The sequence below is a fragment of the Chroicocephalus ridibundus genome, chromosome 4, assembly GCF_963924245.1.
Source record: "Chroicocephalus ridibundus chromosome 4, bChrRid1.1, whole genome shotgun sequence".
In the NCBI taxonomy this organism is placed as follows: Eukaryota; Metazoa; Chordata; class Aves; order Charadriiformes; family Laridae; genus Chroicocephalus; species Chroicocephalus ridibundus.
Window position 1 is genome coordinate 81,077,502 of NC_086287.1, and position 287,729 is coordinate 81,365,230.

The 287,729-nt window shown below is 40.4% G+C and overlaps 9 protein-coding genes across 15 annotated transcripts; 5 read left to right on the plus strand and 4 right to left on the minus strand.

The window, feature by feature from the left end:
• Window positions 1–14,404: 14,404 nt before the first annotated feature.
• Window positions 14,405–27,197, plus strand: DNAJA2 (DnaJ heat shock protein family (Hsp40) member A2). The gene is made up of 9 exons (XM_063334444.1): window positions 14,405–14,603; window positions 17,439–17,498; window positions 18,471–18,694; window positions 21,340–21,420; window positions 21,739–21,872; window positions 23,581–23,777; window positions 25,470–25,614; window positions 25,788–25,915; window positions 26,426–27,197. The coding sequence occupies exons 1-9, from the start codon at window positions 14,526–14,528 to the stop codon at window positions 26,612–26,614; spliced, it is 1,236 nt and encodes a 411-aa protein (XP_063190514.1). The 5' UTR covers window positions 14,405–14,525; the 3' UTR covers window positions 26,615–27,197.
• Window positions 27,198–30,029: 2,832 nt separating this feature from the next.
• On the minus strand, window positions 30,030–38,555 carry LOC134515454 (borealin-2-like). Of its 3 annotated transcripts, none has more exons than XM_063334453.1 (10): window positions 38,289–38,555; window positions 37,908–38,036; window positions 36,858–36,904; window positions 36,458–36,518; window positions 35,717–35,784; window positions 34,867–34,934; window positions 33,464–33,562; window positions 32,139–32,271; window positions 31,792–31,878; window positions 30,030–30,247 (listed from the first exon to the last, which is right to left on the minus strand). In XM_063334453.1, the coding sequence occupies exons 1-10, from the start codon at window positions 38,416–38,418 to the stop codon at window positions 30,212–30,214; spliced, it is 858 nt and encodes a 285-aa protein (XP_063190523.1). In that variant the 5' UTR covers window positions 38,419–38,555; the 3' UTR covers window positions 30,030–30,211. The 3 variants fall into 3 exon arrangements, with proteins under 3 accessions (XP_063190523.1, XP_063190522.1, XP_063190520.1); XM_063334452.1 differs by lacking the exon at window positions 30,030–30,247 and adding an exon at window positions 30,258–31,013 and having other exon boundaries at window positions 36,858–36,898; XM_063334450.1 differs by lacking the exon at window positions 30,030–30,247 and adding an exon at window positions 30,258–31,013.
• A 542-nt stretch (window positions 38,556–39,097) lies between these two features.
• GPT2 (glutamic--pyruvic transaminase 2) lies at window positions 39,098–67,750 on the minus strand. The gene is made up of 11 exons (XM_063334449.1): window positions 66,990–67,750; window positions 56,407–56,496; window positions 54,820–54,928; window positions 51,018–51,151; window positions 48,774–49,017; window positions 47,926–48,005; window positions 47,236–47,372; window positions 46,357–46,531; window positions 45,381–45,536; window positions 44,216–44,328; window positions 39,098–42,960 (listed from the first exon to the last, which is right to left on the minus strand). The coding sequence occupies exons 1-11, from the start codon at window positions 67,329–67,331 to the stop codon at window positions 42,870–42,872; spliced, it is 1,671 nt and encodes a 556-aa protein (XP_063190519.1). The 5' UTR covers window positions 67,332–67,750; the 3' UTR covers window positions 39,098–42,869.
• C4H16orf87 (chromosome 4 C16orf87 homolog) lies at window positions 54,796–95,100 on the plus strand. Of its 2 annotated transcripts, XM_063334455.1 has the most exons (5): window positions 54,796–54,907; window positions 76,274–76,393; window positions 81,810–81,906; window positions 83,250–83,432; window positions 89,402–95,100. In XM_063334455.1, the coding sequence occupies exons 2-5, from the start codon at window positions 76,340–76,342 to the stop codon at window positions 89,518–89,520; spliced, it is 453 nt and encodes a 150-aa protein (XP_063190525.1). In that variant the 5' UTR covers window positions 54,796–54,907; window positions 76,274–76,339; the 3' UTR covers window positions 89,521–95,100. The 2 variants fall into 2 exon arrangements, with proteins under 2 accessions (XP_063190525.1, XP_063190526.1); XM_063334456.1 differs by lacking the exons at window positions 54,796–54,907; window positions 76,274–76,393 and adding an exon at window positions 77,125–77,584.
• A 6,520-nt stretch (window positions 95,101–101,620) lies between these two features.
• MYLK3 (myosin light chain kinase 3) lies at window positions 101,621–138,032 on the plus strand. Of its 4 annotated transcripts, none has more exons than XM_063334448.1 (13): window positions 101,621–101,736; window positions 119,761–119,851; window positions 121,145–121,583; window positions 124,485–125,056; window positions 126,873–126,978; window positions 128,129–128,222; window positions 128,543–128,652; window positions 129,213–129,354; window positions 130,425–130,495; window positions 132,003–132,131; window positions 133,185–133,337; window positions 135,150–135,282; window positions 136,321–138,030. In XM_063334448.1, exons 1-13 carry the CDS (start codon window positions 101,728–101,730, stop codon window positions 136,390–136,392), a joined length of 2,121 nt encoding a protein of 706 aa, XP_063190518.1. In that variant the 5' UTR covers window positions 101,621–101,727; the 3' UTR covers window positions 136,393–138,030. The 4 variants fall into 4 exon arrangements, with proteins under 4 accessions (XP_063190518.1, XP_063190516.1, XP_063190515.1 ...); XM_063334446.1 differs by lacking the exon at window positions 101,621–101,736 and adding an exon at window positions 102,998–103,146 and having other exon boundaries at window positions 136,321–138,031; XM_063334445.1 differs by lacking the exon at window positions 101,621–101,736 and adding an exon at window positions 115,551–116,249 and having other exon boundaries at window positions 136,321–138,032.
• An 872-nt stretch (window positions 138,033–138,904) lies between these two features.
• On the minus strand, window positions 138,905–145,019 carry ORC6 (origin recognition complex subunit 6). The gene is made up of 7 exons (XM_063334454.1): window positions 144,910–145,019; window positions 144,439–144,568; window positions 143,375–143,538; window positions 142,460–142,549; window positions 141,243–141,355; window positions 139,891–139,965; window positions 138,905–139,488 (listed from the first exon to the last, which is right to left on the minus strand). Exons 1-7 carry the CDS (start codon window positions 144,972–144,974, stop codon window positions 139,319–139,321), a joined length of 807 nt encoding a protein of 268 aa, XP_063190524.1. The 5' UTR covers window positions 144,975–145,019; the 3' UTR covers window positions 138,905–139,318.
• A 131-nt stretch (window positions 145,020–145,150) lies between these two features.
• VPS35 (VPS35 retromer complex component) lies at window positions 145,151–170,242 on the plus strand. The gene is made up of 17 exons (XM_063334457.1): window positions 145,151–145,234; window positions 151,862–151,960; window positions 152,690–152,786; window positions 153,119–153,242; window positions 154,627–154,809; window positions 155,131–155,344; window positions 156,107–156,190; window positions 156,626–156,735; window positions 159,768–159,864; window positions 159,967–160,115; window positions 160,641–160,848; window positions 161,359–161,514; window positions 164,211–164,333; window positions 165,286–165,465; window positions 166,957–167,196; window positions 167,902–168,045; window positions 169,349–170,242. The coding sequence occupies exons 1-17, from the start codon at window positions 145,232–145,234 to the stop codon at window positions 169,526–169,528; spliced, it is 2,391 nt and encodes a 796-aa protein (XP_063190527.1). The 5' UTR covers window positions 145,151–145,231; the 3' UTR covers window positions 169,529–170,242.
• A 2,086-nt stretch (window positions 170,243–172,328) lies between these two features.
• Window positions 172,329–176,528, minus strand: LOC134515458 (histamine H3 receptor-like). Its single transcript, XM_063334458.1, has 3 exons — window positions 176,218–176,528; window positions 175,972–176,138; window positions 172,329–173,617 (listed from the first exon to the last, which is right to left on the minus strand). The coding sequence occupies exons 1-3, from the start codon at window positions 176,471–176,473 to the stop codon at window positions 172,733–172,735; spliced, it is 1,308 nt and encodes a 435-aa protein (XP_063190528.1). The 5' UTR covers window positions 176,474–176,528; the 3' UTR covers window positions 172,329–172,732.
• Window positions 176,529–217,436: 40,908 nt separating this feature from the next.
• Window positions 217,437–236,574, plus strand: SHCBP1 (SHC binding and spindle associated 1). The gene is made up of 13 exons (XM_063332366.1): window positions 217,437–217,567; window positions 219,820–219,990; window positions 220,585–220,700; window positions 221,651–221,859; window positions 222,935–223,027; window positions 225,645–225,878; window positions 225,980–226,148; window positions 227,421–227,541; window positions 230,499–230,630; window positions 231,567–231,685; window positions 232,443–232,529; window positions 232,880–233,021; window positions 235,997–236,574. The coding sequence occupies exons 1-13, from the start codon at window positions 217,447–217,449 to the stop codon at window positions 236,314–236,316; spliced, it is 2,034 nt and encodes a 677-aa protein (XP_063188436.1). The 5' UTR covers window positions 217,437–217,446; the 3' UTR covers window positions 236,317–236,574.
• Window positions 236,575–287,729: the final 51,155 nt, after the last annotated feature.

The window sequence follows — 287,729 nt, forward strand, 5'->3', positions numbered from 1 at the left end:
ATCAATCAGCTAATGAGCTACTTTAAATTACATGAAACTCATTACTGACTTGACACTAGTTGGGGTTTGTATTATACATATAAAAGATAATATAAAATTAAAGTTTGGGTATACGTGAAGGAGAAGAAATTTAGATTGTTGTATTTGTGCAGTTTTCCAACATAACTGTGATATTTACCAAGCAAGTTTCTCGCACCACACTTGAAGTAGCATCTGATCTGTATAATATCACTCCTTCTCATTAAACACATTGAGTTTTTAAAAATGTGATGCTTAAAAGACTATCAGGATAGATTTATGTTTTAGCATTGAAATAAAAGCTTAAGGTTCTGCACAGAATTTAGAGTTCACTAACAAACTAGACAAGCAATACATTCAAAAGTGTTTTCAGCAGACGGAGAGACGCGAGACCAATCTGGCACTATATTTAAATCTCTCTTGAAAATGCAGGTCCTTTTTGCCACAATGAACTTCTATAGATAATAACTTAATATAATCTAAAGCTAATTTCTGGGACTTATGCAGATCACAAATGGTTTGTTTGCTGGTTTTAACAGGCAACACCAGTAGCTCTATAGATTTTGATTTTTTTTACTTAAAATTTTGAGGACATTTGAATTCATGTGTGTACTGTTGCTCTTATTTTAGAGGGTTGGTTTGTTTTTAAACTCATTTCAGTGCATTTTAAAGCAAGCTGATGTGCATTAATGTGTACTTTTATTTAAAGTTAAATTATATGATGCAAAATACTTGGCACATTTTGAATTCTTCTGTCCTCATTTTATTTTGATGGATATCTAGTTTGACTGACAATTTGTGCAAGGTATCTAAAAAATTCTTGCATTGACTTTTGACTGCTAACATAAGTATGCACCAAATCGACTCAAGGTTTTTCACCAGTTCAGGCAAAATTCAGTGCTGCAAGCATAGCAATAAGGGACAAAGTGGGGATGGAGGAATTAGTGGCCAGGGCTGTCTCTTGCACTGCCATACACCCGTCCTGCTGTTCACCACCATTTCCCAGGGATACAAAACCATCACTCCACCCACCCCTTGATTCCTGCAGCTACATAACCCCATAAAAGAAGGCAGCACTCTTCTTGGCTTTTGATCCAAGTTAAAAACCCTTGATTTTGCAGTTACGGATACCCTACTTGCCCAAAAATTTTAGTATAAATTCTTTTTGGGTTTACAATCCCATTCATACCCACCACAACCCCGAGACTGAGAATAACTGGCAAAAGAGTTCTAGACGATATTTTCATTATAGGGTCAGTTCATTCAGAACCTCTTGGAAGCAACAGGTCAGTTCTGGTCCATGTGTGTTTTCTGAAGAGTGAAACTCTAAACTTTGAATCGTTTTTCACATTTACGTAGTTACTTCTATTTTATACCTTGTTTCTCAGGACTACCACAGCACATTTTCTTTCCAAAGAATTAATAAATCCTTTTGTAACAGATGACTCCCTCCTCTGTTAGTCTCCTCTAGTCATATCACCCTTCTTTTAATACAGCTTTTGCCAGCAGTAGGAGGAAACTATTATTTGATTTAGCTCATCTTGATGCTGTGCTGTAGCTAGGCTCTTTGCCCTCTCTGTCAGCTCAGAACTGGCAACGAACTCTCCTTCTCCTACACGTTACAGCAGTGCAAGCATATACCCCTTTGTCATACATCATTAGCTGAGATGCTTCCTGTCAGGAGCACTGAGCTGTTATTGCCCAGAGGTTCCTACACTTGACAGGAAAAGGCAATGCTGAAGGTAGAATGTTTGTGAGCTGGAGTAATGCTGGAGGGCAACTGGGCTCATTACTCACTTCTCCATCTGGAAACAGCATATTTATTGTTATGAGACGTTACCTCCACCAGGGTATCTTATTTCTGAGATTATCAATACACTCAGTATAAGCCAGCCGCTCACTTAATTGTCAGCGTGCCAAATCCATGTACTGTAATTTTATTGACTGAGAAAATCAGCTTTTTTGATTAATTGTGATTGTTTCTGGTTTTAGCTAATAGAACTGAATGAATTAAAAGCCTGAAACTTTCAGGTATTTCCCCCCCCATCCTCGCCCTGTATAAAAAGCCAAACTGTTTTAAAGCTTAATAAGGTAACAAACACTTAGCAACATACATACTGTCTTCCCATATGCAAATCAAAAAAAGCTCTTCTTCACTGTTCAGTGAATGTAGTTAGGAAGCGAGTCTGCAAACATACTACACTAGTTCTATGCTTTTCCTGTACAGAATCTAAATCATCTGACAAAGTCAAGTTGCCTGGAATATCAAAATAAAAAGCAGATCTGCCCACAAATCTTAGCTGCATTTTTATATAGGTTATGAAAGATGAAAGAGTAAAGCTGACTCTCTTAAAAGGATTTTAAAAGTCTGTCCACAATACCAGAACTCCCTTGACATTATACCTACTGAGGTGATGCTAACATGCTTGCCTACAAATAAAAATTTTCACAGCATATCACATATCATAACACCAGAATCAAAAGGTCACGTTTCTTAGTGAACTATATGAACATAACACACTCATTGTGCCACCTTAAGCATCTGTCAATATTAACAGCCAGAAATAAGCCATATGGTTTCTAAAAGGTATTTTAAAATATTATTGAAATTGTTACTTTGTTTGGTTTTGTTTGTTTGTTTTTTAAATACACACACACAATAACAGGATTTAAAAATCTGCATCATCCTCTTTTGTCCTCAGACTTTTTACTCTATAATTTCTGGTTTTCCCCATCCCATGGTTTGACAGGAGAGCACTTTATCTGTTAAAGGACAGACTACATTCCTACAATTAACAATACTACAGAAAAAGCTTCTGTCTATTCTGTTATTTAAATAATTAAGTTTTTCCTTTCAGCTAGTAATCAGAAGCCCCAGGATTATTGCCAAATGTGTCTTTCTTGGATACCAGGCGAAGTCTTCCTCTGTCTTCCATTTAATTCCTTAGTTACATTTTATGAGTTAAATTGAAGGCTCTACAATATATTTATTCCTAGTTTATAGAACTGCAAAATGGAGTAGGTTGCCTTCATCAACTCTTACCAATGATATCAGCAGGAAAACAGAAAATTTTATTTTGGGTATTCAAGTTAAAAATGAGTTTCTGAATAACTATTACATATAAAAACTATCTAAGTAACATAAAAGAGGGCTAGGAGATCCAGGCCTCTTCATAAAGTTATTTCTTGTTCCCTAGGAAATAATTTCTACACTTCTTTAAGAAGTGAGTTTTTACTCCTGTTTCCTCTGTGATGGATCAGGAAGTGAAAAAAAAAAATCCCTCAGCAGACAAAGCTGTCTTCTGTATTAAAAGACAACATAGCGTGTTACAAGTCCTAGCTATGTTCATGAGATACTCAGGAGGGATGGTTACACTTGGCATTAAAAGAAACAGAGAAGTGGTTTTGGCTGCCACTCTCCATGCCACAGCAATTAGGTAAACTTTCCTTTTACTGCAAGACGTATAGCAAATAGAAGTCAGCCTCCAATTTCAATTTGCCTGCCAAATACAATTATTTTTTTCCCCTTCTTTTTAGATGTTACCTATAGGTTTCAAATTGTATTATTTTCCTTTTTTTTTTTTTTTGAAAGCATTACCTTATTCTTCTCACTTATTTCTTTTAACAGTTTCAAAGTGGAAACATTGGGTCATATTCAAACAGGTTCCTCACATAGGCCAATAAATAACCAACTGTCAGAGTTGTCTGACCAGGCCATACGGAGCAGATTTTGCTCAAACTGACACTTTATTGAATTCACAGAAGTCCCGCTAAACTCACTATAATTACCAAAATTATTCGCAATTTAATTTACTGTCAGTTTAGTAACTTGTGTTCCTAAGCATTTATTTTCAAGTTACTATGGAAACAATTCAACATCCTGATATTTGTCATAACTGACAGACAATTTCAGATGAGTAGTTTTCATGAAAACTGTTTAGTTTGACAAAGTGATTTTCGGGGGTTTTTTTGTTTGTGTTTTTTTGGGGTTGTTTTAAGAGAACTTTGAAGCAGGGTCGCGTCCTGGGCGCGTAGGGGTGGGAGTGCAGCGATCTCCCACGCAAGAGCTCCCTCTGGCGGCGCCCAGGCGCGGCGGCCCGGGGACAGCGGAACCGAGACCGCGGCGAGCTCACGGCACACACCGGCTGGTCCCCACTCCGTTACCTGCTGTCATTCTCCCTCCGGACAGTTACAAGAATACAGACGCAGAGGGGTAAACAACTCCTTGAATGAAAGGAGACGAGAATTGAGAGAGACAAAACAGTAACCAGAAGACAAGGAAGTTCATAACTTTAAGGCAACCGAATTCAAGCTTGAGAAGATAAGCAGCATCCCAAGCTGTCGCAACACATACAGTATTAAAAAAAACCAAACAAAAAACAAACCAACAAAAAAAAATTACTTGGATTCGGAGAAGTGCCACACTTTAAATACCAGGCTTTTCTCCCCTTTGTTTCAAGATTTGCTGATAAAAATTAGACATGAACGAGAATGTTCTTTGAGCTGCATACTTCAGCTTTATTCAGAAATGAAGTATGCCAATTTCATCTTGCTTTAAGGGAATTAGTTTCTTCACTGATAGAAATAATAGGTTTCAAAGTTCAGAAGTTTATCTGAAGATATGCAAGATGAACCACAATAATTGTTCTTTTACTAGGATGACTGCTTCTCCAATAACCAAGGCAGAACAGGAAGACTTCTACAAGACAGCATGGCCACCCTACGCTATTTTCAGCGGTACATTACCTGATCTTCTGACACAGTACTAGAAATATGCACATTCCTCAACACAAAGACAGTTGCCTCTGCTTAACCTCCACACAGCAAATTTCTGAGATCCAGAAAAAAGTTTTCCTGCTTCAATAAGCAGCACGAGACAAGAGTTAAAGTCCTTATCAGACTCATACCTTTCATAAAGGGAGCCACTGGCATGTAATGTAACACAAAGCATATTACCTGATGACGGCAGTCTTTTTGGTCCATAATCTAAAGCTAAGAACTGTTCTTAGCTTTAATCAGAGATGGTTAGAAAGCATTCCGGGAAGGGCTCTGGCCTTGAGAACAGTCTACCTTTCTCAAGCTTCAGACCTCTAGTAGACAAGGGGTATTTTGTGAATAACCCCATCTCCAGGGGTCATCTCAGCAGTGCTCAGACACAAATAAGCTGGCTGCAGGTACTTGCCTAGTGACAGCTATGCTAGAGGAAACTGAGTCAGGATCTTGGTGGAAACTTGCTAGAGGTTGTGATAGGTATCTACTTGCAGAGATAAACAGAGTGGCCCTAAGCATTTCTACGCTTTCTCTTCCCATTTTCTTCACAGGGATCAGATGCAAAATTCCCTTATTCCTTACAGAGATGAGGTAAGGAAGAAAAAAAATATGAAGAAATCTCCAATACCTTGCCGATATGCTGAGTTGCATGTCCAATATAATGCAGAATATTTAAGTGACATTTAAAAGCTGGGAAAGTTGCACAAACAAAAAAGCCAGACTCCCCTGTCAGTCTCCTTCTGCCTGGACTCCTCCCCATTCCTGTTTCATTTGCAATTGACATTTCATCTGGAGACACTGCAGTTATCTCATGAAAGGGATCGCTACAGTGCTCTATTAAAGCACTAACCAAAACGCATAATTGGGGCGAGTTCTTTAGAGCAGCAGCTTAATACCACAAATAGATGAGAAGGAGAGAAGCTAGCCTTTACTTCAGGGAAACTTTGATTAGATGATCTTGAATCTCCCAATCTTCCACATGAACCGTGTGACCAAATTGTGAGAGCCATCTTTGAGGACCATGAGTCTGAAAGTCTCAAGTATTACCATTTTTCATAAACCATTTCATTTTTCATTCAGGCCTTTCCTCCGAACTTCGATTACAAAAAAGGTCATTAAGTAACACAGGAAGAGACTATTTCCTCACCTTTTCCCCTTTCCAACCTCTCAGAAAAAGTCAGAACAAGTCACTATTCAAGTGGAGTTTGATGACAAGTTAACACAGTTATTTTTCACACTCTCACAAAGTACTAGATACATGAATATGCAATTACTGCTTTTAATACTAGACAGGATCTGCAAGATAATTTTAATGTTTCTCTCCACTAAGTCACATATTGTTCCCAAAGGTTTGTTGGTAGCTGAAAGGCAGACATCTCATACTTTCAGATACTCTGTCCACATTATTAATTCAGTGACAGATAAAAAGCTGTTCCCATTTTAACTTGTTATTCAAACATGTTTTAAATGGCAAAGTTTAGACAGATGTTTGGTAGAGCTCCAGACTCCCACTTCTGTTGAAATCAACAGTAAAACTGAGATCAACTGGAATAAGACTGAAGCTAATGTTATAAAGTAACCTTTAGAACCAAAACAAATAATGTCATTGATACTGGTGGATGGTCAAAGAAACTCATTAAAAAAAAAAATCATCTATATACAAGGACAGACTTGCCCTTTTGTGCACAGCTGTGAAATAGCATTCAAATTGGCCAAGAAATACTACCCCAGCTTGTAAAATTGTTTCATTTTGGAAAGCTCCAAATGTGACAATCCTCTGCATTTATCAAAACACAAAGATCTATCTAGTACATAAAAATTTTATCAGATGATCTCTCTCCAAAATAACACGTAACTCTAGACATCAAAATTTTGGCTATATAAAGGAAGAAAGGAAATGCAGATACTTTCATAACTTAAGGTGAAGCATTACTCCCCGTCATTTGTTTTGCAGTCTCTGCACTCATGGGAATAACTGTAGTGAAATATTTCACGTAAACTATTTTATCTGAGACAAAATATAACTGGAGAAAGCATGTACAATGGAAAATATTTATAAAAAGCCGATATCCAACAGTTTCTAATAAATTCCTTATGCATTTCCTGAACACTGACTATAAAAGTGTTGATCTAGCAGTAATGTGACTTTTGACTATAATAAAATTAATTACAAATATAAGCTGAAAGCATAGAGGAAATGGTCAGTCACAAGCCATTGTCAAGCTGGAATTCAGTAACAGCTTTCAGAAATGTGTTTACCTTGCTCAAGGACAAGATTCTGTCAAAAGCTGGACTGACTTCTTTTAAGACGACACTGACTGATGAATTATTGGTAGACTAATGAATAGCTGGGGTTTCTTCTATAGAATAAATAAGCTATTGAGTGAATAGCTGATTGCTTCTACAGAATACTCTCATTATATTTTATACATGTCCTAGCCTCAAAATATTATAAAAAGCTAGTTATCTACACCTTTGCTGCCTCCTTTCTTCTAAAAGTGTATACAGTCTTGTAGATGGACACATTCAGAGGCAGTTTATTACTTTAAGAAGCCTTTTTTTCCTAAAGCATTCTTAAAACTGTGTATCTTCAACTCCCAATTTCTATTTTCCTTTGCTTCCCCCACTCATGTAAGCGCTTCCTTCTCTAGCATACCTACACACATACACATGCACTCACTTCACTCTCTTTCCTTCAAAACCCCTGTAATAGCATAAGGTAGATCTGACAATATAAAGAAGGCTTCTGCACACTATCCCAAATTCTGTGGCTCAGAAGCCAGTCATTATTTGTCTGTATTTTCACTGCATCTGGAAAGAATTAAATCCCATATGACTGCTTACGGATTATCTAAGGATGATTCTCAGAAATAAGTCTTCTTTTCTAAGCAAACATTAAACAACTGCTGTTTGTCCCCAGTTACTGTCTGTAATGCTTTCTTTCATCCTTGCTCAAACCTTTGTACAGTCTGTTCAGCACTACCTAGCTACAACTCTTCACAGTTCTTACCTTCTCACCCTACATTTCCAGGGCCCAGTGTATTTTGTAACAGTTCATAGATACTTCAGGAAAAATGTAAATAGATACCAAGGTATAACAACAATATCTTTACATTTATGTGCCAAGAAAATGTCCTTGTTACTCTCCTCTGAAATTAAGCTGTTTGTTGAGGATAGGCCTTCAATTAAAGAAAAGACACAACATGAAGTAGTAAAAGAGTATATTTTTTTCTTCACAGTGAATGTTCGCACGTATTACAGAAAACAAGATCTAATAAGGACAGTTTGTTAAAAGGATATAGTTCAAGAATATGTAAACTTTAGTTGCATCCAAATTTTAAACATGAAGATACACCACCTGCATAAATCTGTCTTTGTATACAGAGACTTTGGTTTTACATGTGTTTTACAGAGTGTAGCCTTTATCTTAAGAATGCCTTCAGTTCCCACTCCACACAGTTAAGGGCAAAAGTCTACACAACCAGCAGGACTTCTGAGTAATGCACATAAAGAGTTCTTAGAGTACAAGTGAACTTAAATTGTTAATAAAATTGAAAGATCAGATACTTACAGTGCAGGCACTGATTTTGTATCAAATACTACTGGACTTCCTGCACACTGGAAAAAAGAAAATTCTTATATAAAAATAGTGAAGACAAAGGTAACTCAGTTATATTACAAAACATGATAACTAAAAAGAATAACAGTTGTCAAAGCCACTTCACACCATGTCAAGGGTCTTACTCACACCTCAGCTGTTACATGCAGTATACATCCCAATAAACTGAAACACTTTTTCTAAAGACAAACTTCATTAAAAACATTTTGTCTAGTATGATTCCCAGTAACACTGAGATCTTTACTTTAGAAAAAAAGGAAGCTGGAGCTCATTCAGGAATTTAAATAGAGAGACCACAAAAGGGAGGGTTGATTTTTTTCAACGTTGATTTTGATTATTTTTCCTTTTCCTCCAAAATTGTATTGGAGCAAAGATGTTTTGTTCTAGATTTGGTTTTGTTTGGTTGGGGTTTTTTTTAATACAAATGATGGTTTTGAAATTTAGAAATTCTTTGTCAAAAATTAGGTGTATATTTGAGTTGTGAATAAGTTTTTGTACTGCTCGCTCCACTCCTTGTGCTCTTTGCCAATTAACAATGTGGTGTTTGTCTCTCACTGGATAATGTAAACTTGAAAAAGGTTCCCACAAACAATAAAACTTCCCACAAACATTCTTAAGTCTTAAATTAATCTCTTCAAAAGATATTAAAAAAAAATTCTAAGCAAAGCTTTGATTCCCTATCCAAACTAACTTTCATAACACCTTTGCTTACTATCGACATTCATATAACATACTTGTATCAGGCTCCTGTTGCCATAAGCTCTGCAGTCCATAAAAATCCCCCCAAAGAGAAGTTTTAGCACATGAGGAACAACAGACAAGAAAAGCCAAGCAAATACACAGGATAATGAAACGGTCAAATAATAACAAAAAATATATTTAGAATAATGAGCTGGAATCTTAGTGTGTTAAATGCTTATCCAGTGTTAAGACACAGGCACAGCTGCAAATACACAGTTTATTCTAAGACATTGCTTACTATAATGCTTACAAATTACATGGGTCCCAAGTAGCTGCAAAACAAATGGAGAAGGAAACTTCTTGCAATGTCAATTTTTCAATACATATATGCACACACATTTTTTTAGCTTTTTGTATACACACACTTCTTTTTTTTCTTCACTCATCCAGCTCTTCCTATAGGATAAAGTAACAATCCTTTTGAGTTTTCTCCTAAACTTTGAAGAGAAAAAAAAAAAAAAAAAAGGCTTTCCATCTTGCTAAAGACCATTACAAATTCAGCCTTATAATCTTAGTACTTTGTAGCTAGCTCAGAAGCTGTATGCCAAACTAGCACTGAAACTTTCAGTTTATCTTGCTCTGGCTCACAGAGGAAGGTACCTGACCAAGAGTTTATTGGGAAAAGATAAATTTGATTTAATTTTCCTTGTATATTTTTCTGATCTCCTCCCAATCTCCAAAAGAGTCTATACATAACACTGAACACCACTTGTTCATCACACAGCAATCATTTTCAGTGAGGAGGAAATTAAAGAACCCCTTTTCCCCTCACCTGTGTTGCTAACATGGGATCTGTTGGGAGCTCTGTGATCTCTGACAACAGCCTGTATGCAGGCAAAAAGGATAATTTCCGAGTAACAAAAAAACCAAAACAACACATGCAAAAAACCCCAAAACCTAAATCCAAATTCAAAATGCTCCACTTCTAAGAAAAAAAGATTTGTCACGTACCCTTCAGATGGAAAAATCTAGTAGAGCCCAACCGCCTGGCTAACTCGGCATTTAAAAATGTGTAACTCCTAAATTACTGTTCTTGCTATTGAGAGGGAAAATCCCTTAAACCATCTCCCTCCCCAGCTCCCTTAACAGATTCCTCCAGTACAGTCTTCTGAGCTTGTTATGACAGTCCCTGACAATGTTCCCCTCTTTGCTGATGTCTACTTTCATTTTGTAATGAAAAAATGCATAGCACTTAAATGTTTATGTATAAAAAAGGGAAAAAAAACTAGTTAAAAATGAGTATTTAATATTTTGATTTTCTATCAGTTAGTCAGCTACACTCGATTAGGCTTGCAGGCAAATGACAGGCCACTGACTGCTTTTTGGCACAAGATTCAGTTAACCGAACAAGATGTGGAAAACTACCAGACATCACATGAAAAAAATATCACTAGGAACTACAAATAACATTATGAGACAGTGACAAAAATTACAGAGTGCTGTGAGGGTGTCTGGATCCCACAGGTGCTTAAGAATGAGTTACAGAAATTGCCAGACATCAGAGACTATTGGAAGGGATGACTAGGGACTTTTTAGGCAGTAAAGTCATGCAAGGCCAACAGCACCTAGGTAACCATGTCGGTAACACCATATAAGGCTGAGATTATCTAAGTGACAGTATCTAAGTAACCCAATCTGAGTACGGATGTAGCAAAACTGGGACCAATGGGGAATAAGTAATTAGGGGTGGGTTGTTTATTTGGGAGGAGACTGGGATGGAAAAAACAGACATCTAAGGACAGCAAGAACGAGGGCCAGGAAAGGGCAAAAGGAATAAGGTATGCAACTCTCATTACTCACACTGCACAGAGGTACCTGTCAGGCAGCCCTGGGTTTCATCACCACAACCGGGGCAGGACAATACACCAAACCTGTTCTTCTGACCATATCACAAAACTCAAGCCTGCTTCCCTGGTAAGGGGAATTGGGGTAGGGACAGACAGGGTCCTCTTCCTGCCCAGCAAGGGATCAGCCAGCTGGCACGAAAGTCCTGGTTGTTTTGTCTTCTACACCTGCCAGCACAGGCAGCTGCCCACTCCCTAACAGGGTCTTCAGTTAGGGAGTCTTCAAATTCTCTACAAGGTTCAGGTTCTTTCTTTGTTCTTTACTGGCTTGCTTGCTTGCTTTCCGTAGTTGAAAAGTTCTAGAAATCAGACAGTGTGCAAAATACATCAACTGCCTTATCTGACAAAAGTTGATACCAAAAAGGTTCAAAGCGATCACCATATAGGCTCAGTGATTATTTTTTTTTAACAGTGTAACTGCACTCTTCTTCAGGTGTATTTAAACAGAACACTGTTTTTAATTTAAAGTTGATTGTATAGTATTAGATTAAAGCAGGATTCAGCAATGCCTGCTCATATTTTTATGTTAAGACACATAACTTGATAAATAAACTTGAAGGAAGGGTGTTTGTTTTTCTTTTGCAGTAAGATGAAACTGACCTCTTTCCGATTCTCCAGTGATAAACGTAATCAATACTTATTTGATTTCTAAGGAAGCATTGTAAAATGTTTCATCTTAAAACAAAATTACATTTGTTTCGTATAAAGAATAAAAAAAAAAGTCTGAAACAAGAACTGAATTTGAATGATCTCCTTTTAGTCCCTGTGTTAGGCCAAAACACTACCTCAGAGAGCTGAGAATTGTGCAGTCTATTTAAAAAAAAACACAAATAAACCTTCATATAACAACTGCTTTTCATCACATTGTGTGATAATAACAACATTAGAAGCTAAATGAAAAAGCTCTTATATGGAGGAGGAGGAAAATAAAAGACATAGAAAAAGACATACAAAATAAATACAGACAATGTGCAAGTATTAACAAAAAAAAAAGTGGGAGAGGACACAACATTTCAGCTGTATGCCTAACATTTCTGCAGTACAACTCCCAAATTGATGGTAAAATCAATACGCAGGAAGAGGAAACTCTACCTTGCTATTCACCTGCATTTTAATTTAATAAAAAGGTAATCATCCAAGCTTGTGAATCTTTAGCTCCACTTGGAAATAAAATTTAAAGTTTCATCCCAGAGGAGTTTTCTTATTATTTATTGCATGGTTTGGTTGTACAAGACAAAACAGGCCTGTTGTAATAACAGGGATGTTTTGGCAAGGGAGAAGAAAGTATACAAACACTGTTTCCAAACTGCCTTCTTAGCTTGGGCTCAAGCTGGTACACCATGTTCACCTACTATTCCTACTATCCGTCAGTCTGCTGGCTCACATTCTGGCTTGAGTTGCAAACAAGCCACTCAACTCACAGGACAGGTAAGTCTGGGCTGAATGATAGTTTTGGTGAACTTCATCCCTCCAGGTATAGATATGAATGGCACCCCACTGGTTTGAGTTAGCTCACCTTCTCAGATCTTTAGATTTATTTATTTTTAATATAAAGACACATATAAATTATATCCTATGGTATTTTAAATACTGCTTATATCAGTCATGCTGATTTTGCTTAACTCCTAAAATTATAAGTCTGACTTGCAGGGCAAAGAAGTGCTCCTCCACATACTCCCAGCTTTTTCTCCTTCCTGACTGCCCACTAAAAAGAAAAACCTGTGTGGGGAAAAAAAAAATAATCTCTAGAAACATATCAATCTGTAAGTAAACACAGTCCAAAATAGTCAAGCTGGGTATGCATGCCAGACAGTTCTGAATTCAGCCTTTACAAAATGAAAGATGACACCAAGTAGTGCAAAACACAAGTAAACCAAATTGTGAAGCTTTATTGGCTTTAGCCACATATGTTAAACCATACAATTACCAAAGACTGTATACACAGCCTCTAAAAATACCAGAGAAACATCCCTCTCCTTATAAGATTGGTGTTTTTTTTTTTTTCCTCTTTCTGCACATCTCTGAACCAGACTAATAATTACAGTCCACGGGACTGTCTTTCCAATAGCTGTTCTCTGCCCCACCACTGTTCTTCTCCCTCCAAACCTAGTCTCCATTTTCCTTTGAAGCTCTTGACTGCTGCCACACCTGCAATTCCAGAGGCAGATATTACCATCATCTCCTGAATCAGATTATGCCAGACTGAGTAAACACAACAATGGAATTTAAGGCCCAATAAACACCAGACTAAGACGGAGCAGAGAAGCCACCAGCAGACCGCGTTTCCCCAACACAGCCATTGCAGTCACAAGTTGCATCAAAGAAATAAAGATGAAGAGTCCTCCTACAGACAGCAAGAGAAGAAGCCTTACAGCACTCAGGCAAGGTGCCTATTCAAATTTCTACATCACAAATCCAAGAATCACTTCAAAGGGCCTTTTCTGCTTTCTCTCACATACCAGGTCACTAATCAGTTCCTAGCAGACTCTCCTCAGGGCTCAGCCTTGCTCACTTCTTCCTCAGGGAACACCCTCACTAAGGCATACCCTGGACTTACCCACAGAGAAGCCAGGAAGCTATTTTTTGTTTTTCTGCCCTTACAAAGATCCCATCCCCTCCTCCTCAGCCATACACCTGCCACAGCTTTTAGAGCCTTTCATCAGCCCCTGGCTAACGAGGGGCTAATGACCAAGACACCACACCTGAGGAAAGGCTCACTAGCTGCTCTCCTGCCCAAGCTTTGAGAGAAAACCCTCTAATTAAACCCAACTGGGCTTTTTATTTTCCCACCTGTCTAGCTAGGGCCTCAGGGCCTCTATGCCGCTCAAGTACGCTTTGCTCCTATGAGTCACTTTAGGCCTAGCATAGCAACTAGTCCTTTTTTTAAGATCCAAGAAACGAAGCAAAATACGAAAACAGAACAGATGGGTACCAAGGCTATTCATAACTACTGTAGCTTTAGCACTACATTCCTGAAGAAAAATACATTGGTTCCTGAGGTTAGGGCAGCAGGTTGGTGCACGGGTGCCCCTTGCCCCATAAACTTCAGTTACATACTTCAGAGATCAGGAGAAATGGTGCCAGCCGGAGGGCTCCCGGGAAGTGCACACACAAGGCCCAGGCCCCGAAATGACATGGGGGAAAGCTGAAGATACGGCTGTCATGTGCAGTGCCCCTCAGCCGCAACGCTGGTTCATACATCGCCCCTACTCGGGACAGACAGTCCCTGCCTCAGCCCCGCCGCCATCGCCATCCCCTTCCCTCAGCCCCTTCCCGCCTCCGCGCGCGGCGGTTACGGCGCGAGCGCCCCCTGCCGCGCCGCGCGGGAACTGGGTCAGGCGCCCGAAGTGGGCCGAGGGGGCGGGGCCGCGCCCGCCGAAGGGCGAAGGGGGCGGGCCAGCTCCTCCCGCGTCGCGGCGTGGTGACGCGGGGGCGTCTTGCGTGTGACGTTGCGGCGGCTTTCGTCCTGCTCCCGGTCTCGCCCTCGCCGCCCCTCGGCCTGTTCCGGCCTGTGCCCGCCACCCGCTGCCGCCATGGCGAATGTGGCCGACACGAAGCTCTACGACATCCTGGGGGTGCCGCCCGGGGCCTCCGACAACGAGCTCAAGAAGGTGCGGGGCAGGGGCGGCGGCCGGCGCCCGGGGAGACTGGGCAGCAGCGCGGTGGGGTGGGGAGGCGGGCGCCAGCCTCGGCCTTGCGGAGCGGCTGAGGCGGGGGGCGGTCGGTTTCAGGGCCGGCAGGGGGAGCGGAGCCGAGGGTAAGGCCGCGGGGAGCGTGGTCTGAAGGCGGCGGCCCGCGCGACTGAGGCCTGCGGGGGGGGGAGGGCGCGGCGCCGGCCGCCCGGTGCCGCCTCAGCCCGCCGGGGTAGGCCGCGCCGCGGGGCCGCTGGGGCCTGGCTTGCGGGCAGGCGCCGAGGGAGCGGGGTAGGCCGTGGGTAGCGCCCAGGGGGGCGGCGGGTGGAGGGAACAGCAGCGGGGCCCGGCCGTGCTCCCCGTGTGCCCGGCCCGGCGGCGCAGGGACTCTGCTCGTCTCGCCCCCGCAGCGTCGCGTCCCTCCCGCGCGGCAGAGCCGTATGCGCCGCCGATGAAAGGCTTTTTGGGTGAAAAAAATCCTCGTGACGGACCAGTAGATTCTAACTGGTGCCATTGTCCGCCCCACGTGTAGGCCTTAGTAAGGGTTCGTTTTCCTCACATATTTGACCCCTCCCAGGCCGAAAGCGACAAGGTAAGGTAAACAAAGAAACGAGGTGAAAACTTGGAGCCCGGTCATCGGTGTAACAGTTCGCTACAGCCATTTCATCCTGTAGCCTGTAAACCACTTTTTTTGTAAAAGGACTTGATGACCACTTACACGTGAGGGAGGATAATTAACTAGACAGTTTACTAGCAGTGACCTGCTTCCGCTGATGGGTGGTGCTGGTATTAACAACTATGCGTTACCCATCATGCATGTGGTAGCCTAATTTGTGCAGGGATAGGCAATTGCAGTGTTGAAATAGTGTTAGAGGTGGAAGGCATGCGGTGAGAAGATAGTGCTGTATACTGAACGCAATCAAGTAGCATTTTTTTTTCCTTACTGAATTCTTTTCAAGGTATCTATGTCCTGCGAGAATGAAAGACAGACAGCAGTTTCCACTCAGATAACATGGGCTGCTCAATATTAGTTGCTATGGATTAGACTTGTCATGGAATGTGAAGTTTCCAACTGCCTGCAACAGCAAGAAATTCATCTATATCTTATTGTCACTGAGAGGTCACGTGGATGCTTTATTCATCTGATATTTTAACCTTTGTAGTAGTTTAGGAAAATGAAAACAAATAGGTAGTAGCTTAGTCAAAAGGTGCTGAGAGAAGAGGCTTTAACACTGATTACTTAAATTAACTTTTATTGAAATTATAATATGGTACCAGCGTAGACCTTGATTCTGATTAAATAAAGAATGGCAGCTTCCTTTTGGATCATAGGTAATATTAAGAATTGCTCTAAACTGGAATGCTCTTATCAGCAAAGACATGAGGGCTCTCTTTTTAAAGATCACCAGGCAAGCTCATTTTTTTCTGATTAGATAATGCTATGTAGGTTTTCAGTTTAGTGTTCTGTCTGCTTTTTTTCTTGGCTAGACTCCTTAAAATATGTGGAGAAAATCCTTTATTATTACAGAATATGTAGGTTTGTGGAAGATTATGGTTTGTTACTGATGGGTAATTCATCCTGTAAGACCAAGGTTTTTTCTTCTTCCTGTGGTTTAGAATATTTGGCGTGTAATATCAGTGTTCCATTTTTGTTTCATTAGTTCTTTATCAAACTTTATTTCTTGATTGCATGCAGAAATACGGAGTATTTAAAGATAATCAGTAAAGAGAAATACCTCTGCAGATACAAAAAAAGAAATCTTACTTGTCCTAGTACAAAATATAAAGTTGTGGTGTCTGTAAAGCTTTGTGTGTGAAGCTATAAAGTTCTCTTAACATTGTAGTTCTAAAGAGTTAGTTTAGGTCCTCAGTTCTACAGAAACGGAGCTTTTGAAAAATCTACTCTAAGAACCAGTATTTCAGTTGTTTGCAGTTGCATTACTGTAGCTTTTTTTAGATGTATAATTAAAAAAATAAAAAGACTGCATACCATGTAATTTATTAATATCTGTCCCCTAATTGTTACTGGGAAGTGGTTGAGGTGGAGTGGACAAAGAGTTGAGGTCTTTACTGTCAAAAACTCAAATTGTGGGGAAAAGGCTCTGCCTGTCCTATTACTTGCTTATAGTCTAAAGTGTAAGCAAAACAGGTCAAGTACTGCTGTAGAAAAAGTGATGATCCTGGAAGTCAAAGTACTGGTCAAAAAAAAGCATTCTGAAAAAAATCTTCTGGAGATATGGCTGTACTTATTCCTCATTCTGGTTTAGAACAATGAAGTTAAATAAAAGTAATAATCTGTAAATTTCTGCACATGTAACTCATTTACTTAAAGTGAGATGAAATCTTCCATTATTGATAGGTAAGGAAGAATAAAAGGGTTATTGTGAGGATGACCAATAGAGTGAATGAGAAGCCGAGGCAGCCATTTTGTTGTTAATATGTTGCTGTGATTGAGGTGAAAGACAAATGGGTTGAAACTTAAACGCTCATATTGTAGGTTTTGAGTGAGTTCTGTAGAGTAAGTAATTTTAATGAAAGTCCAATGTGATTCTTCCTGTAAGTTAATGAAGATAAGCAGGAAAACTAGTTCTAGCTATTGTGTGCTATAGTTGTGTTTAAATCCAAGTGTAGTTAATTTATGCATATAGCAATGTCAGAATTTTTCATCATTTCAATGTATGAGTAATTTCAAAACACTCATTTTCTCACTTTGCTTTTTTAGGATTTCCTTTCTTCCTGAAGATACCACTTGAGTTTCTCAGAAGAGAACTGATTAATCAAACTTTAAACTAATTTTGTACCTCTTTCAACTAGGCATACAGAAAACTGGCCAAGGAGTACCATCCTGATAAGAATCCAAATGCAGGGGACAAAGTAAGACCTTTTTTTTTTTTTAATTCCTGAAGTTTGATATTACAGTAGAATCTGAGGGACTAAATACATGTGGTGGAGGCTTGCTGTTACAAGTTGTTCAAAAATAATAACTGTGAGAGGGAACCCTGTCTTGTCTACTTCTTCCCAATCTCAAAATCTATGAGTGTACCTTGTGAATAAATGCAGCAGTTGGCTGAGTTAAATTGGTTGAGAAAGTAACGCTGAGGGAAAAACTGCCTCTCTTCATCTGCCGAAATGATGTCAACTGGCATGTCACCTACATAGGTATTTGAAAAAGGTGGAGTCAGTTTTCCAAATTTTTCCAATGTGGAAAAATATACGTGTGGAGGTTCTTGAAACTGCTGCAGCATAAAACAAATTGCATATGTGGGAAGGTTGAAGTAGATTTATTATGTTAATAGCAATTAAAAAAATGTCAATTAAGTTGACTCAGCTGATTCCGTTTAACTGAACTGAAGTTCTAATGGTTGCTTGGAGGTGAGCAGAGATGACTATGAAAATATATTCACTTGTTTTGAGGACAAACACATTAATATGCATTTTAATAAGTTGCTCAATTGTTAGTGTATTTTAAGTGCCTAAAGATATCTTGAAGTCTTTGCCATTAGCATGTAGCTGGATTTTTTTTTTTTTTTGCCTGTTGGCTACTGCAGTATTGCATACTTGGGGGTTTTCTTCTTTGGTAGGATTTTTTTTGTTTCTTTGTAAGAAAACTGTCTTTTGCTAGGCACAGTAAAGAACAAAGTCAGTGAAGCTTTTCAATAAAATGTCATATTTTATGATAAGACGTAACACAGCTATGCCCAAATCTGACTGTTAAGTCTTGCATATTAGAACAAGCTGTTGTGTAGCTCCTTACTTGGTTGTTCATGCTGGCCAAGAAACAGTAGTAAAATGCTCCCTTGAATTTCTGAATTGTCATGCACTGTTTTGACTCTGTTCCTCTTCTAGTTCAAAGAAATAAGCTTTGCCTATGAAGTATTGTCAAATCCAGAGAAACGTGAGTTATATGATAGATATGGAGAACAGGGTCTTCGAGAAGGTAGCGGTGGAAGCAGTGGAATGGACGATATTTTCTCCCATATCTTTGGTGGTGGATTGTTCAATTTCATGGGTGGTCAGAGTAGAAGTCGTAATGGTAGAAGAAGAGGAGAAGATATGATGCATCCACTCAAGTGAGTATCTTGATACTGTAACTTGTACTTTCAAGCTTTCCTTATCAGTACTTGACTCTGCTAGTTTATATTCTTGATATGCTTCTCAGCTGAGACATTCTGCAGTCTGCATCTACTTTTCAGAGCTATGTGTAGCCCAGAAGGCAGTTATCTTGAGTTACTCTTCATGATTGGTTAATCTTATAAACTACCTAATACTTTGCTTTGCCTGTTTATTAGCCTGTATGTACTTTGTTAGCATTATTTTCCTTGGTTTTGCTCCATAATGACCTGTTTGGAAGTTCTAATCTGAAAAAGCATTCAACAGCTCATTAGCTGGATTCTTGGGGAAGCAGAGGTACTAAGGCTCTGGAAAGACTTAAGTTGACTTGCCTTCATAGCATAATACCAGCTGGAACTAAAGTTGAACTGCATAATTAATGGAAAAGTGTGTGTGGCAGGTTTGTTTCTTGTTTGTTTGGGTTTTTTAAGCCATGCTTGAATATCACATCTAATTGTGTTTTTTAGATCTCTGCTTGCAGCATGACTGGCTTTTTGGCTGCTGAGCAGGTCCTTTCTAAGTTCTTAAGCTGCATCTTTCCTGTGGCTGGCTAAACCATGCTTAGTAAAGTCTACATGCTTTCTTAGTTTGGTAGCCAGTACTGCATGCTGTATTATTAATTAGCTTTGGTTTTATTGTTATTTGTAAACACTGATGCCAGGCAACGTTTTCTCAATACCCTGAGTTGAAATTTCAAGCCACTAACAAACCCTTTTAGGAGAAATACTAAATGTGTTCATAAACCTTTATCAATATATGAAGGTTATTGGAGTTTGACTGTATATTCAAGAGCTTCTAAAAAAAAAAAAAGATTGGAACATGAACATGTCTAAAGAATTAAGTCGCCTTGGGGACACGCTAACCCCTCCCCTCTAAACTGTTATTGGGAGTTGTCAACATGGATTCACCAAGGGGAAATCATGCTTGACCGATCTAATAGCCTTCCATGATGGCACGACTGGCTGGTTAGATGCAGGGAGAGCAGTGGATGTTGTTTATGTCGACTTTAGCAAGGCTTTTGACGCTGTCTCCCACAACATCCTCATAGGGAAGCTTAGGAAGTGTGGGTTACATGAGTGGACAGTGGGGTGGATTGAGAACAGGCTGAATGGCAGGGCTGAGAGAGTTATGATCAGTGGCGCGGAGTCTAGTTGGAGGCCTGTATCTAGTGGTGTTCCCCAGGGGTACTAGGTCCAGTCTTATTCAAAATGTTTGTCAGTGACCTGGGTGAGAGGGTGTAGTGTACCCTCAGCAAAGCAAAGAGTGTACCTCCCAAAACTGTGAGGAGTGGCTGATACACCAGAAGGCTGTGCTGCTATTCAGTGAGACCTGGACAGGCTAGAGAGTTGGGCAGAGAGGAACCTAATGAAGTTCAACAAAGGCAAGTGTAGGGTCCTGCACCTGGGGAGGAATAACCCCATGTACCAGTACAGGTTAGGGGTTCACCTGCTGGAAAGCAGCTCTGTGGAGAAGGACCTGGGAGTCCTGGTGGACAGGAAGTTGACCATGAACCAGCAATGTGCCCTTGCGGCCAAGAAGACCAATGGTATCCTGGGGCACATCAAAAAGAGTGTGTCCAGCAGGTCAAGGGAGGTCATCCTCCCCCTCTACTTTGCCCTGGTGAGACCACACCTGGAGTACTGTGTCCAGTTCTGGGCTCCCCAGTTCAAGAAAGTCAAGGAATTACTGGAGAGAGTCCAGTGGAGGGCTGTGAAGATGATCAGCAGACTGGAGCATCTCTTATGATGAAAGGCTGAGAGACCAAGGTCTCTTAGCTTGGAGAAGAGAAGACTGAGTGGGGATCTCATCAGTGCTTATAAATATCTAAAGGGCAGGTGTCAAAAGGATGGAGCTAGACTCTTTTCAGTGGTGCCCAGCGACAGGACAAGGGGCAACAGGGACAAACTGGAATACAGGAGATTCCATCTCAACATAAAGGAAAAACTGCTTTGCTTTGAGTGTGCCAGAGCGCTGGAACAGGCTGCCCAGAGAGGTTGTGGAGTCTCCTTCTCTGGAGATACTCAAAACCTGCCTGGAGGTGATCCTGTCCAACCTGCTTTAGGTGAACCTGCTTTGGCGGGGGCAGGTCGGAGTAGAAGATCTCCAGAGGTCCCTTACAACCCCTCCCATTTTGTGATTCTGTGATCTCTTGTGGAAAGCCCAATAGAGTTATAAGTATTCTGTATGTAATCTTGTGTATGCATGCTATAAATATTGTCAGGATTGTCTAGAGAGGTTTGTCTCTCACATGCCTGGTAGAACCAAAAAAAATTAATTATCTATGACTATGTAATAAACCCTAAAATGCCAGAACAGCTTGTTCCTTGTTGAGAAACACAAGCAATCCTAGCTGGTTTCTTTTGATTAAATTACAGCTTTTCTCTGAAACTATGTTCAGGATTACATGTTTATATTCTTATGTGTGGAAGAGTTTTTAATGACTCCTTGTGAAAGCTAAAATGGTGCTTTAAAATCTTAGTTTAATGGAGATTTAGTCTTTTTTCGAAGATCTGTTTTTCTTTAATTTATCCTAGGCAAGTATTTTAATTACATGGGGAAAGTAAGTTGTTAAATGATAACCCAGGAGAAATGCTTTATTTTGTAGAGTCTCTTTAGAAGATCTGTATAATGGAAAGACAACTAAACTACAACTTAGCAAGAATGTCCTTTGTAGTGCATGTAATGGGTAAGTTGCTTATATTTTTGAGTTCTCTACTTGCTTTGTTGGCGTATAGTGTAATGAAGCACCTCCTATGTCAGATCTGTATCAGTATTTGACTTTCTGGAGCCTGCTTTCAGACTAGAAAATTGTTGAACTTGAATGATACTGTTGATGGAACTGGAACTATTCAAAGGCTTTGTTTGGGGGGAAGCGGGGAGGAAAGAACCTAATTATAATTGGCAGTGTAATTAGGCATGTTAACCTACTGATGTAGGTTTTTTTTTTTTTGTCATATGTTTCTGAAAAACTTGCCATTCATGCAACCGGTGCTTTCTATTCTAGGCAGGGAGGGAAGGCTGGAGCCGTTCAGAAATGTAATGCTTGCCGGGGTAGAGGTGTACGTATCATGATCAGACAGCTGGCTCCTGGCATGGTTCAGCAGATGCAGTCCGTATGCTCTGACTGCAACGGAGAAGGTAGGCCAAGCTATTCTGTGTTACTAAACGCATTTAGTTGGATTCCACCTCCTGGTTAAATCTCAGGAGGAACTTATCCAGGGCAGTTTTGCTCCCATCCAGTCGGTTGGGTCTCAATCTGATGTCAACGTGAAGAAGTCACTTTACTCAGAACAGCAGCAAGATTTACAGGGTTTAATGTGCTGAAAAGCAGCCTGGAAGCTTGAACAGTAGGGATTGATTATTTTTTTTAAAACACTTAGATGTGAATATTACTTATTGGTATTACTCTTGTGTTAAAGTAAAAAACAATATTTTGTTGTTTCAGGAGCTTTTTGTCTCTTTTGCAGTCTCCTAATGTCCAAGGATAGGTTTATGTTAAAAATGGAAACCTAAAGTTGGGTTTTAACTTCTGCAAATCAAGAAGATGCTTTTTGCTGAATTGTGTGTGTTTGGGGGGAACAAGTTCAGCACGTGGTCTGCACTTCATGCAGTTCCTTTTTAGATCTGCCATTTGCAGAGTACTAATGTTATCTTGTGGATGATTTGTTCTTCACAATACTCAGAAATTACAAAGAGTTGTATTTTGTGACTAGTCAAAACATTTCATAAATGATGTTGTCTGTGAACATCTTGTTTTCACAGTTCACATACCTAACCTACATATTTAGCAGTTTCAACTGCATCATTATGTTACGCTTTGTTTCACAAAAAGGTGGTTTAAGCTGGCAAGTTTAATGTGTTAAGCCAAGTGCATCTGCTTGTGGCACTTAAAGCGGTATTGGAAATAAATATTGAAATTGTACAGTGGATGTGGCCTAATAGTTTGGTGCCTCTATACAAAGACAATAGCTTACTTGAAAAATAAAGATGATGTAGAACAGAGAATTAAAGCTGTTTTGGCTAGTCGTCCTTCAGTTTGCTGGGAGAAGTAATTGCCTTGCTAGAGGCAACAGACAATGTGAAAAACTATTCATTTTCAGTGTGTAAAGTGAAATCCCTTATGCGTCAGAAAATGTTAGATCCTTTCTGTGGGAAAACCTATATATTACTCTTGCATGAAATTCTGATTTCACCAGCTATCTTCCCCTCATTTGTATGCAAGACTCTGTAGTTCTACTGGCTGCATTTACATAGTACTTGGTTGTGGTGGTATACTGCAAAATGTGGCTGTCAGTGACCAGAACTCAGTAATCCTTTTTTCACTCCTGTTAACAGAAGTGGAACTAAGCTTCCTAAATTCATTGAAATAGTTTGAAATTTGTATTCTGACTTTTAAGGGAGGGGAGACACTTCAGTTTGGTTTTAGCTTCATCCTTTCTCTTATAGCTGTCATCCTCCAGTGTAACAAGGAATTGAGAAGTAGGCTTTCTTTTTTTAAGAGTAGTAAGTTGAGTGGTAAGGATACTGGAGTCAAATTAAGATTTAAGGAACACTAGAAGCTACGGATAAAGTCTTGTTTTGCTTTCTGTAAAGCACCCTCGCCTTTCAAAATCCTTGATAAGACAGCTTGGAAAGTTACGTGTATCTTTTTTTTTTTTTTTTTCCTCTCCTCCTCTTTCAGCTATGGTAAATGGAGCTTGGCTTTCTTCTTGTGAGGAATTTATAAAGCAACATCTAAATCAGTAGTTGTGTTGCATGTATTCTTCAGCCTACTTTAAAATAGTTTCCCTTCAGAATCAGGTGGAATTAGAGGAAATCTGTGAACTCAAAATTTGTCTTTCTTTAGGTGAAGTAATTAATGAAAAAGACCGCTGTAAAAAATGTGAAGGGAAGAAGGTGATCAAGGAGGTAAAAATACTTGAAGTCCATGTAGACAAAGGCATGAAACATGGGCAAAGAATTACATTCAGTGGAGAAGCAGATCAGGCTCCAGGTGTGGAACCAGGTGATATTGTCCTCTTACTCCAAGAAAAGGAGAATGAGGTAATGCTTTTGAGTTTGTATTTTAAATGCCTTTTACCTTAGTCTTTAATATTTAAGTGATAGAGATGGCCGTTCATTTTAAAGTAATTCACATAGTTGCAGCTCTGGGAGAGATGGTGAATAGCTTTTAATAGATTTATAGCGAGTAACATGTCTTTCGTGGTAAGCCAGAAAAAACTTTGCAAGTCTGTAGCCAGAGGACATGTGGATTCTGGTGCTTCCTAGTGCTAATAAAAGGTAGCTTTCTTAGGTAAGCTCGGGCTGACTTTGGTACGCAGTGAAGAGCCATTCAGGATGTTAACTTCAATCTGCTTTGCTTGTGACACTAATAAAATGCTAGGTGCTGCTTTTTTTCAATGTCTTGTGACATGGCACGGAACTCCTATTAAAGTCCCCAGATGGTGCTTTCTATCTATGCTACTGTGGTTGTGGAAATGTAACACAGAATGCTGATGTTACCGATTCATTTAACAGAACAAAAAAGCCTATGATTATTTTATACTAGTTTGCTAGGGCTTATGCTTACTGTGTTCTGGAGTTGCACTTTTGAATTAAATATTGCAATCTGTTTCTTTCTGTGTTAAAATTCCTGTAGGGCAGAGTTGAGGTGATTGCTTTTTTTTTTTTAATGCTTTTGTTTAGAAAGGCCGGGTATTACTATGATGAAATAAGAAATAGTTTGTGTGTTATACTCTGGAAAAAATGTTGAATGGAGTAGTGGTGGTGGGAAGTTCTGTTGTGACACAAAGAATAGCATTGGGTACAAATTTAAATTTCAGTCACATATTTAGAATATAATGTTGGTTATCTGAAAATTGGGTACATTAGGTAAGCTTTTCAAAGCTCTGTCAAGGACTGCTAATTTGTCAATCAGTTTTGCATAGCTCTTTGCACATTCTTCTTTAGTCTGTGATACTGGTTGAAATGTCGCATCACAGTTGATTTTTTTTTTTTGACTACAATAAGGGAGAAACAGTCTGAGCTTACAGAACAGATGTGCATGATGGAATCAAATTACAGATGTTGGATGCCACTTCTCTCTTAGTCTTCTAGTGAACTACATTTAGTTTTATCGTATTAATAATTCTGAAAAATACTGTACCTTGTGTCCTAGTAAGCAAAACTAGACTGACTTTTGGTGAAGCTTTTAGTGTTCTTAAAAATTCCGTTGAGGTGGGAGTCATGGTTCTGCCAGTGGATAAAGCTTACATGTAATCTGATTTAAGAATCCTGAGTGATATGGCTTAAAGATCAATTATGACAGCTGTGGACTAATTGCTCAAAGCCCTGCTGTAAATAAAGTTAGCCAAAGCAGATATGTGATGACTAGTTAAATGTTGAGAAATAAAGATGGGGTTTTTGTACTCCAGTGCAGGGGAAGTAGTGTCAAACTGTCCTAAGTTTTGTGTATTGGTTGCACGTGTAGAAGATCTTGGGGGTAAGAGCGTTCTGGTTTAATTTGAACTGTACATCATAGTATATAGTATGGCCTGCCTTATCTTAGATGACACTTCCATCAGGCACAAACTTTCCAAGCATGTTAAGCTATTTGAATTAATAGAATCAAGTTAACTTTGTACAAAGGCTGTTGCTCTGACATTGAATTTTAAGAATAGATAATGAATTCTAAATAATGAGTCTTGTGGAGATGTGATTGTAGGCCTAGAAAAGGCATCTCCTGTTTTTGTTTAGGTGTTCCAGCGGGATGGGAATGACTTGCATATGACGCACAAGATTGGACTTGTTGAAGCACTGTGTGGATTTCAGTTCACATTTAAGCACCTTGATGGACGTCAAATTGTGGTTAAATATCCTCCTGGAAAAGTAATTGAACCAGGTAAGCTTGAACTGGTAAGGACTTCTTTGACTGTGCTTTTGTGATTCTTGAACACTTAGTCCCATTATTGTTGTCCTGTTACCTGAACCTGGGCTAGAGAAATGAAGAGAATTGTACAGAGAAAGATTTGTTCTGAAGTAGCACTCTCCAGCTCACCTCTCTTTGAATTACAGGTTGTGTTCGCGTAGTCAGAGGTGAAGGAATGCCACAGTACCGCAATCCTTTTGAGAAGGGGGATCTTTACATTAAGTTTGATGTTCAGTTTCCTGAAAATAACTGGATTAGCCCAGAAAAGCTTTCAGTAAGTAGTTTTTCCAAGCATAAATGTGGTGGTCTTATTTGACAGTGTATGCAAAGCGTGTGTGTTGACCTCACGTGCTTGCTTTCAGTGCTTAAATGTAGATGCAAGTACAGTTGTTCTTTTAATGTTGTTTATGAGCAACATGTAACTTGAAAATACCCACTGGAATATGAATTTATGGAAACTGTATTTAAGAGCTGTGCAGATGTTGGGCAGATGAGGAAGAAGAATCTTCCTGCTGCTGTGTGATAAGTTTTCAGAGTGCAACTGTATTTACTGATTGCACCTTTGGTTGATGATATGTAGAGCTGTTGGTTCTCTTTAAGTGGTGTCTTCCCGTTGATACAAATACTTTGGATACTTTTAAATGAGTATGCACTTCAGAGTTTACATCAGCTTAAGACTTCTAAACCAAACCTGCTCTGAGGGAGCCTTAAAGTTGTAGGAGACTGCTTGCTTTATTTAGCAGTTGTAGATGCAGTACTGAATACACTTCTCTCTTTGGGGCAGGAACTTGAAGATCTTCTGCCAGCTAGACCAGAATTTCCCAATGTAATTGGTGATGCAGAAGAGGTAGATCTTCAGGAATTTGATACCACTCGTGGTTCAGGTGGTGGCCAGAGACGTGAAGCTTATAATGATAGTTCTGATGAAGAAAGCAGCCATCATGGACCTGGGGTACAGTGTGCCCATCAGTAAACCTTTGTCTAAAAAGTTGCACAAGGATTTTCTTTCAAATTTTGCCTGACTTGTTTTCAACAATCCAGCTGGATTGTATACATAATCCAGACGAACCAATGGACATCTATTGCTGTATGTGTAACTTTTAAATTGGTCTATAGTATCTACAGAGTGTAATTTAAACTAACCACAAGCTTACATCTTCATTTTGACTGTGTAGCAGAATAAAGCACTTGAAAGGAAGACGAGACTCTTTTTCACATGGGTTTTAAGTTTGTCCTCGTATCTGTGCTTGATTTTTACCAGTTTTGTGTAGATTTTAAGTTTCATATTTTAAATTCAAATTCTACATTGTAAAGTTTGTGTACAATTTGTCCTGAGGCTTGGTATTTGGCTGCACCTGCATAAGCTGCTACAAGTAGAATAAAGAATTTCATAGCCTGTATCTATCATCTAGATGCATGGTAAATGGGCTTTGCACATAATGGGTTTAGAGCTGACTGGGAACAATGGAAGACTAAATTAGAAGTGGTTGTAAGTTTTTTCTACCATCTTGTGAACGGTTTCTGAAATTAAATAAAAGCAGTTGGTGTATAATATATTTCTTTTGCCTTGTAACTCTTACTTTTCCAGTGGCTTTAACTATTCTGTGTAGGAAAGAGACTATGTAGATGGTAGACACTTTATAAACACAGGGAGGCTGAAGCTGCTTTCAGACTAGGTTGCAGTTAATAACTTTGGTGTGCCACGTATTAAAGTTTTTTTCTTAAAATGAGATATGACTAAATGGGCACGGGGAAGGCTGCAGCCATGTCCCTTTTGTAGGAAGAAAACACAAGGATATTTGAGTTCAATCAGAAAATAACAAAACCTTTTAAATAAAGATGATTAAATCCCAAAATAATGGTGCCTTTCTCTTAGGCTTGGAGTCCAATCCAAAGCCTGATTCAGCCTGACTTCCTAGCAAAATGCTTCCTTTTTTTTTTTTTAAGTTCTTCATAAAAATGAATACTATGCCTGGCACCTTGTGGTTGCATTAACACAGTTTGTAAAGAAATTAAGATTGGTATTGTACTAGACAAACATTTTTGACCTGGAAACATACTAAATGTAGATGGTTTTACTACTTTTCCAGTAGTTTGCACTTTCTGTTTTAGCTATTAAGACATTAAATTTTCCAGCTTCAGTTCTGTTCCTTTTTATATGCTTGTAATTGGTGAAAATACAGCAACAAAGCAGAAGTGTGACCTTAAATAATTATCAGGTGCAGTTAGTTATCTAAGCATTTTTTGTTACAATGTTAAGGAAGTGTGCATGAGGCTTGGTTGGTATGCTGCTTCTCTATAGCGAGGTTTCTCTCCCTGCTGAAGCCAGGAAGTTGAAAGATGCCTCTACTTTTCTTTACAAATCTGAAGTGTGACTTGTTTAATTATTGCTGAGGTAGTTGTTGATACTTTACCAGTGAGGTTGGATGGACAAACTCCAAGGGTTTCCATGTGCTTGGGTAGGCATTGGCATTTGAGTATTGCTGAACATCCTTGTTATAGACTCTCAAACTGAAGTAAGAATAAATACTGTTTGACCTGTATTTCAGTATTGACTTCTTATACTGTGGCATTCTCATCTAGTGAATCTTTATTTTCATTTATTAAAAGTTCAAGTTGGTTTTCATGAAGCTGTGGTTACATACTGATCCTTTCTCTGACTAATTTTCAAAGAAGTCAGTTGTCCCACCCTGAAATGCTTAAATAATTAAAATGCCTGTCTTTTGCTTTTAAGTAGTAGCTTTAGGACTTAAATCCTTGGAAAACAGATGATGTACTCTAAACTTTTTTATCTTCTTACTTTAAAATTGCTTTTTTCATGGGGGTGGGGTGGTAAAAGTTACCATGAATCCGTTCTTCTATCCCCCCTCAAAAAAGCAATGCTAGCATGCTGAAGTGGAGGGGAAGTTGATCAGTGGCTGTAGTGCAAGTTAGTCTAGTTCTGTTTCAGTCCTGAGATTGTGTTCATTTAGGTTCCTGACAGTAGCATCTTTCAGTGAGTGGTGACTTCGTCAGAGTTGCCCTTGTTATATGTATCTCCTGCTTTACGAAGTTGTAGCATAGAAAACCTTTGCATAAATTCACAGTCTACACTGCCTTGGTTTCAATATTTAAGTTGCAAGTAATACACTACTACAGTTACTAGTGCTTTAGTAGTTTACTGATGGAGTTCAACATTTAACATAATATTAATGCTTTAACAGGGCTAATGTGACTTTCCTATGAATAATCAAATAAACATTACAGTGTTCTCAGTAATAAAGAGCTGCAAGTTAAGTACTGATGTTAGAGGTGGCATTACAAACAACAGAATATTCTGTATGTTGGGGGAGGAAGAAAATATGACCACATACCAGAACTGTATTAGAACCATTTTTTTAGTTGACACTTTTCCTATATCTTTAATATTGGCCTCAAAGCTGAAAGGAAAAAAAACCCTCAGGAAGTCTTGTCTAGCTTATTTTGTGACACATCTATTTCTGCACATAGAGGGACTAAAATTAACCTAAAGTTGACTCCCAGGGAAAGTCTTATCTGTCCCTTTGAGTGTGTTTAATTTACCACAGTGTTCACAGTGAATATTTAGTCACAAGGTACTGAGAGTGGTGTGGTTCTTGCTCACAGAGAAGACGAGCCTATGTTCTTCTCAAAAGAAGTTAATCACTGGAAGAAAGATTACCGCTGCTTGAAAAAAAATGAATCTGTTAATATGCAGCTATTTCTCAGCCCTCTAACTGGGAAGTAAGAGGAAAACTGTAGTGTAGTTATTAACCCATAACCTTCTGCACTAGCCTTAGGCTCATGCAAGGATGAAGTTAAAACAATCACTGTAAAAGAGGTGTGGGGCATTTAATCGTATGCCTCTCTTGGCACACTTAAAGAGAACATTGTAGCTATAAAGGGACTTCTGGAGGCTTGCTAGCTTGGTGACAATTCATAAGAATGACTTCAGTTGACTGAAGAGTCCTTGTGCTTCATTACAGTGTATATCCTGTGAATTTGCATCAGGGCCCAGAAACACTTTCCCAGCTCTTAGGAGCAGCCTTTTAGTCACAGAAAAAAGCTAATCTCTAAATTGCAACTCAGAAAATACTTTAACAAGAGTAGACTGGATTAAACAGTAGCAACTATTTTTGTAATATGGCTACCACCATACCCAAACCCCAAGTGAGATGCACAAGAAAGGTGTGTTGGCCTGTCTTGCAAAGCATGCCTAACACTATACCTTTTCCAAAAAACTGCAGGTTTCAATACTGCATTTCAATTTTGCTTACCTTAGTAAGCAGTTAAATCATTTATGTTGAAATGTCACTTTTTCTGCAATAATCAAAAGCTTATACCACGTTGATGTGATACTCTTAGCAATTTAATGGAGGTTAAACTACTGAGTTACAGAACTAACTATTCATGAACATTCTGTAAATTTCATGTATAATCTGAATGAGACAATTATTCCTGTATTTTTTGGTTACCAAATCAGAGTGTAGTTTTAATCCACTTTTGATAGTGTTTTAACTTCATGTTGTTTATCAGTTTTGTCTGCCATGCCTTGGAAGGCTTTCTTTTTTCCTTATTTGAAACTTGACTGCTGCATTGGCATCTTCACCTGGAAAGATGTTAAAAGCCTTTCATACAAGAGTACATAAGTACTAGAAAAATAGGGTTGACACCACAAGTTACAGTAAGTCTGTGTTACTACACGTTACCTTGCACATAACTGTCATGTCACAGCACAAGACATGAAGTTTTATTCCAGTGTCAGATTCATATATGCCACTACAGAACTACAGCTACATGCCTTAAAATGCTATTTGAGAAATTAAAAATTTGCACTTCAGCTTAATTTTAAGAGTTAGATGCAAGGAGACTGACACTGGGAAGACAACACATAAGTGGAAAACTAACACTACATTCTGCTTGTGGCATGCATGGAAGGATGCCATTAAAAAGCTCTACACTTATAAATATTACATACAAGAAAACCCCACTGCACACACCTTAAAGAGTCCTATTTACAATATCAGAGTTAAAAGCTTACTTCCTACATACAGTCTCGTACTGTTCATTTTACTGCATACTGAGGTGAGGTGTTAACTAAGCCCTTTTTATAAAAAGAGTTGGAAAAGTAGAATTATGTCCTTCTGTTTTTGTATCCTTCACAGGGATAACAAGAATTTAATAATACACATGACAGTGTAAGCTTTTATATAAAAAAACATTTACTAGACAGTATACAGCTTTATTAAGACATTATAGGCATTCTGTAAAGACTTCAGAGGCAGCAAGAGCTGTCATGAAAATTCTTTAGTCAGAAGACAGTTCCATTAACTCAGTTTAGCTGATGCCTTTCCACATAGTACAGTCAGCTCGCTCTAAGGAGGGGGGAAAAATTCATGTTAGTTCAAGCTATCCAACAGAACTTGGAAGAAGAAAGAGTCACAGTTGCTAAAGCAACCTGTGAGCAAGCACTCCCCTATTCCCTACCAACAGAGGCAGGTCCATGTTACCACATACAAAACAGTTTTCAGACCTTTAGTTTAACTCATATAGCTGCGTTCGAGTCTAAATACCTGCAAGACTGTAAACTCACTAATGTTTCTATTTCTAGTGCTGCACATCACTTCATCCAAAAGCCCAGGCACTCTCAGAGAAGTCAGCCACTATGTGCTACAAAGTTTTGTTCAACTTCATTCTACTTAAAAACAATTTACTTCCCTGAACCAAAGGTAAGGCAGTTACTATTCAACTGCAGCAGAGAATAACAGGAGTATAGTTCCTACTCGGCAAGGGAGAGAGAATAATAGGGAGATTATAACAAGAATTGAAACTTAGCTGTAAGCTTTCTAAGCCTCTGTGAATGAGGCAGAGAATGGCAGTTTGCTCACATGGCAGGAGATACACCAGAGCAATCTAGAAGGAAGAGTTTATGCTTCTGTTGTCCCACTGCCAAACTGCACATGCTTATTTAAGAGCAGTTACTTTTACACATTATCTGTGTGCAGCAGTTCTCCCCCCCACCACCCTATTCCTACAGCCAATTTAGGCTTAACCTCAGAAGAGTTAAAGCACTTAGAATTTGCATTCACAACAGTCTCTCACATGAAAACCTGAGATAAGGTGTCTGAAGTAAGCCTACTAGTTTAAGCTTACCACCAAGTTATGAATATGCTGTACTGTATCTTGATTTAGTAGTTGCACATCAATGTTATGGAGGTCTCCACCAGCCGTACAAAGTGTCTAAATATGAAAAGAAACCATTTTAAGATAAAAAAAATCCCACTATTCTGAAAGTTCTCACTTGCATGGCCAGGTTTTTTTTTTGTTTATTTTGTGGGGTTTTTTTCCACTGCAAAACTTTAGTAACCATTTTTCCTTTTGTTTATCAGCGACTCATTTAGGAATAGCAAGAGCTATCACTATCACACTAGTCACAGTTTGTCACCTACTCTAAGATTAATTTTTTTTTTAAAAAAAAAAAACAAGCAAAAGTTTGATACCTGTCCATCAGCCAGGGGAATGTTTACAAACGGAACAGTTTTATGCTGGGGTACTGATTTACTTCGTAGTAACATGCCTTGAACTCTTCCACGGGTAGGTAGAGTTCTTGAGACAGGCTGCTGTAGTCCAGCACTAGAACAGAATAAAAGTGTTGCTCCGAGGTTAACTTCCTATGCTCTGCAGGAAGTTTTCAGGCATGAAGCAAATGCAAGTAGTAGAAAACATACCTAATAGAAAGGCAGTCATATTTAAGTTTTTCCAGTTCTGCCAGAAGACTACGGGAAATACAACCAGCAGCAGCATTTACTAGCACCACTAGGTGACATTTTATGACCCTGAAACACTGCATTAGCCTTCTAAGCCTGTGTTGCAGGCCAGTGAGCAAGGTGACATTTGGACCACTCGGTAACAAGAACGTCCTCTCTCCAATATCAACAGTGAATGCTTATAGTTTTGGAAAGATGAAACTTCATGCCTCAGCACTTAAGATGTGTGCTGTGTCTGTCTGCTAGAGGGAGATACCAAGAAACACCAAAGCTGCTGGCTTTCAGAGGCACAGGGCACGTCTTAGAAAATTCCTAAGCTTCTTTCATGGTACAGTTGTTCTTATTCCACTCCACAAATGTAAGATTTGGGTATCTTCTGCAGGGAAACAAGCCTCTAAAACTTATAGCAGGCCAAGGTAAAAATTAAGCCACTTGCTAGTTTCACGACCCAATTAAGTTTTTGGGTTTTTCCACCCCCTCACTTCAGCTGATGATTTCTGCCAAAACCAAACTCTGTAACATATGGCAAAAGATATTAACCAAAAACCTTAACTGTTGAATATGTAAAAAAAATTGTCAATTTATTTGGCTGGGCTTCTTTGGGCGTTTGGTTTTGGGTTGGATTTTTTTTTTTTTTTTTTTAAAAACCCACAAGAACAGCAGTATTGGTGACATTTTAAATCGAGCTTGGGCTCTGAAAGTTAGTTTAAGCTCTAAGCTATACCTTTAAACTACAGTGGGTGGGAGTAGAATTTATACTCTAAATCTGTTGTTTGGTTGGGGGTTTTTTTGGTTTGTTTTTTTTGGGTTTTTTTTAACTGGCTAAGTTATGACATCAAATCCTGGACCTCAATGACAACCTAAGTTAACACTCACAATCAAAGCAGGAGGTGCAACTGGTTCACATCACCACTACCAAATTTAGTGGCAGATCGTGAATATCTATTAAATCTAGATTAATGATGATAAATTAGTATCTATATTGTGATGAATGTAGATATATAGTATCTCGGTATTTAACAAAATTATTTATTAAGAACAAGCCAAAAACCCCTTACCTTTTAGATAGCTTTGGCATGGCTTTGAGGTTTGTGGCACTGCAATCAGAAGCAAGAGACTTAACGGCCTCAGTCACACATACAGAAGAGTGAGCAGACCTAACAAAAAAAAAATACAATAAGTGTAGTTGTTGGGAATTTTTTTTTTATTTTTTTTATTTCCTCCTCATCTACAGTAGAGTTTTAGCTAGGATGAAGATAGACAGCTGGTGAATTACAGAATGTTGTCCATGACAGATGTAGTACATACACATGTGAAGAAGCCATGCTGAGGTAGACATGATATGATGGGACCTAACACCATAGGGGAATGAAAGGATGATACATGTTAGTAGATAAGAGGGCTGCAATACCTAAGTTGGGCATAATTAAGGGCACATGCACAGCTTTTGATTTGAGTGTGCAAGAATTTATTGGGAAGTTTCTTTTTCAGCAGGAATTAATTTTTCTAGATGACTTCTCAGGATATTTGTCCTGGGTGGTTGACCTGAATCCAGAGAACAACTTTTTCCAGTTTTGGATTTTAACTCAGTTCACAGAAGTATTGATGACAGAAGTTTACCTCACTCTTTCCTCTTGTCTCCCCTTTCACACACGCATTTTGGGAATACTATAAGGGCATGTGTTTTTATCCCAGTGTTCCTGTACTTGAATAAAAGCAACCTTCAAAGACTGAAAAGTTAAACTTCCCCAGGTAAAGCAGCCTTCTATAGTTTGATTTTGTTGAGACAAAAATTCTATAATCCCAATTTAAGATGGCTAAGACTTTTTAAAGTTTCTTTTAGGCACATTAGACACTGATACATCATTTAAATTGCATTCCTCTGAAGACAATTTCAATATATCAAAATAAGTGCCAGTGGGTACAAGTAGGCACACTGGAGCTGTAGGTATAGCAGGAGCTTCTCAAAAAAGCGTTCCTGCAGATATCCACCAACTTTTTAATTCATTATATCTTATAGTGAGACTTGAATTTGGTCCACCATGACTGTAAGTAGTTCTAAGGTGTTTTTACAAGTGTGCATTTTCCTGCTAAAGACACCTCCATTTCAGCTATGTATGAAGGCAAAATTATTGCCGAGCAATTCATTAGTCCTAACAGAGCAAGAAAGATGTTTTCCCTTACATACTCTTCTCCATGAAGTGTTGTTTGGAAACCTATACTGATTACATAGATCCAGAACTGTGCACCATTCAGTGAGAGAGATACAACAACATCCCTTCATCAGCCAGGGCTGCTTTTTTGTTCAAAGTTCACATCACTACAGTGCATCTGGTTGATGTTAGGAATACATTTGATAAAGATTTCTTCCATATTGTCCTCCAAACTTTATCTGAAAATAGTTTTATTCAGCATTCACAAGTTCAGGTGAGTTAAATAAGCTATCAAAGGTCAGTCTTACCTAGAAAGAGGCTTCAGTTTGCTATTTAAACCAGAGGCCAATGAAACCAATGACTTTGTTTTGGAAACCTGAAAGTATATATGTAAAACTGCAGTTAAAAGAAGTGGCATTTTAAGGCAAAATGATAGATATCACCAGGGAACAATACTGTAAGAATACCCTGTTGATAAAGAACAGTTAAGCCCCATAGAGCTGCCTTTTATATAGTTCTACATATACATAAAATGGCAAATATGCATTCCAAAACAAGAGTTACATAATGCAAAAAACATATTTTTTTCATACTGAAATTCTGTACAAACAACCACCTTTCTAATATACATCCTTCCAACTTGTAAGCCCTCTTATAATTAATGCCCATAACTCTGCATATAATCTTTTCGTCTTTATTGTCATCTTGCTACATACTTCAGTGTCTGGCTGAGGCACTGCATTGCACAGACTGGAGGTGGTAAAATTAATACACCTGTGCTATTTTGTTTAGAGATCAAGGTGGACAAGGATGCACAATTCAAATACAGAAAAGAATGTATTAAAACATAAAGTTGATTTATTTTTTTTTTTAAGTTTCAACAGAAAAATGGTCCCTCAAACCATCAAGACTTATTAGCAAGTCAAGAGAGAATGAGTATTTGCAAGTCTGTGTGAATGAGTTATCAGAAGTGCAGACACCATATTTCATTATGAAATTAACTTACTATACAGTTTAGCCTTGCTTGACTTGAATTTAAGACAGCTGATTTTTCAAACAAACCACAGGCCATTGGCCTGCCCGGCCATGGATCTAGCAGGGTTCTGAGCAGGTCAGAACTGATTAAACCCTTATCTTGTTTGTTCAGAATAGACTTACTTTTTTAGATATTTTCGTTGCAGGAATATGCTTGGCATCTTCATATTCAACAATTGTTGTTACCTTAACTAGAAATATATTAGAAAGACAAGAAAAATAAAAATATCATTAAAAGCACAAAACACCACTTCAGACTGGTTTGTTTGAAGCCTATTTACCCACTGACAGCGATGTATCAGTTCTGCTATCTGATGGTCATTTGCCTGGAACAGAGTTCAAAGGAAACTATGTGTGTTCGTCACAGATGCTGTGACACACAGGACAGTTAAAAGACACTAGATAACCCTTCAACTCCCAGACAAAACAGAATTACATTTCAGTGGTAGTGTCCTTCTTATTGCATATTTTGGTGTATGAAGAAATGGTATTTTCCTTACAAACCTCAATGGGCAGGAGGTCAAAAGGGGAACCAATGAGAAAACAGGGGTGACTTCCCTAGCGTTTCTGCTATACCATAAAGCACTGAGAAGTTGCTTAAATCTGTCCCTTGTCACTATTTTCAGTGATAAATCCAAATGGCAGGAACTCTTATCTCATGTTTTAAAGTACTTGAGCAGTAGCATAGTTCATGATCCTCCATGCTGAACGCTGACGGGACCTGTATGTTACACTTCTAGTTACACTTTTCCCTCTTGTATCCTTCATGAAGGCTTAACATTCACTTTACAAATGCTCAGTTCAACCAATTAAAAAAAAAAAGAAAGTTTAAGAACCAAGCTATATATTAATGGATTGACTTGCCTTTTTTGCTGTTGGTCCTCACCAGTTTTGGATTTGGTACGTCTTCTAGAGAGCAGTCAGTCTAAGAAAAAAATGTTTATTCAACAAGGAAAAGTCAACAGATTTTGCCCAGTAAATGTATATCATCCTACAAAAGGCAGTGAACTAAAGCAAGTGAGAGAAGTGGGATTGGCTAAACACCAGTTTATTTTTTTTCAGAAACATCTGGATTTCTGCCTGCAGATGACCCTAAAGCTTTAGGTAATGTTCATAACTGCACCATGGCTGGCTGTCTGGCCTTTTCATATCGTCTTCTATTTAAACAGACAGCCAAACAAAACCATTGGTCTGAAGCGTTTACAGCAGGGAGAGAAGAATTCTATTCTGTAAACTATGATAAAATTTGAAGACACACACTTACCACCGCAGCAGCAAGAGCCACTTCCTCTCCTCCTCGCAAATCTGTAACTCAAGAAGGTATGGCTTGTTTATAGGCTATTTCTTGCATAATTATTATCTGCAGGTCCTTATCTTAAGGGCTATGAACCTGAATATATAATTCATGATTACAGCTGCTTAAATAGTTAGGCTTAGCTAGCATATATGTTGCATTTAAACAAGATTAAAGTCTTGTAGGATAGTCACTCCTACAAAACAACAGGGAAAATCTCAGGCCATTTCAGCATGTTTATCTTTGAAAGGGTACTAAGCATAGTCACACAGTGTATAACCTGAATTCAGAGAAGGAAAAACCCCATACATTGCACTCCTGAAAGCTAATGCTTTTAGGCAGAAGTTTTCAAGAAAGACTTTGAAATACATACTCAGCAAAGGCTTTACTGTAATCTCAAGTTCTTCAAGAGTTTTAAGTTTGATCTTTGTGCAGCCTCCGCAGTTTCCAGCTGCAAGGTAGATTCTAAAAACATCAGTTCTCACCAGAATATATATCTGATGCTGCCTGTACACCACATCTTAGATTGCTGCAAAAATGTGAGATTAAAAATTGAACTTGTTTGCTTATCACCGGTAAATGAATAGCTGAGAAAGGCTCGGTAGTAAAAGACTTCAAATTAACAGAAAGACAAAATAATCTCTGTGGCTAGGATGAACAGATTCACATGGAATGAAGTATTTAAGTTTTCACACACAGAAAATACCAGACTTGTGATTATTCCTTGTCTCTTCAGGCTTTAAATAAGATGACTTAGAGCACACCTAGAAGGAGGCTCCAGACGCTATACGGTGTTACCTACTAATTCTGTACCCTGTGTTACACAGCTCAGCCTACTTGAACAGGGTGCTTGCTGAGCATCTGCGCTCCGATACCACTGCTGCCTAGCTTAAAACATTCAGCAAAGTAAACTTTTTCACAAAAGTCACCAAGTTTCCAAATTTTCTCACAGTGGTCAGGGGTACATCATGCTGTAATGATGTCCACATCCCTGGCAAATACAAGGCCCTGCACACTTACTAAGCAAGTCTTTTCTTTTCATTTTCCTGATGGCAACCGGCATCTTCAGCAGCTCCACCGTAAGCGCCTTCTCGGCTGTTTGCAAAAGCGAATCAAGCTCTTTCTTCATTTCCTGGATGTTTTCCTTGGCTTTAAAACAAAAAACAGGCTTTTGCCACAGCTGTTAGTCCTTCCCAGGTCGCCACCAGCCGCGCTAAGGGCAAACGCGGCTCAGGCTGGCAGCCACAGGGGCCGCGCCTGGGACCAGCGGCGGGAGGGGAACGGCGGCCACCGCTCGCCATCGCGGGGCTCCCGCCGGGGCCCCCCCGTCTCAGAGCCTCTCCTCCCCGGGAGCTGCTGGCCTCCCCCCCTACCCCCTTGGGTCGCCGCCCCTGGGCCTACCCTGCTGGTCGAAGTCGCTGAGGAAGAGCGCGATGCGCTGATCCTTCTTCTCCTGAGAGAGGGCCCCGCGGTCGGGCTCCACGCCCGAGTCGGTGCTGCGCCGCTTGCCCGCGGGCTTCCTCAGCGACATGGCTGCTAGCCCACAGGACACAAGCCCGCTCCTCGCCCGGGAAGCTTTTGTAAGAGCGGGGGCTTCTCTCTCCCTCCCTCCTCCTCCGCCGCCGGGCCCGGGCGGACACACCCTGCGGGGCGGCGGGAGCGGGCGGTGCCGCCACCTGTGAGGGGACGGGGCGTCCCGGGAGGGCGCGGTCTGTGGGCGGGGCGGGGGGAGGGTCCCCCGGGGGCTCCCGGCCGCTCCTGTGAGGAGAAAGGGCGGGAAGGAGGTGCGGGGCAGCGGAGAGGTGGGAATCGGGGGTCCCCGGGGATGGGGACATAGCTGGGGCCCCGCGTCCTGACAGGAGCTGGGCGGGTTGCCGTGTACCCACACGCGCTGTGTCCTGGCGGCGCGACATTAATTGTGCTTTTTTGTTAATTGCTTTGAAGCGGCCGGTGGTGACCCGGGGGCAGGAGGAGCGGCGGAGGGGCCGGCGGCCGCTGCCATGGCGGGTGAGTGGTGAGCGGCGGCGGAGGGTAGCCCAGGCAGGCCCAGGGCCCGGGAAACCTTTTTGCTGTATAGGAGGGATCCTGAGACTTGTTTTTTTTAGCTGTTTTGCTGCTGTTGAGCGCGCAGAACATGCAGTGCTTCAAAGCTAGCGAAGTGATAACCTGCTCTGCCTGGTGCAGACGGTTACAGGTTGCGCAAATTCTCGTCAGGTGAAGAGAGTATTTATTAAGCATGTAAGAATGTGGAACATTAGAAAGGCGTGACTACATGAAGTATTGAATGTATAAAAACATTCAAAGCCATATACTTAAAAGTAGAATGCCTAGCAGAAACATTATCTTACACACATCCAAATAAAAAAATCGCACCAGAGGTGTGAATATCTCAGGTTTTGTACAAAGGACCAAACCTGTATTCTTTACTGACCTTTTCCTGTGTAAAAAGGAATTTAGATAATGCTTTAAAACACTAGAGGTTTTCACACAGTGTATGTAGTTGATGTTGCAAGCTCTCTGAAGTTAGTAGCTTTTTCCGTGTGACGTGCGTCTGGCGCAGTATCCTTATCTACTGATCCAGATGGGACAGCCCACGTCACTCAGAAAAAAAAGCTGTAAAAAATCTGACTGACAATTCATAATATAACCATTTTATATCATGTTTGTGAAACAAACAACCCACTCCCCCAAAAAAACAGGTAAATGTTGCTACTCCAGGAAACATTCAAATACCTGATACAAAGAAGAGAATAGCCTGCTTTTGCTTTTTTTTTTTAGTGGTGCTGGCATACGCATGTATGTTTTGGGAAGCAGGACTATCTTCCCTTTTCCTAAACTTCATTTTCTTTTCAATTACCAAACAAAACCCACTAAAGTCATTCTGCAAAAAGACAAGATTGTGTTGCTCTGTAAGTTTAATCTTATACAAGCCATTTAAGAAGTCTTTTAAAAAGGAAAACAACTGACAAACGCCTCACCAAAGCTTTCAGGCCACAGTTGATCAGCCTTAACTGACTGATTGATCTTCTCTATGAAGACAGAAGTCTGGTTTGTTTAACTTCTGGTTACAACTCCTTACATAAAAAGATATAATTAATTATGAGCATGAAACATGCCTAAGACTGTCTCTATGTACAGTTCTGTCTTGGTAGGGAACAGATTTGTGGTAACAAGTTTGACGAATTTCAAGTCCATAAATTGGAGTGATGCAGAAATTAACGAGCTGGTACACGGATTAAAGTAAATGCTACTTTGAACACGAAGTTAAATGCCTCATAGTGCAATCCAGCAAGTGTTACTTCAGTGACATAGGAAATGTAGAACTATTACCTTTTTTTTTAACATGTGCTTTATTATTTGGAAGTCTCATACATCTGAAGTACCATTATAAGGAGCACCTGTAGGAAAATCAAACCTAGAAGCATGCATTTGAAAGTAAGGATTGTCTGTTATTAATGAAATATTTCAAAGACATTGAAAATAAGTCTCTTTTCTTAGCTTTATAGGATTGTTCCACAAAAATGCACATTAACTGTATCACAGTACATACAAATATTGTGGATGAACAATAGAAATCACCACCCTTCCATATGAGATGCATCAAGAACAAATTGTTATCCCTTATAATGTCAGAAACATAAAAGGCACCATAATAGAATGTTTAGAAAAAACTCAGTTTATGCCAGTATATTTTGATTTAAAATTGTAAGAATTGCTGTCCCGACTTAAAACAAAAAGTCTTTCACACCTGTAAATTATCATTAGAAACTTGTAAACCTTTACATTTTTTTCCAGAAGTATCAGGTGCAAATGCAAGGCAAATATAAAATCTATTGACTTATTAGATTACAAATACTACCCCATGAAAAAGCTGTAGTTACAAAAATATAAAAAAATATTCTAACTCCCATTGTTAGATCTTAGTTTCAATCTACTCTGCATTACAAGTCCAAAGCCAGATCTGATTTGGACACATTCCTGGAATAGGAAAGTGCGTTTGTCTTATTTTTACATTGATATTCTGACCTCTTACTGCAGTTTTGCTTTCTGGAATTGTTTTATTAGTGCATATTAAGGATGCCAAGTGGAGAGTGCTAACAGATAAAAAGTTGTATTTATCAATGGATAGTAGCAACATAAGCGTTCTCAGTCTGCTGTCCTCCAAGAAGTACATTTTTCCAAGGACAAAAGTATAATCTTTTTTTTCCCCAAGCCTCCATAGTAACTTTGTGTAGCAGCGTGCCATTTTCATTTATGAATCTGTGACCACTGGCAGGTGATTGAGAAGTACTAAATTCTTCTCTCAGACTTCAGTAAGGAACTGTGAGAAGTACACCAACTGCTAATGCTCTGTCATAGACTAGTAGCTGCTGTTGCAAGGACAACAACTGGCAACATCTCTCATCTTCTGCACGTAATAGATTGGCACATGCTGTACCCATATGGTGATTCTCTAGCCCTTGGCTTTAGTAACCTAGATCAGCATAGGATGTTGAACCAGCTATGAAGGCAGCCTAACAAAGTGCTAGTAGACACTAAAATGACTTTACTTCTAAATAATAACTTAAAATTAATGACTAGATTAAGTGATACATTCTTAATGAATAAACTTTGTAAATGCTGAGCCTAAGCCTGACAAATGCTGATGCTTTCATGGCTGAATACTGGAAGTGATGTTCCTCAGTCCTTTATCAGTGCTAGCAGGTGTCGTCCAGCTTCCAGCTCTAGAGAAATCAAAGCCTTCTTTCATCATGCAGGGAAACCAGCATAGGTTAGCAGAGCAATACAGCTGTACTCCTAGGTAGCGACCTGGTTTAGATGGGTTTTAATAAGCACTCAGGATCATTCAGCCCACAGTACAACTGTGGAAGATTTAAGAGTGAGCTGTACTATCGTTATCTTTATGCTTGGTGCAAGATATTTTCATTTAAATACCTTTCCCTTCATTAGAAACCACCCCCAGCATTTCTCCTGGTAACAACATTTGTTAGTCCTTGGCAGTTCAACCTGGATTTTGGCCAGCTAATGGGTCTCTCAGCCATGTGGTTCCAAACAAATGTTCTCCATAGATAACACGATTCTGAAATAGTGTTGTATTTCACCCTACTTGAAAGGATTGACAGTACTCACGTCTGCTTTGAAACAGTAACTTACTATGTTCCATGTATATAAAAGATGTGAGTTAACAGGAGACTCATGGAGTTGTTATGAGAGGAAGTGTTCAGTGCTGTTATCTTAGGCTGGGATAACGTGTTCAATAGCATATGAATAAGAAGTTAATATTCCTCATTATGTTTCAGTTTCATAAAAACAGGGTTCAAGCAGACACCATGTTTGCTCCTCTGATCAAAACTGTATTTTCCACTCAGATTATGCTGTGATGGCAGGATTTCTTTTTAACAGAAATTCAAAGGTATCTGCACACATCTGCCAAATTTGTTTTGTTTTTAAACAAGCATGCTGTACCTACATGCTTAAACAGATTTGGAGAACACTTCATACTTAACAACAACAAAACTGAAACCAAACAATACCTATAATGTAGGCTTTTGATTTTTTTTTTAGTAGAATTTTAAGATGGGAAACATGTCCCTAGCTAAACAATTGCTCTTGGCATTTCTGTTTTGTAAAAAACCCCACACAACAGTAGTAATTTTAATGCGCAACTCCATTCCCCAACCTATGGAGAGAAAAGTTCACGAATGTAATTTCCAATCAAGGCACAAAATCATTTACTGACTTTCTTGTCACTGCTTTCTTCACATTCTCCCCTTCCCCTTAAAAAAAAAGTTGGTGTAACAACTTCTTCTATACCAGACATTAAATTTAATAGTCCAATAAGTTGTAGCAGTATCTGAGATTGGTTCTATCTATTTAGAATTTAGTTAAATTAGATGAACAGCACGTTCTCAGCACATCTTTGTTCATTTTCTGCATTCACCTTGAAGGGGAGGGGATGAGGGGAGAGAAGCCCCAGTAGTTTCATGCATATTTTTCAAGAAACTTTATGTGGAAGTCTTTCACTTTCTCCAGTAGGATCTTCAGCTTCTCTACTGGAGGAAGAATGGTCATTCTGAAAAATAACAGTTAAAGGAAGAAGAAAAACAACCCACGTTATCTTCAAAACAAACTAAAATTTGATCTTTGCACAGATGTGATTAATCTCAGGGCACAGCTAGTAATGTGTTAAGTTTAACATCTGTTTTGATATGATTCTCTTATTTTCTGCATTTATGCTTTAATTGAACTATACTATTAAACTAGAGCAATTTCTTTCAACTGGTTAATATATAGGAATTCGAGAATTGTTATTTCCTGTTGAGTGGTAAAGAAGTTTATCAGTAAGAAATAACAGCACCTCAGTTTCCATTTTGGGGGCAGTTATGCCAAATTATACTCATTTTTTTGAGCTTTAGGGTTGGGCAGTTATGAGTAAACGTACATTTCTTTTTGAATTGAAAACTTAATTCAGAAGCATTAAATCAATGCAACATCCCACACTGCAGTTTTTAGTCCCTTTTTTTCCTTCTTCTGCACAATCCGAAAATCATGTTGAGTGATTGCAGATGATGCAAGACTGTATGCAGTATGTACAGAACAAAATGTTTTTCCCACACTGGTACAGGAATGGACTCACACTAGCTTTTTTCCTGGAGCTGCATGCACCCAGATATCTAACCCAGCTATCCGTGTTGCAGAACTATCATGGCTAAAGGTACTCTCTGTTACATTGCTTCAGACCAAACAAGACTAAATTTCGTGATAAATTCCAGCTATCAGTGGCTCGGCTGGAGTAAAGTGCTGTTTATTGGAAGCAAAAGCAATAGAGTTTATGTTCATAGTTTTGGTATTAGAAGATTTAATTCAACGTTGTGTTTTGGTAAAGTAAAGAGTTATTCAGTGTGTCTAAGGAGCAGATTTATAGGGAAGATGCTGCATCTTTCATGCAGTTTTTCCGTATGGAAACACTTTTATCCGCCCTCCCCTCAGAAGAAAGCAGGGCAATTTTTATAATGCCGTAGCCAACTTTAAGATTAGAGTATAAGCTATTATTATTGTTTGTATTCGTGGAGAAGGCACTTCAAATGTCAGTGTATAAAAATAGAATAAAACTGTGTCAGCGTGCTGTGAAAACACTGTAAAAACCTGAATAGCTCATCTAGCAGACCAGGTCGGTGACCAAGCTGTCAGTCCACAGAAAATGTCCAGTATAAAATGAGACAACATAAACTTAAATAAAACTCAGTATATTTAATCAGAAGAGAAAGTACTGGGATGGTACTTAGCTTACTACAGTTCATTTGATTTCAAACAAACAGAAACTGTACCTGAAATGGTAGCTTCCTTCTCTTTGTCCGAATCCGCTTCCAGGTACGACACATATTCCGGTCTCTTCCAGAAGTTTCATACAATAGAACATATCAGGTGCCATTTTGTGAGCCTAAGGGAATGGATGCCTTGGAATTATTGAACTCAAAATATTCCAAATATATAGAATTTCATGATTGCTTTTCTTACTGAAACCTTATCTTACATTATTTGTTTCTTTATCTACTAAAGAAGCTGAAAAACAGTTGCTAATGGGACAGTTTACACTGTGAATTAAAATAACTACTTCATAGAGGAACAAGGCTGAAGAACCTCTGCAAAACACTCGCTTCAAAAGAGAGGTTTTAGATATTTTTGTTTTTCTCCTTGACTTGCTTGTAACTTTTTGTAAAGTCTCAAAATTGTACTTACAAAAATCTAAGCCACTGACGTTTGACAAGATTAAATTAATGAGAGCTGTGTGTTCCAGTTCCGTTGGCAGTTACTATTTTTTTCCCCTGAATTATCTGCTGACTAGAAAGTCCCCTGATTAATAAGTATGAAGTTCTTAAATACATGCAGGTTATGTGCCTAATCAAATCATCAGCTGAAAAACAGCCCTATTTTTGTCCTCAGCTATGCTGATAAAGTTCCCTTTAAAAAATGTATATTACATATTAGGTAGCGGAGCCCTAGTTAGGAACAAAAAGACTTGTCATTTAGTAGTACAGCTTACTGACCCAAATGCAAAAAGGTATTTACAAAAGTAAAATTTGTAAGAAAACCTCCCTCCCTCTTTCCCACACTTCCTGAATGGCTCTTCTTTTGCAGGGTCAGTCGCACGCTGCCATTCACAACCCCCCGGGCACGTGCTGGCCTACCGAACCCAGCCACAGGCAGCAATTTGGAATTTGCACAGGCCCTGTGACTTCATCTATTTAACACTGGTGTCCTTGGGTAACATTCTCAACCTGGAAGCCTTACCACTGTGATGAAATGCTCTGTTCTGTTTTCCTCTCTTAAAATAAAGGTCATGTTATATTTAAGATCATACGTAGTCAATGAAGTACTGCTTTTGTAACTATATGAGCTTACTCTATCTCTTGAATAAAAATTCATCATTAGAAGTGGCAGGCACAAGTGTGTGAAGGTTAAAATGGATCGGGGTAAAAATGACTGACTGACCTTGGCTTCCTCAATGGCTTTGGAAGGAATAAAGATCCGTGGGAAAGCATACATAGCTCCTTGAAGTGGATTGCAGTGAATTCCTGGTACCTTGTTAAACATGTCTTCTGTTAGTTTGGCTTTTTTGGCGAGATTGTTCAAAACAGATTCCTTCTCCTGTTTAAAAGGAAGGTGTTCGGTTTGACATATTTGAAGTGGCAATAAAAACACCAGAGAAAACTATGATGCTCTAGAAGCCTTCTCCGAATTAAGTGTTTTTAGGGCTTTGTTGAGCTATTAGAGAAAATGGTGTTCCTAATTCCAGTCATACTCTTAAAGACAGCAGTGCAAAAAGGCATTAGCAGGATACAACTACAAAGTGTTGTAGATAGACAATAACCTGCAGAAGTCTCTATCTGCATGCCCTCTTCTTACATTATTCCTTCTGAGCATCCACTCTTGGCTATTTTTAGAGACCATGTTAGCTGAACCTTTGATCTGACTCAATACTGTAATTTCTTACGCCAGATTCAGTTTCATTTTTACAAGTGAGAAACTATATGTATACTTTAGTACAGAATACCATGTTGTTCAGTATGTAGAGGCACCAGATACCTAAGAATAAGGCTGATTTTATAACTGTATTTGAACTTACAACACTGTTTAGATTTTAGTAAAAGCAAATCTTATTTAGAAATTCTTTTCTCATGCTAAACACAGGAGAAAAGTCAAATTTATCAACAAGAAAGTTCAGTTGATAATGCCTTCTTAGCTTTTTTTGGCTCCTAAACAAAGGAACCATAAAAGGAATAAAAAGTATTTTAAAGGTAGTCATATGGAGTTAATTTAAAATACCCTGCATAGTTCTGTAAATCGGTGTTATTACAGGCTTGCCAGAGAAGAAAGAAAGAAGTCTGCACTCAGCGCATATTTTGAGTTCACAATACTTAGGATAGGTTTAGGAAATGCGCAAAAGAACAAGAATGTCATTGCTGACCTTTATGAACTGTGAATAAGATTCTTCTCCAGGTATTGGAGGATTCACTACAATATCCATTGCTGCTTGTCCTGAGACTGGAGGACAAAGGCGAACAGAAAGCAGCTTAACAAGCTGTCCTTTAATTTCTGGGTGCAAGTTAATGACCTCCATGTAACCTCCTCTGTAGCCACATCTGTGATTAAAGTGAACAGAACAGATCGGTTAACCTCGAGTGTATAAATACTGGAAAAGCAATGAAAATAACTGCAGAAGTGGAAAGACAATTAGTGAGGATCTTACAATATGTAACATACAGGTTGTTGAAACAGCTGCTATACTCATAATGTTTTAAGATGGAACTAAATGATATGTCATTAAGCCCTAGTATCTCATACCAAGAAAATCATGTACATGCAGCTTCCCTATTAGGCAAGTTAACGACTAACTTGGATTGTTTGTTCTTCAGAACAAGAGCATATGGCTGTAGCAGCAGTCATTTAGTCAGAAAAGTCTTTTTCTTCCATCTCTTCCTCCCCAAAACAACCAAAACCAAACATTTGTAATATCAAATGTCCCAGTGATTCCAGAACTGTTCCCTTGAACGTTGGAGACTGTATTGTCCTTTATCACAGGTCTGGCTTAGGACTGTAGGATTTCACCTTTGTGGAACTGAGGTATTAGGTGTCTGAAATAAATACAGTTATTATTTTGTACTTTGAATACCACTGAGCTAATCCATTACTTTGTGCCTTAAATGCTTGTTTTCCTTTTCTTAATAGTCTTTAGTTAAAATTAATAGAGGACAGTGGATTACCTTCAGGTCACTAACATGAAACGGCTGCCCAACCAGATTAATGAGGAAGATGAAATAAAAAAAACAAACTAAAGCAGACTTACTCGCCCATGTATCCCTTAGAGGTGGAGTGAAAAGAGGCCAGCTCAACATTGTTATAGTACTCGGGTCCCATCTCATACAGAATCTTTTTGAAAGAATGAAACTGGCATCCTTCAGAGTACACATTGTCCTGGTAAACCTGAACAGTCAGAAGACATTAATGTGCTCTGTTCCCCCAACTAAGGATAAAAGATGGCCTTTTAGAGAGCCAGTACTAACACTCGAAACTTAAAGCCATTAGAAGACACAAGGTTCTTTGTTAAGTAATATTTACTGTACTGATACATTTTATCTCGTGAGGCCATAGTTAATAGTTTAGCCTTTGGAAGAACAGTGAGCTGCTTTGTATAATTTAACCTTTACTTGTATGTTTAAATTGATCTTCCTTCTGTTTCTTTCAGTTGAAGTGGCCCGAGTATCACACAGATTTTTAGGTCAGTTCCAGCAAAGTTCCTCCTTGTGTCTCCTTGCTTGAGTCCCCTATACTTTCTCTCTAGTTAAAATCCAGATCAAGCTTCCTCTCATATTATTCCTCTGATATTAAGAATCTTATATGTTTGTTCATGTCTTAATATGATAACAGAGAATCTGTTCCCTGTACTTAAAAAATACCAATACCACACATGGAATAAAATTACACCTCATGTGCATACTCTTAGCTGTGCTTTTGAGAGAATAGAGTATTCCATTACCTCATCAGCCATAAGAAAAAGTTTCTCTTCCCAAGCGAAGTGTATCACATCTTCAATGCACTTTCTGTTTTGCACCTGTCCTGTAGTTTGATTTTTAAAGCAAGAAGAAAGTTAGTGGAGCATATATATACAAATCTTTTCATCCAGGCCTAGTTAGACTACCAGCTTTTCAGTAAGATATCCCTCTTTCTCAGAAAAGTGCTATTGAATTTTCTAATTCAGTTCAGTAAGTGTGAAATTAAGGAACATTTTTGGAGGAATTATGGTTCAAGGTAACTTAGTCCATCTCAAGCAAAGGAAGTGTTAGATACAGTAATCAATCCATAACTTATTAAGAGTAGTACTCTGTGCATAACTAATCATTTGAAGTACTCACATGCACGATGGTTAAGTGGGAGCTAGTTTCTCACTAATCAACCTCAACTACTCAAAAACCTAAATTCTTCAGAGGGAGGCAGTGGTTGCTGCTGAGTTCAGAGTGTATCTGTAGTCATTGCCTCTCAGAGGCAAGATGCTACAGGCCACGTCGGAGACAAAATCTTTGATAAAGGCCAAAAGTGACTGAAAGTCATTCCACAAATCTGCAGAAGTTCAGTGGAAGCAGTGGCTCCAAATGGGATCCAGTGAAGTGAACCTTCTCCCTCCTCTCTTCCCAAATCCCTGGAGGTCCATGATACTGAAAATAAGTTTCTAAAAGCATGACATACTGTCCTACTTACAGCACTGATCTCTAGAATTCAGCTTTACATATTTGATATGTATTTAGGATTTGCCTGCAATGTCGAATGAAAGGGGGAAAAAATGAAATTGATCTTAAAACCCATCCATGAAACAAAATTGCCACAGACCTGTGGGATTTCCAGGGTTGATGATGCAGAGGACTTTTGGATTGCAATATGCCTTAGCTTCATTCAAGGAACGGCGAAGTTCATTCACATCTAGAGCCCAGCAATTTTCTTCATCCAAATAGTAGTTCACCTGGATAGCATCTAGTTCAGATATGGCTGCTGAATATAAGGGATATTGTGGTATAGGGATCATCACTCCTGTTCGGGATCTTCCACCTCCTGAGACCAGGATCTTCAAAATTGTCTGGGGAAAAAGTAGAAAATAAGAAAAAAAAGTCACACGTAATTAATATTATATTCTACAGTAAGTTACTGGTCTTCCTTCTTAAAAAATCTGGAGTTAAGGTAGATTTCTATTCTACAAGCATACAGTCACTTTCTTATACCAACGAGGACTTATTTATTTCAAGTTAGGTTACTGGCTGAGTAAGGATGGTCTAACTCAGCTTAATGGAATTCCTCTGCGTGTCACGGCTTCTAAAGATCATGTCTGATAAACTGCAAAATTTAGGAAAAACATTCCGAGCACAAGGCTAGAGGGAAAGTTGGAAACAGGAGTATCAAGATCATGGTTTTCCTACCGTGCCCAGTTGTAAGCAAAGAAGTGTCAGCTAGTTGTTGCTTGTTACCTTCCACTCATCTTATCTCACTCAACACAGGAGGCCAATAAACAAAACCAGAAATTAGAACTGGGGCCTGTGGAGGTTCTCCTTTGGAACAGAGACTGGTTTAGATTAGGAGCTATTGTGTCCAGGTGAGAACAAAGCTGGAGACTTGCATTATGGTTTCATTTTCAAGTAATAGAAGAGACCAAAAGTCTGCATGTCTTCGGATGGAAATCTAATGTATGACGTGCAGTTTATGCCCAGAAGACACAGACAGAAACATAATGCTTGTGCTACGGTCAGTCCAGAGGATTTACCTGTGCCCAACAGCTGTGTGTCTGTGTGTGTCAATGTGTAGGCTTTTTACATGTGAACTAAATAAAAGAGTGCGTTTGGTGTGGGAATTGGAGAGATTTCTTGCCTTTATAACCAAGGGAGAATTCTAAAGTACAGTTACGATCAAAGTGAGCATCCTTATCAGCATGTAAGTGATAGTGTAAAACCAAAAATATTTCTTCAGGTATTACAATGGTATCCTTTAAGTTTCTTGTTGGTTCTAGAACAAAATCTGCCTTTCTCATCACATACTAATTCAGCTGTCAAGCTCATGATTTATAATCGACATAATCTTGTACCCACCACTAGTTTAAAAATACCAAGCATCCAAAATGTATAATCAGGACCAAATGCTGATTTAAAAACTCTTTAACACTCTCCCCCAACTTGTGAAAGAATAGTTGTTTTATCCTTGGAAGCGCCAAATAATGAGACTCATTGTACTGCTGACTTTTCATCATTGGTGAAATCAAATAAGCATGGTACAGATTTGATATGCTACGCTGCCATTCCTGACAAGCTGCCAGTGTAACACTTGGCATCCTAAACTCTGGAAAGCCAATTCACTGAAGACATCTGGAGAACTGTTCATGTCAGAACGTTGTCATTCTGAACTCTGCCACTAGATGTCATTTAAAAAAAAACCTTTTACGAACGAGCTATAAAAGGCTGCCTTAATAAAAGCAAAGAACTGCTAGTTGTTTAATATCAGTAAATGTGTCTGTTTAAAGGAAAAATCTAATAGATCGTTATTCCTGTCTTAACTAAGGACTATCTTTGAACCTCGGTTGAAGCCAAAACTTGAAGTTTTTCCCAAACAAGCTGGTTACTGAAATAGATCTTTGGGATTTTCACTGGCATTAAGCTACACTAGCAGAGAGTTTACTAGGAAGAAGAGCTGCTGAGACTTCTCACCTCCGAGGTCATTCCCTCTTCTCTCTGCCATTGATTCACACCCTCTGATCTTCAGTGCTTATGTATCTGAACCACTGAGGACACCATAGTCTGAATGGTCTGAATCTCCTAAATTTATATTTAGGCACCCATGTAGTTTATACTACCTTTACAAAAGGTACAAGTTAACCTATATTAAGAGACTTCATCTTCATGTGCCTGTTTCTTGGATGGCATCTTACATCCACTCAGTTGGGTTTATTGGATATCCACTTAATGTCACTTCAGTACCAGATCAAACTCACAGGAGTTTGTGAGTCCAGATGTTCAACAAAGATCTGTATTTCCAAAGGTAACTGATAAATTGTAGTTTATATCAAGAAGGGACAGGTTTAATTTTAACACTTACAGCAATACCATCACTTGCCCCAGTGGTAAGATATATGTTATCTGGATCTGCAGGAACCCCTCCATCTCTTCTTTCAATATATGAAGCAACATCTTCACGGATGCAATTTATACCTTGACTGGCACTGTAAGATCCTGTGAAAAACAGAGAATGAGATGAGAATTGGGTACGATGAACATCAGATTTTCTGTTTGCTAGCAGAACTCCTGAGTATTGTACGAAGAAGCTTGTATATATGAGGGCTTTGGATCCCCAGGATTGGGTTGTTTTTTTTCAAGGAGTAGGAAACGGAGTTGGTTTTTTCATAAAGCAAAAAAAAAGTCATTTGGAATTAGACAAATACAGTAAGTATCACTAAAATACAAAAATAATATACTGGATTGGTGAAAAGTAGGATTTAAAGCCTACTTTGCAAACTGAGACAGCAGTCCCATTTTGACTATCTCCCAGTTGCTTTCTTTATGTTGAAAAACCTCTTTACAATATCAGCCAACACCCATTTAAGTAACGGGAACAAAGAACAGAGGTAGCATGTGCAATAGAAAGGAAAATAACTTCTTTAAATCCGTGACAGAAAATAAGATTTCTATCTGCAATATGAAAATAATGTAATACCATTTTCTCCCACAGTCTGAAACCCAAAAAGTGCTAAACTGCTTCTCTCTCCCTCCACAACATCTCCCACAACCATTTTCAGTTATTGTAGCAGAAACATCTAGGATCCCCCCAATCTATAAGCCTCGTGCAGTTTACAAAGCACAATTAATAAATAAAATAAGATGTTAGATGCCTATGTGTATTATTGCTGAGCATGTGCAACAAATAAAGAGTGAAAATAAGCTTAAGCCAAGGTGAGGAATGGATTCAAGCTACGAAGCCTAAGACTGATGGACAGTGAAGTGACAAGCATATATCTAATTTAGAACATTGTCATGAAGCTGCACAATCTTCTTTGCTTGTTGGGTGGAGCGGAATAATTGTGCCTGACTTAACTTTTATCACTCAGTTATATACTAGTATTCTCCCTGATAATACTTCTGTGAAAGAATAATTTATAAAGACAAAGAACCTTGGCAAGTACTGTACAATTGCATGGAACAAAATGGTAATTCAGGGCACAAAGTTCCCTGATGTCCTAAATGTTTACTTTTACAGGACTAAAAGTTATATTGGGTCTATACATGGGTCTTTGACCACAGGGAGGAGGACAGTGGGACCACAGCAGGAGAAAAAACCTAAGCTGTCATTCTGTCTTGTGCTCCATTGAGGGCTGAGTCCCATGACTCAGTGAGGATATACAGAAGACATGAATTCAATTTTCATGTCTTCTACACTTAATTGTACTCAATTGATAGCTTTGACTAGAACTCACCTGTTTGCACTGTGGGATGCAAATAAACAAACCCAACCCAAAAAGCTGCATGTGCATATATTAGATATTTTTATATATAGGAGAGGGGTAAATTTCTCAGCTGCCTGGGAAGATATGACAGTTATCCCACAGGCAAAGGAAGTGATGTCAAAGGAATCCCAGAGTATTTGAACACAACAGAAGTTGAGGATATATCTGAGCCTTCATGCATGGTCTGGGAGTAGCAAGACTCAATACTATAAGTAAGGTTTTCCAAATGAACATTCATTGGAAGTGAGGTTATACTAGTTCATATCCAGAGGTCAAGACATTCATATTAACTTTGCAATTAATACATTTAAATAGGCTGGTATAGATGAGAGTACAATGCTTCAGATAGCTTGACCATATGTAGTGAAGCCACTTCTGTGCTGGATTGACAATTTTTTTGAAAATAAGGTTTTATTATAACACAACACAGCACTTGAAGCTACCTTGAGGGATCAGGTTTTGACCTTTGCTTTTTCCCAAGAAAGCCAGTTTCTCCTTCTCGGCCATGAAGAGAACGGCAGTAAGTTGTCAGACTACCAACAAAGTGATGGGAGTAACTTCCACCCAGCTGCACATCCACTTGCCTCACACTGCCTGTTTGTGGACTGCCAGAGAAAGGCTGATGAGCAACTGAGGCCAAGAGAAGGGGCTGATAGATGATAATGGAGACAGGGAGGGTGGAGAGACAGTGTAAACCAATACAGCAGATCGCTAAGGTCTACAGGGGTTTTAGTTTTCAGGAATTTAGAGGGACAGTTGTTCTTGGTACGTATCATATCGGGAAAAAATCATTTAGACTCCAGTCACTTACAGAACTTCAGTTTATCCACTGAAATGAAAAGGGTGTCTTCAGATTGATCATCTTATTTGAATATTGCAACTGTTCCAGGCCTATTTCCTCAGCATCTACTGAGCTAACGAAAATTACTTGAAATATGTGATCTTCTGACGAAAAGAGGATTTCGTACAGAGTCAACATACTTCTGAAATATCACGCAAGGCTGAATTCCTTTAATTTCATTCCAGCATGAGGCCAAGACTCAGCATTATGAGAACTCTTACCATGTCCCTGAATTTGAAAATCACTGCAAAGAAAGATTGAGGCAAAATTCAAGTGTGTCCCCAGTAACTCTTACATGAAAACTAGTACTATGTGGATTAACTGTTCCAAAGTAAGCCAGGAATGGGATTCATGTAGTGTTCTACATACAGAAACAAAACCAATGCAAAAAAGGTGAAGATAAAATACATTCTGTATTAGGCTGTGTTGTTAGGATTATTCCAAGGCTGAAATACTGCTAACGTAACCACTGTTTAGGTTTTGTTTATTTTATGAAGTTTCACGGCACCTACTCTCAATATATGCCAGTGGAAATAGGTACTGCAATCAAAAAGATTAAGAAATATGCCAATTACTCTAATAGATACTCCGCAATGTCACTGTTAGCCTGCCTGAAAGAAGGTAATTAAGTGTGCCAGGTTCTTTGCCCTACCCAGCAGCTGTAATACTATCTGCAGAGTGGAAATTCTAGTGGCATTTCCCAGGTACTAGTAGGCAGTACAGTTGCTAGATGATAATGAATTTGTCTCTTCCATTTTCTCTCTACTGAATATGCAAAGTTTGTACTTATTTATGTGTATATTATACGTATACTCTTGCAGGAACAGTGGTTGAAGAACAGAGTTCTTTAATTCTTTCAAGGGTTATTTTACCTTGTAGAAATAAGGCTTTGATATCTTCAGTTAAAACTATCTCGGCTAAGTAAAACCTACGACCTTTCAGCTGTGTAGCTTTCCCTTTGCAGAGCGTTTATCGCCTTGGTACCTGAGTTTCTGATACACTAGTTCATATCCTCACAAACATACTTAAACTGATGGTTCAAGATTAAGATACAGGACTGTGAACTGGATCAGCTGAGATGGACATACATTGTTTATTGATACCATCGTTATAGGGACAGTAGACTCCTTGGCAGAGAAACATCTAGAGATGATAAAATTGTAAACAGCCCAGTTTGTAAACAGTCAGAGCCCAGGATTAACAGATGTCATAAGAACAGTAACAAAGCTTCACTAGTAATCTCTGCCTCCTACTTTTCTTACAAAAAAAGTTCAGCATTCTGTTTGGGGTTATGCCTCAATGTTATTGCGGTGAAGGCTCCATAACTGTATAATCCTCATCTTCCTCTTCTGTGACAAGTCTCATCAAAAATTTGCAGTATTAGTCACTGCTGCTCAGTAGGCCACACCATGAACTCTCCCCCTGTCATTTTGCCCTAGGCCATCTCCCATTTGACTTGTAATCATATAAAACACGATTAAGAAATTTCAGCACTGCAGATACTGAAACTACCTTTGTTGATTCTAATACCAACAGGAGCAACTGAATCAGACGCTTACCTAAGCTGTTCCCTCCACAACCCTGCAAGATCCGCCTGGCTCGCTTTTTGGCATCTTCTGGAAAACTTGGGCTGTCCAGCAGGTTTGGGTATGTACACAGTGCCACTACCTAGAGTGCCAAGAAAATGTAAATTGACCACTTCTCAATGGTTATTTTAAGTTGGAAATATCACTGTTAACTTTGCTTGGAAATGAAGATCACAAATACTAGCTAATTTAAAACAAAGGTTATTGATGAAGGGTTTGCAGTTGTTTTTCTAAGGGTAACGCTTACAGAAGTGAGGAAATCTTACCAGGTTCCAAGTTCTGCTGATAAAAACAGTTATAGAATTATTAACTATTTGTGTTACAGACAGAAGATTGGAGTCCAAGTGAGCTATGCATAGTGCAAACACAGTAAAACACAGTTAATTATTCATATGTTATCTCTAAACAGCTCTATCCTCCACTCTGTGTATTACTAGCCCACTTTATTGACAAGAAATCGAGAGCTTAAATACGGAACAGAATTGAGAAATATGATCAAATTTTGAGGTCCCAGATACATGTTCTAATAATCCTTCCCAAAAATAACTTATAGTTATTACTAATGTGAATTTGTGGGAATTATTTGATTAAAAAAGAAGTGGTGATATGGAACATAGTAAAAGTAGAAACATGACCTAGCAGAATTAAGTTTATGAAGGAATGTAAGACACACACAATCTAGAGGTCTTGCTTGAGATCAGCTTAATTTTTTCCAGTCTCTCTCTCATTTTTATGCATACATGGTGTAATATGGATAGGCTGTTGTTGTCTTGTGGGACAATGACTAAAGAATTAATCCACGTGTGCACACAGTCATGGGGAGAAAGGATTTCCCATTTACCCAGTATTTTCTTTAATAACATTGGATCTGAATGATTTGTAAGAATCTCTGGTCTTCCTAGTTTGCTGACAGTTTGCTGTATAGCTCAATTTGATAATCTCATCACGTGGACGCCCAGTTTGATACGGCTTCAGTTTGTCCTGGAACTCTCTGAATTTACATTATTGTAGACTGATGATTTTACATGTGTGTACGGGATGCTCAGTAAATAGCGTAGTAGTAGTTTTAAACCTTGCTTGTATTTCAGGAATAATATACAAATGTGGATTCTGTTGTAGTCTTTCCTAAAAGTTAACCTACCGATTAGCTTGCCCAGAGGTATAATGTGCAAAGTCAGCAATGGTACAACTAGCTGTACCCCACTGCATACAAATCTTAAAATATACTGTCAGATGAAGAGAGGCATTTGCTTTTTATTTTGAGGACAACCACTTTCTTTTTTGAAGTGCATTATTGATAATGAATGTGCTGACTAATAACATAGGAGAAGTGGCGGGAGATGGGGAATGATCTGAAAGTAAGAAAAATTACTGTTGAAAGAGGACACTCAGCAAGCAAGGTATAGGACTTTGTCTCAGAAATCAAAATTTGTAATTCTTTACAACAGAACTATTTTAAATCCAAGTGCATCTAGGGAATAATTTATACTAATACACACATCAGACAGATTTTAAGGGATTCTTGGTAATCTAATAAAAAATCAAGAATAACATTCTTACCTGACGGAGGAAGGTGATTGGCCTCTGTCCCATTGCATGTGCATCTCCAATGTTGGCTTTAATTACTTCAGTGAAAGGTTTTTTGATTCCCTAAAAACAGATAGTTTATAATGTATTGTTAGGGCTGAAGTAGATGATAAGGAATTCCTCTTTTTTGGTATCTGTCATATGGCTAACTAAATAGTGCTTGATCTCAGAGCAGACACAGTGTTTAATGTAAATATTAATGCATTTCTTGTACAATACTGCCAGTAAATCTTAAATGCTTTATAGAAATTATGCTGACTGTGACACATTTTTAAATGATAGGCTGGTGATTTTTTTGTGATAGCTACAAGTAAGAAACTACACACTGAAGTAGAAGGGATGAAAAAGAGGCATTTTGAATTGTCAATATTAGAGCAACTTGTTTGATACACCTAAGGGAGGGATGGAATAGTCAAGAAGCTAAAAAGATTTGAGGACAATTTGAGAAATCCACCAACAAAAGAAACCTTAAGACCTATAGTACTTTTTAGAATAAAAAGAGTAAAGCTACTGCTTGCTTATTTATTTTCTATTTAGATTGAATATTACTTGTGTGGTGACCCCACTTTTCCATATACAGATGTTTTACAAAGTATATCATAGTGAGGCTCTATGTGATAAACAGCAGAAGTGCTAAATAATCACCATGAATATTTAAAAGCTTCCTAATCTCTGAAATCTGAACAGACAGCCATTTTTCCTGTAAGGAACTGAATACATCATGAGAACAGGGGGAAAACAGTTGATGAATGTTGATTAGCAATCACAGTGCTTTAAAAAGCAAAATAAAATATGGGAAAAAAGGCAAGGAACTGACTGGTAGGAAAAAAACACCATGGATTTAAATAAAAAAGATTAACTGAAAGTAAAGATCAGCATTACACGAAGAATAAACAAGGTAGCCAAGAACAAATTTATATCTTTTCTAATGTATATTTAAGTATGAGAGATAGTAGGAAGGCCTTCTAATGGTGACGGAATTTTCATGTGGACTAATGAATTGCAAAATTAGACCGATTAGTTTTCTGTGCAAAATTACATACAACAACCTCCTCTGGCTGTGGACTGAACTCACAAAGCCTTTTCCTGGCCCATGTATTTACAGCAAGCTGTTGGCTTTGGATATAGAATATATGGCTGGAAATCCGTAACTAATTTTTGCCTTTCTGACATGGATTATGTGTGGACTTCAATAACAGACCAGAACCCAGATATGCAAAGATAACAATGACCAAAATATCAGTAGTCTCCAGGGATACAAATTCCGAGGCATGCCAAGATTTAGAGGTTTACAGCTGCATAATGTGGCTGAGAGGTTATGTGATAGTGTGATTCAAATCCCCACAACAGATCCAGTCCATCATATAACTGATAGCATTTAGGTTTTTCTTTTTGAAATTAAGTACGTAGTTAGAAATGGCATTAAAACATGGGAATTGGACTTACGTGATCCTGACTCAAAAGGGTCAATTTTATGTGGCCTTAAATTTAGCAGGAATTGAAAAATAATTCACTTAGAATAATTGAAAGTGACATACTGACTCCATCAAGTTATTTGCTTTAATGTTTCCTGATCTGCCTGATTGTCTAAATAAGAGTTGTATTTCAACGTTAAATAAAGGTTTAGGAATAGGGACGCCAGATAAAGATTACAGATATCTGAGGCTGAAGTTTAGCAATTTATGAGAAGTGCAAACAGCTAGAAATAGGTTCTTTTCAAACTATCCCGCATCCACTGATAACACAACATGGTTTCATTCTGATTTACAAATAAGCAGGAAAAGAAAGATACATGTAGAAGGAGAACAGATTCAGTTTGCATGAAATTAAGAAAAATTCCCCCAGATTTTGATTGCATTTGGTCCTTCTTACAGCAGACTGAATCAGTCTCACTAGATTTGCACAGTAATACAAATCTGTTAAAGAATAAAGGATGCCTTAAGTTAGGCAGTCTAAAAAAACATAGCAGTTCTCAGTAATAAGATGAAACAGAAATACCCTGGTTTACCAGATTAAAAACACAACAAACAAACCCCCTAAAAACATAAATACATTTATATTAGACAAATTAGATGGCTTTTGCACACAAATACTATTGTGATCTGCAATAAAAAATAGCTGCTGCTTTGGTTAGTGAAAAGCTGAAAGGTACCCTGCATTTCATAATGTACCTTTGGAGTTTCTGTAGTGGTACGGCCTTTACAACAAAGGTAACAACAGATCTTTTTGGTGTCTGTGTCAGTTTTATTGTAAATAATATCATAGTTTATTAGCATTGATACCATCCAGATCTCTGCTACTGCCAAACTCAAGTTTTTATGCCATCACAGCCTTTGGGTATCAACTAACTGCAAGTATATAATCATCACCTATTCCAATAAATCCCACGCTACCTTTGCTACTACAATGATTGACCTGGAGAAAGTAGCAAAACATACATGACGGTTACCTTACTGTAAAATCCCTGTAGAGATGGAACAATTAAGTTTTTCTGTGTTGTACATGCTGTTCCCCATATCTGCTAAAAGGCCTGTGGTCCTCTTGACTAACTTTTATTTCTTGGTCTCAGCTACAAGAGCTGTTGCCCTTTTTGTCTTTCAAAAGAGAGATGCTGGGGCCTTTGCCTTCCCTGACAATGAGTTAATGTCTGCAATTGTTTAGCACTGTCTTCACAAGATTCACTATATCCCCTCCTAGTGAAACCTAGAAGAAAATTGTTATGACTACTTAGGTTTTTTCTCCTCTTTTTCTATTACTTGATTTCCAGCCTTTCTATAGGTAGAAGGAATATCAGAAGTTGTTCAGATTTAGTTTGATTCCTCCAGAACAAAAGGTCCCATCTTACCACTTAAGAAAGAATGAACGTGAAACAGTAGCAGGCAAGAACAAGTGTGAATACTAATGAGTCAAAGTTTCAAAGCAAGAATATCAGAAGCTGGCATCAAGGGAAGTCTAGACAATGCCTATGACTCTACAGATGAGCTCCAGGTGGAATTCTATTTAAATCCTTAAGACAGAGTGGCATTAGTCACCGCTTACTTGTGTCAAGGTTACTCTGATGGTGATGGCCCTTCCCAGGGAAGATTAATGTAAAATACTTTTTGGAAGGTCTATTAAAAGATCTGTATGAAAGGAGGAAGTGTAAATGTGATATTGGCAACATCAGGTTGTAGAACACAAGGAAAAGTGCTGCAACAGGACATAGTTTGTTAGGGCAAGATTTATTTCACTGCAGAAGGCTAAGCAGTCTTTGACCATGTCAGCAACATGACTGTGCTGAGACAATTTAAGTCCCTGGTAAGCCAAGGAACATACAGGGGGGGACAGAAACTAGGCCATTTGAATTGTTTTGCTTTCTTCTAGTGATAGAGAGCTCCACGCCTATTCTCTCTTTCTCATATTCTCTCTATATCTTTCTCCCTGTCTCTCATTCTCTCTGCCCCTTGCTCTCACTCTCGTATTCTCTCTCTCAGTAGAGGCAGGGTTTCAAGGTGTGTTCCAGAGGCAGTCTGACTGGATTGTAACTGGCCTCTGCCAGCAGGCAGAGATTTGGAAAAGTAAAGCTTGCAGAACAGGAGCTCTAATAACAAACTCGGGAGCAGTAAGTACCAGACTGATAATTGTGTGCTGAAGCGGGTATGAACCACATCAAGGAGGAAAACCAAGCCCCAGCCCTACAATACAACCACTGCCACAGCATTCTGCCTTTGGTGGCAACTCACACTGTCCTAACAACATGATTCATCTTCTTCTTGGGAACAAAGCCAATCTTCTGCCATTCTTTTGAAATTGTTAGCAAAGGGACTAATTGCAGTAGCCATTTTTAAAGCTGAAATAGCCATCTCGCACTTTCAAATTCTGATGTAAAGCAGAAAATATAAAAATGTGTTCATTTTTTTTCCAATTGCTGTCTTCTTGGTAATGAAAGGATTTTAATGGAATAAAGGAATCTTCCCAGATTTGGAATAAGCTCTTTGGAAATTATCTCCTTTAGCAGTTACTTCTGTCACTCTCTTCTCAGAGGATATGCAGTCTTTTAAGAGACCAGATGAAAAGCCTCTGAAACCTGAAACAGGTCAGACAGGATTATTCTAACAACTGTATCAGTGTTCTAAGTCACACAAAGTTGGGAGAAGGGACTTTTGTATGTGACCAGAATTCATTGGTGCAGAGTCAATACAAATCTTTACGTAGTTAGCCAGGTTTGGAGAAGGTTCCTCCTCCCCTAGACATCCCCATGGCCTGAAGAAACCCAGCAGGTAAGGACTGCAGTATGAAATGATGAGCTGTCTCTCAAGGAGAGAGCCACCATGCAAGAAGTGTTGGGAGAATTATTTGATCAAAGAAACAATATGATGCCAGAACATACACAATCACAAAGAACTAACATGAAGGCAATGCACTGCCAGGAGCTGGTTTGTCTCTTAGGAGTTTTAGTGTGTCTGGAGGTTCCCATTATGATGGTGCCATCTACGAATGCTGGCAAATTGCAAAATAACTCTGTGACTGGGAAGAGTAAAGAAGGGTGCAGACTGACCAAAAGCTGTCTTTGCTAAAGTCTTCAGCAAATTTCAGAGGAAAACCCTCAGTCTGTGGAGAGGTTTGTGTGATTTGGATTTGGTAATAGAGAGAATTGAAAAGGGTTCCTTTGAAGAGGCCATGAAAACGTGAGGTGCTTTTAATCCCAGAAGAGCAACGTGGTATTTCAGCTATTTCTGAATCAGAGTTTGCCCACTCTTGGCTGCTCCTCATTGTTTCATGTTCATTGCCATTGCTTTGTGCCTCCTCTTGATGGTTATCAGGCAGTAACATCACACTATGAAACATTGTGCTATTTCCTTAGCACAAGTTGAGTCTGTTTTTGCTGTGACTTGCACAAACAAGCTGTATAATAAGACAGCTGGCAAAACCAAGCATTTCAACATAGTGGAGATCTATGCTGTAGTAGCCAAGTTGCTTGCTTGCTTTTTCTTTCCCCTCCCTCAAAGGGCCAAGAAAGCACCATCCAGAGGCCCTTAACTAACAAGGACTTGAAGGCCTGAATTAGCATTCCAATCTTTTTATTAAAACAGCTCACAGCAGAAAAATAAACCTGACCTGCTTACCACAGAGTAAGGCTTTGGGTTTGTGTTACGCATGTGTAATTCAAGCTGACATGAACTGTTGTTGGAAGGAAGGAGAAGGCAAATTCTGGATTTTGACTTGAAACGGCAGTGATGACTTGCATGCCCCTAATATTAGATGAGAAAATCCATGGGGCTGACCATTAATTGGCAGCTGTGATTCACGGATTACAGAACAGGAGTTGTCCTCAAGTTACTTTTGCCTTATACATTGTTCAAAGTGCATTTGCTTTCAGAAATTTTGCCTATATGAATAAAGGCCTACGTTTTCTCTGTAAATGACAGAATTAAAATAACATTCCTTAGAAGGAGATTAAACATTAAAAACCTCTCAACTTGAAGACCTGTTGGAAAAGGGCTGTTTTGGAATAGATTTTGCTACTGTGTTCAACCAGAAAAGATCAAATAACTGAATCTTGTGGACTGTGTGCTTCTGAACATATGATTTTGGTGATCGTACTCTTAAAACTGATTTTCTTTCGTCTTCATCTGCAGTAGTTTTTGCCCTGTTAAAACACATGGCTTTTACTACAGATTCGCTTCTGTACGCAACATGTACAGGCAACTGAGGAACAGCAGTTCTGTCTTAATGAGGTCAAATGCTCTTGCCTGGAAGATAGTTTCTTAGTGTGCACACAGTCACGTATTCAAAGCAGAAAATTATAGGATGGCAATTTAAGCTTAACATCTTTCATTACTGGGTGTACCAGTCAATCTTGTATCTTTTTCTTGGCATGTCAAATTATATTTCTGCATGTCATTGTCTAAACTGTGTTTTATCTTTCCACAACTGCCAGGGACACAGTCAACTCACATTTACAGTTAAGTCTGGATTCTAAATGAGAATTCTTTCTATTCAATTTAAAAGCCTGGAGAATTAGTAAAAAAAATAATAAATAAAAGCTCTACAGTCTTTTAACCAAAATACTTTAGCAGAAGCTGCCTGAGGTTATAGCTACATAAGTAAAAGGGATCTGTGTAGTTTTATTATCTAAACAGAAATGTAGGGAGTGAACCAGTGACTTGAAGAATAAACATGCAACAGGAACCTATTTGCAATAGTTATGCAAATTAAAAACGTGGGCACAGGAGATGAGCGTACAACCCTTTTACTGTAAAAGTAAGTCAGTGGCTCTTCAGAAAAAAAGGGCTTCAATGTGTAGAGACTGCGTATTGCCATTGAAGGCATGTAATTCCAGACCCAGTGGTGGGATATGCTGACCACCTACACTGACCTGAAGGAACTTTCTACATGCTAACAACGTATCTCTGCATACCATCCCTCTACCCCTTTCTGCCCTACAGTTCTGTTTTAGTAGCTTGGGAGTTTTGAACAGGAACCAAACATCGTGTGACTTACACTACGCCAGGCAGTTTCCAATCTTACATGCGCTGACTTGTGGATCCTAAAATGCTGTTTAATATGCAAGTGCTTTGCAAGTATGTGTAAGCCAACTTTACCTGGCATAGAACTTGACATTATATAAATGTTCCTAAGCAGGAAATGGAGAAAAAAGGAGAGCGTAAGTGGAGAGAGATGTCAGAGTAACAGGTTTGAAGGGACTTTCCATAACACGGTCAGTTAAAATTGGCATGAATGCAAAGTAACTAATCAGGTATGTGTGCTGCCTTTGTAAAATAAAACTAGCTTGTTAGTACTGATTAAGTAAAGGGAAGGGCCCTGTCCAGAGATTACATTATTCTTGCATTGAATTCATGTTCAGGCTAAAAATTCTAGTCTGAAATGTAATTAAAGTCAACACTTGATACGGTGGCCATCTGTTAGCAAGTCTAAAAAAAAGGGGATAGAAAAAGATCTTATTTGTTTGAATTCTATTGAGAATGTAATAATTTATTAAACTATGCCTGTGCTCTAGCTTGCTGTAAAAAGTTTCCAGAAACACCAAGGAAAATGGCTGAAAGCAGTTCTTTCTCCCTGTATCACCTTAGTAAGCCAGAATCAGCTCATCATTACCATTAGCAAAGGGGAAGAGAAATCAGGTTTTTGCTTTTGAAGCATGATGCCATTTCAAAATTATAAAACAAAAATAAAATATTCAGAGAAGTGATTCAAGTAAGTGATTTTGCATGAAGATTTCCAGCTGGAAAGACATGATGTAGATCAAACACTTGATTTTCCACCTGGATGAATACAGGTCACAGGTCAACAAAACTTACTAAGTCCAAGTACAGCGTGACCCATCTGTACTCCTGAGCAATCAATCTTATTCTGCTTTAATAGAGTATTCTTGCTTTTCGCATACATTGGCTTAATCCTGAGCACATTAGTTGAAATTAATGACGCATTTTTATTTACTTTTTTAAAGAACTATCCCTTCTATTGCCTAGTCAGAGACTTCTCAAGTAACACTTTAGTCCTTATTTCTGTGTGCACTGTGCTCCTGTTGCAATCATTTGCAGTTAATATACAAAAGAAGCGAGTGCAGATAGAATAACACAGGAACTGCTATTCAGAATGTGAAACAGCAGAACAAAACTCAGAGCAGATGAAAGCTTACACTGTGCAAACAGGTTCGAGTAGCTGTTTTGCAGTCTACATGACAAGCTGTATAAGTTACACAAGTATGGAGTCTAACTGAATTGAACCAAGTTTAAACAGGGAAAGCCTCTGTTTAGACTAATTAGACAATATCTGCATTTAAGATGCTTTTAGTTTAGAAACAAATGACCCAAAGGCATCTGGGCAGAACAGGACAAACGCAGATTTACTAGTGGGTATATCATTGCTTCACCTCTGCCTGCTCTTGCTCCCACCAGCCAGTCAGTGGTTCCATGTCAGACTGTGGAGTCCGTGTGCATGTTCATGCCTGTGCAAAGCTCCTTCCCCATCGTGTGTAGCAGAGTTGCTATGGGGCAACCCTTTTGCTGTCAGTGAAGGGTAATCACGGACCTAGAGATGCTGTGGGGCATCACCATTCTCTGACAACCGCTTCAGCCTCTTTTCTTTATCAGGCAGTGTTAATTCTGCTGGCGGTGGTTGAACTAACTCTGTGAGCTAAGGTTGAGATGGATGAAAAAAGTAGCTGTCCGTTTTTAATTAAAAGTAAACAAAGAAGTGCTATTGACCTGTGATCACACGGAAATCAATTTTAGACCAAAAATTAGACACTTAGAAAATCTATATTTCAATTATAAGGAACCTACTCAAGGCTGTATAATGTACCAGAGTTTGATTAAACAATAGGAGGAATAACAGTATATTTTATCAGAAAAGCAAAGAGGAATTAATAACTTGAGCAGTGTGGAAGAAAATAAAGTCTTTCAGCTGCTTCCTTAAGTTGATTAGTGTTCTCTGCAGAGAAGAGATCAACTTTTGCGGTAATACTGTCCTCCTTCCCTGCCAAGGGAGGTTTTTGTTTGCTTTAGTCATGTTAAGAGCATAGTCACATGAATGCTGGTAGCCATTGATAATATTCCATGAGACTAGTTCATGAAAAAAAACTTTTAAATGGAAAATGCTGTGTAAGCGGACACAAAACTGCCATAACAATCTTTTAATAAAGTGATTGGCAATGTCTTGCTCTTGCTTTTTTAAAACGTGGATTATTCTGTCTGCCTGTGACTGAGCTGGAAATCGAAGTAAGCAGGAGAGTTGGGAGGAGTAGTGAAGATCATATTATATTTGTTTTGCCAAGTAATATCTCCTGACCTGTGACGTTAACTTGAAAACATACTCAGTGAGAATACTGGAAGATTTTATACTCTGGAAAATGCACCCACTAGAGCACCTAGTTGCATAAAGTCAATGACACCTTTATAAACAAACTTTAAGGCAGAAATCAAAGCAAATGTTCTGAAATGAAGTCCTCATCACCACTCTGAAGTTTTAAAGTATAAATCTAAAAAAGAAGCTGTCTTTAATAATTATTGAGCTAGACATAAGTAATTGATGTATATAATATACAGTGAGCTGAAAACATGCTTTACCTTCTAAAGCAAGGGGAAGCAAGTAACATGAAGACTAAAGCATTAAAACAATCTCTTCTTGCTAGCATTGCTATGGCACTAGTTTTGTTCAAACTGCTTTACATATACTAATCAAATTGGCCTTGCAGTACCTGTAATAACATATTGGCAAGACTTTCTAAAGCAGTGAAGGCAGGGAATAATATTTGAAATCAGAGAAAAGTAACTATGCTAGATGCTTTACTCAAAAATAAGCGAGTCCTCATGCTGACAGGGCAGGATGTGATGTGAACAGTACAAGCAAAAAGCCACACCTGAATTGCAATGGGTTTGGTTTTTTTCAATGGTAAGTCTTAATATTAAGATAAGGAATAAGAGAAAAATAAGAAGATCACAATGTAAGCACTGACTGATTTGGATGCTCTATTTGTTACATTTTGGGCCAGACCCTCAGGAGTATCTTGTGTCAGGGTTTAGTGCCCTAAAAGCACTAACCACCCAAAACTTTGGGCAGCGTTACCAGGCGTTTATGCTCTGAGGGCTTGTTGTCCTTAAGTACCTCAACTTGCGCCATTAAAAAAAGAGAAGCCGTGTCAGTGGTCGTCTGGGAGGGCGTTAGTCTGCGCGGCTCTGGAACGGCCGGAGGCAGAGGAGTGTTGGGTGGGCCTGGGGAGTGGTGACCGGGGAGGGCTGGTCCGTCTCCCCTCTTAGGACACCGCCGGTTTCCCTGCCCCGGCGGAGGCAGCATCTCCGACATCCTCATCACCGTTCTAAACGCTATCAGTATGATGAAAGCCGGTCAGTCACCCTCTTGTATAACACAAAGGACACGGGATTGCAGCAAAGGGTCAAAGTGGCTGAAGAAATGTAAACGCTGCTTTATGGGGGTATACTGTATTTGCCTTACGCAAGCAGTGACACGAGATAAACAGTAGCCGGAGGGCGGGTTTCTTTGTTTTGTGCCTCTCCCGCCTCTCGTGGGAGGGGGGGCGAGAGAGGGGGTGTCCCGCAGCGGAGCGGGGCCGGGGGCGGCCCGGGGCGGGGAGAGCGCGTCCGGCCACGGCTTCGGGCAGCGGCAGGGATGGAGGAGGAGGGAGTGGGGGAAAGATGCTCGTGTTCTACGAGCTTTTAACTCGGTGCGAAGCACGGCACCGGCACCGGCAGCACCGCCTCCCCCGGCCGCCCGCTTTCCCGAGGCTTCGGCAGGGTGGCGTCTCAGCCCCGCGGGGTGTCAGCGTCCCCGCCGGCCCCACCGCTTGCCACGTCGGCCCCACCGCCGGCCGCGGCCCTGCCGAGCCCCCCGACGCCCCAATCAGGAGCGGCGGCGGCGGAGGAGTGCCCCGGGGGCAGGGCCAGTGCGGGTGGCGGCGGCGGGCAACGCCGGGGAGCGGAGCGGACCGGGGCGGCGGGGAGCCCGCCCTGCCCTGCCCGGCGCTGCCCTGCATCCCCCGCCGCTGCCCTGCATCCCCCGCCGCTGCCCTGCATCCCCCGCCGCCCCTGCCTCACCTTCCGCAGCTCCTTCTCGATCTCGCCAGCTTTAAGGACGATGGGGCCCCGCACTGCATATTCCACTGCCTTCACTTGCGGGTTCATGGACTCCAGCGTCAGGATCTTCTCCCTGCTAGCCTTCTCGGTGATCTTCACCGCGGAGGCCTTGGCAGCGCTGCTCCGGCGCACCGTCCCCTCCCGCGCCGGCGGCGGGAGCCGGGGACACCGCGGCTGCCGCCCCGCCGCCAGCCAAGCGGCGCAGCGCAAAGCCATCTCTCTCCTTCCGCCTCGGCAGCCCCCCGGCCCTTGGCAGCCCAGGCTTGCCGCAGTTTGCTTGGCAACCGAGACAAATCGATGCATGGTCCCTCCGGTAGTTCACAAAGCCAGAGTAAGGATACTAGTGCTGGGGATCGGTGTATTCTGTAATCGGAACTGGGAGCTCGTCAGGCGCACACGAGCGAGAGATGCGGTGAGAAGAAACGCCGAGGAGCTGGCACAGTTACACGCTCGATCCTCCCATGTCCAGATCCTGCAAACTTAATTGCAACGGATACAACTGATCTTGCAGCGTCGCGATGCCACCAGAGGAGCCATAGATCCCACGATTGCATCAGAATAGGGTTGCAGACCCTTCTCCCCAACAGAAAGCGCTAGTGCTCCGGAAGAGTCCCGGGTAAAACCATCCTTCCTCAGCCGGCGCCCACCGCCGCCGCCGCCCCTGCCCGGCCCCGGGCGTGCGAAGGTGGGGATTGCAGCAGCGAGACTGCCGGGCGCGCTGCCTGGCGGGTTTTGTAGTTCCTGCAGCCCTGGGCTGCGCCTGCCCACAGCATCAGGTGATGGGCAGGGAACTACCGCGCCCACAGCCCCCCCCGGCCCGCCCGCCGCGGGGTCCCGCATTGTCTGCCGCCGCTCGCGGGCGAGGGGCGCGCTCCCGGTGCTGGAGATGCCGGGTGGGACCGGGGAAGGAGCAAACCCAGGGGCGTTTCCGAAGGGAACGGCGAAGCCAAGTGTTCTGGGTGCCAGCCCCGGAGCGGAGCCGGGGAGCGGCGGGGACCGGGGGGCCGCAGCCCCTGGCGGGCGGGGGGCGCCTGGCTGCCGCGGCGGGTCCCGCCGTGCCGCCGCCTGCCCGCGGCGGAGAGCGCTGCCTTTGTCTGCGTGTGGGTTTTTTTTTTTCTGCTCTGCGGTTTGGGGAATGCAGTATTGCCCCCGCTGATTCTCCGCTGGCCGTCGGGCCAAAAAAAAAAAAAAAAAAAAAAAAAAAAATCTTCCCGGTGTGTTTTCCCGGCTTGGCGGTGGCGTCGGAAATGCCGCGGGAGGTGCAGCGGGCGGCGGGGGGGCTGCGGGTGGGTCACCTGTTGCTGGGGGAGAGATCGGGCAGCGAGGCTGGGCGCCAGCGGCCCCATCCCACACCCCGTCCCCCTGCCAGGGCAGCTTTTCGACTGGTCCTTCCCTCCCGCAGGAGAGAGTTGGTCCTCTCTCACAGTTTCCTCATTGTTTCCAGATGATGAAAATGTTTTTATCTCTCGGGTTCAGCTCAGCTTTTGTAGCAAATGACTGGAGATCTGCCATGAAATACAACAGCAGCAGAATTCAGGGGAGAGAGTGGTAAATGCTCTCCCCTTGCTGCCCTAGGGGAGGAGAAGGCCCGTTTTACCCGTCCTGGGTGCCCAGAAGAGACTCCTTGTTTGTGCTCAGAGAGTGGAATAAGGGAACATTCACTCAGGAATATTCCTATGACCTAATGTTACCTCCCTGAGTAGGAGCCTGGGCTGTGAATCAGGCTTATTTGTGAATTGTTTTTGTAGAACCTTCTTTTTACTTTCTCCACTGGCTTACAGAGAATATAGAAAACCAGCTTCCTATTTTAGGTGCCTAAATTAGATGGTTTGAGACTTGGATTCTGTCCTCTGTGGTTTTGGTATCTTTCCTTGGTTGATGAAGAGAAAACAAGCTGCTTTTGCTGCATTTGATTTTATTTTGTCCCATACAATAATATCTCGAGACTTTTTGCTGTTTTTATTCTTTCTTCTTTCTAACGAATTTCTGCTTGCCATAGTTCATAAGTAATTTGTTCCAGTCCTTATTCTACAAGTGCAATATTTTAGCTCTTGCTCTGTGCTAATTTAAAAATAATTGCTACTTGAGAATTTTAGTCAATTCACAGTTAACAAAATAACAGAAATGGGATGGGTTTTTTTGGTGCTGAAGGGAGCATCTTGAGATGGTGCAGAAAACTCATTTGTTTTACTCAGGAATTAAATTTTGTGTATTTGCAGTCATTGTACCGATTGTACTGAAAGCTTTTTCTTGTTCAGCGCTCAGCTTGTGAAGGTTTAGTGGAGTGTGTCTGAGCCTGCTTATCCTGCCTCCAAAATTCTGCTCAAAAAATGACCCAGAGGAGCCCTGTATGTTAGAAATTCCATTTCCAAGAAGGACATTTTTGTTTATTTGCAGCTTCAATAACTGTTTTGGGACATTACAGTCTGCATCTCCTTCAGACTGTTTCACACACACACACACACACCATATTGTAAACCTTTTAACTTTTGAAATGTCAAGTTTGGGAGCCTGAGTATTTCGACATTTTCCCTTTAAAGTTGTCGTCAGTCATGTATCTGGAAAGCTCAGTGTTACCTGAATCCAGCTTTTTGACTGATAATTAACAAGCAGGGTCATGGTACTTTTTTTCCAGGTTTGATAAAATGTAGTTCAGAAGAAAAGATTTTAAGCTGTGGTAAGACTTGTCAAGGTCAATTTTACCACAAAACCAAAACCAGAACTGATTTTGCAGTAAGCTTTAATCAGATGACGTGAAATGTCCAACTTATTTTAAATTCTAATATTTATATTCAGTGTATACAAGTAGACTTTCCATCTTGATTTCAGTGTGAGTGTTTCAGGGTTCATTAGAAATCGAGGTTGAAATGTTACCCAGCCTATTCAAAATTGAAGCCCAACAGATTTGGAACCACTAATTCTGCTGGGGGAAGAACACAAATTAACCTTTGCTCTTGGTCCACACAATGCTGTTCCACCCCCTACCCGCCCCCCACAAACAGCTGGTGTAGCAGAAAGTTTGTAGCTGGCTCTGCCACAGTGTCTCCGATTGATCCCCCAGGAAGGAAGGGTACAGACTGCCTGATGCCTCCGTTTCTGCCTCCACCTGACCATCCAAGCAAGACCTCACACCCTGTTTGCAAATTCTGTAATGCTGCGTGTTAGCAGGTGACATAGCACGGCAGCGTTGGAATAAGGCTAGCAATCTTAAAATGCGTGTTGCACAAGCCGAAGCATACGTTTTTAGTAAAACATTTGCGAACCTGAAATCCAATAGTCTGATTGATTTCCTAAGTTAAGAAATACACAGAGGAAATAAGTAATATGAAAAAAACCTTTCCATGTTCAATGTAACATGAAGTCTTGTTTGTATTATAGAAAAAGTACCTGTTGCTTTGATTATGATAAATGTGTCTCCAATTGTTATTTTAATAGAGATACTTTCAGGAAAGGAAGTAGCGTATGATGAACTTGCAATGTTGAGGCAAAGTTGTGCCTATCTTCTTGCCTTTTGAAGGTAGCAGCAAAGCTCCTGCAGACTTCAGGAGAGTCAGCATTCCACTCCGATGTCAGTGTGACTGTGTTTCCATGCATGGCACTCTGACTTATTGTGGCTTGGCATATCTACCTATAAAATGAGGAAAAGAAAACTTAGCTCATGAGCTGTAAAATTAGTTAATGCGTGTTTGTAAAAATCTCATGCAATGACCTGTTAAGGATGAAGTATCTTTTTGTATTTACTTACAGAAATCTTCTTTCTCTCTCTCTGCTGCCCCCAGAGTTGAGCTGCAGATGGCACGCATCATTACAGGCTCATGCTATACCCTTCAGAGAAGATTTTGGCTTTTGCAAGTTGGCCTGTGGTGATCAATTGACCTGGTCAACAGACAGTTTATGTGTCCTGTACAAATCGTATGAACACAGATTTCAGACAAGCCAGGCAATTACTGCTTACCTAGGGCAGTTCCTTGATCCCCGTGTTGCATTCCATCTTTAGTCATAAAGACATAGGATGGTTTTCTTGCAGTCATAAGAAGATAAAATAAAGAATTTTATCTTGATGGTGAGGAGCTGGAGGTACAGATCAACAGCAAATGCATAAATGCATAGAAAGGTAGATAATTGGAGGAAAAAGACCTTGATAGACTAACAGCTGCTGTCACATTTCCATTTTGGCAGACCTTCAGCAAGCTTCTTTGTCATGAAGAGTTGCATGGTTTAAACCCCGTAATTACAATAATGGCATGTGGTAACTAGGCATTCATTTTTCTTCTGCTGTTTCATTTAAATAAAGGCACGGGATAGAAAATTACTCCTAATAGCTTAAAATGGCAAAGTGTTGTTAATGATATTTAGGATTCTTTGAGTACTCTAAGTACATTAAGTATGGAAACCACAGTACAAAAACTATGGGTTTTTTAGGCAAAAAGATCAAACCCTTTCTGTGTTCCATGTTGTACAGGTATGGAGGATGGTCGTTTCCTGTGGAATACTGCTGATGGTAGCAGTTCAGAGTATAATGAGCATCTTCAGAGAAATTACTGTTGCTACTGTTCTTCAAACTGAACATAAAACTTTAAGATCTGGTCCAAAGCTCAGTTCAGTCAGTGGAAAAAGTGCCAGTTCAGTGACTTCATATCTTAATGTTTACCAGCTCTCATTCTCTTGTGATATGCAAAAAAAAAAAAAAAAAAAAGCCAAAAAAGCCCAACCCCCTACCCTAAAAACAAACTCAAAAAGGAGTATATGAAATAGTCTATTGAATGCTCTTAAGAATTAATTGAAAAGGTGCTCTATGAAAATAATGTAATTTTATTTTGTGAAGCATTTTTTATATACACTACATTAAAACTGCTCAGAAGATTTTTGCTGAAAAGTGATGATTTTGTTGAAACTGAACTGTTCTAAACAACATGTGAATTTTAATAAAGTTTCCCATGAAAAAGGCCTGATATGTGAGAATAAAATGTTGGAAGCCTTTCTTAGGGAATGGTAGATGCTACTGGCATTAAATAATTTAAATTATTACTATTTTAATAAAATATTATTTAAAAAATCTCATCTAAAGCTGACTTGCTTCACAAAGCAAATAGATCTTTTTTAAAAAACACATTGTTTACCTGGGCCATAAGTCTAATTTTGTAGGTTATGCTTCAGCTTGATTAGAGAGGGATCTTCCCAACAGGTTTTTACCCCTGGAGGGTTTCAGTGACATGTAACTCATTGTTATAAATTGCATGGCCAAGGTCATTGCATTGGACACGTTTACTTTAAGAATCAAGTAAAATGAAGCAGTGGATGGGAAAAGTTCAAGGATTTTTTTTCCCATTACTAATATAGCAACTTACTACAATACAGGAGCTAGAAATTAAAATGTTTCTTTCTGATTACAAAAAGAAGCACAGTAAAGGTATTGAAAAGATGCAACTTCTTTAAAAAAATGTAAAATGTTTACTGAAGTGGGCTTGGCTTTGATCAGACTCTGTCACCACACATTGTGGTGGACAAGTGATGCTGACTTTCAGTTGGAGAGATGGGAAAGTGATGCAGGGACTGTAAGCAAGAGTGGGCCTTGACTACCTGGGAAGCTTGGTGATGCAGTGACGCTTTGAGCAGGCTCATGACTATGTCATAGTTGTCTGAAATAGCAGCTACATTGTGTTGGTAGAACCTGGCGCTGGTGGCATGGTCGTCTTTTTTTCAGGCAAGCTCTAATGTGCAAAACCTAAACTTGAGACAGGACGTCAACCTGAACGTGGGCCTCGTGAAACCAAAAGACATCAATGTGTTACAAAATGCTTTGTCATTGGGAAATGCTCAATATTTAGCTGTACTTGGAGAACAAAGCCAACATTTATACCACTTAAATGTTGTTCATGCCCAAGTTCAGAGTTATGGGTTCTCAAAGGACTTGTTAGGCACAACTTTGATTTCTTATGAAAGGACTCAGAGGATACTCAGATTACAGCTACCCTGAAATGTGCTGATGAGAAGCATAGTAACAGTATTAAGTATTGCAAACCGTTGTGATTACCAAAATTGCCAAAACTGGAATTATAGAAAGTAGCATTAACGTTTGTCTGTATGATGAATGGGTTTTTATATAGTACATTTCTCTTACCAGTTATATACTGTAACATTATAGCTTCGATTAATCCATGGTAGCATTGCAAATATTATCATCTAGCTGTTCTTATTATTTGTAATTTTCCTTTGATACATTCTGTTCTTGGTATGAATACCGATGTGTTTTAGATATAACTTAATAATTCTCTAGATAGTACTTAATCTGTGGAAAGAATAAAAGCCCCATTGAATATAGCTGACTAATTAGGAGTTCGTTACTTAATCAGGATGCATTTTATAACTTTTCTGACACAAGGTTGCACAGCACTTTAGGAATTTTTCAATTTGCTACGTGTTGTCAGCTCGTAGGCAAGTCTGAGGCTGTCAGCCCTCACAGGAGAGCTCACAGGGAGCTCTGCTGCAGGAGGGTAGAATGCTTCCAAATTGTCCCTGGTGGGGAGCAGAAATGAAACTTATGTAGTGCTTCACTCTCCAAATCTGATGTGGATTAGATATGTGAATTGGACCTACTTTGGGATTCTTTTCTTGTAAAATTATAGTTGCATGCCAAAATAGTGTAGTGTGCAAGAAGCTGGTGTGGCCGGCATATACATGGCATTCCAGTGAAGCGGGGAAGGGCCCCAAGATCTCAGACCATTCAGATCAGCTGGACTATGTTGTAACAACAGCAAAGAAAAGAAGCCATCAGGACCAGACAATTAAAAATTCATGTGTAGCTTTTCATAGAGAAATGGCATAACTTTCTTATTTTCTATTTTAAATTAGTGTAAAACCCATTTTAAATGAGGCTTGGACTTGACAAGTGCCACTCATTACTGACTCTCAGAGAGGAGGTACCTGTAGCCTTAAAAGGTAATTTGCTTTTTTTTTTTGTCAATGCTGGATTAAACCTCTGAAATAATGCAAAAGAAATAGTCTTGGACTTTCAGAGCTCAAAACTAATGTGTCAATAAATAAGAATAACAAGAAAAATATCTGTCTGGTAAATCTTAACAATCAATTGTTTAGGTACAAATACTCTCTTGTTTGCATTCAATAAGGAAAATATTTGTGTTTGTATTAGAATAATTGAACAGCTGTCACTGACTACTTTATTTGCTCTGTACAGAAAGGCAGGGTATTGTAATAGATCTGTTAGTTCTCTTGTATATTCATTAACTTCTTTACTAGATACTGTTACTATACACAGCAAAGCCCCCTGCTGTTACAAAGCCCCTCTGAAATACTGAAAGAGTCTGTGTTTTGCTGTGTCTGGACCTTCTCATTTAAGACAAATAAAAAATAATCCAAAAGTAGTCTCAAGGTCCTGGTTGCATGGCTTTGGTCTTGATTCAGGAATGAAATCTGGATGTCCTGCCTACATAGAACACATTTGTGCTTTTGGCAACAGTCGTGGTTTATATAAAAAATAAACCTGTTTTGTCTTTGTCTCTGGAGAGAGGCCTCTGCTGGTAATGGATTGCTACAGGCTGAAAACAACATGCAGAGGGAGAAGGGAAACAAAACCCACCCTCTGAGACATAACTTAAATACTAAGAAGAAAAGGAAAAGGGCAAATCAGCCAATTCAGTAGCTCTGTGCTCACGCAGAAACCACAACACACACCTGGGGGAGCCCAAGGTGCTCACAAGTACGCTGTTCTCATGCCCTTTCGTGGGAACTGGGCTGAAGACAGAGACTCACGGAGGGGGAAGGATAGAAAAAAATCAGTAGGTTGTACTGTCACAGGAAAGGATATTGCAAACGATAAGATGTTTGATTCTTTATTCATCATATAGTATTGGTAGTAAGGATGGAGAGGGATGGCATGACAAACTGGGAAACTGAGGGATACTTTCTAGGGCATAAATGTAATTTTCCTCTTAGAAATTCAGGCCCTGCTGAGATAGCAGAGGTCTAGTGCTTTTCCTGTTGCTTTGGTCCTGGCAGCGGTATGGTGGTAGCACACTGCTCTCTGACAACACTGACTGCCATCTTCAGGAAGAGAAATTTGTGTATGAGACTGCAGTAAGGGTGGTTTTATACTTGAGGAATTGGACATAGAATCAGGAAACCAGATCAAATAAAACGGCGTACCTGTATCTTAAATGTATCTATATGAGATAAAGTTACTACTTACATAGGCTCATTGTAACTTACAGCATCTAGATACCCACAGCATCTAGGACCGCCCCCCCCCGAGTATATTTGTGTGGAGAGATGATAGCCAGAGTTCAGTGATGTTCCCTCACTATCAGTATTCAGGATTTAAAACACTTACAATTATATTCAGACCATATGTACTTTATGAGTTTACTTTTGTTTGCCTACAATTCCTATATCCATTCTAGCATTGCTTTCATTTTGTGATAGCGTGCATGAAGCAAGCGTTGCACTTAAAGTCTAACTACTATGTGTTCCGGTGGTGGAAGATTTTAGTTGTAGAATAGTTTAATAAACATCCATACTCTTTTGCTTTATGTGAGTAATTTAGGATCAAAATTTTGAGGTTATTTTATTGTCTTTACTTTTTACCTTAGTGAAAATATAAAGGTATCTGGAGCACTAATCTCTATCAGCATTTGTTTTATCACCTGAAATCGAAATCCTTTGCATTGCAATAGCATGAAATCTTCCACTGCAGTCAGCTGTGACACGTAGGACTTCCAGTAGAAAATGGGTAGAAAAAACATTTATCAAACAGATCCTTCTGGTCATTTAAATCTCACAACAGTTTTACATTAAATCAGTTCATTTAAGAAGAGTGCAAAACAACAACCAAGAAACAGTACAGCTTGTCTATTACCGGAATAGATTTTCCAGTATCTTTAATTAACTTGTGTATATTAGTGAATACACAAAGATATAAATATTTACATTAAAGACTTGTGAAATCAAGTACAGCGAGATGTACAGTATTTTGTACAAATATGGATCATAATCTTCTTCATGGAGTCTCTGTCCATTACAAGGTATGCCCCTCTTGGCTAGGATGCTTTGAGATGGCTCCTCCCTCTTCAGGGTGACTGCTAAGGGAAGGGTGGGAAGATGTTCTCTTGGGCCAGGTTTAGGCCAGCAGAGCCTAAACAGATTAGAAGTGATTAAACCCCTTTTGCATTTCCTCAGTTTGCATCTGAAAAATAGCACAGTCCAGAGTTCTGTTATTCTGTTTTATCCAGGAGCTCTCATCGGAGATCTGCCCCTGATAGTCACAGAGATAAGTTGTCAACAAGAGAAGATAGTAGATGACTTGGGGTGATCATCCTTGGAGCCAGCACTGCAGCCTCCCACTTCAAATGGTAAGTGTGAGAAATCTGCTCTGAGATGATCACGGTTAGTTCCAGTGCAGTTCTTTAATATTTGTTAGCAGCTGTACTTCAGGCTATTTTAAATGCTACTCTTCAAAAAGAATTTTCTTTTGAGACTTTGCTGCATTTTTCTCCTGTAGACATTTAGTAGTACAAGAAAAAAAAAAATCATCCAAACTCCTATTAATAGCAGTGTTGTCATTATAGCTTTCCTCTTTTTTTAACTCCAGAGGTAAACGATTCTGATATAAACTTTTTGTAGGAATACAAAGCTTTTATGTGCTGATGTGAATTTTCAACCCAAGAGCTGTATCTTCGAGGAGTTTTGGAGTTGAAATGAATATTTCTAGCTGCTATATTTCTTTAAAAATGTATTTTACAAGAAACATAAAAGCATAGTTAGTTTACATTACATTACTCATATCTTTAGGTGGGAGTGATGGGAAAAAAACCATACTAAAACATCAAATTTGCAAGCATAACAACTTTTAAAGGCATGACAGAACCCCCTGACTGCTGAACCACCAGACTTTCACATATAAAGGGAGAGCAAGCAATAACCCTCCCGCTCAGCTTTAGTCTTTTTCTGAATTGAGACGAAGACCAGAAAAAAACCCCAGCGTTTAACGCTTCCTGAACGCCCCAGCGTCACTTCGTCCTGCCGGTGCGGCTGGGGAGGGAGGCGACAAAGGCGCTGCCCCGTCACTCTTTACCTCGCATTCAGCCGCCGACCGCGAGCCCCGGCCGCCGCTCTCCCCGCTTCCCCTCAGCCCGGGGCCGCGCGAGCGGCCGTTACGGGCGCGCGAGCGGCCGTTACCCGCCCGCCACAGCCCTCCCCGCGCGCGCAGCCAATCCGGCGGCGGCTTCGGCGGCTCCTCGCGCCGCGCCGCCCCGCCCCAGCTCTGCCGTCGCCGGGGTGGGCGGGGCTTCTCCTCCTCCGGCGGCGGCGGGGCCAGGGAGCGGCTCCTTTGTCGGAGGGGCCGCGCCGGCAGCGGGCGGGGCCCGCGGAGGCTGCGCCGGCTCCCCTGCCCCTCTCCCCTGCTCCTCCCGCCCTCCCCGGGGCGGGGCGGTCCGGTCGGCGCTCCGGCGGCGGCGGCGGTACCAGCAGCAGCGAGCATGTCCTCGAGCAGGGCCAAGAAAGTGAAGATGGCCACCAAGTCCTGCCCGGAGTGCGACCAGCAGGTGAGGTGTTTGCCGGGCCCGCGCCCCCGATCGGATTAGTGGCCACGGGGCTGAAACGTCCCCCCGCCATTGAGCGGGAGGGGCACTGGCCCCGCTGCCTCCGCCCGTCCCGCGGCGGCCCGCTGTCGGGGCTGGTTGCCCTCGCAGGCCGGGGGCGCCCCGCGGCGGTGCGGGGACGTGGTGCTGCCGTCGGGGCTCTGGCCCGAGGGAGGGGTGGGAGCCGTGGGCGGAACAGGGGCAGGTGGGCTTCAGCCCCGCCAGCGGCTGTTGGGGGGGTCCGAGGGCTGGGGCTGCGGGACCCGCTCCCTCAGCGCGGCCCCGGCGCTCGCCGCCCTCAGCAGCAGCCTTTCGGGGACCAGCGGCGCGGCCGGCTCAGCTCCGGCCTGCCCGCCTTACGGTGCGCGCTGTCCCGCACTGACCTTTCGCTGGGCCGGGCGGGGTTGGGAGGCCGCTGGCAGCCGTGGCCCGGCCGGCGAGCGGCTCCCGGCGGCGGCGGGCGCGACCCCGCTTCCTGCGCTCTCTACTCCGCCCCGTCGTACGCAGTGCTGCCGGCTGCGCCTTTGCAACAGCGGTGCAAGAAGCCGTCGCCCGAGCTGTTTGGTTTAGAGGGAGGAGAAAAAATTAAGTGTGTCTCCGTGCCGCTGTGAAGCAATGTTTATGTGAAGTAAATAAGTTGCCTTTGCGGTCTCTTGCTTGGAACGTGCATTAAATATCGTGTTCCTCTTGCAGGGCAATGTAACAGCTATGTTGTGCTGAAGCGACGTGCAGAACTGTTTGGTTATGTGCTAGTCTTGTTTAGTAACTATGTAATGTATTAAAAATATAATGAACTTGGTAACTTATACAATGTAGTTTGTCCTTTGGATGACTAATATGCTTAAGGCTTGTTGGAAGAGTGTTCAGTTGTGTTGTTTTCTCATGGAGCAGTTTAGAAACAGCAAAATTGAGACCTTTGCTGCAATTTCTGTCGTGTAGTCCAAATGTGTGTCTGAGCTGTTGTTTATGTCTCACTGCAGTTTTGTTATGTGTACAAAATGGAGTTGGTTACACTTAAACGTTAACAACAGCTGATTTGAATTGTTACTATATATATCACAAGCTTGTTTTAATTTATGCTTTTTACTGGTAATGATGTTACTATTAAAAATAGGCCAGTTTTGTTTCAGCAGCACTCCTCTGCTGGAACAATAACACAGTGCTGCAGAAGGCTGCTGTGGGGCTCAGGGTAGGAGGAGAGGCTTTTATATGTAATCATGGGAAACACATTTCTCTTATTTGTTCCTGAAACTTGGCTGGTATAGGCTATTTTAGCTATGCTTAAAAAAATAATCTCATGCCATTTTTCTTTGCTTGTAAAGATTTTTTAAAAAGTCATCTTATTTGTTCAGACTTATGTAGTTTTTATAGTGTTCCTGCTCATCCTGGAACAGTTTGGAATGTTAAGCTGTGTGTGAGGCATTTCATGTTTTGAGCAACAGATAAACCATTGCAAATGCTCACGTTAAGCATGTCACTGAAGTACTATTTCTGAGAAGAAATTTTGTGCCAAGTTCTGGCTATTCAGTTGGTGAAATAAATTAAAATGAGTGAGAAGTTGAATATGAGAGTGGTAGTGGGTTTTTTTCCGTGGTTTTTTTTTTTTTAAATAACTGTAGTGAACATCAAACCACCAATGACAGGAAAAGCAAGTAAGCAAACATTGTAGGCTTTTAAAGCTGATACTGAAACTTTCATTTTGTTTTGTGCTTTAAAACTAAAACACATGATGCATATGTCAGTGTACATTTTCTGTTAGCAACTCTTCTGTGGCTAACGTAATTAATGTGCATATGTGTCCTGCCCCGGCACAAACGTTGCTCATAGGACCTTGTTTTCCAGTGCCAAATGTTTGAGAGAGGAGAAGAAACTAAAACCTTCTGTACAAGTCAGCCCTTTACAGAGTGTGGGGAAGCTGTTGTGTGACTCTTGTGTCATGTACTAGTGTTTGTTAAATTCTTCCATAAACAAGGGATTTGTATTTGTTTCTGATTTCTTTACTAGAAGTGGCATGCATGCAAATACTTAGGCAGCCACAAATGTTGGAGTACAATATTGAGTAACATTCTTAGGTTTTTAAACTTTTTCTGTTGTAATTGCCACTTAGACTTTTTTTTAAATAAAAAAAAGAAGGTTTTTGATGTCATTTTACAACCAAAGCACAGCCCCATTAAAATAGGGAACGTGAAGTACTTGCAGTTAATAATAAGAAATAATTATCACTTCTTAATTTAGCTTCAGGTGAACTTTCTTGTATGGTAAACTCAATTTCTTTTTGGTTAGGAAGAAGTTAAACAGAGTAAAATAGTGTTTGTAGGACTATATTGCCATAATAATTATATTACAGGGTGTTATCAGTGCAGGCCTTCAAAGCATAACTGGTATCTTTCAGTGAATAAACCCCTTCCCACCTAATCCCCCTCTAAATGACACACACACCTTTATGTCAAACCGGTAATATGTGAACAATATTGTTCTGTTAAACACAGTTAAGTTTATTGAAAAATATTGGGTCTGTTCCAGTCCTTGGGTCAGCTCCAATCTCCTTGGGTAGTTTTCCCCACATTTTTTTTCTTTTTTAGACTGTGCCTGGAAATATAATTATTGGAGAGACCGAGGTGTTCAAAAATAGGCTTAAATGGAACTCCTGTATTACCTTACCTATTACCTTAACAATACAAACTATCTGCTAGTTAGTGTTTTTTAGTACTCTCATACTGACTTATGGACAAGAAGATAAGTGTGCACACAGGTCTGCAAAATTCTGAGCTTTAAGATTCAATAAACCTTGATTAGAACTGGTTTTATGTCAGTGTCCCCATAAAGGGAATTAAAGTCTCTAATTATATAAAACCTGTATCAAAAGTCTATCTGTAAGCTGTTTGTAGTGGGAAGTTACAGGAGTTAGGATGTGCTACAGAAGGCAAAATAATTTGTTTATTCTGAGTAGCAGTTAAGTTCCCCTTTACAAATTCATGTACTAATTTCACAGATCCTTTTTTTTTTTTTTTTCCTGTCCGGTAGAACATTGGAACTTGGTTCTTCTGCATGTCTGGTAAAATTGAGCAGGCAATTGTGGTTCTGTACTGTTTGTTTCAGTGGACACAGACAAACTTGTAGAGACCTGTTTTAAAGAATTACGTTTGAGAAATTACCTCCTGCTTTTTTTCCCTGCTGTCGTGCTTCAACATGAGTTGACTTTAATGTGTGTTAATCTCTTCCAGATCTCTGTTTAAACTTGCTTTGATTTGTTTTCAGTCTTCAACCTAATCAAAGCAATATGGTGCATTCCTTACTACTTTAAAAGATCTCGAAAGATCTTGGCTTTAAGTGAAGGTAATGAGGCTTGTGATTTATCAGCATCAATTTTTTTAATTGTTCGGAGTAAGACTTTTGTCACTTTTCATGCAAGTGTGGCATTTCCAGATTTTCTCATCTTGTAATGTACTGCTCCTGATTGCTTAGTTGATCAGAAGCGCTGTGGTGTCTCAAAGTCTTCAGCCTGCAGTCAGCTTTTGACTAGCTGTGGTAGGTTATTTGCATTTTGAATTAACTAGATCCTTCTGTAACCACCCGGCCTTGTCTACAGTCGTGTTGTAGAGCGTGGTACAAGTGCATCTGTTTTGCTTCAGGCTCTATTATGCCTCCTGTTTAAAGCTGCTCTTGCTCTCTAAAGGAATTGCTTCCAAATACTTCTGAAAGTGAATGTATTCAGAATATACTGACAGTTTTAACTCATACTTTAATACTTTTTTTTAAGCAAGTGAAGGAAGCAAAACTGAGAATGTGTGACTGATTTGACTGTGAGGATATTTGAGAACACTGAAGAGAAATTATATTTCTATTCTAATTCTCCCTTGCTTTAGTTCTCTTCACTTTCCCCCACTCCCTTTTGACAGTTTGAGGAAAAGGGTTTGAGAACAAAGTGGTCACAACAGCTGTACATTTCAAGCTTGATTTCTAACAACTGCATAAAGAAAAGACTTGGTGGGCAATTTACAGCAGAACCTGGTTTTACTATGTTTAAATACAATTGTATAATAGTACGGATCATAGTTTGCAGTATAGACTGAATTTGAGGAGGTATCTCTGAGGACAAAAGTGTGAGTTACTAGGTTTTTTTCTTCTTTGGACAGGAATTTTGTCATAATTTGAAATGATCCAAAATATTTGCCTTTTGTTTTTGCAGGTTCCTGTTGCATGTAAATCATGTCCCTGTGGATATATATTTATTAGTCGAAAACTCTTGCATGCTAAACGTGCTGAGAGATCACCACCCATCACAGGTAATACTTACAGAGATGGGAAGAAGGGGGCACTGGTTCTTTCCCTTTGTTTCTTGGAGGCAAAGGATAGAGTATTTTACTTCTCTGTGTAAATTGACTGTTGTTAATTCACTTTCCCTTGAATTTGTGCATGGTAGACTTTTAATATGTTAATTTTGCTTGAATTTTGAGGGGGGGGGAAAGTGGGTGTTTTCAGTGTTGCTTCCTTTGTTCTAGTGATGTTGGCATTTATTCTGTGTATATTCTAGCTGTGCATATTGGTTAGCTTGTGCATAAGGTTACGGAAAGCCTTCTGTTAATCCTATTTTGAAGCTAAATGTCCAGAGGTGCCAAAGGGATCAGATTTCACAGTACATACTGATTGAAGCTGGGTTTTCTGAAAGTAAAAATCCTCTTTTTTTGAAGAAGTTATGCTGAGTTGTACTTACTTATGAACACCTGAATTGTACTTTGTGTAAAATTTGTTGTATGTTTAATCTAAACCCAGCTGTGTCTTGCATCTCTCTGCATGCTTAAATTAAAAAATAGTGTATTTTTTGTGCCTAACTTGTGTATCTTTTGTTGTTGATGGGCACAGTAAGAAGTCAGTTGAGTATTGAATATGCATTCTGGCATGATTAACATTCTCCTTGTGTTCCTTTTTATCACTTCCTCCAGTCCCAGTAGGAATTAGTCAGAACAAGCACCTGTCAGGGAAGATGTTTTAAAAAAACCAAAAACAAACCAAACAAAAAAACCCAACAAACCAACTATCTGATTTATAATGTCTACTTTTTAAAATTACCTACCAGGCCTACAAAATGGAGACTAAGTAATTGATATTTTGTATCATTATTTTGAAGGATACTTATAGTTTACTAGCTTGTAGGAATTACATGACATTATGCTAGATAACTGAATTTTCAAGGTAGTGGAGGTTAAGCGATGTCTGTGGTGCTGTTTGGAAGTATTCGTCAATTTTCTTTCCCTCTTCCCGATTGTTTAGTTGAAAGTTGATAAAGTAGTTACCAAATGAAGCTGAAAGCCATAATCTTATTTCCCATCTTATTGTGGGAAGCTGAACTTTTTGTATACTAGCAAATGTCTCATGTTGCAAAATGCATTTGGAGTAATAAAAGGCTTGATGCTTATAATCGAGAAGTGAGGTGTCATTCTGGATCTGACACCTTAATTTCTGCATGGATATGATGCAGATGTAATTGTTCTGTAAAGGTATAGATATCTAACCACTTTTGCTAAGAGATTTAAAGAAAAAAATGTAAATGGGTGGGGCAAGCACTAAGAGTAAATTAAGAACAAAGATGAAAACAATCTTAGATCATACCATCTCTTAATTTGCACAGAAAACAAGAGTGAGGCCAAAAGAAGACGGACAGAGAGAGTTAAGCGAGAGAAGATAAATTCTGCAGTAAATAAAGACTTAGAAAACCGGAAAAGATCCAGGTCTAACAGCCATTCAGATCACAGCAGACGAGGAAGAGGAAGACCTAAGAGTGCCTCAGCCAAAAAACACGAGGAGGAAAGAGGTATGAGAACTGGAGAAATATGTTCATTGTGTTTTCTTTATGCAGGATTTTTTTTGTCAATAAACCTTTATACCATTCAAACCATTTAAGTAACTAGACTAGTTCAGCCAATACCCAATATCTTAATATGGGGAAGGGACATATCTGTAGAGACCTATGGTTTTATGTTCCAGTGTCTAATTGGAACTAAGTCTGTATTTTTAGTCACCAGTTGAAAGCCACTGGACTATAGGGCTTAGTAGGTTGTTTGGTTTGGTTTTGGTTGGTTTTTTTTTTCTTTTTTGAGGTACTGCTGCTCTATATCACAATTACAAACAATATACTGATGCCTGTTATCAGAGTGTGATTAGGATGATTGGATTGCTTAAAAAGTTCCTTGAAACCTTTTGGAGGGCTGAAGTAAAAAGGGCATCTTGAGTCATGACTATGACCTGAATTTTTGTCCCATGTTTCTGCAGAATAATACTCTAGAGGAAAGAATACCTCCTTGCTTATTGAAGTTCCTTGGTGACCTGTTATTCTCAATCTTCATACAATAAAGAGACTGTTAGACACAATAGAGTAAAGTTGGAGCCCTTCAAATATGTGACTGTCACTTAGGATTCCTGTTTTTTTAAGAGATTATTAACACTGCATTTGCTGTGTGTGGTTTTGGAGATACTAATTTTAGTCTGGAATAATTAATCCAAAACAGCATAGACTTAAAAAGGCTGGAAGGCAGTTAGGAGGGGAAGAACAAGACTTCATAAAAATACTCAGAAGATCTTGTTCTTAAAACTACTCAAACCATCAAACATACCTTGTGGCGTAACTCAGAAATGCAATTGTTTTTTTCCCCTGCCACTGTATTTGTCAACAAAATGGATGTTAATCCGTGTTGCACTAACAGATTTTGTTGTCTTTGCTGTTCAGTGTAAATCTGTTTTTCTTTTTTTTAAAGCTTCTTTCCTATAAAAACAAAGTATAAATTGGGATTTTGTTGTTTTAGTGCTTTGGCTGTGAAAAGAGGAGATAGAATTTGATTTCTCTATGTTTTCTGGGTGGCAATTACTTTACTGTAATAGAATACACTTATCTAATCTCTTCGCTGTTGCATGTGGTTTATTGATGTATGTAGCTTCACAGAATACAGAGCTTCCCTGTTTGTTATTGATCCAAGCTAGACTTTGTCTAGCACCTGTAGAATAATTTCTAGGCATTTTATTGCCAGTCTAGTTCACATACAGCTTTGGTTTGAGCTTGTTGGGTTGCCCTAGAAAACTAAATCTTCTTTCCTGTCCCCTGAAAAAGAGGAAAGTTATCCAAGCAATCAAAAGAAAATATCCATTCTTTTAATGCACATCTTATAGCCTCTGAAAAGCAGGAATTTGAAAGCATGAGAGATACTTAGAGAACATGTTTTCCTGTCCAAAACTAGCCTGAATGTTTTTAACCTCTTGCTGCATACTTCGAAGTGTGACAATATGGCAGTGCTCTGAGGTAGAAAACTAGAAATACGGATGGAGTGACATCTTTGTGTAAGAGTGCATGTGTGATGTGTTGTTTTCTTGGTGTTTGGTACTGTGTTTTGTTTTTTTTTTTTTTAAGTTGAATCTTACTTGAGAAGATTGCTTTAATCTTCTTGTCCTACCATCCCCTTTACTTGGTACTGTGATGACTACTACTATTTCTTCTTCAGCCTCTTCTGCAGAGCTGGTACGGAGCTTGGGTTCACACCCATTTGTAATTATCTTTGCTCCTCACCAGTACAGCACACCTTAGTGGTTAGGAATAAGTGGGTTTAGGATATTTTCTTACTTCTGACTTATTTTTGGTTATGTCAGACTGTAATCTCTGTAGACCACTGTGGTGATTATTGGGCAGTTTTAAAAAAACAGACAAAAAGTTGATACATATGGCTGTCATGGGTATAAAAATAAATTAATCAGAGAACCCATCATTTTGTAAGTAATTACTGTAAAACAAGCTAACATTGACTTCTCCCTTTTCAAGTGGCCTAACTACTACTTGTGGAGTAGTGTGGAATTTTAGAATTTACCAAACCTGCTGCTTGATAGTGTTGTTCGTGTAAAAGCATATTAAGCAACTTTAGTTTCTCTACTCTGATTAAAGTGATTTTTGTATGACTCATTGCTAGTCCTTCTATCAGTCTGCACAGTGTCAAAAGTCAGCTCTGGAGTGCAAGACATTAGTGTTAGACTTAAATTATATTATTTCCTTGCCTATTGCATATTTCTAGGATATTTTGGGTACACATTACTTGCCACTAGAGATTGTGCTATTCTTTGCCCCAAAAGACTTGAAAGAGAGGCCACTGTTTGCAAGGCTGTTAAATATTTGGTGCCTTTTAGGCTTCTGCAATGCCTAATGCATTTGTAGATGAAAAACAGGAAGACAGAGAATGAACTATAATAGCATGCAAGAGCAGATAATCTGTCCATTTGAAGACAACCCAGCTGGGAAAATTTTCTTCCCAATGACACCCGTGACATCTGTAGCTTTGCTTCCTTGCTTGTGTCGTGCTCTTTTCATGCATAGCGTGCTTGTTCCCAGTTATGTCTCTGCCTTTGACTAGTTCTTTTGTGTCCTTCATGACTGGCTCACATTAGAGCAAAGAGCTGCAGGATTCAACAGCAATTAAGAAGAATAGGAGAAGCAAAAGGCCTTTTTACAATAAGCTATTTTTTCTGCAGATTTAGTTAAGAAGGAATGGAGGGGGAGGAAAGAGGAAGCTGATATAGATTGAGGGGATATGGCAGAGTGCTGGGAGCTAGAGAATATTCCTGTCACGTGTTTCAGACCCATGTGATGACCCTGGAAAACAGGAACTTCTCACTGCAGGCTTGGCTTGTCAAAATTGTCACTTAATTTGTCAGAAATGCTACAATATATTTTGAAAATTGAAAGTTCATAATAATCTGATTCTGATTTTTGTTGTGGTGGTATGGGTGTTTTTGTTTGTTGTTTGGGTGGTGGTAGTTTTTTTTTTTTTTTTTTTACTGTGTGGAACTGTGATTCACAGCTGGACAGGTTCCCAGCCTGCCTTGTTATCTAGGTAACAACCTTGATTATATTAAAGCAAACAAAAAACACCCTTGTGTGCTGGAGGAAGTGATATTGGTTATTCTGCTCCTGAAAGAGGTTACCATCAAGTGGGACTCAGTAAGAGTGGCCTGGAGTCTATTACTAAAGCATACTCGATACTTAACAAAGGGTGAATCTTTTTATAAAGATATATATATATGTATTTCAGTATCCTGATAAAACTTAAGCTGAATTAAGTTTCTTCATCCAAGTTTTCCTTTTCTAGTAATCTCCAACTGTATTACTTGTACATTTGCTTGCCCAATGTGCATGTTTGAAGTAGTTTAATATCTTGGATAGTGAATGTCAGAACTTTGAATTTTGAATCCATACAAAGTTTGTGAGGGTGGAGGGTCCATATTTGATTTCTACATAGATCACAATTTTAAGGGCTGTGGATCTAGTGGGTTGCAGGAGATCTGGGGATGAGAGTCATGCTCCAGAAAGACTGAATATTTTCACCTAAATAGCCTATCAGTTGCATATTAAAAGACTTAACATTTTTGTAGGATGTTAAAAATACTATTGTGATTCTGTAAGATAGTCTTTTGCTAATAATAGAGAAGTGAGTCAAAAGTACTTTCAGATAAGACTGTGAAGCGGAAAGTTTTAATAGTGTCTGTAAAAAACATGGTTTCCTATGAGTAGCATATAGTAAAATGTCAGGCAGGTGCAAGCTTTTCACTAGTTACCGATGAGAACTGGAAATGTCTTAATAATGCATAAAGCTTGCAGATCTGTTAGTCCCTCATACCGTTTGATATCAAGATTTCCATTTTTAAAGCTGAAGTTTCTCAGAACAAGCCAGTACTTTAGGAGGACAGGGGAGAAGGGAAACTTGAGAAAGTTGGTGTGTTGGGTTTTTTTTTGTTGTTTGTTTCTTTGTTTTTCTAAGAAGTCCACAAGCTGTTAACAGTAGCGGGGGGGGGAAGTATTTCTGATTCTGCTGGGTGCTGACATATTTGGGTGGTGTCTGGATTTGTTTGGATCAGGAAGTATGAAAAAAGGGGAAGGGATTAGATATGAAAATAGAAGGGGTTAATGTGGAATAACCAGTGTGCATAGTGTCTGTGCTTAGAACAACTCCCAGCATTGTTAATTTGTAAATGGTGTGAAGGAGGAAGTGGAGCAACCCAGACTGAGTGTACATATGGAAACTGATTTGTCTTAAACTACAGGGTAGGACTTGCAGTGAAACTGTTTCCCAGCTTTCATTTCCAACTTGGTACACTAGAGAATATTGTCTTGTGTAGCCAGGGAACAAGCAGAAATAATTTACATTCTAAATAGGCTTTGATTTGTTTCACTTTGTTAAGGCAAGTTTCTTGTTTTCAGACTAAAAACTGATGCATCTTTGTGTGTCCAGGCTTCTCACTAAGGAATTTTACTTGCAGGGAAAGGTGAACTTATGTGTGATTTAGGTTGTCTAGAAATCTTTAAGTAGAGGATTTTGTTGCAGTGTGTTTCTCTCAGTATTAAATCAGAACACAGTGGTAAAGGATTTTTCAGTTTCTCTCGCTTAGTTGCTTACCACAAGCACTTGACTTCACAGGGATGGTAGTCTGTTGGAACAGTGTCCATAGCTGTAACACAGACAATCAGATGTGAAGCCAAACCTAAAAAAGTTGTTATGAATACGGATGCCTTGAAGGAACAACCATGAGAGTAGATGGTGATATGAGATGCTGGGATCTTTTTTTCACATGGTACTTTCCATTATTTTCCAATGCCGCTCTGTCTTTCACCTGCCCATTGCTGATTTAGGTGTCTTTGTGGAGCAGTCTGCCAGTGTGCTGTGGTCAAAAAGAGCGTGCACATGTGTGTCTGTGCGTTAATGAGACAGAGGGGCCTGTCAGCTGAGCATCGTGTTGTGATTGTAAATTAATCCAGGCCACCATGGAACTTGAATTAGAGATAGGAGTCCCACAGCTAGACACCAGCCTTAAAGCTCTATATGTATTCCTTTTCTCTGTTTCTGCAAGCTTGGTCTTCTGCTGACAAAGCTGCTGCTTGTTGTGGCTTTTGGTTTGTTGTTTTTTGGTTTTTGTTTTTTTTCCTTTTTTCTGAATGAGTTTTGTCAGCTACCCATGGCTAGCCAAACTGAGATATAAATAGCCAAGAACTGAAGTAAGTGGTATTTATGAAAGCACTATGTTATTAGTTTTGTTATATGCTGTAGTGTAACTTAGTGTACTTGAGCACTGCAGTATGGAAACTTCTTGATGGCTTGCTCTTGTGTATCTGTAGCCTTGAAAGAAGCCAACATCAGCAGAGGAAATTCAGAGGCTTTCCCTTGCTTGCTGAGGTGTTACTATTTTTCTGTACCTGGGATAAGATTGAAAGTCTGCAGTGTTGAAATTACAAAAGTGATCATGCTGACAAATGGGGAACCTGACTTCTGCCATCTATCTGCTCTTTGGTCTTGAGCACTGTAATGAAACTCCTGGGTTTCTGTCACTTAGATGTAAATTAGGGGGGCAAATGTATTTAATGAGGATATCATGAAATATCTGTCTTTTCTTGGATGGGAGGTGTTTATGTAAAAGCAAGAAAAAAACCAAACCACAATCCAAAACTGGAAGAACACTTGAATACTCTTTTGTGCCAGGAATCAATATAATGTTAGTGACTCATTCTTTCTTTGTCATTAAAGAACAGAAATTCAGTCATGCTTTTGGATGACTAATTCTGTGACTCTTCTAGCACCTTTGTGTGCCTCCATTCCTTCTTCCTCTCTCTCAGTCCCTCCCTGCATAGGAGTTGATTGTCTAACTTCTTTTCAATTCCACTACTCCATTCCACATCATTTATTATCTACTGTGTAACTTGCATTAACTTCGGATAATGGAAAAAGCTTCTAATAGTGACTTTTTTTTCTTCTACAGAGAAACAAGAAAAAGAAGTTGACATGTATGCTAACCTTTCAGATGAAAAGGCCTTCGTATTTTCAGTGGCCTTGGCGGAAATAAACAGAAAAATTATCAATCAAAGACTTATTCTGTAACTTGTAAGCACAATCTGATGCATTCATACACAGAATGGCTAGTGTATTTCCAAGGTGTCGTGGACTCTCGGAAAGCGTTGTCTGCACCATCAAGGACCATACTATTGCCTGTTAAAATTCTGCTGCTGTTCTTGGAAGTTGAATTCTGTCTCTACAAGTCAGAAAGAAAATGTTCACAAGATTGTGCTGTGAAAAATCAGAAAGCAGATATGGTTTACACCTTGAAGACAAATGCTAGACAAATGCACAGAGAGACTGCACCCATTCCAGAGCACTTCTTTTAAATTTGCTGCCAGAAATGCAATATTTTAAATATTTTCAGAAATAAATGATTTTCCTTTAAAATTATATATTTCAGATTTTTCAGCTATATTGCAGTTTCCGTATGTACAGTTCACATAACTTTTTAATAAATTGATATTCCAATATTTTATTGAACTGGGAATTAAGTACATTTGTGATCCTTAGGGTGTATTGGTTTTAATCCTCTTAGAAATCTGGTATTCATCCTAGGGATGACTTTAGATTTGCATTTTTTTATAGGTGTGATATTCCGATAGGAAGAAAATTAAAGTGGTTTAATTTGGGGGGATTATTCTGCTTGACAACTTCGTATTGTTTATGAATTCTCTCTAGAAAATGATTCCCTGTTACATAGAGTTGTTTTTTAAAAAAATCACATATACTTTTTGTGGTCAGAGTCCTGCAGTTTGAGAGCAAAGTGCTTGTTTTGTCACCACCGTTTACTGTGTGTCTGCCTTGTCCAGATGGTAAGTACTTCTCCCATGCTCTTTCTTGGCCCATCATTTACTGGAGAGAGGGAGAAGCAGGCATCAGAGACGTAGATCTGCAGCTAGAATCTTCTTACCGGTATTTCCAAATGATGAAGTTATGCTAGTTCCTTTTACTCTCATCAGCTTTTTTTGTCTGCCTTTTAGAAGTATAATTCTCTTCAGTATTATCTTGTTGACTGTAAATGCCAAAGCAAAAGTCTACTTAAGTGTGCAAAAATGAGCTGTTCTGGTAGAATTAGGTTTGGGGAAAACATTCCACAAAGTTGTCTTTTTAAAAAGTGGTATAGTGTAATTTGAGCCAAAATTCTTACATTAGTAAATATATGGGGTTTTGTCTTACCAAGAAAAAAAAAGCTCAAGCGCTGCAAAATCCTGAGGGAGGAAGCTTAGGAGGCAATTGCATTCATAAAATCTGACATACTAGCTTTTTGTCATCTTTCATTCACTCTTTTCTAAGAAGGGGAATGCAACTAAATGTCTTAGGTTTGGGTTTTTTTTTTTCAGTATTACTCATGCTTTTCAGTATCACATTACTTTAATAGTGAGAACCCCTAATGGGGTTCTGCTAGAGAACTGATCTCTGGGTGGAAGCAGAGATTTTTATTAATAAAGCTAGACTATCAAATACTGATTGTTTATTAGTTATTGGTTAAAGGAAGGAGCTATGATAGTTTTAAGTTAAGCCACAAGGGACTGATCAGATGCAAACTTTGTAAGCAGAAGCAGGAAACAGGGAAAGTGATTTTTAATTTTTAACTCCTAAGCAGTAACTGGGGTCCCTCTTAACACTGGATGAGAGGGATGGATGTGGAAATGCACTTAAACCGCTAATCTACATTTGTCTTTATTCCAGTAAATGAGGAATTGCGAACACAAGGCCTACTTCCCTACATCACGTAGACTTCTGCTTTCCAGAACTGTAGCCTGTCACACATACCAGTAGTAAGGACAGATGAGTAACTCTTAAGGATAGAGTATATGTTTGCATGGTAAGCTATTGAAGTCAGAATGACAAAAGGGAAGTTCTAATTTTGAGAACTTAAGATGTGATCAGGCTTGTGTTGCTTCTGCTGCTAGAATGAGATCTACTGTGTTAAGAAGGGACAAAGGGTACTACTGATGCAGTCTCTTTGGTGTTCTAACCTGCGTTCCTACAGGTATCTATTTCTTTCTGCTCCTGTACGTGGAACTAAAGTTATTTTCAGGGTACCAAAGTTAATGTTGTTAGATGTGACAAAATTTAACTTATGACTTTTACATTTAGATTGCTGCCTTCACTGATAAGCACTGCAAAATACATTCATATCTTTCAGAAGTGCAAGGCTGTTTTTTCTCCTCCGTTGGTGGAGGCTCTCTTGAAACAGTGGTTTGAGTTCTGTTTCTGTACTTCTTCCCTCTGTCTTCCCCAGGTCTCCGCTGTCAGCTATTTCCCACTTGTGGTCGTGCTATTTTTCTTCCCCTGCTATTCTTCCAGTTTGTTCAAGAAAGCTGTGATGGAAGCAGGTGGCCTTGAAAATATCCCAGGGAGAGTGCTGCTTTGCCAGTGGATCTTGCAAAGCAACAGTCTTGACTTACTTTCCCCACCAACCAGAAACAAACCATTCTTTCCTATGTAGGCAGGACACTTCAGCGTCTTCCAAAAGCCCTGGTAACTCTGTGGCTGTGGTATGCTAAGACATAGATTTATTGGAATGTATTCAGTGACTGAACTGGAAAGCATCTGTATTATATGAAATAAGTATCAACACGATGGCGTCTCAGGAGCTCTTTCTTTGTCTGTTAGAGATGATCAATGGATGAACACTGAGCCAAATCATCGTATATCATAGTTGTAAAATGTATTGGATCATGGTCTACAAAACTAAAATAAAGCCACTGACAGCTAAATGATGAGAGATAATGTACTGCAGCTCCAACTTACTTGGGAACTGCATAGTTTCCAAGAAGCAAAAATAAATATGTAACACTTCAGGAAGCTGTTTGTGCAACATATTTTTTTAATTTTGTGACTCTCTAGTTCCAGTATAGGATTTTAGGCCCTGCCTTTGTATGTCTTTGTGGTTCAGGCTGACTTAATTTGTTTCACTGCATTTTGTAGCATGAGACCTCACACGGAAAAATAATCTTCTTTCTGAAAAAGTGAATTAGGCTGCAGTTTTTTTTTAATTAACTCAAAAGAAGACCAAGTATATCACCACTCCACCTCCATACAACCTCTACATGTTGACTTATCTGACCAGATAACCTTCATGTTATGAACTGAATAGTTTAGGATTGTACTGGAGAACTGCCTGTTTATAAACTACCATCTAGCAAGCTCTGGTTTCTGCCTCTTCTTTTCCCTCTTTTTTTGAAGAAAGATGCTTCTCGTGTTTATATCTCTGTGTAATAGGATGTCAGACCATCAAGCAGATTCACAGTTCTCATTCTGGTCTGAGATTTCTCTGCATTTGCTCTATTCTGCTACTAGATGGCAGCCTTATTCTAAAGACAGTTACTGTCTCTTCACGCGTTCTTACTGTTGCTACTAGGAAGTTTCGGTGAAAGTACACTGAAAGAGTATTTTTCTTTAGAACATCACTCACTCATATCTAACTTGGGAGCTTAAAATCCTGCTGATGGGTGGTTCCTTACTGGCCATCTGCACTGAAAGTAGATGGCTTCATTGGTTGTGTGGGATGTTAGCTCTTGAGCTGTGAAAGTTGGTAGAGATGAATAATTTGTCAAGACCAAAGAACTCCAAACTTTCAATTGGTTTAAATGGTTTAAAAATGGTTTAAAGAAAATCTTTTTCCCCTCCCCTGGAAATCCTATGTATCTAAATTTTCTTTGGTCAAACTTTACAAACATCTCTAATTTTCCTGTTATTTTCACTCTAATACTGTTATGATTGATGAAGAAAAGTTGAAAATGGGGCAAGGTATTGGGGAATACTTTGCAGACTGTCATCACCCTGTGTCTGGGCAGCAGGATTTACAGAGAGGGGTACTAGAATTGAGATATTTTCTTCAAATATTGGGTCCTAAAAAAGGTCTTTGGGTTGGTTTTACTTAGTGTTTTTAAATTTTTTGAGGTTTTTCTAGGCCTTTTTTTTTTTTGAGTGAAACAGTGATTCATGTAGGCTAATAGCAGCACAGTGTCTTCCTTGTATCTTGGACTGTACTGTCATGGCTGCTTGTCATGCTCATTGCCTCACAGGAGATGGTGCTTGACTTTTGTTCTTTAAGATACCGATAACCTTTAAGGTATTGATAACCTGTGATTAAACAGTGTAACCAGAAAGCTGTCTTAAACCACTGTTTAGTTTAAAGCCTTTCTGAGTTGCTGTTCTCCAGAAAAAGATTCCTCTGCATGCATGAACACATGCAGGTATTGCCAGTGTCCTATTTTGTATCTCTAGGTGCATCTATGTTTTTTGTTTGGATTAGGAGTCAGTGTTTGAAGCAAATCTCATGCTAGTCTCTACTTCCAGGGCTTAAGTTTGCATCACAGAATGGTCTTGGGGAGCAGGAAGTAGGTTCCTTTTACAAAAGACTGACCTTGAAGATGTCCTTCAACTGTTAGTGAGTGCTTGGTCTGCAGAACCAGGTCTGCCTGTAGCAGGTGTTGGGCTCTCCGTACCAACTGTTTCACTCTACAGATTTACTGTTGTCTCTCACATCTTGCTTATTATGAAAATAGAGCAGAGCATATGTTAATAAGTTTAACCAACATTTTCAAGTGAGTTGTTATCCTTCAAAGTATTAGCAATGTCATCAGTGTTTTGTAGCAGGCTTCCTACTTTTTTATTTCACTGTAGATTCTGACAAATATCCTCTAGCAAATCTAACTGTAGCATTTCAAGATGTTGCTTTCACCAGTTGTTTGCCTAACCTTTTTGGAGGTTGTCACTTAGGTAGGATGGTAGGACAGCTATTGTAAGTAGTAGAATAATTTTTCTTCTTTCCTTTAGGCTGTCAGTTTCAAAACTCACTAGTAGTTACAGAAAATCTGACTGCCCTAAAGTTATATCTGATTAAACAGTTTTTCTGTTGAGATGATCAATTTTACTGCCTTGTCATTGATCACACACTACAGAAATACACTGCACGATTCCAGTAGATATTGTGAGTTCATAATGGACTGAAAGCGTCTGTAAATTAATGTACTAGAGTGGGATTTTTTTCTGCTCTTACTTAAAAAAGGGCTGCTCATAGCTGCTGGCTATTGAATAGGATGTGCAATCTAAGTAAAAAGCAAGAAATTGATTAGGCAGAAGGCAGTGGAAATGGATAAATCTGTGTATTTCTCTTTTTCTCCAGAAGAAAACTTAAAACTGCTTTCACTGAAGTTTAATTTGAAGCTCAAAACATGATTCTCATGAATCATTTGGTGTCGTCATGCAGCGCATCCCCCAGGAAAAAGTCAGGTACCCCTCCCTCATCTTCCCCCCAGCCCCACAAACTGCTTTTCTTGGTGCTACTTAGCTTTGTACATAGAACCTGAACTCCATCTGATAAAAGTTATACTGCCTTTGGTCTCTTACTGTGCATCATTTCTCTCAATCATAACTAAGTCTTTAATTTTGTCATAAGGGTTAAGGAATAAATACTATTTTTAATCCTGGACAGCGTTGAAGACCATAAAGTGCTGTTAAGAACAGTGAGTGTTCCAGACATCAGGAGTACAAACATTAATAGCCTGTCAATTTTCCAAGTCTCAGTGGTTTTTGTTTTGTCTTGGAATAAACAACTCTTGAATATTTCATTGAAAATATGTTGCTAATAAAGACAAATCTTCAGATTGGGATCCGAGTTGCTTTATTTGGAGATGTTGTGGAGCAGAGCGTGTGTGTTTGTGTACATGCACATGTGTCATGATGAGATGGGTGTTTGGAGTCTGCTATGCAGGTGGTCTGGGCCTCAGGTCCTGATCCTCAACAACAGCAAAGCAGCATTTCATCTAAGGTGACTGAACTAGCTCGAGCAACAGGTGAACCAGGAGTTCTGGTTTTCAGTAAAATGAATAAACGGTACTGAGTCCTAACGCTGATTTTTACTGGCACTGCGCAGTAGTTTGTAATGTATTTGAAAGTAGCTTTTATCGATGGAATTTACTACTTTGGTGATTAAAATAATTCTGATGTATTAAAGGACATTTTTATTTAAAGGGATACAGTTTATTAACAGCATAGTTCATGAATCTTTGGATCTAGTGTTGTCGTAATGCATAAAAGGTGCACTAGATACTAAAGCTGTCTTGTGACAGGTTTTGTTTTGAACACAAGACAGAAGTCAGAGAAAAGGCATAAGTGTAAGAAACTCTTGAAAAGAATAGCTGTTATTTTGCATGAGACTGTCAGCTGGAGGGCTTTATTAAAATAAACCATAAAATGTTGATGTATAACCTCGAATGAAGTTAGAAATGCAAGGCTCAATTATTTAAAAATTCACTAAAGAAACTATGTTACTGTAGAATAAGGGTTAAGGCATAATTGCTTTTTACTTTAGCTTTCTGAAACAGTGAAGCATAATGATTACTTCCTGTCATCTTGAAAAAGGTTTTCAAGAAGGTACTTTTAAAACAAACTGTTTAATTAACTGAATGTTTAAAATGATGGAATGTCTTTCTAACACATAGAGGAGTGTTTTGAAAACAGTACCTCAAAGCAGTGAATAATGGGCTGAATGGAAACTGAGAAAGAAGCCTAATTTTAGGTAAATACTAATAGCTACATTCTGAAGAATAGCCTAACTGTTCTGATAGGGAGGTGTCCCACAGCGCGTAGGATTGCTGATGAGTCTAGTAACTTCTCAATGTATTTTTCTTTCATTGTTGCTCATGCCTGTTTTAAAAAGATCAGAGAGTCTTACCCAAAATATTTAGTTTACATTTCTTGGCGCTGGCCAAATTACAAACTTGGCAACTTGTATGATGTTGCTTACAACATTCACAGTGCTATCTACTGGCACACAGTTACTTAGCAACAGTGAAGCTCACGTTTACGTACAGCTCATGTGTATGCATCTAAATGTAGTTCTGGAAAAAAAAAGGTTAAAGGAGTACAGAGTTTGGAAGAGGAAACAGATACTTTAACAATTTGTACTGTTCAGCAATTTTGATTTTGAGACTGATGGCAACAGTACGTAGGAAAGTATATTGTTTTGTCTTTTAAAATCTTTATTAGCTTGTTAATGTATTACAAGAACTTGAAAACAAAATGAACAGAACCCTACTCCTACCAACTATAGAAAGATCAAAAATAAAAACACAGCAAATGGAAAAGAGCAGGGGACACGTTCTATTTTGAATGCCTGTGTTACTGATGCATTTCTGGGAAACAAGAATGTTAATTATTTGAACATGGGGAATCTGAGAAAGTCTCAAAAATGATATATAGATTTTTTTTTTGTGAGACTAACAGATGGGTTGAGATTATAGTAGATTAATTATTTCCGAGATTGCTGTTTGCTGCTTGTAAATTAACTACTGTTTCTTTTCTGATGAAGCAAAGGGGGTTTTGATAGCTTGCGCTCTTTATGACTGCCATAATACTCAAAAGCACAATGACTTAAAAGGTCAGTGGCAGACTGTTACTGTATGGTGATTGCATTGATCTCAGTTTCTGGGATTTCAGGCATGCGGTTCTCATTATTAGCAAGTATTATTGTTGCAGTGGAGTTTCCTTATATAGCAAAGGGAGGAGGGTAACTGTGGCTCACTCCAGACCTGGGAAGAGGCAGGGACCAGAGCGACTGAGCTAGGAATGGTGGGGGTAGAAAAAAGGAAAGCTAGACTTAGCTAGCGAATGGAGAAGGGTGGAATGATGAGAATTCAAGATGGGTGTGTTAAGGCTGTTGGGAGAGAGACATGGACACCTTCTGTAGGATATCATGGTGAAGAAAGCAATGCATGTGTTTCAGGTATCTGGAGATGTGAAGAAGAGCAGGGCAATTTGGAGAACGAGGGAGAGGTGCTGCATCTGTAGGAGGAGTAAGAATACTGCTAGTCAAGCTGTTCTCAGACTTGAGCAGTTTCTTTTTACCTAAAAATAAGGCGGTTTGAGAAATGAATTCTCCAGAGGCTATATTTTTTTTTTCTTTTTGTGTTGTTTGGGCTTCCCCATCTGTATTCTTAGTTGTGAGTTTACTGGGCTTTTCTTGTGGGTAACAGATGCAGACATAATGTGTAAGATGAACAAGATCCCCTGCCACCACTGGGAGTGGAATTGAGAGTGTTAATCCTTGTTTTTCAGAGCTGATTCAAAATGAGGAAGCATTTTGTAAAGAAGGTTTTTGAGGATCTTGAACCTTGTTTAGTGGACGCTGATTTAAAGAAAGAAAGAAAGAAGTCAGTAATCCAGACTGGCAAAGTTAAAATACACCTTAAATAGTTACCTCTGAATTTCAAACTCAAATGTAAAGGATCCTATAAATCTGATTTCTACACATATGTTCATTGGATGTATAATTTTGGTGCTGCATGTGTACTTTATGGGACTTACTGACAGAAATGATGTCTTTTCTAGTTAATGGACCATTGAAATGAGAGGTTGTAATTACCAACTGTGCTTTGTGGCTGCCTCAGGGTGGGCAAGAGGGTAAGAGAGGGTTGTGTCAATTGAGTTAATTGTTTATCAAAAGTACAGAATAGTGTTTGTGCGAAGTAGGAGCTTGATAAAATCTACTATTCAAGTGACAGCCTACTCATCCCGTCTTACTTCTGGGAAACATGCTTGATCTGTGCTTCTCACTATTACAAGGTTGGGATTTTTGAAGGCAAGTGGAGGAATGATGTGAAATTCTTTTGATTTCAGGATTTTACAAAAGGTTGCTTCTCCACATTAAAAACTAGCAGGCTTTTGGACAGTAAATCTGCGTTACAACAAATGCTTTGCAAAGGAGAAAAAAGTAAAACTAGAACAATTCATCTTATTTTTTCCTTTTGCTGCTCATTCCTTTGTTAGAGGAGACTAGAAGGGTGCAGGCGCTGTCTGCCTCAGTATCCCAAACTTGTTTCTTGCTGCCGGAAGGGTTGACCTGTGTAACAAGGCTCTGTGCTATACAGGAGTAAAAGATAACTACCCAAAAATTGTCCCCCATCCTTACAGAGAAGGCTTCATTCTATTCTCTTTTGGACCCTTTTTATGACCATCAAAGACAGGTTTGCTATGTAAGATGGTGTGCTTTGAATGCAATATCATCCACACATGCTTGCCGGGAGACAAAGTAGGTACTGAGTCACTTTGTCTCTTTTAACTTATTTTTATGGTGATTGTAGTTATTTTTGAACAGTTCACTAGGTAAGTTGCCTTTCATGAGTTTATTCAGCTGCAGATGTTATACCCACCCCCTTTTGGCAGCTGGAACAAAAGCAGAATAATGAAAGAATGAAAATCTGCTGACAGTTGTACTTGTGTTTGTGCTTTGCAGGCAGGATTCCTTGTAGTGCAAATCTTTGTGGGCTAATGAAGTTAAAGCAGGGCTTTAGATCCTATTTTAAACAAAAGCGGCCTGCCTAAAGCTGTCTCTGCAAGTGTTTTCCTTCTGAAACAATGAGCGTGAATACTGCAGGTTTAAAAATGGAATATAATTCATGAGGCTCCTAGCCTTAGGAATGAGTCCTTGTGTGAATGGGTTTTAAAATATAAAATTAATATTAATGAGGTGGGGAGGCTTTCAGACCTGGCCTTTAATACTAATCCATTGTGAGCGGAGCAGCTCTAGAAATGTGCTGATACTGGCACAGAGACAACCAGGAATTGACTGCTCTTAGAAAATGCCTCATCAGTCCAAGTCTTCACAGACTCCTGAATGCTTGTCCTGATCAGATACAGAAGGGGACCTGAACATTTCTGGTGTCAATACTCTGCCTGCTGATTCTGCCTGCATTTCCTTGGGAACACTCCTGGATGCTGGCATTCAGTTCTAGCTTCTTGCATGGATGGAAGCGTAATGAAAGGGTAAGCTATTGGTAGAGTTTGGAAATCCCTTTTGGAAGAGAACTGTGAACCTTCAGTTAGATGTTTGGGGAAAGTCACAATGAGGTAAACTGGGTGGCATCAGTGTTAGTAGCTCCCTGCCCCTGATTATTAATGACAAAAAGGCTCTAAAATACTTCAGTAATTTAGTAACTCTTGAAATGTGTGTGAAAGAAACATCCAATGGACTAAAGCTTCTCCTTATTTATTTTCGGGAAGGAAGATACCCTGTATTAACTGCCATGTTAACCGTTTCAGCTAAGGAATGTTGTTTAGATTATAAATTCCCTGAAAATGGCATGTGTTTGTGGAGCAGTGCACCTCCTCCTAATTCACGGAGGCTGATGCTGGGAGATGAGAGGTCACCTCAAAAATGCTGAGCCCCTTCATTTAACTCTAGTTAGGGCAGGAATTCGTGTATCTGTCAGCAGCTGGCTGGGGAAGCTAGTAATAATTAATAGTCTCTTAATGTTACCTTTTTCCTTTTCTTGGTCTTCACTCTGGATGCACTGATCTCAGTGTCAAACACCTCTTTTGTTTTGAAATGGAGTTTTGGAGTCTAAGTATAGCAGAGTCAAAGAGTTGCTCTAAAAGCTGAAGTACTAACCTTGATCTTGATTTCATTTGTCAGGTGTTACTTGCATTATTTTTGGAAAAGCTTTGCATCTCTTCTATAAGTAAATGATGTCTCATGACCTCTATGAAGCCTATACTGGAATGCCTATATGCAAAATGACCACTTTCCTTGTCTCTAGCTCTTCGTACTTTAGGGCAAGACATGAAACTCTGTTTTTCCTTGTATATAAAATCCACTAGACTTTTCCCTAGTACTAAAGAAAATGTAGTCCTGTGTTCCATTGCCTGTTTTCTGTCTGCAGCAATACATTCAATTTTGTGAGAAGTAGACTACTTCCTTGTTGTGGATTGGATGTTATGTAGTTGCTACTGATTTGTTGCTTTTAATACTTTTCTGAAAACAGAGTCCAGAATCGTCATTGTAAGATCCAAAACGAAAATGGGGGAAAGAAAAGCTCCAAACTTATTTTTTTTCAGAAGCTAAAATGGAGAAAAAGCAAAGTCAGTGAAGCTCCTCACCGTAATAATTATATCCTTAATATTAATTAATGAAAATACTGCAGGAAGGTGTTGTTTTACACTACAGTTCTGTATTTAGATCTGCTAATGGAAGGTTGCAGGCTGAGCATTGCTTGTTCTGGACTGCTTGCCAAATTTCCTAAAGGATTCTCTTTGTCATGCAAGCTTTCCCCTGTGGCATGGCGCTTACATGCTGTACATGCCTCTGCTGCCACATTAAGTAATAGCATCTCTTTATTAAATCTGGAGTAACAACATGATTATTTGTGCTATTGGAATAAGTCACAAATGTATTAAAAATTCTTTTTTTCCTCCCCCGTGTCTAAGGATCTCCTGATTCATCTATTAAGCACTATACCTTTTGAATAGCTGTAGTATTTGTTGTTTTCTTAGGATATGGACTAGGGGTCTTTAATTCATACCATCAGTTACATGTTAATAAAAAACCCTTAAGGCTGTGTTTAAGAGCTTGATGCCCATGTGGATAGGCTCCTCTCCCGTTGAGAGTGGCTGGATAGTGTTTCCTCTGCAAATGCCAGGAATACGGCTCGAGGTGCTGCCACAAAGTCTGCAGCAGTCTCACCCTAGCCAGGCAAAAGGGCTCAGCAGCAGGCTCCCTGCCTACTGCGCAGAAGACACCACTTTTCCCTCTACCACCATATGGAGCTAGCGGATGCATCTAAAAAATTCTGGGACAGTTTTGACCTAGGAGTTATGGGTTGGTTTTGCCTTTTACGAAGGGGAATAGTAATAATAGATTTTAAAGCTCTGAAAATATTTTGTGAGTTAGGCAGAGTTTAACAGGTGGAAAAGCCAAAGCACAGAGATCGAGTTAGAACTATGCAGGAGTCTGACAGTTGAGACAGACTTTGTGTTTCTGGAGGTCCGAGTTCAGTGTCTCGGGCAGCCTCAGGATGTTTTGCCAGGATGTTAGAACCTTTGCCAGGATGGCAAACCTGTTAGAACCTTTGCCAGGATGTTAGACTACTGACCTCTTGGTAGAACTATCTCACCTCTATGAGCTGTGGTCAAATCCTCCTGTACCCCAGGTAACCCCTGGCCTTTTCACTTGTTCGTTGAATGGCCTGAAAAACATTCCCTGCCAGGCAGTGAAAAATAGTTGCGGCACAGCAAGCATTGCCGTCTCCTCTCTGGCTTTTGCCCTGTGAGAGTTCCTCATTCACCTTAATTCACTGATTTTGTCTGTACTCATGTTGGTTTTATTTTCTTTTTTTTTTTAACAGTGTATTGGTTATCTTGCTGTACAAACCCAAGTGGAAACGAGGCACTTGTGTTTCCTGTGAAAGGGGTAGCCAGATCTATACCCACACTTCTGGACCTGACATCTCTTAGATCGTAATGATAAAGGTACGGTATCTTATCTCCATTGCTTGCTTGATTATTTTAGTGGGGAGCGCACGTGCACTCATCCTGTGGTAAAGGACACTTCTATTTTCATTTAAGCAGTGAAGACATGACCCATGGTAAGCCCAGGTGCCGCTGAGATGCTTGTCCATCTGCTCAAAGGCTGCTGGTCCATAGTGGGTGGCTGTCATTTTGTCTACCCATGCCTGATGAGGTTCAGGTTAATGTTAGATCACTTGTAGCTAGTAATCAAACAGAGCTAATTCTACTGTACCTTGTTGGCAGAGTGGGAAAGGAAGGCACAGCACAGATGAAAATTGAAAGTGGATTTGCTTCTACTTCTCCAGAACTTACTTTCCTTCTTAGGTCATACAGCATCTTGGTGTCTGTTGTCTATGTGTATTTGTACTCCACTGGCACAATCTTATAGGTAAGAACTTAATTTTAAAAAAGCATGTTTAACACAAGGCAAAATTAAAAGGAATTCATTAGTTGAGAGCCAAATGTGCGAGAAGGAACATCATTTGTCTGCATTCTGGCTGCTCATTCATCTAACTGTGTAGGCAGAAAAAATGTGAAGAGATTCTGAATCTAGAGGTTCACAAATATGCGTACATGGACTTCAGGGCAATATAGATTTGTGCGAGTACTTTTGTTTGGCTGTAAGGTTTTTTACAGACTGGAGTGAATGGCTGTATGTCATAGCATCAGACTGTAGAAACAGTGCTTGAAGACATAAATAGGTATGGAGAATGAATTCTGATGAAGGGTGAATATTTGTTGGTTTTTGTCCATTCTTTTGTCCCTCTCTTCCTATGTTACTGCTTAAGAAATTGGAATCAAAACCCTATATATAATAATCATATTATTTTAAAGCAAATATCCTGCAGCAGTGATCAGTGTCACTGAAAAAAAGAACAGCAGTCAGATAAATGACAGTCTTGTCACTGCTTGGCAAACATGCCGTCCTTAAGTTACAGCTAAAGCAAAGTTAAATTGGGCAAAAATAAGCCAAGAAACAGAGAAATGCGAAGAAGGGACTCTAGTGACTCAAGAGATTTGGCTGTCGTCTTCTGTTGTTTCCGTGCCTTACAGTAGCTGTTATCAGTAATTCAGGAAGTGAGTTGCTGGGATACGGATAGAACTTAGTACTGCTGATAAGGAAGTGAAATGATTGAAATGCCTGGTGTAGTGTTAGATAAGATGAAATGCCTAGTTTATCTCACGAGCAGAATTCTAGCAAGATCCAGGGAGGCTGTGCAGCTTTATTCAGTAAAAAGCTGCAGGCTACCTGGGTGACCGCCATACAAGCCAAACAGGATGGGAACTTTATATCAAGAATCTTCCCTGCACAGATCCCTTCGTTTGAGCATGGGAGGATTTTGTGTTTCTGATTACATAAAGAGATTTACGGTAAGGGACTTCTTGGTGTTCTATTGCGAGCCGAGTTTGAAAGTACACTTTCTAGATGGCACAGTATTGGTTCCTGTGCCTTTTGTAAAAGGCTGTGTGTGTTTGACATTCTTGGCCAGGATGTGCGGCCTGTTGGCTTGCAAAACACCTGCCGATGTCAAGGAGGTGTTTCTGAAATGATGAGTGCAGGCTTTGCCTTCGTAAATAAATTTATTTTTCGTGAGAGCTTTGCACATTAAAACTCTTATTCCAAGCAGTATGTTTGTAGCGTAGGATGCCAGACTGCCATTCCAATTATGTGGAGGTTGGTTGTTACAGCTTTTTGCTTTGGTTGTCATATGTCTGAGTTTTAAGGCAATGAATCTGTCGGCAGGCTCACACTGAGACAATTTAATGAGGAGCCAAATTCTGCATTGACCTATGGTAAAAGCAGTGCAATCAACTTGAATGCCAGGTGCTCAATACCTCAAATCTGTGCTCTTAGAAGTTGGGAGATCAGAACCCCATTGCGAAAGGGTCTGAGGAAACAAAGCGAAAGACAAAAGACGTTCACTCTGTGAAAGCTTAACCCCCGGTTGACAGGCTGCAAACCCGGCAAGAGGAGAGAGATGTAGAGGTGTTACTGGTGGAAGAGAGAACAGGAATCTGCTTTTCTACCATTATAACGTATTCATCGAACCATGCCGTGTTTTAGTGCTATCTGTGGAGTTAAGTTTTGGTTGCTACAGTGGTAGGAAGTCTAGGGAAACACTGTTTCTGGTTTTTTTCAGTTTGTTTGCATTTGCCTACTTTTTGAGTTGCTGAAGAGATGATTACCATCCAGACAGAAGCAGAAAATGGACTTAAGCAACCTTGAAAAGGATGCCATGTACATATAATATAGTTCAAGTAATGAAAAAAAAAAAAAGTTTTAGGAGTTGCATTTTAAATGAGGATGGGTCAGATTGTAGTGGGGGTTTTTTAGGGTTGTCTTCTTTCAAAATTTTGAAGGAAGAATTTCCTCATGTATTTTGCTCAATGCTAGCTCTAATGGGCTTTCGTAAAGAGTTTATATTTGTAATCGTTTAGTTCTTTAAAAAGCCAATGGAGTAAATGAACTAAATCAAGTGATAAACCAAATTCTGGCCCAGTTGAAGAAAATAACAAAATTGCTACTAATTTCAACAAGTAGGATCTTGTTCCAAAGCCTCAAATTAATCTAATGTAATATTACATGTAGTGGATTTAATATAGCCAACAGTACAATATGATTTTCTGGATATCATTTATTACATAAGAAACAAAATGACTCAGAAGAGTAGATACGTTTCATGCCCCTCTGGCCACATGCTTTACTGTCCATTTATGGCAACATAGCAGAAAAACAAATTTGGTCTATTAATTTAATTGAATGTACTATTCAAGTGTTCTTCATGATGAAAAGATAATGATGTGTTTAAATTGTCGATGTTCAACTTTTTGTTAGAGAAGGATATTGAACACCCTGAAATACACGCGGTTTTCTTTAGCTTGTTGCCAGAGGACTGCATGAAAGATATTTCAGGAAGGACTGCAGAAGGTGGCTTTAGAACCGTTAAAGCAAATGATCAGGGTTTTTTGGACTAGTCATGTCTTGGGGAAAAAAAATCAGTACTGCAGTTCTCTGTCTACATGGCATTCTGTGGCTTGGCTCTGTGCAGAGCAGAGTTAGTATTTCACAATAATATTAAGGCTATAGTGAGATTCAGAATATCTTGTTTCTCTGTAATTGATCTGTTAGGTGACTAATTCTTTCACATTCGTTGCTGCAGTTTCCCTTTCTGTAAAATTAGTGATAATGATACTTCTCCTCTGAAAACACATTAAGGTCCACAGGTAAAAGCTATCTTTAGATTTAGTTTGATTTATTGGTTTTCCTAGTCCTCAGTGAGCTAGGAATCAAAAATAACTATGGTTTGGATGTCTTGCATTGGATTACATCACTCCGGCCAGTTTACCAAACTCGTGTTTATCGCTTGGAAAATCATTCTTTGTTTTATTCACAAAGCTAGCACTCAAATTCATTCTTGGAGTATGTCACCAGCAGAGAAGCATATAGGGATAAATACTGTCTTGGACCGTGCATACAGTTCCTACTAAAGTTGGTGAGAACTGCTCTGATCTGTAAGCTTAATATTAACACTAGTGAGACCTCTATTCTCCCATGTAGAATGGCAGTCTATAAGTTGGGTTCGAGCCTGTTCCAGCAGGGTCTGATGAGTGTATGTACACTTCTGATTTCCATGGTTGCAGTGTGGAACCTGTTTGTTTGCCTGTTTGTTGACTGTAGTCTCTTTTTGGCGTAGTACTTGATGATCTGCCTCTTGTACTCAAGTAAGTGGCTGGCTCAGCTGATCCTGGTGTTATGGAAGAACTCATAACGCTAGGCAGCTCTGTAAACAGTGGCCTGACTTGTGTTTACAGACTGCTTGGAAATTTGTGTTATTGCTCAGCTGTACAGGAGGGCGTGGTTCATGCTCAAGCAGTAAGATGAGGCGTTTTGTGTTTCCAAAATTAATCAGACTCTTCATTAGTAGAGGCGGTGATAGAAGTGTCCTAACATGTGCCTGAAGACCAAGTTGCCTATATTTCCATCAGGCTTTTCCTTCCCATGAGCTGAACAACTTCGATGTTCAGGTGCATCAGTCCTTTAACTGCCCTCTTTCTTCTGCTGATTTGCTGGAGCTGGCTCTTATTTTAGGACACGGTCACTTAATGAGATTACCTGAAGTCACCTAGTCCTACACATAAGCTAATCTTGTTGCTCCTCTCCTACTTCTTGTTCGTGATAGAGGGTGTGCACTCCACTATCATTTTTTTGGATAATATCTTGCTTGTTTTGCTGTTCAGACTCTGCTATTTCTTCTGGGAGTCCTGTGTAGGGTTATTTGGAACTTCTCAGGTACTCTTGGTTCACATCTTGACTATTGTGTATTTGTTTTTGAATGTCTTGCACTGCACAACAATTACCTTTGTTTTAGTCTTGCTTTGAAGAGTTGTCTCCCGTTTTGTGTAGTTATTTGATGCTTGGATTACAGAGCTGCCTGATAGGCCTGATGGAGACCAGTCCTTGGCATCTGCAGTTCAGGCTCCTGTTTACCTGTGGAGTCATTCCTTTACTCAGCAGACTACATCTGGGATCCCAGGCTCTGGGGCAGTCTGTGTGCTGCAGAGGTCTAAATTACCACCCTTGGGTCCAGCATCCTGGTAGGCTGTGTGCAGACTGCTATGGAGATCTGGTAGAACGGTGGGCAGACTGGAAAAAAAAATTTTAAAAATCAATGGAAGCAGTAAGCCATTCTGAAGGATTGGGATTTTTAGAAAAATACACGGTTGGAAAATTTCTGAGCATTTTAATTGTTAACACTGTCTTCCCAGGCTTTGTGGGAACACAAGAGAAAGGTGTCATATGCTCCAATTTAACTTTTGCACCAGTGTATAGTGGTTTGCAGTCTAAATATATGCTATTGAGTATCCTTTCAGACAGTTCATATCCCAGAAACTAGAGTAGTAAACTATATATAGTCTCTGACATTGCAAACCAGGTTTGTTTTCACCTTCTCCCATGGCTGAATTGAGATAGCAGGGGCTAGCAGGTCCTCCTGCTGTTGTCTTCTATATTTGTGTCTCACCTTTTACGCTCTCATTTGTGTCCTCGTTTTGGTGTTCAGGCTTGAGCAGTACATGTGCTTTCTGGCTCATCCAGCTTATTTACGCATGCCTCCGACTTCAGGTATGTGCTGTCCGGAATGCTTCTTTTCAGAGACCTGATTCCTTCCAGCACTGCCACTGCATGCTCACTGGTATTGTATGGGGCTGGGTACAATCAAATAGAAATGCCCTTTTCCCATAAATAGCTCTGTTCTGGATATTTTCTTGGTGGGTTCCTGTCCCTAGTTTCAGCTGAAGTCCCCCAGAAGCCCAGTGTGGGGAGCTTCAGCTTCAGGGTCCTGGTTAATTCTCAGCACCTCTTTAGGAATTGGCACAGCTTGAATTGCATCTTCCTTGACCTCTCTTTCTATAAAGAGAAAATAGTTTGCTACAAATTTGAATAATGACCTTCTTGTTTCTGAGTTTGCTTTATACAGAATTTTCAGTCTTAGGGCCAGAAAACACTGGCACAAGTTATCAAACGGCTGACTGGGTCATCCGGCCCTGTGCAGCAGTTCTCGCCATGGCTGTCAGTGATCATTTGTCTTGGTAAGTCAGGTAGAAGGCTGCCAGTCGTTGCTGTGGGGCATTGAGCTTGTTTCAGCGCCCTTTCCACTGGTTATGGTCAATGCAGAATTTCATAAGATCCATTCTTCATTAGATTGTTTAGAGAAACTGTTCCAGAATTTTCCTGTCCCTTGTTTTGTGGCTGAACAAGAGCCAGGGAGCTCTGTATTCCATCATTTTCATGGACTATGTAGAGACACTTGCTAGGTGTAACTTGCTGACCTCTCTGCAGAATATTACTGCAGTCTTTTCCAGCATCCAGCCCAGTGTTTTAACTACTCTCCTAATTTCTCACACTAAGATCTTGATGTAGTGTTACTAGATGTGTGGCTGGCACTGCCCTACTGTCCTTTAGTGACAAACACTGCTGATACCAACTAATATGAAATCCAAACCATTTATATCCTGGATCTTCTATCCACAGTGTTGCTTGCTTGCTTTCCCCTGAGTGATTTTGCTTTATGGTGCCAGGACTCAGTGCTGTTTTTTCAGTCTAACACTGATTATCAGTGTATCTGGGTTTACACTACAGCTGTCTCTGTAATGCGTCTGGAGATTAATTTGTCACTGATCTAATAGCAGAATTGCAAAATTGATGGTTTAGTAGTTTCAATTCAGGAGCTTCTTGTGAGTGCAGAGAACGATCTATGTGCTTGCTTAAAGTGAACATTCTGGAGTCTGTTGCCTGTCGATTTAAGGTAGCAAGGTGGTTCAGAAGCAAAACTTCCTGAGTTCCGATAGAAGCCTTGCAGAGAAGCACTGGGGGTACTTACTGTTCCAGGGGTGGAAATGGCCGCACCAAACGTGCGCTGGATTTCTGGTTTTACTAGATATTTGTGCTGAGGTACAGATGGAGAAATGGATCACTGTGTTTAGTCGTATCACTGTGGCCCTAACTCAAGGCTTCTAATTCACACCCAACTGTTCTTAAACTATCTGCTTTGGAGAGATAAACTTAAAAAATTGCCTTCACTTTTCTTGCTCTGGAAAGCTTGATGTCTGTTAGCTGCTTTCTGCAGTTCCACTGGCATGCACTGTAATTTTCTTTTAGACGAGCTTTTCTGTAGACAAGATTCTTTTGTTTGTTTCCTGTATCTTTCTTCCAACTTGATGAAAGACATTATAAATTTAGCTGGAGATCTTTTGCAAATCTGAAATTGAGGCAGCAGTGTTTTTTGCCAGACGTTTAAGCATTCACCTAAAGGAATGCAAGTGGCTTCTCTGTGAGTATTTGATTACTGAGAACAGTTCGCAAAACCACCAGCTTTTGTGCCCAAAGTCTCTTGCTCTGAATCCTTTTCAAAGCAGAGTTTGTGTTGAGACTAAGCCTGAACTGATGAAGTTATTCCTGTGTTCGTGAATGACGTCAAAGCAAAATGTCAGAGATATCTAGATCAGCAGGTGAATATAGCACATAACAGGCTTCATTGTAGGACAGATGACTGCTTACGTGATTTAGAATTTCCTTAATATGGTGTTCTGGTTATTAGTGGGGAATAGCAATATCAAGGAGAGTTCTTAAAAAAGCAAATTTTTCCCCCATTGTTAGGTTCCTGTAAGGACCATTATTAGCAAGGAATGCTGAGCACAGTACTTGGCGTTTGTTGTACCACAGTGGCAACTGTCAGATGGAAATGTGAGAGAGAAAAAAATCAGTAACTGAGACTCCAGCTTGCACAAAGCCTGAAACAATGGCACTAACTGCTTTTGCAAGTGCTTCGGAAAAGTTTCCAAAGGCGCGTGTCATTAGCCAAAGCACGCTCAAGTCCAGTCAAATGGTTTGTGAGTGGCTGGAGGCTGCCCCTCCTGTGGCCATCCATGAACACTTCATTCACTTAATTCCAGCGCAGTGCGACGTGATTTGAGATGCCTGTGTGTTTTACCTTTCAAATACTGAAACAATGCAATGCAAAATTGTGCTGGAGGTGATCGTACTTTAGTCAGCAGCTATGAAGGGCAGAAGGGTAGTTGGGGGAACAGTATTACTGCCTTTTAACTTTGGAAATATGTGTGGAGGAGCCAAGGAAATAATTGGATATATTCTTACAGCAGTTGTCAGTCATGGTGCTGAGAAAGGTGAAGTTGGAAATGATGGTTACAAATTGGCAAGTTAGTACAGCTCCATGTGTGCATTTTGTGGTAATTTTTCAAATTTGAAGCTGAGAAGATCTTCTGAAGCAGGAAGGGAACAGAAGACAACACAAAGCACAGTGCAATCTGGTGATTTTCATCTTCTCCAACAAAAGCATGTTGCTGGCAAACCAGAGACTTTTCTGAGGGATTTGATTTGAAGCCAGTCAAACTTCAAGTCAGCGAGAACAATTGTGATGGTTTCAGTGTGTTTTGGAGCAAACTCTGGATTATGTAAGTTTTTTTTTTTCCCCAAAAAAGTTGGCTGTCTAGAAATAACCCTTTCTTATGCAACAGATCTTTTCCATGTATATATTTATACTGAGTGGCCTATTGCATCACTTCAGTGACAAGAATTTGCTTTTACTGGTTGTATTCCTGTTGGCATTACTGCACAGCCAAGGCTACGCTCCTACATTATGGTGGATCCCTACTGACTTACAATTACTTGTACCTGAGCGAGCTGCCATAGACACAAGAGCTTTTGGCAGATATAAAAGGTGCCCTAGGGTTCTCTGCTGAGCCCTTAGTAGTGGTGAGAAAGCATCTTGCAAATGAGAGGCTTCTTGAATCCAAGGGTAACTTTTGTGGCTGACCTGTAGAAGCAGCAGGCTTTACGAGGAACTGGCTGCATTACATATAAAATCACTGAAATTCAAGGAAAGCAGAATGAGTAACATGACTTTTCTGTTCAATTTTCAGAGAAGAGCTCTTTGTTGAAGGGTGTGGAGGAGTGGGAGGATGAATCCTTACCACCATACCAGGGAAACATTGCTAATTACCACTCTACTGGTCCAAGTGCGTAAAGTAGTTTAGTAGTAGCTTGTTGTTTAAAAAAAAGAGGGGGGAAAAAAAAAGGAGAGAAAAACTTTTGAAAGAATGAAAATTAGAAGTACTGAGACAGCTTCTTAAAGTAGTTTCTGAGAGTAACAGACCTGATGGTGAGAATAAGCTCTGGGGTCAAGTGAGTGAATGTGGATGGGCAACAGGTGCTCTCTTGGCCTCCTGAGAGGCAAAGTAACCTGCAGGAAGGACTTAAAGGTTCTCGTTAAGCCATGTGGGCAAATAGTAAACACTGTTATCTAGAAAGCTCATCACTTTGATGTAAATGAAATGTCATAATTGATCTGTTCAGCTCTCTGCTGTCAGCTGCTTGACAGAGATGCATTACAATACTACATGTGATCGCAGATTCATTAACCGATCCTTAGTTGTGCCACCGCCTTGGGAGCATTATACTTAGACTCAGTTATCTGAAAAAGAATAAAATAGAAGGTGGGGAAGAAGTCAGGACTTGCAAGAGAGTGTTTCATTACCGACTGGAAAAAAAAGTTTATATAGTGATTGTTAAGATTTAGTTGATTTGTGCTGCAGTAGCATTGTACTTTTGAGAGCTAGGCAATACTGAAATGTATCATGCCAGGGTCACTTGGGGAGACTGATAGTGCTTTATGGACTCTTCTACTGTGCAGGTGGATTTCAACCAACAGCCGACGTGAGTAATGTGTTAAATGTCAGGTTCTTGACCTTCTAAAGCAGGCGTGGGCCAGTTCCTAGTACAGCACCAAATATGGCAGATGGACATCTTTTGTCTGATTTCAGCAGGAAACCCAGCTATGGGACTAGATAGGCTTACCCAGACTGCATGGCATATCTTGCCCTCGGAAGTTATTCCTCTAAATGAGAGCCAATGGCCCTTTCAGTGCTTGCCATTTGTCATGAGAACTGGTCTCTTGCTGCACCATTACTCTGTGGACATGATTCATTACCTTTCATGTGTCTAGGAAACATGCTGTTTGTGAGAGATTACTCACTGGCTTAATTTTTCAAAAGTTTAGATACCCTAAAAAATTTAGTTACCCTTTCCTTTGCTGGGGGTGGGGAGGAGGGGAAACTAAGAAGTGTATATTAATGAGCTGCAGCAAGTAGATGTAGATTAAGTAGATTTTCAGTGTAACTTGAAAAAGTTGACAACTGGTTTCTAAATATGTAAAGGATATTTATTAGTATTTTTTTTGCCTCATTAGTGTTAACAGATGTAGCCAGATTGTTTTGAACTTATCTGCTGTTTGGTTTATTTCTTTTTCTAAGCTCCTGATGTATGTTTTACCACATTGAGTTCTTTATCTCCCTAGAACTCTGTTGCATTGCAACCATTGCAAACCTCTCCCAATGCCTTCAAGTTCTCTATAAAACTTTGACTTTGTTTTGGCCTTTTAAAAGGTTATTTTTTCATTTACCTTCGTATTTTCAGCCATCTCCAGTTTTACTATGTTGTTGGAAGCAGTGCAATAATCTAATGAGATGATCTGTTTGAGCAGCTGGTTTTAACCTCTGTGACATTTCTTGTTTGGGATATAAGCCTCTGCTGTCACTTTACTACATGCTGTAGATGATTATTTTTTTTTACTTTTTTTTCTCTTCACCCCATCTTTGTGTCTTCTCCTTCCCTTGGATCAGAGGAGGGATCATAACTGAACCGCCATATCTATCATTCTTTGTGTTGAATGTGAATTTTTCTCTTTGTTTTCTGGCATCTCTCTTTCACAACTTGGGAGGGTGTGTGGGGGATTGAAGCCAAACAGGAATAAACTCTCATTTGCCCCTTGAGAATAGAAGTGTCTTTGGCATCATCAATTCAAGGTCATTTGCAGTTCTGGTTCTCCAGCATTTGTATTCCTTCTCTTTGGCACTCCTGAGAAACTTGATAGCTTGGAGGTATTTTAAAGGTATCCAAGAAGTTCATTTCAGTTCAGCTCTTAATGGAACGGAGGCAGTTGCCTACACACTCCAGATCACAGTGCTCATTTTCTGTTACCTGGTAGAAACAAGCAGAAATCCACAGGAGACCGGTTACCACCAGAAACTTTAATCAAGTTACATCCAGGCTGTGATGGGGTCTTGTGTCTCATCAGTTTGTTTTGCCAGTGACATCATGGGGTGACTGAGCATAGCTCTGTACTCTACAGAGGTCCTGCAAGATTCACTGGTGTTCGTTGCTCATGCAACGCTTCTTTAGATGTAATTTGGGGAGTACTGAAGATAAAGCAACATGCGTGGCAACATGTAAGTGCAAAATGTCATTATAAGCAATAGCTCCTCACAAAGAAAAAGTGAGTTTAATAGGCTATTACATTTGTTACAATAACTGCACTTTTTTGTGATGTTTAAGGAGGGGTACACTGTGATCTGCAATATGCAATCAGGCAATTTAGGGGTTTTTTTCTTATTTTTTTTTGGGTAAGTATTGAAAGGCTTGAGACTGTTACTGGAACTGAATGCTCTCTTCAGGCTGCTCAAATAAGATGCAAACATTGGGCACTAAATCAATGTTCTGAACAAAAATTGCCTTCTATTGCAATTCAAAGCAAAAGGAAGACAAGACTTTTTGCCAGAACTTGAGCATATTATCATCCAGAAGACAAAACAATCAGTTAGATTCGTTGGAGCCATTTTTATTTTTTGTGTGTTTACCAGAAGTTTAAAAGGCGAGAAAGGGGAGAAGGAAATCAAAATAAAAAAGAAAAGCTGACCTTAATAACTTTGTGGTAGATGTTTAAAACTTCTTACTATGGGCCAAATGATGTTTCCTTCTTCTCTGTCCTTCATTCCACCCATAACTTTGCAGTTGCTTATGGATGCACTGTGTGATATAAGTAGTGTTATAAGCTGAACAGCTGTATCTGAGTTGGAGGCAGCTTTGGCTGTATCTTCCCTGTATGTACCTCAGACAACACTAGCAAGGAATATTTGCTCCATGTAGCAAGAATTCTCCATAGCACGGTATCTTACACATCTCAGTGCACAGTGTGAGTAGGTAGGTGGTGAAATCTGTTCCATATAGCTGGAATATATAGTGTATGTGGCTGAATCAGGAGAAGGAAGAGATGATTTGTGCCCCTCGAGCTGCAGTCAGGCAAGTCTGCTTGTGTAAAGTAATATAAATTCAGAGATTTCCTTTCTGTTTTTTTTTTTAATCTTTGTTTTACACAGCGTTTACCATTAGAGTCCATTGTATGTGAGGCGGATTAAATAATCAGAATTATGTGAATAACACCACTAGTAAATAACAGTGGGGCAGCATTAATGCTTTTGGCTCTCAGTTGCTAAATAATTTAGAAGGTTCAAGATTTCAAAAGACTCCCATTTGCCCACAAGCACACACAGAGGCCAGTGCACTTTTATTGTACTTGCATTGTTTCACGACTGTGCGTGCTGTGCCCGTAATAGCACACTGCTGGTGGGAACTTAAGTTCTAAGCATGCAACTGTGGCTGACTCTATGGCTAGGTTTCCTTACTGAAATATTTGCTGCAAGTAGTCCAACTTTAAATATAACAATTGAATGACTCTACCTTTTTCTTTTTGTCCCTAAGAGGACAACATTCAGCTGGTACTCTTGATTTAGTAAAAATGTTGGCTGTCTTGATTATTTATTATCAAGAATGTTTGTAGGCTTGAAAGAATTAATTACTTAAAGGCATTTGTCTGAAAATTCTGATTCTTTAAATGCAGTAGTGGAGTTTTATTGCCACTGTCCTATACTTTCAAGGTAGTTATATGTTTTACTGCGTTGTATGCTTGGTTATCAAAATAAGATTATATAAGGTATCATAAAACTTATGCCATACTATCCCAGACCACTGTGAAAATACCAATGACTTTAAATATTTTTTTTGATCAGGAGAAGCGACATTGCATGAAATGCCAACTCCCATCAGCTTTCACAGGCCAAATTTTCTTCTAGAGTCATTGCTTGGTATTCAAACCCTCCCTTGAAGGTGATGAACAGTCCAAGTATTAAACCTTTTGGTATCTTTTGTAAAGCCGGTTATTGGCCTCTAAATGTCACAGAACCATCAGGCTGGCTATAATAATTGGTGGCTTTGGTAGACATAACAGTTTTATTTTTTATAGTAAAAATGCCTTGTCTTACAGAAGTGGAAAGGACTTACCATCTTGTCAAGAGGGTAATTTTAGTGCCACTACTGCTCTGCAGTGTGTAGGGGAAGGATTTTAATTTCTAGAATGTCCTATCTCGTACAGCAAATTCACTTTTTCCAAAAAAGGAGGAAGGGACTGGAGGCAAAGGAATGCTCGGCATCCCAAAGCCCGTGGCTTTGGTGTGGTTCTGTTGTTCTGTTGCACCAAGACTCCTGTGGCAGCAGCATTTCCCCACTGCATTCTACCCCTGCTCTACACACATACAGCAGTGAAAAGGGACCTGGGAGAACTAGACGCAGTCGTTTGACACAACATGATGTCTGGCATCTCCTGATGCCGCAGCTCATCCTCTGTGGGAGAGGACTGACTCTGGGTCAGTGCTGCGTTGTAAAGACACATTCATTAATGTTTCTAAAGCGTTCAGAACTGTGGCAGTATAAAGTGACTACTGGTCTGTTCTCTAGTGACTGACTGTAACTTTTGTAGTAGACATGCTGTGATTCAGAAGTTGAAAGCAAGTCAGTAACAAAGCCTTTAAATAAGATTTATGATTTAATAATTTTGTTGCTAATAGTTGGACTAATTCTGCTGTGCCTTTGTGAAGATTTTTTTTTTTTACTTGGTTCACTTTCATAGCCTGGGAGAAAGATTTAATTTTAGAAGTTTCAGTTGACAAAGACATGCTGGTGCTAGATACGTGTTTCAGATCCTTGTCATTATACTCTATTTTTAAATTCAAGTGCCAGCCAACCTAAAGAGCACGCCCTGGGTCTATGCCGGGTGCTCTGCATCCATGCTACAAAGCTGAATTCTTCTGAGCATTAGCACAAGGCCACCAAATTTACTTTTATATTTTTCCTATTTAATGAAGAGAAATGCTCTAGCAAGTTCTTTTCATTATCACAGAACTAAAACCGGTCATAAAAACAATCCTCCTCCATCCAGAGGTCTGCTCAGGCATTGGCAATTGTTAAGATGCTTGCCTATCAACAGCCACTCAAGAAAGAATTTTAAATGGTTTTGTGACGTCAAGGAGGCCCAAGAAAATATAGTCTGGTGCCAGATTACCTCCATCATTGAAAGCATGCAGTAAGAAATAGATAACACAGAAATAAATCTTTTGTGCAGTAGCTATCTCATGATATGCTCTAGCGACTCCAATAAGTGAGGTTGTCTGGTGTAGGAATAGCTAAAGAAGATGAACTTTCAGACACTCGTTTTCTAATTTATGATTAATGAAAAGCTGACCTAATCTATCTGACATCCTGCTGTCTGGACAGAATGTCTGCGGGTGGCTTGGACCTTGCAGAGGGAAATGCCCTGACCAAGTTGCAGCCTACAAAAGTGAACAATTTAAGTATGATGGACAAAAAACTCTATCTCTTGAATGAAAAGATGGACAAACTGTTGCATTTCCAAGAAGATCTGACAGGCAAACTGCAGCGAGTTAACAAAGGCATTGATGATGTAGAAAAAGGCATTAACAAGCTAACAGTATCCCGAGCAGCTCCTGATGAGACAGATGCAATGAAAAAAGGCCTAAAGGTATCGGACGGTACTCACCAGGCTGATATCCAGAGCATATGCTCAGAAGTGTTGAAATTGATGAAAGCTGCCCAGCTAGATGCCTCAAAGCATAAGGAGAGGCTGGCAAAGATAGAGAAAAGGGTTGATACACTGGATAAAGTTATTACATTTGTGGGAGAAGTATTAAAAAATTCTAAAGTAGTGGATTTCATTCTCAAAGGCATTGTGCCCTGGAAGAAGGGGAGTCTGCTGGAAATCCTTGTTGAGGTTGGTTTTGTTTTACTATTCTTCGTATTTTTCTTTATTATGCGGCAGGGCCTTAGGCTCTCCTGCTGATTTCTTGCATAAGGTATAATTCAGGTTTTCCTTTCAGTATTGCTGTTACAGGTTACTGCTGTGGCCTTTGAATTGCAAGCCCCTTAAGGCAGAGACCAAGGCTCAAAACATGCCTTGTGGTCTTATGTCCCAGGTTCCCAAAGTGTGCCAGACAATCCTGTAACAAGCATGAGGAGTAGATTACTACTGTAAAGGAAAATTCAGCTTCTACCAGTGCTTGAGTATCAGTAATGTCATTCACATTAGTGACTGAATTGAGGCCCCAGTGAAAAGTATGAGTAACATATTGGAAGCATTTTTTGTTGGAAGCTTCTGTTTACTTGATTGATATCAATTCTGAATGCAATGCCAGTTGCTAAAACCTGTCCTGACTTACGGCCATATTACTGAGCTTATCGATATGTCCATAGACATCTAAGTTGTCTTTAGCGACATCTTTATGATGAACCTGTGACTTTATCAACTCCGTCAACATTGTTCACTCTTCAGATCAAATAGCTCTTGTGTTTGCAAGTTCCTAGATATCAATTCCTATGCATTTCTTAATTATTGAGGACAGTGAGGGAGGAACAGGCAAGACCGGTACAGAGTTGATACGGTGTTTTGGAATAGATTAACCTTGGTTTTAGAAGTTACAGGCATCTGGAATTAGTTTTAGCTAACGGGAGTTTTCTGTTTTCACTATGACTTCTACCCTGCAGTGGGGAAGAAGCGGGGGGAAACTGCAAGAGTTGGAATAGGTTTGTTCATTCCAAGAATCTTCTTGTATGTGGAGGTATGATTACAGTAAGGAGACCTTAGATTCAAATTTAAATGTCCATTTGTATCTTACTCCAAATATTTTTTCACCAAAACTGTAAAATATTTTGGTGGAGGGTACACCTAAACTTTTACAAGAACAGGGCAATGCTAAATGCTAACGTACCTTTTTGGGCTTTGCAAATGCTCTCCTGGACTCCTGTTTCAAGTGCCAGAGGCTGACAAGTGAGCTAGACTGTTAGGAGACAGAAGAATCTATGAAGGGTTTCCATTAGTGTTGAGAACAATAAATCGTACATTGTCAGGTATCAAACATCATAACAGGTATCAATCTTAATTCTGGATAGAGGTGAAGCTTGTACTTGCTTGCAGTTCCAGTTTCAGTTCTACAGATTTTTGGAGAAATGGAAAAGTTTGATACATTTTGGTTAAAGCTGCACTGGTATAAGTTACTGCCTGCGGTCACTGCAAAAGGCTTGGAGGCAGAGACAGTCCTTCGGAGGCTTTACACCTTGGGCTGAACCGGCAGCACACAGTGTATCAGTGGCCAGTTGAAGATGAGTATAAAGAGGGTAAACTAATTTTGTTTCCAGACTGTCAGTTTCGAAGTGAAAACAGCAGTAAGGAGGGATGTAAATAAAGGGAGGTGATGTGAGGGATACTGGAGGAATGTTTCACATGGACTTCTAGCATACTGTTGGGATTAGTTGTCAACTAGCCACTATGCACTGCCTCCTCATCGGTGTTTGCAAAAGAGGAGACTGAAGGAGGTCAGAACTTCATCCAAATGTTATGGATAGGCGGATAGAGACTGAGAGGTGAAATGACCTGCTGGTGGTGACCTGATGGACTAGGATGGGGCAGAGGTCTCTGTCCCAGGCTCTGACCACTGCCTTGGTCGTAGAACAGGCAATGTGTATTGGGCAAGCGGGGAGTTTTATTACTAACTCCCGTTTTGCAATGTGACCATCATTGTTCTCCTTTTTTGTTTCTGCTCGTGAACAGTTTTGAAATCAGAGCATAAGGTCAGTTATAAGACCTTAAGATGTGTCTATACTTTGATCACCGGCTGTTGAGTGATATTTGAACTAGGCTTGAATTAGTGAGGTAGCGTACGTGTGTGACCTAGCTGGGGCAATGTGGAGCGAAGCACGGGTGAATTCAAAAACAAATTAGCTTATGCTGAGCCATGTGCTAACTTTGGTCTAATTTTTGCAGCTTGTTTTGTGATCACGGTATAGACTTGTCCAAAGAGCTCCACAGCTGCACGGGGGTTGCTCACAAAAGGAATTTGCTACTTGCTTGATTCTGTTTTCCAGCCTTTGCTGTTTTGTAACAGTGTGCTGCTTATCAGGGAGCTGGCTCGGTGCAAGGGTACTCAGTGTGGGGATGGGAGTGGGGAGGTCATGTTTTCATTTCTGTGTGAAGCTGTTTGATGGTACGACAGCATTCCAGGAATGCCATGGGAACTTATGGAAGCCGTTTTGCAGGGTTGGAGTCAAATCAATAAAAGACTGTGAATTGAGCTTCATAGGATCCAAACCTCTAACTTCTTATTTAGAAAACAAACAGACAGAAAAACCCACCAGCGTTAAACTGTCACTTATCCAAGGCTTTCTTTGCACATAGGATTTTGCAAGAATAATGTTCCCCCTGGTCATTGTTGCAGGTTTGCTTAGAGCTGTAATAAAAATGGTAATGATTTTTTACTACTTTTACTCTTGGAGTGATTTGTTTTTTGGAAGGGGGGTGGGGAGGGCTTTGTTGTGGCATCTATGTGGTTGGAGCATGAAATCCTTAACCGCTTGTAATACTAACAGATGAAGGGGCTGATTCGCAGCAATCTTGTAATCAGAGTTATCTGCAGAAATATTTCAGATTTGCTTGTTTGCTTGTACAAATAAGGGTAGGAGGCTGCTCATCACTAGATTTTAACTGTATGTCAACCAAGAAGTAAGTTGTGCCTTATTTTTGTGTAATGCTTTTTGCTAAATATTAGTTATTTAGTTTTAATTTGATTTCAAATGTATTGTTTTGTGAAGCGTTAAGTGGTGCTATTACAAATATCCCCTCTCCTTTCTTAATTGGAGTAAGAAATGTGCTTAAAAATAAAAAAATCTGCTTCTAGAAGAGAGAAAGTCTGTTTTTAACCATGCCAAAGGTGACACATATAATGTCAAGTTCATCTACAAGAGTCACCATAAGGCTTTTTTTTTTTTCGTATCGTCTCTACCATAGCTCAAATCATGAATCGTTCAATGCCTTGAGACAAATATATCAACAATATCTTCGGAGACATTGCTTATCTTTCAGTCACCAGCCAAAAAGCAACAGAAATACAGTAGCATTTATTTTTCTAATCTCTCTGTTATGTTTCACATGTCATGGTTTTTAATCAATATCAGTAAAGATGAAAGAGGCAAAGTCTTTCGTGGTCAGAATTTTGGAAGGCAGTGAGCTAATGTATTATTCTGTGCCGTCTTGTTTTAGAAATATGCCTGCCTGCAAAAGCAGTGAGAGATTGGAAGAAGGGAGTAAACACAGCAGTAACTAAAAAGTCAGAAGATCAGAGGTGTCAGCGCCTGTTTACAGAATCTGAATACCCACATAGTTGGAGGAACCTAGTGGGAAATAAACACTCTTGGCCATAACTGTTATTTTTGTGTTCCCCTGTCATTTTTAGGCCAAAGATAAGCCTGAGGAGAGCGGTGCAAAACCTAAACATGTGCTTAGTAACAGAGGAACCCAAACTGAAAGCAAGAAGCCTCTGGAAGGTATGTATCACTCCAGGCATGCTACAAGCTTCGACTCTAGAATGTGCAGCAGACAAACTGGAAATTAATAGCCTGCTATTTCTCACTACCTGAATTACTCAAATGTAACCGAGTAACTTTGTCCACCGGTACTGGGAAAATAATTGTTCTCACCTCCTCCCCAAGATGATCTGTCCCCTGGATCAAACCCCACAAAACGCTAGAAGATCAAGAAACTAAAAGAAGCACCTTTATTTGGCTGCACAGGTTTTTTGCTTTGGAATTATAGTGAGATGAAGTAAGAGAGCAGTACTTGTTCAGAGACACCATGAAGGTAGTGGCAGTATCGCATAGCGAACCTAATAAATTCTTTCCCCTTAACATATCTGAAGCCCTCCCTCCTCCCCTCTCTGAAAAAGGAACATGTTGACATTGGGAATATCTCTTTTTCATCAACAAGTTTCATTGCCATGTCAGGGCTAGATTCCTATTTAGGACCCATCTGTCAGGGCATTGCCCTGTTGCATCCATTATTTATGCCTGTGGAGTTGCAACAGGGGTGAACGTGATGTTGAGCGGGCCCTGTCGTGCTGTCGTCTTCACAAATTGTTAGTGAATCGTCTATGGGAGATCCCCTTTTTAGCTTCATCATTTAGGAAGTGACAAAAATAAAGCAGATGGTCACAATTCTGACTCAAAACCTACGCAGGGTTGTGAGCTAACCTTGATTGCCAGCTCCCTGTGTATGCTGAATCCTGAAAGAAATTACCCTAGCAATTTCCACTGTTGATATTCACAATCATTGTCATGAGAAGGTGCTGAAGAACCTTCTTGTGCTTGGTGGAAAATGCAAAAGGCTCTGTCTCAAGCCCCAGCGTCCCTTGGAGTCTTGCTCAGTGCGCCTCTGCCCTTCTAATCGGGTAGAGGGAGTTTTGGGTTCAGGAGGGTCCTGGGTAGGTCTGTGGTTACACTGAACTACCTGTTACACTTGCTCGCAGAGCGATTTCAGATTTTAGATGCACTGAGCTTGAGCCTTGCCGGTCATTTTGTTTGCTTTATGGAAATCCAAGTTCAATCTGTAACACTGCTGGAAAGCCAGCAGAGCAGTTAAACCTCTGATTAACCCATGAGTATTAATAATGGTTGTCTCAAGGCTGCTGGTGTAAGGATTTCAAACCTTTTAGGGGGTTTCTTGCTACCTTTTCAGATGTATGTAACTGCATAGGTTGTTTTGAATGGTGTGTTCCTTTATTCCCTCTATGTTTTGCTGTCACTTTTGTCAAGGATATATTATTAATGGCTTATTTTATTCAGAGACAAAAAGTGGGAAAAAGCTGGATGAAAACAAGGGAGCACGTGAGAAGGTGAACACTTCTAGTGCTGTAGCCCACAAAGCTGACTCCAAGCCCCAAGTTAAAGAGAGGACAGCGCAGCAGCAAGCAGTAGAAGGTGCTGGCAAAACACACAGCTCTAAGAGCTGTCAACAGCCAAAGGACGTTGGTGTCAAAACTCTGAATCAACACAACGGTCTTCCCTTCGTAAATCAAGATCATGTAGGCAACCAAAATGTTCCTGCTAAAGCACACGATATGGACAGAGCCCTGCGCCTGGATGAGTGCCACGGGCAGCTTGCTCACCAGAAACTCAGAGAGAATGAAAACAAACCTCCATTGTCGAGTGCGGCATCCCGGGAAGCTGTACCCTCCACATCCCGGGCTATATCTGACACAGGGTGTGAGGTGACACGTACCAGGTAATGGCCTTGTTGGTAGCTTTCTGTGTGATCTGAAACCATTTCATGTGTTAGAAGTAAAAAAAGGAAAGCCAGGTCATTAAAGGAGGCAGCTCGTGCTGAGGCATGATCCAGGGGAAAAACAGCCATGCTCGGTTTTTTTATCCATGGTAGGTTAGGAGTGGTGAGACCTTACAAATGGTTAAGGCAAAAACCTCAAAGCAGCAAGGGCCCTGTGTAAATGTGTGTGAAGCCAAGGAGTCAGAGAGCTAGATCTAGGGGAGACTTTTTTTATGTGTTTGGGGCTCCTGTGTATTAGAGTTAAAAGGTGACCACCTTAGCTCAAGTAGGACATTCATAAACCACTCACTCCTTTCCAATTCTTCTCTTTCTATAACTGTGGGGATGAAAGGAATTTGAGATATTTACTAGTATATGACAAAATCAAATAATTTGGTTTGTTTGCTGTTCTCAGTGGTTTTGTCGTTTGTTTTTTTTTATGCCTTGGTTACCTAAAGAAAGATATAATCAGATTGTTCCTTTATAAATCTCTATTAGCCTAATCTTTTCCTCATATCGGTGTTTTGTAATATGTCTTTCATAATCCATTTCTTTTTGAATTATTTATTTAGGATTTGATTTTAATTCCATTTATTTAAATTAAACAACTTTATATCCACTAGCCCAGACAAAGAAGGCACAGCAGTTAAAATCTGCCACAGAATTTCCCTCTGTTGAGGTTTGGTTGGTTGGGGCTTTTTGGTTGTAGGTTTTTGTTGTGTGCATTTTTTTTTTATGTGTGTATGTATGGGTGATAGACAGCCTCACGTATACATACACACATATATGTGTGTGTGTGTTACTTGGTGTGTGGAATTCCCCCACTGTTTGTGTGTACAAATTGGTGTCTGAAGCCCAGACAAGAACATGACACTACTGTTGTGTATGTGGACTTTCATTTGAAAACTTGTGTATATTGTGAATGTAGGGTGGATGCTTTAATCTTCCTGTGCAATGGGTAAGTGTCTGCTGGGATTACAGAACTCTTTAAAAAAAAATAATAAAAAAAAGTGAATGAAGAATAAATTACCAAAATGAATGAAAGTTGTCGTGATGTCAGCACATAGGCTTCACGAGGGAAAGGGCTCATTGTGAAGACTAGCACTCTGGGATATTTTTCTCCTAAGAGGCTGAGTGTAAGGATGTGGCAGGAGAAAGTAGAAGCTTTCACTACTGTGACCTCTTTTCAAATGTTCAGGAACAACTTTGTGTACAGCTTATAGACCTTGCTACCTCCAAACTAGTTGCTGTAACAACACTAAAACCAGAGGGGCCTCCCTGTGTTTTCCCTGTGGGTTTTAGGCTCTGGCTGGTGAGCAGCCATAGGCTCTGTGCTTCAACAGCCAGAGCAGGTCCGGCCCTGCTGCCCACCGGAGCACTGCCTCTGCCTGTGCTGTCCTTTGAGGGTGGCTCAAGGTTTTCGTGAAGCCATGGAGGAACAGTTGCCGTTACCCCTTGGCGGTCAGTGCTGGTTGATTGTGATGTGCCAGGCGGTGAACTCGGAGATAAACATCAGGTTCTGAAGCAGCTGATTGGTTTGGACAGGGGGGTGTCTGAGGCCCAAAGACTTTGGTTTGGGGAGGAGGGAGGCTGACGGATAACTGGAAGGCAGAACCTGGAGTGAACCCCGGGGGGAAGCTGCAGCCTTCCTGCACTGGGTACCCAGTATGCTTTTGTGTGTGAAGTCGCGTGAGGGTGGTAAATGCCTCTCTAAAATGAACACAATTTTTAATGAAGTCTGTAAGCCCATGCAGAAGTGTCAAAAGAACATTGTGTTCCTCTGCTTGGAGAAATGCCCAAGAGTCCTGCCGAGTTCAGGCTTGTCTAGATAGCAGTGGAAGTGTTTGCTCAGAGCTGTGTTCAGCTGCTCTGATAGCTCGCTCCGGTGCAGCTTTGATTCATAGCACAACGCGAGGGTGCTAAAGGTGCTGAAAATGAGAAACTTCAGACTCTTGTTATGCAAAAGCAGAAACATTTCCTTTTGTAATAAGGCTGATCCACTGAAAGAGGCAATAACTTCTGCGAAAACGAGGTACGTTCTCTCCTAGACATCAGAAATTTTCTTTACTTGCTGTTGTATAAAATCTACTTTACAACTTGACAAGTTTGAGTTCAGCCTCACTGAAATCGGGCTGTGTGCTCATCACAGTTGGAGCAGTAACAGTAGACTCAAAAATTGTCACACGAATGTCTTTGATGGATTTTAGGAGCATAGAGAATTGGGTTTAACCCGTATTCTTTTTAGGCAACGTAAGAGGTAAAAAAAATTGTTAAACTTTTCCAGTAGCTAGAATGCCAAGAATATAGCATTGATGGAGTGAGAGAGTTTAGGAAAGTTACATTTTTAACAGAAAGCTGTGGGAAGAATGCTATCCCATCAGAAGACACAAACACAGATGTTTGAGTATGCAAGTCAGCCAGCTGGAAGAGGACTGGGATGGATGCAAACCTTTGGATTTGTAGAGCTGTATGAGCAGTCAGTCATTTAGATAATCGGTCTGTAATTTGTGAAGGCAGTCAGTACCCCCCCTCTGCCCAGGTGATGGTATGTTGTTAGACCAACCGTAATAGTTGCAAAAAGTAAGTTAGTTTTCAAATGTGGGATTAACATTTTGCAGTGAACATTTTGTGTTCAGCAGAAGGCAGGCATATACAGAGATGAGGATACAGAAAAAACATCAGCACGCTTTTTGGTGCTCTTCCTTTAGGGTTGTGAGTATTTCCTGAGGGGATTGATGTGGTTAGATTTCTTCAATACTGTAGAAAGCTGTGATTTCAGAAGCTTATAGATTTTTCTTCCCCCCCAAAGTTACAAAAGCAAGGCTAGTTGTCTGCATAAAATGTCAACTGTTTGCTCTGCAGGATATCCATCAATGTACATATGACTGAAATGAAAGAAAAGATTGAGATGACCAAGGAAGGAAACTTAAATGATCGCAGAGGTAAAAGTTCCAAAGTAAAATCCCCATCCTCCACAGCAGCAGAAGCAGAAGGAGTCGAACAGCCGCCTGACAAATTAAAACTTCAACAGAGTCCTAAAAACATCAGCACTGAGCCAAATCAAGAAGTGAAACGGGACAATAAGCAAAATGAACTTGCACCTCAAACAGGGAAGCAACAGCCATTACTGAGCAAACCCAAGTCAGGCAAAAAAGCTGAAGAGAAATCAGAATTAAAATGCAAGCCTGTAACCTCACAGAATACCTCTACAAAGGAGCCTACGAAAGATCTGGGAGTAGAAGTGAAAATCCATCAAGAAACTGCAAAAGCAGAAGAATCCCTGACGGATACCAGTTCTGAGAGGAGAGAATCTGAGTCTGTGTCTTCAGGGGGAAGTGAAAAAGGTGCCCGTCAGTGTACAGGAATGGCACCAGAGGAGAATAAGTCATTGGAAGCTAGCAAAGAGCTTCCCACACAGGATGAAATGATCATTGGTAAGTTGCTCGCAGTTACTCTTGGAAACTTCTACATTGAGATTTTTGTGCTACCTGTGTGTGTTATATACAATATACACAATATATGTACAATATATGCAATAGTAATTGGACCAGTGCTCAGTCTTACAGTTCAAGAGCATTTGCCTAAATGCCATGGGTACCTTTGACTATGTAAATAACAAGTCAATTAACATTTGTACAAATTATTTTAATAGTAATTTTCCTTTTAAAGTGTGTTTTGGGGAAAAAAGTTCCTTTAAAATAAAATTGGGTGAAGTAAATGTGTGATCAGAAGTATGAGTAATTTTGAAAAAATTAGTGGTTTTTTTTTTTTAGATTAAGCATTTATTCTTTAAGAGAGTATGCAAACTAGGTATGCTTTAGCAGCTATGGACTGGAGGTTCAGAGAGCAGCAAAATCTTGCAGGAAGAGTATCTTGCTGTGGTCTTTGTGTTATTTGCCATCGATCTCTTCTTGGTTACTGTGTTGAACGGTTGATCACATTGTTTCAGGGAGTCATCTCTCCTGTCAGCACAGGTGTGTGTATGTCCCAGAACATACGTACATGGGTAGACGTCCTGACCTGGATCTGGCTTTCTCAGCAGTGGCTGGAGATGGGTTGAATACATGCTAAATTGCAGCCTAAGATATCTGGAGATTCATTGTAAAATTGCTTTGAATGGGGGACACCAAAAGTGGGTTTATGGAAGCTTTATCCCAGAAAAACTTGGATGTTAAGTGTATCATGGTTAACTGATTTAGCTTCCCAGGAACTGATTAAACTTGCTACTTGTAATGTTAATGTTTGCAGCTTTAACTTGGACATTGTCTGCAAAAGTCTCACTGCTAGGAGAAACTTCCTGATCTTACCAATAGCTGTCACCGTTTATCAGTGCTGTGTATTTGAGGTGGTCTTTCCAGCTGCCATATAACGATTAAAAGAGGATCAAGTGTAACCTTTTTAAACTTGCAGATGATTTTTTTTTTTTTAAGGTGACCTCTTCTGTTAATGCATAAACTAAGATGTTGATCTTCTAAAGGTGTCCAGTGGGTTTACTGTGTTAAAAAAAACAGGGCTGAGATTCAGGAGGTGGGATCCTGTTCTCCATTCTGGGCATTTATTCCTCATCTGTAAAATGGTGTTAGCAGTAAAAGTCCCTCACTTGAAGGAACAGAGAGATTTTGGATATTTTCAACACCTCCCTTCTTACGGCTAGCTGCAAATGCAGTGGTTATTTTACTTGCATGCCACTCTAAAAATAGCGAAGGAATTGCATGCTTAATGTTATCCAGATACTTCAGTGCTTGTCTGAATTCCAGTAGAAGGAAAAATGATGGTGTGGTAGAGGAACGCGAAGCAAAGAGAAAAGACGGGAGAGAGGGCAGTGCACTTCATACTACAGTTCTGGTTTGGGTGTTTGCATGAGCAGCTTGTGGGCAGCAGCGGGATGTGGCTTGTGGGGGTGTTTGTGTTGTCCCCAGTGTTTCTCCCCTAGTGCCCCACCACCAGAGGGGCACTGAGGGCTGCGGTGAGGCAGGAGCTGTGTGTGTGCGCGTTTGTGGTCCCCACTGCCTCAGCAATGCCTGTCTGAGGAACTGGTTTCATCCCTTGAGGAACAGCAATGCTGAAGCTGGGGAGAGCTCAAGAGTATGATTTTGTGGATACTGGGAGCATGGAAGGCAGCTGAGACTTCTCGTTACACTTAGCAAACACAACCAGGTGATGTGCATGTCCCATGGACTGAAATCAGTATTGTGAGGGAGGTGAAATGTGTGCAGGAGCATCTCAATGACCGGCTTGTCTCCTGTTTAGATGACAGCCCTTCTCCTCCGGCTCCTTTCGAACACCGCATAGTGAGTGTCAAGCAAACCGAGGTGACAACGTGCTACTCGGTGTGTCATCATGAAGTACTGGGGGGGTAAGTATTCCCTGTCCCTAGTGCCGTACTGCTGGTGGTGGCTAAGGCACGGAGAAATGCAGTAAGCTGGAGAGCTAGAGCTATCTTCTTCAGACAGCCCCAAGGTGTCTGTGGGTGAGGCACATACAAGCCCACTGCAGCCAGAGTCAGCAGGTTCATCTCTGAGGCCTTTTGGGCTATCACTGTTGCCTGGGCTCTTTGTATGAACTTTCTGTTGATTTTTGGGGTGTGTGGCAGGGATGTCCCATCTGGATGTCCCCCCAGATGACTGGTTTCTGCCACAGTTCCATTTTCAGATGCTGGACTGTGATCTTGGATGACTGTGTTTTGCATTTGTTATAATAATCCTGGCCATAGCTGGTCTTATGAAGAAAACCCGTAACCTTCAGGCAGACAGATCCAGAGCATTTGAAGTCAGCAAAACCCATTAGGTCAGGCAGTTTGCAAAATCTCTTTTCTGTGCTGACCTGCACGTTAAAGAAAACCATGGGAGAAGTTATAATTATTTTGACCTTACATTTAGTTTTCACTCATAGGAAGTCTGCAGCTGCTTCAGCCTTTGTATTCTCATATCCTTACTTATCTGACAAGAAGGTTTGATTTACAGGTTGATCCAAGTACAAATATGGCTTAATAAGTATAAGCCTGATGATGCAATAGCAGAGAAGATGGTGTTTAGAAATCATCCCAAGGGGCATTAACGTATCTGGGTGACATGGGGGAGAATTTACAACATCCAAGAAATGCAGTCTGTGGAGTGGCTACAATTACTGGTCTTATAGTCATTTAAAAAGTTATGAGATCAGGACAGAAATATCCTTGTTAATATACCCACTAACGCATCACTGAAGGACAGCAAGCGGGTACAGTTACAGAACCAAAAAAGAATATCATCAGGTCATCATACCGCAGTGAAATGTAGTAATATGACGGGGGCATAATATTTTAATGTAAGCATTGAACAACTGGCTGGAAAGATAAAACTAATCCTTCGTAAGCCGAGAGAAAGAGGAGATTCATGCTGCTGGGCACCTCATTCTGTTCACTTTGTACTGTGCTATTTTTAATCAATGATAAGAATAGTTGTATGAAAAGTTTCTGCAGTGAGCTGTGTTAGGTCGGTTTCCCATCTTTTGTTTGGTATCAACAGGGGACGTTTTGGGCAAGTTCACAAGTGCACGGAAATATCCACTGGTCTCAACCTGGCAGCCAAAATCATAAAAGTGAAAGGAGCAAAAGAGAGGGTAAGTATGTTTCTGTGAACCCAAGTGAGCACACTCTAAACCTGGCCTCAGTGCAAGCACCTTAACACCGCTTCCCAGAATCAGGCCCTAAGAGGCAACTTGTCATTGCGTAGTATCAAATACTGTAAAATCTGTCTCAGTAAGTAACAGCTTGGACTTGATATGACTGTTTGTCATCTCATGTCTTTGTGATTCAACCTTCTGTCCACATGAGACCTGGGGTGTAGCTGTTATTGGGTTTTGCAAATAATTGTATTTGAATATATTGGAATTTAAGGAGTGTATTTTGCTCATTTTTTGTTAATTTGTTATTTTTTCAGGAGGAAGTAAAAAATGAAATTAACATCATGAACCAATTAAATCATGTGAATCTGATCCAGCTTTATGATGCTTTTGAAGCCAAAAATAATATCACTTTGGTCATGGAATAGTAAGTTTAAGTGGTCTCAGGAATTGTCAGATGTTTGGGTTTTCTCAGGTCACTAAATGAAATAGGAAATGAGAATTCTAAGGTGTGAAGAAGACTTGAGTGGTTTCCCAGCCTGAAAAACTTGTGCAGAATTAAATTCAGTTGTCAGCTCATGTAAAATAGCTTTCAGTTTGAGAAGTTTCATTTGGTAGACTTTATAGGTTGAGGACTTACTTTCTCTAGACTAATAAGATGCGCGAATAATAGATACTTTGGTGCTCCCTGCAGGTTCTCCAGGTCCCCGTTGAATCACCAGGGGGTGTGTGTGTTTGTGTGGGTTGGGTTTGGCACATATCCCCCCCAAATGTTAGTGACAACTTTTCCAGTTTTGAATTTAGATTGATACTTAATTTCACACTCAGAAATGTCTCTAGAAGTCATTGAGACTACTGGTATGCTTTTTATTGGATGTGTTGTTAGGATCCTTGCTACGTTAGAGACTGCAAGTTCCTGACCTGGAAATACATTGGGCTGATGAGGAATTTTAGGGTTTTTAACACTTTTCTATGTCAAAATTTTAGTCTTGATGGTGGTGAATTATTTGACCGGATCACAGATGAAAACTACAATCTAACTGAGTTGGATGCAATCCTGTTTACCAAACAGATTTGTGAAGGAGTCCACTACTTGCACCAGCATTATATTCTCCATTTAGATCTGAAGGTCAGTAGCTCCTACTCTCCGCTCTTTAGCGATCCTGTGGTTTGGACCACCACAGAGTCTCTAATTACAAGAGTCATTTCTCATTTAATGGATTTATGTCATAAAGGAATAGACTTAATTCAATAGCCACAATGAATGGAGCTCTAGAGATTCATTACTTTTTGGTCAATGTCGATTTGGTAGCTTGCTTAGAATTGTGAAATGAACAGGGTTCTGTGCTTTTGCTTCTCTTAAATCAGAAGCTTTTCATTCTGTGTGGAATTTAACAATGCCCTTTTGTCATTAATAAAAACCACACCCAAACCCCTCTTTGGCTAGAAATGCCTGCAGTCTTTCCTCCACGACCCCCTACCCTCCTCATAACTGTGTTCAAATACCTATTCAGTCTTCTTATTGTTTGTACTCTTTTCTGCCTGGAACTGAACTGCAGTGAAATGACCATGCTTTCCTAATGGCCCCTTAGTAATGGATCTTTTTCAACAGAAAAAGCAACTGATATTTTTTTCTACTTGTTTATACGACGCCTTACACAAATGATGTTAGACCTGGTTGGCCTGTTCTACAGGCCAACAGTTCTACATTTATAACCAATTTGGACACCATCGTCCCCCCTGTCCCCACCTTGAAAAATACTCTCATTGAAAAACAAATTTTTGCCTTCGTGGGCAAACCAAAGGATGCATTTGATATGTTTCTTGTGGCTTTTTCTGGAGTTACTTTTATACTTATGGAGTAAATCCAGTGGGTAGGCCTCAACCATTGGACTGACCCTACTGTTTTATACAGGGGGGCCTTTCGATTGCGAAATCTATTGTCATCTGTGGTGAAATATAGGAATATTGTTATATAGGAACAGAAGTTAAACTTCTTTATGGTAGATCCAAACCCAAACCTTTCACTAATTTAGCATGCCAGTTAAATTCTTCTTTCACATGATAGGAATAGAAGGAAAAGTATTATACAAAAAACTATGATTAAAATCTCAGAGACTTTGATATTGTTTTGCTAGATCTCTCTCTCTCTCAAACAGTCATACATTTAACTCAAAATACCCTCTTCTTTCTTTGTAGCCCGAAAACATACTATGTGTAAATCACACAGGAAACCAGATTAAAATTATTGACTTTGGATTAGCAAGGAGGTAAGAAAGTTCAGATATGAATTTATTTAAAAAAATAAAACCAAAATAAACCCCAAACCCTCTGACACATTTTTGGTAGGTCTTGGGGTTTTTTAATGTATTTTGATAGCTCTAAAGTAACTCTGCAATGTGAATGAGCCGAGCAGTATGCCGCTGCAAGCATGAGTTTTCTGCTGTGTGCATTAATTATCTAATTACATTTTCCAAATAACGTTTCTGTTGGATAAAGCTATACTGCTGCTCTAATTATCTCAAAATTATTCCCCGTGTAGAGCTTTTACTCTAGGGACTCTATGAAGGCTCTCAGAGCCTTCTTGACTGCTGGGTTTTGTTATGCAGGTTCAAATTGTGGAAATTAGCTGCTCAACTCTTTATGGAGATTGAAGGAGGGGAGGGGAAACAAAACATGTTTGAGCCATCCCATGTGAAACAGGAAACCCTCAGAGAAATATGGACTTTTCTCCATTCTTCTGCATTGCTGTCACGAGAGTGTTACAGGAAAGCTGTGGGAGCATGAGTCAATGCCCCTGAAATTAAAAGGAACGACTGTTGTTAGCATAACAGTAAAACACCAACATTTCTCTATTTCTTTTCTAAACCCTTTGAGGCTTTTTTTTTTAAGTCAAAATCTGGTACATTGCTGCATGGATGTACCTATATGTGTGTATGTATCTGTCCAAGGACTTTTTTCTTTTAGAAGTATTTTATGAAAATAGAAATGAATACATTGAGGTTTGTTGTTGGTTTGTTGGTGGGTGTTTTTTTGTGGTTTTGGGTGGTTTTTTTTGAATTGGGAAGGTAAAGAGGCAATCTTCTACTAAAGCAGTTTTGAAAACAAGATATTCCAGAAAATAGCGAAAAAGCAACGCTCTAATGGCTTGCTCTGTCTGTTCGCAGATGTAACTCCAGCTGCCATCAGTGACTATTTCTAGTTCAGTTTCATAACCGTTCCCTTTTAAGCAATAAAACAGCAGAACCATTTTCTCCCTATATGGATCACTGTTTAACTTCTTACAAGCCCAAATAATCCTCTTGAGAGTCCCACCTTAGCAGTTATATTGCGCTCCTATCTGTTACACAGACCTTTGCCCTGAGCTGTAGCCGGGTACATCCCACTAAGCAAATGCTCTCCAAACCTGTTTTGACGGAAGCTGCTTTATTTGTTTGATGTTGGATAACGTCTGCTGGAAAGCATCCTGTGGAGCCTGGCAGGGAGCAGAGCTGCTGTCGCTCTTGGGGGGAGGCCTTTGCAGGTTTTATTGCCCTTGGTCTCCCTTCTGGTTTTGCTCCAGGAAAGGTTTAGCTGATGGTGTATTCACCTGAAGTCCCAGCAAAATTCACCAATTCATTTTTTTGAAAACCTTAATACTGTCCTGATTGCCTGGTGAGTCTCCTATGCTTGCTCTGCCGTGCTCGCATGGCAAAAAGCCATGCCTTGATTTTAACAAATGTGAGTTGTGTTCCCCAGCCTGCTCTCAGCAGCGATGTGTCTCTCTTTCCGGTAAAGGTACAAACCTCGTGAGAAACTGAAGGTTAATTTTGGAACTCCAGAGTTCCTGGCTCCTGAAGTGGTGAACTACGACTTTGTTTCCTTCCCAACAGACATGTGGAGTGTAGGCGTCATCACGTATATGTTGTGAGTAACCCTGCGAGGGGTCATGGCAGTGGCACCAAAGGCTCTGCAGGGACACGCCAGTGGAGGGCATCTGCAGAGCAGGAATGCAGCAACCACTGAGCCCATCTGGTGTGACTCCTCCCAGTTCATTCTGTTAAAAAACCCAGCCTTTAATGCAAAGGCACCTCGCTGTGTGTACAGTCTCTAAAAAACCCAAATAATCCTTTTGATAACTATGTAAATGTTCTCTCTTGCCATCTTAATTAGCAAGGTAAAATGGATCAGGTCTTTTTTTTTTTTACTTGTAAAGTTGCCCAAAGCATGTCAGAATTTTCATTTTGATTGCGTTTGAGGACTTGAATTATTTTTCAAATTTGCAATCTGATCATTTTAGCAGCTTGGATTTGGTGTGCGTCTGCACAGAGGAATTAATGTCTGCACTGAGGCCGTGGGTCTAAAAAATGTCATGTCACAAATGGGGCTCAACCTTTTTTCTGATGTCTGGATGGTGGCCATGGACAGCTTCTCTGTCCAAAGTCTCTGCCTTCTGGTGAGCTGACTTTGCATCCCAGAATCTTTCACAGATGCTTCTGGTTTAAATTTATATGTTAGCTGAAACCCAACTGAATGCAGTAATAAACGACTGAAGCAATAAATCTGGGCTTAGAGACTAATTGAAAAAAGTATGCCATTGTTCAGAATTCAGTTTAACTCAAGCCAAATACGGATGCGGGCCTTGATTTAGGAAAGCTCTTGAGTCCCCCTAGCTTTCCTAGCTGGGAGAGCACTGAAGTATGTACCTACGTCCACAGGGAGTTGGTCTCCTTGGGGATCTATTAGCAGTGCTCCCTGGCGAAGCCGAGTGAACCGCTCGAGAGTAACGCTAACGCTACAACGCTGTATTGCTCACACTCTTGGCTTAGTTTGGCGGGGGTTAAGAAGTGGAACCCCCCCATAGCTGAGAGTCTTTCTCCATAAGCTAACAACAATTATAAAGCAGAGGATCCGTAGAAAGATAAACGCATCTTGCATATAATAACTACTCCTCTCCCTCCCGTTCTTTCTTTTTTTAAGGCTTAGTGGCCTGTCCCCATTCCTGGGAGAAACGGATGCAGAGACAATGAATTATGTGGTCAATTGCAACTGGGATTTTGATGCAGAAGCATTTGAACAGCTATCAGAGGAAGCTAAAGACTTCATTTCCAGATTACTTGTGAAGGAGAAAAGGTACCTCTTTGTCTGATCGTGAGGACAGTAGCACCTAATAACATTAAGTTCCTCCTAGCCAATGACAAGAATTTACTATGGGACGTTGTTGTAAGCTGTATCTGTGCTTGCTGGGCAGTTCCTCAGTGATTCAGAAGCCCCTATTTAAAAGGCAAATGTCTGTCTACCTTGACTGAAGAAAGTTGGTTTTCTCAGTAGCATCAATACAGGCAGAACAGAGGGTTTGCTGTGTAGGAATCTGTCTTTAGTATTCCTTCTCTGAGCAAAAGCAATTTCTGTTGTTACTTTGGATGCTCACAAGCCCTGGCACAAATTGCAAAAATGTCTCTTGAATGCCATGGAGGATAAATGGAAGCTGCAGCTGTGAAAATGTGCGTTGTTCTCCTCTAAAGTGGTCTACATGCATTTGGTAGATATTAAGGAGCATTTGGGACTTAACTCTGCGTGTGGCTTCTCGGTCTTGGCTCCACTGAAATGACAAGTGATTGCACATAGGAAACACAGGAGAGAATGAAGATGATGTAGATGTCAGACCCCGGATATGGGGCTGGGTGAGGGAGTAGAGAAATTTTTCTCTTGCTGAGCAGTGATACAAAACTAACCAAAACAGGAAATGATGCATACAGTAAGCCAGATTGTGTGTTCGAGGGGAATTCAAAGGAGTGCTTAGAATATTAACAGCTTCCAGATCATTACCTAAATTAAACAAATCAGTTCTAGTACTAATTACATTTTGAACAATAAGTCATATGAAAAGCTAAGAATAAACTGAACTTTAGCGTATTACCAGCAGGAAACAACAAAGAGGTTTTTTTCTCAGACTGTGGTGATGATATGCTGTGAGACTGCAAACTTTTCTTTGGAGTCTTCCATTTTTCTGTGCAATGGGAATAGATATTCCAGAGGGACACTATGCAAAGTCTGGTTAGAAGCTGTGAATGAAAAGACTGTGCAAGAGTATTGTCAGTGGGATGCGAAGAGCAACAATTAATTGGGCCAGTTGTTGACGAGGCATATGGGACAGCCTCCGCTCTCCTGCAGACGCGGCGCCTTTGCCACGCTGGGACAGCAGGTCTGGCCTTGTGCAAGACCTGTACCTGCCTCCCCTGACTACTGAAACGAGGTGCGAGCAGGCAGAAGTCGTCTTTTCATCATCTTCTTGTTGACAGCTCAGACAAAGCTCAGGAGTTAGACATAGGCTTTTGTTTTGAAAAAAAAAAAAAAAGGCAAATAAAACTTTTTTTCTCAACACCTCTCCCCCAAGATTTCCTCTATTACCATATATTTCTCAAAGTTTTTTGGATAGGCCTTCACACTTGGGCCCATTATTCAATGTCAGAATATAATGCGTGCCTAGCCAACCGTGCTTTTTAAATATGAGGCACAGAATAAGTCTGCGCTGTCAGGACAGGCATAACACTACAAACGTTGTTTTTCTATACGCACTGATTCTCTTAGCAAAGTTCTGCATTCACATAACAGAGTGATACATAAACTGACGAACCTGTACAGCTGCTGCTTCAAAGAAAAAAAAACACACCCCAGCCCAAACCCTAACAAGGCAAAAAAATACATCAACCCACTGCAGGCCCAGCAGCAGCTTTTCACACCTCTCACCCCCTACGCTGGAGAGTGCAGGGTGTCATTAGAGTCCTATCCACTGGGATGAACAGCATCTCAGGAGGCATCTCCGCTCGCTTGTGTTTGTTCATTTAAAGCAGTTTCTTTATCAATAATATTGAGGAGCACAGGGCACTGAGAAAATGGCAACGGGGGTACCTGGATTTACATGAAAGACTTCCTCTCCCGCAGCTGCCGGATGAGTGCAACACAGTGCCTGAAGCACGAGTGGTTGGACAATCTGCCTGCCAAAGCCAAGAAGTCCAAGCTCCGTCTGAAGTCCCAGTTGTTGCTGCAGAGTTACCTGGCTCAAAGAAAATGGAAGGTAAATAGATAAAGCCTGGCCAGTCTACTTCCAGAGGGAAATCAGCTCGACACAGGCAGAGCCATTCCTGCCTTTTTTTGTATGATGGCTCACTTCTGCCCACAGGCTTCTTTCGTGTAAATATGAGTTTGGGAAGTCTATTTTCAGTTGTAAATTAAGATTGGTTTTTTTTTCCTCCTGCAGAATGATACTGCTTCTATTTTTAGCAAGTTTGGTTTCAATTTTTACTCCTTCTGATTGGTGTTTAGAAGTTTTACATTTTTTTTTTCTCTCTCTAAGCTCTGAGGCTTCAGATGCTGCTTAGCTGATATTAAATGTTCTTTCACTTCATATTGGAGAGATTTTTTTTCCATTGACAGCAGTTGAATTATTCTGTTGCCGCTATGGAGTAGGGTTACAACATAAGGCAGCTTTGTGCCTCCTGTTGCAGAGAGTAGAAGTGTGGGGGAGAGAAAAAATTAGGCTCCAACCCATCCACAGAGCCCTTCAGGACCTTTCTGATAACCCCATGCTCCTTCAGAACTAAATTTTGGATGCGAAAGTGATAGATAAGACTGTTGAAGCCTGTATTGGATTATAGATAATTGATGCTGGAAGGTGGACGCAGTGATCTTGTTACAAATAAGCATGTGGAAATCCAAGGAAAACTCAAGTGAGGACCATTTCCTTTCCTTTTGTTACTGGAGTTGTAATTCCTTGCCAAGGAGTGAAACCAGAGGCTTACACTTTTTCCACTCCTGCACTCCAGCTGTTTGGTCAGAATTCTGCACTTACATTTTAAAAAATACATAATCTAAAGATGTGTCACTGTACAATTTGTAATAACGCTGCAGAAGTTGACAGCAGTCAACCGGAGCAGTGGTCTGTTCTGCAGTAATCAGTGGTTCCCCAATGCAAAGCTGTTCTGTGCTGCCATCCACACCAGGTGTGGGTCACTAGAGGTAAGTGGATTTACCAAGAAGAAAACCTCATGCCAGCCACAGAAAAGGTCCTTTACCTCAGTTGGCTCACACTTGGACTGTTCTGTTTTGTTCACAGAAACATTTTTATGTGGTGGCTGCTGCTAACAGGCTGAAGAGATTTCAGAGTATGTCTGTGAAGCTTGCGTAAGCTTGTATGAAGCACCTGCCCCTCTTGGAGACGGACATGAAGCCATGGAAGAAGGACTGAGTACCTTCAATAATTTCTACCCCCTTATTTTATAACATATAAGGTTTTGGGTCTGTCCTCCTCAAATATTATGTGAGTTAGTGCTAAGGTTCCAGAACTGCCTCAAGGCAGAGGCACTGAAATAATTTCTGAAAGCAGAAGCTACCTTGTTTGTTTGTTTTACCAGTTTCCAGTTGTTGTACATAGTGATGGAAAAACAAAGCTGTTACTGGAGCTGACTTCTCGCTGAAGGCTTTGATTCTGCAGAGTACTGGTGGTGTGTTTACAACAGAAAACATCTTCTCAGTTTTCTGGTTTCTCACACCGAGCATGGAATCTCTCAAGACTTTCTTCATGACTGATGTATGTCATCAATTTTAGAGCACTGCCACAACAATGGCACAGGTTTTCCCTCAGGTGTTTGTTACTTAGAACAAAAGATACCGGAGATCCTTTTCGTCTATAATTTTTCCAAAAAGATCAATTTTTTCCTCCGAACATGATGATGATTCAGTGCAACTACTCGCAGTTGAATGGCTTTAGTTTGTTGGGTTTTTTTTATTCTCCTCTCTCCTTTAAAAAAGTCGCGGCGTAGTTAGGAAATATGAAGAATCCTGGTTTGAGGCAACTTAAGTCCATCGGTCCATTGCTGCTTTTTCTTATGGTAAGTTGAATTGAGCTGAATTGATTGAACTTTTGGAAGGAGATAGGTGAAACTGCCACTAATAAAAATCGCCTAATGACCATTGAGTCTATGCAAAAAGATCTCGTGTTGTCCAGAAAGGAATTTACAGACACTGTTTTATATGTATTTGAAGGTTGTAAGTGCTTCTCCTTGGCTGTGACTGCAGCCCTTAATTTTTTAAGTTCTAGTTTGAGGATTTTTTTCTCCTCTCTGATCATCTTGATGAAGTCTGAGAAACTGATATGGTGTGATATGCAAAATAGGTTTTATTGCTGTTCAGTGGCAGGGAAATGGTGTATTGCCAGAATCTCCCTATAGCCCAGCCAGAATGTTGAAGTCCTCTTTTCCTCCACTTTGCTCTTGAACATTAAATGTTTTCTTCACGATACTAACTTATTTTGAATTTTAAACTTTTTCCTGATGTATAAAGAGTTGGAGCCACTTACAATCTCTCAGCTAAAAGTATAACATCATTCATTAAACCTGTGGTTTCCTTCATTCCTGTTCTAGATTCTGCAAAACTCATTGTGAGCTGGATGGGCTCCTATGAAAAAAAGAAACTAATACTACTAAAACTAGCTTTCCGCAAAGACATCAAACCACTGTAAAGCTCCCTTTAACTTTATGGACTTTCATGTCCCGTGAATTAGCAAAAGTGTTGGTTGCTAATAAAGAGGTTTGTAAGACTGGCTTACCCTTGTCTAGTTATCTTTTCCACTGTAGTGCTTCTCACTTTGCATAGTCCTGAATTCTGGACTTCTACAGCGTTTCCAGAATTGAGACAGTTATTAAAATCAAGTGAAATAATCTTGACAATGTACACCTTCTGTGAAGGCCCACTTCTGTTCATGTTTTCCTTCCACAGAGGTTCTGCACGCTAAATGTGATTGTATGAATTGGTCTGTATATTTGTGAATTAATACTAATAAATTCCATTAAAGTGGAACAAGCCTATTCCTTAATTTTTGTTTAAAACCCCCACCAAACAAACCTGAAAGCATCTCTGAATAGGTCTTAACAACAGAATGCTAATGTACGAGGCAATATATTCTCTCCCGAGCACCTTCTGCTACATACTAGATCAAACTTCAAACTGCAGACATTTTGTTACGGCTCTTACTCAATGTGCGTTAATTACCCAGTATTTTATCTGCACATCAGGTATTTGTTTGGTGTCCATTCCCTGATAGTTAATGTTACATTTCAGAACTCGTATTAGCTCTTGCTAATTAAAGTTGGCTTCAAGTGATTTCCTTTTTTCGTGCACTGGGAGGAGGAGAAGTGAAAGGAAAATGGCCAGTAAGTTTTCATTTTCCAGTTACTGTGTGCTGCTTCCTCTATTTTTTGAAGAGGCTAACACAAATGCTGGGCAGAAGACTGGGATTGGTTTGATTAGAGTTACACCAGCCCCGCACTGCTAAAAGTTGGGATTTTCCTTCAAAAAATAGTTAACACAAATTGTAGTTTGAGTAGCTGGGATGGAAGCGTAGCACTGGAGAAGCTGCCACTGAGAAGCAGAGGGCAGGGCACTCTGTCCTCTCTACTAAGTTTATGACTGCGGGATGCAAAAAACATGTATTGCTCAGACAAGATCCTTGTCCCCTCGATCTCTTCCTTCTTAAAGCACAGACATCTCCTCTATGTCTTTTATTTTATGCTCTAAGGGTTTTATATACGACAAGTACAAAGAACCCAGTGTCATAATACAAAGCTTTTCCTTCCAGTATCTTTATTGTTTCTTGGAATATCTGGGACCCCTTACAGGGTCATAAAACCCCACAGGTCATAAAAATAAGTCAAATCTGGTGACTAAACAATATTTCTTCAACAGTAAAAAATAAAATTAAAAATAAAATACTGGTTTTAATTCCTCTGCTGGTTTTGCAGTTCACTTTTTTCACTGACTACTTCTATCCAGGGGGCCAAGGACATACAACTTATTTACACTTAGCACAGCATTAGACTGTTACCTGCTTCTTGCAGCAGGAGAACGAAGCTATTCTACCGCCTAATGCCACAGCTGCTCAGGTACCAGCCTGGCAAGTAGACAGGCTTCTTGTAAAATCGCCTCAATTCTGGGGTCATTTACTAAAAATAACTTTCTTAAATACTTAAAAAATAGCTAATAAAATTAGCTTGCTACCGGGCAGCCATCACTCATATGCTGCTGGAACTCTTGTTAAAGCAGAGGGAGAGTTAAAATTATGAGCAAGCAGCAGTGATATTACTAGGTGGCACTGCAGAGACAGTGCCCCTACTTGTCTCTTGTGCCTTAGCAGCATTTTCCAGGATTTTCTTTTTCCATTCTTCATAGTCTTGCTTCGTTTCAGTCTTAGGCCGTTTACATGGCATCTCCTCATCATCTTCAGATCCTACGAGAGAAGAAGAAAGTCCGTGACAGGCAATCATGGGCAGTATGTTGCTGGGAATAACCATGGCAGTGAGCAAACGTACAGACACAAGCACGGGGTCTGTCACAGCGTTACCCAATCCTGTGGTTCGCTGCTCCCCTCCCCTGCTGCAACAGCCACCTTTTCACCTCTGTGTCTGAATGCAAGAGTCGTCCTTAATTCTACTAGGACTACTCAGTGCAAACACCATTGTCCTTCTCCTAGGTTCTCCTTGTCCTTTCGTTAGCGAGTGATTTGCAGAATGGAGGTGGCTGCTGTCAACTGAATGTTATGGCATATTACGCAACTAAAATATTAAGCAGCCCTAAGGCTCAGAACTGCCCCGGTGAGGTGATTTTAAGTTCACAGCTAAACACAACTTACCATCTTCCCTCTCACAGTACTCCAGGTTGGTCTGCAAGCTTTCAGGTGTCTCTGCAGCCAGTGGAACATCTTCTTCTAAAAAAATAAGTAAGGTGCTATATTTCTGAATGGTGTTTGGGCCCAAAAGAGTGCTGTTCTACATGCCATTCTTTGACAGCAACGCCACCTTCCAAAAGTCTTGTCTCCCAGTCGGAGCAGTTCCCTGGTCCAGCCTGGTGGCCAAGCTGTACATGCAGAGGTGTCAGCACACTTCAAGGGTTGCACAGACTGATTGGCTGCTTTAACTAGCGCTGCTGCTGCATTTGTAATCACAATGATCCACCATGTTTGTACCCTCAAAACGTACCGCTACCCTTCTTGATTACTCAGGCAGGATTCTCAGTTATTTCTTCCCCTTCTATCCCATTTCCACACTTTGTATTATGGGGCTGGGGGGGCTGTCCAGACGCACGCTCTTCCCTGAACTGATACAGAAATTCCTAGCTGCCTTTAGCTGCTTTAGTGATGGGGTAAGGTTTTTGGGTTTTTTATAGGGCACTGCTCTAGGGGAAGGTCCAAGCCTTGGGAAAGAGCAGCAGCTTTTGGTTTGGATTCAGGTAGCACATTCCAGAAACCTTCATGATACAGAGTGTGAAGACAGGGTGAAGCAGGGGTACTGTCAGTGGGAGAGTCAGAATGAAAGCCTAGAAAAGGAAATAAGAGATAAGTAGGAAGGAGCAGAGACACAAGGACAGGAAGATGTCTGTTGTATTTCAATCTTCCTTCTCCACAAAAACGAATGGAGAGGGCAGCAGGTACAAGACCAGGCGAGGAAGATTCCTCATGTTTGTCTGCTGCATGTGGAGGGATGGTGTCAGGTAATGGCTGAATTACTACCAGAAGAGCAAGGCTTCAGCTTGTTAATCCTGCAGTGGGGGAGAGGAAAACACAGGAGTGAGTCAGTCAAAGCAACAGAGGTAGCAGATGTTTATGTTAATTTCTGTGTCATGTTGCCATGTTAACGGAATGCAGAAAGCAAGCAAGAAGGAGGAATCCAAGATAGGTCAGGTAGTATGGGAGAAGCAGGGAATAAATTGCAGCAGCAGAGAATGTAAGGAACAGCGAGCATTTGAGAAGAGAGAAAAATACTTATTTTTGGCCTTGCCACATGCTAAGCTGCTTTGACTTCCCCCGAAGCAACTACTGTGACTCGGAACTGGGGTATGGAAAACATGCTGGAATGGATGGGCCGGTTTGGCTGAAAGGGAGCGTCTGAAAGTGATCAGAATGAAATCACCAGTGGAAAACGATGGGGCACTGTGAGGCCAGGCGATGGGTACCCTGTTGTACAGAGATAAAGCCAAAAAACTTACCTCTGAGTTGCTGGCTTATCTTCTCCAGCTGATTGCACAGACGGTCAAATATTGCTTTTTTCACCCCAGATGTAGCCAACATTTTAGTTTTGTCCAGTTTTAGCTTCAAACACCTACAAGAGAAAGTTGTCTCTACACAAAGCGATACTCAAGCAACTATCACTCAGGTGAGGTGACATTTACTATACTCTCACTACCTGTGAGAATGAGGAAGGTAGACCTGAGTTTTCATCCTATCTAATCCTTGTCTCACTCAGAAACCAACTTAAAAATAGACCCCTACACTACTCAGTCAATATGGATCAGAAATTAAGACCCAGGGTTAGCTCAAGTTACATGAGGAAATTCTATTAGGAAAAGGTACTTTACAGATTTTGAAGTAACCAGGATAAAATCCTCCTACTGCAAAAAGCTGAATGGGACCCCTGTGTCAAGAGAACATTTGTCAGGAGCTATGTGACTACACAGCACCTGAATCACTTAATAAGCTTGGTACAAGGCATAATACTGACAGAGAAGATATCTGCATGTAAGCAAATTCTTACAAAGGGCTGGCTGAGTCAGGTGCTTCTGGCCCCCATCTTCCACGGTGATGCAGGCTTACAGCTACTGGATCCATCTCCCAAAGGTTTTTTCTCCTTCAGAATGGCTGCTGTTTGGTGCTCAGAAGTAAGCCAGCAGCCATTCTTCCACCTTGAGCAGTATCTCACCAAAAGCCACTTTTTGCTTTGTGCCCAGCTCAAATCTATCCTGACAAGGGAAAAAAAATCCCACTAAATCTGAAAACGTTACTCTGGAATTATGTTATGCTGATTAGTCTGAGAGGAAGGAGGGTGAAGTGCAAAACACTAACAGAAGTTCTTCAGCCACTGCCATGGATATGTCCTAATGGAATTACCCGCAGCATCTACTTACACGCCAGGGGAGACAAATTTCATTTATTGTAGGATAAGTAACTCAAGATCCTTTCCTGTGTATTTGATGTAACACTTCTGCTTTCACCTAAAGGTAAATGCAGTATAGGTTGGAGACTTCACTGTAGGAAAGGCCTGGTTTGCTACAGCTGTCTCCATTTCCAGAAGTAGTGCAGCAGGATGCGCTAAGCAAGACCATTCAGACACGCTGAATGAATCAGCCGCTTACACTCTAAGCACTGTTTCTGTTTGATGTCTCACTAGGCATTTAAGCCCATAAAAGATCCCTCAAGCTATACTCACCTGCATGCAGTGAATAGTGCAGCTGTTATAAACAGTGGTTTTGAGAAATCAAGGTCCATTTGCTGTGCTTCAGAGAGGCTGGATTCATACCTAAAGGACAACAATAAGAGAGAATTGTATAGCGCATTTGCCTCAAATGAAGCTGTTGAAATGAATTTGTCACATGGTACTCAGCGGTTGAACAGGTCTCCTCTTGGACCACTTGGTCCTTTGCAACCCAGTCAAGCAGAAACAGCTGCTACTGGCTGAGAAGAGCAGGAGAGACTAGGGGAAGGAAGGGAATTAGGATCATCTCCTCTTTTTGAATTAAAGATATTTTAAATTGGGGATCTGGATCTAGGCACGTCAGTAAAATCTATTTCTTGTGCTTCCCATCCACTTTTCTCTCTATATTACATCTAAAAGTTAAAATGAGGTGCTTTGCATAAATCCATCCTGTAATAGTGGGCAGAATTACAGTTTCTTTGATTCCTCTAATATGTATATTACACAGATGGAGCCTTAAATATACAAAGTGACATGATGGTTGTGCAGCACTAAAGAAATTATTTTTTTCTTGTCCACCCATCCCCAAGTTATTTTTTTTTTTAGTTTGTAGCATTGACAAGCATACAGAGCCTTTGTTCACTGACCTGCAACTCAGCATATTCTAAATCCCTAACAGCATTTAAACATATGCTATCAGAGTGACTGGGACTCAGACAATGACTTACTGAGATGCCCAGACTGTCTTTTTGACACATATTCTAAAAAGTGGCCTACATAAATCGCTGGAGTGTCAGTGCTCAGAACTCACCTCACCACTCCAGTCAGTGGGAGATACCTGGCCCTTCAAACCACCAAGCTCTTTATACATCTAACAAACAACGAATCTTACTAGCGGTTACCAGTGTGTGCTCACAAGAGCCTCCTCACCTCTGTAGTATTTTTGAAGCGGTGCTCACTGCCTCTGTGCAGCAGAATTGCACAGCCAAGTCTCGCATTCCCAGTCTGGGGTTGACCTCTAGCAAACACTCCAAAGACTTCATGGAGCTCTGGTAGGTCGTCTTGTTCAAACCGGAGAGTTTAACAAAATAGCTCTTTCAAGAAGACAAAGACAAACACCAAGAATTAGCAAGATTCCTTTACGACATCTTATTCAGGCAACCAAAACAGACCAGGGAGAAACTACACAACGTCATAAAATAAAGTTCAATTGCTATATTAAACAAATTTGTGCAACGGATGATGAAAATTTTGACTGCACGCAGAAAGATTAACCGCCTAGGAATGCCACATCTTTTAATGCAGTGTTATTTTTAGACCATTTCACTGGAAGTGAGGTTTGTCTTTTCCACCTAATATGACATGGCCCTTTTATCACAAGGTGGTTAAAAAGAAAGGTAACTATGATCTGGGCAACTTGAAGAGCTGAGCAATAGTTTCACGCTACTCCTCATGGGGTCAGGTCCAATTAAATTCTTCTCTGTCTGTGAATCGACAATCAAGAACATCCTGTCCGTGCCCACGACAGGGGGGTTGGAACTAGATGATCTTTAAGGCCCTTCCAACCCAAACCATTCTACGATTCTATGATTATTTTGGCAGCTCAGTGCCGTTTACCCAGCAGGTCTGCAGATGGAGGTCTACAGGCACCACTACAGAGAGGGATTCCTTGGAGCCACTGCTTCCCATCCTCAGGGGAAGGGACAGATCTTAAATTTAACATCCTAACTGGTAGTTTATTTATTACTGGAAGAGCTGAAATTATAACAAAGCAAGCTCCGCTTGTGAAATGCCTTCGACACTGATCTCAATTTGCCCTGTTTCAAACTCTGAGCAGCGAAAGCTCTAACTCTGTGTTCAGCCGCACACCGGGGCTGGGCTAACGGCAGTTATTGCTATCCCTTTCCCGCTCCCAACACGCTCTACACAGAACAAGGATTTTAGTGGACTTATGGAGCCCGCACCGGCCAGACCAGTCATACGCTGCATCTTACTTTGTCAACCGGTTGTTTCATGAAACCAGCCGCCAGGTCCAGGCACATCACGGCGCTGCTTGTCGCTGTCATCTGAGCCATCAGCCCCGTGCATTTCACCTGGGACAGCCGCAGGTACTCTTCAGCTTTTCTGCAAAACACCCCGCACACCAAGCCCTCGTTAACAAAACCGCAGTTAGAAGAGAGCGGGCAGGAACCCGCCCGGCCCACCGGCCCGGCCGCGCCGGCGGCTGAGGGGAAGAGGGAGCCGCCAGGCCCGTCCGTGCCCCAGGGAGGGGCCCGCTCTCCCGGCCGGGAGCGGGAGCTGCCGGGCCGTAACTGGGACGGCCGCACGTCCCGCGGGCCCTTCTGTGAAGCGCGGGGACGGCACCCACCCCCTCAGATACACCCCCCGTCCCCCGATAACGGCCGTCGCCGCTCCCGGGGCGCTCCCGGGGCCGAGCCGCCCGGGGGGGTGCTGCTCTGCGGTACCTGACGACAGCGGGCTCGGCGAGGCCCAGCCGGGCGGCCAGGCGCCGCACCGCGCCGCGCTCCATGTCGCCACCCGCCCGCCCGCGGTGCCCGCCGTGCCCGCGGCCCGCTCCGGCCGCCGACTGGCCGGCTCCGCCGCCAATCACCGCCCTCTAACGCCAATCGGCCTGGAGCGGACCACTTCCTCGGAGCGGACCAATGGGAAGGCCACAGGGCGGCGGTGGGGCGGGGCGGCGCGGCGCGGGCGGCGCAGTCACATGACGGTGCGCGGCGCTGCGGGGCGTTGCTGGTGGGGGCGGCTTGTGGCGGCGGCGGCGCGACCATGGTGAGGGGCGGCGGGGGGCGGCCGGGCCGGGCCGCGGCGGGCGCTGCGGGGTGCGGGCTGGGGCCTGGGGGAGCTCGCAGCGGCTTCCTGTGCGCGAGTGGGAGGGGTCCGGCCCGCGCCCGCCGCCGGCCCAGGGGCAGGCCCGGCCGGGCGGGGGGGCTCCTGATCGCTGCCGCTCGGGAACGCTGTCGATGGCCGCGCTCGGGCGGCGGGGGGTGCGGGCCTGGCGGGGCGGGGGCGGGGAGGTGGGCCAGGAGCCGCGCCCGGAGGCCGCCGCGCGACCCGACCCGGCCCCGGCGGGGCTGAGGTGAGGGCTGGGCCCGCTGTGCCTGCGGTAACGGCTCGTGCCGTGGTGAGGGCGGCCCGCGGCTGTCCCGGTGGGTGCGAGTCGCTGGGCTGAGCCGAGTGTGCTGGTAGGGGCGCCGGGGAGGCAGGTGTATTTATGAGGGAACGGCTGCCGCACTTGCGGTCGGAATTTACCGTGTTTTAGCGCGCTGCTCCTGTCATAAACCCGAGGTTGTGGCGCTTCCAGCGCTGTGCGGGCGTGCGGCTGTTGTCCAGCCTGCAGTCGGCTGTTCAGCTGTTCCCCACCCTCCAGCGCGGCTGTTCAGCCTCTCTCTTCCTGCAGACCGGAGGGATGTGCGTTGGTGGGCCTCTCAGTCTCGAGAGGACTGTTTTGGAACAAATATTAGTGTTTATTAGAGAGGCAAACCAAAAATTTCAGCATGGAAAGAGCTCTTGCTGATAAATGCTTTTCAGTGTCCCATAAAAATAAGGGGACAATCAGGTTTCCTAGTAAAACTGAAAAGTCTGTTTAGTGTGTCTTCCGTGGTATTTAATATTCAATAAAATTTTAAGCTGCGCTTGCTTTAACCATCACAGCATGTTGATTAGCCTAAGTATGGAGTATAAACAGTACTAACAGTATCTAGACAGCGAGGCAAAAACTAACTGAATGCGTTATGGTTGTGGATGTTCCATCCCTGGAAGTGTTGCAGGCCAGGCTGGATGAGGCTTTGAGCAGCCTGATCTACTGGGAGGTGTCCCTGCCCATGGCGGTGGGGTTGGAACTAGATGATCTTTAAGGTCCCTTCTAACCCAAACCATTCTATGGTTCTTTATAAAGCAGGGATTGCACAGTTCCTAGGCCTTTGGGCAGACTTTCTTTTTAAAGTTATGTATATGTTGGTATAAGTTTAATACTATATCCTGTAGAGGTGTGTGTGGGAGAAAAACCTGTGATGTTACTTGACAAATGAACGGAAAATACTTAATTGGGTGATGAGGAATGCTAAATCTATACAGATAGCAGTCTCTGTCGCCCACATAGATACTTTTGTGGTAGTCATTAACTCAAGAATGATACAGTTTTCCTCTGCCTGTCACTTCCATGGGAACTGGCCTGAGACCTGTCTATCTCATGTCCTCTTTGTAAGAATAGCTGATATCAGGTGATTCAGGAGAAATGAACTTATAGGTGTTTGTAGGCGTTAAACACACAAACGTCCCTTCTACCAAATGAGGCTCCACTGTCATTTCTTATGGCCGTGCTTGGCTTAAGTGTTGAAGTACCTTTAACAAGACTGACTTTAAGAGGATTCTGGCTGTTCGTGATCATCCCCTGAATAAAAAGTCCATCCCTTTGATTCTTGTTAATGTCTTGTGGCTTTCTGTGACAGTAAATACCAGTTTAAACATGTGAAAAATGTTTTCTCCTCTCTGGTTTGTCTTTGAGGTCCTATGCTGTGAGTTATAATAGAAGTTCTGGAGTTGCCTTCAGTATTGCAGAGTAATACTTCCTATATGATATGAAATGCTTATACGTTTTTTGTTAATTCTGAGCAGCTCAGTGACTCTTACAGCAATGCATTGTGCGCACTCAGGCTTCGTTTGTAGGCTGGCAGTTATCCTGGTCAGCTTCTGTAGCTAACCTATCTTTTGTCTTGGGTAGCATTCATTTTAAATGTCTCAGTGGTGACTGGTTGGTAGGTAGTCCTAACAAAATCCGACTAGGAGGAGGCAGGAAAACCTTCTTGGGTAAATCTCATTCATTGTGGTACTAAACACAAACATGTGAGCATACAGAAGGAAAAGTAATGTACGGAATGGACTGTAAGCACATCAGTTAACTAAAGAAAAGTACTTAATCATTTGGAGTTTAGATGAAAATACACTTCAGAATGGAACAGAAGCAAAACCTTCTACTGTGTATTGTTTGTACTCTGCATCCAGCTTAAGATACCTGTATCACCAGAGTACATGCTATTTTGTAGGCTCCACAAGCTTGCCTTGAATTGTGCTGTGTTTCTATACTACGTAATTCTTTCTCTTTACCAGAACTTTTAAGTGGAATGAGCATCTTAACTAGTCAGCACGTTTCCCCAAAATAATAACCATCTCCAGAGTGCAGCTAAGTCTCAAGTATGAAACTAAGTGTGAATCTTACGAAATCTTCTCATGGAGATGAGTAGTGTAAAATAGGTAAATCGTATACAATAGGTGCAATATTTACTTTATATGTTCAAGAATAGTTGCTATTATGAGGATAGGCAAGGTCCAGAATAATATGTGCTGCTGTGATAATATTTTCTAATTGTTATCTGCAGGATAACTTGTAATACCCACTCTGATCAGACAGGCAGTAGACTTCTTCCAGGCTAGCTCAAGGTTTAAAGCAAATTCTTATTTTCCAAGGCAACTTATAGTTCACTAGCCTTTATTAAAAGAAAACAAACAAGCAAACAACAACAAACCACAAAACAAACAAAGAAAAAAAAAAACCACACCAAAAGCCAGCTCTCCTCACCCCCCCCCCCCCCACACCCCCCCACCCCCCCCCCCCCCCCCGCCAAATTCAGCTGCTGTGTGTTGGGACTTCCACAACTTGCATGCAGTAATTTATGATAGTCCTTTCTTCAAAGGTAGAAAAAGCCTATGGTCTCTTGTACAGAAACTGATAGTGCAGCTGAAAGAGGCAGTTCTGTCCCTTCCCCACTGCTCACTTGCTTCCTTGTGGCTTCAGAGGAAAAGAAGTTAGGGAACAAGTAAAGCAGAAAACTGTGTTCGCATCAGCTCTCCTTTTTTCTTCAACATTTGCAGCGTGTCTAATGGGGGTAGGGCTCAGGCATTTCTAAAGTCTAAACGTCTGTGTAATTGCTTACCTTGTGTTCGTGCAGGAGTTTGTACGTTATTGTATGTGCTGTTGACAAGGCAGGACGTTCTGTGCCTTGGTTACAGAGTACTGCTGCTTTTCTCCAGTGTCAAAGTATCTTCCACTTCAAAAGCTTACCTTCAAGGTTATTGTTTGTAGGTTGGCATAGGACTCCACAGCGCAGTTGCATTTTTGATAAAATAACACTTGTATTATTAGGTACCTAATTTGGAGTGGAAGATGTAGCTTTATTCCACATTGTATCTGACAGAAGAGCTGGCTTCTGCTTTGGTGTGTGCCCTCCTAACTGTTATTGATAGGCTTTTGCTGTATGTTCTCTTCACTTCAGTTGCTTTTTGCTACAATTTCCTCAAACGTCAGGGATATGTATCAGGATACACGTGTTTTGATGTGATGTTTTGTGTCACTTGGTAATAACCAGGTTGTGTGTGGAAGCGCTCGATAGTTCTGAAGCTGAAAGTGGCTTGCTTTCTGAAGTAGAAGGAAAAGGGTAAGCTGATAAATATCCAGACTTTGAATATGGAAAAGTAAGAAAGAGTTGGAAGTTGTTAAGATGTTTTCTCTTCCATGTAGAAGTAAAGCTGCTGCAAACAACACTTCGGGCTGCTTCAGTTGTATGCTTGTGACAGTCAGTGGTAGGTTATCTCACTGCCTGTGCGACTGTAAAATGCTGAGATTGTCTTTTCTTTAGACATGAAGTGCAGTACACTTGTAGTAAAGACATCTTTGTTTAGACCAATTGCCTTCTCAGTCTTCAAATCAGAACAGATATGAGTGTAATTTTACTCTTAATCTTGAAGAGATACAGGAGAGAAAAGTAAATTTCTTGTGCTAACATGGAAATGCTTCCATTGATTAATTCAGTCACATAATTATTACAGTCCCAATGTTGAGCACAGTGTGGGACATTGCTTCTCGAATTTAGAGCAGAAATGGAAATATTGTCTGTCTTGTCTTGATGCAGACAGAATTTGATGTACAGCAGATGCTGTTCATTATAAATGGGAAAGCTAGGTCTGACAGAGCGTATGATCTGATGTGATCTGAAGTGTAGTCTCAAACTTGTAGTAGCAATTATGCTTTAACCAGTGGCTTTTACACCAAAAGTAAGGAAACTGATGCATGTGCAGTCTGCCAGCCATGTCTTAGGGCTGTAGCAAATATTATGTGTTTCAATAAATGCTTTAACTTGACTTTGCTGTTGAAAGACATTCTTTTCACAGCCCGAATTGCAAGGTTTTATGTGGTTGTAGGGTGAACTAGGTGAATGGTAAAGTATTAATCAGCTGGGCTAGTCTTCTAGCATATTTAATGCTTTACAGCCTAAACAGTTCTTCCAGCACTGCATGGCCCTGTGAACAGCTGGGGATGGAAAACCAGGACTGGTAGCTGTATAAGCTTAATGCCAGTTGGGAGAAGGGGGCTTAGGAAGTTGTGGTTACTGTTAACATTACTCCACTATGCTTTAATATAGAGGAATCTGATATGGATAGAGCATGTGGTATTTAGCGCAGTAACGATGTGTCTTCTCTAAAGCACTACCATGGGTTCAAGGGACTGTAGCGTGTGACAAATGTGCTGGCATAGTTGTAATTCATCAAGCGTGTTACATGATGTTTTGATATTGGTTGTTGCACGCTAGTCCCAGCACTGTCATTTTCTGTTCCTTGAAAGTCTGGTATGTCATGGAATAAATAAAGCTTAGCAATTACCACAAAGTTCTGTTGGCAGAATGTACTTGTCTCACAGTTGGAGGTTTTCTAGAGTTTGTAGCTATTGAATTTTCTGGGAAATAGGGTCATCTAGCCATGGATACCACTTTCACGTTATGCTTAAATGGCTTTTTGGAACATCTGCACTTTATGTGATTAATTATATAGAGAGCTTTGTTAGAGTTTTTCTGTTGACAAAATAGACTTGTTAATTGGTTATCGTGAATGGTTTGAGTATTACTGAGGTACGTTGAGTCACAGAAGTGCTGTTTGGAGGGAAACTGTTTCATATAACCTCCTGCTTGAAGCAGGATTGTCACCAATGTTAGATCAGATCAGCCTTGGTTTTGTCTAGCTGGGTGTTGAAAACCTTCAAGGGCAGAGATTCACTGCCTATTTGGGCATGATCAAGGCAAGAACAGTATTGCCTGGCACTGTCTGTTTTCTGTATGTGGAAAAGGGTAGTGGGGAGGTACTCTGTGACTCGTATTAGGGAGATTCCAATTGCAGAACAAGAAGGGAGAAAACAGTAGTTAAAAAGAGGAGACCAGGAACCTTCTGAACACAGTGGATGAGGAGAAAAAGTATAAATAGTTGAGAAATTGCTGAAGATGCAGCCTTGGGAGAACCTGCTGTGTGAATCACTGTGTACATGGTATTTGTCAAGACTAGAGAAGGTGTAATTGGGACCCAACATCAGTGCTTTTATCTTTGTCAATATTTGAGAGAGGCCATCTGAAAACAAACTAAGATTAGGAGAGGCGGTGAGGGTTTAATGAGATGTTGAAGAATGGGCTTAAACAATAGGTGGATGGTAGTGTTTCCTTGTCCGGTGTTAGGAGGAAGGCTGGTTGCAGACAGGGAGCGCATTAGGGACATCAGTAGACTTGGACATCTTTGAGGATAGTGCAAAGATGCTCATGGTAACTAATCTCATCAGTCTGGTAGAGGGCAGGGAGCAGCTGCAGTAGGAGAAGGTCTATTATAGCTGTGTTGGGGGGAAATCTAAGGCTGTAAGCAATGGATTTAATTAATATTATAAGAAAATGCAGTATGATCCATGGAAAAGCAAAAGATGTTGAAGGCCTGGAACGTGCCTCTTTGAGGAGGGGTAAGAGGAAGAGAATCGCTGGGACAAGTAGGGGACATGAAGAGTTGTTGCTTCTCTTCAGTTTTATGTTGCCTTCTGCAAGTCGCTTCTACCTTCCGGAAAGCACTAACTGTACTTTATCCTTTGCTTATCTGAAACTTGTCCTTAATGGAGTTGCGTGGCTCAGATAGCAGTTAATTGAGAACTTAACGACTTGTGAGTACAGGAAAGCATCGGTACAGTTGCAGTGTGTGCGCTCTGGACAGTCATTGCTTTGAAGCTCTGTGGAGAGAAGTAACAGTGTTTCCTCTCAGCAGAGTGATGTCTTGGCGTTTTCTTGCTGGTTACTTGCACTGGATTCTGGACCTCTGAATGTTAGACGGGAAGAGTTGACCCTCTTCTGTCCCCATGGCTTTGCGCTACAAGAAGTGATGGTGCTCACAGGCTATCCACAACCTATCTCTTCCCTGCCTTCAGGTTTTTGCAGAGCACTGGAAACTTTCTCCCTTAAATATCACGTGGGTGTGTCTGACAGCTCTTGAGTGGTCACACTGCAGTGTCATTTGCACTGTGTTCTAAATTACAGGAACCCAGTTTGAATAAAGTCAAAAACAGCTTCATAAAAATAATTGCGTTCTTTTTTTTCCTTCCAGCCAACAACACAGCAATCTCCTCAGGATGAACAGGAAAAACTCCTGGATGAAGCCATTCAGGCTGTGAAGGTGCAGTCTTTCCAGATGAAGAGATGCTTGGTAAGAACGTGACTTTTAAAATGCAGTGAAGCTTCTTGTCTGCTAGGAATAAAGCACTAAATCAATATTCATCTCTAGGGCTGTGAGGAAAGTTAACCCTTTATGCATCTTTCTGGCAGAGACTTTGCAAATAAATGAGGCATCTAATCAATGAGAGTGAGCCCTGAGTATTCTTCAAATGTGTCTTCCTGATTTTGCTCCAATATATGACAAGATAAATTATAAAGGTGCACCTTTATAATTTATATGCTTGCATTTAAGTAAACCTAAACTGAGAATAAGCCCGCCATTTGGCATCAAACGTTATTGCTTAAATTCATTTCATATGGAACTATATGATGAGAAACTGTTCTTGTTTATGTTAAACATACTGCTGTTTTTTTTTCCATGTAGTCTTTTCGTGGCATGAGACACAGATTGTGAGGCCAATAATGAATTACCTGCTGCACTGGATAAATTTTGTAGTGATTAATTGTAGACTGATGCATGAATTCTTCTGTGACTGGAAAACAGCATTGACTAGGGTTATGTGGAAATCCTTGAAATTAGGATGGGTGATATAGTACAAGCTAGATACTAAATTACTTGATTTAATTAGAATTATTGCTCACATCATGTTTACTTAATCTTTGTGTGCTTTTTTATAAAGCTAAAAGTGTAGCTTTCTAAAATACTGCAGTTGGCCTAGTGTTATTTCTTACAGATTGTTCTCCCTTTCTTTCTCTGAAGGACAAAAACAAGCTCATGGATGCTCTGAAACATGCTTCCAACATGCTTGGTGAGCTGCGGACGTCCATGTTATCTCCAAAGAGCTATTATGAGCTCTGTATCCTTTGAAGAGGAAATGAATGGTTGAAATGCTGAATTTGGAATGAAATGTTCATCTGCTTTTTTTGGTACAATTGCATCTCATTGGTCTCAGATATTTACTAGCGCTTTTCTCCTCAGTATTTAGTTATCTGGATCTGTTGTAGGAGAATATACAGTTATTTGCTCACTGTGTATTTATCCTGATAGTGATTATTGTTTCAGAAGTACTACCTAGTTAGGCATGGTTGTATTTGGTACAGCATCTTTCCTCTTTGGTGTGAATGAGCGAATTACTATGTAACTCTGTTGTAGACATTCTGACTTAAAATCCTTAACTGAGAGAAAAAGATATGGCAATTTCTGATGAGTTACACTACTTGGAAGTCTACCTGACAGATGAATTTGCCAAAGGAAGGAAAGTGGCAGACCTTTATGAGCTAGTACAGTATGCTGGAAATATTATTCCAAGACTGTAAGTGTGTATATGTTAGTGTTTGATTTTGGTTGGTTGGTTTTTATTAAAAAAAACTCCAGTGAATAGTGGTCAGTCTCTGGGTTCAGGTAATGGTTGTCTCTGCGTCCTTGCTTGACAGCAAGAATTCAATTGTCAATGGTGAATAGTATTTCTGCATATCTTAAGAGTGGATTGCTACGAGACTTATGAAATTTAGTACAAGAGTGCAGCTGCAGAAGGTCAGTTCCTCCTGACAGTGTGTTGGTTTTGCACATGACCAAGATGGAACCTCTTTGGTCTTGGAAAGAAGTTGGCTTTTGGGTGAAGACCTGGTCAGTGGAAGATTAACCACGTACCATGTTCTGATCAGTAAGATTTGACTTACACAATCATTAACTTTTTCCATTATCTGTTAATGAACTTGTACCTGAGGATCTAGGTCTTAGATCCTAACACACAGTAGATGCTTTATAAGCATCTGGCTCTTTGGAGACAAGGAAGTGTGAGAAGGAAGCTGAAAATTTCTGTATCTTAGTTCTTAAAAGCTTTGTGTTTCTGAATATGCTTTTTTTCGCTATGTGTTAGCGTGCTAGAGATGATACTGGAAGGCTTATCTTTAAATATGTGACCATTGAGCTGGAGTAGATCTAGATATTCAGACTTAAGACTCAGATTTTGCTTGGTATTGTAGTTTTTAATTCCTGACCTTATGTTCATGCGAGAAAGAGGCTTTGGAAACACCAGGCTGGATCCTCTTGCAGTTGCTGGGGTTTGGCTAATGACTGCCACAATGTCTTTACCCACATCCATGCATGAGGCAGAGGAGTGTGCAGAGAGGGTTTAGGCCTCTATGGTGAAGTTTCTGAGCATTGTATGTTTGTTCTCTTAAGCTGAAGGGGAGTCCAAGTATACTGGAGCACCAGTCCTTTGCATCTTGCATGTTCCTTCTACCTGTTGCTTAATGTAGAGATGCTGAAGGAATGAGTACAGGCCTGGGGATTTCTGAAGAAACCTATCCTGCTAGACTACAGTGTGGTGAAAGAGACTTAGCTGTTTCACCATAATAGGTTACTTATCTATATGTGCCAGAGCTGTTTTCCAGCTTAGTGGGGTGCTGGAAGTATAGACAAGCTAGTCTAAGAGCACAGAGAACTTTATGCGTGCCAAGCATTTACACATGCAATGCGTAAAGCATTGTAATGAGGTCAGGTGGCTGTTCAGACTTGGCTGTGCTCTGTAGCAGAGGAGAATAGAAGTTGAAAACTGACTAAATATCCAAAATTATGGGACCTAGGTGATATTTTATTGCTTTCTGTGCTTTGGTAATACTGCTAGGAAGGGAACTGTTTGCCTTGAAGTGTGTTACTTTACAATTTATTGGTTGATTCTGTGCCTTTTGCAGGTATCTCCTGATAACAGTAGGTGTTGTCTATGTCAAGTCATTTCCACAGTCCAGGAAAGATATTTTGAAAGACCTGGTGGAGATGTGCCGTGGAGTACAGCATCCTCTTAGAGGCCTCTTTCTTAGAAACTATCTCCTGCAGTGTACCAGGAATATCTTACCAGATGAAGGCGAGCAAGCAGAGTAAGAAATATGGGCTATAACTTTAAAAAAAAATTGATGTTTTTAACAGAAGATATTGGAACTTTCTGTATGACTTCAGGCTTGAGATAAGTAGATATGTTAGAACTGTATAGATCTGACAGGTGTTTCGTCCATTAAGAATTCCCTTTCCGAACTAATGTTTCTCACAAGTGAGGATGTGAACCTTTCTTACGAACCCAGATATCCCACCACACACTTCCCCACCCTCCTACCTTCTTAAAAATTGGATGTTCACAAGTGGATGGAAGGTTGAATACCTCTGACAAGCTTTTCCTGTTCTTAATCTGTTTTCAATTGCAGTGAAGAAACCACTGGAGACATCAGTGATTCGATGGATTTTGTGCTGCTGAACTTTGCTGAGATGAACAAACTTTGGGTGCGAATGCAACACCAGGGCCATAGTCGGGACAGAGAGAAAAGGGAACGAGAAAGGCAGGAACTGAGAATCCTAGTAGGAACAAACCTGGTTCGCCTCAGTCAGTTGGAAGGTGTTAATGTGGAGCGATACAAGCAGGTGGGATGTCTGTCCAGCCTTTCTGACTTCTGTTACTTTTTCCAAATGAAACCAGTTTGGAATTTCAAATGAGCAGCTTGAAGTGTTACAGCTAGTCTAAAAGTTCAGTAAACCTGGCTGTTCTAGAACTCTTCACCTGAGAAGTTCTGAATGCTAATGAAGCTGTATAATGTGTTGTGGGACTAAAGAGGTTACATTTTTTTCTTTAAGCTTGTCTGTAATGTTGACGAGAAATTTTAAAACTTTCCTTCCTGATTCCCATTTTACTTATACGATAATGAGCTAGTTGAAGGGATGTGTACACATTCAGCATTCTGTGACAGACTTTACAAGTTAAATGAAGCTGTGCTTCCCAAAACATTCAAGAGAACTGTTATTGCATATAGTCAAGCAATTTATATTATTTAGAAGTCCGTCCCTTGTAAGTTCTACCATATAGCTGCTGAAAATGATTCTGAGCGGTACTGCTGAAACCCTGAGTAGTGCTATGTGCCAGCAAAGCTAGTAGCGCTGACTTAATAAATCAAAGCTTACAGGTTGCATAATGTATGAAAGGGACAGATATCTGAGAGCAGTAGATTTTTTTTTTTTTCCTGAAGGATGGAACTGCTGAAAACTGGGACTTTTTATCAGAAAGCCTTTATGTAAAGAATAAGCTGAAGAATGTTAGAAATACTGCTCTGCTTGGATTAAATGCGTATGTCTGAATAGAAACTTAGAAAGTAATTGTAAAATCACTGAAGACTTCTTTTCCTGTTCCAGATTGTTCTGCCTGGAATATTGGAGCAAGTTGTAAACTGTAGAGATGCTTTAGCTCAGGAGTACCTCATGGAGTGCATCATACAGGTGAGCTTGCTTAAATTCAGTTACAGTGATGGGACACAGGGACACTTAACTCCTATACGTTTAATCAGACTCAGGCTACTTTCACCTCTTCCTCACAAACTGGAAAACTTCATCCCTGTGACTCTTACATAGTGGCTTGTCCCATATTATTTTTTGCTGGACAGGCAGAGTGGAGATGAATCCATTTTGTGTTCCTTCTGTTGCAGAAGCTTGTAAGCATCTGAGCAGTGTTGCCTGCAGCATGAATTGTAATAGATAGCTGGGCCTTCAAGTTACCCATTTGTCTTGTATCTTTTGCTTTGTGCATTTACCCAGCCAAGGTCAGCTTGGGGAACTGTGTGGCTATCTGCTTTAGAATGACTGTTGCATTTTACTGCTGTGTAACAATGGGCAAATTCAGTTTATAACTTGATGACTATTGATCTAAAACTTCAGGTTTTCCCAGATGAATTTCACCTCCAAACCCTGAACCCATTTCTCAGAGCCTGTGCTGAGCTGCACCAAAATGTGAATGTGAAAAATATAATTATTGCTTTAATTGACAGGTGAGTGACCAAGGGGGTGGAAATTGGCTCAAAACTAAGTTTGTGTTGTGCACACCCAGATGATAATTATTCTAGCATTTGATATCAAAAATTGAAAGCGTTCTGTTAACTTCATTATTTCTATGTTTTTCTATCACCTGTAACTAAGGCTGTGAAGAATGTTATTTCTATAGCTTCTGCTCTCTGGACTCTGCTTTTACAGCTTCCAATGAAACCTGCTTTAAGGACTGACTAAAACTTGTAAACAGATTAAGCCAGGAAATGACCCATTCAGTATTGACCAATTTCATGTTTCTGAGCTAACGTGGCAGCAGTTCAGACAACCATGTGCTTTGACAACCATACTGGTTATAGGCGCCTCTTGAAAACTTGAAGATCCTAGTGGCTAGTCATATATCAAGGATACTTTACCTTGCAGTTTTAATCAGAGAGCATAACATCTGCCTTTCCAGAAAAGAGCTAGCAGGAAATAGAACGACCACCTTAATTCTTAGTTTATCACTAGCTTCCTGCCTGTTCGTTCTCCCAAAAGTGTGTTTTTCCTGTGGAGGTACTGCTAAAAGCTGCTTGCACTGAATTCAAACGGGGGAGAAATTGGAACTGAAGTTTTGATTTGTATCCTGAAAAGAAACAACATGAATTATCAGTGAGTACGTGTACTTTCTTAGTGCAGAGAGGAAGTGAACTTATATGGCTTTTGAAGCCTCAAAAAAGCCTTGTCCTTGCATTTACGCGCAAGCATTTGTATATCCGGTCCATGTACCAATATATGGACTTCAGTTACTATAGGGATCTTGAGTCCAGTGGCATTCAGCAATGAGTAGGGTTGTTTGGCTCTATCTCTTTATCTTGTCTAATGCCTGGAGATGGAGCATTTGTATTATGCATGACTGGTGTAGTTTAGCGTCTTGAACTTTTTACTTAACAAATCTGCAGTTTGTTTTCTCCAGGCTACATCAGATCTATTTGTTCAGGACTTCAGTCTTACTGGAGAATCTTTCAGTGTTGTAAGCAGCTCTGCCTTCATCTGGAGATGTTCACAGGAATTCATTGATTTCCTATAACTTCCTGCTTTGGTTGAGATTTTTCATAATTTTGTTAGCTTTTAAAAAAAACAAACAACCCAACCCTAAAACAAAACAAACCCACATAAAAAACCCCAAACCCCAAGAAACATTGCCTATAACAGTCTAATTTCTGAGAAATTCTGTCTTGAGACTGTTTCAGCAGAGGTCACAGGATCTTTTGATAGGTTCTTACATTAGTGTGTAGCAATGTAATTCTTGCAAGAACGCTTTCCTTCATGTGGCTTTTGCTGTCATGTCTACTTAGAGGACTTAAACAGCTTTGGTATTACCTCCACAGTAAGTTTTCTATTCTTACTATTACAAACAACAGTGAGCAACTGACTAGCAGTGAACTTGCTGCCCTCCGAGAATTACTGCTACTGTGTTTTGTTGGGCAACTAATAGTGTCTTCCAGAGCCTTCTCATTTGGCTATAGAACAAGAGTTGAAAGGTGGTGGTATGATGATTGTCATCTTTGTAGTATGGCAACTTGTGCTTTTGACTGTAATGTTACTGCAAATGTTGCAGAATATGAGTGGATCGGTTCTTGGAATACATGCAGGAAGGGAAGATGTTGCTCTTGTGTTTGGATTGGAGTTGTTAGGAGCAATTGCTATGCATTTCAGTATTGTGTAGTTAAGACATGAATCTGCTCCATACAGGTAGTGCCTGTTGCATTTTTCATCTTCGTTTCAGCTTGCATGGGATAATTGAAACTGAACACCAGCAACTGCTGAGGAAGCTTGTGAAGCTTTAGTCCCTATTCCTATGGGGCTTTCTTGTTAAAGGAAGCTTTCTGCAAATAGTCTTGCTGCTTTGGGATCTTTTTTGTCTTGCTAAACCGTTCATAGCTTTTAATTATGCTGCCATCTGTCTGCAACATGATCATACTTTGCAGCATGCTGGCCTTACCCTCTGAGCTGTTGCCAAGAAAAGCTGCTTTGTCCCTTTGAGAAAAGACAGTGATTGTCCCTGGCTTTATTGTTCCTGGTCTGCTTGTTACCACCTAATGAAATATAAGAGTAGTTCAGTGTCTATCTTTCCTGGTAGTGACGTTTTTTGGCACCTTAATCTTTTTTACCTACCTCTGTTTCAGACCCAGAGTTCCTTCAGAATCAAAGTTTAGAAACCCTGTAAGAAATAACTTAAAATAAATAAATAATTTTGTGCCCTTTCCTAAATATTTTTGTAGGTGTCTCTCTAATTCACAATAGAATGATCCCATAACGATTAGAAAGCAAAGATAGCAATGCTGAGCTTTTTAAGCTGCAGCTTTATTAGGTTGCTAGCCTTCCTGTAGCAATTCTTATCTTCTGTCTGACTTCTGCAGAAATGGTGGTTGGCATGACTTTCTCTTGTTACAGATAGAGATAGCTCTATAACATCTGGATAGCAATTTCTTGCTTTGTTGTTTGTTTGTGGGTTTTTTCCCCAAAAAAAGTATTCTTTTCCACTTCAAACTTGCTTTGTATTTTGCTTTTTGCATACAGTGCAAGTCCCAAACTTGTTGGTCCATTTTAATTTGGAGACAAAGCATAGTTAAGTCAGTGTTTCTTCTGTGTTTTTGTCTGGAGACTGTTTTGCAGAGAATGCTACTGAATCTCTGACTTAATGATGTCACTGGATAGATGCAGGATATTTGCTCTTCCATCAGCCCACTCTATGCCTTTTTCTCTGATGGAAGATCAGAACGTTTGCTGCTAGTGAAGAACATGGATTATGAAATGCCATTCTTGTTCTCTCTTCATCTTGCCATCTCTGTCAGCTCTCTTTTGCAGGACAGATATTTACCAGGATCAGTTGCTCTTAAGGGTTCTGTTTTCCATTAATTTCCTTTTTGCTTGTAATAGAGCTTGCAAATGCACTTAAAGGACTTGATTTTTCTGCCAGTATCTCTTTCTGGCCTGTATCTAAGGCATGTAAAAACTATGCTGACCAAGCTGCTTTCCTGTTATCTGTTACCAGGTTAGCTTTATTTGCACATCGTGAAGATGGACCTGGTATCCCAGCAGATATCAAACTGTTTGACATCTTTTCACAGCAGGTTGCTACTGTTATACAGGTACGCTGGATATTCCTGCATGCAGTTTTTTGGGGTTTTTTTGCAAAGTTATGTTCTTTTTTTTTTTTTTTTTAATCAACCCAATACTGCCTTAAATTTCAGTCTCGCCAGGACATGCCCTCAGAGGATGTGGTATCTTTGCAAGTTTCTCTCATTAACTTGGCTATGAAATGCTACCCGGACCGTGTTGACTATGTTGATAAGGTGTTGGAGACAACTGTGGAAATATTCAATAAACTTAATCTGGAACAGTAAGTAAATGTCTCTTGCATTCTCTCTGGAGTGGCAATTAATAGTCTGTAATCTTGACTTCTGCATTTCATCATATTTGGCAAGATAGCAAAGAGATGTGCTTTGGATGTGTAAGACTACTGCTTTTGGGCCAAGCTACAGAGGATCGTGATAAACTACTGACTAACCAGGTCTTGCTCACGTCTGCATAAATCCTGCTGTATAGCCGTACAGCTACACGATGTGTATGCCACACTGTGCGTAGTCATTATCTGTTCATTCCTTACAGCACTCTAGAGTTCTTCTCTTGCTGAATTTGCAGCCACAGTCTTTGCTTCTGCTATCAGCAACTTAAAATGTGCTGTTTCCACCGTACACCCTAAAGAGCAAGATATGACTTGTTTTGATACTTTATTTCCTATCTCCCTAGCAGCAAGTCACTTAGATGTTGTGATTACATCAGGATTGTATTGAGGCAGACTTTAAATCTGTCTCTGTGTGTGAACTATTGATTAATTGTGTTTTTCACGTATATTTTCTTTTAGTATTGCAACAAGCAGTGCCGTTTCAAAGGAGCTGACTAGACTTTTGAAAATCCCCGTTGATACTTACAACAATATCCTGACAGTTCTGAAACTAAAACATTTCCACCCACTCTTTGAATACTTTGATTACGAGTCCAGGAAGAGCATGAGTTGTTATGTGCTTAGCAATGTATTGGATTATAACACAGAAATTGTGTCCCAAGAACAGGTATGACATAAGTTAAGTAGAAATTCTAGGTATCTAAACTACTGTTTGAAGACTTTACGTATTAAGTGACTTCATGCAAGGCATGCCTTTTTTCCCACCTGCATGCCCCTACCTCCTCATCCTATTAGCATAGACTTTATCCCATTTAATAATTCTTCCACTTATATTCTTAAGTATCTTGTCTTTGCACGTTTTACCTAACCTTATCTTAGAGACTGCTTCTGTTAGGTTTGAACAAAGACCCTGAATCCCCTTAAAACTAGGCCTATTACCTGGAGAAGGCTGGATAGTACTTTTGGAATCTCAGTTTCCTCTAAACTGCTATGTTGTCCCACTTCTGCTAAGAGGGACCCTTCTTCAGGGAGTAAGGCAAATACATCCGAAAGCATTGCCAACAGACTCCGAGTGCTTTGTCAGTGCTACAAATGGCTGTAAAGATGTTTGCAGTTGCTGTCAACTTAAACCATAGTAGTCTATAAGCATAAACAGAGCTTATATTGCCTTTAACAGGTTGATGCTATCATGAATTTGGTATCCACGCTGATCCAGGATCAACCGGATCAGCCTGCTGAAGACCCTGACCCTGAGGACTTTGCTGACGAGCAGAGCCTTGTGGGAAGATTTATTCATCTTTTGCGTTCAGATGACCCTGACCAACAGTATCTGGTATGGTGATTGGTGCTTCTGAATGTTTGTGCTCTCTGAACTGTCGGTTCTTGCATTATTTACTATATGAGGATTTAGCGTAGCTGGGGCGTCACCACTCTGGCACTACACACTCAGTACAAAACATTATATATGATACCTTTAAAGGCAGTGTGGTGTTTGTTTGGAAAAAGCAGATTAGGACTTAAAAGCATTTGTAGATTTAAACTTTGTCCTGTAAGGTGGCAGTTTGGATGCAGTTATATTAGTTTGTGGTAACTCTTAATTAACGTTCTGACAGCTTCATATAATGATTATCTAAAAAGAAGCAAGTGAAATTTGGAGCACGGTACCATTTGCATTCTCTTGGTATCAAAATGCACAAAAAAGCTCAGAAAATTCAGCTAATAGGTTTGGAGTGAGGGATTTTAATTAGTCAAATATATAGTCTTGATATAGCATGTAGTATACTGCTGGTTAGTAGTTAAAAATGTTCTTCCTGTCTGCCTGGTCTGTCCTTAATAGCAGATTAGATATGGCCTTGAAACTTATGCATTATGGTACTTGTAACAGTTTGAGTTGATCCATCAAAGCTTTATGTAGCTCTCTGATCTTAATTTGTTCTTTCTGGCTTTAGTTTATCTCAAGTTTAAGTGATCTCCCTATATTGAGAAGCGCGTGGTGGGGCACAGGGACAGATATTCTATCTGTGGAATATCCATTGGAAAAGCTGGCAGAAAGCGTGCTGAAGTTGGATGCTGTTTGAGATTGCAGGAGCTAGAGTTAGCTCTAGTCAGAGCTCAGGCCTGAGTAGGGCCACAGTTAGTGTGCCTGAAATATAATTGGCTGCCTCCATTTTAAACTCTTTTAAGTTGCATCAATATCATACCATAGAAACAGAATAGGCCAACATAAACTTAGCTTGGGTTTAAAATATTGTATAAAGATTGCTTGCTTGAAAGGTAGAACTTTGCAGCTTCTCTAATGGGGAGAAGCATAGCTTAAAGGCCTGTACAAAGATCGGAGACAGCTGTGTTTCAGGACGTGCTCTTCATTGACTGCATTATTCCTGAGTATTGCTGGAGAAAGGCAAGGTCAGCCAGGTCCCTATTAATTTCAAGAACTACATAGGTTAATTACAGCTAGCAAGTACTATATTCATATAGGAAAAGCCAAGATAAGTACTTTATTTGTTAATAGAGAACAAAACTTCCCTCAAAGGGATGCTGTCACTAACAGAGTTGACTCAAAGTCTTTTGGGGCAAAAATACATAGCTAGAGATGAAGATATTTTTGCAATGCTTCTGAATATCAGGCTGTCGTCTTTCTCTTCTAGCAATGCTTAGCTTTCGTCAGAGTGAACATCTCTAAATGCCATCATAGGACTTGTCAAATTACCTTTGGGACAGAATTCTGTAAGCTACTTCATACCTTTTAGTAAAAATGCTTAATGGTTTCTCGATGAGCATCGAGAATGCTTGTATCAAATTTTCTTAAATTACAGGAACAGTAGGGGAAAATCTGACACTGGAATTTTGACGGCTCTGTTACAGTGTCTCACTTTAAATTATGCATTCTGTATGCAAGAGATCTGAAATGCAAATTCAAACACCTTAGCGCATTACAAGCAAAGTAGCTGATAGGGCGTATAATGGGCGATGACAAATTGGTACTTATTCATATTATTTACATGAATTCTAGATGTAGTCTAAAAGTGCATGTGGAGTTAGACACTGGGCTTCACTTCTAGTGCTTATTTCAAAGCAGTAATGGGACTTAAACAAAAGCAAGAAACTCTTTAAGTTTCCAAAGTTTTAGTGTAAAATACGGCATGTCTGAGTTGTCCTCTTTGAAAGAGAGTCAGGTTATTACAAACAACAGATGTAATGTTTAGCTTGCTTGGAACAGATTAATTTCTTTTCTGATACCTGGAGTTCTCTTTATTCCTGAGAATTCTGATTTTGAGAATACATGACTAACTATATCAATAGATAGAGTAATCCCAAAATAAGGGAAAGAGGAGAAGCTAACAGTATATGCAAGTAGAGCTCCTTATAGTCCCTTTCCACAGATTTAGAACAAGGGTGATAGGCAGGAAAATAGTGCATTTGTGCTGTGTGTGCAGCTTGTGCTCAAAACTGAGAAAGACAATAAAAAAAATGAAGCAGTCATTAATAAGCATAATGAAAAATCTAAAAACGGGAAAAAAAGGTAAAAGCTGCAGATGTGTCACTGTCTTCTTTCTCTGAGTATGAGAAGCCTTATTGACTTCTGTGTTTAGTTTCGTGAAACTTCGTTTCTTTCTTTTACTTTTTTACAGACTCCTATAAGACAGAATAGTATTTTTTGTAGTTTCCACTGAGTTGAGGACAGAATGTATCTGATATCGTTATTAAATGCAAGCTCAGGCAACTTCCATCTTGCTGCACTATCCAAATTGTATCTACGGTTTATATAGTACAACAAATGTCGTCTAACGCTTATTAAGCAGCTGTAAGAAAAGCTCGGACAGATGTAGCATAAAAAGCTACAGATACTGCACAAATCTAATTCAAGTCAAGCAACTTGTATGTAGTCCCCACAAAATACTGTAATTTATCTGACGCTAACAGTATGTCTTTTTGATGCTCTTGTTCCATAGAGTACAGACTAAGTTATAGATGCAAATAACATACCTCTTTTGAGAATTGCTAAGCTTACAGTGCTTCTGTTTTTAGATCCTAAACACTGCCCGGAAACACTTCGGTGCGGGTGGGAACCAACGCATTCGTTTTACACTGCCACCATTGGTTTTTGCTGCATACCAGCTTGCTTTTCGCTACAAAGAGAACTCCAAAGTGGTAAGTTGACCTCTAAGTAACTCTTGTATATTGGCTGCTTCTCGGCTTTCTTAAAAATGCATTTTTTTTCTGGCTATAGTATGCTAAGACTTGATACAGAATGCTAGGCTTTTTTTGCTCAAAGCAGATTTTTTACTTGAGGTGTGAATGCTTTCTAATTTAAGGAGGATTTTTACCAATTCGTATTAAATTATCTCAGCACTTGAGGAATGATGAAGTAGAAATTGGCTAGTTGTGTTTATTCGTGAAGGTGTCTGATTATGTGTATTTTACATGGAGACTAGAGGATGATGACACTAGAAATGATGGCATGAAACTGACTTAAATCTGGATATTGAAATTCATCAACTTCATCTGTAGCTATGCTATTTTAATGTTTCTAAAAGGAAGTGCTTTCTTTGCATGTTAACATAGCTGCGAAAGTGCACACTAACACAATTACTGATCCATTTTGGCCCTCTAATGCTTTCTGGTTGAGAGAGTTAGCTTAAGTATGTGTTTTCCCTTACTGTGGGGAAATGAGTTAAAATACCGTTTGTTAAAACACTCTTAAAAACGAATGTTTTAAAACTCCCTTCCACTTCTGACTGATGCTCCAGGGGATGACAGAATAGAATTTTTCTCCACTTAACTAATCAGGCTTTTGCTCAGTTATGTTCTAAGCATAGCTGTGGTAACTGCAACTCCGTGTAGACTTCTGAGGAAGGCTTCTAGGAACTGGTAGGAAAAATGGGTGTGACCTTTCTGTAAGTGGAAGAAATATTTTTGTGAAGACCCACTGAGGTCAACACAGTACTGCTAGGGCACTCACTATTGCTCAGTAAATAAGTGGCTGGAGTGGCATGCAAAGGAAAACAGACTTAACATAGAACTTGAACAGATCTACAATTTAGATTCTCTCTTCCTTATAGCAGTGGTCTTGTTCAAGCTTTGACTTGTTTCACTTCTCTAGGATGACAAATGGGAAAAGAAGTGCCAGAAGATCTTCTCGTTTGCTCATCAGACCATCAGTGCTCTGATCAAAGCAGAACTGGCAGAGCTGCCTCTCCGGCTCTTCCTACAAGGAGCACTGGCTGCAGGAGAGATTGGCTTTGAGAATCACGAAACTGTGGCCTATGAATTCATGTCCCAGGTGAGTGTTCAACTATTATTGTCACTGTCCTCTGCTACCTTAAATTTGGCTTGGGTAGGTTTCTTGAACACTGAACCATCCAGTGTGAGTAAAACATCTGAAATGATTGACAGCTAATGCTACTAGGTAGAAACTGCTCATCTTCATTCTTGCTTCCCAGGCTGCTGTGGAATTTAGCTCCATTGCTACTGATTTGAATACTCAGTCTGACAACATGTGGTATGTTGCAATGCTGCCTCCTACTTGTATAGTTGGCTCACTCGAGGAGCGTAGCTTTCTCAACATAAAATGCTCTTTCACTGTTACTGTCTCCCAGCTCCTTTCCCTAGCTGGTATTGCCCTGACCACAAGCACTCTTTGGAAGTCTTTAAAATTTGCAGTGTTCACAACTGCCATGCTGGGCTTTGCTAATTAAAATCCTTGTATTGAAACCTATTATAAACTACTCTGAAAATCCACTTAAACCTGTAACTTGGTCTTAAAGCCTTACTTGTTGCAAAAACCTCATCCTCCCATCAGATAAGGAACCAATGTATTTGTCATCTGCATTGCAAGCTTTGTCCTAATCTTTCCCCTAATAATCCTACTAATGCACGTTCTTAAACTGAGTCACTGATAACCTCAGCCTTTCCTTGCTGTATTGGTTGTCACTGTAGCACAACTCTGAAGATGAGAGCAGCATGACAATTATTTACTTTCTATTAGAGATACGGTTCAAGATGTTTAGTCTTGTGTGTTCTCTCAAGGCTACTCATCCATGCAGCAGGAATGCAAATGCTTTTCTTACCTTCTCTGTGGTCACTGACCTACCACTCAGCTTCTGCTCTGCTGTTTTGTACGTTTCAAAGAATCAAATCCTCTTCATGGACAATTTCTGCTAATGAAGTTCCTTATTTGAACAGATGCTCGAAATGAGGAAAAACTCAGTCTTCAGATTGACAAACAAACTTCTTCCTTATATCTAGTTTGAATCTACCCTCTTTTAGTTTAAAGCCATTACCCCTTGTCCTATCGTAATAGGTCCTCCTAAAAAGTTTGTCCTCATCTTTCTTGTAGGCTCCCTTTAAGTACTGAAAGTCTGCAATAAGGTCTCCTTGGAGCCTTCTCTCTCCAGGCTGAACAATCTGAACTCCCTCAGCCTGTTCTCATAGGAGAGGGGTTCCATCCCTCTGACCGTTTTTGTGGCCCTCCTCCAACAGGTCCATGTCTTTCCTGTGCTGAGGGCCCCAGAGCTGGATGCAGCTGGGGTTTCACCAGAGCACAGCAGAGGGGCAGAATCACCTCTCCCGACCTGCTGGCCACGCTTCTTTTGATGCACCCCAGGGTACAGTTGGCCTTGGCCTTGGACATTGTCAGCTCATGTCCAGCGTTTCATCCACGAGTAGCCCCAACTGGTCACTTTCCTGCCATGTCATTAACAGGTGTGATTTGGTTTTTTTGCTGATGTGTTGTAAAGCAGTGATTGAAAGTCTTGCCTTTTCCCTTGACTAGGCCTTCTCTCTCTATGAAGATGAAATCAGTGATTCAAAAGCACAGCTGGCTGCAATAACCTTGATAATTGGGACATTTGAGAGGATGAAGTGCTTCAGTGAGGAGAACCATGAGCCTTTGAGGACTCAGTGTGCGCTGGCAGCCTCTAAGCTCCTTAAGAAGCCAGACCAATGTCGGGCTGTGAGCACCTGTGCCCATCTGTTTTGGTCTGGCCGAAATACTGACAAGAATGGAGAGGAGGTAAGAGTAAAGCAGCAGCAGTGTAACACACGCTACCTTGGTAACATAGTTCTGCCTTTCTTCTGAAGGAGCTTAACTTCTGAAGTGGATATATCACTTGATGATGTAGATCTGGTTGGAATGTATTCTAATATATGAAGCTTCTACATCTCACTGCAGTGTAATCTGCATAAATACAAAAGTGGAGAAAACTCAAGGTTGGTAGTACCATGCAAGCTTTGGAGTGTCAACTAGTTTAAGACTGGCTCTCAAAATACAGTTGACATTTTGCATGTGTTTACTACTGTAGCTGTGTTCGCACCTGAACTACTGAATTTCAAATTAAAAATATGAGTTGATAAAGGTAAAATTTGTGTATTTTTCAGGGCTTGTCACCTAAGCCGCTGTAATTAAAAAGAGCAATGTTTGAAATCTGTTTCTCAAAGTATGCATTACTGTACATGTTACAAAATTGAGTTTATTGATTTCTTAATTGAAGGCTTTCAACAACTGTTTATATTATTGCCTGATTTAACAGGAAACTTAGTAAAACTGGTAGCAGTCAGGAAAGGTAAGCTTTCATTGACAGCTTATTCTGCGCAGTTTGTGTAGTTTTGTGTTTCTGTGGTAGACCACCAGGTAACGCTGTATATGTGCCAAGAGAAGAGATACTGGAGCTCCCTAAGCTTCTCTTTTTTCTTATTGCTTTTGTTTTTTTCCTTCTAGCTTCATGGAGGAAAAAGAGTGATGGAATGCCTAAAGAAGGCTTTGAAGATAGCAAATCAGTGCATGGACCCTTCTCTGCAAGTCCAGCTTTTCATAGAAATTCTGAATAGATATATCTATTTTTATGAAAAGGAAAATGAGGCGGTGAGTGGAAATGCATTCTCTCTATTGCATCTTTTTTAAAGAGCACTTTCTTTAAGCTCTTCACTCACAGTTATACCCCAAATCACGGCTCTCTAACTTGCTTTGTAGCCTCTCATGAGAGGCACAAGTTCTGGTGATAACAACAGAGTAGTCAATTCTTGATATGCTAGTAAAATTGTAGATAAAACTTCATTCTTACATGGGGAAAACATCAAACATTTGAAGTGTAGTTATGAACTTAAATATTGTGAAACTTGGATATCTGAAATATTTATTAGATCAAAACTTACTAGGACTTAAATGAGAAAGTAGTAAGATCTAACTTCAGAGGTACCTAACAATACGCACATAAGGGAAAGAAAATTCTTACAGTTGTTTAATGTCGCTGCTGAGTGCGCCACAAATGGTTGGTGTAAGCTTTAATTTCAAGAAATACATATGACATTTCACGTACCAGCTTAAATTCTGCATCTGAAATCTGACATAGCAGTTACCTAATACACTTTCTCTTAGTAGATAACTAGTAAATTTATCCAGTTTGAAAAAGCTGCTTGGTTAAGTAGAGATCCACATCTGATGTCAGCGTTTGATCAAGAGCAGATGTTAATGAATACTCTGTAGTTCCGAGAGAATGTCTAAAGAGATTTTAGAGATTTGCTGACTTTCCAGCAACTGCACTGGCTTCCCACTGTAGTAGTGCTGTAGCATAGGAGATGCTGTATCTAACGGAGATGACAATAAAACATTGAATTTCAAGCAATTGGCAGACCTAAGAATAACCTTAGTACAGTGGTGATCTGCAGTGCATTTTGTGCTGTGGGGTTGTGTGTAGCGCTGGGCTTGGCAGCATGGGCAGCTATACTTTCCTAGGTGATGACTGGGTTACTAAGAATAACTTTAAATCTGATATTGCTCTCCTGAATGACTTCTACAAGAAACAGATTATGTTAGGGTGGGTGGACAATCTGATTATGTGCTTTATTTGTTTAAAGCTTTTTAAATTTGTATTGAATAAACTGGAGAGAGATGCTGTGGTAAAAGTCACAAAGCTATCAGGTTAATGACTTAAGAAGTTCTTTGCATTTGCTGGGATGAGGGGGGACTTCCACAAAACTCTGAAATCAGAATAGTCCTAAGAGGAGCAAGAGAAGGCAGTCTCCAACAGTTTGTCTGCATACAGTCTTACCAATATTTCTAAGAACTGTCCAAATACCAACAGTTTAGAGACGAGTCTGTTAAAACTAATGTCTGTCCGCTTATACAGAGGTTCTTCTTGATGACTTCTGTTTATGTTCTCCTATAGGTGACAATTCAGGTTTTGAATCAGCTTATACAGAAGATAAGAGAAGATCTCCCAAACCTTGAGTCTACTGAAGAAACAGAACAAATTAACAAACACTTTCACAACACACTGGAACACTTGCGTCTGAGGAGGGAATCACCAGAATCTGAGGGGCCAATTTATGAAGGTCTTGTTCTTTAGGAAGATACACACTGTACTTATTTCTTTTCATTTACATACCATATTTTTTTTTAAATAGATTCATAGGTTATGCCTCTCGGAAATGTCAAATTAACATTCATGTGTTCAGTCTGGCACTTCAAACACTTGTGTTGAATACTCTAACAAATTTGAAAGGTTGGACCAGCAACTCCAGGTTTCATCAGTTAGCATGGCCGAAACTTTCTTTGAAATCCATGTGACATGGTGGGGCTCTTCCGGTTCTGATTTCTCTTCTGTCTGTTCACTGTTGCTTCTGTAGCACTAGAGTTCTAAACTGGCGGTGAGTGTCATCTGAAACTGTGTCTGATCCTTACAGAGCATCAGATTTTTGGGATTATTGTATGTCAGATTCTGCTTGTGCTTTTCTTTTAATGCCAGTTAAGACTAAGTGTAATATTTTTCCCTAAAAACTAGAATATATTAATGCATGTTTGGAGAGTTTTAAAGTACCATGTTCAAAAACAGAAGTTATATTTTGCATATTAAGGCTCTGTGACATTCAGTGAGGGCCAGTACTGTGCACAGGGCGTATTTATCAAGATAATTTTGTTCAAATAGTATAAAAATAGAGAAATTGCAATCTATATAGATATGTATAACCTTCATTACTGTAAATTTAGGGGAAAATGCATTACACAAGTTTATTCAGTATCATGATTTTGCACCAGTGAAACAATAAAGTTGCTATTAACACCTGTTGTTTCATGTCTCTTCAGAGCCCACTGTTGAACCCAATGCTAATGTTGAACCTTCTGATAAAAGCAAAAGAACTTCTGTTTTGCAGGGACAGAAAAATCGAGGCAGAGTTAACCTGGATAGGCTGGGGGGCTGCTAGCATTTCTAATGTAGAAGTTTATAATTCAAAACCAGTATTTTTTCCAGATGTTGCTGAGACAACAATGTGTGTTCATGTTTTAGAATGCTTTTATGAGTTATCTTGAGAGTGCAGTAGAGAATCCTACTGGATCCTAGGTCTCTGCCAAAGAGACGAGTGGCAATTAAATGACAAAGGTGTAAGAAATTGAGCAGTAGAGGAATCGTCAATGGCAACTCCTGTGAAGACTGGTCTGGTCTGTAGGTTAACGCCAGTTGCTGAAAGCTTTGAGATGTCTGTTTTACCTTAACTGAATGTAATGTTCTAAAGCTAACTGATTGAACTTCCTTACTCCTTGAGCTGACCACTGTTGTAAAAATTGTCCTGGCTTGATTGGATAGTGAAGGAGACCTTAGTGGGAGTGTCTAATAATTTAGTGCTACCTGTTTTTTGAAAAGGGCAAATGTGAGCTTAGGAAACATAATTATGGAGTGGACAACAATTAAATCATTGATCTACTGATGGAGAAATCTGGCTTGGGGGGGGGGGGAATGGGGAGAGAATCTAATGGTTTTAACTGTTTAGTGGTATAATTAATGCTATTCAGAAATCTTGATGTTGCTCTGTATATGTTTGATGCTGTTCCTCTTAAGAGAACTGTTAAGCTGATAGTTTTGTTATAAAACATCCATAGCAGAACATGATGATCATGTAGATATGTTCATATAGTAGAGAGATCCCCTTCCAGTTTACAATATTTGCGAACCATGTTTGTTTAATCCTCAAGGTCAGTCCTTGTAACTTAAGAATTGTCTTTGAATAATGTTTTGCAGTTTCAACTGCAGTTACCCAAATGATAAGGATAGTGCTTTTTTTCCATGTACCACTTAAGAGGCTACAAAGTTATGACTCTTCCACAGTTCTTAATTATTTTTATTCAAATATTACAAAGTAAATAATTTCAAAATACTGTCTGTAAACTTTAGATCAACTGTACTAACATGCATTTTGGCTGTGGCAATGGACAACTACAGCTGTTCAATAGCTATCGCTTGTCAGCAAAGGAAAGTGTTAAGCTACATAGAAAATGCTTATGACAGTGGAAACAAATTTTATCACTAGTGATAAAATTGATACCTCCCGTGGGACAAATTTAGTCAAAACTCAGTATCTAGCTGTGTGAGTGTCTCTTGTGTCAGAGGCAGAAGGGCAGAACCAGTATGTAGGTGTTCACATTCTTGTTTTTCACACCCATGGTCAACAGCAAGGTTGTAAATTTTAACATGCTTTTTTGGGTCATGCTATTCATGATGCATGACTTGGAAAAAGTCTCTAAACGCTTCAAGTAACACTACTTTTTTTTTTTTTGACCATTATTGACTTGATGAATGGATAGATCCAATGGGCGGGGTATGGGAAAACAACATTTTTTTTCCTTTGACAACTAGCCAGAACTAGTAAAAGTCTTAACTGGAAATGTTCAAAAAAAAAAAAAAAAAATTACTCCAAGGGAAATTTACCTAAAACTGTCTGTAAGGAGTAGAAGTTTGACTTGAGTAGATTCCTGGCCATGCAGGATCTTGGCAGGGGCCAGAAAGTCTTAGCTGAGGGAGGAAGCTCATGGTGAAACTCTTACAGTGTATAAACTCCCAATTCTCATATCTCCTATCACAAAGCTGAAAACCCTTTATATTCTTGACTCTGAACTTAGTTCTACTAAAAATTCTCTCAAAGTTCTCAGTCATCTTTCCCATGCAAATCAGCGCTCCCATACCTGCTATACTTGCTCAGCTTTTCTGGTAACCTGATTGTTCTGGTGCCTCTTGTCCTATGATTTTCCTGGACATGGGTATTTAGGGTTTTTTGCATTGCTCATGATCTTGTCTGGCTTGCCACTAAGGGAGGAAAACAAGGCATACTACACTAACAGCTGAGACCCTTGGTGTCTTAGAGGGAGGTTGGGGGTAAAATATAACAGGTCCAAGATTAACAATTTATGAAATGCCTTACCAGCAATATTTACAGGTATTAAAAGTGAGAGAGCCTGAACTCCTTAATTATTGGCCGTGAATGTAGTATTCCCTTTTCAGCACTTTATTGCTAGTGCACCATTACCAGAAAATATACTGCTGGCATTATTTCACAAGGAGCTTTGAGAAATTACCTTTTTTTTTTTCATTGCTGTGATTTTTCTAGCTACATGGATGACTGTATTTCTATACATTCATAAATATCTACACTTGTACCTACTTATCAGTATTCCATAAACTAACCAGTGCACATTGTATTAATACTTGCACGTGAATATTAGGCAGTTCATGCTCCCACTGAAAGCAAGATGTGCTAATTGTCAGCCTTCACACCTTTTTTCACATAAAAATATGAGGATGAATTTTGGCTTTTCCAGGACACAAGAGTTTTATAAAGGCTTTCCTAAAGCTCATGTGACACAGTGGGTATAGAACAGGGTTAATGGCTGAATTCACCCACAGAAGCCAAAATGAAGTCTCATAGAGTGAATACTGCACACAGTGCCCATGGCAAGCTGCTCTGATGATCATCAAAAGTGTATATGGAGCCCAACACAAACCAAACACACAGACAATAATTGCTAAAGACTTTGCTACTCTTTTATCCCGGGAAAGTCTGAATCTATTTGCCATAGTGTTAGCAATGTCCACTCTGCTGGTGGTGTTGCATACACTTTCTGTAGTTTTGTAGAAACAGTTCCTATGAGGCTTGGTCTCAACTTCTACGTGAAGTGGTGGAAGGTCTTGATTGACGTTCAAATTTAATGACTGGTTGTCAAGCTTATGTAGGCTGAGCCTTGAAGCCTTTTTGGGAGGAGAAAGGCTGCTTGCTCTCTTCCTATGTTTCTGTCTGTTAGCAGGCTTTACAAAAAATATAGCATGTTCCCTTTTTTTCCCCTGGAAACTCATTTCACAGTCCTCTTGACCAGGTGATAGGTTTTCGTTTCTGAGGGATGTGCGTTTCCTGATGTTGAGGTAAATGCTTAAGTTAAAGTATGTAACAGTGATGAAAGGTGTAAAGAATTCAACAGTAGAGGCAATCATTAAGAAATACCAATTGTAGAAGAATTCTGCGTGACATTCTCCTTCGGGGAGGATGCTCTTTTGGGCAATGTACTCCCAACTGAGAATGGCTGGACCGTAGAGAAGAAAAGCAGCAATCCATACAGCGATCATCTTCAATATTGCATTTCTGGTCATCCCCTTCTGAGCCCTGTAACTGACCTGAGAGAGAGAAAAGTCACATATATTACTAGTATCTCAAACAGTTATGTAGCTACCTTGGAATGTGGCCCTCTGTCACTTGTGAAGGTTGATAATATATTGGTTTAGGGATGATGGTGATGCCAAGTTTACTGGTACCACAGAAAAGCTATTTCTGAAATATCCATTCCAACAAACATCATCAAGGTGACTGGATACGTTCTGAGAATGTGCATTGGATCCTAAAAGCTAGAAAACCAAGGCTTTTCCAAAGCAAATAACCACTGCTACTCCTCGAATTGGTTGACAGCCGTTGCTTACATATTCAATTGCATTAGCTGTCATACCAGTTTACAGAATGTCTAAAAACATGGCCCTTCAAAACTCACTTATTTAGAATTTTTAAACCATTTAACTTAAAATACATAAAAAGATCTGAATTCATAAAGCTTTTTTTATTTTTGCTTTGTAGAGAGAGAGCCTTTTTTTTCTTAATGTAAAAATCACACCAAAAAAATTTAATGGATAACAGCTTTTACTTCTGTTTGATATCCTTAATGTCATTCTTTTATGAAGTACTTGCAGCACTCTTATATGCAATTAAGATGTGTAGATGGAGTGTTGTGGTCTGCAAAGTGCTTTACAGGAAGAATACCTAATTTCACTTATTTAGAAAACAGAATCTAAGGTGCAAAAAAATAGTATTTATGTTAGTAATACTGAGCCAGTAAATTTTATCAGCAGTAGAATTCAGTAGAATCTTAAGATCTGCTTCTCAATATTCTGATTCCCTGGTGTACTGGACAATATTGATATAGTGAATTGGAATTCAATCTTAATATCTCTACAGTGGCCACACAGTGTTTTGGAATATGAAGTCCTCAAGCTTGAGTTCTGCAGAGGGTTCACATTTACTGCCCCAATCTGTGGATCTTGATCTCCAAAGCTAATGCTGTTCTGGTAGAATACCAAACACAGCTGAGGAATCCTGAATCTGGTCTGATTCTGCAATCCTGGACAAAGCTACTAATGATTTCAGGAGCAGTCTGTAGGAAGATTATCATTTTCACTGAGGAAGAGAATAATTTAGAACTTTATATATTCCTGTTCATATGTTCTTCTACTGCCCTAACCTAACAAGCATCTTCTATACTTTTGCTTGGGGAGGGATTTTTATATGGAGGATTAATGTGAAGTATTTTGAAGTGGCTGATTTTTTCCATTTATTATACCAGTTTCCCTTTCTGAAACCATCCGGTCTATATATTTATACTATGTGTATGGTCATGAGAGTTTGGTTTATGAAAGCAAATTCATGCTAATTCAGAACCTAGAAAATAAAGGAATTGTAAGTGTTGACTGTTTAAGAATTAATCTGTTCATTTCTCCCTCTTGGAAAAATAAGGTAAAACACTAACTTGGTAAAACACTAACTTGCATATAAACAGTTTAAGTGATCTTGCAGCCTCTCTTTGTGCTGTACAAAGTACTTTGTACTTTGCCAAAAAGGTATCATTGCCTCTTAGTGTGATTTAGAATGAGCAATGAAGCTAAATTAACATTTTGAGGAAATGTGGGTGGAATAGGGGGCTGAAGAATAACTAAGTGTGTGTAGAAGAGTGAAACCTACTAACCGCTAAAATTTATTATTTTGACACCATCCAAAACACTTAAAGGCCATATGATGTAGGTGAAAATGAAGTTAGCTTTTGATTTTTGGAAATTCTGGTTTATTCCTCTTTTGATAACCGACATGCTGCATGACTGAGGCATGGATCTAGCCATTTTTGTGGCTGTTAACATGGAAATAGCATTTACATCCTTTGAAAGATGTTAATTTATATTCTGCCACTTTTGAACCATACACAGCTGTATACACTAATTCTCCCTGAAAGCTTGGTACCCATTGCAAGGAGATCTCTCTCTGCCTTGTGCTGCATCTGGGATGCAGCGAGGCTGGCTTGGGCATTTATTTGTTAACAGGTGCACCGCCATGTTCTGAGGGAGATGGTCTGTTTCATCTGTACAATACTTTTTAATCTTACCCAAGGTGTGGCTGGAGAGGAAATAAGTACACCTTGTCTCTTTGCCCTTCTAGCCAGAAGAGCTGCATATACAAACTATGCCCATTTCTAAAGCAGAGTGCCTCTTCCAGTGTAAAAGTGACAAGCAAATGCTATTTCTGCTAAAGCTGATCACTCCCAGAAATATTTCCAGGACCAGGGGGAACTGCCTAGATAACCCCTGTCTCTTGCGGTGTTGGAGTGAGGCGCAGCTGGTCTGGGAGCCAGGTGACCTAAGCAAACCATCCTGCTTGAAAGGGCAGCCTTGGAGACCCTGCAGACCACCCTCAGGACCACTTGCCCAGCCCTTACCGCTTTGGTGACAGAGATGAACCTGTCGAAGCTGATAAGGACGATGTTGAAGACGGAGGCGGTGCACACCAGGTAGTCCACCACCAGCCACAGCTTACATAAGCCCCTGCCGAGTCTCCACTCGCCCGTCAGCACGTAGGGGATGTAGAGGGGGATGCAGAATCCGCCTGCGGACAGAGCTCGGCGGTGACACGTGCAGCGCCGCGGACCCCAACCCTCCGCCCCGCCCGGCGCCCCGCAACTCACCCACCAGGAGGTCGGCGATGGCCAGGTTGAGGAAGAAGAAGTTGCCCTGCGTGCGGAGGCTCCGGTTCACCACGAACGCCAGAATGACCAGGGCATTGCCCAAAACCGTGGCCAGCACCAGCAGCCCCATCAGCGCCGCCAGCAGCGCGGCGGTGGCGGCGGCGAAAGGCCCGCCGCGCTGCCCGTCCGTCGCACAGGCGTTCCCCGCCGCCCGCGGGCTACCGGAGTGGTTGAGCCACGGCAAGTCCTGGCCCATGGCTGCCGGCGGAGAGCCCGCCGCGCTCCGCCGCTCGCCAGCCCGCCTCTGCCGCTCGCCCCGCGCTGCCGTTGGCACCGCCCCTGCCCCGCCACAGCCACCGCCAGGCGGAGGGAGGGGCCGGGCGCGGCGGAGGGGTGGCTCGGCGCTGCCCGCAGCGCGTCCGGCACCCCCCTGGTACTGGGACGGCGCCCGTGAGGCAAAACTGTCCGGAGTCCTGCCGCGGCGCTGACAGGGCTGCGGGAGGGAAGGACCCGTTCCCACTGGCGGCGGGCTGGCTCCCACACGAGCCCCTTCTGTGAAGCGCAGCGAAGTAACGCTTCCAACGGCCGCCCGCCCCTCTAACGGCTCCCCAACGGCCGCCCGCCGTTTGTCTCAACGGCTCTTCCAATTTCCTCCTCGCACGCTGTCGCTGGCGGCGTAGTCTCAGTTGCCTGCCTTCTATCTATGGCTTATGCCCTACGCCACGTCTGAGAGGGCTCTCAGAGGATCTTGGTGTTTTGCCATGCTTGGTAGACTTTCTGCCCCTTGCCACCTACCTGGGCGTTTGGCTGGCCCGGCAGAGCCAGCGGTGTGGCGATGAGCTGGGCGGCCATCTTGTGCCTCAAGGTGAGCTTGATGCTCGCAGCCTCATGAGGTGGACGAGGCTGTGGCCACCTCAGCCTTTCCATCTGTGCTTCTGAGTGCATCTGAGGGAGCACTGTCTCCTTGTTTTCACAAAACGTGTAGGAACGCAGTATTTCCGAGACCCCTCTTTCCAAAACCGACAGTTGATTTAGACAGTATTTTAAAGCGCGTTGTGACAGTGATGTTGGAGAGCCAGTTGTACCACAGAAGGCAGATCCATTGCAGAAACCAAACACATCAGCAGCCAGGAAAGGGCTAAGATTTCTTTCAGCTTCTGGCAAGATGGCTGACCCAGCACGGGGGAGGAGGACTGGGACACCGTGACTGCTGAATGAGCTGTGGAGGCAGCTGAAGCCTGTCAAAACTGAAGGGTAGTTTAAGAGACAAGATGTGGCCTACCTCTAGTCTCATGATGTGGCCCACTGGATCATCATCTGCTTTAAAATATGTGGCCATTGATGGGCTTTGCCATCATTTCCATGAGGGCTTCCTAGAGACTGTAAGCAGTTTGGGACTTGCTGCCATCGTTATGGCCCCTTTGTCATTAAAAGAAAACGGAACTTGATCAAAAACAATCACTGGATGTGCATAATTTTCACTTAATTCAGCCAGTGTTTCATATGTGGTAAACTCTTTTATAAAAGATTTGCATAAATCTGTGGTGTGCAATAACAAATTTCAAAGCAGTTACAGCAGCTTTCTAAAGAGAGAGCTATTCAAATGGACATCAGGTAAGACAAGAACTGTTTTTCTATTATTTGTCTGAGGTTGAGCATGTATTCTCAGGGTAACTGTGTGGTAACTCAGGTGGATTGCCTTTTCCCCAGAGCGAAGCATCAAGCCTTTGTCAACGTTGGAAGTACAAATTCCAGGCCAGGTAATCCCTATAAATCAGTAGCTCCACAAAGGCGATTTTGCAATTTACACTGCTTATGATATGTCCTCTCTATTTATGTCAGTCCAGAGACAGAAATGTCAGCTGCAGTCTAATGTGTATGAGCAAAATACTCTTTTTACATGCCCCCATATCATTATCTCCCTAAAGCAAATAAGTAAAGCCACACAAAGCAAAAGTGACAGGAACACAGAAGCCTTAGCTTATTACCACAGTGATTATTATTATTCCCTAATTTGGGGACTCATTTTCACTTCCCTTTGAACCCAATTGGCAGTTTTCCATTCACTTCAGTTTGTGCAGGATCAGCTTGTTGATAATTACTGCTATCTGATTCTGCTGTGGAATATAATAGATAAAAGAGGCAGCCAAGAGACACAAAGAAGAAAAAATAAATGTCTCAATCACTAGGAAAACATGGGAGAATTCATTTATTCTTTCACGAATAATTACTATATTCTTTAACTCCTCTAATGTAAGGTAATTTTACAGCAGCTCAGTGAGTTTGCAGCATGTACGCTTGTGTATTTTATTTGAAGTAGCTTTTGTAGTGGATTACCTCCTTGCAGATTTTGAGATCTCAGTAATTCCCATAATAACCACCTTTACTGTTTTCTGATGTTCCTTTATTACTGCTGCTTTGGCAAGGCATGATGACTGCACCTCTTAACAGAATTCTGTTCTAAAAGCATGAACCATCAGTCCGTAACTCTGTACTTTGGGGACTTATCATTGAAATCTGCGCTAGTGCTGTCCAGAGATTGTTGCAGACAGCAAATCCAAGTATGCACTAGGTGGCCAGCGCTCTCAGAACAGCAGCATTTTACAAATCCACACTTCAAGCATTTTCCTTTTCCCTGAAAAAGGATTTTTTCATGTCCCATGAATTACTGACTTTTTTACTGAGCTATATTGTTTTTCTTTTAAGAACATTAATTCTTGGGAGAAGAGCTTCACTTTACTTCCAAATATATGTTATTGTGGTGTAGATATGTGCACACACTGGGAAAAAAATCTTAAAATGAGGACAGGAAAGCGAAGAGAGCTATACCTCATCACCTCCATTTTCCGAGCACTCTGTCTTTGAGGGAGAACACACTGATTGATGGGTCCTGGCAGGATGAAGTAGAAGTAGATGAAGAACTCATTTTATAAAATGCCTGTGTGTAAGACTGAATTATAGACTTCTGAAAACATATTTTGCACTGATCTTTATCGAATCCTTGGAGCAAGAGACATAATGGCTTAGAATTGGTAAAGAAGAATGACAACAGCCCAAGAAAATAATGAAAAATGCAACATTTTCAAAGGCATATCAATACTGAAATGTTTTGAAATTTTAATTTTTTTCCCCTGTGATTTCTTTAGTGATAATTGTTTTCATTTCCATAAGACTTAAGGGATTTTTGAAATAGAGCGCTATCTGAATCATGCAGTTTCCCATGACTCTAGCACATGTGGGTGAATATATCTACAGAAATGATAGAAAAACAGAATGTTTTTCCCACACCACAGGCGGATGACACCTTTCCCAGAACAGGCCAAATTCATCTTCCAAATAGACTTGGACAACCACGTTGAGAGGGGGTAGACTCCAGCTGGCTGTATAGCCTGCATTCAGAAGATGCAGAAGACCTCAGCTGAAGTCTCTTCTTTGAAATACAATTAATTAAATAAGGTAGTAAGCATACTTACATTGGATCTTTGCCTGAATCTGAACTCAAAGCTAAATCGTTGTGTCTTTTACCAAATAACATACTGTACATAATGTTTCTTCCTCTGCTTGTTCCTTTTAAAGATACTTAGGTTTAGTTGTAGGATTTCACATACAGGGTAACTCTTTCTCGGTATGGCACAAACTGTCTGGTACCAAAGCTTTACTTAAGCTTTACTCCCTCGTGAACTGAAGGGCAATTGTTGCACATTTCAGTGAAGTTTATGAAAGCGTATCATAGCTGGAACCTTCACTTACATAAAGAAAACTATACATTAGTAGTTTTGCAAATTTCTGACAAAACATTTTCTTGCTAATAGCTCCATTTAATATTTATAGGTTGTTGTCAACTGTTCTCTTGCTGTGAGTGATTGGTATTTGACAGAGAAAAGGCTTCCTTGGCCAGGAAAAGAGGAACGACTTTTAGGCAGTCTGAGAGAATGTATACACAGCTTTATCAACCGGTAAACCAAATTCTGCTGTCAGACAAAGCTGATCCTAGTTAAGTGAATGGGGGAAATGAAATTCTGCTATGATCATTTCCTATTAACCTTATACCCTTTGCCAGTGAGGGTTTTGCTTGCATACTGATTCCCTTCTTTTTGTTTAATGTTCTGTAGATATCTCCATGCATATGATGCAATTCATATTTTAAAGTTCTTGTTCCTGCACATGTAGAGAAAAAGCACCTATTTGATCTGTGCCAGTGGAAAGGCTTCTGCTTCAGAGTGCACAAGGTTACCTGTGCATAATGAGGCTTGTGGGATAGCAAGGTTTGCTGTAGGTATCAGTACCAACAGCTGGCTATAGTTATCCCAGCCTGGTTTTAAGGCACTTTTAAAGGCATCGCTAAAGCTTAAAGGTGATGTACTACTTCCTTAATAGCACAAAGAAAGCAGACTGCTATCCCCTCAGTTCTTGATGAGCCACATTGTCACCTGTTCGGACATCAATGAACTGGTTTCCATCCATTTCAAGTGCGATTTACTGCTTAATGAAGTCTTGTTGTGCATGTAAACATGAATGCAGTATCAGGGAGGTAACAGGGGCTAGGCCAGGATGATTCGGTTCTGCACATCAGATGATGTCATGATTGCCATGTCACACTCTACATGAATTCATCCAAATATCATGAGCTTGAGATCCTCTCTACATCTGTCTTTATTGTTTTAATAATATTCGTCACGAAGGAAGACTCATGATTTTGATGGATATAGATGAGATATTTGAAATATGATTTAGCTAATGGAATTGGATAATTAGAGTGCAATAAGGTACCAGAAATAGTTATCCCATAGGCAAATGCCTTAAAGTTACACCAAAATTATATTAGCATTGAGAAGCACCATAATGAAATATATTATATCCTCTCTTATGAGGATCTCATAAGAGAGATCCTACGTCTGTTTAGCCTGGAGAAGACTGAGAGGGGATCTCATCAACGCTTATAAATATCTAAAGGGTGGGTGTCAAGAGATTGGAGCCAGATTATTTTCACTGATGTCCAGCGACAGGACAAGGGACAGTGCTCACAAACTGGAACACAGGAGATTCCATCTCAACATAAAGGAAAAACTGCTTTGCTTTGAGTGTGCCAGAGCGCTGGAACAGGCTGCCCAGAGAGGTTGTGGAGTCTGCTTCTCTGGAGAGATTCGAAACCTTCATGGTTGTGATCCTGTCCAGGCTGCCTTAGGTGATCCTGCTTTGGCAGGGGGGTTGGACTAGATGATCTCCAGAGGTCCCTTACAACCCCTACCGTTCTGTGATAGGCAACAAATGGTTTTATTTCCTTTTGCTCCTTCTGGATACATTCAGCAGTTTCACCTATTATTACTAGTACCGTCTATTACCAGTTCTGCAGCGCAACGTATTTGGCATTTTTATCCTTCCCATCCTGGCTATTTGACACATCAGTATTTCACTTAGGCAGTTTCACTTATGTTGCCAGTATCAAAGGACATCATCACAATTTTGTCTCTTAGCTGCAAGAACATTACAGAGGACTGAATGTTTTTTGGTTGCACTCAGAGAGAGAGCTGGACAGACTTCCAAAAAATGTCTCCCAACAATGTATTGGTGACAAGAACACTGCAAAAATCAGAGGTAGCTGGATAAGCTGTGGCTTACTTCTTTTGTAGTTCATTCTTCCTTAATCCTTGGAAAAGTTCCTTTTCCTCCTGGCCTGTTACTTCTTTCATTTGCCCTGATAATGTCCAGATACATAATCTTGCCAATCTGCAACAATATTTCCAGCCAGTGACACTGAAGTCCTGGGAAAATGGTGTTTCTGACATTTGGATGCATTTGCTCAATATCTTCTTTTCCACCAGTAGATGTCATTCCCCAGGAATAAGCTGGAAACATACCTGCTTTCTGCATCTCTCTGACCCAAGCCAGGAGTGTATTTCCATGGCAAGCTGATAATCACAGATTAGAATATTCTCCACAGCATCTCTAAACCTGCATTTTATCTGTATCAATAGTAGTTAAAGCTGTGTCAGCGTCTGTTGCAGTTTTTACAGCTTTGAAAAAGAGTTAGGGTTAATTTTTTTATCAGGACTGTCTATTTTTAATTTTTAGCTGGTGTAGCAGTCCCCAACACTGTGACCTTAATGCCCATGCCTCTTTGGGAAGTTAATGCCTGTTTGCTTCAATGGCAGGATGTGAAATTTCAAGCAAATATGAATGCGTTGCAAGCAAAAGATGAATGTAGTGGTGTAGTGGCTCACCATTGTTACTAATCAGTGACCCAGTTATTGTCATGTAGGCTTTGTAATAAAACAGCATCAGATCGTTCTGATACGAGCAGATACCTTTTGATTCCTCATGTTATTGGTGGGGTGTAAATTCTTACACAGGAAAAAGGGAGTAACTCAATTTTCCTTTATTTCAAGCTTCACTTTTACGCATTCTCTAATACCTATTTTCTCAGTTTATGCAGAAACTCAACAAATGTCTGCTATACTATATTTAGGCTTATTTTTCTTCTTTCTACCTTTGAATATTACAGAGTTTCTTTATCAGGATATATCCGTTAGGCTCTTACTGCAGTTGTGTCATGGTCAGTGTTATATTGGAAATTTACAGCAGAGTTGATACGCATGCAAAGTGTAGCCTGAAATTCTGTTACGGATTTAGATGGTCAAGGGAATAGTTATGTATCATTTTTGGACTTGCATGGGAATTTTATTATTTAGGATTGTGTCTTTGTTACACTGTCCTTAATAGCGGTAGGTAGGAACTTGAATGTCTGTTTGGAACTAAATTTTTGTTTTCAGGATTTCTTTTCATTTTGGATTGGAGAATCTGTGGAATCTCAATCATTAGAGATCCAAAAGAATAGTTTCAGCAGAAATCTATTAAGAATGATGTAGAAATGACTGAACATGCCTTGGAGAGGGAATTGGGTTAAATACTCTCCCAGACTCCCTTCCAGCTTTATTTTCTGTAATTCTACAGCTCTGCAGTGATTCTGCCTCTTGTCTGTTAGAGGAACACAGAGATGTTTAGAGGTTGAATGAAAAAAACCCAAGAGCTAATTCTTCTACTGAGATATGAATGTCAGTTAGACAGTTGGTAGAAAATCTGGTTTGTAGTACAGTTTTGCTGTCAGTAGTTTTCTCAGTGTCACCTGTGATGCTGTTACATTTATGCACCCATATACAAAAGTAGTTGGTCACTAGATTTGTAAATGCAGTTTGACTTAAAGCAATATAGCAGCATGACAGTTCTAGTTAATTTTTTAAAATTTTAGCTTGCAGACAGGAGGCAATCAGTTGGTTATTTGGGCTTTAGTTTTCTCAAGTTTTAAAAGAAGATAGTGAAGGGATCCAGAACTTTTCCTGTATTGGTAAAGTTTGTGTGCTTCTTTACAGAACTGACAGTGATGTGTTTAGACCATTGCTGAGGGAAGAAAATCTTGTCACATTGAAAAACTCACAAAATTGAAGACAAATAGTATCATGGAATCGTTTAGGTTGGAAGAGAGACCCCTGGAGGTCATCTGGTCTATGGACCACAAAACAGGGTCAATTTTTGAGTTCTATCAAGTTGCTGTGGGTCCAGTCCAGCTGAGTTTTGAATGGCTCCAAGAATGAAGATTCTGCAGTCTGTCTGGGCTCATTGCAGTGCTGGACCACCTCTGCAGTAAAAAAATGTTCCTTCTATCTAATGCAAATTTCCCTTGCTGCAGCTAGTGTGTATAACTGGATTATAAAATACGCTTGCCTCTTGTGGTGCAACCCTGAGAACAGTGTGACTGTCTCTGTAATTAGTCCTTAGATAGCAGAAAAGTGTAATTAGATAACCCTTAGCTTCTTCATATCGCTGAGCTTTGGTGAACCCTCGCCGGAATTAGCTTGTTTGCATTTTGTCTTTGAAACAATGAGTCAGAATTTCAGAGGATCACAAAAGACGGATTTGGGTAAGAAAAAAGAAAGATGCTGCCTGCTATTGACTTCATGAGCTACTAAGAGCAGGAAGCACAGAATGTAGCAGACATCCAACAGCAGAAACAAGGGAACACAAATGAAAACAGCCTTCCATTGCCCACTCTGACAGCAGACCATCCCACACTGATTCCCAAGGATGTTTCATGATGACAAGGTAGATGTATTTCTCACAAAATGAAGAAGCTGTGTGTCTGTCTGCAAGTATATGAATTCATGAGACCGGCCCACTTTCAACAGCATGGGGCCGAGGACTGTACAGACCTAATCCTGTCAGAATTAACTTGCAACTAGGTTTCCCCATTTAATTTACTCCTCAGGCTTCTCCTTAATAAGAAGAAAAGGTGAAATGAAGATGTGTATCCGTGTAAGAAAAAACAACAGATTTAATGAAACTAAATAATTGTCATCACTTATTACATCATAATTGACAAATTAACTTGGAAAAAAAGAGGAAAAAAACAACTCCCACAACTAGACAGGAGACTTAGACATATCTCAAATATACTAGATCAAAATCAAGAAAAAAGCCAACAGGGGAAAAGGTAAAATAAATAAAAAGAACCAAAATTAGAAAAAAGGAACTGAGATCTTTGAAGAGTCAGAAGTAGCTTTAAGGATCATTGTAAAAATGCTTGTGCTAGAGGTGTGAATTGTGCATATTTTATGTGAGATACAGCATCTTTGTGATAATGCCCCTTTATACACCCATTCTACTGTGAATTGAGTTGGGATAGTGCTTTATCCTCAATATTATGTTTGGCAGGAGATTATTGCTAGTCTGCATAACTTCAGCTAAGGATTTAACCTTTTGTATCACTAGTTTAAGACATGGTCCATATGGTATACTTATTTTCCAGTGAAAAAAAATCATTAACATATTTAAGGCAGAAATAAGTTAAAGCATATGCAATAGTTTGGCAACACAGCAAGAAATAGAAACCTGTGACAGAGATTTCTAGAACTGCACAAGGAATTTGAGCAGATCATATTATCTCTACCATCAGTGGAAAACCTTAAGCAACAGTCCTTAATGCAAAATGGTGGTCAAAGTCTTACAAGAAATGACACTGTAAATCAGGTTACTAGTTGTATAACTTGTACAACACCTGCAGGCAAATGAAGTAGGTTACTGGTCCAAATTATTGATACCAAACCCCAAAATTTCCTGTTGCTACCTTTTGTGAGGTAAGGGAGAGAGAGATAAACGGTCAGCAGGGTTCTTTCTTGATCGCGATAAGAAAGACCCAACAACAATTGGCTTAAAAAATAGATGTTTTAATAAGATAGAATAAAAAAGGAATAAAAATAGTAAATCTTACAAGATGCTGGGAACTCCATGTTTGTACAGTGTCAGGCAGACCCTGGATGGATTTTCAAACAGCATGCTGCACAGAACCCATCCACGAAGAGAAGCTCCTCTCTTTGGGTCATCTGAGCTATTATATGACTTTCTTCCAAGAAAACAATTCTATTCATCATTTCTACTGCCAAATAAAAGAGAAGTTCACCTAAGAACTCCTTGCTGCACTTCTAGATAAAGATGAGGCACGCAGGTAGCGTAATTTCCGGTACAAAGTGGAGTTGCCTGCAGGCTCCTGTTACAATGAGGTGATCCTGGGACCAAGGACGTTGTGCAGCTCAACGCAGGCCTGAAGGCGAAGCTGTTTCCACAGCGCAGTGCAGCGCAGGTTTGGGCCTGCTCAGGTTTTGTGGATCACTAACTCCTTCATATACAATGGTCTCCTGGTCAGGATCAGTACAAAGAGAAAAAAACTCTGCAGTATGCACACAGTTACATCCCCCGCCTCCCAGCTATACCCTGCAATGACATGTATGTAGGCCGTCTTTGTAGTTATAAATCGACAATTCACAAAAGAGATGTAGCTACATGAAATATATATGAAGTGGTCCAAAGACCACTGAGCTAGATACAATTTCATTGATTTCAGTGTACTTGAGTCAGCACCTAATTGTGCATTTTGCTGAAAAGCATGGAAGGATCCGTTTTAACTAATTGCAGAGGGAACATTGCAGCACAGAAGTAGGAGGCAGAAACCTGTGTTCTGTTCTTGGTTTTGCCATAGACTTGTAAACTTGGGGTCATAGAAAATCACCTAGATTTTGTGTGTCTCAGTATTCTTGCATGGGACAGGGTACTTAAAAGTCTTCTTTTGAATATATATTCTAGAAGCAAAAGCTTTAAAAATTCACATTATTAGAGAGATTCGTAAAACAATGTCAGCAGAACAATAGATTTCATATCCTTTTTCTGTTTATAGTTAAACTCAATAGGCAAGGCAGCTTCCACCCACCACATGTTCAAATATATTCATCTTTGCTTGCAGTGATTAAGCAGGCTGTTCCCATTAGTGTCAGTGGGAGTTAAATAACCAATTATGGAACATTAAGAGGAAATGATAGCCTTTAATCATTCTTAAAAAAAAAATCAGTCAAAAAACCAACAAACATTACTTTTTTTTAAATAAGTCATGGGCATTCCTCATATGCTTGAAGTTTTGTGCTCAAATATGTGCCAGTGAAATATTACATTCCTATCTAAAGTTCAATGTAGCAGATGTTAAAACCATTGGTTCTGTGTGTTATAGTTAAAAAGATGAGCAAATCTGAGTCTGTTTTTTTCAATGGTTCCCCATACCAGGAATTCTCTGTGTTGGGCGCAATTGTCTGAATTTATTTTGCTAAATGTAAATTTCATTAAAAATTCAGTTGGGATAAGGGCAGAATTTATTTGTTCAGGACGGAGTCTGTCAATATTTGACATAGGGTTTTTACCAATAAAGTAGGGAATTGTTTTCTATGTTGGAATGTTATGTTTAGAGAGCATTATTTTTTAATTAAATGTTTAAGCTTTTCAATTTGAAAGAGAGTTTTCTTTTCAAAATTGTTATAAGTACTTCAACTGAAAGAAAAGAAAAATGGGATAAAATTGTTAATTAAGTCAAACATGGGACTAAGAAAGGAAAGGAAGAAGAGTTTTCTGCAGAAAAATTCTTGTGTGTGAATGCCATCTCTGATCTGAATGCCATCTTTGGAAATTCTCTTCAGAGAGGGGAAAGAGTGGAAGGAGGGATTAATTTTTAAAAGCTACTGTCTGGTGGATATTGCTCCTATAGTCTCCAAAATTCTGCTTTCCTCAGCAAATAGCCTGCAGGACCATTCAACTCTGCACTCTCCAATTAGACTCCTCCTGTCTTGTATAGACCCAGGATTGTCACTTGTGCATCTCATAAGCTGACAAGCAACGTATAGAAAGCCAGAGGAACACAGGAAAGTGCAGTGAGCATACAAATATTGTCACAGTCCCCACATTCAAATGGGGAACCAGTTCTTACATTTGAGTGTGACTGTATTTTAATCAGAACAGAGGGGAAGCTACAAGCTAGGCTTCAGATGCCTGGTCTGGTGCTTACAAAACAGTGTATTGATTGCTGCTAATATCTAAGGAAATGTTTGTTCAGGGCCTGCATCTTGCAAGGAATTGATTTGTACTAATGCACTTCCTTTGAGTAAAATAAAAGTCATCTTGCCAGTGTGAACTCATTTAATTTTATACGTATTAGAGAAGATAACCTAGTGTTGCTTTGAAATGAAATTTCTAGAGAGTTCATTTGTCTGGATAAAACATACAGCACAGATTCAGACTGTTTTTCTGCTTTTGTTATAGGGGCTACCTGTATTCTTCCCATTATCAAATCCAACAAAAGTGGTTTGCTGCAAAAGACCAGTGGTTACCTGACACTCTGTAATACCCTGTTGCTTGCACCCTGTTGCTCCCTGTGCACGTTCAAAGGGGAGAATCAGTATGTTGCCTTGAGCTGTCAAAGTCCACCTACACTAGCTGCGTGGAAATATTAATGGAATCAGGGATCCAGTTCATACTTTCAGCTTTGAAAAAAAAAAAATCTCATTCTTAGCCACTGAAAAGAGAAGCAGTTTGCTTATCAGAGTGGCTAATAACTCTGTAGAAGAGAGCACAGGGAGCAGGTATTCTGTGACTGCCTGATGCTCGCTGTCAGCAGCACACTCATCAAAATAATCCATGTTACCCCTGTAAGAGGTAGCATAGGCATATAGAGATACGGCCTTTAGGTATTATCTGGTAATGTGCAGTACAGCCAGGTCACTAAAACAAACCTGCCACCAGACTCAGAGAGATCCTAGCTTTTCCTCAGTGGAGGCTTTAACCTCTCCTGAGTCAGCAGCAGGGTGAAGAGGCTGTTGCTGACACAGCTGATTTGTGTTGCAACCTGAGGAATATGCCTGTGTAGGAGCTCTCAGAGATGCTTTCAACTCCCTAAAACAGCTGAGCCTAGCGAGCCAACACCTCTGCAGCACAAGCCCCTTTTGAAGGGTGTGGTGCGTGCTGAGGTGTTTTTTTGGTAGCATGAGCCCTGGGCAAAAGCAGTTTTGTATAACTGGTTCTACATAAATGGCTAAAGCCTTCACTTACTGAGGCTTGCATTGAAGTCTACTGTGAACTCTTGTCTTCTGTTCTGACTTTGGTTATCTCCTAAATTTGGCTTATGCTGTAGCAGATGAATCTTGATCCCTGTCTCTTGATATTTCTTCCCTGTCTGCTTCTAACTGTATGAATCTTTAAATTTTAGTGGGTAAGAGACAAAAAATAAACCTGAATAGTAAGTGACCTTTCTGTTCCATTAAACTTAGGTTTTAAAAAAGCCTGCTATTATTTTTTAGAATTGAGAATAGACTTTTTAAACTCTTTTTTTTTCTTCAAAGTGTGACTGTGTTTTGTTCCATCTGCAGGGCAAGCAAGAACAAGAGAGACTGTGCCTTCAGTGAAACCACTCATCCACTGGATGCCCTTACTTGAGGTGTGGAAGCCTCTGATATAAGCCTTTGTGCAAGTCTTATGGGCCACGTACACCAGTCCATCTTGCTTCCTCCATCAGTGAACCGTAATCCTCGCCAAAAATTGTAGGAGACCAAATCCTGCACTGCTGCCAAAGGTAAACTGATTTTTGTGATGATGTCAGGCTTCATCTCTGCCCTTAGAGTTGTTGTACAAGTATCAGCAATAAGCTGAAGTCCTTGATCCTTTTTTTCACCTTAATTTTTGCCATAGTATAAAGCCTACTCCAAATGAGTGACACCAGTGTCCATATGCAGACTTTGTCCTAAAATTATTTTATCTTGATAAACAATATATGCATTAGAACTAAACGTCAGCAGAAAATAGTAGCATATGCTAGCTCTCATTCTTTCATTTACAGACAGGAAAATTCTAGCAATAAACTATGCCTCGATCTATCAAGATTATCAAGCTAGAAAAAAATTCCTCTCCCTCTCCTTCTCCCTCTCCCTCTCCTCCTAGAACTTGCTCATAACTTCAGTCTCTTCTGTAGCCTAATCCATAGTGAGATGATTTTTCATATTGGCCCCATCCATTTTTTGACCTTAATCTAGCTAGGAGAACCATGCAAGATCCATGAATAAGCCACATTTTCCAACCCTTTATTTAGCAAAACATAGACCTACTCTTACTGATTTAAAAAAAATAGTAAAAATCCTCCACCAAAACCAAACATCAGCCTTGGGCACCCGCTTGCTGATACCTGCGAACCTTAGAATCATAAAATGATTAGAGTAGGAAGGGACCTTAAAGATCATCTAGTTCCAACCCTCCTGACGTAGGCAGGGACACCTCCCACTAGACCAGGTTCTCAAAGCCCCATCAAACCTGGCCTTGAACACTTCCAGGGACGGGGCATTGACAACTTCCCTGGGCAACCTGTTCCAGTGCCTCACCACCCTCAGAGTAAAGGATTTCTTCCTAATATCTAATCTGAATCTACCCGCTTTCAGTTTAAAACTATTACCCCTGGTCCTATCACTACACTCTCTGATAAAGAGTCCCTCCCCATCCTTCCTGTAGGCCCCCTTTAGGTACTGGAAGGCTGCTGTAAGGTCTCTCTGGAGCCTTCTCTTCTCTAGGCTGAACAACCCCAACTCTCTCAGCCTGTCTTCACAGGAGACGTGCTCTAGCCCTCTGATCATCTTCGTGGCTCTCCTTTGGACTTGCTCCAACAGGTCCATGTCCTTCTTATATTGGGGGCCCCAGAGCTGGACACAGTACTCCAGGTGGGGGCTAGGCTTGTGAAACATAATCATAGAAAGTGGGCCAACGATTTTATCAAAGCAAGCATAAACCACTGGTTCGTACTGACACAAGCAAACAGCTTAGCCCTTTGTGCCGTATGTAGTGCAGAAATTAATGAACTCTTCAGTTTGTGGTAAGTCCTGTGATGTTCAGGCTGTTCAGCAGCAGCATGAAGTAAAAGGGTGAAAAGTATGATGGAGTTTACCACTATATTAAGTTAAGGATGTACCACTGTATTTGTATATCCTCACATCCAAGTTGGCATTTCCTCACACAATATAGAGATTATGGAACTTCTTGTCACTGGGCATAGTGGACACTGAAAGTTTCCATAAATTCAAAAAGCAATTGGGTATTCCGTGCATTAATTTATGCATTCAGGGAAATTAAACACAAAGATGCAACTTCATTCTCTAGAATTCCCTGTGCTGCAAATCCTTGGAGACTGGGAGACTGTTCTGGGGAAGTTTCATTATATGATTGTGTGGCTTTTATGCTTTTTTTCTCAGCAAAGGTTTCTGTGGGAGACAGGATATAAGTCCTTGGGCCTGACCTGGTGTACCATCTGATGTTGTTATGTTAGCCCTTGGTTTTCAAAATCTCATTCTTGATCATCGCCAAAGCCAGATGATGAATACTTGCATCAAAGGGAAACAATTAGGGGATCACAGTTGACAGCAGCCTGCATCTAGCAGGATGATGCAAGATTAAATAATAAATCAATTTCTTCAATTCTGAAACACACATTCATAAGGTAGTAAACTGAGATACTTGGGATGTTAGAGGAAGGGATATTACGAACATTTTGTAAAATTCAAAAGAGAATATCAGAATCAGCCATTCGTGTTGAAAGGCAGTGCGGAGATCAGGACTGAGTCAGACCTTGGCTCAAATGACCGTTCAAAGTTGAAAAGACCAAGTGCTTGAGGAAGATGTTTAAAAGCATACTAGTCCTATGAGACTTTTACCTCAGACAACAGTCATGCTTATTCAACAGCTCTCTTTTACTCTTTTGTCCCTTTGAAATGTATCTATATCTTAACTTCTGGGGGATCTTTATTTATGTTGCTGTCCTAAGATCTTTACGTAGGTGAAACTTTATTATATCAGAAAGGGTTTTAGGCTGGTGTTTTTTACATTTCACTTCTCTGTGATGTGACAGAGAGAGAACCATTTTGCCATCTCCTTATGCATATGTATTCGAGGATAGAAACTAAAAGACTGAGGAGAAAACTGAACTTGGGTTCCGTACATCACTAAAGAAGTGCTCTACTGACAGCTATTTCAGGAAGAGTGGGGCTAGAGGGGAACGTGCATTGCTACCTGCTTATTTGGATGTGTGCTTTGTTTTTTGAAGTATAACCCCTGCCCATTTTTTTTCCCAGGAGAATGCTATAGTTGTAGAATTCCAGCATATACCTGACTCCATGAAAACAAAGAAGTTGCCATCTAAAATTGAGAAAAGAAGTAATTAAAATAGGTTTCTTTCAGTATCTCCTTTTGGATAGGTTTCGTGGCTTCCCTCTTAGTGTGCTGAATGTTTGTGAATCTTTTCTTAAAATGCCCTAGAATATAAAACCCAAAGTGCCTAACTTAAGTGGTGTGACTATCACACAGTGACCCTAGCATCTAAGAGGCATTACAGTGCATAAGAGACATTACAACACATAAATGTAGTGGTACAGGTTTCTAGGTATAAGCAAACTCTTCTCAAGGGAATAAATATAATATAATTTTCTGAAGGGGAAAAAATAAACAGAACTGTAGAGGTGATATCTATGAAGTTTTAAGTACTTTTGAGAGAGAGTTGATGAAAGGCAGGGTAATTAGCATTAAAGACCTCTTAATGCCAAATGTGAGGATTGACATGTCACTCACAGGAAACTTGCAAACTTCAGGATAATATACCAAAGAAATGCTTGATCATAAGGACACTCTTCCGTTGTCAAAAGAACACGGAGTGTAATTTATCACTCCACAAAGCATTCTCTGAAGCCATGTGCTGGCTGCGTAGGAGATTGTTATTTAAAGAGATAAAGATCATATGAAAGGTTAAAGCTTGAAAAACTCAGTATATAATATGTATAATATATGAAAACTCATCTCACTGTGGCTGTGAACTAGAGGCTAGCATGGGGTGACAATTGAAGAACGAGTTGTCAAATCATGAAGACTTCGTTAACAGAGGGTAACTGACAGCAGAATAATAGGGGACTTTAATGGGTAATAACATTTCTGCTACACACATCTGTAATAATAAAAATGCCCTTTTCTTGACAATACCAAGACCTGCTAATTATTGTTGGGGGGGATTATCTTGTTCTTAGATTTGCACTGAATTTTATAGTCATTGAACCAATCTTCAGTGCCAATTCAGAAATGGGAATTCCATCCCCTTTTAATCTTCCTTCAGCTATTAATATTAACATTTTGTTTTAGTTATTGATTTGATTTATACTTCCATGTGTCAAGTGACCTCACCCTGTTTACAAAAAAAAATAATTCTTCTTTTTAAAGCCTTTCACAAAACTTTTGACCTTTCAACCAAGAAATTAAAGGATTGACCTTTCAATGTGCATGCATTTATTATGTCTGACTCATAAAAAACAGCTTGACATTGCTTTGCATATTCATAGCCTTCAAATCATCATCACAATATGTGTATACAGCCTGTGAGAGTCAAAATCCAGATTTGGGTGGAATATTTGTCCAGTGATGATTGTTAAATGTTTAAGAGATGGTCAGAAGAAGAAAGTGATCTAGGATTTATAGAAATCAATGAGAATTTTCCGTTTTATTCACATGGGTTCACATCCCAGTCTAAATTGTAATTGAATTACATATGTCTTTTCATTTGCCACTCTGCAGAGTCATTGCTGTAAATTACCAAATTTTGCTGACTGAGATTACAAATTAGGTGCCTCCCAAGGTTAATCAAGACACCAAAGTTTGGGGTCTGTGCTTCCCAAAGGCCTATACAGTGACCTGGGATTTGCATGTGGGAACTTCAATTAGATGCCTGAAGTTACTGTGAATACTCCCTCATCCATGTCTGTCTGATGGGACTATTGAAATCGTGTAGATTCATCAAATTTAATTTTTAAGCTTGCTTGTAAGAAGGATGATGAGAAATCTACAGTACTAAATTTTGGAGCTCAGGTCCCCTAGAACAGGATACAAAATAATCCTTAATAACTCTTAGTGTAAGAAGCAACTCCCTGTCAATGCAGTAAAATCTTTACCTACTAGATTGTAATAGGTTATTAACATAATTACACTGTAATAAAATGAAACAGAATACTCATGGGAAACAGAGTAAATTATTTGGAATGAACACATATATAATTTACCTGTTCCTATGTTTAGTAAGTTTTTATCTTTTAAAAATAAGATTTTTTTATTTATGTACTACGTGCACTTAAGCAACTCCTGCAGAATGAGGTCTTGAGTATTAATAGCATGAATAGAAATTTAATATATCTCTGTCTCCTTGGAAATGTAGTCCTATATTTCCTGTTTCCTGGACAATTTACATAATTGTACCAACTTAGTGGACATCTGTTTTAATATTCTCAGACAAAATTACATGGTTGAAATAGCACTGCTTCCATTTTGTCTGTTGAGATAAGCTTTTGAAGTTGAAAGGATAACTAAAAGTTAAGCACATGTTCTTGGGAAAAGAAAAGCCATAAAACTAAGACACGAACATATGCTTTGGGTTCTTATCTCCTTAAACTCCATCATATTCACTCACATCTGAGCCAAAGTTCAAGTGCTGACTTGCTAATTAGGCATAGTGGGGATGCAACATTTCTTCAGGCTGCCCCTCAGTGATGTACAATCCAGGCAACACAAATTACTTGGCAAAGAAAATTCAAAACTGAGAATTTAGCAACCAGAGTTTGAAAGTGTTGCTTCTTCTCCTGCCAGCTTGTGTGTAGCTAAAAGAGCCAATTTCATAGAGTATTATGCATAGTCATGTTTGGGGCATATACATTATGGCTACCTATGAACTCCGGAGGGACTATAATGTGACCTGAGCCTTTTGCAGTACCATGTTTGTAGGCCACCCCCTGGGGCATTGATGGTTCTTGCAAGATACTGGGGAGTGCAGTTAGGCAATGGCACTTAAGAGTGTTCAGGTAATATCCCAGATGGGTCAGGATACAGCATACTAGGGTGGAGAAGAGAAGGAATATAATTTAGAAGTGGATACATCTAGCTGTAGGAGAAAAGTGCTTGGATTTTAAGTTTTCTTCAGTTCTATGTTCAAGTCTTTAGAAAACTTCAGTCTGACATTCAGATGGACCAAGATGCATGATGACTGGAGATTTACACTGTGGCTTTTGTTGCCTATGTTGTGTTGTCTGCTATAGTTTGTTAAGAACTTTAATTGACTGGCACGTGGCCATGGTGGTAATGAGAAGCTTAACAACCTCCTGTCTTAACACAGGAGAACAAGTTAATCTGTGGTTTGCAGCAGTCATCTCTGAGTTTCATACCTCAGTGCAGTGCAGGTTTGTGGTCTTTAAACTTGATAGGCATCTTCTCAGCTATTTGTAGTGTGAGATATATATTCCTGGGAGATTATATGGCCTTCAATCAAAGCAGGGAAGGCCCTGACTGTTGCCATCACTAGTGCTCTTTACCAGGAAGAGGAGCACTGCTAGTCTCTCTGGTAGCTAGAAGGAACCTGAAGAGCAGAGAAGGTGCAAACACCCTAGGCCTAAGTATAACTCAGGGAATGAGGAAATGCATTTCAGGAGACTGAGGAATAATGTTCCATGGATTTCATGCTATTATGTTGGACAGACACTCCCACTGATAGAGCAGGCTCTAAGTAGGAATGGGAACCTGTCTGTCTATACCCAAATGTAGGCTTGAAGTCCTAGTTTGCAAAGGTGGAACAGAGATTTTGATTTGCCCAGGTATATAATCTCAGGGTCCTGGTTGTTGCGAGGCTGGTTTTCTTTTGGCTGTTTTTGTATCCACAGCCGTATAAAAGTTGAACCTATATTGACTTTTCTTTTTAAAGTGTGACCTGACTTGATAAGGTTCATGATGACTAGGAACAAGAAGTGCAATAGCCCACTGTCATTACTAGGTGTATTAAATAATGGGAACTCATTCACATCCAGTTTAGTCATTAATCAAATTCCTACACTTTGCTTTCTCTGCTGTGTGTTATAAGATCTCTTAAGATAACATTCACATTTATTCCAGTAATCAAGCTCATTTTAAGTTAAGGGCAAAATAAATAGAAATCAAGCAGGTAAGGTGTTTTATTGTTCTGTTTACATTTCTGTAGCTATATAAATACTTCTTAAACAAAATAAACGACCAGAAAAATGATGGGAGACTTGAAATGTGGAATTTATAGTAGCAGAGAAATGGAGACATATCTGCCTCATAGTTTTTCCAAATTGCCCTACCACAGTTAAACCATTGTTTAAAATTACATAGAAAACACTTACCAAAATTCTGAACAAATCTTACCAGTTCAGTATGATTAGAAGCTACTGAATTCTTTATTATGAAGAAGGTTAAAATCCGTAATTGTTCACATTAGATGATATGACAAATTCTGGAGCTTGCTGTGACACAGATAATGGGCACTTCCACATAAATGCAATATCTGGTACACAAGCATGAAAGATGAAGTGTTGGCTACATACAGGGATAGCACAATTGTACACTCTGAAGAAAAGTGCATTTTGCTGATAAAGTTGTGAATGTTGCTCACAAAACTAAGAAAAGCTTAGCAAGCCCTTTTTGCTCTTGCTCTCCATTCTTTTCCCAGTTTCTTCCACCCACCTCCCCCCCCCATATTGCATATTCAGGATGACCTCTCCCGCACTTCTGTTAAAAAAACATCTGACATTATATACTTTTTATTTTTATTATTTGCAGAGACATTCCTTCAGTAATAGGATGGCATTTTCTAGACTTGTTTCTCTGCAAAATATAGATGATCTCATATTGAAATATTTAGGGTGGAAGCCTATCCGGACTTCATGTAGTCATTCTCAGGTCTCAGTTCGATAAATTGTTTATCCCGTCTTCGACAAAATACTTTAGGTATATGTTGATTTATATGGAGATAATGGAGTTAAATAACAAACTCAGCCATGCATCTATGCTTTGCTGAATTTATACTTATATACAGTCTAGGTCTGGAGGGATAATTTAACGTTGAATATAACGTGTCTTGATCTCCCTTATTTTCTCTGCTTCTACAATCTTTTTCTTATAGCAATGTAAGAAAACTAGCTTTTATGTTAGATTGAAGAAAGTATTACTGTTCTCCTTTGATGATGATTTCAGCTTTTATTATTTGTACAAAGAATAAAATTGAAATGGAGTGGAAATACATGTGAGGCACTTAGAGCCGTGTGATGAACTTGTCATGTCATTGTAGAGATTAATGGGTTTTCTTCCATCAGATATCCCTTCAGAAGCATTTGTGAATAGCAGTAGCCTTATTTATTCCATGGACAGGGTGAACAATTTTTTGGAAAATTTCAAGGTGAAAAGGGTATAACAATTTTCTCTTTACTTAAAATGTTCTCCTTTTCTCTCCCCAGTTGTCTGTTAGAATATGCTATTTTTAAGTATTCCACCACCAATTTCCAATTGCCCTTGCCTGCTCCATCTTACTGATGAATTTTTCGTCAGTGAGGACCTAACCTGAGAAAAAATACTCAGATCAGATTAAGACCATCCTGGTTTCTTTGAGAGGTGACAGTACGGTAAATGATGAATGATATTGCAATTGTTAATAATAGTCATTATGGGCAAGTTTTCCTATGTTAGATTCTCTTCATCATCTGGGCAGGTTTTCAAGGTCTCCTTACAGTTAGAGCCAAGCTCTGATGCATACATTCAGGCTGTAGACAACCTTTTCCAGTTTAGCCTTATCAGGGATGTTTAAACAGTAAGAGATTATAAGATAAGCAGAATCTACTCCATAAGAAAAAGCTCTCGTAGCCTTCCTATGAATACATCAACATCTGTGGAAGCTGTCTGTGTGGCTGCTTGACACTTTTTTCCTCCTAGGAGTCTCCTCTTTAGTCATCATGGCAAAGGTTGTGTTTGCATGAGAACTTTTCATGGAAACAGAGACGCACAATGGCCAGGATTCTTTGCAATCAGGAGGTCAGTGGTAATAAAACCAACCAGAAGGTGTCATCTTAAAGTAGTTTTCTACTTAGTCATCTGTGACATAAAACTAAGAAAAATAAAGGTTGTTTTGTTCCCTGTGGCCATAGGCTTTGCTTTTAATTTGCTCTCATCTTTTGATATGTTGATAGCAGCCTCATTTTCTTATTCAAAATCATGCACAGACTTTGCTCCTAAGCTAGTATCAGGAGAGATTCTCCCTGAACAGGCTGTGCTCTTCTCAGCTGCAGAGGAAGAATAGCACATTGATCACCAAATCCTGAGCAGTCTCCATTCCAGTTCCAGTTTGCTAACAAGACTCCCTAAAAACAAGCAGAGCTGCTGCCTGCTTTAAATGAACCAGCTGCCTTTTCCAGCTGCTCCTTCAGTAGTCTGTGTGTCTCCCATCTGTTTTGATTCCAAGAAAACATTCATGTTTTGAAGGATCTACTTCTATCCCCAGATAAGCCAACGAGTGTTGCTTTTGGTGCTGTTTGTTTCTAACCTGCGTGGAACACTGAATAATAAAGGATCTGATCTGAGCGAAAGAAGAAAAGACACACACACAAAAAAGGTGACTGTGTGCATGTTGGTAGTGTAAGCACATTAGGTGAGAAGCAGTCTAGGTATGGTGATGGACTTCTTTAGCTATAGAGCTCCATCCTTTCCTTTCTGTGCAGCTTCCAGTAGCCAACTACCAGCCTGCACGTGCTGTATCAGCAATGCAATGTCATGTGCAGCACAGACGCTCTCCATAGCATAGCTGAAGAAGCGGTGTGTGACATGGTGTATGACTTACTAGTGAATTTCTTTCTAGGCTGCTCTTTTTCCCCACATTTGGTGACTTAGAGGACAAAGCCTGTTAGTATTTCTTTATATGTGGCCACAACTTCTTTATTATTTTAAGTACAAATTTGAAAAACTTGTCTAATTTCTCAGCAAATGGCTGTTTCCCACAGAGGTTACCTTTTTCAGGCTGGCTTCTTAATCTGCTTCACTCCTGGAATAGTCATGCTGCTGGACACAGTTGGATTCACTGCATGATATATTTTGCACCATTCCCCCAGAGTATCTTGTACAAAGAAAACTGCAGGCCAGAAATACCAGCCCAAAGTTGCATTGCCAAAGTCAGAAAGATTAAGACATCTGCCAGCTAGGTGGTGCCAAGAACTCCAGGGCCAATCAGCTAATACCCAATCATAGTCACTTCTGAAAAAGCTGGACAACAATTAGTGATACAGGTAAAACAAGAAAACATACAGTGTTTTTTTCAGGAGTTTATATATCAAGTGGACTAGTCAAAGAACCGAATAGAAGGTGGCCAGGCAAGTTTAGAATGCAGTAAGTGTTAAATGCAGTGTTCAGGCATGCTGCTTTTTGCCCAGGCCACAAGCAAATTAACAGTACCAGCTGGCATTTTATATATATTTTATTTTATACACACACACACACACACACACATATATATATATTTATCTCAAGAGTATTTGAACATCATGGGCAAGAGGACGTTCAGTTGTCACTAAAGTAAAAGGCAAGGTCTAGCTATTAACTGAAACCTTCTCCTGCTGTGACTGATAATACAAGTAATGAAGTTTGGGATAAAGAACTTAGGTTATATTAGAAGCATAACCTCTTAGTGTTCTTCTGTAGTACACTGCATTCATTGTGTCTTTCATTAACTTCTGTTTCTCAGTGTTCTTGTGATTAATTATGTATCATCACAAATAAGTGCTGAAGAACTTGTGCTATGTTCTAACAGTTGTTGAATTGTTTACTGTGTGATCTGTGGAGCTATTGGCTACTTTATCTCATTGGATAGAAATTGTGTAAGTTAGGTACTTACGGCAACATGAAGTCAATTTTAGGCAGTAACAACACCTCAGACATGAACTGATGCAGTGCATTTGCACTTGACATTAACTACTAAGTTACTATGTTTTTAAAATGTTATGACACATCACTGCAGATGAAGCTATTGAGTTACCATACCGGGTATGTTAGACTGACTTTAAAAATTTGAATTGTGAGGTCCCTGTTGATTATAACTAAATAAGATGACCAAATTATGCAAAGCAATTATTAGGGCATGGTTTCCTGTTTCTGAGGAGGTAGGCGTACTTTCAAGTTATCAGTTATATGTAAAGTTCATGGCTCTGAAATAACTAAGTTTGTTGTTATGCTTACAACAAGGAACCATGTTAAATAGCGATTTTGAAGGGAGACTCTTTAAAAAAGAGAAGGTGGCCAGACTGAGCCTTCTTACTTGGTAAGTTATTTGTGGAGAAGTCCAGGGCCTCAGAAAGATTAGATGAATATCATGAGTAGAGCATGAGAAAATAACATGTATCTACAGTATTTAGACTAACCTGACATCCCCAGAAGCCTCTTCTATTCACAGGTATAATTTTTGCTATACTTTTCTTTCTAGTACCTAAGAAAGAAGTGGGTTTGTATCACTTGCGCTTTTTTGAGTACAGCTACAGTCTGTTCTGCTACTGGTTTCATGTTGGCTTTTCCTAGGTTAAGTAAGGTCTCTCCATGCATATTTATATGCATATATATACACACACACACACATGCACACACACAATATGTTTTCTGTCCTCCCTTAAAACTCACTGCTTGTGCTTGGATTTGTGCTACTGTTTTGGTCTTTCAGCCCCTACTTGTATGCTTTGTCTGTGAGTTGTGTGTCCTGGCTATGCATGTTTCTGCAGGACTTTTTGTTTCCCATGCAGTACAACAGCTCAAAGTAAGTGGCATTGCAGTGTGATTAACATTGAAAATAACCAGATTGAGTCCTGGCCTTTTATTAAGTGCTACTTTTTTTTATCATTCGCAAGTATATATCAATTCTGGCAAGGAGTTGTGACAAGTTGTTTTTACCAGGCTAACTGGCAAGTGATGAGTACAGTACCTTATCTGAATCTTATCAGTGGAATATTTGGGACATTCAATTTTTTTCCTACTATGTGTTTTGAAAAGCCTGGCTGTATGTTGGTATTGTGCAGAGAATAATATTTCATAGACTCAAGGATATCACTAAAGATCAGGATGGATGAGGCATAAAGAAAGAAAATGTGTGTAAATACTGGATATTCCATTTTGGACCAGATTTGTTTAATACAGTCAGAGTTCCTGTTCTCAGTAACAGAGCTCTGAACAAAAGCCTTGTCTCTCTTTGCCTCTCTCTCTGCCTTATCTTCTCAGAGATGAAGGATCTGGCAGGGTACCAGTGTTAAGACCTGAACACCACCATCCTTTTATGAAGTCACATATGGGGAATTAGGACTGTGCCATTTCTTGGAAGTCTTTGAGAGGAGTCTGTCTGCAGTCTTGTCAAAAGTGTGATCTCTCACTGAACACATTTATTAGAAGTATATTGATGATATACCTGCAAAGGCTTTTCAGGTCATCTGCTGTATTTCAGTGCCTGCTAAAAGAGGTTGACTCCTCCAGATTTCAGCAAGAAAACAGGAGATAGTGTGCTATGCAGGGCACCATGGCACTGGTGACTAACATACTGTTGCCACTGACAACATACGAACCTCCGTATTACTTTCAGTGGAGTTAGATAATATGGGAATAAAAACATCAGTGACAAGCACATGCTAGCAGTGAGGTCATGAGTGTTGCAGAATTCTTGATACCAATCAGTTAGTAAAAGATGCTTTTTATAGACAAGATTGGGAGTACTGGAGTTCTATCTGTCTAGCAGGAAGCTGCATATTTAGTATGTTAAAGATGAGATAGGAGATGGGCATGCTGTTAGCCAGTCAGCTTTTATTCATCAGCACCATCATGAACACAAAGAAATCTTTCTCATCCACTAAGAATATCATGCTGCCAGCCACTTCCCACCCAGCTGAGCACATCCTCACTTCCTGAGACACCAGCTCTTTGAACAGGTGCTGAGTACACCAGAGCAATACTGCCTGGTACCTGTGGGAATTAGGCCACCCTCTACTGCATGTGTTTTAATGCAGCTTTAATTGGATTTTTATTGTTTGCTTCCCAAAGCTTTGTTCCAACAACAGATGGGACCAGTGTCCTACCATGTATGGGGCTGAGCTTTTTAACTAAGGAACAATCTTTGCTTTTAAGTTGCCCTTTATTTCAAATAGCGTGACATCTATCCTATTCAAAGAATGCTCATATCAGAGGAGGGGGGGCTGAAAGGAACTAATAAAAGAAAAAGAGCTAAAATATAATAATTAAGATCCTTAGCTATCTAGTAATTATTATTAATATTGTTATTTTCATAGGACTTTAACAATACAAGTAATTTTTTCTTATATTGGTATTAGTTTAAGTGGAGTTGCCCTTGTATCATAAAGAGAAGAATTTCTGTTTAAGGCATATAATGGGATCTCAGAGGTTAAACAGTGTCGGCCTCACTATCTACCCCTGAGGTACGCCACAAGTGACTGCCTCCAGCTGGAGGACTTATGCTGCTGTCAGCAACCCTTTGACCCAGGTAGTTCAATCAGATATTGATCCACAGTCCCCATATCTAGTTCATACTTGATCAGTTTATCTACAAGGATGTAATAAAAGACAGTGCTTGAAAGCCTTGCTGAAGTCAGGATAAATAACATCCAGTGCTGTCCTCTCATACGCCGAGCTAGTAATTTCATTGTAGTTGTTTCAGGTTGGTCGAGCGTGATTTCCTGTTCCCAATGCTGACTATTCTCAATCACTTTCTTGTCTTTTGTATGTTTGAAAATGGCTTACAGAATTATTTGCTCTATCACCTTCCCAGGCATCGAGAGAAGCTGACTGGCCTGCAGTTCACTGCATCCTCCTTCTTGCCTTTCTTGAAGGTAGGAGTGACATTTGGTTTCTTCCTTGAAACCTTCCCTGATCACTGTGACCCTTCAAAGATAATCAAGAGTGGTCTCACAGTGGCCAGCTCCCTCAGCACTTCTGGGTACATCACATCAGCTCCCATGGACATGTGTGTGGCCACTGCATTTAAATATTCCCTGATTTGTTCCTCCTCCACTGATGGTATGTCTTTCTTGCTCCATGCTTTCCCACTGGCCTCAGGGGCCTTGGTTTCCTGAAGGTAAAATTGTAGCCTCCCACAATGCTGCTATGCTGTCTTGAAGTAGGTATGCCTGTAAATCACTACAACACCTAGCTGAGCTGCTTAAGTTGAGGACTGAGGCTTTTCTTTCCACCTGCTTTAGTTCAGCATTGACAGAGAAACAGGCAGCTCTGTGTGCATAGTAGCAGATGGGAAAAGAGGGGAAAAATTGATCTTTGAAAAGGTATGCTAACATCACAAGCTGGTTGAACAAAAAACAAGCGCAAGCAAATCTGGGATCTCAGATCCCAGACAATACATCAAGCAGGTGTGACCTTTTTTCCCTTTCAGATGCCTGCAGATCACAGCTGAAGAGTACATTCATCTCCTTTTAGACGATGAAAAAATATTAGTATGTTGGAAGTGTCTTTCAAAACTCAGTTTATAAAATAGCACACTGGATCCTGGGAAGTAAGGCTGTGCCTCATCAGCTGTCTGCCCAAAGATGAGCTCATTATAACCACTTCATTAGTGACAGATACTTGTCTATTTCTTCTTAAAAACACCTAACACCGGAAACTCCTCACCGCCTCCCAGGCAACTTCCAAAAGGATGTCAGTATCCTTTTTCCTCATGCTTATCAGAAAAAGCTCAGTTCCTTCATGTCTTCACAGTTAGTTTCAACCATTATTTTGGTGCTCTGGATTATAACATGGGGGAAATATTTTAAAAGAAGCAGTCCTGATATGGAAAATGTTGTTTGAGTGTCTCAAAGTACTATGCAAAACAGTGATAGAGTTGCCATTTGCTCTGTGCCACTATTTTGTGTTATTAACTGCTCTTTGCTGCTGACCTGTCTAGATGCTACCAGGTCAAAGATACCTCCAGCTCTGTCCTATCACTTGTTTCCTTTTGGACAAACTTTGCCAAGAACTTAAAGGTCCAATTGTACTGTCAGGCCTCTAACAGGTTAGGGTGGTAGCCAGTAGGGATACTGTCACTCATACTGGTGTTTTACGTTTCTGCTGTACTTCCAGAAGTCATAACTAAAAGGCCACTGCGGTGTCCCAGTCGTCACCCATCTTGTGAAAGTCGTGGTACTGAATGGTGGTATGCAATAGTGATGTGTTCCCTGCACTTTTCCACTGTGTAAGCTGTATAAAGCCTCAGTACTTTTAGCACAGAGATAATAAAGACCATAAAATGTTTGTTTCTTACCTGGAGGGGAGGTCTTATACTGGCCTAGAAGGCTTGGACAGATACAGAGGAGGTCAGCTTGTTTATGTCAGTATTGTCTCAGTAATGCTCTTGGGGATGCTACCCAGCTTGCTCGTGACAAGACAAGGGACGATGCTCCAAGGTTAGAGGGGTGGCTCTCTAATGAAGGCCCTCAACCTGTTGCTCCGAGATGTGCTGGGTATGCTGCAGCACACTCAAAGTCTTATGGGGATGAGCCAGGGGCCCCTGAGGAGATAGGAACCGGCGAGTCACAGATAAAACACCCCAGAGGAAGACCACCTGAAGCGCAACATGAAGGAAAAGCAAACGCTCCAGCCAGTGAGACAGCTTCATTGGGCGCCCAGCTGAAATGCCTTTATGCAAATGCACACAGCATGGGAAATAAGCAAGAAGAGTTGGCGATGTGCGTGTGCCTCCAGGGCTACGATCTTATTGACATCACAGGGACGTGGTGGGATGGCTCTTATGATTGGAGCATTGGAATGGGTGGATACCGACTCTTCAGGAAGGACAGGCTGGGAAGACGAGGAGGGAGTGTTGCCCTCTATGTCAATGAACAGCTGGAGTGCATGGAGCTCCACCTGGGCATGGACGAAGACCCAACAGAGACCTTATGGGTCAAAATTAAAGGGAATGCGGGGGCAGGGGACATTACGGTAGGGGTCTGCTGCAGGCCACCTGACGAGGATGACAGAGCAGATGAGGCCCTCCATAGACAGATAGGAGGAGCATCGCGTTCACAGACCCTGGTCTTCATGGGGGACTTCAACCACCCTGATATCTGTTGGAAGGACAACACAGCGGGGCATAAGAAATCCAGGAAGTTATTGGAATGTGTCGATGACAACTTTCTTCTTCAAATGGTAGAGGAGCCGACAAGGAGAGGAACTATGCTGGACCTTGTCCTTACCAACAAGGAGGGCCTGGTGGCGAGTGTCAAGCTCAAGGGTAGCCTTGGCTGCAGTGATCATGAAATGGTTGAATTCAAGATCCTTCGGGCAGCAAAGAGAGCATGCAGCAAGCTCACTACTCTGGACTTCAAGAGAGCAGACTTTGGCCTCTTGAGGGACCTGTTTGGCAGGGTAACATGGGAAAAAGTACTGGAGGGAAGAGGGGCCCAGGAGAGCTGGTTAGTATTCAAGGATCACCTCCTCCAAGCTCAGGAGCGGTGCATCCCAAGAATGAAGAAGTCAGGCAAAAGTGCCAGGAGTCCTGCGTGGATTAACAAAGAGCTCCTGGACAAGCTCAAGAGCAAAAAGGAGGCCTACAGAGGGTGGAAGCAAGGACAGGTTGACTGCGTGGAATACAGAGAAACTGTCCGAGTGACCAGGAACCAGATTAGGCAAACTAAAGCCCAGATAGAATTAAATCTGGCTAGGGGCATCAAGGATAACAAGAAAAACTACTGTAAGTATGTCAGGGGTAAAGGCAAGACTAGGGAAGACGTGGGCCCTCTCAGGAAGGAGACAGGAGACCTGGTCACCCAGGATATGGAGAAGGCTGAGGTGCTGAATGACTTTTTTGCCTCGGTCTTCACCGTCAAGGGCTCCAACCTCACCACCCTAGTTGCAGGATCCAAAGGCAGGGTCTATGAGAATGAAGAACTGCCCACTGTAGGAGAAGATCAGATTCGGGACCATCTGGGGAATCTGAAGATGCATAAGTCCATGGGACCAGATGAAATCCATCCACAAGTCCTGAGGGAGCTGGCAGATGAAGTTGCCAAGCCACTTTCCATTATATTTGAAAAGTCATGGCAGTCTGGTGAAGTTCCTGCTGATTGGAAAAGGGGAAACATAACCCCCATTTTCAAAAAGGGAAAAAAGGATGACCCGGGGAACTACAGGCCAGTCGGTCTCACCTCTGTGCCTGGCAAGGTCATGGAGCAGATCCTCCTGGAAACTCTGCTCAGGCACATGGAAAATAAGGAGGTGATTGGTGACAGCCAACATGGCTTCACCAAAGGCAAATTGTGCCTGACAAATTTGGTGGCCTTCTATGATGTTGCCACAGCATTGGTAGATAAGGGGAGAGCAACTGACGTCATCTACCTGGACTTATGCAAAGCATTCAGCACTGTCCTGCATGACATCCTGGTCTCTAAATTGGAAAAGCATGGATTTGATAGATGGACCACTAGGTGCGTAAGGAACTGGCTAGATGGACACACTCAAAGGGTTGCAGTCAATGGCTCAATGTCTACAGGGAAACTGGTGACAAGTGGCGTTCCTCAGGTGTCAGTACTGGGACCAGTGCTGTTTAACATCTTTGTTGGTGACATGGACAGTGAGATTGAGTGCACCCTCAGCAAGTTTGCTGACGACACCAAGCTGTGTGGCACGGTCGACACGCTGGAGGGAAGGGATGCCATCCAGAGGGACCTTGACAGGCTTGAGAGGTGGGCCCATGCCAACCTCATGAAGCTCAACCAGGCCAAGTCCAAGGTCCTGCACCTGGGTCATGGCAATCCCAGGCACAAATACAGGTTGGGTGGAGAATGGCTTGAGAGCAGCCCTGAGGAGAAGGACTTGGGGGTGCTGGTGGACGAGAAGTTCAACATGAGCAGGCAATGCACGCTTGCAGCCCAGAGAGCCAACCGCATCCTGGGCTGCATTAAAAGGTGTGGCCAGCAGGTCGAGGGAGGTGATTCTGCCCCTCTACTCTGCTCTGATGAGACCCCACCTGGAGTCCTGCATCCAGCTCTGGAGTCCTCACCACAAGAAGGACATGGACCTGTTAGAGCGGGTCCAGAGGAGGGCCACGAAGGTGATCAGAGGGCTGGAGCACCTACACTATGAGGACAGGCTGAGAGAGTTGGGGTTCAGCCTAGAGAACAGAAGGCTCCAAGGAGACCTTATAGCAGACTTCCAGTACCTAAAGGGGGCCTACAGGAAGGATGGGGAGGGACTCTTTATCAGGGAGTGTTATGATAGGACACGGGATAATGGCCTCAAGTTGAGAGGGTAGATTTAGATTGGATATCAGGAAAAAATTCTTGACCGTAAGGGTATTGAGGCGCTGGAACAGGTTGCCCGGGGAAGTTGTCAATGCCCCATCCCTGGAAGTGTTCAAGGCCAGGCTGGATGAGGCTTTGAGCAGCCTGGTCCAGTGGGAGGTGTCCCTGCCCACGGCAGGAGGGTTGGAACTAGAAGATCTTTAAGGTCCCTTCTAACCCGAACCATTCTGTGATTCTGTGTGAATGTCAGAAGGGATGCGGTAGCATAAAACAGCTGAATATTGGGTCGCTTATTGAGAGATAAGAATATTGATTTGTTTACAAAAATGGGACCGAATGGGAGAAAAGCCACTCACTCTTGCTTTGCTTTTCTCCTTCTGAAAGAAGACATTAGAAGGGTCCTTTTGACCCCTCATTTTGCAGGGAAGAACTGCGGAGCTCTCATGCTCATTCTGCTGCAGGCCCTGTCACTTCACAGAAATATCCAGAATGTGCCTCTTTGAAAGCTCTAAGAATTAGTTAATTAGTGATTCACTGTATTACAGCGTCCAGGCTGCGAGTTCGCACAGACAGAAAGTTGTACAAACAGGTACTCTGAGCTGTACACTTGATAGAAAGCATGTGTCACATTGTCTGAGAGGAGGTTGGTTTATGGCATAACAAACACTTGAACCAAATTGACTTTAGTGCTTCCATCAAACCCGCTGTGCTGCCATTATTTATTAATGTTCCTTTTGTACTAATAAGCTGCTGTGACGTGACTCAGGTGCTGCAGCACAGCTGGCACATGCTACCTGGTACACCAAGGACACCGGTCAGCAGCTGGAGAGTTAGATGGGTGTGACCCTGGGAGCCCTCTGTGTCTGTCTTCTCAGTGGAGAAACACCAAATGCAGTATTTTCTGTAGGAATATGCAAAAGCAGCTGAATTTGAAGGCTAGCAATTACTGTTTATGCTAGTGAAAAGAAGTGGGAAAATAAGTTCTTCTTATTGACCAGTCTCTGTTTCTAACTGGAAGTGAAATAATAATAGAAAAAGACATACAAAGCCAAACAATCTGAATTACAGTTTTTCATATTAGAATAGTAATGTGACATTCTGTAGCTCAGGAACTGACTGTAAATTCTTCCATAATGTATTTTTCATCACAGTTATCTGTCTTTTCTCAGAAGAGAGAACGAGCTCCTCACAGAACAATGTGCATTATTATGTGCATGAAAAAGCCATTCTTTTTAACATTAAAAAACAATTTAATGCTTGAATTAACAGACTCCATTTCAGTCTCTTTTGGTACACAGTTTTTCCAGACCTTAATTCACTTCGGTCATACACTGAAAAAATCTCTTGTGTTTCCCCCCTTGCTTTTTTAAAGTTTGGTGAGCAAGCCGCAAATATTTCAGTGTCCTCTCCCTTGTGTATGAAAAAACATTCTAACTTGCCTGTTGTCTTCTGTCCTGTTCCTTGCACACACATTCCCTTTGGTGACATGCTGGTGACATCTTTGAGGCTGGTTGGCTGAGTGACTACATTTAACTCAAAAAGCACTGATGCATCTGAGTGTCTCAGTTTTCTTTCCATCAGCATTACATTGTATTTGTCACCAGGGCATTTAATCTGCCATTTTGGTGTTCATTCTCCTTGGGTATAATCCAAAGTACTCAATTCACACATCCCCCTGATTTTGAGGAATACAGAAGCTTAGAATCTGTCTGTGTCTTCTTTTGATTTGCAAATAGTCACATAAAGTACACAGAACTCAAAGAGTAAACTTGTAATGCTCTATTTTAAAATATTTGGTTTTCTTGTGATGCTGCTCAGGGGTTACCTGAGCACAGCCCCTGCTAGTTGAGACAGTGGAGCATGAGTGTTTGATGATCTGGGAAATCAGGTCCTCTGTGCAAATAAGATTTTCTAGGCCTCCTGGTAAGGATCGATCCACCATGGTTTTGAGATACTTTCGCATTTCCTATAAGCATTGTTGCATAGTGATAGTGGCTGTACATGGTCGGTAAAGCTGTGAACTGAATTGAGCCTGGGGAGACCGTGCTATCTGTTACAGTGTTACCTACAGAATGTTATATTTGAGGGGAACTTGCAAAATTACTGGCTTTGCACACTTTTGAAATAGTTAAGACTATTTTTCACATTTTTACTTATACATGTCTGCTTGCAATGATGGATATTTTCTATGTGTTTTTCCTGCATTGGAAAGCTAGGAGGAAAGCTAGCAAGGCAGACAGTTCTTTAGCAGTAGTCTTATTTTAAGGACAATCTTTACTTATTTTGTGAAGAAGCCTGACTGTACAGACATAGCAGCGGATTCTCATCAGCACACAGTGTTCTCCTTTGCTACAAACAAAAAAGGTGTATCTAAAAAAGGCATATCTAAAAAAAGAGCATACAAACAACATCAAGAACTTGGATTTTTATTTTTCTTGTAGATGGACAAGATACGTTTTCCATTTCAGTGGAAATCTGTTCTACATTGCAGACATAATTACAGAGTGGTGATGTGGACCAAGGAAAGAAATACAGTGGCTTCAAATATTTTTAGATTCATAATTTTTATTTTTTAAATATATAAGGCCCTGTTTTTGAAGGGTAAGATTTGCAGCTGCTTAATGGGCCACCAGAGTGGAAATTGTTTTGGTTAAAACTAAAGCGTTCATTCAAAAGAAAATTAATATTTTATTTTATACTACTTAATCATTATTTCACTTATTAATTTGGGTATAATTTAAAGATAGTATATACAGGCTTAAATGCATCTTTTCATTGACATATTTGAATTAAAACATTTCACTAAGTAACAAAAATATGTTATTTTGGGAAAAAAAAAGCCCCTTTTTTGATACAAGCTGTTCTGTTAATTGAATTTGGTACAATTTATGAATGGTTTTGGTCTCCCAGAAGCTCCATATTATATTTTATTTACCTAAAAAAAAAAAAAAAAAAAAAAGACCAAGCAATCCAGCCCCAACAAACTATGGTAACCACGCAAAACAATAACTTTCATCCTGGTCATTTGTTACTAACATTATTGGAAGATCTAGAAATGTGTACACCTCTGAATGCAAACATATGTGCCATTCTACCTATAAAAAGTAAGATTCATAAACATTTTATCTAGATTAATAGATTGCGGTTGTTTCGGACCACTGGGTCACATATTCTATTGTTTTATAAACCACGGACCTTAGAATGTACTCCAGTACCTGCTGTATTGAGCAGAAAACAGGTATTTTGCCTGAAACATTTTTTCCTGAGTGGCCTTCAACATATTTTTAAAATTACAAAATATTTTAAGAATTCCATTAGAAAGGGAGTTGACTTTATCATTTGAGTATGTAGTTATATGTTGCATCATTATTATATATATGCACTTAGGAGTATGTAGTAAAATTATTGTGATTATGCACAAATTGCTAAGCAGATTGCAGACCACAGAAAACCAAGTCAAGAACAGAAAAGCAACTAGAAAAGTCCAGTGTGCCTGTGCATACTTTATTCTGGCTTATACTGCCCAAAATGAACTGGCTGCCTATCACTGTTCTGCCTATCAGTCGAAGTAGCACACTTCAGATAGTTCCAACCTTTCAAACTGCCATCTGTTAAGACGTAATCATAAGCCCACTGACAAGTGTTTGTCAGAAATCACTTCATGCTAATTGATCTCTTTTCCGACACACTTTAGTAGCTAATTTTTAAGACCCGAGAGCCATCATTACTACACATTAGTTGTCAAGATAACGACACAGCTGTCCTTTGGAAAAAAGAACCTAAAGAACTATCACAAAATTATAGGAGAATCGCTTTTAAACAGCTATGTTCAAAATTTTAACTGAAACGAAAGGAAGTGTTGATCAAAACAACATATCCCATCACCAACAGCTGCATTCTTTTGCATCATTAGTAAATTTAATTTTGTTTTGTTTACAGTGAATGAAGAGGTGCAATGATCATGCAAAATCACTAGCGCAAGCAATTTTCATTCTTTTCAAGCATGTCTTCTTCCTGACATAATTATGCCTAATGATTTGTTGCGTTCTGCATCTGCAGTAATCACGCTTTCATCCTTATCTTTAATCACCGCATCTTTGCTATTCTTTCAAAGATGTGGTCAGCAGCTCTAGAGGGGCAGAAAGTTAAGGGGCCAGTGATGGCAATGATGCCTATTCTTACTAATGCCAATGAAAATTTTGACAGTAATAGGGCAAAATGCAGCATTCACTCTGTTATACAATGTTAAATGCCTGATAAATAAATCTCACAGTGTTAGTCATAAAGCTGAAGCCTGTTCACAATTTCCATCTTTGCTCAAAGTCTCTATTTATTCCCATCAACGTTCAATTTCAATTTTAACATCTGTTGGAAAATCTGCCTGCCTATTATTTGTCTCCAAAGAAAGAAAATATTTTGTTGTGGGTTGTGTTCCTGTTGTATCTCTGCAGTCACTTGAGGAACACCTTGTGTAAGGCTCAGTCTATTCTGCTGGGGCTCTTGACAAAATTGAAACATCTGAAAAAGGACTGCTTCCTGGCTCTTTTCAGGCCTTCCTCTAGAGAGCTGAGTATCTGGAGAAGCGGCCTACCAATACTAAGGGTGCACTTTTGTTGTAGATGAGTCCTAGTCAAGTAATCTGCATGGACTTTAATTTTCCATCTTTATGTAGATGGAAGTCAGTAAGTCTAGATTTTCTAAGTCAATATCTAGGTTGAATACTCCCTGAGAAGAAAGCGTGTCTGAGAAGCGGATATGTCTCAATATATGTAAAATAATGTGAAAAAAAAGAAAAAGAAAAACCCACCTAAATTAGATCAGTCCTCAGTTGGACCCAATTCTAATCCTACTGAAACACCTTGCCTGCTCTTTAGTGGAACTTGAAAAGATGTGGAGGAGTGAGTGAAAACAGAGCTGCAGTATCCTCTTTAATAAGCAGAAAGGCTAAAATCTGTTTTCCTAACTCCTTGATAAGAGGAGCAGAGGTTCAGTTTGCAAGGTCAGTCAGCTGAAACTTGCCTTTCTGAAAATTAAGGAGTTAGAAATACCAGGCATGTTTGTGGTTAAGAGAAATTCCATGCTCAGCAGTCAAAGTAGTAAGAATGTTGGAAGCTGTTAAGGTGAATTGCAAGAAAAGAAGGGTCCATCAGCAGGAAAATCCAAATAAGCAATGCTATTACTGGAATTTTAAAACATAAGGTGGCTGTTAGACCAATTCTAAGGCCAGCTACATTCCTAAAGAAGCCAATATTGAGAAGATTCTGAAAAGTACTCAATTCACACTAGAGAAAACACTTAAGAAAGCATCCTCTGTTAATAAAGAGAGAAGCAGTGGTGCAAGCAGATGATTTCCAGCTCCAATTTCTCTGCCTTCTGGAAGTCAGATATATTGATCTCAGTGATATGGCTCCATCTTTGATAAATGTTGACATTTGGGTGAGGAGAGAACTCATATGTGAAGTTCCAAAATAGTTCATAAAAAATAACTGGATTTGACTTTTTGAGGGAATGAAATTATACAGATTTTCAAAAGTTTAATTGCTTTTCTGGTTAGATTACATTTATTTAGGTTTACAGTGGTTTAAGTTTATATAGGTATAAAAGGAAATCTAAAGACTGATGAAATACCTGTCAAAGAGCAACAGCTATAGCTAATAACCCAACTAATTAACAGCAATCTACACTTATATGACGCTATTCATCCCCAGACATAAAAGTGGTTTCCAAATGAATTAATGAAACATATGCAGTAAAAATATTATCTGCATTTTATAGTGGGCAAGTGAAGGCCTAGAGAGACTAAAGTGATTGGCATGGCAACAAAGAAAGTTTGTGTCAAGATGAGGAAAAGTACACAGAATTTTTTTTTTTACTGTCTTATGTAGCAGTTTCTTTTTAGATGTTTTTTTTGTCTTATGCATATTTGTTCTTTCTTTCACATCGCTATCAGATCTCTGCTGGCTTGTCTCGACTGCTTATTCCATATATTTGATAGGCATTTTCTTATATTAACTAACAATTTTTTTCCTTACATGTAATAAAAACATTGATCCTTTGATTCTATTTTATTTTGAGGTTGCCTTGTAATGAGACATGACAAAGAAGATATTATTTTAAGACACCTTAAAACCTCATCTTAAAGCCTGTGCTCTCAACTGAGATACATGTATGTTCACAAAAGAGAATTAACTAAACATCAATGGTTTTATCTTCCAGCAGTGAATTAGAATTAAGATGTTTTTTTTCTTTGGATAGGAACACTGGGTAAAACACTCTGCAATTTTTCTTCAGGTTTTTTATTTTGGAATCAAATTTTCAGTTAGCGTGAACAGACATTGCTCCAGTGAAAGCAGTGGCACACAATGAAGTTCTGGTCCAGAGTAACCAAGTAAGCTTGTTATCCTGCGTATATTTCTGTAGATGGGTGTTTTTTCTTTATAAGCCCACATATAAAAGGAAGAGAAATCTGACCCTGTGTATTGCATGCTCTTACCTTTAATAACTGGCAGCCATCAGACTTGCACTGTGGAGAGCTGAAACAACAGCTCAGCATAATTTTACACAGCAATAATTTTCCATTGCACATCAGTCCTGCTCCACATGGGGTTGGAGGCTGACTTGTGTATGCCAGCTTCAGCAGCCCTTATGGCTTGCTGCTTCTCTTACTACCAGGCTTTGAGCCAACACAGCCTTATTGCTGCCTAGGTGGTACCTGTGTTGGAGGTACTGTAATTCAGCTGCTTGTGATGAGCGTGTTGTCAGGACACCCAGACTGGTCAAATCCCACAGGTCGGTTCTGTTTTACAATTATGTTCCTTCAGTTAAAACTAGTAAAATACCAAAAGAAAATTATCTTTTAGTACTAAGATGCTGGTTCCTCTCTGCATTTCCTTAGGCTTATGTAGCTGCACTTGCATTAATTTCTGTGAAGCATTTAATGGCCTTCTGTGACTTACAAACTGTATTTGCTGTGTTGTGTTTTTGAGTGAAAGTCTATTTCAGATTTCAAAATTCGTGGTTCTGCATACTAGTGCTCCTCACTGTTTTCATATTTCAAGGGAAAGGCAGCTGAGAAAATATATTTGGGGCTTAAGGTAAGGATAGCAGTTTTAGAAGCATCTATGTGACTGAAGTGCACACATCTCATTGACAGGAGCAACAGCAATGAGCTTTCATTCAAAATTGTGAGAGCTGAGTACAGTGTGAGGGCAACCACTTTCCCTTCTTCCTTTCAAACTCCGGAGCATTAATATTCCACATAAAGTCTTGCCAGTCCTCTGCACTTCACACAGACCTGGTCACTCTTGCTCAAGAAAAAAATAAGCTTGGAGAAAAGTGCAAACAAGGGCAACTAGTAAGATGGGGGGAATGGAGAGCCTGCTGTGCAAAAGGAGAGAAAGATTGTGACACCAAAAGAGGCTCAGGAAAGTGCTAATCCATGCTCAAGAATAAATTGGGTGGAAAAACATTGTAAAGAGAAAAAGAACTGTTTAAGCTCAAGAAAATAACTGATGGTCTGCATTGTGCATGCACATTCAAGCTGGAAAGTGGAAGGTTTCCAACAATAAGAGGACTGAGTTTCTATTTCCAATATGAGGGGAAAGAAGCCAACTGGGTGAACTTTTTAAACACAATGGAGTGTTCACACGATGGAGGATCAGTCCATGACTTAGTTGCCTGCAGCAGCAATCCCTGCCAGGACTGTGTTTCTTTGACATAAAATAGCTGTTTTGCAAGGATTGAGGATAATTAATTGAACATTGTGGAAGTGTCTTACAGAACACATTCTGCCTCCAGCTATGCTGGGAACTGAACAAATAGGAGTAAATGGATTGTCCTCTTCGCAATGTTGTACCAGTGTTTCACCTAGGTGTGAAAGAACCTTCCCATTGTGAGCCCTGATGATTCCCCGAATTCATTGTTATCTATTTAGAGAAAAAATAATCTAAACATTTAAATAATATGGGAACTTACACACCCATAACTTTACAGTTATACAGTTACTCTGTGCATAAAGGAAGACTCTGGGCCTAAGGTTATATACATAAATATGTAATAGTGGAGATTTAATAGCAGATAGCTAAAATATATAATGGAATGAAGTTTTTTGCTTGTTCTTCACTTGCCACCCTTTTTCTTTCCTTTTGTATACACCTCATGTTTTTTATTGAATCTTTTATTCGGCTCCTGTGTTCAGGGAAAAAGCTTGTTCACGTGCTCCTGTAGTCACGAAAACATTTTCTGAATTTTTGAGACTTACTTTGGCTTCTCATGTATCTTCCAGGCTATTTTTGGCATTCTGCTTTTTCTCCCTTTTATTTGTCCTTTCTCATTTTTTTTTCTCCTGTTGTGTTTGCTATTTCTGTCCTTTCATGCTGATAGTCTCTTTTCATTCTAGGTGTTGAAAAAAGTACAAGGCAAGGAACACCCCACCAGGGTAATTTAGACCTAAGTGCAGAAAGATGACCTTCTTTACCTTGGCGGAATATCCCTTTTCCAGTACTTTCCTTTCCAAATATTCTCTTCCTTCCAGTTCCTATTGTGAAAATTCTTATTGCTATTCCTTCAGTATCTTTCCTGTTAGACTATTTCTTACTCTTTTTTTTATCCTCTTGTTGACCATTACTCTACTCCTCCTGACTTAGTGTACAGCCTGAATACAATTTTGCTCGTATGTGTTGCTGAGCTTGGATTCAAAACCCTTATTCATTCAGTGAAGTTTCCTTCATATCAGAGACATTTTTCTGTGTGAATATCACTAATGTGTGTTGCCTGCTGCAGAATCTCAATGCTGTGGCTTTATAGCAAGGAATTTACATGAATAACTGTCACTTTACTCTTTAAATATGGGGGATCCCATTTCAAATACAATACTATGTTCAATAGTATTGCAGGTTTAGTAGGGACAAACTCCCAATTATTAGTTACTTAAAACTTATCAATTTACAGATACTTCATTTACAAACACACTCTGCTTTGAAGGCTGACCTTACAAAAAAAATAAGCTTTTTGGGGGAGATTTAGGTGTTTTAGTGTAATTTTGTAACTAATTATGATAAATGAAAACTATATGAGTATGGTTAAACGTGCATGCCCAGTATAATGGTTAAATTCTGATAGCGTACTGCAGAAAAGTCTCAGGGACTAAGATACTCTCTTTTCTTCTGGGGTTATGATGGACCTACAGCAACTCAGACTCATGTAGAGTAGGGATGAATCTTGGTTTACCCTGATTGTGTAAACTGCTGTAGGCATCGTGCTGCTGCAGCAAAAGCCATTCATATTTGGAAAGTAAACATGAAGAAACTCTAAGCTGGCAGCTGTTTAATCATGTCGTTAGGAATCTAAGGCAGCCCCCTCGTGGCCATTTATGTTCTGAAGCAATTGTTTCGAAACCCATTTCAAAATAGCCATTGTTTGGAGGAGAAATGAATGCTTCCTGATTTCACATTTGTACTGTGTACTGTTACACTTGTTGATAACACCAACAGCCTGTGGTGCTAATACAGGTCAAACCCAGGTTTTGTGTTGTGTTGATCTGAAACGATTGAATTGCCAGGAGCACGTCCCACACACTCACCTGCAGCCCCAGCAGAGGTACACAGTCTGTACCACCTCGCATCTGCCTGGTTGTCTTCTGCCACAGGACACTTGTCCTCTGCTGCGTCTGAACTGCAGTGTGCAGAGGGCTGCATATGCTTCCTGCACCATCTTGAGGGGTTTTTTTCTTTCTTTAGTTCCTGCCTGTCCCCAGATCCCGTAATGACCTGCAGTCACCTTGTCTTTGCTAAATATCTGCTCAGTTAAACACTAATATTCCAACCACTTAGCTCAACCGTACTTACATCATTTTGACTTTAATCCTTATTGGCATTTGTGGTAACAGAGCTCAAAACACAAACCTCCTGAAAAGGAGAGCTGGGTTGTGAAACAGATTCTGAGGAGATGTCAAGACAGAAATGAGAGATGCTTGTGCTAAGATGGCTGAGACACAAAGTTGAAAGCACTGAGAAATTCAGAAGGAAAAGACCTATCCTTTAAACTGTGATGAGGTGCCTGTTGTGTAGCAACTGATCAGACCTAAAAGCAACACAGGTCTTTCTGCAGTTACGTGAGGAAGTCATTCAGTGAATTATGGTTTGGTGGTGGTTGGTTGTGGGGTTTTTTGGGGGGGAAGCAGGATTGTTTTGGGGTTTTTTACGTTTATACGGCCATGAACTGGCCTTGTTGGCCAACTGAACTTGACTGGTCCTTCTCTCAGAGCGCAGCGGAAACCCCGTTCCGTGGGGACAGGAACACCGTTGGGAACACGGCTCTGCTTTGGAGAGGCGCTGCCCGTCCCTGCCGGCGCTTCTGGCTTTTGTCTACTAAGAACGGACCCGATTTATCGGTTGAGCTGTGACCGGCAGGCGGGAGGTTTTACGCATTCTTTTCCGTTTCCGACCGTTCCGGCCGCCACCCCGCTCCAGAGGGAGCCCGGCCAGACTTCTGCAAAACGGCAGCGGACCGGTCACAGTTCCCGGGTAACGGGAACGCCCGGCGGGGCAGCGCCACAGCCTCGCTACGAGCCCGACCCGAGCCCGAGCCCAAGCCGCGAGGAGGCGCCGGCGGACACTGCCGCACAACGGCCCCGCCGCCGCCCGCCTCTTGCGGCCGCTCCCGCCCGCGGCCGCCGCTGGCCAATCAGGGCGGGCGGTGCCCGTGCCGGTTAGCTGCCGGGGAAGTTTGAAATTGCAGCGGGCGGAGCCGCGCGGGTAGAATGGCGGAATCGGCGTTACCGGGGCGCGCTGAGGCGGAGGGGCCGCGGGGTGAAGGCCTGGCTCCGCTGCCGGCCGTGGGCAGCGCTGGCTCGCAGGAGCGCGCCGAGGAGGCGAAGCCAGGTAGGGGTTGCCTGTCCCGGGCGGCCGCCCCATGGGGAGCGGTGATGCGGAGCCACCTACGGCCCGGTTCTGCCGCTGCCCGCTTCCCCGCCTGCCCGGCCGGGGAGGCGTTGAGGGGCCAGCGCGGGGCCGTCCCGCCGCGGAAAGTCCGCTGGCACCATCCGCCCTGGTCTAGGGCAGTGCAGGCAGGGACGCGCGGTTTGCCCGGCTGGAGCCCGGCTCCAGCCCCTACGCTGGAGGCTGCGGGGCGAGGGGATGTGAGATCAGACCAGGCTGCTCGGAGCGGCTCCGGCCGGGGCTCGAATACCTCCACGGACAGAGATAGCACGGCCTCTCTGGGCAGCCTGTGCTGCTGCTTGGCCGCCCTTACGGGGAAAACGTTTCCTGTACCCACTCCGCCGCCGTGCAGGCGCCGGCGCGGAGGCTGCGGTGCCCGGGGCCGAACCGGTTCGTAAGGCTGCTGGCGCGCGGGGCTGGCACCGGGCTAGAAATCGTGCCCTGCGAGGGGACGTAGGGGTGTCTTTGGAAATAAACACAGTAAAGCAATTTATTTCTTTTTCCCTTTTGATTATGATCTTACCGTGTGTGTCTCGGGCGCATACGGCAGACGTCTAAATCTGCGTTCAGGAACATGTATGTGTTTGCGATACTGACAGAGGAAAAAATGCTTTCCTGGAAGTGACTCCCCTGCCCTCTGCCTTAGTAGCGCAATATTGGTGCTTTTAGTATCTACTGAGTGTCATTGCTCAGTGCCAGGTCACTATTGATATGTGTTTATAGGCTTGCAGTTTATAAACAAAGAGCAAGCTAAATTAAATGGCTTATTCTGGGTGTATGCTGTGCTTTGGAATTCATGGTATGCTTGTAAAGGGTACTGCTGTCATAGTTGCTGGATTTGATTATGGGTTGTGGGAAAAAAAAATACCTTATTTACAGCATGCATATAACAGAACTACGGTTTTACAGGAATATTTTCAAATATTTCATAAATCATACTTGATGATTAAAATCACCTTTTCATTTTATTTATTTACATGATATTACAGTGGTTCTGCTACAAAGAGAAATTGTGTTGGTTAAGCACTTGTAATTGGCTCATACACTGGTGCTGACTTTAGTTTTGTTGATTGAGTTTGGCCCCAGGTGTGTAAGAAAGTTAGCAAAGTTGAGGTCAAAACTGCTAGCTTTCTTGTGTTAGAAATAGAATGTGATTTTATTTTATTTTATTTTTAGTAAAGGTCAGACTGGAGCCTAATGAAAATGCAGAGGCCTATGGATTATTAAAGAATTAGGTTAGGGACTATGAGGGTGTCTTGAACTGTTACATTAATGAAGAGGGGGTGAGGGAAGACCCAAATCAGCACCCTTGGTTTACTGCAGATGTCTCTAATATTTTCTGAACTTATGGAGGACCAGGCCTGTGAGGCACTCTAAACCCAACAGTGACTGAGTTTGTAGTGAAAGCACAAATGGAGGCACTTTTTTGAAGATTTCTAAAGGGCTGCTATCATTGCATCGAGCCCTTCAAAGTAAAGAATCAGCCAATGCCTATTTAAGTGGGCTAAAAATTACAACGCTGTGTTCCTTCTATGTAAATATGTTGCTTGGAATTTCCATGGAGCCTTCAGGTGTGGAGATTTTGTTATTCGTTAGTTTATTAAAATACAAAAAGAATGTTTGTACCGAAGAACAGGGAAAGACATAAGAGAAGGAATGGGCAACTGTGAAAATGCATCTTTAGCTGAGACTAGTATCTGCAGTTTTATCATACTTCTTACTTATATTTTGCTCTTTGCTCACAGTAATTCTGTGCATTATTTTGTATCAGTTGTGTGCGAGATCAGCTGATTTTTATACATGTTCAAAAATCATTTGAATTATTGCTTGATATCACGTCTGGGTGCTGCAGGCAACATACTAACAAGGCATAATATGTATAGGAATGGGTCATATATTACTTAAAGCATTTTAGATCTTGCATATAGAACAAAGTAAATTGGCGTGTAACTGCAGCTAAGAGCAGGTGTCAACAAAGAGGAAGATCCTCTTTTGGCACAGGGTGAATAGTCTGAAGAAGAGAGCAAGCGACCAAGTTAGTCACTTGACCAAGCATAATTTAAGATGTGTTGTAGAAAGCAGGTTCATGATAGATCTTGGTCTGAAGAGGAATTCTTTGGGAATAGAGGAGTGAATGATGATTGAATTGAACTGACAGTTTGTGGGGTTTGCTTTGTTCCTACTCCTCTCCCCAGATCTGCTCCAGGAAGATGATGATTCCTGTAGTGATTATGGCAGTCGTGACAAACCAGGGACTGCTTTAGGAAGGATTGTGCCAGATGGGAATGTCCTTTTTCCAGATATTTTTCACACCGATCACCTTTTGTTTTATGAGCGATTTAAAGCTTACCAGGATTACATTTTGGGTAAGTAATTTCTTAGTAGAAAAGGAACATGTAGTCAGGATTCTTGTAGTGTCTGCTTAAATGATCCAGTTTAAATGGAGTCAATTTCATGTTAAACTGAGAGATGCTCTTAATAATGAGGACTAGAAAAGATGTTGTGTACTGCAGTCACTTATGCTGTAACCTCAGCTGCTCTAGCTGGTGGACCAGGAGGAAATGGTTTTAATAAAAGTAAATAGAATCTGAATGATTGAAAGGAAAAGGTGCTAATATCAGATTCTGTGCGTTGTTTTAACTGATATTGCTAGAACTTTTTTGTGTGTAGTAAGACTGTTTAAGATAAGGCACAGATTAGCTGTTCAATCCTGCTGGCACTGAAATCTTCAGTACCTGGAAGGCTGAATACTGGATCTCTTCTTCCAGGGAAGCATAAAACAGATGACTAAGTACTGAGAGAGACAGCAAAAATCTGGCAGTTATGAGCAAAAGAGAATTAAATCCAACGTTAGGTGTGGTAGAGGAACATTTCAACTGTGGTGACTTCCATTTTCCAATGATCTGGAGGACTTTTCTTTCTTCTCTTGCATAAATGCACGGTCTTCAATTTCTTTTTAGCTGACTGCAAAGCTTCTGAGGTGAAAGAATTCACAGCTGAGTACCTGGAGAAGGTCCTTGAACCATCTGGATGGCAGGCAGTTTGGCGCACTAATGTGTTTGAGGTCCTTGTTGAGGTAAATGGAATGCAGTTGTTCAGGCATTTGTCTCCAATTTATATTATTTAAATCTGTAACAGGTCATTTACCTATGAAGTTTATGAGCTGGTAGAAGATAGTAAAGTTTTAATTTCTAGTCATCACTGGCAATTAGAGCAATAGGCATTTCTTTCAAAGGAAGCCTTGTTCTGAAACAATGTGTGTCTTGTGCACTGGTGTACTTGCTCCAGAGCTGGCTGTTGTAATACAGTCTTTTCAAATATCAGGCTCTGATCATTTGTCAGTGTTTTTAATCAATAAAAGTCTTCCTTCTAACCCACTTTGCTACTGTGGGTGCTCTTCTGCATTGCATACTCCTGTCACAGACACATTGAGTACTGCTGCTTTGGGATATTCCTCTTCTAGGTCTCACAATGTCCAACTTATACGTCTTTGTGAAAACCTTGGATGTCCACACTTAGAGTTCCACTACATGTTTGAAAAGGGCAAAACTTTATACCCTCTCAGTGTTTCTGACCAGTTAGTAACAAAATGGTTTTCAGTGGCCCAGACTGCCTCTTTGGATTGTTTGTGTCTTGTGGGCACTTTGAAAAATGAGCCCCAAAGGAGTCCCTGAGGACTGTAAGGTATTGATTTGTCTGAGTCTGAGGATACTGCTTTTGCCTGTTTCTTAAAAAAACAAAAGACCAGAACAGGGAAGCAACTTACTGGCTGGAGTGTTATGAGGGATTTGAACAAAGTTTTGATGTGGAAAAGGCTCTATATGTGTGGTTCTGAGAAGCTTAATTCTGGGGTTTTTACTTCAGCTGAATGGATTGCCTTCACTGTACTATGCAATGTGCATTGGTTTGTGTGGGTCAACTGGTACTTGCAGTATGGCCTGCTGGTTTACACATTTCATGTTAGCCTTCCTCAGCCATATCTAAGGCTCTGCTTAGAGAAATCATAAGAACTATTTGTTCCAACAGGTTGTTGATGTGGAGTACTCGGCTCTGAAAGCAGTTGTGCAACTCAGTGAGCCTTTCCTGTGTGAGTCCCAGGTTAGCACCTTTACCTTGGAGTGCATGCAGGAACTCTTGGAGCTGAAGGAGCGTCAGATACCACTGCAGGAACTGTGGGTTGTGTATGACGAGTCGGGAGAGTTTGATCAAACAGCACTAGCTGTAGAGCATGTCAGGTAAGAAAATGCTCAAGGTTTAATTTTTGTCTTGAACAATTGCACTCTGGTAGCACCCAAAGGGGGGTGCCCCAAGTTCTTGTGGTCATGCTGGCAGCTCCACAAGCCTTTCCAAAGTAAATCTGATTACTGAGGAGACTGGTCACAAAGAAAACCTGTGGTATCCTCTGCAGCTACAAGTAATCACACAATCACAAGGTATGTTTATCTGCAGCTTACTGTCTGCTTTCTGTGCCAAAAGGTGTTTGTGTGGGTCTGTGTTGCTTTCCCTCTCTTCTCCATCCCATGTTTCCTTAGGCTGTATCATTTTCCTGGCTCTAGTGCAGTTTTCCTTTCTTCTCTGTGACATTTTGGTGGAATTTTTCCTTTTCCCCCTCATTCTTCTGTTTTTCTGCATTTTTGCCTTCTCCCCTAAATTTGCTGTTTCTTCTTCAGGTGTCTGTTCACATCTTACTACTACTTTCTTTTTCTTTATCCTCTCTCCATGTCTCTTTTCCATTTCCTTTGCTTTCATGTACTACATGCTGCTTGAAAGCTGTCTACAAATAGGCGGTAGGACTAGATGAAAAGTGAAAATAGGAGGAATGACCTTCCCATCTAGAGAATGGCTGTATTTATGAAGTGGTGGGTGCAGGAGGAAAAGAGGAGGAAACACTCATACTGTTGAGCATTGCTCAGTAGTAGAGATCTAAGCTTCAACGATGGAGGTGACAAATTCGTTATGGAAAAGAAAGCTTAGCTGAAGGATGCCTGACCAAAACCAAACAACTGAAAAGTCTCAGGATCTTGGGTATAAGTCTTGTTTTCAAATCCAACTATTAGCTGCAGTGGGACTCAGGCTGTTACGAACTTTGAACTTAAAAAAATAAAATTCTTTATGCAGTTGAACAACAGACAAGAAAGATAACTTCTGCATATACTAAATAGTTTACAAGATAGTAACATGGAATTGGAGAGAGGTGGTGCTTTGAGATGAATTCTCAAATTGATTACATTTGTGTTTCCAGTGCTGTTGTCTCTGCTCAGATAAATGTGGCCTCCTTCGCGTGTTTAAATGCTTGCTTTGCTTCCAAAGGTTCTTCTACCAGTGCATTTGGAGGACCTGGGACGAGGAGGAGGAGGATGATTTTGATTACTTTGTGCGATGTGTTGAGCCTCGACTGAGATTGTAAGTGCAACACCTTTGATATTATCAGGGTGCAGACACAGGAAAGGGTTATGTGAGAATAGTGACAGACAAATAGATTTCAAAGAAAACTGTTCACTAGTAAATCAAAGGAAGTTTGTTCTGGCAGCATTCACTGTCTGATGCTCAAAATTTTGTAAGGACAGACAGGGCAACTGAGGTTGCCACTTGATTTCTGAACCCTCAAGTTTTTCCCTCTAATCCTTGACCTTCCATCAGATGGCGCTCCAAATCCAGCTATAGCCTTCTTCAAATAGCAGGTGTAGGAATTGCAATCCTAATTAAAGTTACTATGGGATGCTCTGATACCTCTGGGCATAGAATAAGAATCAGAATGGAACTGAATGTAAACAAAAACTTGTAAATTGGTCATGCTGAAGGAGGAATGTGGGTATTTCTTTCCCTAGTGGGATTAGTTTGCATTAAGTTTTCTGAAGGAAGGTGGATTTAAATGCTGTCCTGCCATATGAAACTGAAGCGTTGCGCAAGGACACAATGTGGTTATATTTTTGAGGATGCTAAATAACCAAAGCACACGATAAAATTTACCTGGAATGAATAATAGAAAAGTGGTTTTTGCTGTAGGTTTTCCTCTGGGAGTTGATGCAGTAACTGTTCGTTATGTCTTTCATGAGAGTTACTTTTAAATTCCTTTTCTTTATTTGCTATAACTTAGCATCATGAGTATCTGGAATTTTCTGTGTCATTCAGATCCAGGTTTGATACTGCTATGATGCTGGGGAACTACATCAGTGAATATTTATAACCTACCCTGTGAAGCTATTTAGAATACAGTATTACATGGGCTAGAATACAGCATATAGCATGTATTTTACAAAGAAAATTAGTATCACTACCCACACTATAAAGGAGGCTGTGAGCCTCTTGTTCAAATAGGACACAATGTGACATTTGAGGACTCCGATATGCCTGTATTTTCATGCAAATAAGGAGGAAGTGTTATATATGGAAACTGTACATGTTTCCCAAGTGTATGTACTTGTAGGCTCCAGAAAATGACTCTTCTGTTGAGTTTTTGGAGCCTTACTGAGATTTTGCATGGAATGAAACCAGAACACAACGATGTGACATGGGATAATGTTTTTATTATTTTTTTTTTTAACACTGCGCATGGCCTTACAGCCATTTTAGCAAGAATCCAAAATACTTAAACAATGTCTTCAAGCAGAAAAGTAAATGTTATCCTTTCTTATTCTCCCATACCATGCTTGATACAAAGCCTGTCCTCTAAGCTACACTGATGTAGGCGCTATCCACTGTTGTGATCTAAGCACAGATGTGTCAGCTCAGAAAAAACATTAATCTTCAATGCATGGAAACATATGATGCTTTAAACTTTCCAGGTCTCTTCTGTGCACTGTTTTAATGAGAACAGACAGTATCTTTATAGGTTGTACTAGTCTTCTGAGGCAAATAAAGCTGTATGAACTGTTTAACTAAAGCTTGAAAAAACAAGTTAGGTTTATGCATTTTCATAGTGATCAGCTCTAAAATGTAGAGTATACATTTCGGGGCCAAATTACATCCAACCTTCAGTTTCCTTCAAATATTTTATATTGCTATAAATTCTTCTGCTGTTAATCATGCTGCATTGACTTACGCTGTTGCCTCTGATAACCCCATTGCAAAAATTTTGTGAGGTTTTTAGGGTTTCTGTACACCCTGTTTATCAGAACTGCATAGACAGTGACTGCTCTGACGACAGATATTTTTGCTCTTTGCAGCATGCTTTAAGTGCACCTTTTAAAGAACTTCTGAAAGTTGAGGGAACATCTTTGCCCTTATTTCATGTAGCCTCTTGAATAGAGCTACTTATACTGTGTTCCACTGGTTCCCTACAAAAATGGTGCGAGATAATTAAATCTTGTTTTATTTGTATCATTAATTGCTGTCCAGCTTTTTTGTAGTGACCATGATTGGTCTTACATGATTGGCCCTGGAGTGCTTGGCACCGTCTAGCTGGCAGATGTCCTCATCTTTCTGACTTTGGCAATGCAACTGGCATTTTCTGGCCTGCAATTTAATTTGTAGAGGATACTCTTGGGATGGTGAAAAAGTTACTATGCAATGCTTTCACATCTTCATCTGGTGCTGATAATGATTCTTTCTTATTCATGCTGTGGTTTTGTCCAGGTAGTTTTTCAGATTGTTGTTAATAGACACTTCACATTATAGGATTTTCTTTTCTTTTTCAGACAGAATTTCTCTTCTTTTTCAGACAGGATTTTCTCAGTTTTTCTAATAAATACTTAAAAATAGGCTAATTTTTATATCTAATTACCATCTAAATTCTTACCAATTTTTATAGCTGTGCTTATGCCTTTGTTGTAGAATGAGTTTCTGATAATTGTGTATAACCTTTCAAGGTGGATGGGCAACTATTTAGAAAGTAATATGTTTGTGTCTCTTCAGATTTTTAGTTTTGCTGCTTTCAAAAAAATCGAGCAGTATTAATATAGACTGCAGAAAATCTTGACTGAAGTACCGATGCAGAACTCCTCAGGTTCTGCTGGGGTTTGTATTTGATCTTTCAAAATTGTAAATGGGAAAGACACTGACCTCTTGCTCTGAATTGCAGGCATTATGACATCCTTGAACACCGTGTGCCTTCTGGGCTTGTAGCTGATTACCAGAACTTGTTGTCTCAATGTGAAGAGCTTTACAGGAAGTTTTTGAATGTGAGGAACAGCATACCAAGCAGTGATTCAGACTCGGAAGTAGAAAATGTCTCCATGGTGGAAGGACTGAAATTGTATGAGAAAATAGAACACTTAAAACAAAAACTAAAACTAATTGAGAATCCTCTGCTGAGGTACTTGGTGGGTTTGTGCAAGGAGGAGGGCCATATGTGAAACTACGCATGGACGTTCTTTACTGAAGAAAGAACTGATGACTTTGTTGCCCTTGTTTTAGGTATGTGTTTGGTTACCAAAAATACAGTGGTCTCCAAGCTAAAGGACAGAGACCAAAGGGTACCAAGATCACTCACGTTGTATCCTCAAGCTTGATGGCAAGTCTGCTGCAGTCATTGATAAGGGACAAACTTTGCCCTGAATCTTGTGGTGAAGAGCTAGAAATACAGGTACAGTAACAGGAATTGTCTGTCTACTAATACTTTTTTCTCCTCAAGAAACACCGTGGAAGACCTAAGTTAATTTATCATGTGCAAAATGCTACATTTGCAGAGTGTTATTTTTTGTCAGTCTAAAAAAAGCACTGTAATTTAAACAATAGTAGGTAAGACTGGATGATATAAATAATTTAATTCATTCGTGTCTGCTGAGTAATCCATACAAGCAGTTTCCTTCCTGTGTGTAGGAAATAATGAGATAAACCTTCCGTAACAATTCTATAATGAAACGTGGTAAAGTACTTATATTTAGTTTTGAAGTACCTGTGTCTTTTGATGCTACTGATAATGATCTAGAGTTTGAAGAAGGAAATGTCATTCTGTTGTTTTAGTTCTGTGTAGGAGATATATTTATTTTGGAGCAGTTATGTTTAGTTTTAGTGAATTCAGACAAGGCTTACCACTTCAGCAGTTAAGAACAGTCTGGATTCCTTGAGCTCAAATGAAATTGCTTGCTGTATTCTGATCAAGTTCATGAATTACAGATGGGCAAAATGGAGCCACAGGGGAAGGTCCTGGATTAACTTTTGGGCTATAAATCAGATTTTCTGACTTGGCAATTGAAAAACGCTCTCACTATGCTTACCCTTGAATTTGATGGGAAGCAATAAATGTGCAATTTTTCTCTACTATTTGTTATCCTTCAATACAGAATCCCACAGTAATATTTGTGAAGGATATCAGCCTGCCTTCTTTGGGCAAGTAAAAGGACCATGTGGACCCCACATTTGCTGCTGTAATATCTGAACTCTATCTTGGGGTGACTTGCACCAGGAGCAAAGGGTTATGTCAGTGTTCAGACCAGCTCAAATCTAGTTGCTGAGTTGTTTGTAGTTTTTATTTTCTTTACCTTCTGTCATCTATTTCTTCAGTAAATCATGGCAAGTCACTTCAGGCACAATTCAAATGTTGGCCTGTAACCAAGGCCATATTGAGGTTTGCTTTCTGGTGCATATGCTCTTCAATCTGTCTCTCTGCCCCAGTTTTCTCATGGGGGAATGGACATGACATAAACATCAAAGGAATGTTTTAAGGCTGTTTTTGTCCAGTGTGTGCTATGATTCTTAAATTCAAAGTAGAAATTACGTATTACAAGTGCCATTAAGAAGGGTTTCTTTTAAGCAGAAGCATCACCATTTAATTGAAAAGCAAGCTTTAAGGGCATAAACGCATCCATTTTTATAGCATTCTTCAGGAGCTGATTTTATTGTTTGTCTTTTACAGTTTCATAATGATCCACTGGCAGCTGTAAATGCCTGTTATGAAGGAGACACAGTCATCATCTGTCCTGGTCATTATGTTGTAGATGGCGTGTTCTGCATTGCTGATTCAGTTGAACTAGAAGGTAGAAGGTTTGGTAGCATAAAGGTCCTTAAACAAAGTAAACTGAGTGTCTTAAACTAGCTCTGCATAAGGATTTACTTCTTGTGGAGTTTGGCAGGAGCATTTGCTTTTTTTCTTCAGTGTTCCTGCTTCTGCAAATAAACTGCAGATTTTACTGATAAATGGTAAATTCATCATTTCTGCTAACTATTTGTCTGGATAAATCCTGGTTATCTATATAACAGAGAGGATTCAACAGAAACATGAGGGACTTGTTAATTTTTTTTTTTTTAAATCTAGGAAGCACAAAAGTCATTCTGAGAGTTTTCAGTTTTTAGAACCATTAACTTAAGAGTACTTGAGAGTTGTCCTTATTCTTTTTTACATGTCTTAATCTGTTTCAGAGGTATACTGTGAGAGTCATTGCCAGTACAGCACTGGTGAATACAGATTGAAAGAACCAAGTGCTGTTAGAACTTAGTTTATAGCACTTATTGCATGTCAGTGAAGGGGGGGGGGTGCTGCCAACGTGAATCTGCATTATGGGAAGGGCATGGGTAGAGGATGGAGCTGTTGATTTAATATGTGTATTTATTCTGCAGAAACAGTCACAGCATATGTGGATTCCATTTTTCTTGCAAAATGTTTGTTTGAAATTCTTCTGCCTTGTCTAGGATATGTTGCTATCTCTTCCTCCTAATTCTTCATTTCTCAGTGTAATTCCTCTGCTTTAGGCATGCACACTCTGTTGCAATGTAATAGTTTGTACATCACTGGGGCATGTGCAGCTGTTCAGATGCTTATTTAGCTGCACTTTTATCTTGTCAAAGCTTCTTAATGGGAAAAAGGCTGGGAGTTTAATTTCCTGCTGTTCTGGACATTATTTTTCTTGCCCTTCTCTAGTGTTAGTTTCTCACCTTTCCCTTGTGTATGTTTGATTTATATAGATATACATGCTGATAGATGATGCACCTGCAGGATAAAGGACCTCAATAAAGTGCTTTATTTATCTGCAAAAATAGCATTGTTCTAAAATTCTATAGGGTGGTATTTATGACGATTGCTTTCCTAGCTTTGAGGAAACAGTAATACAAATGGTGAAACAGCACACATATTAAAGAATGAGCTGCTCTATTTTAAGGACCAAGGCATATGAATATCTGTCTTTAGTACTAACCACTCTGAATAATAAATACGTGTCAGGGTATTTAATCCTCTTATATGGACTCATATTAGAGAAGTTCTTATAGTAATGGTAACAGCCAAAAACATTTGAAGTAGGAGTATCAAGAAAAATTTTACTGGCACTAATCTGAGCGGATGGACATTTTGGTGTCTTTCTTGGGGTGAAGGCGTGACTCACCAAAGATATAGTGACACTTTGCTTAGTAGAGCTTTTATTTTTTTTCTAGCTACTGTGCAAGTCAGTACTATGGTTGAAAGTATGAGGATTAGTAAGTTGGGGATAAATAAAAGCTCAAAAGAAATAAATATGGTTAAAGCAGTAGCAGCTGCAGGAAATCATGGTAAGGATAACTTTAACACTTGACAAAAATGTGTAGTAAAGGCACCTAAGAACTTCCCTTCTGCTTGTACAGCAGTTGTTCAAGCTGGATGGAAACCTGTAGCGTCAGCCCATCTAGTTCCTGTGATCAGTGTTACTGGATGACAGTTGCCTTTAGCTCCTGTGGAGTCACTTAGCTTACAGGCAGAACTTATAGCATGACCATGTTGTGTATTAAACACCACTTGACAGCAGGTGAATCCTTCCTTCTGTATTACTTGTCTTGTCACCTGATTCCTCCTTATTAGTAGGGCTGCAGCTTCAGAGGTGAGTGTAGATCAAGCTAAAGGCACGGTTAGAAAAGTTGCAGGTAGTCTTTAGGACAATTATTCCTAAAATTCTTGCCTTGGATAATAACCTCTTTCTCTCGTGAAGTTAAACTAGATCTGCCATTTGCTGTCTTGTGGTGCTCTCTTTTTACATACTGGAAGTAAACTGTCCCATGCCACCTCCTCCCCAGGGGTAACCATAAATCAGTAGCAGTGGGAAGAGATTTCTAGATAGTATAGTATCAATGGCTTAACTTTGCATTAAATCTGCTGTCTTTAAACTTTCTGGCAACTCTTGTTCAATGTCCTCTTTTTTTTAACCTTTCTACTTTCACATTACAGTATTTATTTATGCACTTGGCTAAAAGCTAGCCTCCTGCTCAGGCACTTCTTATCTGAGTTTGTGTGTGCCTTCAGAAAATGATAGGACTCATGCTGCTTCAATAGACGTTGCATTATTGCTTTCCTTGTCATGATTCTTGTCAGTGACAAGCAATAAAAGCTTTACATGCTCATAAATTTCCCTGTAAGTGGTTGAATGCTGACAGCTGTGGATGGCTTAGTAAATCAATGTTGGCATACGCTTGTGAAAGTTTCTTTTTAATCTGGAAGCTCGTGTAACACAGGAACATTAAATTTTGACCCAAGTTTCATTTAAATTGGGAAGTTGAGTGAAGCTTACCAACAACATCAAGTCCTGTGCACTTGCTTCCTTGTATTGTGGTGGTGACTGCTTTTTCCTCCATGCTCTTTGGAACCTCTGCCTGCTCTAGGGAACTTCTGTACTTTGAAAGCATACTGCAGGTGCCTGTGTGCCCTTGGTTACCACATCTCCCTGCTCTGTTGTAACTTTTGGGTGTGAGAACTTTGGCCTTGGCAAATGTGAGCTCAGTTATCCTTTTGTTCAACTTTTCGTTTTATTGTGTGTCATTCAAGTAACATATCTTTTGAGTTTGGTTTTGAGTGCTAGTACCTTGGTATAGAGGGGATGTAAGGTGTAGCCTGGCAACTTGGTGGAAAATCCTATTCATGATATTAGACCTCAGGTTTTAAACCTCCTTATTTAATTTAAATGTCTGTTATGTGCTGAGCATCTGACTGTGACCAGTTATTCACCAAACTTGCATCTTTCACCTCTGCTTTAAGGCTATGGCCTGCCAGATGATATTGTGATAGAAAAACGAGGGAAAGGAGACAACTTTGTTGACTGTACAGGAGCCAATATAAGGATCTCCAGTTTGAAGTTAGTGCAACACGATGCTGTGGAGGGGATTTTAAGTAAGTATAAAAGCATCTTGACCTTTTTGTTAATCTTTCATAATTTACTATTAGAATTAAACCTGGCACCCAGTGTTAGTTTACTAGTTTTAACAAAATACTGTAAAGAGGAGCCCTGCAGGTATAAATATCAAGGCTTCCCCTTTTTTTTTTTTTTTAACTTGCTTATAATGTGGACATCAAAATAACTTCTACTCTTTGTATTTTCAAGCTATCTTGGCTATCGTGTTTTTTTCTTATACTTGGATAAGATCATTTGACTTGATCATTTTTATGATGTTAAGGCAACCTTACTCGAACATCTGCACAGCCTATGTCAGGCTGCCTGGAAAAGGAAATAATTCCTCTTTCCACAAAAGAACCTCCACGGTGATATTCAGCTGCACCTGAACCCAGCCAGCTCTCCATTGAGGAATGGCACGGGCTGTAGAAGTAGGGTAGAACTTTGTTGATAGCACATTCAAACTGAGGCTCAAATAATCCTAAATTGTATCCAATGAGCTTACTGGCCCTGGCTTTCTGTCTTTGCAGAAGGTGCTAATTAATACTTTGCCTCAACAGACATTTGGTTTTAAACATGTAAAAATGTTTATTAATACCTATATACATGTATTTGATATGTTATTAATTCAAAAGTCTCTTAGGAATTTAATGAAAAGAATAGTTGCTGTCACTTTCAAAAAATAAAAAAGCCAAAAAACCTCTAAGACAAATCTTTGAGTAGTGCCCCCTTGCAGCAGTGTTCCTGCTTATACTCGAAAAATAGCATGTGTTTGAACCATGCACAAGCAAAGCAGTAAAATCAACTTGTAGAGGATAAAATTAAAACAGTAATTTTATCACACTGCAAAAATGTTATAAGCCCATCTATCTGTAGGAGAGCTTTGCCTTTGTATAAGTGGTTCATTTAACAATATTTGTTTTCCGTGTATGTAGATGTCCATCATGGGAAAACCACCTTGGAGAATTGTGTGTTACAATGTGAAACTACAGGCATAACAGTACGAACATCAGCTGAGCTAGTAATGAAACACTCAGATCTGTATGGTGCCAAGGTACAAACAAACTCTTAAGTCTGGCTTATTTTGCTAAATTAAAATAAAGGTTTCTGCTTAGAGGTAATAACGGTCACTAAGGGGGTGACTTCTGTTGCTCATGAGAGAACCTTTACAAATTCATTTTGGACAGTTACATGTTACTGAGCTAAAAAGATTTGTCCCAGGGGCTTGTAGCCTCCAATAGTATCTAGTGAAGTGTCTCATGCTGATTTGTGTGCAATGATATGAAAATAATGTAACAGGGGGCATCTGTGGAATAATCATTGCTGTATTGCTGGACTGATTCATGTCCTGCAATACGTTTAAAGTGATTTTGTTTTCTCTGCTCATAAATAATTTTCTCATTAAACCTTGCATTTTTTTCTGCAAATGAAATGCCCTTTTTGAATGCCTTGTCCATTGATTCTTACAGAAGGATGATGAACACAGATTTGAACTCTGATTAGGACATGTCAAAGAATGATGGGGCTTTGAGCGTTGGGGTGGATGACTAAAGAAGAAGAAAGTAATGCAAGGCTTTACAATTACTCTTTACCAGAGCTTTTATGGACTGCTGGCAATAATATTATCCATGGGGCCTCAACCTTGAGTATTGCTGCTTAAGTTGGTTAACAAAGCCGTGAAGCTGAAGTGGTACAATAATTTTGTGTTGTGCAAACTGGTAGATGAACACAAAGATCTGCAATGGACTTGTCAAGTTAAATTGGAAATGTGTCCGAACAGTTTGTGACCTGCTATCAATTTTATCTTGTAGGGTGCTGGTGTGGAAATATATCCAGGTAGTACGTGCACCCTGTTAGACAATGGCATACACCACTGCAAAGAGGGAATACTTATAAAGGTCAGTTCAAGGCAGAATGTACTTGTTTTTGAAAAACTTATAGCTGCTGGAATTAATGCAAATAACTTGCGTTTAGATTGGCTTATAACCTTACTGCCTTATGGTAGAACTCTTCTATGTCACATATGATGATGATAATAATGGTACTTGTTTTCCTTGGGTTGGTCCACCAAAGCAGTATATTTGTTTTGTTTCCTATCTGCCAGAAAGAAAATGCCTTTTGCAATGTCACTTGTATAGGCATATAATAAAATTCTAGCCAATGTATAGAACTCATTCTACCTAAAACTGAATATTTTGCATCCCTTTAGCTGGACATAACACGTTGGGCTTCTGTTTCTTTGATCTAGAACTTCTTAGATGAACATTACGACATTCCCAAGATCACCATGGTCAATAATGTGATCCATAATAATGAAGGATATGGTGTGGTTCTGGTTAGACCAACAATGCCCTCTGATGTAAAGGATGCTTCAGCAGACGTAACAAAAGGTATTTTTGTCTTCCTAGAAGAAAGTCCTAGAACTCGTACATCTAGTATACCCAGGTTTTTGGATTGCATAACTCATAATCAAGTCTCTTAAATTTTTCTAATAATGCCTAGATTGATTTAGCTGAAATAAATTTTCGTAACTCTCAGAACACTGGAATTTCCTAAAGGATGAACTTGCTGCAGAGAAATACTGTGATTGTCTGTGCTTCATGGTGTGCGTGTGCTTCCATTGTAAAGTCCTTACGTACCTGATCTGTGCTCCCTACTAAGCCTGTATGACTGGCCTCCTTGGGTCATACAGGAAAAAAGAGTGATCAATTCAATTCATAGTGATGTAAGGAGTGGGGTTAGCAAAACCTCCACCTTGGACTTCCGGAGGGTGGACTTTGGCCTGTTCAGAACACTGGTTGAGAGAGTCCCTTGAGAGATAGTCTTGAAGAGCAAAGGGGACCAGGAAGGCTTGGATGCTCTTCAAGAGGGAAATCTTAAAGGCCCAGGAGCAGGCTGTCCCCAGGTGTCGCAAGATTAAAGGGCGGGGAAAATGGCCAGCCTGGATGAACAAGGAACTTTTGATGGGACTTAGGAATAAAAGGAGGGTTTACCACCTTTGGAAGAAGGGACAGGCAACTCAGGAGGAGTACGGAGCTCTCATTAGGTTATACAGAGAGAAAATTAGGAAGGCAAAAGCCCAGCTGGAGTTCAACTTGGCCACTAACATAAAGGACAACAAAAAAAGTTTTTATAAATACATCAACAAAAAGAGAGTCAGGGAGAATCTCCATCCCTTACTGGATGCAGGGGGGGAAGTTGCAACCAAGGACAAGGAGAAGGCTGAGATACTTCTTTGCCTCTGTCTTCAATAGTCAGACTAGCTATCCCCAGGGTGTTCAGCCTCCTGAGCTGGAAGATAAGGATGGAGAGCAGAACAACCCACCCATAATCCAGGAGGAAGTAGTTAGTGATCTGCTTCTGCACCTAGACACACATAAGTCTATGGGGCCGGATGGGATTCACCCAAGAGTACTCAGGGAGCTGGCGGGAGAGCTCACCAAGCCTCTCTCCATCATTTATCAACAATCCTGGTCAACAGGGGAGGTACCAGATGACTGGAGGGTGGCTAACGTGGCGCCCAACTACAAGAAGGGTCGGAAGGAGGATCCGGGGAACTATAGGCCTGTCAGGCTGACCTCGGTACCAGGAAAGATCATGGAGAGGATCATCTTGAGTGAGCTCTCACGGCAAGTGCAGGGCAGCCAAGGGATCAGGGCCAGCCAGCATGGGTTTAGGAAAGGGAGGTCCTGCTTAACCAACCTGATCTCTTTCTATGACCATGTGACCCCTGGGGTCTGGACACGGGGAAGGCTGTGGACATTGTCTATCTGGACTTTGGTAAGGCCTCTGACACCGTCCCCCACAGCATTCTCCTGGAGAAGCTGGCGAATCACGGCATAGACAAATGTACTCTTTGCTGGGTTAAAAACTGGCTGGATGTGCGTGCCCAGAGAGTTGTGATTAATGGGGTGAAACTTTCTTGGCGGCCGGTCACCAGCGGTGTCCCTCAGGGCTCAGTTTTGGGGCCAGTTTTGTTTAATATCTTTATCGATGATCTGGACGAGGGGACTGAGTGCACCCTCAGTAAGTTTGCAGATGACACCAAGCTAGGTGGGAGAGTTGATCTGCTTGAGGGTAGGAAGGCTCTACAGAGGGACCTGGACAGGCTGGATCGATGGGCCAAGGCCAACTGTATGAGGTTTAATAAGGCCAAGTGCCGGGTCCTGCATTTTGGTCACAACAACCCCAAGCAACACTACAGGCTTGGGGCAGAGTGGCTGGAAAGCTGCCCAGCAGAAAAGGACCTGGGCGTGCTGGTGGACGGCCAGCTTAACTGTGAGCCAGCAGTGTGCCCAGGTGACCAAGAAGGCCAACAGCATTCTGGCTCGTATCAGGAATAGCGTGGCCAGCAGGAGCAGGGAAGTGATCATGCCTCTGTACTCGGCACTGTTGAGGCCTCACCTCGAGTACTGTGTTCAGTTCTGGGCCCCTCTGTACAAGAGGGACATTGAAGTGCTGGATCGTGTCCAGAGGAGAGCTACGAGGCTGGTGAGGGGTCTGGAGACCAAGTCTTATGAGGAGAGGCTGAGGGAGTTGGGCGTGTTTAGTTTGGAGAAGAGGAGGCTGAGGAGAGACCTCATTGCCCTCTACAACTACCTGAAAGGAGGTTGGAGAGAGGTGGGTGTTGGCCTCTTCTCCCAGGTGAATAATGACAGGACCAGAGGAAATGGTCTGAAGTTGCAGCAGGGGAGGTTTAGATTAGAGATTAGGAAGAATTACTTTACTGAAAGAGTGGTCAGGCACTGGAACAGCCTGCCCAGGGAGGTGGTTGAGTCACCATCCCTAGAGGTATTTAAGAAACGTGTAGATTTGGCACTTCAGGGCACGCTCTAGTGGCAGAGATTGTAGGGGTTTTTTTGTGTGTGTATGGTTGGACTTGATGATCTCATAGGTCCTTTCCAACCATGAAGATTCTATGATCAGCAAGAAAGCAGATATGGCTTCTCGTACAGCTTTTCTGGTTGATGATAATTCTCTGCTCATTTTTTCTTTTGGGCATTAGAGCTGAGACATGCTCCCAGTACAGAATTTTTTTCTCTGCAGTAAATAAAATGTGACAACTGTATTTCTCACATTATGTCTTATTCAAGAAGAACCATTAGGAAGTTCAATGTGTGAACCCACTCTAGTGTTCTCTAATATCACTATCACTTGGCAACTTGAAGTCATCTCAAGAAGAAACCTTTTCCTTAAGCATCTTACAGTGTATTTGGAATACGTGGCTATTACTAAGTAGTTATCCAAAAAGTGAGTGGGATGAGCTGAAAATGTTAAGACTGAAGAAAATTTCATTTCAGGCATTTAAAATTATTTGGCTGCTTTGTGTGATTGTTGATGACATCCTTATTGTTTCCCAACTTAGGGTACATACAGCCTACCCGGGCAGGTGATGGGACAGCCTGTGCAGGGGGCTTCAGGCAAGAAGTACCTGAATGTGTAACTGATGAGTTGGACCTTTATGAGCAAGCTGGGATTTCTGAACAAACTGAAGGCAATTATGAAATTACAAATGAACTCGGAGCTACTTCTGCGAAAAAGAGCCAGATGCACAAGAAAAGACTGAGTGAACTGGGAATCACAGAAGCTGATGACAACTTAATGTCACAGGAAATGTTTGTTTCTATTGTGGGCAATCAGTTCAAATGGAATGGGAAAGGAAGCTTTGGTACCTTCCTTTTCTGACTGTCTTGACTCCTAATGGCATTGCAATAAGGCATTTGCACAAGCTATTATTTTCACTGCTACTTTCACTGTTCCATTAGCCTTCCATAATCTTACCAAGATGTGACAAATATTTATTAATAGTATATATATATTGCATCTGGAAACTTTGCTTCCTTGCTGCAAGTATGGATAACATGCTGGAAAACAGAACTGTAGCATGGAGACTGTGCATGTATTCTGCTAATCCACATGCTGCTTCTTTGCTAGCTCTCTGATGAATTTTTTAAGTGTATTTATTTAACTTCTCATTGTGTAAAAAAAAAAAAAAAAAAAATTCTTCAAAGAAAGAAAATGGCAGATAGGGCTCTTCATGGAAAAGTGAACAACAAATGTGCAGCAATTAGTGGTATATCTTCCTCCATATTTTTTAAAGTGTCATTAGTCTGCATCTGACTCCTATAAAAGATTGTCATACTTCTTAATTTTTTACATTGAACAGAAGCTAGTCAAATGCTCTTCCTTAGGAATGTAGTGGTTGGCTGCCATTTTTCCTACTTGAAGCATTTTCTAGAAAACTTAGCATTTGGAAGGGTAGCATCATTCAGCTTTCTTTGTCTTTCTGTGCCCGGCTGTTTACTTCCAACAGCTACCAGTGCACATTTTCCTTAGGGAGGACAGCATCTAACCATGCTCTGTTAATCTGAAGAAAGAGAAATCAAAATAGATGTCTCTCTGCCAATGAGTGGTATTCATACTGTACCTTTCAGTGCATTATTCTAAAATTTTTAAAACTGTATGCCACTTGTAGCAGCTGCTTTGGAAATGAATGGAAAACTTTTAAGAATTACTTTCCACTGCAATCTTATCAGCCCACAGCTGTAGAACATTAATTAAAACAAAGGCACTTCAGTGGCTCACTGTTGCACATAATTAGTTTTTACTTGAGGGGAAAAATTGGAAGGACTGCCTGAATGACAACTCTTCCTACTCAGTGCCTCTCAGATTTTTAGTTACAAACCTAGATGCCTTCTTCAAAATTTTGTACTGTCTTCAAGAGTTATAGGTCAGTTTTTGAACTGGTGTGTGAAATGTATGTAGGAAAATACTAACTCCTAAGTGATTCAGGATGTCCTGTGAAACATTGACTTATTAAATTGAGATGACAATCAAAATTCACTTCTGTACGTGTTGTGTTTTAGTGTGAGCAGCTGATAGAAAGGAAAAGAGAAAGTTGTGATTTACAAGCATTTTTTTTCCATTATGTGAACCACAGAATTCATTGCAGCTTTCCTAGCCCACTGCTTCTGTTTTTGTTCTGCTCAGGACACTTGACTTCAGGACTAAACCTTGCGTTTTGATGAACAAAAATGCTATTGCAGTATCTCAGCATGCACAAACTCATAAATGCTTGCCACTTAGTGACTTTAAAGAAATACTTGAGTTAAGTGAAAGTGTAATGCTAAAACTGGCAGTAGTTTAGTATCTTAAGCTATTCATCAGGTCATGTGCCATGTCTCATGCTTTCATGTTAGACTTTGTTTCCCGAGTGTAATCCTTATTAAAGGTCTGGGGCTAAAACCTAATTTTGTGGTTCTTTCCTCTCATCTTTTTCAAAACCGTAGTTCTCCTGAGCAAGCTGCCTTCATGATGTGTAGGTAGCATCTTTCTCTTGCATTTCATTTTAAGCCTGGCTTATCTCTTGACAGTCTCCTATCTCCCTTTTTTAAAAAAAATCAGCTTTACATTTATGAAGATACCAATAAAAATATAGCTCTGCTTTCAATACCAGCACAGTTTTGCCTGTTCCTGTGCCAGATGCCAACAGTGATTCTATTGTGCAGGTTGTTAGTAGGTCAAGGAGCAAAATGTGAAAAGATGAGGCTGCTAGTACAACTTCCAGCCATTTCCTTTGTGCAGGAATTGTACGATAAAATTGTATTTAAGTTCTTGATGACATTTGAGCCTCAAGGGACTGAGGTTTGAATGGAGCCTTCTCATCTGAGTTTTGTCTTTCCAATTGCTTATGTCACTGATAAACGTAAGTTTCTTTACTTTGCAGCTGTAATTCTCCTTTGAAGTGGAGAAGGAGAAATGTTTAAATAGAAAGGGAAAGAACTGTTGACTAACACAAGGTTTGTACACTCAACTTAGTGATGTGTTTTGATAGCAGATTATATGTTTGAAATTATAAATTCATTATAATTATACTCTGTAAATATTTTTCTGAAATTTTATTTTTTCTTCTTACACTTTTAAATTTTCTTAAATGTCTTTAGTTTTTCCTAAAGGTATTTGATGTTACAGTGATGACTAATGATCTACTTTCCTCTCTGTGAATGTTCCCTGCCTCCCTGCTTTCTTGTGTAGCTGTCAAAGAAAACCTGGCAACAACACTTAGTTTCAAGAAATGTTTAAGCAGCTGCAAAATAACTTTTTCCCAGCATGAGATATCCCCGTCCTATTTATCTAGCCTGTTGTTCTTGGACTTAACGGCATTTTACACTTATTAAATGTGCAATTAAGTTTACCTCATGGCTTACCTAGTTGGTTCTGGCCCCATTTTATTATTGCTTGTCTGGCCTTTCCACTATTTATTCCTTTCTCAAGTCTTGGCAACCTTGAGGTTTGTCTTTAACCTTTTACCTGTTCCTTCATGTCTTTACTGAGTAGATAAATTACTGCCATGCAAATATTTCCAGGAGGAATAAGCTGCATGCAGCATGTCTTGTCCCAGTTTACCGTAGCAGAACCTGGGACAGTAATGTTTGACAAATTGTATTAATCTCACCTTTCTGACACCAAATTGTACCTATATTCCTGTTTTTTGAATCCACTTTTCCCAAAGGATTCCTAGACAACACAGATTCTGGTGTAAGCGTTGATATTTACATGACTTCATCTAGGTTAATAAAAATGATACATTCTAGGCAAAAGAATTTACAAGTGTAGCTGTGAGCCTAGAGTATATGAAACAGCTTTTGAGGCAAATCAGTTGAGTTGGAGCTTCTAGTATAAAACTCAGTAAATTATTAATTGGACAAAGCAAAATTAATAACTGGCTACATATTATCTCAACTTTAAAAAATATTTCAAAAAATTCACTTATTTTTTCCTGAAAAAACACATGGGAAGTAAAGCTAAAGTGCTGCAAGGTTTGTCATAACTTTTAGCTCACTACCTACCTCTTTTTTTTTTTTTTAATAAAACATTTATGAGCTATGTTAAATGGAAGAGCTATTACAGTCTAAATTATTTTATATTGGGATTAACTTTATTGGTGTAAGGGAAGATACGCCAGACTGTGAACTCTGAATTTATATCAGTGGAGGAAAAAGACCTAGAATACCTCATAAGCGGTGGAGCAATTGAAAATTTTCTTTGCTATAGTACTAGACTTTCCCATGATTTTTCTTTAGGAGTGGCATACAATGGCTCCATGCCCCACTCCTGCACCTGCCAAATGGGAATGTATTGCTGCAGGACCTGTAGACGTAGGGCTATCACATGTTACCTAAGAAGCCCACAGAGACTGGGGTTTAGCCATGCCTTTTGCCTCCTGCCATAGTGCTGTTGGCACCATGGGGTTGTTCTGTGGATGTGCCCCTACCTGGCACTGTCTCAGAAGGCCCAGAAACCTGCTGGTGGGGCTGGCTGCTTGGCTGGGCTCTTCTGGGCTTTCATGGTGGGCAAGCTTTTGCCTTACTGACTAGATCACATGCTTGCAGTCTGGCAAGAAGATGAAGGCCCAGGTGCCTGGGAGCAGGGAAGCCTGTCTGAAGTACTGTCTTGACAAGCAATGGCTTTGTGTAGCAGCTAGGTTGTTTGCTAAGTCATCCGCTAAGGCAGAAAATGACATCACTGTTCTTCAACAGTGTTATTCTTTTCATTTTAAATCTTCCTCCTTTTGTGGGACAAACAACCGCTGATGTAGCAGAGGCAGCCCTCTACTCCCCCGGGTGCAGCAGTGCTGTCCCTGGAGCTTGTGGAGAGTTACAGCAGGAGGAAACCCCTCAGCAAAGCCAAGTCTGAAATAACTACCCTCTTTCCCTGTAATCAATCAGTGTGCCCCTTGCAGCACTTCAGATAAGGAGAGGAACTGCAGAGCTTCAGATAAGCTCTACATTTGCTACAGATAACCATGCTGCCTTACGCCTTACTCTTCAGGCTGGTTTCAAAAGTATCAGGACTTACCCAGCCAGCTGTTGTACAGATCATTCCTGGTCTGGAGAATGCTTGGAGTTTTATACACTTTGGAGTGGTAGAGAGATAAACTTTTTTTTTTTTAATGCTAACAATCTTTCCCTATTACCTTCATCTTCATAGGAGGATTATTTTTTTTGGTTTTGTTTTATCTATGCCTCATAGGAGTCACATTTTCCTGTGGGTAATGGGATTAAATCGCAAGCCTGTTTTAGTAAACCAGAAGTATAAAATTAAAAAGAGACTGCTTCCAAAATGGTCCAGACTGGCTATTACATTTGCCTGGAATGTGTGAGAATTACATTCATCTACATACATGGTGTAAGGGAGAACTTTGTAGAGTGGAGTTGATGGTTGGACTCGATCCCAAGGGTCTTTTCCAACCTAAATGATTCTATGATCTCTGTTCCAATAAATATTTGATTTGATTATTCCGATAAAAATTTGATTATTTATACAAAATAGAAAGCTTAAGAGGCTGAAGTCTTAACCTTGGAATGAGTAACTAAGGGGTTTGGCAATTGCTGGTCATGGAAGAGGTCTGATTTGAACTGAGCAAGAATCTAAAGGTAAGTAAAATTTGAAAGTAAATCTAATGTAAGTGGTTTGCTCCTAGTGCCGTTGGCTGATGGGAGGTCTGTCTTGCTCTCTGCTTTTGGGTGTCATCTCCTCTGCTCTGGTTTGCTCACTCTTGGGGGGAGGTCTATGCAGGAGCAGAGAATTCCCCCTCCCCCCCCCAAGTTGTTTCTCTGAATGTCACGCTTAAATTGCCATTATTTCACAAATATTCTAGTCAGAAGTGCTTTACCTCAGCACTTAATCTGCAAGTAATCCGGAAATGCTTTTCATAAAAGAAAGTTAGGATCTAATTTTGGAATACATCTGAATTTAAGTTGTTATACTGTTTTCACCAGGGAAGACTAAGAGTAGAGAATGGGCCCAGACCTCATACCTTCTTTCTGGAGGAAGGGGAAAAAAAAAGTGATAAAACTCATCTCAACAAAATTAACTTTTGGAGCAAAGACAACAGTTACTGCATAACTACCACAACTTAATTAGAGGAGCAATCAGTGCTGTAAGGTGCCTGTTTCTTATTCTGAAATAAAGGAGGGCTGAAGTAAGTCTGGCCTCTGTCCTTTAATATGTGAGATTAGGTAATATGACGTCTGTATGTTGTCAAAGAGGTAATTCAGTACTACATGGCAGCAGGGTTGCCAGCAGCAGTGTGTTATTGTGTGTTGGAGAAGATATTTTTTCCAGTGCAAAGGAATTTTGCTAGCTGGCTGGAGGGTTTTTTAGAGTAATGTTTTGCCTCGTCTTCTGCTGAAACTACTTAATATAGCCTTTTGTTTGCAAACATAGATTTTGTGGGTAATATGCAACATGTTGAGGGTTAAAACATAGGAACTGAAATGAAGCTGGCAGGTTTTCATGTTTGGTGGGCGGGATATAGCTTCTGTATAGTGCAATTTGAAGGAACGTTATGCAATTTTTTTGTTTTTCTCTATTTACTAATAAAGCAAATGCATCATTTACAGAATTTCTGAGAATGAAAAATTGTTTAGAGTATTTACTTTGAAACAGTTGTTGGATAAAAAGTGGGGTGTTTTTAAAGTTTTTTAGTAATAATATAAATCATTGTATTCACCATGCTGGTAGCAAGGGGAGTTGAGAGATCAATGTTCTGACAAGTTAAATTTTAAATCAAATGTTTTTCTGGATGACCTAGCTATTTTCTAAGAGGAGAGCTGCCTTGCTTTCGAGGGTGGATTATGGGTTCTTAAAAACTTTTTGGTGTATCTGGAAGTCTACTTTTTAGTCATGTTTGTACTAGGTGGGATTAAGTTAAGGCAGGAGAAGGACTAATACAGGCAGAAGAATTTATTAATGCCTACAGGAAGGTAAGGAGGCCGAGAGTTAGCTGAGCTCATTTTTACAGCTGTTAATGGTGGTGTGTATAGTGCATCCCATCCTATCCTCATTTCTGGTTAGGTGCAAGCGTGGTGATGCAGGAAAGAATTTTATAGCCTCCAATTGCTGGTGCAAAGACTGGAAACGTGGGAGCCTGAGCTGAGGAGCTGGCCTAGGAATAGTCTGCATGATTCCCGTGAGCTTGACTCTCCCTGCAAGCAGAAATTGGTAACAGCCTAGATGAAGGAAGGTTCCTTGGTTGATGTCTGTGGGCAGTCAAATGTGCAATTAGAGCAGGGTAGCTGCAGCAGTTTAGCTATTATTAACCATTTCAGTACCCAGTGCTCTAGGTTGGTCTTGTTAGGCCACAGAGATCTCTATGCCACATGGCTACATTGCCGTAGATATCTGAGCTAGCAATTCTAAAGCTGCGAATGGGCTCTGTTGGAAGATGCCGAAATCGCACTGACTGTAAAATAGAGGTAATTGTTCCCATTAAATGTGAATGTCATGGACAAAGATGTTAGAGCTGTTTCTAGATACACCTCTGCTTCTGCGAAGGCAGGATCTGCAAAAAATATTTTGCATTTTAGTGCTATGTGGCTACAAATTGTACTTTTAGTAGCATCCCTTTAAGTTCAACCTTGATTTTTATTAAAAAAAAGAAACATCACCAGAGAGGATAATTATTCCAAATTGGGATTTTGTAATAAAAGGCCAAAGCTTCCGTCAGAGCTGTGTCTAAAACAATTACAAAATGTGATTGCCCTGGCCAAATTCAAGGGGAAAAAACAAATCAAATCCCTGTGACTGAGTAGTCTCAGTTTAGATGACACCTGTTGGTTTTCATGTTTTATTTTTTTATTAAAAAGAAAGGGTGGAAAGAAAGGAAGATGGAGAGGGAAGGGGAAGAAACGGAAATTAATGTATGTGTCCAGTAGATATCATTGCAATGCAGCTCCTAACATCGCTGTCCAAATACTTGTAATATTGCAAATGTCTTGGGAGACAAAGCTTGCATCACTGAAATGCAGAACAGGCAAGGTCTTGATAGATACTGAGGCAACTCAACAATGCACTCTTCAATGTCATGTGTGCAGGGTGACAGGCTGGAGGTGCTGGACTTCTCAGTCCTCAGCAGGGAGGGATTAACTTTCTGAAAAACTCCTCGACTCAGAGTTCCTCCTTGTGCCCACAAGCAGATTTCTTATTTTACTTGGTGAATTGATCATCCAACTCTAGCAGGAATAGTTACCCTTTCCTCCTTTTTACAAATGCTTTCATCCCTGTGGCTCATACAGAAACATCAACAAAGTGTTCAGACTAATTTCAGCTTCTTCATCGTGCTTGTTTCTAGTTGATCTTTTCTGACTCCTGCGGTTGACTACTGCTCTCTGTATGTCTGCTGGCATGTTTCGTGGTCTGCAGGCTGCAGGTTGAGTTCTCACACTGAATGATGCACCTGTGTAATTTTTGGTGAATGATTGGACGGTCTTAACCCACTCTAGTAAGGCCTTAATCTCTCATCAGAAAATTAAAACTTGAAAGCAGTAGTATAACGGAAGTACCACTTTACTCGAGAGTCCTTAAAGAGTCTTTCAGATCTTTTCTTCAAAAGCTTATTTTAAAACTTGCCCTTTTGTTCAAACACTTTTCTCCAGGTTTGGTGTGCTTGTTTAATAGTGTGAAGCATGTTTGTCACAAGTAGTTCTCACATTAGCGCGTTTTTAGTTCTCACAAAGTCATGCTGTGCAGCTATTTTTAAAGGAAATGCTATTCACCCATGTGCCTAATGCAGTTTAGGAGAGAAATACTGTGGGTTAAAGTTCATGTTTGGCTGGCAGCGTACCTTTCCTCTGAAATGAAGTGACCTAATGGTCAGTGCTTTTAAGGCTTTCTAACCCTTTTTTTGTTTGTTTTTGAAATAGAAATGAGGTCGTGACTGGTATATTGGTTTCACAATCATATTTAAACTATAAATAGCGTTTCATGACTCTAGGAAGGTATTTCCAATACCTGAGTCTGTTTAACTCCTATGTACATCCCTGCCAATGTATATTTACGCATAACTGCATGTCAAGGTGTCTTGAAAGACACTCTGCAGCCTGCAAATACTTTCCCTGTTTACTCCATGATGCTACGTTGTACTGGTGTTGCCTTATTCATCTGTTCAAAGACGTCTTTCAGTTTATCTTAGTTTCTACTCTTTATAATAGGAGCAGACAAGAACTCATTGTTGTTAGGGCCTGGGAGCAGATTATATAAATGTAGAAATTAGTATTTGAGTATTTGAAAGCACAAGGCACTTAGGTGAAAAGGAAACTTGATACACTTTTTTTCTTTTTTTTTTTTTTTCCCCACCCCACCCTCTGTGGGCAGCACTTAGCATCTCCTCTTTTCCTGTAGTTAACATTTCTCCATCTAAAAGCTTCTGGATTTTTGGACTTGGTTATTTTGAGACAAGTCCTTCTAGAAATACTTTCTAAAATGAGATTAGGTTCTGTTTTCTCTTCAGGATGTCTCAAATGCATTCTTTGAGTTTGAGCCCATCTGCAACTAATGTTTGGTACTGTTTGTACCAAGTGAATATTCTATACAGGGGACATAATACATTGTCATGCTTTACTTGAATTCATATATGTTTATAGACAGAGGAAGGTAACATGAAAATGTGGATGATTTACTTAAAAGTGTGATGGTGACATGTGGCTTGCTTCTTTTTTAAGTTCTCTGAGGGCTATACCAGTGGTTGTGTAAGTCTTTTTGATTATGCTTTAATGCTGTTCACAGGTCTTGATGCTTGTTTACAAGCTCATGTTCATGCATTGCTGGGTTTCGTGGCTACCTCACATCTATTGCTTTTGTATTATGTTACTCTTTTTTGAATTCAAAAAGTCTGCCCCATGATCATGGTGATACAAGACAGAAAAAGCAAGCTAGGACATGCAGAAAAAGCATAAGGTGTTGCAAGATTGGATCTTGAGTTACAAAGCAGCCTAGGAGAGTGTGCCGTCATTTCCCTGATTCTGGGTGTTGGTATTTGACTCTGGGGGCAGACAGAACTCCTATTTATTTTTGTCTATTTTTTTTTTTTTAGCACATAAGAATCTCTTCTTTTTTAGACGTCTTTGAAATATAGGGATAAAAAGCAAGAATCTTTTGGCCTTAAAATGGGATGACAAGAGGTGTGAAAGCATTTGTCTTACTTGCATCTCACCGCTTTTTTGGTCTTTAAAGTCCTTCCTTTGTGCTACTTGATTAAGTGGAAACATACTGTAAAATGCACCACTGCCTCAAGTATATACCATTCAAATATGTCTTTCTTATATTCCATTGACATTCTTGGGGGATTTCATAGACAATCATGTTCTCTTTTTTGGTATTGTATCCCATAGTAATAGATTGCTTTTCAGTTGTGAAGCTTTGCACTTTCATTTTGATATGAAGAAGCAAGCCTGTAATTGTCTCATGGTGGGTAGAGATGCTTGACGATTTTAATTAGAGTAATTAAATTCAGAGAAAGCAGCTGAATTAACCAGATTTAAGTTGTTATTTCAGTGTATTCATTTATGCATGGACATTCCATTAGGATAATTTTTATTCTGTCTCTTTGGCTATGTACACCAGACTTACTTGTGCCGTTTGCTGAATAGTAGTTAAGTGATAAGGTAAATTAATCTCTTTGACTTCTTAAATTGCAATTTATTTCAAATCAATAAAGAATTTGCAAAAAAAATCCACACAGATGAACATTGATTTGGGGTGGATTTTTTTTTCATTAGGTATATGAAGTACTTGTATTTTTACTCCTAATGACAAATCAATTTCAACGTTTTAGTGCGAGGTAACTTTGATCATTCCTTATGTTTGAGGATGTTACTTTTCTCTTTTCCATTTAAACATCATCTGTGTTTATCTTCCTTCACTGAAGAGAGTAATTTGAACAAACCAATAATTATTTTGTTAGTGCTGTATAGGATTTTCTTTGTCTGTATTGCTATATTAGTGGGAAAACATGTCTGAGACTAATGTAATGGGGAAATTATAGTAATGGTGTAGAGGAAATTGTCTTTTACTTTGATAAATATATATTATGGTACATAAAATGCTGTGATAGGAACCTTAATGAGACCAATAATATGTATAAGGGCCCTTTGTTATGGTGAAATTCACCATTTCTCTTCCCAACCTAGTTCTAGAAATAGCTAGCGTGGAATGCATTCTCAGAATCCACCTTGTATTATGTTTCATGTGATGTTTGAATTCTTCTTAGAATATAATTCCATTATAAGTTGGACAGCCAGCTTAATTTAAGCTGTATCTTAGAACAAGGAAATGTACTCTCTTGTTTTGCCACTGTAGTATTTCTGTGGTATTTCTACAAAACTTTGTGCAAAATGGCTAATTCTGTTTTTCTCTATGCGTTTGCTATTGGTCATTATTAGAAAGAGCAGTCTGGCCTTACTTTATCATGTTGCTTTTTTAAAACATGATTGCACTAGACTTAAGTGCCTGAATTATTTGGGAGCACTGGTTTCAGATAAAGCCAGTAAAGTGTTTGAGAAGGTACATCTGAAGAATAGAATGAATGATTATTTTATTTTTATAGCAACTTAGTTAACATGGATAAAAGTCATTCAGTGACATAAAGAAAAAGATAAAAACCTCTGATTTTAAATTAGAATTAGTGAAGAGACAGAAAGGAATAAATTTTAAAAACTGAAAAGGAAGGAGACTCTTTAAAGGTTAGAAATAAAGAAAATTGCTTTAAAGGTGGAGTTTAAATTATAAGAAAACCATAGTAAAGATTTGTCAGATTCCTCCATTCAGAACACAATAAGATCAAATCTTGCTTTACATGGAAAATGAGGAACAAAAGGGTGGACAACAGAGTATGTTGAAGGATCTTGCAATAAATATTCAGCAGAAACACTAGAAAGGGGTGACAAGGTATTTTTATCTAGATTACTTGCAAACCATAAAAGGAAAATAATGGAATAGAAGGAAAACATTTTTCTTCTTTGGACAGGAAAAACCAGGATGTAAAAGTCAGAAGTAAAAAATAGAATTTCTTGCATGTGTTAAAATAACGTGATCTGTGATCTTCAATTTTTATAGCCAGTTCTAAGGATGCACCAGTTTACTGCGTAAAGGATGATGCCATGTGACCGGAAACATGACATTGATGGCAACACTTCATGAATAACCATTGACTTGAATTTGAAAACATTGTACCAAGCTGTTTTCCTTAGAAAGCTCTTGCGGAACATAGCTATGAGATTCACTAGTATTTTTCAGTATTTCCTCCCTACCTGTTATGCATTAACAATCCTGCAAATAGGGTAAATGCTGCTGATTCTTTTTTCTTTTTAAATTGTATAGTCTTTGTTTTCACAGCTTCCATTTATTCTTCCACAATTAGATTGGATCTATTTCTAGCTCATCATTTCAAAGTACCATAATAGCAGGGCACTAGAAACAGCCACATACAAGGTAAGGAGGAGGAAGAGAGCCAGGTAGGGAATTGGCAAAAGAATATACACTTGAAAAGCTTTTGTTTTGTTATAGGGGATGAAGATCTAAACAAGAGGCGCTGTTGACTGGTGCACTTTCTAATAAAGGGTGGCTCATACAAATGACCATTCACAACATTACAGCTGCTCGTATTTGCTATGTTCAGGAGCATGCGGTGAAGAGTTCTCAGTCCTGCACTGGCAGAAATGAGTTTCCTGCAGCAGCCGGTGCGAACGGTGGAGGGGGCACCCAAACCACTGAAGCTGCTTATGGGAAACAGCAATTCAATAATCCCCCAAATGCCACCCAGTCCGGGCCCATCACCGATGTCCTCCGAATGGCAATACCAAACACAAACTACCCCTGCCCTGCAAAAGTAACAAAGTTCTCGCAAAACATTACTCTGTGTTGTGAAAACACCATAATGTTTGTGTGAAGTGTTTCCAGTTAGTATGGTTTTAAGAAATGGAAAAAAAAAAAGTTTAATGACAAACTTTTTGTGATTAATTTTTCGTCCTGCTCCAGGAAAGAAAAATCCACTGGAAACACACTGGATGGATTTTTGTCATTAACACCCGTTTCCTTTATTTTTCCTCCATGACATTTGGGTAGTAGTTTACTACCCTGTACTCAGATTATTTCAAATTTTTCCTACAAAAATACTTCATCTTTTTCCCTAAAAAAGGGAAAGCCGTGCAAACTTAAGCTCATATAGCCTGTGGGCTATATTCTGATGATTTTATTTCTGATAAATATATTTACAGTCAGATGAACATATAAATGCTTATTCAGAGTGGAAACTAATCAAACAACTAAGGGAGTAAAAACATCCCCAAGCCTTTTAACACAAGTACAGGCAAAAAGCTGCTAGAAGTATTTTAGGAGGTACAAATGCAATGAGATATAGTAGAAATCATATTGTTTTTCTGGCAACATTCCACCTCTTAGTGACATGGATTAGGGAAAAGATTGGTGCTTTCAAATGGAATAGAAAAAAACAGATTTTAACAGAATTCCCATAGCATCTCACTAGAGACAGACAAGAGAGTCACACCAGAACAACAAACAACTGGGAAAAATTTTAATCAGCTGAAAGCAGACTAATTGGCCTCCTTAAATATGGGCATACTTTATCAATGCATGCTATTATGTTTATCAATGGAAGTTGGGTATGATTTGGCTAATGAAATGGAGAACATGCTTTCAGAGTCAGCTAGTGGATCGTGAAGAGTTCGTGTTCTTGCTAACCAAAGCAGCAAGACAACCTTTTGACCTGTGCAGTAGTCCGATTTCTTTAAAAGAAATACAAGTAATGAAACAATAAATGATGAAATCATTAACAGTAAGCTTCTAACCTGGGAAGTGTGTCAGTAAGTGGGAAAAGAAAGAATAGTGGAAGAAAAGCCATAGAAACAAAGTCTTGCCACCAAACATGCAGGAAATTAAAATAGGGTGAACTGTCTCAAAAGCAAAGTGAAGAGTGTTTGATCTAAATTTATACTAAATCCATTACTGTAATGCCAAATTATGTCAAGAGTTAAAAATAAAGCTTAGCCTGGTATGAATAATTCTCTGTACTAAATTTTATTCTGAAATGCTTCAACCAAAAGTAGGAAAAAATGAACACACTGCTCTGACATATCTTACCAAAATGCTATACATGCCTTTTCTTTTTTTGTACTATGCGTGCATTTCTTTTGTGAGACGATATTTTTTAGATGAGTTAGTAAGGTGCTTAGAACTAACATAGACTAAAATCATAACTTCTCTTTCTTAATGTTTACAAATCCATAAGAAAACAGTATTTTGGACTGTATTAATCAGGTCCTGGGTGTAAAGTGGTGAAATGTTGTGTTTTTCTGTAATTAAGACTCTCGTTAGATGTTTTATTTTGTAATGCACATTGTTTTAAATCTCCACTTACAATGCTGAAAAGAGGTTAATACTGCATTTCAGGTGTAGGGAAATATCTATAACTCTCCTGTTTTGCATCTTCTTAGATTTAAGCAGGAGATTCGCAGCTTTTAAGTATGTTGCTTTTTACAAGCAATCCAACTTCTTTAAAGGGGAAACAAAATATCCACGGAGGACTTCAGATTTCAAATTCTCTCCACAGACACAACAGTCATATCTAACTGATTATTATCTATTCTAAGGATATTCTTAAGGTTTGACTTGAGATTGAAAATGTCCCTCTAACAGGGCTTTTATTTTCTCTAAACTCTATGGTTATATTAAAATATTTGTAAACTTGGAAAATATTTACTGTATAAGAGAAAAAAAATCTAGATATTTTATGAATGAATTTAATGCTGGCTGATATGCTTGACTGACAGCTCTAAAGACAGAATGCTCTATTTCATGTCCCAGAACAGATACATCACAGAGTAACGATGTGCTGTAACTGTTAAAAATTCATAGTGAAAATTCAGTCTCTTGCTTTATTCATGCTAGACTCATGTATTACATCTGTTCTGCTAATGCAGCCAGTAAAGCACACATCTCTCCTGTGATACAGTAACTTTTTTTTATTAAGGCAGAGATCTGTCTGCATTTAAAATATGATTACATAAACAATTCATGGAGCCTGTGCCTGAAATTTCTGCCAAGCACTTACTGCAGCTGGTTACTATGGCAACAGGCAAAGGAGGCTGGTTTAAATTTGTTAGTTCACTATGGGAGAGGCTTTCTATTTTGTTGCATTTTACTTCAGATGGGAAACATGCTGGTGTAACAACTCCACACAAACAATTTAAACCTTATGTAAACCAGTCCCCTTTTAAGTACAGCGTGTTTCACTTGTATAAATCACTCTTTTGTGTGAGTGCTCCACTGTAATGCTGAGTCCTGTAAGTTACCTCAGTTGTTTTTATAAACCTGTAGAGATAATGTCATAAGCACTAGTATTGCATTTGTGCTCCCTCCCTCTGTAACACATACTTTTTTTATTTTCTTTTTTAAACATACACTGAATTAAGGTGAAAACACCAGGAAAAGTGGGTGGACGTAAAAAGTACAGTCACCCGTAAAGCTAGACAGTTTCATTTATCAAGACACAATTATGTCTTTCAAATTATGGCACAGAAGAGAAAGTCATACCTGCATGCTGCACAGAACAAATGTCATTAACTGAAGTAGTACTGTCAGTGAAGAAGACATCTAGTAAAGTGTTGGGCAAGTTCCAAAGGAGGAAATGAATGAAAACAAGTGAAGGATAGCTACACCCATTGCAGACATACATTGAGCCTTCTTCCTTGGAAAATATTTAGCTACTGAAAAACCCCGGTTCACAGCAAGTAAAAGAACTTCACAATGAACTTTGCAAAGCTGCTTGGGGCTTCCCACCAAAACAGTGGTAATTTTGGACAGGTCAATGGGACAGTATTTGTAACCTGAACAGTTCCCACAAAATATGGGAGGGCATGATGAATGCAGATGTCTTTTTTTTGTGTGTAGGTTAGCTTTGCATAAGGACACATCTGAAATGAGCCACGTACCTATGGCCCAGTGACCTAAAGTCTCTATTTGGGAAAGGACGTACTAGTAACAGCAGAACTGAACTAGCCGTACCTTCTTTGTTCTCCATGATTCTGCTGTTTGCCCACTAGAAGCGAGCATCTTTGAAAAACCCTGATAGATACTGCCAAAAATGATAACTCATTTAGATGTCTCATCTGCATACAATGCAATGCAAAGTAGTTTACTGTTATGTAATGAAAAGCTACATTTACTGCACATAAAGTCATATCTGGTCTTTCTGATATTCCCAGATTCTGTGGAAAGTTTCAATTTCTTGCCATCTACAATAAGTCCCTCCTTCTGCACCTACAAGAAGGACTGTATGCTGCAGAAGCCTTCAGGTCTGTATGGTCTTAGTTTAATTTTCTCCTTCATTTAATCATAGCACATTAGATTGATTTAAAATTATTATAGCTATCTGGTTAGAAAAAAATATTTCATAATGGCAATACAGAATGTTAACGCAAAGAAGATTATTGTGCAGTATTTGTGCTCTAGCAGATAATTCTCTTATCTAAGTGCTGCAATTACTACTAAGAATAGGGGGTTGTATGACTTTCATGCTGAAATGTGCATGGAAAGGTTTTTAATTTTATTATTAAAAAAAAAGTGGCCTGTGGGGTTCAAATAAATCCAACTCAACACTGTGATTCAGAAGACTGGCAGGTGAAAGATGCCACCTGGATGACCTTGCTCATTCACAAGAACAACAGGAGTAATTTTCTTCTTCAATAGAAAACCTAATGTTTGCCTAAAATTCATCTTACGATTATGGTAAATGCTTACCTGAATGTTTCCTTTGTTCAGGAGGTAGGGCATATAAATCTATGATGGAGTTGGCACACTTGCAACTTGGAAACAGAATTAGACACCTTAGCGGTGGTAATCAGAGAAAGCTTGTCAGAATCTCTTCAGCAATAGTGGCGTAACTCCCCAGCACAGTTAGTTGTGCTTTTGAGGAACAGGCCCAACAACTTCTTCCTGTGTAGGCCATGGTGAAATCTACCTAATGAAACCACAAACCCATGTCTTTGCATATTGCTTACCAACTCTATTCCAGATGATCCTTTTGGTTTTGGTTTTTTTTGCACAAGCTGGCCAAATATTATTAAATTTTCATGTCTTCTGTCAAATTGCTTTAGAAAACAGTGCTGTACATAATCTTGAGGCATTACTGTTATTCTTTAGCCATACTGACAATAAATCAATTATACCTTCTTTAATTGCTATCCCCTGGACAGTTTCTGGTTTTGAGCAAGTATTTTGCTTTTTATGATACGGTTATTTGGGTTTTTTAGCAGACTTTTGTTGAAGAACTCCGTCAAAGGCCTTTTGTGAGCCTGACAGCTGGTTTTTGTGTAGTTACTCTGATAAAGTTCATGTAGCTGATGGTGGTCTGTAGGGTGCGTGGTTCATCCCTGCTGTTTGTGTCTGTCAGCAAATAGTCATTATAATTTTGTTTTTAGTTATTAAGCCAACTTATTGGAAGCTAGATAAGAGAGATCTAGGATATTTGTCAAAAGAGTAGAAATAGCACAATCAGTCTTCTTGCCCTCCATGCTAGGAAGTGAGGAACTATTTTAGCCAGCAGCTCAGCCATTTTGTTTCTGATAGGTCTAAGTGCAATACTGTTATCTTGTAGTATCTGCTGGTGTACCATCTTTCTTATTGGAAAAGAGAAAGTTAGGAGTGTCCAGTTTTCTTGTTAAGGAGTGTCCAATTTTCTTGTTCTTTCTCCTTGTAAGCTGATGCAACGTCAGCTTTTCATTGCCTTAATTATTGAACTATTCCATGAGCTCTGGAATAATAAAACTGTCTCAGATTTCATTCACCATGTCACCGTCCCCTATGAAAATATATTTTGGTCTCACGGATGTCCTCCACATTATTTCACAAATGTTAAAGCAAATAACTTATTCAGGCCTTCAGCAACATCAGCCTCATCTATCATTATTAGTGTATTCATTTTCCTTAATGATCCTGTTGACGACTTTTTCTCTTTTTTCTCCCCTGGCTGCTTGCTTCTTTTTAATGTTTATCTTTATTAATTTTGAAAAATATCCTTTTTATTTGCATTTTGAGGAATATCCCTATCATTTCCAAAACAGCCAACTAGCTGTGATCAACATTAGCATTAACTGATCTTATTATTATCTTGTTAATAACTCTTAAACAATCAGGTTTCTGGAATCAAACTATCAACTGTGCTGCTGTAACTAGGAAAAGATTTTCTTTGATTATAAGTATTGGATTTTCTCTTTTTCTGTTGATTTCAGTAATACTTCTGTTATTCTCAGCTATGTGATCTGCATCTCCTAAGGCTTTTGCATCCTTTAAAAGTACTGTTCCTTAAAAGCGTGCATTCAGATAATCCTCATCACATGAAAACTTGTACAGTAGAAGTGGCGTAGGTGTTGGTAAAGGTGAAGAAGCAGTGGGGAACATGGAGGACTGGGGTAAATGTTCCTTTGGATTACCCGCACATAAGTATAATGCACGTTTCTGTGGAATTACAAGCTGTTAAGTTTTTGTTTCTTTTATAGATTTGATCTCTGGGTGATATACATGCAAAAGATAACTGAATATGAAAAAAACTTATTAGATTTTGTATCAATTTAGAGCTTCAGCTAAGGCTGATGTCCTGCTTTGCTGGATGTTGAAAAGCTAAAACATTCCCCAGTGCGCATGGGCAGCTGACTTTCTAGGGACTGCATCCGAATGGGTTATAGATCTTAAACATCCTGAGTAACGGGCTTATAACTGCACCATAATATTTGAGGTGGGAATGCCTTTTATGAGACGATTTCGAAAGTGAGGGTGACAAATAAACAAGGAAATTAGTTTTCTTTTTCATCTCTTGAAGTGCAATCTTATCAAAAGCAGATCTGACTTTTGTTTGGTCAAACTGCTAATATTTTACGTTTACGTAAAAGGCTTTTCACTTCAATCTCCTGACCTGATTTAATATGAAAGTAATAGTGTGTCAGTAAGTTAAGATTATTGTAAAACTCTATCCTGCAGAAGTCCAGACATAGAAGTCTTGTTTCAGTAACATTTGTTTTAATATAATAGCTTACCTTTTTGAGACAGAACATTCGGGCTTGTTGCTGATCATCCTTTTCTAGTAATGATTTATAACAAAGAGCTTAATGGAATTAGGGAGCTGGTAGGACACAACTGACACTTGAAATAAAGTACACTTTAATTTGGAGTAATTTCTGTTTCCCAAATAGGCAAAGGGGGAAAAAAAGCTAGTCTCGTTTCCATGTATTGTGTATGTTTGAACACTTGCAACAGGAGGCAGAATGAGCTGAAGCACTAGAGAAAACTGAATTTTTGTGTTTGTTCAGCTGGAATAAAGAGATGTTGGAAATGTATCTCAGTGGCAGAGCCCATATATGCTGGAATAGTAATCCTGGTAACTAAGAGGAAAAGCCCCAAGTGAACACTGACAATTTAAATTATGCTAACCGCTCCCAGGGGGTGTTTTTTTCTTCACAGTCAGTAGACTGTGCCTTTAAGCAAGCTCAAAAAAAAAGCTGCACTCAGTCAATGTAGAGCTCCCTTCCTCATCTTTTCTTGGCTTAGAACTTGCCACAGAACTATTTACTAATACGCTGTTAATAGCTGCCAAGGTAGTAGAGGTATTGTAATCTGATGGGTATAAGGTTTGCAAAAAGACATTCTATCTTTCATTAGGTATGCTGAGAAATGGGAAAATCTGACACACAATTGTCTTGATCTGTGGTTGCTTCCAAGGATGACTGAGCACCACAGGATTGTGTGAAGGGAACAACATGTCTCATAAAATCATAACATTTCAGGATGGTAGTGATAGTGAAGGATTCCGATTAAAGTCCGTCCAATTTTTGACAAAAATAGTGGGAACAATTAAGGGTGCCCTTTAAAAAATGAAGAGGGAGTAACAATTGCTCAGGAAATCCAGTGGGGAGAAGCTTGGGTGTTTCTTCCAGTTTATGTAGGAAGAATCGCCATTGCTTAACCTTGGTGTACAGGGATATAAGAAAAATCACTGATGGCCATGTTAGGTGTCTTTTACCATCACTCAGTGGGTTTCTCTTTTAAACAATAGACTTCCTTATAGCTCTGGTAGTGCACAAAATTATAGTACAGCTAGTTGGCAAGCAGAATGTGTACCTCAGTTCTATGAGAATGTGCAAGAAAAAGGTCTTTGAGATTTAACCTCCTCCCCAAATCTATTAAATAAAAACCTTAAGAATTAAAATAGAATTAAACAATTCTGGAATAAAATCCTTTCTGTTGTCCTGACGCCTAGTTCCTTAATTTGTGGTGCCTTTATGTATTTTTGCCCTGAAGTGCTACAGTGGGAGCTTTTGCTTAAGATTATAAATATTGGTATTGAGTAAAATGACACTGAATGCAGCTGTTAGCATGCCAACCATTTGCTGTATTATTTTCTCTTTGCAATGATTCATACAGCTTTCTTCCAAGGATTTGATTCTTTCCTTTACAGCTTGATCCCTAACTGGTGTATTTTAAATAGGCAAGACTGACAAAGGGGAGCAGAGAGGGTAAATGACAAATCATAAACAGTGAGAGGTAAAATGGCTTTCTCAAGGTCACACAGAGGCATTGTAGAAGAATTGGGAGCAGGTGCAATCATCTTTAATTAAGTTCCCACTTGCTGGACAAGAGCGTTTTGGTATGAAGAGATGACATGAGTGTTTTTATCTGTGAACATTTGATTACCCATAAAGAATTAACACCTTAATGAAAGAATGTTGGTAAATTTAGTGATACATTTACTTGTCTCTTTAAGCTGAATTCAGATTTGTGAGCAAAAGAGCATGGATCTTTCGGTACTGGTTTAAATGGATTAACTATTTGAAGCGTTTGCCTGTATCAAATACACAATGTCTACCAATTACACTGCCTTAAATAATCTGTTCTTTCAGTGCTCTGAAGTTTGGCTCCAGGCCTCTTAATCCTATTCTAACGTATGAAGATAACTTGTAAACTGGCCCTTTGTTTATTTCCCAAATGGAAATTTTAAGCCTTCATCCAGAAAACAGAAACAAAAAAGTCATACATGTATTTTTAATGGTGTAGGAAAATTCTTTCTTTTTTTCCAAATAACTTTGCCATCAAGCTTCTGTTTCAGTGCCTGTTAAACTTGCTTCAACTGGAATGTATTGAATAGATTTTTTAACTTCTATCACATGCTTACTGCTTTGTCAGTAAAATTACTGCAATATCTCAGGCCATCTGCCACAATCCCTTCTCTCAGCAGTTATCATGTTATAAAGTCTAAATCGTTAGCATGAAAGAGTATTATTGCTGGGCATTTTGCTGCTCAGCCAGAAGGTTATGTTAAGGAAAAAGGAACATGATATCAGAACCTCAGGGCTGAGGGTTTATATGATTTTAAATTTGAATAAAAATCTTTCTAAAAATACCAGATGGTATAATGGTATAATAATTTCTGATGTATTCTTGGCTTCTGGACTGCTGTTGTGGTTTGCCGTAATAAAACTTGTGTGTTCTGAAGAGCACTTGCTGGCTTGCTTGTTCTTGCTTCTCAGAACTCTTTGTCATGTGCAAACGCTTTTTGAAAATGATACTCATGCAATGCATGGGAGTTAAACTACACTACCAAGTGTACAGTGTGTGGCAAGTGTGCTGCATAGTAATAGATGATGTGTAGTGACTGCGAAAAGCAACTGCTAAAAAGACTGGCATCCTGACAAGTTGTTGGATACTGCAGTTGCATTCCAGTGCACTACAATACTTTCTTGTAGGAAGTATGCTACTCTCAAAATACTTTGACAAATAACTTAGGAAGATGTCTAAGTCTCAACCCAAAAATGTTTACACTGGTGTAATGTAATTTCTGCTGGCACAGGATAGTTTACCTAATATTCCTGGTCAAATTCCAGCTGAGATAAAATGCCATCAGACCTAAATCTTCTATGCACAACCAGTCTGAAGAAGTGTTTCCTTCCAGTTCAAAATGAGCGTGTACCATATTACTGATGTAATGGCTGTCACGGTTGCTCTCTCATATTGATACAAGTCCAGCTAAGTTTAGCCATGGCATTTATTTCAATGCATTCTTAACACCCCTCTGTCCCCAAAAGGCAGCAGAGTATCAACTATATATGGAACCATGGAATGGTAGGCGTTGTAAGGGACCTCTGGAGATCATCTAGTCCAACCCCCCTGCCAAAGCAGGATCGCCTAGAGCAGGCTGGACAGGATTGCAACGAGGTGGGTTTTGAATCTCTCCGGAGACAGAGACTCCACAACCTCTCTGGGCAGCCTGTTCCAGTGCTCTGCCACCCTCACAGTAAAGACATTTTTCCTCATGTTGGGATGGAACTTCCTGTGTTTGTTTTTGCTTGTTGCCCCTTGTCCTGTTGCTGGGCACCACTGAAAAGAGTCTGTCAAATGAAATACTTGTGTTTCTGCAGAATTATTTGTTAAAGACCCTTTTTCTTATAAAAATCAGTGGTTGCAAAACATTTGTTTTAAGACATGCTTTTGTGTAGTTTTAAAAGCTAATAGACTTCTTTATATATAGAAATATATAAATAATGATATTACTGGGAGTGAGAATCTTTCTGAAAACTGGGCCAAATCTTCATTTAGAAATTGGAATATAGTTATGCAAGTGCATTTCTTAGGGAAGCATTAACAAACATTCCACTGCTTAATTTTGCTTGAATAACCCTTCTCTGATGTTTCAGTAATTCTTGAGTATTCATGTCTGGGAACACTGAGAATCAAAACATGCTTCTTTTCCCTTAGCATTGGCTTCATTCATGCCTTTCATGTTTGTATCCAGGAGTATCTTTGGAGGGCTCAAATAGCTGTAGTCTAAGCTCTGTAAGCCACTGGAGGAGAAACAGAGACAAGCAAATGAATAATTAAAAAAAACTTGTAGCGGTGTGGATTTGTAAATTGCATAAATTCCATAGGCATTTATTGTTTTGCTTCAACAGCTAGTGAAATACTCATCTATCTGCTTGGTGAGGACTAATCACAATGAAGCAAGGTTTCTGTTTATTTCACTTAAAGTATCCTATGAATCAGTGCTTTGCATCTATCTGCTGCTTATGTAAACAGTTTATCTTTTACAAACCTTGGTGGTTTTTATATAGTAAGTTGTAAAAATTCTATTTATTTGCTTGCTTATGCTGGAAATGATTTCCTTGAATATCAGTTTTCTGTCAAAGCAGAATAAACCCCTTGTTCAAAATTAAGAATTGAATTTTAGAAAGTCCTGTGGTTTAATAAGTAATCCATTGCATGTTCATACTTTGGGGTTTTTTTTTGTGTCTTGGAATGTAGTTGTGAAAAATGTCATGCTTTACTATGAGGGTTTGTAATGTCCAAAGAATCATTCTAATATTCCATATCTCTTTCATTTTATGTATTTGGATATGTTTAGAGACGGAATTAAGATTGAAAAAGGAGCTAACCCATTTCAGATTTACGGCTCTCCAGTATATCCAACTGTGTTCATTCTTAGACAGCAGGACACCCAAGGATTACTTCTTGCTGTAGTTTGAACTGCCATTCAGTGAGACAGCACATACGCAATGCAAGTGAGAGAGTTAAAACTTAGATCTTTTTGCATAGAAGTATATTTTTAGTTGCACATTTTTATTATATTGTCAAATGGCACAACACATTAAATGATGATGGTGGTATGTGGTGATGCCACTGCTAATATTTAATATGAGATTTCTCTTGCACTGGATACTTAAAGCCTCTTTCTATGGACAGTTAATCTGCATTAGCTCTACTTAGGAAAAGAGGATCAGTCAAAGAACCATCTATTTTAATTGTAATCAATTTAGTAAAGCTTAGAGCACCATATGGGGGCAGGGCTCCATCATAATCTGTGCTACACACATACAAAGAAAAGACAAGCTAACACCAAAAAATCAGAGAGAAAAGTCCTTTTCTGCAGAAGAATATAATGTAAACATGATTTAGAAAGAACAATCTTGGGTTAAAGCTCTGCTATCCAGCCATCTTAGCGCATGACTGAGAGATTTATTGGAGGAGTAACACTGCCCAGTGCCTTTTGCATATTTTGGTCATGTGGTAGAGAGACAGTGGCAAACATTCCCACCTCTTCCTCTGGAGCTCTTGCAGTTTTGTTGCAGTCATTGAGACTACCTTCACGCCTTTCTGTATTGGCACTGTAATGTGCCAAAGATGGTAGAGGAGGAATTTGTACCATTACCACTGTAATGTACCAAAGATAGTACATCACAGCGGTAACAGTACAAATTCCTTCAGAGCCTCCTACTGCCTTGAACTCTTGGAAGAACTTTTCCCTTTCCTTGACAAAGAAACACGCATGCATCACTATCATCCTGATTTATGCCAAGAAGTGACTCTGTGCTCCTTCAAGATGTGGTGTGTGAGACAAAGAAAAAGATTAGTTCCTCTCTCCTTTGTGACAAAGTCTCTAGTTCTATCTTTATACATTTAAAGCAACTTAAACAAAATCAGTTTCAGGCTTTGTGGCCATCACAAAGGTGATGCCACCTAAGTCTTAAAGTGCTTGCAGCTTTGTAGTGACTGTTTGATGTAGCTCTACTGCATACTTTCAGTGAATTATTACTGGAGAGGTACTAAAGAGGAAGCAATAAGCAAGCCAGGTAGATTTAATTTCAGAAATATTCCTAAGTAAACCTATATGGGATGACCTTGTTACTTGGCTTCTGGAAGGTGTACATAAGCCTGCATCAAGTGAAAATTTCTGTTGCTTGGATTTCACTACATTTGTTTTAAATTTGACATTTTGAGTTGTAGAGGGAATAATATCTTAAGATCACTGGATGAAACATCTAAGGGTAACATCTAGTGTCTGCCAATTGTTTTATGGCCTTTTTGATACACTGATTATTGATCCTCAGAGTCTTCCTGCTCTGGAAGAAATGGATGAAGTCTTGTTAAATATCTTGTTTGCTTTATATGGTATCAATTCTTATTTTGTCTTGATTTAAAAAACAAACAGAACAAGGTTTTTACACCAAGTTTTAGATACCCTGCAAATTAAAAATGTAACTCTGTCGTGCATGCCTGATCTTGCAACTTGAACGCTTAACAAAAGGCAAGTTAATACCAATGCAACTGCGAAGTTTTGATGCAGAGCACTAGGAATTAAAATTTTAACTTGTATACTGTATGACTTTTGAGTGCTCCTGTGCCAGAGGAAAAGAGATGAGGCTTAACAAGACAGACCTAGAAATCCAACATATTTTTGGAACCAGCTGGTGTTGGAGTGTATTGTGAAGTCACTGTTGGTGAGAGCTCTATTTAGTAGTTTTCACTTTGAACAAAGAGTCTAAGACCTCAAAAACTCCATGACTCCCTTGAGGTTTGTCTCTTTTGTAAGTGAACAGTTGGCTTAAGGAATCCTATGTATTTCTCTGCCTTAGAGAACCCATGCTTTATTCCTAGTTATCGGCTGTATTTGGCCAATATTCATTTATAAATGCTGAGACAATGCCCTGTAGAGCAAGAGCTACTGAACATTTAGTTATACCAGATTGTAATAGTGTTTGTGTTCTGCATGCATGGAGTTTATCCACCGTGGTTCTGGTCCAGGGTGGGGAAGGATGCAGGAAGGTTCATTTCCACTCAATAGTCTTCTGCATTAGTCGAGGAAAGTCCCTTTTAATGAGCCTTTCTGCTTTGGAAGCATTCTCTTTTAGAAAGAAAACCCCATGCAGTTGACCATCTCTTGCAATAATCTGCTCATTCTCAGTATAGGTTTTCAAAATGTGTAGTGAAATGTGTACACTCACAGCATATTTGCACCACAGTCTACTTAAGAGAGAAATGCCCATTATTTCTATATTAGAACAGTGGGTATTTTTTATTGAACCTGGAGAGGGACATAAATATAATACCAAAATAATCTTGCCAGCTTAAAATCTGGAACTGCATGTCTACCCTTTGAGAGAGCAAAAATAAATCGGTGAACTGTATTTCCTCTATGGAAATAGGAATATCTCTGATTTACTCTGCATTGCTTACCTCAGGGACAACCCAAGTAGAGAAGGCTGCCAGACATCATCTTTGGCAAGGCTCCCTGTTTTTTATGCATCATCATCATCACGGCTAGGTCTTTGTTATGTGACTAAGTTTGTGGAATAATGTGTAATGTGTAAGGTGGGAGTTAGCTGCACTCTACTGAGAAACTGCTTTCCCCCTTGGTAATGTGATGTTAATTACTGAAGACACAGATGAATAGTCTGTATGCACAGAGGACCATGAAAGCACGAATAAATAACATCTCTAGTGATCAACTGACAGAATGGCAAATACATTAGCGTTACACTGAACAGATGGATTCTCTACCAGTTGTGATGACTTCTGCAGTAAAAGGGTCAAATGTGTTTTATGCTACATTCTTATCCAGGAATGTCTTCCTGCTTCCCTCAAACAGTGAATAAAGAGCGATTCTGACAATGACTTTTCTTTCTCCTTCATTCCCAGGCTTTGGGAGTTGAGCAACACTTTATTACTTTTAGGTGTTGCTGAAAGGTTAAAGATTGTGAAATCTCACCCAGAAAAAAAATAAATCCCCCCATTTCCCAAAGAAAAAGAGAAAAGCTGTTTGGATAGAGATCTCATAACCTGAAAATCTATTTGAAGGGCAATTATTTGCTTTACATGAAATATGCCAAGCCATAGTGTCCTTAGGAGTTCTATGTTCCTTCTGAAAATAGCAATAACTGAAAACTTGAAGGGATTAGCAATATCTTTCTGTGCCAGTTGTTTGTTTTGGAGTTTGTTTGCCTTGTTTTTTATGTCTGTTACATTTGATAAATAGTTGCAGTGACAGAATTCAAAGAGGCTTTTCTAGAACAGTCTAGCTGCAGCAGTGCATGATCATAGAATCATAGAATGATGTGGAATTCTGTACTTGTTAGTTTTCACATTCTCTTTTCAAGGGGCACAAACAGCTGACTGTCTAATTGTATTTGTTTCCTGTCACTACAAAATTTTCTCATATAAGCTAGGGATTATGGATCCGACATGGGTCAGTAGAAATAAACTGCAATCAGGAATTCATAATTAAAGATATTGTACATTTTTTTTGCTGATTATCCTGGGTGCCTCTATGTCAATCTGTCACAATGTGTTCATAATTCTCTAGGGAACCACTCCACACAGCTTTGAATGAGGAAACTTTGATCTATAATTTCTTATGGAAAGAAAAGGAAAGCGTACTGTAGAATAATAGGGTCTAGGAAATAGGTCTAGGAGAAATGTGCGAAATAGATCTAGGAGAAATGTGGCCTCTTGTGCTCTCACAGATAAATGATTTAGACTTATTGTGGGAAAGGACTGTTTGCGTGATTCAGTCATGGAAAATGGACATAGAATGAGCTCTGCAGAATAACAGGGTTTCCGAGATGATGTGAGGGTGTTAGAACATTCTCTGGGCCCATACCATCGACTACAGATTATTCATAATGAGCCAAATAATGGGCTCAAAAATAATATATTCCCTGATGTGTAACCCACACATCTAACTGCCACTTAGAAGCCACCTGTATTTTAATTGTGTGAGGTCTTAACAAGGAATTACGGGAGATGAGAATTCTGACTTACCCAGGGCTTTCCCTGGCTTGTTCACACTGTTGAAAGGGGTCGCACAGGACTTTGTCCTGCAATAGCCCAGAGTTTGCCCCTGTTTGAATACGAGATGAGTTTGGAGAGTGCAGGATTGTGTCACTACTTGCACAATGCAGATGCCCTCTAAGGCCATCTAAATTATAGCAGTTGTGGTACTTGGGCACTTACTTATGTGTAAAGCTATTTTTTCCCCTTTTGTCGAGTACAGGATAGACATTCATGGATCTGGGACATAATTGGGATATTTTTGTTAAAAGCCAGTACTGACAACATTCATTCCTGCCTGTGAGGGCATCTCTCTCCAAGGTCAAAAGCAAATATGAACAAACAATAAGCAACATTAACAACATAGGAATTTGCTTCCCAGCTAATTTCCTTCAGTGTTTGAATGCATATGTTCATGTGGTTTGGATGTGTGATATGTATCTGTAGAAAGAAAGATATTTTCTGATCTTTAAACCTTTGGAAAATAAGGCAAGTCCTGCCCAACATCTCCTCCGGATGCAAATCTAAACATTTAGGCTATTAATATGTAGGCAGAATTATAAAACTGTTACATAATATATGTTCCCAAACCAAAGATATACATATTTCTCTTTGTAAGTAGAATTTCCTTTTGCCTTGCCTCCCATCACAATTTTGCACTCTGCCCCACTGCTACTTATCTGCTGATAATGTTGAATATCTTTTTTTGATCAGGATAACGTATACTATTACTTAAAATAAAAGCTTGAATATTCATGAGAGAGCTTTTTTATGGATATTGCATCTGCTTTCATTTTCTGTGTCACTAGTTCTCTGTAATATAAATTAGTTTAACACTTCCCATAGGCCAAATTCTAGTCTTGCATATGCCAAAACCCTGCTGAAACAAGACTGTGAGTCTGTTCCTACAAAATCTCTTACTTAAGTGAGTAGTAATTTGCAGATGATGGACTTATATGAACTTCTATTTTAATATCTGCAGAAAAGCAGAGTAACTTAAAAGCTTTCGTAATGTTGACTACGTTACTCTGTAAAATGTTTGCTAAGGCTGAAAAGGTCTATTCCTGATAATGATATATGATTGCATTTTCTGGTATTGTCAAATACTGTTTACAAAATATGGTGCAAAACTTGTGTGAATGCATTAGGAATAATTTTGCAGCACAGAAATGCTTTGGATTTTGTTTTACTTTCCAATTGTGTTTGGCTTTTAAAGTAGAACAAGACTTTCCTGTAGCTGGTTGCTTTCAGATTTCACCATAAATAACAGAATATTGAAGGGATAAGAGAACCATGGAGGTTTCTGACACTACAGAAAGAATTCCATTGCCTTTACATCTCCCTTTTGAGTACACGTAATTTTTTTAAAAAGAGAAGAAAATAGACATTTGAGGGAAAACCCATGCAGAGGTATTTATCCTTTTGTTTTAGAAAAGAAGTTTCAGAGTCTTCTCTTCACCTGTACTGGAAAAACAAACGGATGAAAAAAAATAATCCATTATATTGGAGGGCAATTTCCAGTTTTCAGTAGTGGAAATCACAGCTGGCAGAAACTCCCGTCAACTTCGTAACCTAGACCAGCTCTCTGTGAGCATGTTAGCCAACGTATCACAGCACTAGTTCAAGCTTCTTTCAGATGAGGTGCTCGATTGATTCACATGCTCCTGGGCTTTTCTCATAGAACCAGAGGGAAAATCTGCAGTAAAAGATGAGGCAACTTTATTTGGATCCCTCTCTTGTTTGGTTATCAGTGGCCTCAATTCAAATTTAACTAGGGCATGCATTTTGAAGTGGTACGGGAAGCCATTCTGAAAGCCTGTTGGAAGACATTGTGTTACAGAAAGCTACTACACAGACAAAAGGATGTTATGGAACCAAATTATCAATGAATATCCAAAGACAACAAAGCACATTGGGCTAAATTCACTTCTAGTTTAAATCCATCAAGTGCCAGAAATTAATTGGTAGCAAATTTGGCCTACTGTCACAAAATATTTTTGAAGGCGTCTTGTCATGAATTATACTTAGTGGTTTGTGAAGTACCTTTTTAGAATAAACATATACTTAGAATAATTGGATATTAATAGAGATAAAAATGTTAATATGAATATGTTGCAGTAAAATGAAACCTCTTGGCATGTACAATTAGTGTGAAACTAGCATCACTACTTTAAAAAACATAACCTTATTTTTTCTATAATTCTGTACTACATACATAAGTCTGTACTCCCTTTAATTGTCTTCTGATTTGCTGATAGCATCCCAGTTTGTGTGATTTTTCAACCAATATTCTTAATAATTTGCCAGTGAAATACTGCATAGTGTTTGAAACCAAAATCCTACCCTTACTCCACAATTGCAGGTATAATTGGTCAGTCATTTACAGCTTCCTTAAAGCCTTTCTCATCCAGAAAATGACTAAAAGCAACTCATTTCTACAGTAAGCTTCAAGACCTTTGCAAAATGGAAGCATTAAAGATGGATAATATTTGCTTTCAGTTTAAATTTTCAGATATTCTGGAGGTGGATATTGCAGCTAGTAGAAACTCAGGGGGAAAAAAAGTTTACAGTTTTCTGAGCCCTCTTAATAGATTTTGTTGGGAACATACTAAAAAAAGTTTTCATCAGGATATCTTGAGTCCTAAAAATTCTTACTGACACTCAAGTGGCAATACTGTCAGCTAACATGCAGACAGCAGATGAATCAAATTAGAAAGATGCCTACAAATCCCATCTGATCTGGTTAAAGAAGCACAGAGGCATAACAGTATCACAAAGTACAAGATGAAACATCCTGTGAGACTGGGATGCTATTATGTAGCATTGTATTTTATAGCATTGATGCCTGTTGAGAGTCTGGCCTTTACTAATGTCATGTTTCTCTATGGGCTGATATATCATAAAAGCTTGGCTTAGCCTTCTTTCCATTTGAAAAATGCACTGAAATTTAATTCTAAATAACACTGACTAATTTTGCCCTGGACATACTGTTTGTTGGAAATCCCCCGTGTTATAAAAAGGATGATGAAAATTAAGGTAAGAATACAGAAACAAAGATATTATTATGGCTACTATGTAGCAAAGGGTACTTTTAAAATGTTACTCCTTCCTGAAATGGACAGTTTGACCCACTGTTTCAAGTCTGAGTTAGAGAAACAAATCCTCTTGGCGGCTGGTCACCAGCGGTGTCCCTCAGGGCTCAGTTTTGGGGCCAGTTTTGTTTAATATCTTTATCGATGATCTGGACGAGGGGACTGAGTGCACCCTCAGTAAGTTTGCAGATGACACCAAGCTAGGTGGGAGAGTTGATCTGCTTGAGGGTAGGAAGGCTCTACAGAGGGACCTGGACAGGCTGGATCGATGGGCCAAGGCCAACTGTATGAGGTTTAATAAGGCCAAGTGCCGGGTCCTGCATTTTGGTCACAACAACCCCAAGCAACGCTACAGGCTTGGGGCAGAGTGGCTGGAAAGCTGCCCAGCAGAAAAGGACCTGGGGTGCTGGTGGACGGCCAGCTTAACGTGAGCCAGCAGTGTGCCCAGGTGACCAAGAAGGCCAACAGCATTCTGGCTCGTATCAGGAATAGCGTGGCCAGCAGGAGTAGGGAAGTGATCATGCCTCTGTACTCGGCACTGTTGAGGCCTCACCTCGAGTACTGTGTTCAGTTCTGGGCCCCTCTGTACAAGAAGGACATTGAAGTGCTGGAGCGTGTCCAGAGGAGAGCTACCAGGCTGGTGAGGGGTCTGGAGACCAAGTCTTATGAGGAGAGGCTGAGGGAGCTGGGCGTGTTTAGTTTGGAGAAGAGGAGGCTGAGGAGAGACCTCCTTGCCCTCTACATCTACCTGAAAGGAGGTTGTAGAGAGGTGGGTGTTGGCCTCTTCTCCCAGGTGAATAATGACAGGACCAGAGGAAATGGTCTAAAGTTGCAGCAGGGGAGGTTTAGATTAGAGATTAGGAAGAATTACTTTACTGAAAGAGTGGTCAGGCACTGGAACAGCCTGCCCAGGGAGGTGGTTGAGTCACCATCCCTAGAGGTATTTAAGAAACGTGTAGATTTGGCACTTCAGGGCATGCTCTAGTGGCAGAGATTGTAGGGTTTTTTTGTGTGTGTATGGTTGGACTGGATGATCTCATAGGTCCTTTCCAACCATGAAGATTCTATGATTCTATGATATATTTTTTTATTATAGCACATTCCTATTCAGTAGGTAATTTGTATTTGTCTTATGTATTTTTATGTCCAGGCTATTCTATTATTACCTTTTACTAATACTATTTGTCTTCCTGCTGAATATAACCATGAGCCTGTTGCAGGTACTACAACCATTTTCTTCAGCTTAAATTTAGCAAAGGATGTAATTGTCTCCAGTAAGATTTAAGCTTGCTCTTTAAAGCTTAAGTGTTCTACTAAACTGCTGTCTACCTGATAGCAATCAGAAATGGATATTCATTCCATCGATTCACTACCTGCAGTAGTATGAGCTTTTGCTCATTTTAGAGGCAAGTAAGACTATTTATGAAGCAATTTAATAAAAGATGTTGATAAAGAGCAAAACCATAAAGCTGGGATTTCATCAGTTACTTTAGTAAAGCAGGCCAACATCACATTCTTTCCATTTTAACTGACCTAAAACATTTCCTTCTGTGTTGATGGAAGAAACGCACTTACCCCCTAGTCCAGAATCTTTGGAGTTCCTTCAGCTGTAGCAATGCTGTTCCCCTTCACTGAAGCTCTGAAAAGACAGAATTTATTTATGCTAGCAAAGTGTTTCCCAAATCCATGCACTATCTAGTTGAAACTTTCCCACTTGCTGAAATACAGCTTATATTTCCACAATTATAGATAGTTCTGCATTTGTTATGTTTTTTTTATTTATTTAGTGTTGTATACCATTCAGTTGCTTCCTTCAGAAAAAGTCTTTGGGAGATGTCTCATTAATCACGATGTGCAGCTAGAAGTACTATCTACGTATGTGGGGCATATGAAAACTTTTTTAGAATGTGTCAGTAATTTTTTTAAAGAACCATTGGCAGGAAATTCTGTTTTGCTAAGTTAGAAACATCTTGCATTAATGTACTAATCTCAAAAAACACTTAAGAATACAAACTATCTGGAAATTAAATCAAACCACTTGGGTAAAATGGAATGAGAATAGCATTTTGGCAATGATTTCCCCTTGCCCACTGTGTTCTTGTAGAATGGACCCTTACTATCCTTAGTTACCACCTTTTTTCTCATTAAAAAAAAAGGCTTTTTTTCCCCTCTGCCACTTCAATGCTCTACTTCAGTACCCATACCCTGTGTTCACCAGGTTTCTCCCAGCCTACCCTTGTGCTGCAGGCTGCCCTGCCGCTGCCTGCTCACCTGCCAGGCTATTGTAGGAGGCTCTTCCAGCCAACTCCATGCGTTGGTCTTAGGGAAGGTGTGTTCTTTCCTTCTCCTTCCTGTCAGTTTCTCATCGCTCCCGAGCCAACAAAGCAAACCATCAATCTGCTTGACCTCTTTTTTAGAATATAACAAAATTTACATTGACTGTGAGCAAACAACAGGAAAGGATGCTGTCTTCCACATCTCTAAAGTATCAAAACAAAGAAGCCAAAAGGACCATAATGCACCATTTTAAAAAGCATTGATGTCTGAAAGTCAATTTCTTGATTTCCAAGTGCTTAAGATTTCTGTTGCCTGTGGTTGGCATTGTGTCTGTACTGACAGATATAGATTAGCTCCGAACAGCTGCTTTCACTGGTTGTTTGCTGCACTTTGGGCATTTGAACACTCCAGCAGCAGTACAGAGTATAATGATGATGCAGCAAAAGTTCTGTATGGATTTGAAACAAATCAGAAAACAAACATCTTCAGAAAACATGTTTGGATTTGAAATGAAATGTTCCCCAAATACTACTACACTCTTCAAGCTCTCTAATTGCTGATAGAGTACGATCTGTCACAATACTGCCCTGTTCTTGCACATTTTACCATAACACTTACCTGCTGTAAGTATGAAATACAGAAACTAGGTGTCAAACTGAAGTAAATCTCAAGAATATGCTGTCAGCATATCTATTAAAAGTAACAACTCCCACCCTTACGAGTTGATCTCAGTAAAAAGGTGTCTTTATTGACATGAAATGCATCAGCAGCAATGAAAAGACTGAATCTATGAAAGGGGGCAAAAGTGTCTCTCGATGATCCACATACGGTATTTATTATTAAGGAATTAGCGTTTCTACAAAATAGCTGATCCACATGCAGTGTGTGGAATGGACTGGATCCATTACAGTTGTGTCTAGATTAAAGAGTAGGAGCTCAGAAGAGGATTACAAGGGTTATAGAAGACAAACTTCTGAGTCTAGCAGAGAACTGCCTTGAAAAGCTAAAAGTCATAACCAGCACATAGTGGGAGAAATTTCTCGTAAAGCTGAAGGCAGGGAAAGGAGAAAAAAAAAAGTAATACTCCTGTTTTAACTTTAAAATATTTTGAAAACATCAATTATCAGCTCTCCCTGCTAATCTGCTAAAAGTGGGAAATTATGTTCTCCTGTCTTACAGATGGGAACTCGGTACAAACAGCTCATGTGTCTTCTTGAACTACATGACACCAGCAAAGAGGTGGGAATACAGGAGTTCATAACTACCAGTTTTGTGAAGGGCAGCTCCTGCCCTTCCCTCTTTCACCAGGAAGTTTTAAGAAATCTGTCTTAGAAGTTGTTTTCTAGACAACCATTCAAGCTCACTGATTAAGAACTGCTTTTACATCTGTGACTCATATTGGCTACTGTTTCTTGACATAAGAAATACATATTACACTATATTACAAATACGTTGAAAGAGGAGAAACCGAAACAGGATTAGAGAATTATTCTTCTTTTACAATATGTTGGCTCAAGTGTTGATATGGAAAACCCATCTTGGTATCATTCCTCTACCCATAAGGAATATATAACCACCAGTACATAGATTCCTGAGGGGGAGTTAAAAGGTAATTCTGATGAACAGAGTTGACTGGGGAGAATGGAATTCCAGGTGTGCTCATATATTAGAATTTTCCCCTGGCTTTGTCTACTTATCGAAGCTAACCTGAAATTCTTGTCATATACACAGAACTACAGATGTCAGGAGGGATGCAGGAATGCTTCTGCGCTGAAGGCTTCTTGCTTGCATTTATGAATTTGCTAGGAAGTGCTTCGAGGGGGGAGAGGACCAGGTGCAGAGAAGGAATGGGGTGATAAAAAGAGTTCAGCTCCTGCAAGCTGTTGCTGAGCCCAGGCCTGTCCACACAACTGCTGCGGGAGGAGAAGACAGTAGAGGAGCTGACCTGGCGTACGTCTCCAGTGCAGGCACGCTGAGCCAGGCTGCAGCTTTCTGCAAAGAAATTTAGTTGCCTGACAGCTATTAAGAAACTATGTATGCAGTTACCTAGTTTATGTGACTTCTTCATTGAGTCTTAGTGAAATTAATAATACGCCAAGTATATAGTTGTCGTTAGACTGCACTTTCCAAAGAAGTGTTTAATTTTGCATGTAGGAACCGGCCTCATTGGTGTAACCTGAATTATTCTTCTGGGCCGACGCAGGTGATGGAGGCAGCGGCTCCCTTCAGAGAGAGCCTGTGCGAGGTTGAACGTGGTGCCACGATGGCCCAAGCCATTGACTTGTGACAGTCCGAGCGCCTGCGGGAGACGACAGGGGCCTCTCCGCTGCCGGGACGCCGGCGCGGTTCTAAGCAGACGGCGAGCCGGGGGTAGGTAAACTCTACGGCAACCGGGCGGGGGCGCGGGCGGCGGAGCCGGGCACCACAAGCGCTGCCGGCTGCCCCGGCCGTTAAGAGGCGCGGGCTGTGGGCGCGGCGGCCGTCAGGCGCCCGGGGAGGAGCGGCAGAGCGCGAGCGGTGCCGGTCTGAGGGAGGCTCGCCGCGCGCCCCGCCAGCCGGCGCGGAGGCGCTCGCGTGGCGGCCGCTCCGCCGCGAGCAGCGGGCGCGTGGCGGTTGCCGCCCTCCCAACCGTCAGGGCGGCGGCTCGGAGCCCGCGGCTTCCAGAGGGTTCCACGGGCGGCGAGCTCGCCCCCAGCCCGGGGCTGCCTGCCGCGGGACGCCCGAGGTAGGCGTCTGGAGACGCCGTGGGGCCTTCGGGACCTCGGCCGTCCCGAGGGGGATCAGCCCGCCCCAGGCGTCCTCCTGAGGGGCGGCCGGCTGTTGGGGCCCCAGGAGGAAAGGGAATAAACCTCCTCGCCTTCTGTCCGCTGGGTGGTTTGCTTCACCCGAGGGCACTCTAGTGCGACTAATACCTTAGGTGAGGTTTATAATTACCAGTTTTCATCTATGTGCACAATTCTCTAAATTGCTTGAGGTTTGTTTTTTTTTTGTGTCATGTTTTTCAGCAAATGTAAATAAGTTAATTACAGAATTACGTGAGAAAAACAAATTATCTGGTATAAAGCTATCAAATTGAGAAGTCTTTGGTGGGGATTATGGGAGCAGCAGCATTTACTTTTGGATTTAAATAAATTATCAGTGATGCGTGTATGATAACTTGATTGCTAGTCACAGAAGTATGGATTGTTAATCTGTTGTTTATAGAAATCAATTTGCAATTGGCTTTGAGTCTTTCTTAACTTTTAATAGTATAACCTGAATTTGAACAAAGGCCTCTCCCTAGCTTTTCAGTAACCATTAAGCATCTCTTCTAAAATGCATATGAAACGTTCGAATGAATTTAGCGTCAGCTTGGTACATAACCTCTTTCGATTTCCCTTGGATATGGCACAGATTCCCAGTAGCTTCTATACACTGGTCTGTTTTGTTTCTGGAAAATAAAAAGATATTTGAAGCGGTGACTTCAACGCAGCGTAGCGCTGGTGCACGAGCCCAGAGATTAGGTGAAGATGCACAAATCTCTTTGAACAGACAGTTCCTTCCCTCCCTCATCCTTTCCCTCACCAGTAGTTTCCGTTTGTTCCTAATAACATTTCAAGCTAGAGGGTTGTTCCAAAGCCGCCTGCCATTAGTGAAAGCACGTTAAACACAGCTGCCAGGGATCTACACCTGCAGTTTATATATAGCTTAGTGCAGAGTCTCTGGAAAACACTTTACAGGTAAGGTTGATAGGCTGGGAAAAATGCGATGATCCCTGAGCAATCTGACCATTTCTTTTCCACCTTTTCAGGCAGTTTTATATCTCAGGGAATTTCCAGTTGTGACTGTGGTGTTTGTAATATTTACTTTTGTAAACTCCTGAGGACCGATTATGAGGTTAATAGCACTTGATATGCTTGAGGAAGTTACAAAAGTACTTTTTGGGCCTTTTTTTCTGTACCAGTCTGATTCTTAATTGCGTTCTGTAGTCTAATTGAAGTATTACAGCCTGGATTTGGTTACAAACTAGAGCATCAGATGATGGTCTATGGTTATTCCCTTTCCAATGATCAGCTTCCCTACAATGGGTTTCTGAATAGGAGCTAACAGCATCCAATCACTACTTCATGCTTCCTTTTCCTAGGAAAGATCAAAAACAGTTTAGATGGATATTTAGATAACGTGAATGGGCTTTTATTATATGTGTAACTCGCCAGTGAGATTTTATTTTCTGGTCTAAAAAAGAAAATTTTGTGGTTGGGCTCAATGCAGCGTTGGTCTATCAGATGTTGAACTGCTGTGGAGACAGGTTGAAAGCTGTTAAGCAGATCCAAGTATAAACTGTGTGTGGTTTTTTTTTTGTTTTAGATCGTTCAATATTACATAAATTTTTGATGTGTGGCTGGTACAGTTGAAAGGCATTCTGATAAATACTGCTAAAATAATTGTTCAAAGAAATTAACTCATGACATTGTTAATTTTTACCACCTGGTATAAACCTGCAATCCAGGTCGAGTATATTCCCAAAGCTGAACAGCGTATTTGTTATCTGTTTTTTTTCTTGCTTATTTGTTTGGTAAATAATATCTTTTCAGGCCTAAATTATGTTTCTATTTTTATAAACAGCATAATAGTGGAAAACTGTGGTTCTGACATGCAAAAAATATTTCCAATAAGACATCTATAAATAGGTTTTTGTGTTGATTCACTTACTGAATAATTATTTGGTAAATGTTAGGATTTCTGTTTCAAGCTGAGGTTTGTAGTTCCTTAACCACTAGAAGGCACTCTGGTATAAAACTTACTCTTTAGCAGCTTACAAAACCTGCATCCAAGTAAGGACAAAATGCAAACAAGCAAACATGACTGGCTTTAAGCAATTTCCTTCTAAAGATAGCGATGTTCGCTCTTATGTGAGATGATAACCTTCAAATTATTGTTTGTCCAGCTACACCAGAAGTTATGCTCAAATGCACACGTACTGCAAGCATGTGTATGCATAGTAATCAGTGTGTTGATTATTATTGCTGTTTCATCAGGTAGCACTTAAAAACCAAAAAGAGGTTGAGTTGTCTGATGTTCTGTGGTTTGTACACATGTATAATAAACACATTGCTGACGTGTGCTGGCAGGTGAAATTTTTTACCCGCCAAACCCTGCTTTCAGTGCTGAATCTCTCTGTGGGCTTCTGTGAGAGTGATGTTACTCCGCCACTGTGTATTTGTGTGAAAGTACACTCATGCAGTGTTACGATTCACAGTTAAAATAAACATAGAAGTCTAGAAATGTGAATATGTTGCTATAGTAACACTAAATTGTTTTGTATACCGAGTGGCTGCACTTGGAAATTGCTTCAGTTTTGTGAGATTATGAAATGTTTCCAGTTTAGTGAGTAGCTTGGAAAACAATAGGTTTCAAGTTAAAACACTATTAAAAATAGCAGATATAATGTAACTTGTTCTTTTTTGTTTTCTTCATGTGTCGTTGACTAATTTTCTATTGCTATGTATTTCAGTGTTGTATATTGGGTTAAAAAAACCCCAGTCCTCTGGAAATCAATATTGGATCACTTGAGACTAAATTTTTTGAAAGATGTTCTGTGAACTTATTTATGTTTTATTGGTACTTGCCAATATTTACTGAAGAGATATGCAGGACTATATATCCTGACCAGAAAAGGCAGACACATTGGAAGAAATCACCTGGCTAGTGAAATTCAGTATATATCAGCATTAAACCTGATAATCAGTAAAGCTAAATGTCGAATGTCAAAATCTGAAACTTCAGAAATGTTTTTCTTCTCATGTAAATATTACATTATTTTGAATAAGAATGTAATTGTTCTCTCTTCTTGTTTTAGTTAAAAGTTTGCATTTTGGCAGAGAAAATACATAGTTAGGAAAATGTAAAGAATTTACTAGATTATAGTAAAAAATCGGGAGATCTTGAACTTGAGCCATTTGTGACTTTCATTAATCTAGACTTTCTTCTTTTTCCTCAAACTTGATGTTTTATGAAGATTACTTTACACACGCCCCAAGTCTCACTAAACCAAGATATATCTTGTATACTAGAAATCTGAAAGAAAGGGCTCAAACTCTGTCTGGGAGGACAGAAGGAAAAAATTTCTTCCAAGAGACTTGCTACTTATTCGTATATTACTTATTCTTACTACTTCTAATAAGTATGTATCTGAATCCTCATTAGTTGTTGGGGCTGGAACATCAGTCCCTCTGAGGTTCTCCATCACACTTCTGTCAATTTCAATAAAATAATTTTGCATATTAGGAGTCCTTAAAAATGTTAATCCTGTGCTAATTTTTTTTACTTAATGCAGTTTATTTTCAGAGAAAGTTCCTCCTTTTCTCTGGAGGAATATGTCATATTTCATTGCTTTTAGACATAAATTTTCCCCAATTGCAGGAAAACAGATTTGCAAAGATACGCCATAAGGTGCTCTTTCTATAACTGAATCTAGAAAGGCAGATTTCTCTGTTTGGACATCTATTAATTATACATAATACTACTTTACGTAATCTGGTTCCAAATATGTTATCTAAAACCAATTCTGAGGCTGTCACTTCCATTTAATTCCTATGGAACACTTAACTGAGATGGGATAAAGTTGAAATCAACGCATTTGTGAAAGTGCAGGACTGTTTAGAATGTACTGACATTTAAAATTAAAACCTTACAGCATAAGCTTTTTTTTTTTTTCCAAAAACAGTGCAGAGTGAAAAGCATAGTTGACATAAAATCCAAGGAATAAAATAGTGTACTATATGACTATACTAGATGAGAAATAAAAAAACCTTTTATGCCACCCTGAAGAACCAAAGTGATGAAATGCTTGGAGAACTCCTTACTAGCTTTTATTTATTTTCAAGGATCCAAGGCTTGGTCCTGCAGGATGCTGAACGCTCTTGTTGCAGTCTGGCACTTACGTGTTTGATTGCTGTCAAGTGTAAGAACAGTTAGACATATACAAGTTAACTTTGCTAAGTCCGCTTGCTGCAATGGAGGCCTTGTCTTTGCAAGTTTGAACTTTATTAAAGCAGTTACGTTGTTAACTGAAGAAAAAGTGATTTTTCCCTGGGAGGGGTAAAAAACAAATAAACAAACAAAAAACCCTGACCCCAAACCGGAACAACTTTCCTCCCTTTTCCCAAGGAAATGCTTAGCTAAGTGGGTTAAAAAAAATCCACCACCACAAACCTGCAGAAAGGAAGGGTTACCTAACTGTAGAATAGAACTGTTCTTTCCACAGTCCAGATGCACAACAAGGAAGATTCCTCATATCTTTGTACTTGAACACAAGTAAGAAGCTAATGAGGCAATTGATCCCCATCCAGAGCATTGCAGAGAAGAAGGTTCAGTCCACCAGCAGCGAGTGTTTGAAGGCTGGCACGTGAGAGGCATCTGTTTGCTTGTACCTGTTTACATCAAGTAGAAAGTTTGTGAGAATCCCCTGCCTTTTTTTTTTTTTTGGTGTTTATTTGTTCACAGATGAAAGTTTTTATGCAGAAGAATATGCTTGAAACTGCAGAAGGGAAGAATTTAATTTCCTTCACTGAGCCAATCTGAAGCATAAATTAATCTCCCAGAAAAAAAAATGTGGGTTAAGTAGTAGGAATACCAATATGTATGTTTTGATGAGACAGTTTGGCTATAAGATCATTTGTCTACTGAATTAGAGGCCAGTGGAAAGTACTGGTATAGTTTAAACTGCAAATCATGAAAACAGAAGCAGAAGGGTTCGTATTGCGTTTTAGCTCTGTGCATCCCAGTTTATAATTGATGTTAGTGTCCTGCGTAGAACCACCTCCAGTCAAGTAGTCATTTGCATAAGTGGCTTATAAAAGTCCTGTGGTGTGTCCGTGGGAGAGACTGTATTTGCTTTAGTTTTCTCAAAAAACCCAGTCTCCCTGGAAGTGTAATTAGTCAGGAGAATAAAAAAAGTGAAGACATACATCGTAGTGTGTCGTAGAGAAGTAGGAAAGCATGCAGGCATCTTTCCAGTTTTTAGCAATGAAGTTACTCGAGTATCCTTGGTCAGGAATGGTCCTTGCAAGAGTTCATGATAGAATAAAAATATGTTATATCTATATTGCTTATTTTACTGATCTGTGAAACAGTTTCTGGATATAAGGAAAATGGACAGCTTTATCTTGGTTTGTTAGAGCTGTGCTTGTATGCTTGTGCTTCCCTCAAAAAATCCTTCCACTTGTCTGTAATCACTATTTGCAAAAAAGATGTCTCATGATGCTCACTGAAGAGCTAACTCTCCTCCGGAAGAATTAAAGCATCTGTAACTGCTGTTTATGAGTGCTTCTTAAGGGGTAGTAGTGGTTCTGTTGGATAGCTGCTATCCCTTTCACCAGGTGCATATTTGTCAGAATGAAGTGAGCTGGTATTTAGTGCAGAGAGGTCAGAATTTCATTGTATCATTGTAAATCTTCATGATAACACGATCATTTGTGACTAAATCATTACTAGATGAATGCTACCATAACACACAGTGCTTTTTTTATCACAAAAGCCTATCGGTTCCCAGGAATTTGCATGTCAGCTGAGACCATCATCAGCTGAAGACTGTTCATATTTTTGCAAAATGATCAGGATTCCAGCAGCACTCCAGGAGTATTCAGCCAAGCAGAAGTTTGCTTCCTATGAATCTCTGGAAAAGGTTTTATATAAACTTTTCGTATAAACTTTTTATTGAAAGCAAAGCTAGTAATTGCTGAAAATTGTCAAAGCTTTCTTGACATTCTTTCTTTTCTTTTGGATAAACTGCTAAATATTATATCATTAAAACTGTTAAATATGCCTTAATTTGGACACGATAAAACCCCTAACTATTGTGTATTTGCCAAAGACTACAAGAATGCAAGTCCTTCCCCTGAAATGCTGTAATTCTGGACCCAGGTTTGTAAGCCTAAGAAGCCATGAAAACTAGGGGTTGTGACTTTCAAAGTCCCGACCGCTCACTGTTAGATTTCACTCATAACTCAGGTTTCTAATTAAGTTCATTCAAACCTGTATGTTTAGCAACATTTAGGCATTGTATTTGGGGCACTGTGTTGGAAAAAAATGTTGTGCAGTAGCTCAGGAGGTAAAGCAAGAACTAGTAGGACCCAGATGAGGTCTCATAACTTCTGAATTCTGAACTGCAGAGATTTTTCTCCAGCTGAATATGCCCATGTGTGAATGTGCGCCTACACCCTTGTTGGAAATTCTGCATGTATTGAGAGTATAAATGTGCTTAATTTAAGAAAAAAAAAATCTGAGATAGGCATTGCGTGAATCATAGAATCGCCTAGGTTGGAAGGGACCTTTCAGATCATCTAATCCAGCCATCAACCTAACATTTTTTTTGTTTAGTGTTTTTTTCCCCCCCAAATTTAAGCAAACAAAATATTATCTTCTTCCAGCTATTTTAATTCCTGAATTACTTCTTTCTACAGAGAACTTTGTCAGCCATTCAAAGTAATGCATGATTTTGAGCCTGAATTGTTTTGACCCATGCTTATTTCTGATCAATATCTGGAAACAGCAAAAAAATCTTTCCACTGCCTCCTAAATGTGTTGTATTTATATGCTCTACCAATTAAGAAACTTAAAGCAAATTAAGAAAAATAAATTCTCTTGATGTAAACCGTGATAAATCTAGAATGTTGCTTGCTAACCAGAGAAATTTAATGTTGAATGGAAATGTCCATTAACCGGTTAGAAGAAGAAGAGGTAGCTTAAAAATCAGCTTATGTTCTTATTAATCAACATGATGAATGAACAGTGTACAAACAGTGTCTATCTGCTACCTCGTAAATGTACATGTTCCATGCCATTCACCTCCTTGGGAGTGTGTTACTCTTGTATTTGTCAGTATCAGGAAAGAGCTTCTGTCACTTCTGCTGCAGGTAATGTCGGCCAAAATCTACTTAAGTCAAGGTGCTTTCAACTAAGTGCTCAAAACTTGATCATGTCATAGTTTAATCAGTAGGTGAGTTTGTGAACCTCCAAGTTTCTGAACTCCCAGAGGGTCCACCTGGATTGTGGTATTTCTAAGCACCGTCCTAGGAACAGATATTTCTTAAGACTTTCTGGGTAGTAAAAGCTGCAGTTCTGTTAAGCCTCAAAGCCAAACTGTGCAATCTACTTGCATTTGCTGTTTTTTCAAGCATGCAGTTCTGCTGCTCTGGCCAGTTTATATTCCATCTCTTGAGAGGTGCATAGTGCATACCTAGAAATCCATGTAACAGATATCTCAAAATCTGTACTGTAAGTGCAGCTGGCATAAATAAAAACGCCTGAGCTTTCAACTTTCAGAAAATTGGATCCTTTCTATAAACACATTAATATTTTTTTTAAATTATGCCTGAATTGCTTCATCTCTCTGGCCTGTAGTTACAGGGATGCTGAAGACTGGATTTAAGTGATTTTTTTTTTTTTTTTTTTTTTATGGAACGTTCATAATCTGTAAATTTAGTAAAATGTTTTAACTTTGAGGAACAGATCTGCTCCCTGCTGTAACTATATGAAATAATTTATATAAGGACCATCATGGTCCTGTAATATTTTGCGTAAGTATCCTTTGCATCTTGCTATATCTAATTTGGGGTGGAAAGTTCCAGCCAAAGGTTCTGGTACAACACTTGGGCTTATCCTGGGTACAAAATTAACCCAAATCCTGGCTCTTACTATGGCTTTGCACAATTCTCTGATATCTTTAGGAAAACCTCATCTTTCCCATCGCCTGTAAGTACCATACAACAAGTATTTGTATTTTTGCTGTTGTTTCTAACTGTTTTTCAGACACCAGAAAAACCCCTTAGAAAATCAAACTTTTGTTGGAATTATAATCTTGGGAAGGAATATAAGAATGGTTCAATTTGGAACAGAAACCTTGAGCTACTGTGATTAAGGTTAAAGACAAAATCTTTGTACAAATCACCATTTTTTTCAATTGTGTAATAGATGTTGATATGTTGTGAGTCACTGGAGGTAGGAATGCACACTTGCTTCTATTCATTGTTTCTGTGAATTAATGATCACACGCTTTTTTCTACTTTTCGTTAGTTTAGGCCAGTCTCTTGATCTGTAGCGTATTGCTATGGTTTTTAGTTTTTGGCCTTCTCTAAACTCAGATTACTGATTGTGCCAGACTTTATGGCGACTAAGCAATCATGGTGACTAAGGGCAAGAATGTCTCAGTGACCATGTTCAGATAATACTAGAATTATTTGCCCTTTTAAACTACTTGTAAGTTCTGCTTTTCTCAGAAAGAAAGAATCTGTCTAACTTAAGTCTGTTGGATACATTTGTGAAAATAGCTAGCTAGGTATGTGTGAGCCCTGTTTCTTTTTCCTCTGTCATGGCTCTTATTTTTTAATTTAATGATTGTTTTATTTTAAAAAGCTGTATACACAGCAGGATAATCACTTCTTTGTCCACACTTTTTTCCTGCTAAGAGATCAAGCCTTGCAGAAGAAAAATTGCCACGCGAAGCATCCCATTGACCTCTACACCAAACTGAACTCCCTCATACAGTTAATCTGTTATATTGATGGACAGTCATGGTTGCAAGTAGAAGATGCCCATCATCTCTTCTGTTTCCTGGCAGTGAGAATGAATCATATTACTGGGATAATGAACCATTTAATGACTTGTGTGTTGATTTATCAGATCGTGCTGGAGAGGCCAATTTAAAAATATAAAGCCATAAGTCACAGTGTTGCTGTGTATGGCCCGTTGAGGCTGCTTGGCTCTCTTACTATCAGTTGCTCTGTTAATCAAGGTGTCATTAGGGTTTGCAAGCAGTGAAGTGCTTATATGCAACACCGTTTCATTCTCCCGAGGCATTTATTCAAAATAAGAATTTGTTAAGTTTTTCAGGTTTAAAAATAATTTAACCTAATAAAGTCAGCATTTCTGTCTTTCATAGGGAGTTTCATCCAGAGCTAAAGAAATGTATTAATAGTGGGCACAGGGATAGACTGTACAACATAATAATTGATCTGTGAAACTGGCACTATGTTGTGTTGGCTCCTGAGTGCAAGACCAGTAATGTTTTGTGCCCTAGCTTCTGTACTTTAATAAGAAATACATTTAATAAGAAATACATTTTAGCTAGTAAAAACAATAGCAACGCCGAATGTAAGTAAGAAATGATTGCAGGCAATTCTTCACGAAGGTGAGCTTTTTCATGATTTTTCACTTACGTATTTTTTATTTATTCACTTTAAAAATAGTTTTGAACCAATCTCTAACAAAAGCTAAGAGAAATGTAGCCTGGAGTAATGCTTTTGCTTATTAACTGTTGCAATGTGGCATAAACTGTCTTAACCTCTTTCTATAGAACACAGGCCAGTTTCTTGAATCTTTCCATGTTTCTTTAAGCATGGCACGTGAATGTCATGATAGAGTTCTCCAGTTGAGAATTCATTAATCTGTATAGAATGGAAAGGTTCTCCTGCCTTCTCTTCACAGCTTGTAGTATGATACTTGCCTTTCATGCAACAGCAGTATTGTGTTACCCTATGTTCAGCTTGTGACAGACTTATAGTCTGAGTCTAAGCAAGACTTATACTCTTGCTGCTTAGACTTGCTGCTTAACCACTTTCTCCTCTTTCTATATTAGTGGCTGTTGGTTATTCATGTCTTTACGTCATTCCTTGAGCTTAGCAATATTTATGTCCTATAGAGACCACTTTTAACATTTCATACTCTCGTTCTGAATTCTAAACCTGTTTTACAGCGTGACTGTAGTCCCTAGCTTTGTATCAGGTGCATCTTTGGTAAGTGTAGTCCTTATTACATCATCCAGGTGATTCACAAAATTACTGAACAGACCTTGGTGAAACCTTCCTGGTATGTTCTTGACAGGTAATCATTAATAACTGATACCTGAGTGGGATTGTTCAACCATTTTCTTTCTTACTGTGCAATAGTTTTATCTTTATCTGATTTCCAAGCTTGCTTAGGACTCTCATATGAAATGCTATCAAAAAACCTCCTACAGACAATTTACAGGAAACCTGATATTTACCCAATATCTAGAAGCTCTTGTGCCCTGTGCTAGAGGAAAATTAAGTTAGTTTGACTTGGTTTGTTTTTGAAAAATTCAATGTTGCCTGCTATATAATTGCTTTTTATCTTCAGGAGTTTGTGGATGGTGGTGGGTTTTGTTGGTTGTTTTATTTTGTTTTGGTTTTGGCTTTTTTTAATTTTTACAGAGCTGAAATTAAACTGTTTAATGACTTAGCCAGGTTCCCGTTTGGAAGATCAGCTCCTCACTTCCAATTTTTTCAGTTTTCTGACACTTCCTTTGTCTTCCATGGATTCTCAGAGCTTACAACAACTAGATTTCTTGGTAACTGAAGTACTTAGGATGAAATTATTTGGGCCTAACAAATTTAAAAATATGAAATCTGTTCATATAATCTAACCTTGTCTTTTCTTGCCATCTGACTTCTTTCTCTGAAGAAGACTTCCATGAAATATATATTGGGTTCCTGAAAACACTCATCAGATTCTCTTCAGACTTAGAATTTCTATAGCACAGCTGCTTCACTCTGAAAAACATTTACCAAAACAGCTTAACTTTTGGCCTCCCTGTAAAACTCTTTAGCACTTCTGAATACACTCTTTTCATAGAATCATAGAATGGTTCTGGTTGGAAGAGACCTTTAAGATCATCAAGTCCAACCGTTAACCTAGCACTGCCAAGTTACTGCTAAACCATGTCCCTCAGCACAACATCTACACATCTTTTAAATACCTCCAGGGATGGTGATTCAGCCACTTCCCTGGGTAGCCTGTTCTAATGCTTGATAACCGATAACCCTTTCAGTGAAGAAATTTTTCCTAATGTCCAATCTAAACCTCCCTTGGCACAACTCGAGGCCATTTCCTCTTGTCCTGTTGCCTGCTGCTTGGGGAAAGAGACTGACCCCCACCTCCCTACAACCTCCTTTCAAGTAATTGTAGATAATGTAATAATCTAAATAATTATTAAATAATTATATAATTATTAAATTATATAATTATATAATTATATAATTATATAATTATATAATATTATATAATATTATAATTATATAAATTATATAATTATATAATTATTAAATAATTATAATAGATAATTGTAGGTAATGTAGATTTTTTTGCCGAGGAGATCAGCTCCAGTGCAGGTAAGTCTGTGCTGGGGAAGGAAATCGCGGCAAAGAAACGGCCAGGGGCTCGTTTTTGAGGCTTTTAAAGCCAGGAAAAGGGACCAGCCCGAGCCGGTACCCGGCCCTTCTGGGAGGCGGGGGCAGCTGAGGAGCCGAGGGCGGAGCCACCACCCCCGGCGGCAGATTTAAACGAGGCGTAAACACGCTAACGGTCATTTGCCGAGGAGATCAGCTCCAGTGCAGGTGAGTCTGTGCTGGGGAGGGAAATCGCGGCAAAGAAGCGGCCAGGGGCTCGTTTTTGAGGCTTTTGAAGCCAGGAAAGGGGACCAGCCCGAGCCGGTGCCCGGCCCTTCTGGGAGGCGGGGGCGGCTGGGGAGCCGGGGGCGGAGCCGCCACCCCCGGCGGCAGATTTGAGCGAGGCGTGGGCACGCTGGCGGTCATTTGCCGAGGAGATCAGCTCCAGTGCAGGTAAGTCTGTGCTGGGGAAGGAAATCGCGGCAAAGAAACGGCCAGGGGCTCGTTTTTGAGGCTTTTAAAGCCAGGAAAAGGGACCAGCCCGAGCCGGTACCCGGCCCTTCTGGGAGGCGGGGGCAGCTGAGGAGCCGAGGGCGGAGCCACCACCCCCGGCGGCAGATTTAAACGAGGCGTAAACACGCTAACGGTCATTTGCCGAGGAGATCAGCTCCAGTGCAGGTGAGTCTGTGCTGGGGAGGGAAATCGCGGCAAAGAAGCGGCCAGGGGCTCGTTTTTGAGGCTTTTGAAGCCAGGAAAGGGGACCAGCCCGAGCCGGTGCCCGGCCCTTCTGGGAGGCGGGGGCGGCTGGGGAGCCGGGGGCGGAGCCGCCACCCCCGGCGGCAGATTTGAGCGAGGCGTGGGCACGCTGGCGGTCATTTGCCGAGGAGATCAGCTCCAGTGCAGGTAAGTCTGTGCTGGGGAAGGAAATCGCGGCAAAGAAACGGCCAGGGGCTCGTTTTTGAGGCTTTTAAAGCCAGGAAAAGGGACCAGCCCGAGCCGGTACCCGGCCCTTCTGGGAGGCGGGGGCAGCTGAGGAGCCGAGGGCGGAGCCACCACCCCCGGCGGCAGATTTAAACGAGGCGTAAACACGCTAACGGTCATTTGCCGAGGAGATCAGCTCCAGTGCAGGTGAGTCTGTGCTGGGGAGGGAAATCGCGGCAAAGAAGCGGCCAGGGGCTCGTTTTTGAGGCTTTTGAAGCCAGGAAAGGGGACCAGCCCGAGCCGGTGCCCGGCCCTTCTGGGAGGCGGGGGCGGCTGGGGAGCCGGGGGCGGAGCCGCCACCCCCGGCGGCAGATTTGAGCGAGGCGTGGGCACGCTGGCGGTCATTTGCCGAGGAGATCAGCTCCAGTGCAGGTAAGTCTGTGCTGGGGAAGGAAATCGCGGCAAAGAAACGGCCAGGGGCTCGTTTTTGAGGCTTTTAAAGCCAGGAAAAGGGACCAGCCCGAGCCGGTACCCGGCCCTTCTGGGAGGCGGGGGCAGCTGAGGAGCCGAGGGCGGAGCCACCACCCCCGGCGGCAGGTGTTAACGAGCAGAGGGTGGGACCACTCTCTCCCCTCATAAAAGAAACCCCTTGGGAGCGCAGCGACCAGGTCGCTGCGCACTGAGCAAACACTGAGCAAGCGAGCTGCAAGTGGGCGTTCCCTGGGTGTGGCCCGAGGTATCACCCAGGTGCACCACAACGAGAGTGTACTTCCTGGGCTGGAGAAGGGGGCGGCCAAGCAGGGTGTGACACACCAGTCCAATCACAGCGGTCTGCACAGCAGTTCGTGCAGGACAGAGCTGAAAGACTGCTAACCCGGCTAGGTAGTGATGGTAACTACTCGCAAGATGACTGTGGCGTCCATGAGCTCCACAACCACCAGGTCTGATGCCGCCTCTCAGACGGAGCTCTTGTGGGAACATGCTACCACACAGACATCGGGCTGTAGGGTATGCCCTGCTCTTACGCCAGTGTCGGATGGCAATGATGGGCATACCTGTAGGAGATGTGCTCAGGTAGAGGATCTTCTCCGAGTAGTCATGGAGCTCAGGGAGGAGGTAAGTAGGTTGAGGAGCATCAGGGAATGCGAGAGGGAGATAGATTCCTGGAGCAGAATCCTGCATCCCATGACAGAAACCCAGCAGGCAGATAGAACCCCTGCAACAGAGAGCTCCATATCCTCTCTCACCTCAACTGAAGGCGGTAACCTGGAGGACAGGGGGCAATGGCAGGAAGTTCCTGCGCGGCGCAACAGGCGCTGCACTCGAGACTGCCCGATGACTACCCCATCTTCCCAGGTGCCATTACTTAACAGGTACAGTGCTCTACAGAGGAACCTGGATGATGACGAGCACAATACTTCTCCTATTTCTCCTACCCTGGAGCCGTCAGCAAGGTCTAGTCAGACCTCCCCCTGCATCAAAACCTCTGCGGTAAAGAAGAAAAGACGGGTCCTTGTCATAGGTGACTCATTACTGAAGGGAACAGAAGGCCCAATATGCAGGCCGGACCCGGTACATAGGGAGGTCTGCTGCCTCCCTGGGGCCCGGGTCAAGGACGTGAAGAGGATGCTTCCTTCCCTGGTACGGCCCTCAGACTACTATCCGCTTTTGCTCTTTCAGGTAGGCAGCGACGAGGTAACGAGAAGAAGTCCAAGGGCAATGAAGTAAGATTTCAAGACCCTGGGACGGCTGGTCAAGGGATCGGGAGCGCAAGTTGTGTTCTCGTCTATTCCCCCAGTTGCGGGGAATGATGAGGGGCTAAATAGAAGGACCCAGCAGATCAATGCCTGGCTTCGAGCTTGGTGCTGCCGGCAGGACTTTGGGTTCTTTGATCATGGCCTGATCTACAAAACGCCTGGCCTGCTGGTAGCAGGCAGGAATACCTTGACCTCCAGGGGAAAAAGGGTTCTAGGACAAGAGTTATCGGGGCTCATTGAGAGGGCTTTAAACTAGATCTGAAGGGGGGTGGGGATGGTACTGGGCTTGCTGGTGAGGTGCCAGGGTGTAGTTGCTCAGCGCTCGTGGGCCAGTGTGCCAGTATTTCTGAAAGCCAGAAGGCACACCACATCTCAAGGGTCAAAACTACACACACAACTCCCTCTCTGAAATGCTTATACACCAATGCACGCAGCATGGGGAATAAGCAGGAAGAGCTGGAGGTCTGTGTGCGGTTGCGGGGCCATGATCTCATTGCAATTACTGAGACGTGGTGGGACAACTCGCATGACTGGAATGCTGTCATGGATGGCTATGTCCTTTTCAGGAAAGACAGACCAGCGAGGCGTGGTGGTGGAATTGCACTCTATGTGAGAGAGCATTTGGAATGCATCGAGCTCTCACTAGGGGCTGATGAAGAGCGGGTCGAGAGCTTATGGGTGAGGATTAAGGGACAGGCAAATATGAGGGACACTGTTGTGGGTGTTTATTACAGGCCACCTGATCAGGATGGGGAGACTGATGAGGCTTTCTACAGACAACTGAAGGTAGCCTCGCAAGCGCAGGCCCTGGTTCTCATGGGGGACTTCAATCACCCCGATATCTGCTGGGAAGACCACACAGCCAGGCATGCACAGTCCAGGAGGCTCCTCCAGTGCATTGATGACAACTTTTTGACACAGGTGGTACAGGAGCCAACAAGGAGAGGAGCACTCCTGGACCTGGTACTGACAAACACAGAGGGATTGGTAGAGGACATTAAGGTTGGGGGCACCCTAGGTTGTAGTGATCATGAAATGATTGAGTTCAGGATCATGGGTACTATCCACAAAACAACAACAAGAAGTAAAATTACAACCTTGGATTTCAGGAGGGGTAACTTCGACCTCTTTAAGAAACTGCTTGGAGAGATCCCGTGGGCTAGGGCTCTGGAAGGCAAAGGGGCTCAAGAAAGCTGGTTGATATTCAAAGACCACTTCCTCCAAGCTCAGGATCGATGCATCCCTAAGAGAAAGAAATCGGCCAAGGGACGCAGGAGACCTGCATGGTTGAGCAGGGAGCTTCAGAAAAAGCTCAAGTGGAAGAAGGAAGTTTATAATAAGTGGAAGAAGGGACTGACCCCTTGGGAGGATTACAAGAATGCCACCAGAGCGTGCAGGGATGAAACAAGGAAAGCCAAGGCTGCCTTGGAATTAGACCTGGCTAGGGACATCAAGCAAAACAAAAAGAGCTTCTACAAGTATATTGGAAGCAAAAGGAAGACCAGGGAAGTTGTAGGCCCACTGCTGAATGAGACAGGAGTCATGGTGACGGAGGATGTGGAGAAGGCAGAGTTACTGAATGCCTTCTTTGCTTCGGTCTTTTCTGCTCGGCCCAGCCCTCAGGAGTCCCAGGCATTGAATAAAGTAACAGGGAAAGAAGACGACTTCCCTTGGGTTGAGGAGGAGCGAGTGAGGGACCAATTAGATCATCTAGATATTCACAAGTCCATGGGCCCTGATGGGATGCACCCGAGAGTGCTGAGGGAGCTGGCGGAAGTCATTGCTGGGCCGCTCTCCATCATCTTTGAAAAGTCCTGGAGAACAGGCGAGGTGCCTGCGGACTGGAGGAAAGCCAATGTCACTCCAGTCTTCAAGAAAGGCAAGAAGGAGGAGCCGGGGAACTACAGGCCGGTCAGCCTCACCTCCATCCCTGGAAAGATGATGGAACAGCTCGTTCTGGGTGTCATCTCAAGGCGCGTGGAGGAAAGGAAAGCTATCAGAAGTACTCAGCATGGATTCACCAGGGGGAAATCATGTCTGACTAACCTGATAGCCTTCTACGATGGCATGACTAGATGGATAGATGAGGGGAGGGCGGTAGATGTGGTCTACCTTGACTTAAGCAAGGCGTTTGACACGGTCTCCCACAGCATCCTCATAGGGAAGCTTAGGAAGTGTGGGTTAGATGAATGGACAGTGGGGTGGATAGAAAACTGGTTGAAAGATAGAGCTCAGAGGGTTGTGATTAGGGGCACAGAGTCTAGTTGGAGACCAGTGATGAGTGGTGTTCCCCAGGGGTCAGTACTGGGTCCAGTCCTGTTCAACATATTCATCAATGACCTGGATGAGGGGATAGAGTGCACCCTCAGCAAGTTTGCTGATGACACCAAGCTGGGGGGGGTGGCTGACACACCGGAAGGCTGTGCCGCCATACAGAGAGA

Bases quoted from the DNA above. Each gene is read 5' to 3' on its own strand.
- DNAJA2 (XM_063334444.1), top strand. From the start codon at position 14,526: ATGGCGAATGTGGCCGACACGAAGCTCTACGACATCCTGGGGGTGCCG. The intron at 21,421-21,738 runs GTAAGTTGCTTA...TTTCTATTCTAG, and splicing joins CTTTGTAGTGCATGTAATGG to GCAGGGAGGGAAGGCTGGAG. The intron at 23,778-25,469 runs GTAATGCTTTTG...GTTTTTGTTTAG, and splicing joins TCCAAGAAAAGGAGAATGAG to GTGTTCCAGCGGGATGGGAA.
- LOC134515454 (XM_063334450.1), bottom strand. From the start codon at position 38,418: ATGTCGCTGAGGAAGCCCGCGGGCAAGCGGCGCAGCACCGACTCGGGC. The intron at 34,935-35,716 runs GTAAGTCTATTC...ATATACTTTCAG, and splicing joins CAACGAAAATATCTAAAAAA to GTTTCCAAAACAAAGTCATT. The intron at 32,272-33,463 runs GTAAGGGGTTTT...ATTCTGTTCTAG, and splicing joins ATGCCAAAGCTATCTAAAAG to TGCTGGACTACAGCAGCCTG.
- GPT2 (XM_063334449.1), bottom strand. From the start codon at position 67,331: ATGCATCGATTTGTCTCGGTTGCCAAGCAAACTGCGGCAAGCCTGGGC. The intron at 51,152-54,819 runs GTAAGCGTCTGA...TGTTTTTCACAG, and splicing joins TTGTGGAGGGAACAGCTTAG to GATCTTACAGTGCCAGTCAA. The intron at 45,537-46,356 runs GTCAGCAATGAC...CCTTTTAAACAG, and splicing joins CTTATTCACAGTTCATAAAG to GAGAAGGAATCTGTTTTGAA.
- C4H16orf87 (XM_063334456.1), top strand. From the start codon at position 77,519: ATGTCCTCGAGCAGGGCCAAGAAAGTGAAGATGGCCACCAAGTCCTGC. The intron at 77,585-81,809 runs GTGAGGTGTTTG...TTGTTTTTGCAG, and splicing joins GCCCGGAGTGCGACCAGCAG to GTTCCTGTTGCATGTAAATC. The intron at 81,907-83,249 runs GTAATACTTACA...TAATTTGCACAG, and splicing joins GAGATCACCACCCATCACAG to AAAACAAGAGTGAGGCCAAA.
- MYLK3 (XM_063334445.1), top strand. From the start codon at position 115,737: ATGTCTGCGGGTGGCTTGGACCTTGCAGAGGGAAATGCCCTGACCAAG. The intron at 116,250-119,760 runs GTTGGTTTTGTT...TGTCATTTTTAG, and splicing joins TGCTGGAAATCCTTGTTGAG to GCCAAAGATAAGCCTGAGGA. The intron at 128,223-128,542 runs GTAAGTATGTTT...TTATTTTTTCAG, and splicing joins TGAAAGGAGCAAAAGAGAGG to GAGGAAGTAAAAAATGAAAT.
- ORC6 (XM_063334454.1), bottom strand. From the start codon at position 144,974: ATGGAGCGCGGCGCGGTGCGGCGCCTGGCCGCCCGGCTGGGCCTCGCC. The intron at 142,550-143,374 runs GTGAGGAGGCTC...GTTGTCCTTTAG, and splicing joins GCTTCAAAAATACTACAGAG to GTATGAATCCAGCCTCTCTG. The intron at 139,489-139,890 runs GTAAGTTGTGTT...CTTCTCTCGTAG, and splicing joins GTACTGTGAGAGGGAAGATG to GATCTGAAGATGATGAGGAG.
- VPS35 (XM_063334457.1), top strand. The intron at 160,116-160,640 runs GTAAGTAAATGT...ATTTTCTTTTAG, and splicing joins AATAAACTTAATCTGGAACA to TATTGCAACAAGCAGTGCCG. The intron at 161,515-164,210 runs GTATGGTGATTG...TTCTGTTTTTAG, and splicing joins ACCCTGACCAACAGTATCTG to ATCCTAAACACTGCCCGGAA.
- LOC134515458 (XM_063334458.1), bottom strand. From the start codon at position 176,473: ATGGGCCAGGACTTGCCGTGGCTCAACCACTCCGGTAGCCCGCGGGCG. The intron at 176,139-176,217 runs GTGAGTTGCGGG...CTCTGTCCGCAG, and splicing joins CATCGCCGACCTCCTGGTGG to GCGGATTCTGCATCCCCCTC. The intron at 173,618-175,971 runs GTAAGGGCTGGG...TCTCTCTCTCAG, and splicing joins TCATCTCTGTCACCAAAGCG to GTCAGTTACAGGGCTCAGAA.
- SHCBP1 (XM_063332366.1), top strand. From the start codon at position 217,447: ATGGCGGAATCGGCGTTACCGGGGCGCGCTGAGGCGGAGGGGCCGCGG. The intron at 223,028-225,644 runs GTAAGTGCAACA...TCTGAATTGCAG, and splicing joins GTTGAGCCTCGACTGAGATT to GCATTATGACATCCTTGAAC. The intron at 233,022-235,996 runs GTATTTTTGTCT...TTCCCAACTTAG, and splicing joins TTCAGCAGACGTAACAAAAG to GGTACATACAGCCTACCCGG.